The 201,911-nt window shown below is 37.4% G+C and overlaps 3 protein-coding genes across 7 annotated transcripts; 1 reads left to right on the forward strand and 2 right to left on the reverse strand.

Moving 5' to 3' along the window:
- Nucleotides 1-325: 325 nt before the first annotated feature.
- Nucleotides 326-83,938, reverse strand: RPAP2 (RNA polymerase II associated protein 2). 4 transcript variants are annotated; one of them, XM_081223846.1, is made up of 13 exons: nt 83,832-83,938; nt 83,047-83,092; nt 76,041-76,155; nt 74,354-74,452; nt 74,079-74,144; nt 71,773-71,861; nt 57,524-57,559; nt 54,532-55,468; nt 49,357-49,439; nt 46,646-46,726; nt 35,074-35,142; nt 4,426-4,575; nt 326-1,059 (listed from the first exon to the last, which is right to left on the reverse strand). In XM_081223846.1, exons 1-12 carry the CDS (start codon nt 83,902-83,904, stop codon nt 4,434-4,436), a joined length of 1,836 nt encoding a protein of 611 aa, XP_081079972.1. In that variant the 5' UTR covers nt 83,905-83,938; the 3' UTR covers nt 326-1,059; nt 4,426-4,433. The 4 variants fall into 4 exon arrangements, with proteins under 4 accessions (XP_081079972.1, XP_081079974.1, XP_081079973.1 ...); XM_081223848.1 differs by lacking the exon at nt 4,426-4,575; XM_081223847.1 differs by lacking the exons at nt 326-1,059; nt 4,426-4,575 and adding an exon at nt 25,751-26,091.
- Nucleotides 83,939-83,998: 60 nt separating this feature from the next.
- On the forward strand, nt 83,999-129,264 carry GLMN (glomulin, FKBP associated protein). 2 transcript variants are annotated; one of them, XM_081223850.1, is made up of 19 exons: nt 83,999-84,079; nt 84,917-84,992; nt 85,413-85,538; nt 91,697-91,816; nt 93,094-93,202; nt 94,632-94,872; nt 96,609-96,711; nt 103,971-104,158; nt 105,996-106,049; nt 107,479-107,509; nt 107,615-107,704; nt 108,621-108,662; nt 108,760-108,833; nt 110,060-110,144; nt 112,991-113,097; nt 113,885-113,948; nt 127,199-127,310; nt 128,106-128,188; nt 128,298-129,263. In XM_081223850.1, the coding sequence occupies exons 2-19, from the start codon at nt 84,954-84,956 to the stop codon at nt 128,406-128,408; spliced, it is 1,779 nt and encodes a 592-aa protein (XP_081079976.1). In that variant the 5' UTR covers nt 83,999-84,079; nt 84,917-84,953; the 3' UTR covers nt 128,409-129,263. The 2 variants fall into 2 exon arrangements, with proteins under 2 accessions (XP_081079976.1, XP_081079977.1); XM_081223851.1 differs by lacking the exon at nt 83,999-84,079 and having other exon boundaries at nt 84,923-84,992; nt 128,298-129,264.
- A 687-nt stretch (nt 129,265-129,951) lies between these two features.
- LOC308606897 (protein SPO16 homolog) lies at nt 129,952-146,218 on the reverse strand (the record flags this gene model as incomplete). Its single annotated transcript, XM_081218364.1, has 5 exons — nt 129,952-130,086; nt 130,766-130,844; nt 131,474-131,642; nt 133,124-133,217; nt 146,150-146,218. 5 exons carry the CDS (start codon nt 146,216-146,218, stop codon nt 129,952-129,954), a joined length of 546 nt encoding a protein of 181 aa, XP_081074490.1.
- Between the last annotated feature and the right edge of the window lie 55,693 nt (nt 146,219-201,911).

Consider the following 201,911-nt stretch of genomic DNA (forward strand, 5'->3'; position numbering starts at 1 on the left):
GTTTTAACTTGCATTTCCCTAATGACTAGTGATGTTGAGCATCTTTTCACATGGGAAGCCATTTGGATATCTTCTTTCTGAAATGTCTATTCAAATTCTGCCCACTTAAAAATTGAGTTGCCGTATTTTTGAGTTTTAAGAATATGTAATCTGGATGTCATTTATCAAGTATGATTTGAAAATATTTTATCCCAGTCTGTGGTTTGTCAGTTCGTTTTCTTAATTTTTTTTTTCCTCTTATGTAAGTTTCAGGTGTACATTGCTCAGGACCACTTTATAGCATAGCTGGCTTCTTTAAAAGAATAAAGACTAGACTTCCAAAAGGTTTCATCTTAAATTGTATTTATTTATTTTTATAAATTATTTATTTTTGGCTGTGTTGGGTCTTCATTGCTGCCTGCGGGCTTTCTCTAGTTGTGGTGAGCAGGGGCTACTCTTCTTTGTGGTGCATGGGCTTACTGTGGTGGCTTCTTTTGTTGTGGAGCACAGGCTCTAGGCACTCGGGCTTCAGTAGTTGTGGCATGCGGACTCTAGAGCACAGGATCAGTAGTTGTGGTGCACAGGCTTAGTTGCTCCGCAGGATCTTAGTTGCTCTGTGTGGGATCTTCCTGGGCCAGGGCTCGAACCTGTGCCCCCTGCATTGGCAGGCAGATTCTTAACCACTGCACCACCAGGGAAGCCCTAAATTGTATTTATTGACCTAATTCTTTACTGTCCTTTAGAATCTAGAGTTCGACTCTGAGGCTAAAATGGGACTTCTCTCAATTTTCTGGTCAACTGATATGATGGCTGTAAGAATCCAGAAGAAATAGGTCATTATATTTTCTTGAAGTTTCAACTTAAGATTTCAGCTTTCATTTTCAAATAAGCAGAAATACTATGTCTTGTATCTAGGATGCAAGGAGTTGGTTATCCTTGTTGGGATAATGGTTCTCCTCTGTCTGGGGAAGTCACTCTGTCTGGTGGTAACTGATAAGTAGCTCTAACTGTACAATTATTGTGGGTAGAATTCCAGAAATGGTCAAGGTTAAGTTCACCTATTTGGTCTTCACGGATTACCTGTGAAGCAAAAAAGGACACCTGAATAAGACCTAAAATATTTTTACCAGTTTTGGGGAACACTGTGTTGTCTCCCCAATATACATTCCATTTTCCCCTATTATGTAGCAATAGTGGGTTGGGTAGAATAAACCCAGCTTCATATTCAGCTTGAGGGGTAGGCCCTGATAGGTCTAGGTCAATTAGAAAATCCTCTTCTCTCTCCTCCATTCCTTGCTAGAATGACATGGATTAGTTCAGAAATGCCCTCAATTAGTGTGAAATGTTTAAGACTCTCAGTAGGACAGTGAGGTATGCTGTAAAGCTGGGAACTACTGAATGATTCTGCCACCTGTAGTAGACAGCTTCTAAAATGACCCCCAATGAACTCTGCCTTCTGGTATTCATCCCCTTATATAATCCACTCACCTTCAATGTGGGCTGAGTCCAGTGATTAGTTTCTAACTAGTCATGGAATACAGAAAAAGTGATGTACGTTACTTTGACATTAGTTACAAAAAGACTGTGGCTTTCATCTTGGGTTTCATCTCACTTGCTCACTCTGAGGGAAGCCACATGCCAAGCTGTGAGGCACACTGTGGGGTGGCCCATGTGGCAAAGAACTGGGAGAGGTCTCTAGACAACAGAGAGTGAGGAATTGAGGCCCCGAATTCAACAGCCTGTGAGGAACTAAATCCTGCCAATAACCACATGAGTGAGCTTGGAAGGGAATCTTCCTCCAGCTGAGCCTTCAGATGACACTGCAGCCCTGTCAGACAGCTTAACTGCAACCTCATGAGAGACTGAGGCAGAGGCCCTAAGCCAAATTGTGCCCAGATTCCCGATTCACAGAAACTGAGATTAAAAAAAAAGTTTGTTTTAAGCCACTAAAGTTTACAGTAATTTGTTAAGCTGCAAAAGATAATATACTACCGTAAGAAAAGCTAGTTTGAGCTGGGTTTTTTTTTTCTGCCCTGTTATTTGTAACTGAAAGCATATTAACATATACTAGCTATTAGTAATCTAATCTTGAAAAGGGTACGCCGTATTATACACAAATAATTTTGTGAACTTATGGTTTACAAATATCATACAAACAACAACAAAAAACCCATTTACCTATTCACAACCATCTCCATTTCTCATATGGAAAATTATGTAACAAGGCCTCATTCATTCAGTGTCCCTTTTAATACTGACAAAGTCTGGGCAAAGATTTACCTTTGATTACTTACACAAATAAACAATGTAAAAAAACCAATGATCACAGGGCAACTGTTAAGTCTACTTAAAACATATATTGTTTAGGGAATTCCCTGGCAGTCCAGTGGTTAGGACTTGGCACTCCACTGCTGCGGCCTGAGTTTGATCCTTAAAAGTACTTTAAAGAAACGAAATTGAGTTATTTGTAGTGAGGTGGATGGACCTAGAGACTGTCATACAGAGTGAAGTAAGTCAAAAAGAGAAAAACAAATACCATATGCTAACACATATATATGGAATCTAAAAAAAAAAAAAAAGGTTCTGAAGAACCTAGGGGCAGGACAGGAATAAAGACGCAGATGTAGAGAATGGACTTGAGGACATGGGGAGGGGGAAGGGTAAGCTGGGATGAAGTATGAGAGTGGCATGGACATATATACACTACCAAATGTAAAATAGATAGCTAGTGGGAAGCAGCCACACAGCACAGGGAGATCAGCTCGGTGCTTTGTGACCACCTAGAGGGGTGGGATAGGGAGGGTGGGAGGGAGATGCAAGAGGGAGGAGATATGGGGATATATGTATATGTATAGAGCAGGAACTAACATACCATTGTAAAGCATTTATACTCCAATAAATATGTTAAAAAAATGATGAACTGCATAAAAAAAGACAAATTTGAAGTTTCAGCTTTAAAAAAAAGTACTTTAACACCATTTGTTTATATACAAGCATTAACTATGCTAATTAAAAATGGTTCTTAATTGGTACCTATTCATTAAAGCAGGTGTGGAAGGACCTCTGGTTAGGCACTCTTTGTTCTCAGTCTATCTGGAAAAGCAACCTTTCAACCAATGGAGATAGGGTGTCGTGAACCCTGAGGGATATGATTAATTCAGTCTTCTGTACCTGAAGCTCAATAAAACAAAAAAACTCCAAACTTACTGTATTCTTAGAAGGGCCTTTGAACTGGTGCTTCCACAGGCCAACCTGAGCTCACTGCCTAAGTAAAAGCCTTTATTTTACAGGGTCCTCAGGGGAGCAGGGTTGCATGAAAAGGTCACTAGGTGTAAGTCTGGAGGCAGTTACAGCGCTAATTCCTTATTTTCTATTCTCTAGCAGGTTAGGTTCAATAGTGATGATGGCATTCTTTCTTGCCTGCCAAATATGGCTCTCAAATATCCTTGTCATATATTTACAGATTTACTTGAAGAGCTGTTTTTTTAAAACAAATATTCAAATAATAAAATGTAAAATGATACAGATCAGTAGTGTACTTCTGGGAAGGAGACAGGACTGGAGGCAGAAGTGAGGGGGGAATTTTGCTTTTTAAAATTATACATGCAATTCTGTACTGTTTAATTTTTACAACAAGCTTGTACTGCTTTTATAATTTAAAAAATAGTTGAAAGTTAAAAAAGAGGAAATCCTCCTTAAGAGGATCTCATTTGTAGTCAGAATGAATTTCGTTAATCATAACATTAAATCAATACCTATCTGAGCACTTGAGAGTACGTGAAGTAAGAAGTAAAGGGAAGAAGAGATGGAAAGTTGTGATTAAGGCAGAATCAGGGAGGGGATATTCTGATGGGCAGGTTTTTTTTTGAGGTGGGGGTAGTTCTTAAAAAGAGGCAAAAACTTGGGATAGTAGAAAAGGGCTTATGTATCTGGGAGCAAGGTCAGTATTCGACAAAGCCAGACTTGAAAATTCACCCGCTCATCTGCACGTGAGATGACTAAGGTATTGGCTGGACTGAGGAGGGAATTAGGATGAGGATATTGTCAAAGATCACTGCAGTAGTTTGGTTGAAGTAAACTGCTACTTGCTGGGAAGAAACATCAGATGGGACATGCAGGATGGGATGGTCTAGATTTGAGTATGAAGCTGATAGCAGGGAGTTTCCTGGATTGCAAGAAACAGAACTAACTGTGGTAGCCTATCTAGGAAAAATAACAACAAAGATGGGGCATGAAGTAACAAGAGTGGACAGGAAATGACTGGAGCAGCTGAGAACTAAGGGATATTGTGTTCTACCATAGCAAAGCTGAAGTCATCTGGAGGTCTCTACTTGATTTTTAAAATTTCCAATTTGAAAATAGAATCCAAACAGGCAACAAATGAAAAAAAACAAAAACCAACAACAACAGCAACAACAAACTAAAGTAAAACACAATGAAACTCACCACTGTGGTTAACAGCTGGTTCTAAATATGATGGTTAAACTTTCAAGGTCTTCATTCTTTAAGTGTAATTCTTCAAGCAGGGTGGTCACAAACTGTGTAAACATTACATTTTCCTGAGAATGCTTCTGAATGCCAAGAATTGAGGTCAGTCTGAAATACCAAAAATACTAAATGCATATCCATGAAATTGGAAGGACTAAGGGGCTCCAGTCTCTAACATGGCAGAGGGGATTTTTGTGAGGATAATGAAGTCTCTCTGATTTAACAAATTCCCAGAGAGAGAAGGCTTTACTAAAGCTGAAGAGAAATCTCAGGAAAAGACTGAAAAATCAAACATATTGTTACATAAGGAAAGAAGCCTAAAAGCCTGAATCCAAAACATGTTCTTCATTATGCCAGCAAAAACTACCAAAATTCTGCCCAGAAAAGAAAATGAAGTCTTTCCACATGGTGAAAGGAGGTTGTGTAGAGAAGCTTAGAGGTGAGAACTGCTTTAAAAAAACATAATTTACATCAACTGTTTAGATTATATCACCTGAAAAAAATAGACAATGAACAAGATTACCTTTTGGATGAAACCTTAACATTTTTATTTTTGTAACACTAAACAGATGAATTACATCTTAAAAGGCACTTAATACAAACTTCACAAGGAACACAATGCTTTCTTCTCTAGCCATTTCTAGTAAATATCCCTAAAGACTGATTACATATAATAGATTCTTTTTTTTTAAATTAATTAATTTATTTTTGGCTGTGTTTGGTCTTCGTTGCTGCATGCGGGCTTTCTCTAGTTGTGGCGAGCAGGGCTACTCTTTGCCGTGGTGTGCGGGCTTCTCATTGTGGTGTCTTCTCTTTTTGTGGAGCGTGGGCTCTAGGTGCATGGGCTTCAGTAGGTGTGGCACACGGGCTCAGTAGTTGTGGCCCGCGGGCTCTAGAGCACAGGCTCAGTAGTTGTGGCGCACAGGCTTAGCTGCTCCGCAGCATGTGGGATCTTCCCGGACCAGGGCTAGAACCCATGTCTGCTTCATTGGCAGGTGGATTCTTAAGCACTGTGCCACCAGGGAAGTCCTATAATAGATTCTTAAAAGTAATTTTCACTGAATGTGATTAGTAAACATGATTTTTAAAAAGTGAACAATATCTAATCACAAACTGTGCAGACCATTCCTTTTCGTAAGTTTTTGTGTCTCCAGAGAGCATGCTTCACAGAGCCTTTTCAAGAACATTCTGGGAAGTTTTCTTGGAAGAAAATTCTTTTTTCCCCAAGTAGTCTATACTTCCCACACAAACCTCTTACAGATGCTTATTTAACCTTGGTCATTGCCAGTGGGCACATCAAATATAAATAAAATAACTCTCTGATTTAAATCAATAATGTTCAAGAAATCAGAGCAGAACAATTCCACAGTAGTGAGTGTGGAATGAGAAATGTTATTTTCTGAGACAGATTTCTTCCTTGCTTATTAGCCATCTCATACAGAAAGCAGAAATAAAAGGAAAATTTTGTTAGAATTGTCCAAAGATGCCCTAGACTCTGAGGAGGTGGTAGATTCTCTATATTCCTGAAGGTATTTTAGCAAGAATTGGAGACTAGGTAACTCTAATAGTCCAGTGAAATCTAGAGTTCTACCCAAGAAAACCACTTATTCCTTCCCCACCTCTCCTCTATTTCTTTACAGCTAGCGGATGGAGTACCAGGTTCTCATATGAGCTTTGTCTGCAGGTATTCTCCAAAGGTAGTTTATACTTGAAAATAGGACTACCCAAGTCTTCTAATGCCAAGCTCAAGCCGGGTACTTGGGTGAACTTATAGGCAGTTGTGGCTAGCTTTTCCTGAGGCATCTTCCTGTGGAGAAAGTGGAACCCAGAAGTCAACTCTGTTGGCTTTTCTCATACTTAGGTGATGTCAACATTAAAACATCAAGTTGCTGCCTCCCCACAGTAAGACCAAAGATACTGGGGATGGGATAGCACTGGCTAAAAACAAGAAGTCAGAGCAGTCAGATCAGCTGTCAGCTCCACAGAAATCTAGTTTTTGGTTTTTTTTTTAGTTTTTGAATTTTATTTTTTTATACAGCAGGTTCTTATTAGTCATCCATTTTATACATTATCAGTGTATACATGTCAATCCCAATCTCCCAATTCAGCACACACACACACCCCACCCCCTGCCACTTTCCCCCCTTGGTGTCCATACGTTTGTTCTCTACTTCTGTGTCTCAACTTCTTCCCTGCAAACCAGTTCATCTGTACCATTTTTCTAGCTTCCACCTACATGCATTAATATACGATATTTGTTTTTCTCTTTCTGACTTACTTCAGAAAGAGAAAAACAACTGTCAGACTCTGTAAGACAGTCTCTAGATCCATCCACGTCTCAACAAATGACTCTATTTCGTTCCTTTTTATGGCTGAGTAATATTCCATTGTATATATGTACCACATCGTCTTTATCCAGTCATCTGTCGATGGGCATTTAGGTTGCTTCCATGACCTGGCTATTGTAAATAGTGCTGCAATGAACATTGGGGTGCATGTGTCTTTTTGAATTATGGTTTTCTCTGGGCATATGCCCAGTAGTGGAATTGCTGGGTCATATGGTAATTCTATTTTTAGTTTTTTAAGGAACCTCCATACTGTTCTCCATAGTGGCTGTATCAACTTACATTCCCACCAACAGTGCAAGAGGGTTCCCTTTTCTCCACACCCTCTCCAGCATTTGTTGTTTGCACATTTTTCTGATGATGCCCATTCTAACTGGTGTGAGGTGATACCTCATTGTAGTTCTGATTTGCATTTCTCTAATAATTAGTGATGTTGAGCAGCTTTTCATGTGCTTCTTGACCATCTGTATGTCTTCTTTGGAGAAATGTCTATTTAGGTCTTCTGCCCATTTTTGGATTGGATTGTTTTTTAAATATTGAGCTGCATGAGCTGTTTATATATTTTGGAGATTAATCCTTTGTCTGTTGATTCGTTTGCAAATATTTTCTCCCATTCTGAGGGTTGTCTTTTGGTCTTGTTTACGGTTTCCTTTGCTGTGCAAAAGCTTTGAAGTTTCATTAGGTCCCATTTGTTTATTTTTGTTTTTATTTCCATTACTCTAGGAGGTGGGTCAAAAAAGATCTTGCTGTGATTTATGTCAAAGAGTGTTCTTCCTATGTTTTCCTCTTAGAGTTTTATAGTGTCCGGTCTTACATTTAGGTCTCTAATCCATTTTGAGTTTATTTTTGTGTATGGGGTTAGGGAGTGTTCTAATTTCATTCTTTTACATGTAGCTGTCCAGTTTTCCCAGCACCACTTGTTGAAGAGACTGTCTTTTCCCCATTGTATATCCTTGCCTCCTTTGTCATAGATTAGTTGACCACAGGTGTGTGGGTTTATCTCTGGGCTTTCTATCTTGTTCCATTGATCTATGTTTCTGTTTTTGTGCCAGTATCATATTGTCTTGATTACTGTAGCTTTATAGTATAGTCTGAAGTCAGGGAGTCTGATTCCTCCAGCTCTGTTTTTTTCCCTCAAGACTGCTCTGGCTATTCGGGGTCTTTTGTGTCTCCATACAGATTTTAAGATTTTTTGTTCTAGTTCCGTAAAAAAATGCCATTGGTAATTTGATAGGGATTCAACTGAATCTGTAGATTGCTTTGGGTAGTATAGTCATTTTTACAATATTGATTCTTCCAATCCAAGAACATGGTATATCTCTTCATCTGTTGGTATCATCTTTAATTTCTTTCATCAGTGTTTTATAGTTTTCTGCATACAGGTCTTTTGTCTCCCTAGGTAGGTTTATTCCTAGGTGTTTTATTCTTTTTTGTTGCAGTGGTAAATGGGAGTGTTTCCTTAATTTCTCTTTCAGATTTTTCATCATTAGTGTATAGGAATGCAAGAGATTTCTGTGCATTAATTTTGTATTCTGCAACTTTACCAAATTCATTGATTAGCTCTAGTAGTTTTCTGGTGGCATCTTTAGGATTCTCTATGTATAGTATCATGTCATCTGCAAACAGTGACAGTTTTACTTCTTCTTTTCCAATTTGTATTTATTTCTTTTTCTTCAGATCAGCTGTCAGCTCCATAGAAATCTAGTTTTTGTGTTTCTTAAAAATGGTAATTATATGATATATCCAAAACAATTTCTCTGATTATCAAGGAGACTACTATTTGGCTCATGTATGAAAACAAAGTTTTCTCAATTACTTCTCAAAGTGCCATTAATATGTTTAAAACTTAACCCTCAAATTAGAAATAAATGGTGACTACTAGATTTCTCAACCTGTGTGCCTAATGAAAGCAGAAAATTAAAAGCATTATAGATAAAAAGTTTGTACGAGAATTGTTCTATCAATTACCCTAGGTAGAAAATATTTTGGGGGACTTCCCTGGTGGCGCAGTGTTTAAGAATCCACCTGCCAATGCAGGGCACATGGGTTTGAGCCCTGGTCTGGTAAGATCTCACATGCGGCAGAGCAACTAAGCCCGTGCACCACAACTACTGAGCCTGCGCCCTAGAGCCCGTGAGCCATAACTACTGAGCCTGCGTGCTGCAACTACTGAAGCCCGAGTACCTGGAGCCTGTGCTCTGAAACAAGAGAAGCCACTGCAGTGAGAAGCATGTGCACCGCAACAAAGAGTAGCCCCCACTCCCCGCAACTAGAGAAAAGCCCACGTGCAGCAACAAAGACCCAACACAGCCAAAAATAAATAAATAAATTCATTAAAAAAAAAGAAAAGAAAAAATGGGTTGGGATTAGTGATACTTCTCCAGCAAACTTATAAAGCTAACATTATTCTATAATAACTTTATTGTAAGATGTGTTCAAATTTATCTAAAAGTTTTGTTCATAAAGAAAAATTAGAGTTAATGAGAAACTTTAGCTAGGAGTGAAAAGAAAAAGGAAAGCAACAATGCAATCTCGCTCCTGAGCCCATGACAAATACTGTGAATCAATCATTCTTTTCTTAATGAGCTTTGGACTATTTTGAGACACCTCAAAATAGGGTTCTGAGCAACCACTTGTTATGATTTCTGGCAAGTTGAATATCAAAGCCTTAGGGTCTATCTATAAAATAGGGCTAATAATACTTAAGTTCCTTAGAAGTTATTATTACAAAAGTCAAGTAGGATACTGTAGATAAACAGGTTTTTAAAAAATCAATTATAATAATGATTATAATACCATTTACCATGTGCTACCTTGGAGTTTTACTATGTACTTGTTCTAAGCATGAATTATCTCCTTTAACTGCACAATGATGCTGGGGGATATAGTACTGTTCCCATTTTATGAGTGAGGAAAGAAAGGCACAAAAAATGGAAGTGCCTTCCCCAAGGTCATAAAGATGGTAAGCGGCAGGTCAGGCCTTTGAACCCAGGCAGCTTATCTCAGAAAGTCCATGCTCTTGGCTAATATGCAAGTTTTCATACTGTGTAGGCTATAGCTTTCATTCTTTGCAGGTTATAGAACACTATATAATCTTTACTTGCCTGATTGATGTGTACTGTGCCCTCAATGAACATGCAGAAGAAACAGAATGTTTTAAATTTGCTTTCGAGAACTATAGGACTACAAATATAAAAATGGCTAGTAGCTGGCAGGCAGAAGGAAATGCTAACAGAGAAACCACGCAAGGTCTGGTGTCTGTTAGGAGACAGGAATAACAGTTTGGGACCTGGGGATTTCTGCAGCAAGTCATCAAGCAGATAGGTAGCAATCCTTAGGCATCTGGAGCCAGGATTTCCTGACTACGCTTAACACTTGAGCCCTAAGAGTTGTTGCATAATTATACTCCTGGAAAGTTAGCCAATGAGATTTCCTTTAACCTTATTTATTCCCTTGTGTTTCTCCTTCAATCTTTAACTGAAAAGACTTCTTCCCCACCCCCCAGTCCCTAACACAGAATGTAATATATGTTAGCTTTCTAAAAATTTTAAGTTGACTTAAATCCTTTTTGGAATAAGCTGAGGTATAAATAAATAAATACTCTAACAGTTCCTGTGCACCTCTAAACATCAGTAATCCAGTGGATTACTTTTGGGGAGTCATGTAAAAATTGTGTTTTTCCTTTTAACATATCCTCCCTAGAAACTAGGCTAATACAAAAAAAAAGGATGTTTTTGACAAGTTATAAAGTCATAATAATGTCAAGAAAGATGCTAAACCCTGAAAGTATAATTTTATGAATGATTCTTTCAAAAGAATTATGATTTGCTTCTATCTCCAAAGTAATTTACATTTAAAGTTGAATAAGGGCTATATATAATCTTTATGTTTTCCAGATTCCTTGACTCATCTAACATGTTTTATTACTTAATAGCAACTGGCTACCTGCCCACTCTACCAGACTGACTGCTTACTGGACATCTGCTGAATTTCCATGTCATCTCTGTAGCAAGAGGCTTCTGTGCCTATTTGCACAGATGAATCTGAGGCAAGATCATAACTTTTTATCAGACTGTTATGGTTTTTGTCAATGATAAGAGTTGGCTGTTGCCACTGCCAAAGATGCTACTAATAAACTGCAAGGATTCTTTTTAGGGTACATGCCACCCTAATGATAGATATCATCAGCTGAATGGGGTGTGAGGACCTATCTGGGGTGTGAGGAGCACTGCACTGAGCTTGGAGACAGGGTTCTGTGCAGAATCTACTTTTGTAAGCAGTGACCATGGAAGAGGGCTTTGGAAAGCACAAAGCACTAAGCAACATAGTCTACGTGTGCTTAGAACCAGGCCCAAGGACAAATGAACAAAGACTGATTACTGGAACTATTCTTTACATGTCAATTATCGTCTCTTAATTGCCACTCTGAAAGCCTCTTCTTAGTTCTCTTTCCGGCTGACTGCAGTACTGGATGTCCTCAGTCACTTCCTCCTTTCCTAGAATTCTCCTTCTTTGGCTTTTCAGGAACTCTCTGTCACAGTTCTCCTCCTCCTACTGAATCTTTATGAGCTCTTGTTGGCGTTTCTTTTTTTTATCAGCCGATTAATAATGATAGGTCTTACCTATGGTTTCATATTGACCCTCTTCTGCACTACATCCCATCTCACGGCTCTGATTATCAATGGTTCAAATCTTTAACTTCTCTCTTGGGATTTTTCTCCACTTGGATGTCCAAAAGGTACCTCAAATACATTATGTTCAAACCTGAAATTCTGAGCTCTCATTTTCATCAAAAGCTTCTAGTATTAGAAACCTCAGTCACCTTTAAATCTTAACCCTTAATGTTCTTTGTTCAGTCAGTTACCAAGTCCTGCTGATTCTCCTCTGAGGTGCTTCTTGAATCCATTTCATCTCCCCCACTCTCACCGTCCCTGTCCTAATTCAGATGCATCAGCTCCTGCTTGGACTACGGCTATAGCCTAAGTGGTCTCCCACTCCGTCTAGTCTCCACATTGCCACCACAATCCTCTCTCACAGATCTGATTAAGTCACTCTCTTGCTTTAATAACTACTTATAGGAGGAATCAAATTTCTTTGGGCCTTTTATTTTCCTTGTTTCTATCACATAAATATTTTCATAAATATTTCAAATAATATAAAAGTATATATTGTTAGCTGTATATATTTTTCGCACCAAGCAGAAAGGTGGAAGACTGGGATCACATTTTACTCATCCATCTTGTATTCCTCACAGGCTTGTTCTCTTAATCCATAATTTGGTGAATGATTATAGAACTGAAACTGCTGCTACCCCATACTAGCACTTCTCAGTGTACTACAACAGGTCCTGGACAAACTATGGTCTGTGGGCCAAATCTGGCTTGCTGCTTTTGTAAATAATTTACTTTTGTAAATAAACTGAAAAACAGCCATGCCCATTTATTTATGTATTCTACAGCTGCCTTTGCGCTACAACAGCAGAGTTGAGTAGTTGGGACTGTAGGGCCAGCAAAGCTGAAAATATTTATAATTTGGCCCTTTACACAAAGTTTGCCAACTCTTACACTAGAAGATTATTATGTACCAACTTTAATTTAAAGTGAATAACTCAGTCACTAGTATAATGTTTTATATAAGTCTGATGATGGGAGTTATTAAAATAGGAGATGAGAAATTCAAAGGAACCACTTGGCTCTAGGATATTCAAGGTCTGGTCTGTGAAAGATCTCCTGTACACTGAATCACTTCAGTATGGAAGATGCTTAAAAAACCCAACAATATCTCATAAAATCTACCAGGTGGAGAGAGAACTTTCCCTGGCTTACTCCACTCCAGCCAAACTGACCAACCTTGCCTCAATTATGCCAAGGTTTAGTTTGTCCTCACTTAAGGGCTGGCTGTTTTCTCTCCTGGGGGTGCTCTTCCCCCAGATCTCTACACGGTGGACTCCTTCATGTAATTCAGTTTTGTTTAAATGTCACCTCTCCCACCTGAAATCTATCCTCACTTTCGCCCTCTCTACCTACCTACTTTGTTTTGTCTCATAGTCCTTATTATTGTTTAGTTCTATTATTTGTTTGCTTGTTTACCATCTATTTCTCATCCAAAAGAAGGTGAATGTCACGAGCGCAATGACTCGTGTATTCACTGCATTCACTGTATCCCTCATGCCTGGCACATTGTAAATGATCACTAATTACTTGTTGAATGAAGAAATAGCTTAAGAGGTCACTAATTTATTGTGCTTACTGAAATACTTTTTCTTCATAAAATATTCCTCCTTTCATTTTTAGAGGAAGGAAGGGAGGAAACATTTTCTTGACGACCCCTGCTCGCATGTAGTGGCATCCTCCTGCTAGAATATTTCAGAATATCGATCAGTGAGGTGAGATGAGCTTGAAATTCATCAGGTAGGCCAAGCATTAAATCAAGACCTATCACTTGTTCCTGCATTTCCCCTCCTCCCTTCCATGTGTCCTGAAACTCAGTGTTGGCCAAGAGTGAGTAGGGCTAAGTGTCACTGAGCAGGCTTGTTTAGTCGCTTAATTCACTCCAGTCCTGTAGAGGAAACTGTGGAGCAAGGGGCTGGCCCTTGAGTCGTTGCTTGGTGCCTTCCTCTGGAGCAAAAGTACTTGGCCTCACAGGTTAAATGTGAAAGGAAAGGACATTCCTTTCACTCTAAAGGAGATGACACTTGGCCAAAAGGAAGAGCACTTTAGAATTTCTACAATCCAACTAATACAGGTCTTATTTCTGTGTATTTCTGGCTGTTACTACTGCTTTTGAATGGGGTGTGTTCTTATTCTTTCTAGATCAATGAAAGTAACAATGTAGCCAGCCACAAAACGAGGACTCAGTTGTTTTTGGAATCTATGCTCCCTTTTAGTCTCCTCCCATTAAGAGTTAAAAGATCTAAGAAAAGAGACTCAAGGTCCTTCCTTGATGTAGTGATTGGGACCCTTTACACAAGACAGTTAATAAACTACCTCCATGATCGTGAAGGAGGGAGATTCTACTTCTATGTTGTAGCATGCTGCAATGGTTAATGCATTTTAAATCCTGGACATTGTTCCTCATATATAATCTAAATGGCCCTTGCAGAATTTTTTTGGGGCCCCCTCTTAAAAGTTATTCCTTCATATTCTTGAAAATGGTTCTCAATTCCAAGTCCTTTTAATCTTTCCTAATAGATGCCATCTAACTGCTCCTTATTCAGACTGGTGTTATTCCCTATGTCCCCCACTTCTAGCTTCTCATTTTCCTAAAATGCAATGTCCCAGAATATAAATATTTTTCAAATTCATTACTTCAAAATATAGAATATACCTTCAGAGAAAGATATCATGATGTAAAATCTTTCACATCTAAGTTATCTTTGAAGTACAATCTCAGAATCTTATCAACCTTCTCCCCTTTTTTGTTAGAGTCCCTAGGCTCCTCCCTTCCTTTTAATCCTTTATCTGTGTATGCTAGTCACTTACCTGTTTAACCTTTTAATTAAAGAACAACTTCCATCCTATTATATATTGAAAGGGACTCAAACCTCTGTTCCAGTCCTACAGCTTCTAATAGTGAATGTCAAAGAAAACTACAATAAACTGGGCCCAAATAACTACTCTACTTAAATAATATAGTAATATATCACAGTTGGTATTTAACAATGTGCTTTATATAGGAAATACCTTTAAAATAATCAACAGAAATTGTGATTGGCAGTGAGTAAGAACAAAATATTTTTATGTTTCAATTTATTTCCTTCGAGTACTTTTAAATATGAATAAAAACTTCTAAAGGTGACACTAAAAGGATGCTTTACCACAAAAAGGCTGTATGCTGGAGAATATAATTTGACAAAAATGACATAACTTGCAAATGTATAAATCACAAACAAGAGAGGAAACTTCTCATGAAAACTCCACTGATTCAAATCTCTATTCTGAAAAGAAAGGCAGCCTTCTATAACCAGTTCTTTACCATATGGTAAATGGCATGATGACAAAAGCAAAAAAAGCCAAGTGTCAAACTGCATCTTATTGATAAGACCTTTATTTAGCTGACTGCTGCACATATGCTACACATCAAAAGGAGAGATTGGAAGTCAGGTTAGGACAGGTACCCTCCATTTGTTATTACTGAGCTATCAAAGAACATCTGGTTAACAGGAATTATTATACACAGAATTAAGAGGAGTTTCAAAGTTTGACAACTGAAACAAGAGATTTTTAATTAAAAGTGGCCTTTTTATAAATCTTTTTATCCAAGGATTTAGAGCTGTACAAACTCTTGATTAAAGCTCAGAAAAAAGTTACCTATGATTTTGTGAGTCACTGGTTTGTTTCACATCAACAGAGAAAGCTATATAAAGAAGCTATATAAAGCTATATAAAGAAGTGGAGCTAAACAACTAATGGGTCTCTAGGTTATCCATCTCCTATAATGCATTAAAAGTCAGTAATGAACTTGGATATTTAAATGGTCTTCCCCTTGTGGTCGGTATTGCTTTGATCACTGCATTCATTCCCATTGGGGAATATACAGTGCGACTCTTGGAACACTGGAAATCACACCATGGTCTGATTTATCCTTTCCTGAATAATCTGGGTAATATGGGTGAAGATCACATCAGGCATTTGCCTTAAATGATATAGCACAGACATCCATTAACCTGTCCGTCAACACTAAGAAGCAGTAACTCTTAGAGTTTCCTAAGGGTTTATTACTGATTTCCAAACTTGCACAATCAAACTGGTAGGCTGCTGTAAAATGACACTGAACAACACTCCTCATATTCAATATAATCTTAAGTGAAGAAAATGCTGTGAGAATGTCTATGTGAATAAATGTCACCAGAAAGCATGCTTCTCTATGGTTTGGGGTTGGAGGAAAGGATAGGAAGTGAAAAGCCACACTTTTCTTTTTCTGTACCTATCAGATTTGAGAAATTACTGGGTTCCTACAGAGTTCTGTTGCAGTAGGGAAACCTGTTCTGCTGATTACCACACATAAAGGTGATGAATATGCAGACCACTAAAAGATAATGCTGGGCTTAAAAGAAATTTTTTTAACACTCACTCTCTCATTCTTCAGAAGTTAGGGCTGAGAAGGAGGAGTATTTCTGTTAAAAAGAAGTACTTTCAATGTTTACATGCACAGGCACTATGCTTGTTACTTTACCAGTGAAAACAGAACAGATATTACAATACCTGACACTTCAGGGGCTTAGAATCAAACAAAATCAAGTCTTCCGGGATAGATGAGGCATCTTTATTAATACTGGCCTGAGTAACTGAACAATCTGAAAGATGAGGTTTAACTGCACAGTCTTCTTTGATGAGGCTATACCACTTAATTTCCTCAAGTGTGATTTAGTCTCAACAACCCAGCTAGTTTCCTTTTGACAGCTGAAGTATCAGAGGCTTTGGACAGGGTAAGGGATTTATCCAGGATCACACTGGTTAAGAACAGTGCTAAAAATGGACACCTTTATCACAAGGGTATCTTGCTTATCTATGAAATCTCGATATTCCTTCATGCACTGCAGTAACAATTGTCACTTTACCCATACTTTGTATTCTTCAAAAAAATGAGTTGGGATTTTCCCTCCTTCTCTACATGAAGAAGTGCTAAATGATAACCTCTGTCTGTGAAAATATACACTCAAAACTGAAACAAAGGAGAGCTGTGACCAGTAAGTAACTCAAAGGGTCAAAATGTCATCTATTTTCAGAAATTTGAGGGCTCACACAAACTCAAGGCATTTTCTAAAACGTCTCTTTCAGATATAAAAAAAAAAATTTAGTGTAAACTTTCAAAAGGGATTTCATCTGTATATTCAGGGCTCATATTTAATATAACTCTTTCCACCTTGCGTGTTTCTTACTGGGGAGAAGGCAGAAGAAGATTCAACTCTGTCAGTGATTCTCTAAAAATATTTGTCTAATCTGTGTCCCCTGGCCTCCTCCCTGAAGTAACACAATAGCCCTGGGGGCACAGGGAAAGAACCAAAGAAGTCAACCTGTGGAAGAGCTTTTCCCTTTCCATAAAATAACATGGACTGGGCCACGTGCAGAGATAACTCCTTCATGGCACTTTCCTAAGCTGCTCTTGATGTTGTTTTTCAGTAAAGAGTAAACAGTTTGACAAGGAAACAAATGCCAAGAGGTCAGAGCTCAGTTTAAAATTCAGATTCTTTAAAATGGGTGATGGGTGGCTTTCTAAATTAGAGCAAATTGTTTCCTTTGAAGAACACCAGTTCTTTTTCCCAGTTACTCCTTTTGTGGCAGGATCTCAACCACTGAGTCAAACATAAGAAGCTACACTGATTTCCAAGTTCGTAAAAAGAAATTTTCTTTATGAAACTAACTTGTTGATCTTCAACCTTTCTGTGAAGTTACAGCAAGTGTTAACTCCAAGGTGAGACTCCAGTGACTTTCTTAAGGTCACGTAGTCAGTAAGAGATGAGCAAATAACCCCAGAAGTACTCCCACGGGTCTACACTTCTAACCACTATACCACACAAGCTCACATGTCTGATTCATTTTAAGAACTGAGTAGACCTTATGATTTCAAAGGCCCACTTGTATATGCTCTTCAAATAATTTTTGAAATCTGTCATTACAAAATAAAACATGCTAATGAAAACGGACAATTCTATTGTCTCTAATTAATTCATCCTTTCTGTGACAGCCAAGAAGCATCTTCCAACATCATCAACTAATGAAGACTTTAGAAGAAGGCTAAGACATGCCTCTCAGCAAGCAAATCCTGGCAGACATAGTTAAATTAACTGATTTAGCATATCTTTATCTAGCACACTAATAATTGCACTAGAATTAAGGATAGTGGCTGTCAATTCTGTCTGCACAAATTACAGTTGGGGAACTTAAAAATACATATGTCCAGCTTCCACCCTAGAACAGTCAATCAAAATCTTTGGATCAGGTATTTGTAATTTTTATTTATTTATTTTTGGCCACACGGCGAGGCTTGCGGGTTGTTAGTTCCCCAACCAGGGACTGAATCCACGCCCTGGGCAGAGAAAGAGTGGGGTCCTAACCACTGGACCGCCAGGGAATTCCCAAGTATTAGTAATTTTTAAAAGCTCTCTATGTGATTCTAATGGACAACCAGTGTTTAGAACCACTGTTAAATTTTTGAGTTGAGATAATCTGTGCAGTTCTGATCATTTGTTATACTTGTTAACTATACTGCTGGACAAAACTGAATAGCAAAGGAAATAAGATCTCTATATAAATACCTATGTAACAAAGCAGAAGGTAATACAGTCCAAAAGAAAGGTCTCACCTATAGAAATTTGTACAAGGAAGATATTATTTGTACCTCTGGGGGGTTAAGAAAGACTTATAAGGAGGTAGTGACATTTGAAGTGGGTCTTGAATGCTAGCACCGAGGAACATGAAAAGTAAAGGCATTTTAAGCAGAGTCCACAAAGATACAAGCTAACAGAGATGCTTGTAGGGGAAAAGAGTCAGTGGATACAATGTAAGGACACAAAAGAGAAATAAGTTGGGTAGGCAGGTTGGGGCCACTTTAGGAAGGCCTTGAATTTCAAGCAAAATTACATGATAGGAAATGGGGTATTAGAAGGTTTCTGAACAAAGGCCTGCCCTGATCAAAACTGAGCTTTAGTGAGATTACTCTGGTAGCTGGAGGAAGGATGGACTAGTTGAGGGAAGAGACACATGGCAAGAGACGTGTTTAAGAAGGCTATAATTGCAGCAGTTTAAGCAAGTAATGAAAGCCTGATGTGGGTTGGTAGCAGTGGGAAGGGAGAAAAACAACTGGGTAAGAGAAGTTACAAGGAGGGCTTTAGCAATTGATTAGATATAGGAGATAAAGACAAAGGAAGCACCAAAGCCAAGTCAAACTTCAATTCTGGGTAATTAGGAAGATGGAAATGCCACCAAAGGAAAAGAAAGGGAAGACTAGCTCAGTCTCAGATTTCTGAGTGTCAATTGCTTGAGGGGTATCAAATGGAGATGCTCCCCCACCCCATAAAATTTTGGTTTGCAACCTAGGAGAGATGTCAGAGCTGAAGACACAACTTTGCAGGGAGGGACAAAAGAAACATTTCATTAGGACAACCAATTTTCTTCCTAAGATAACTCCATTACCCTTTACCAATTATATCTGTCCTGATTCCTTGAACTAATCTTTCACCAGCACTCTTCTGAATCTCTTGCATCCTTGTCTTAGCTTTCCTATTTGTCAAAACTACAACTAAGTAGTGCTACAACCTGCTTTCTCCACACCTACAACAGGATGGCTGAAAACTACTGCAGGATAGGAAAGTGGAAGGAAGAAGGGAACTTCAAAGATAGACATAACTACAAATCCATGATCTCTGGCTTCAGCTGGGTAACTTGTCAATTTTCTCTGGCACTTGGTTAGGTCCTTTTCCGATACTCTCAATGACTGTTACCTCTTTTTTTCACGCCCTACTCAACCATCATCTCTTCACTCTCAGAACACATCATATCTTACTTGAAGTTATCAGGCGTAATTTAAAAATCTCTCTTCTAGGGACTTCCCTGGTGGTGCAGTGGGTCAGAATCCGCCTGCCAATGCAGGGGACACGGATTTGAGCACTGGTCCGGGAAGATCCCACATGCTACGGAGCAACTAAGCCTGTGCGCCACAACTACTGAAGCCCGCGTGCCTAGAGCCCATGATCTGCAACAAGAGAAGCCACCGCAATGAGAAGCCTGCTCACCACAACGAAGAGTAGCCCCCATTCGCTGCAACTAGACAAAGCCCGCACGTAGCAACGAAGACCCAACACAGCCATACGTACATACATAAATATCTCCCTTCTACTTACAAACTTACCTATAGCCACATTACTCTTCACTTATTTTCTTCCTGCCCCAGAAGATGTACCTCTCTCCTGTTCAAGTTACTGCTGCCTGTAACCATGATCCCACTTCTTTGTACCTCCTCTGGGACCCTGTTCCACCATGCATGTCTACCCCCCAACCCTGCCCTCAGCTTCAGATTCCTTTTTTTTTTTTTTAACTGGCTCCTTCTCCATACCCTACAAACATGCTTAAGTCTCTTTTCTCCAAAACAAGTTGCTGCAGTTCAATTTCTTTCCTACTCTTATCATCAGTTTTCTCAAAAGAGAAACCTACATTTGCTGACTCCACTTCCTCATGTTAACCTGGGATACTGGGGTTCATATAGTCCTTCAAATTACATAAAAAGGTTTTTTTTTTTTTTTTTTCTTCCAAATGTGTATTTTTTTTTCCTTTGGGGAAAGAATACATAACTTTATTTCTACTTTCAACGTATAACCATATCTCTCAATCTGTAATGTGAGCTGTAGAGGATTAGTGGCATTTAGTTTTACACAGTTTGAGGAATTCTGGAGCATGTGGAAGTTGTATAAGTGTTAGTGTTTTGAATGAGCAACATACTTCTCTGCACTGAAACCACAGGAATACTAGTTATAACCTGGCAGTTGCATTATTCTTAAAAAACATTTTTGCAGCGTGGCTGATTTGTCACTCTTTGAAATTAAAAACCTCCATGTGACAAACAACATGGGGCCTGAAAAACTCATTGGAAAGAAAATCAGTAAATAAATAAAATCATGAAATTGTACAGACAATTCAGTTACTGTAATGTGATTTCACCTCCACAGAAATTACAGGTGTTCAAGCAGTTTGTAGCAGTTTCCTGAGTACTTTTGCTCCAATGGAATTTTCAGTATTAAGCTTTATGTATTTTGATATGTTGTGTCTTTTAAGGCACAGTATACCTGAGCTGTACTAAAATGACAAAGAGCCAACTCTCAGACTGCTCACTGAAAGCGGACATGGGACGACACAAATAGCAATAGTGAGAACTAGATAACAGCAAGCCTCGTTTTACCCTTTGGCCTTTATAATCTGCTCTAAAACTTTGTAAAAATATTTAAACCAGGAGTAAATAGGAAGTATTTTAGTTTTGCCTTCAGGAACCATATGACTTTACTGTTAACTAGAACTATCAGAATGAGAAAAGTCAGAGGCAGGAAAAATATTAAAAAGGTGTTAAGTCTCTATAATACACAATCTAAATGGAAGTGTTTAAAGACAACAGAGAAAAAACATACTAGGTGATTTGGTTCTTGAATTTAACAAGCACTCAATATGCCTAGGAATAATAATTTTTTTTCCTTATAATTTTCATGCAAGTTTGCAAGACTAGTTAATAAAATACATTCAGTAAGACTAGTTAAAGGAAGAGTTTGCTTCTAGAATGAAATTTTCCATTAAGACCCATTAATATTTGATAAATGCTTCCAATTCAACGAACAAATACCAACATGTAAAACATTTAAAGAATTCTCCAGAATTGTGTCTGTGATGCATCAGATAAATAAAAGATTTAGTGCCATATCTACATACTTGGTGATTAACTGCTCTATAACCAATTCTTCTATTTATCAGTCCACAGAATATGAAAGAGTAAGTCCATGGAAATCAGAGAAAAGCAGTATTTGAAATATAGTTTTAAAATCAAAGACATTTAAAAAAATTAAAATGCTTACTAATTTTATAATTATATGAATTAAAAGATAATTTACCAGTTACATCTAGTTTTGTTTTTCATTAATTTTATTAAAGATTTTATAAATATCTATTTGCAAGAAAGCAATGCTAGATTTGGTTAAAAGCAGCAATTCTTTTTAGGCTAGTCACATCCTTATCAGACAATATCCACCCTGGAAAATATGAATCATTACCAAGACAAAGGTTACTGTCCTTCTTTTTACTCATGATAGTAAGCAACTATTTGTTTTTTCCTGTGCAATTTTACCAGTGCTACCAATTCTATTTTGAAGTTCATAACACCAACAATAATTATCCAAGTTTTTCCTGTCCATTCATTCGATTTATTTTACAAATATTCCCTTAGTGCTTACTAGATGCCAGATTGAGTGCCAGATTTAGGGAGACAAAAGTAATCTAGACAATGTCCTTGGCTGCATGGAGATTATGTTTTGGTAAGAAAACAATTTCAAATTTGCCTCACTTACTGTAGACATCTTTCCTGGTTTAGTATTGTTAACACACTGTCCAAACACAATTTTTGGATGAATGGAAAGTCTCTTATTCTCATGTAGAAACTGTGTGTGTGTGTGTGTATGTATGTGTGTGTATATGTGTGTATTTTTTTGTGAGGTACATGTATATGTCCCTAAGACTGATCTGTGGATTATAAAAGATGAGAAGACAGGTAAAAATCATAAATATGAAAAAAAAAAGTTAGACACCAGAATTAAACACAGTAGCTATACAGGTCAAACTTAGAAATGCTGCCCTAAATTAATTCTAAAGCAGATCACTAACCTGTGGTGGAGGGTGATAAACTAGAACAAGTAATGAAACAATAACACTAATATGAGTTTTTGGAAGGAGAAACATACAAGATTTGGTCCATTCACTTTTGAAATTAAGTACAGGAGGCAAAATGTTACCAAAGAACACTCACATTCAAGGCAAGGAGAGAGAAACATGTGGGGGAAGGTGGGTAAGGGAGGTGGGTGACAGGGATGAGGGAAGAAAAAATAATCGGCAAATATGCCTTTGGTGACATTCCCAGTTTCTTCATGGAACGCATCCCATCAGTTACACTGTCTTTTCAGTACTCCCAACCCTGCCTGTCTGACATCTCCTTCCCCTTTGCTGCCAACATGCTCAAGCCTCCACTATCCTGAGAAGTCTTCTGAAGACTTACCATTGGATTATAATCCCTCTCTTCTTTCCTCTTATGCCAACCATATGAAGAGTGGTCAACATTTGCTATGTCTAGTATCTTCACAACTGTCTACTAGAGCAGCCTTTGCAATCTGGTCTCCACTATCATTCTACAGAAACTGCTTCCTTGAAGGTCACCCACACTGTGGTTGCCCAAACCATAGCCTTTGTTCAGTCCTTGTCTTTGTTCAGCAGAGGATAACTGCCTGGTTCTCAGGAAGGTAGTTACCACCTCTTTCTTGAACCTCAAACCTCCTTTGGATTCCTTGACAGTGTTCTGATTGTACACATACCTTTCTAAGGTACACTGGGCAGTGGCAAATGCACACATTTTGAAATCAAAATCCCAGCTGTGACCTTGGACAAAGTGCTTGTCTTCCCATGGTCTGTTTCTTTCTCTGCGAAGTGGGACACTACCACTGACCTCACTGAATTGTGAGGATCAAATGAAATAATGTAGGTAAAGAGTCTAGCATGTTTGAGTTGGTGTTCCAAAAAACAAACGTTTGTTCCTCCCCTCTTTCTGCCCTTTTCTGTATTCCTCAGGCAACCCTGGCATAGATGCAGCTGTTCCACAGATTCTCTCTTTCCTCTGCACTTAATATGCTCTACCTCTGCCTCTCACCCATCTCAATAATGACTCTAAAATCTGAGTCTATGATTTTTCTTACCATTCTTTAGCTTCAATTCCACATTTTCAACTCCTACTGGAGAACCGCCCAACTGGATAATCTGCCTTAACCTTAAATCTCCCTGAACAGCAACAGTCTCAGTGCTTGGAGAACAGGTATTAAACCAAATGCAGTATATCCTTCAATTAGTTCCTCATACTCTCTTCCCTAAAAGAACCACTATTTTTCCCAGTTATCTGTCTTAATTTTGTGAAATCATGTTCGGCTCCCCTTACCCCCACTGCTAAACTTTGTAGATTCTGGTGCTGTAATGACTCTCATCGTCTGTCTCTCCCATTTCATTTTCATTGTAATCATTTTAGTTCACTGCCTCAGTGCTCGCTGGTAAATTAGGCTGTTACTAGTGGAGGCCTTGAGAAAATCAATTTCATAAATGCTGTGGGCAAGAGCCAGAATGCAAGGGATTAATGAAAAGCACGGGAATCACTGACAGCAGACTAGCTCTTCAAGAAGTTTGGCAAATGAAAGGATGATAGTCTGGGGGGCGGTGGTCAGTGAAGTCATGGACAAAGGATAGGTTTTTTTTTTTCTCTTTTGTTTTTTTAAACTTTAAAGATGAATAAGCACTTGAAGGCAGGAGGGAAGGAGTCAACAAAAAGCTAGAAATGATAGCTTCCTAAATAATCATTCATTCATTCATTGCCAGGTATTTATTGTAAATCTATGATGTTCTAGGCACGATGCTTTAGTGCTGGGTATATAATGGTGAGTAAAATCAGACATAGAACCTGCCCCTAAAATCTTCAAGTTGAGTGAGACAGACATTAATCAAGTAATCATACAATTAAATATAAAACTGAAAACAGGGCAAGTGCTAGGAAAGATAAGTACATGGTGTTATGATAGCATATTATAAAGATACTTGATCTAGTCAGGGAAGTCCATGAAACGTTTCTTGAGGAAGAAACACTTGCTCAAGTTCTGAGAGATGAAGGGGAATTAACCAAAGGAAGAGGGGAGGGAAGAACATTTTGGATATAGGGAACAACCTGTGTCCTATGCTGAGGGAGAGCATGATGAGAAGGGCTGGAAAGAAGGTCAGAGTGGTAGGAATGGGAGAACAAGGTAGGGTGATGTGAAATGAGGCTGGAGGAGAAGAGGCTGGAGAAGAAGGGGCTGGACGACGCAGGGCCATGTAGGCTACAAGAGCAACTGGAAGCCTTTGAAGGACTGGCACAAGGTGGAAGACAGGATCAGATGTGACTCCAGCAAGACTGATCTTCCTAAAACACTGGCTTCATGATGGTACTCTCTGCTCAAAACTTAAATGACTTTCACTGTCCACTAAAATAACTTTCCTTGCCATTAAAAGGTTCTATCTCTACAATACACCCAACTCCCAACCACTCTTTCCAGTTATCTTATACTCTACATCTCTTCTTTTTGCTTTTTTCATTACACAGGTACTTCCTAGAATGCTCGCATCCTTTCATTTCTATTTCTTGAAACAGTTTCTATCTTTTGGGCCTATCACAAATCCCACTTCTGTGAAACCTTTCTTCATCTCCGTAGTAGAGCTCTTTTGCTTCTCTGAACCCCCAAACAGTTTGTGTTTCTTTCTTGCCATTTAATAATACATGCAACTTTTTACTGTAGTCACCTGTGCACATATCTATCTCCCCCTTTCCTCAACCTCCAGTAGTCTTTCAGGGCAGGATCTTTGTTTAATCTCTGTTTAGTCTCTGTATCCCGCACAAGGCCTAAGATACAGTCTTACCCATAGCAGCTGCTCAATAAACATTTTTTGGTTATTTTAAAGTCAGATTTGTAATATTTGAAAACTTTTCCATTATTGTATAGTCAGCCTCTACACTGATTTACAGTTATGATGCTACAGCAAAGTGTGAGTCTCATCCTTTCCTGGTATAATGTGGGCTCTATTTATGCTGGTTTTAGTGGCATGATATTAAAAACATTTTTAAAAAGTGCAAATAAACTCTTTATAAGGAAAATCAGGGCTACAGGCAAGGTAGCTTATCATTCCTATAGCTAACAATCTACTATCTCCAAGACGAAACTCAGATTACTCCAACATACCTAGTTCAAAGAAGTTATATCAATGAATGGTTGGGATCTTTTCATCAATAAAAGAAAAAAAAAGTTATTCTAGAACTACTTTAAAATTTTTCCTTGGGGCTTCCCTGGTGGTGCAGTGGTTAAGAATCTGCCTGCCAATGCAGGGGACACAGGTTCAAGCCCTGGTCCGGGAAGATTCCACATGCTGCAAAGCAACTAAGCCTGTGCGCCGCAACTGCTGAGCCTGTGCTCTAGAGCCCGTGTGCTACAACTACTGAAGTCTGCACGCCTAGAGTCTGTGCTCCGCAACGAGAAGCCACCGCAATGAGAAGCCCATGTGCTGCAACGAAGAGTAACCCCCGCTCACCGCAACTAGAGCAAGCCCATGCACAGCAACGAGGACCCAATGCAGCCAAAAAAAAAAAACAAAAAAAATTCCTTAAATGTGATCTGAACAAAGAATCAGAAATTCTGACATAAAATATCAGGTTTCTAGATGTCCCTATTTGTTGATAAGACTTATTCCCAGAATAAAATGTAAAGAATAATATGAAAAAGAAAAAGAAAAAAAAAAGAATGATATGGAAGCAGGGGAGAAAAGGTCCATGGTTATAGTGAGAATTCTGTAAGAAAATGAGTTCTAAAACATAGTTTTACATTAAAAAAATCAACTTACACATTTTACTTTGCTCTTCACCACCTTTAGTATTTATATTGCTGAGGTACTAAATCACTTCACTGTTTCCTTAAATATCCAGGGCAGGTCCCTCATCTTTGATGTGGAGAGCAGTATAATGTCAGCTAGGTCTGTAGTAGAAAGAGAGTTAAGGAATCTTGGGGGTGTTCATCCCATTTACTTAAATGAGTACTCTGTAATCTTTCCACAGAAAGAATGGATAGCAATATTATCAACGTATTTCTTTGCCAAGCTTAAGGACTAAGATACCAAACAAAGTAGTTACACTTGGGCAGTGTCACCATGGCTATCAGCACAATTACATTGTTTCCTATGCTAAATATACTCATCTCCACTGTCTCCTTCAGTAGCCTTTGACATACTGCATTAAAACTGTTTCTTAGTTATAACATCTCATAGTTGAATTCACACTGCCAAGTTGATTTAACCAGGATTTAGTCCCCTCTTATTGCCAACAAGACAAAAAATGCACAATGAGGTTAAGAAACTTGTGCAAGGCTACACTGCTAGTGCAAGGCAAAATCCAGAATGAGACTCAACTTAGGGTTTTAAGAGACCCTTGCATAGTTCAAGGTGGTCTTTGGGGTAAGGGAATTACACTTACTAAAAATATCATAACAATGCTTAATAATAATTTATATAAATTTAATTTTATCCTAGGCACAAATCTAAAGTCCCCAAATTTGAAAAAACCCAGAGGCATATGAGGCTATTACTATTAAGGACTTCTAAAAGAAAAACAAAGTAGACAAGAACATACCATGAAGAAGTATGTCATCATGAGCTTTCTATTTCAGAACTATTGTCTAAAAAACTGAGATAAAAACTTTGATAGGGCTTCCCTGGTGGCGCAGTGGTTGGGAGTCCGCCTGCTGGTGCAGGGGACACGGGTTCGTGCCCCGGTCTGGGAGGGTCCCACATGCCGCTGAGCGGCTGGGCCCGTGAGCCATGGCCGCTGAGCCTGTGCGTCCGGAGCCTGTGCTCCGCAACGGGAGAGGCCACAACAGTGAGAGGCCTGCATACCAAAAAAAAAAAACCAAACCAAAAAACACTTTGATAAAAACTTTGATTATATAAAAGACCATGACAGCCAAATAAAATAAAATGTTTTTCTTATAACAGATGGTTTATGTTCTGATAATGTTTGCATTTAATGCTTTAGGATTACCTATTAATAAGGAAGCAGGGATGCTTTCCATTGATATTTCTAATTGAAAAGAAACAAGTTCTTTGTAATTCACTTAGTAGTGATATATTACACATAGGTTTGTTTAAAGGGCTGGGCTGTAGTGACTTTAAACTTTATATCTAGATCCTGTTTGTGACAGCTCTATAGAGCAGCTTTGGAGATGTGTGTTGGAAAAACTTTTCTTCATAACTACTGCTATGTAACAATTCTCTCAGCATACTGGCTCCAACTTTTTCAGTGCTCTAAGACAGAAATGGGACCAACCAGTGGTGTCCACACACAATGATTATCACACTCTTACGGTGCAGAACCCTGAGGCTAGGGATAACAGTGCCCTTACGCCTCATGCTTCCTGGCTTCTCCTGACCTGTGCTCTCAGTGAGCTCAGTCAGGATGTGAAGATATCAAGAGTACATAGGGAGACTGACTCCTCAAGTCGAGGCTGTGACTGGTAAGGGCTAAGTGCTGCCTGATACTAGCTGTCACCACTGCTGTTACTGTGCTGCTTGGGAAGGGGAAGCTGGGGAGCACATCTTTTTGCTGAGGATCCTTGGTGACTTTAAGATGTATTCTGGGGGCTTCCCTGGTGGCGCAGTGGTTGAGAGTCCGCCTGCCGATGCAGGGGACATGGGTTCGTGCCCCGGCCCGGGAGGATCCCACATGCCGTGGAGCGGCTGGGCCCGTGAGCCACGGCCGCTGGGCCTGTGCGTCTGGAGCTTGTGCTCCGCAACGGGAGAGGCCACAACAGTGAGAGGCCCGTGTACCACAAAAAAAAAAAAAAAAAGAAAGATGTATTCTGGCCCGAGGTTGGGGACTCTTAGCTACCTATGGATTAAAAAACCAACATTATAAAATTGCCAAAAATATGAGGAATTCTGAGGGGAAAAAAAATCACTGAAGAAAGCAGTCTTTGGTTAAAAATTTACCCAAGTATTATTTTTCCTTTAGAAAATATCTGGGTTCCCACAGAGCCTGCTGGCTGAGGATAAAGTTACTTCAATTAAAAAATATTTTATTTTTCTTAGATAAACTCTCAGCAATAAGTATAGGGGGCTTAGAAATAATCTAATTATTATTTAACCCTCAGTAAATAAGTACTTTACTTAAACTTCACAATGACAAGGGTATTGTGATAGTAAATATCATAAGATAAACAAATCCAAGATTTACACAAGCAAAAAACAAACCAAAACAGGAATTTTATGGATATTGAGGAATCCAAAATAAATACCACTAGTTATGGTTCAGACATTTAATTTATATGGTCTCATATTCAACACTATGATCTTTTTTTTGTGTGTGTGAGGGGGATCATAGGTACTCATTTTGCATACGTAGTAGAAATTCCTAGAACATAAAAAATTGATGTTACAGGTCCATGAAGGCCTAAATTTAATACGAACAAGCATATTTAAAGTTTGGAAAAACTGCAAATATAAGCCTGGTGGGACTACTGGGTGTAAGGCAAGAAGAGATGACCTTTGAAGTTCAATCTATGGAGTGCCAGTGGAAATTTAAAACAGTGCAGCCACTGTGGAAAACAGTCTGGCAGTTCTTCAAAAGGTCAAACAGAGTTAGCACATGACCCACTAATTCCACTCCTAGGTATATACCTAAGAGAACCGAAAACTTACGTTCACATAAAAACTCGTAAACAAAATGTTCTTGAGAGCCAAAGAGTGGAAACAACCCAGATGTCCATCAACTGATGAATGGATAAATGAAATGTGGTATATCCATACAATGGAATATTACTCAACCATAAAAAGGAATTAAGTACTGTTACATGCTACAACATGAATGAACCTTGAATACATTAAGTGAGAGGAGCCAGATACAAAAGGCTACATATTATATGATTCCATTTATATGAAATGTTCAGAATAGGTAAATCCATAGAGACAGAAAGTAGATTTGTGGTTGCCAGGGGATGGAGGAAGGGGAAACTGGGACTAAGCTAATAGATATGAGGTTTCTTTTTGGGGTGATGAAAATGTTCTGGAATCAGACAGTGGTGATAGTTGCACTAAATAGTGAATATATTAAAAACCAGCGAATTATACATTTTAAAATGGTGAATTTTAAGTTATAGGAATTATATCTCAATAAATTCAATTAAGTATAAAAAATTCCATAATTATAAGGAAACAAAAATTATTTCAGTTATCTATTATGGTCGCAAATACTGAGAACTAAATTGGGAATGTTAAGAGAAAGGCTTTGGAATACTTCTGAGAACCAATACATTTCTAAGGAATCATCTCTTCATGTTCATGGTGTGCTCACATATTTCTCTAAGGAAATTAGTGATGGGCGCGCTATAAAAAACAATCTGCTGAGGCAAAAAGCCTTGGTCACATCTTTCCATTCACATCTAGTGCCCTAGGGAAGTGACTCTCCTGAGTGTCTACCTTTATGATGGTTACCTAAAGTGGCTGCCCACGTCCAGTGAAGGCTTTTCTTTAGTGATCATGGTCAAGTTGAGCTTATTTAAATACCATTTCCCAGGACTTACATGCTACTCCTGGAACGACGGGAATACTCAAAGCTTTTAGGGGGAATAAACTATTGCATGGTCTCTGTCTAGGAAGTGGGCCACAGTTCACTGAAAACAGACAGTTCAGATAAATAAAATGAAAGCAGACATTTTTGGAGATGATCTTGAAAGCTTTCCATTAGAGAACATCAAGGGCATAAAACTAGGAATAGCATGTATCCATGTTAGACTACCACAAGTCACTTTCTACCCTCCATTCTTTCTAAGTAGCACAAAGTAAGTAAGTATTTACCTACTTACTCCTTCATCAGATAACCAAATCACTCCCATGGAACACAATACACACCTCTCCCTGGCTATCCACAAAGAGACTCTGGACTCCTATGCTAAAATTAACCATAGATCATCACAATACATAAGCAGTGGGCTTTTTACAAAGGTTCCACATTAAACTTGGGTGAAAAAGTTACATTTTAAATACAAGAAGTTATTGTATTTCTGGCATGTGTGCTGCACACAGAACTCAGGCCAGTCAGTTTGCTTCTCCATAGCCTTCTATATGGCTTCTCTTTGGCTGCCAGCCTTGGTCTGGACCCTTCCCTAGATTTCTCAGCTTTAGGTCAACATCTGCATAGTCCCCACTCATGTTACAGGCTCAAGTATAATGACAGAGGTCAAAGAACACTGGGAAGACTAAGGGCAAAGGGAAGAGGGAAAGGAGGATAAGGACCGAGCTGAGGAGGGTGTCCTACAGCTATAAAATCTCAAAATACCAGTCAAAATCTTCTCAGAGAAACTACTCTGAAAACCATGACCATGATAAAAAGTGATGTTTTCTGTTTTCCTATACAGAAGGGTAGGGTAAGGGTAGATGAAAATTATGAGGAATATAAAAACAAATATATGATATACTATGAGGAGGCATCAGAAAACACACTTTAATGTAATTTACTGTGCTTTCTAACTTGATGTATAAACACATCAAAATATATAAATACATTAAAAGTTTTACAGAGTAGAGCATACAGGTACTAAAATATTTACAGCAGACTATATATATTCATATACATTTTTATGATTTTTATGAAAAATCATGCATCAAGACTGTGGAAAGAGCCTAAAGAGCATATTTATGTGAGAAAATCAGATTTGATTTTATATTATTTCAACATATAGTATGTAATCATAAAGTATGATAAGGTTCAACAAAAACAAAAAATTACTATAGCCAGGAGTTTAAGCAATAACACCAACTACCAGGTTACTTTATTGCATTTCTAATAAGTTACTAAAAGCAAAAACAAACAAAAACAGCATTATCACTATTATAGATGTCCTTCTATGTGTAAGGAGTTCTTGAGAACTTACCTTTGTTAATTATAACATTTATTAAATAAAAATGAGAGGAGTAAAGGAACATTAATTCCTTCACTGTTAAATAAATGTATACTGGGACTTCCCTGGTGGTGCAGTGGTTAAGAATCCGCCTGCCAATGCAGGGGACATGGGTTCCAGCCCTGGTCCAGGAAGACCCCACATGCTGTGGAGCAACCAAGCCCGTGCACCACAACTACTGAGCTTGAGCTCTGGAGCCCGCGTGCTATAACTACTGAAGCCTGTGAGCCACAACTACTGAAGCCTGTGCACCTAGAGCCTGTGCTCCACAACAAGAGAAGCCACTGCAATGAGAAGCCCGCACACCACAATGAAGAGGAGCCCCCGCTTGCTACAACTAGAGAAAGCCCGTGTGCAGCAACAAAGACCCAACGCAGCTAAAAAAAAAAAAAAAAAAAATGTATACTGCTTAAGCTTTGAAAGTCTTTCAGTGTGCTCTTGGTAACTATTTAGGGTCTGAATGCATAGTATAAATATCAATAAACGTTGCAGTCACACTGGCCATCCAAGTCCTATGGAATTAGTGAGAAATCTAAATGAAATCTAAATGGGTCATATTGTATTTTTATATATAGATGCATTGAGTGTGGAAAGATCAAGTGAACCAATTTGATTTGATGAATTTCTTTCTGAGATTATATGGGTATAAAATTCCCATCAGTATACACTGATAAATTACACATTGTGGTTCAAATTTTTAAAATGTTAATACATCTGTGAAAGTGCAAGGGAAGTTACTAGGAAAAGATGATTTGCTACAGAGACACCTTATCTACTTTTAAGAATACAGATGTGAAAATTCAAGACCCAGATTTCTTTCATCTGGACTATCATGTTTTGCTCAAAATGTTGATTTTTCCCTCTAACAAGAGCTAGACTTCAGCCATTTATTTTACTAATAAAATTATATATGTGTATATGTATCCTTTTCTAAGTGGTTCTCAGGAATTTTGAAAACACCTTTCATGCATTAAACAAATGCTAATATTAACAAAACTTGGCAATATTCATATACAAAGAACAGTACCACTGTTATAATAATACTGAACATATTATCTTACTATATTCATATCTTCAGTGGCTACAACTGCCATTCAGAACCTTTTTCCTAGCTATAAAGATTTATAAGAAGTTCACCTTTTAATATGAATTCCAGAAATGTCTACAATGACTAAAAAAATTCCATTGGCAATTTGAGAGTAGATACAAAGAGTTTCTGAATCATAGGATAATTATTTTAAAAAAGGTAATCCCATGTATGCCTACGTTCAATCTTAGTGGCAATAAATCAAAAGGCTGAATGAGGGGTTACTGTTCTACAAACACATGTGAGCGTTTACCTCCTTTCTCTTCATATGCACATACCTCTTTGAGTGCCTAAAGTCTCCATACTTTTCACTGGGTTTAAGGTTCTTTTTTTTTTTTTTTTGCAGTACGCGGGCCTCTCACTGTTGTGGCCTCTCCCGTTGCGGAGCACAGGCTCCAGACGTGCAGGCCCAGCCGCTCCGAGGCATGTGGGATCTTCCCGGACCGGGGCACGAACCCGTGTCCCCTGCATTGGTAGGCGGACTCTCAACCACTGCGCCACCAGGGAAGCCCTGGGTTTAAGGTTCTTTATCTAATGCTGGCCCTCATGCCTACTTTTTCTTTCCCCAGTAACAAAATATCTTCCCTAAAAAGTAACTGTGAACTCTTAAGTGGGAGGAAAGAGGGGTGCAAATATAAAGTATAATTATACTTTACAGAAGCCAATGGGATTAGTTTTAACATAATGGATATGTATTTTAATCTTATCCCCATCTCATATAGTAATATTTATTCTAAAAGGATGAAAAAAGGACAGGCTGAGAAGGAAAGGGGCTATCAGTTGAGTCACAGATTCCCTGGGGGCAGAAATATGAAAAGCTGAAGGGGATTTTCTGAGAAATGAGGAAATAAGAAATAAAATAATATGGGGACAGGAGACAGAAGTCTTAGGATCAGATGACCAAACAATAAGGAGATTCAGCTAGGGAAGATAAAGAATGTTCAAAGAGGGCCTATAGCAAAAGTTACAGAAAATTATGAGAGAACAAGATTTGAAAGGCAAAACCCAAGAGGTACCAGCTAACTTGGTGTCTATAGTGACCAAAGATTTTAAAAGAAGCCAAGAGGGCCCTAACTGGAAAGGTTTTTAGTTGTCAAGGGATCAAAAGGACCAAAGACTAGGAGAAGGATGGGTAGATCTAACTGTAGGGCTTAGGGAATAATGAAAGAGAAGGATTCAAGGTGAATGACAAAAGGAAACAGTGTTTACTGCTACAACCTTAAGACTGACTGCACAATGTGAAATATGCAACATGTCTAACATGTGTGCAGTTTCGTTTCTTGAATTCAATTAAGTTACTATTTTTATGGGTCACTGACCCTTGAAATACCTACACTACATCCAAAGTTAGGCAAGTCAAATAAAAGGACTAGCAAAGCTTTCAGTATTTTGGGCCACATGGGTGCCTCTATTAAAATCAAATACTAGAGGTATACTTTTGTATGGAATAAACTTAGGAAATTTTGATAGTAGACTTTTAAATTTCATTTTCCATACTTTTTTCTGTTGTTGTTCCTTGCTATACATTTTGGGGAAGATAAGGCAACAGTTTGATACAAAAAGAAGTAGGACCTAACGTGTCCTCAGTAAGCAGCTGCTCATTAAGATAATACTTCCAGTTACTGGCTTAGAAAGCAAGATTCTGAGATTACTGCTGAGCCTGGGCCTCTGACTTGTCAACCAAAAAAGCTACTTCCCCTTTAGTATAATGAACTACAGAAGTACAGTTAAACAGTTATCTACCAGGGTTTATTAGCAGGCATAGGATATGGTGGGTGAGCAGAGATTCTGATATTTTTTGGCCAGTGACCAAAATATTTACAAATTTCATAAACTGGAAAGAACTCTCTAAAAAATTAAGATCTGTTTCACAAATTACCAATTCAACTGGAATACTGAATAGCAGAAATGACAAAAGATTTGTTCTTATGGTTGATAAAAAATTTATGTCAGGGCATTCAAGTAAAGTTATTTTCTGTGTTCTGATTTAACGAATCATGTGAGCTGTATCTCGTTGGGTGACACGTATGCTGGCTCACTGAAGCCTACTCTAATGCCTCCCAGCACAGCCTTCTATGGGATAGTGAGGCCAGAATAACATGTCAGACCGAAGTAACATCAAAGAAAGAAAAGTAGGGCTGGAGATGCTATGAGGTTGGCTCATAACACTTCTTGACCTGTGAGTGTCCAGTAAGTATTCAATGTCCTATGGGCTTCAATGACCTAACAAGTACCAAGTAGCAACAGTAATGCAGTAATGAATGGTCTTCAAAAGAAGACTTTTGCAATTCAAGCTGAAAAACACTATACTTACTAGATGGTTTTAACTCTATTGAAAGACAGCCTTAGACACCACTAGTGATTTCTTAAAAGGTGAATGAGTATTAAATGTTTTATATATGCTTGTGTAGTATCTACTTTAGTTCCTTTAAATCTGTTTGATTTTAAAGATGTACATTAATTTGGAAAACAAAACTTTTCTGATGATATCACTGATAAAAATGCTGATGAAAAATGAAATAGCATTAGCTATATTGGTAAAAATACAGATGTAAAATAATGAGGCCATTTAACATTAATAAAATGTACTGTTAAAAATGAAATTAAGGGACTAGCCTGTATATATCATATCCCACATGGAGATGTTCTTCTCTTTCAAATGATTACAAATAATATTTGAGAAGAAAAATGCCCTTAGAAGAAAAGATAGTAAAAAATATAAAGAGAATGATTACAACTTATCAAAATATAGCATATCACTTTACATGAAAGTTATTTTATCATATAGGAAAGGAAAATAGGCACAAAATAGAGTTACAATATTTTCCAAGAAAGTTTAGAAAATCAGTGAATAACTTTGTTTTCCCCTAATCAAAATTCTTCATATTTAGTATTTAGAGTTAAAAATATGAAAGAGTACTTACAATGACAGCAACACCAAAGCAATTAAGGTCCACTCTGCAGGTTTATGTATAATATTTCTGTTTGTTAATCTGAAAGACAGTGAGAGAAAATTTACCCAAAGATTGTTAAATACATAACCTTTCCATTTTTAGATATAATCAGTTTTATGATATCGCGTGTTAAAGAGCACTGTTTTTAAATTCTTGTTATATTTGATAGAACAGAGTCAATACTATAATAATGTGGCTTGATATTCAGTATCTAATAATGGCCATCTTAAAAGGAAGTGTTCTAGGGCTTCCCTGGTGGTGCAGCGGTTGAGAGTCTGCCTGCCAATGCAGGGGACATGGGTTCGTGTCCCGGTCTGGGAAGATCCCACATGCCGTGGAGTGGCTAGCCCCGTGAGCCATGGCTGCTGAGCCTGTGTGTCCAGAGCCTGTGCTCCGCAACGGGAGAGGCCACAACAGTGAGAGGCCCGCGTACCGCAAAAAAAAAAAAAAAGGAAGTGTTCTAGCCCCACTTTTATATATTTATAACAATACTACCATTAGACAAGATGGTGATATAGGAACAATATGGGAAACTGAACTGCATGGTTTATTAAAATACACAAACACATACACCTCCCTGTAACCATATCCTCTATGTTTTTCCCTAATCAAATGTTTTATTAAAGCTGATAAGGTAAGCAATTTCTGATTTTAATTTTAATTCAACTTTTGTACCTTTCTACCTTGTGCTAGGTTGGCAGCAGGCAATTAAGGGATGTCATAATCCCTAATTTACAGAAATGAGAGTTGACTTAATAAATTATAATGCTAGGTCTTTATTCAAGAAAACTTAAGTTTTAAAAAATCAGAAGTAAATTCTATCACTTAGCAGTTGATGACAATAAAATACACTGTAGTCATCTTATTTCTCAGAAAGCATTTTAAAAATATCATTTATAAATCAATTAAAAAAATAGCCAACAACATCTGATAAAGGACTGTTATCCAAAATATCAAAGAAATATTAAAACTTAACAATAGGAAAACAAACTGCCCAATTAAAAATTGGGTCCAAGACTTCAACAGACACCTTATTAGAGAAGATATACAGATGGCAAATAAGCATATGAAAAGATGCTCCACATCATATGTCATCAGGGAGATGGAAATTAAAACAATGAGATATACCACACTATTAGAATGGCCAATATCCTGACCATCAACAAAACCAAATGCTGGCAAGGATGTGAAGTAAGAGGAACACTCATTCATTGCTGGTGGGAAAAAAAAAATGGCACAGCAATTTTGGATGACAGTCTGGTATTTCTCACAAAACTAAACATACTCCTATCATATAATCTAGCAATCACACTCCTTGGTATTTATTTATCCAAAGGAGTCAAAACCTTATGCCCACACGAAAACCTACACATGAATGTTTATAGCAGCTCTACTAATATATCTGTCAAAAACTGGGAAGCAAACAAGATACTCTTCAGTAGGTAAATGGATAAACTGTGGTACATCCAGACACTAGAATATTATTCAGCCCTAAAAAGAAATGAGCTACTGGGAATTCCCTGGTGGTCTAGCGGTTAAGAATCCACCTTCTGATGCAGGGGACGCGGGTTTGATCCCTGGTTGGGGAACTAAGATCCCACATGTTGTGGGGCAACTAAGCCCACGCGCCGCAACTACTGAGCCCGCGTGCCACAACTAGAGAGAAGCCCATGTGCTGCAACGAAAGATCCCGCATGCCGCAACAAAGATCCCGAGTGCCGAAACTAAGACTCGATGCAGCCAAATAAATAAATAAATAACACCATAAAAAAAAGGGCTATCAAGCCATGAAAAGACATAGAGGTATTTTAAATGCATATTATTTAAGTGAAATTTAATTGCATATTATTTAAGTGAAAGAAGCCAGACTGAAAAGGCTACAAACTGTATGATTCCAAGTATATGACATTATGGAAAAGGTAAAATTATGGAGATAGTAAGATCAGGGACTTCCCTATGGTCCAGTGGTTAAGATTCTGAGCTCCCAGAGCAGGGGGCCCTGGTTCGATCCCTGGTCAAGGAACTAGAACTGGCATGCCACAACTAAGAGCCCTCATGCCTCAACTAAAAGATCCCGCATGCTGCAACTAAAGATCCCGCATGTGGCAACGAAGATCCTGCACGCGGCAACTAAGACCTGGCACGGCCAAATAGCTAGCTAGCTAAATAAATAAATAAATAGATAGATAGATAGATAGATAGATAGATAGATCAGTGGTTGCCAGGAGTTGTGGGGTGAAGGAGGATAGATGAATAGGTGGAGTGCAGAGGATTTTTAGGTCAGTGAAAATACTCTTACTATAATAATGGATAGACATCATTATACATTTGTCCAAACCCACAGAATGCACAACACCAAGAGTGAACTATGGACTCTGGGTGATAATGATGTCATTAACATAGGTGCATCAATTATAGCAAATGTATGACTCTGGTGGGGGATGGTTTTAACGGGGAAGGCTACTTGTGTGGGGGAAGGGGGCATAAGGAAAATCTCTGTACCTTTCTCCCAATTTTGCTATGAACCTAAAACTGATTTTAAATAAAGTCTTTGGGAAAAAACCCAGCCAATTAATAAATTAGCAAAGGACATGAGCAGGTAATTTACAGAGGAGGAAAGTTGAATGGCCAGTAAACATTTGAAAAGGAGCTCAAGCTCACTATTAATCCGGGAAATTAATATAAAAATAATTCGCTCCATTACATTGGCAAAAATAAAAGATTAATAATACCAAGGGTTGGTGAGGACATAAAGAAATACTACTTTTAACACACTGTTGATGTGAGTAATCAAACAATTTAGCAATATCTAATAATACTGAAAATGCATATGAATAACTTCTAAATATAAACCTTAAACTCTCTCACTATGCATAAGGAAATGTATATGAAGATGTTTGATGTGACACTGCTTATAATAGAAAAAATAATAAATTGTGGCATTTTTATAGAATACTAAATAGCTGTTAAAAAGAATGAATTTACACTTTTTTTTTTTTTGCTGTATGCGGGCCCCTCACTGCTGTGACCTCTCCCGTTGTGGAGCACGGGCTCCGGACGCGCAGGCTCAGTGGCCATGGCTCACGGGCCCAGCCGCTCCGCGGCATGTGGGATCTTCCTGGACTGGGGCACGAACCCATGTCCCCTGCATCGGCAGGCAGACTCTCAACCACTGCGCCACCAGGGAAGCCCAACTTACACATTTTGCTCATCATAATTTGAATGAAAGCAAGTATGGTATGACATTATTTATACAATTCAAGAACAGACAATATTCATATTTATGGACACAAATATATGTACTAAAATTATAAAAACAAAGACTGGAAAGATATACACGCAATTCACAGTACTGGTTGCTTCTGGGAGGAAAAGGAGAATGGATTGGCGAAGAGGACAAAGAGGACTTCATGTTTTAGGTCTTTTGCATTGGTGATTCCATCTGCCTGAATGATAGATAAGTTTTCTTAACGTCACCTTTGCAGTAGGATCTACCTGGGCCACACTATTAGTAAGTGCAACTCCCTCCACCTCCCAGCCCCAAACTCTTTTTTTTTTTTTTTGTAAAGAAGATGTTGGGGGTAGGAGTTTTTTATTAATTAATTAATTTATTTTTGCTGTGTTGCGTCTTCATTTCTGTGTGAGGGCTTTCTCTAGTTGTGGCAAGCGGGGGCCACTCTTCATCGCAGTGCGCGGGCCTCTATCGCGGCCTCTTATTGCGGAGCACAGGCTCCAGACGCGCAGGCTCAGTAGTCGTGGCTCACAGGCCTAGTTGCTCCGCGGCATGTGGGATCCTCCCAGACCAGGGCTCGAACCCGTGTCCCCTGCATTAGCAGGCAGATTCTCAACCACTGCGCCACCAGGGAAGCCCCAGCCAGCCCCAAACTCTTGACTTTCCTTATCCTGCTATGTATTTTTCTTTATCCTCGTACCACTTACCACCTAACATACAGTTATTGTTTATTTTCTGTTTTGCCTGGGCTGAGGGCAGGAATCTTTGTGTTCTTCACATATTTATTCCAAGTGCCCAGAATAAGAGTCAGAAGAGATTCAATTAATTTTTTCTGAATGAATGAATGAACTTATAACATTTTATTTAAAAATGTATGTCTTAATCAAATCTAATAAATATTAAAATATATTAATTCTGAGTGGAGAATATGTGTATCTTTGTTACATTACTCTGAATTTTTTCCATAGTTAAAATGTCTACAAATGTTTCCATAGTTAAAAGTCTATATGATATAAAAAGCAAGTACAGTATAGTGGTTAAAGAGTCTGACAGATATGGGTTCAATATTCAGATCTGTCATTAGTAGTGTTTTACGCTGGACACATTCAATGGCTGTAAAACTTGTTTTTTTTTTAATTTAGTAAAATGGGGACAATAGTACTACCTACCTCGCAGGGTTCTTGTGAGGATTAAACATACAAACGACGTCCATGTTGCCAAATCCAATGGACATTTCTCAGTTCCCACCTTAATCTACCAGGAGCATTTGACACAGTTGATCACTCCCTTCTCCTTGGAACACTTTCTTCACTTGGTTTCCCCTCGCCTGATTCCCCTCCCCTCTCACTGGCACTCCTTCTGAGATTCTGGATCACCCCAGGGCCTCTGCCCTTGTGTCTCTCCTCTCCTCTATATGTGTTCATTCCCTTGGTGATGTCATCCAATCTTATAGTTTTAAATATTAGATAACTATGTGCTCACAACTCTTAAATTTATTATCTCTAGCCTGTACCTCTTCCTTGAATTATAGACTTCTATATCTAATGATCTACCTTCATTTCCACTTGAATGTCTAACAGGCATCTCAAAACTTTAGTATAGCCAAAATTGATTTCCTTATCTTCCCCCGCAAACTGGGTCCTTTTGCAGGTATCTCCATCTCAGTAAATGGCTACCCAATCCTTTTAGAATCCAGTTGTTCAAGCCAAAAATTCTGTGGGTAACCTCGACTCTCTTCAATATCCCATGTCAAATCAGTCATCAAATCCTGATGGTTCTATTTTCAAAATAAAATCTTATCGCTTTTTATTACCTCCACTACTTTCACCTTGGTCAACATCATTTCTTGCCTAGATTACGGAAACAATATCCTAAACAACATCTAAATGGTCTTCCTGCCTCTGACCATCTACTATAATTCTCAAATCAGCAGACAGAGTGATACTGCTAAAAATATATGTCAGATCACATCCTTCCCCTATTCAGAATCCACAAACTGCTTTGCATCTCACTCAGAGTAAAAGTCAAAGAATGACCATGGCTCCAAGGACTATGTAACTATACTATAGCCATTTCCTGACCTTTACTTCTCTGACCATATCTCTTTGTACCTTTGCCTCTGCTCATTTCTCCAGCCTCACCAGCATCCTTAATATTCTGTGAACATTACCAGGCCTGCTTCTGCTTCAGGGCATTTGCACCTGTTGTTCCCTGTCTGATATATTTTCACAGATAGCAACATGGCTTGTTCCCTCACCAACTGTTAGGTCTTTATACAGATGGCACCTTCTCAATGAGGTCTTCCCTGACCAGCCTATTTAAAAATCACAACTTCCTTCTTAGTACCATCCCTTTTTCCCTGCTTCTGGAGAGAAAAGGAGGAGAATGAACTGGGAAAGGGAAAAAGGTATATCACCATATAATAATAATAACATACATATTGTCTTTAAAATTTAACATATCCTCTCCATTAGAATAGTTAATGAGAGAAGGAATTTTTTTCATTTTGTTCACTGTTTTATCTGTAGCAACTAAAACAGAATCTAGCACATAACCAAAAAAGGCCAAAGAAGGGTAAGCATGTAAGAAAAAAAAATGTCAAAAACAGTTAAATAGAATTTCCTTTTCTATTGTATTCAAATCTCCCAAAGCCAAGACAAATTTAAGATTTCATGAATTTATTTACTCGTTCAGAAAAAAATCTAGTGAGTGCCTGCTCTATGCTACCATTTCAGGCATTAGGGAAAACACAAGGTCTCTGCTTTCACTTCAAAGTACTTTAAGTGGCAGAACAGCAAAATTTTTACCTGCTATCATATTTCCCCTTTTGCTGAGCCAAAATAATTTCAAGCACAGATGCTAAATTATCATACTTAACTATTTTCTGAGTGATAATTCAAAAATTAAAACAGTAATATTTGATAGAAAACATTTTAAAAGCAGTTTCAAAATATAATTGGAAATTCAATACAGATTTAGAAAAAATACATTGAGTCATCACTGATGAAATTTAAAAAGGACTTGTGTGTCAAAATACAATTTTAATTCAAATCATATTTAGAAAAATATCTTGCTTCAACAGTGACAACAGTGAATCATTACCAAGCAGCTTCTGATGGAACCACTATGACAGGTAAATCAATGTAACATTCCAGATAAATGACTATGATGCAATTCAGTGGAAAGCACAGCTCTATTCACTGGGGAAAGATTCTTCAAAGAGCTGAAAAAGCTGCTTCATGTTTACTTCTAACAGGCTCTCAACGCTGGTTGAATATTAGGATCACCTGGGGGGCTTCTGAAAAACACTAATGTCTGAGCCCAACCCCAGCCAAATGAAACTCAATCTCTAGGGGTGGAGCCAGGCATCTGCAGTTGTTAAAAGCTCCCCAGGTAATTCTGATGCACAACTGGCTTAAGAATCACTGTTCTACAAGTTCCTATTATTGATTATCATTTCAAAGAGAAAGATATGGTTATTTATGTCAACTCTCCCACCACCAGTATTGATTGAAAAGATCTCCCAACACTAGTCACTGTCATCAATATGGTGTTTTCCCAGAGACTTCACCTAGAAGACCTAGCCTATGGTCACATACCTGTTAAAACTGTCCTGCCACAATCTGAAGACCCCAAAACGCGTTATCTTACCAGAGGTCTTTCTGTATTGTAAGTAACTGACATTTTGCTAAAAAGCAGCAAAGTCAATTTAAGCAATTTTTATTAAAGCTATAGACTTGGACTTGCAAGTACTAAAGAGTAAATATTTTCAAAAATAACTTAACAACAACGTTTTTATATATAGCACCCCGTACACCAAAACAAAGAAGAATTTTTTGAATTATTTCTGCAGAACTTGTTGAATTTCAAACATATATAAAAATAGAACATAAAATCAACTCCCATATAGTCATCACAACTTTAACAATTATCAACTCCTGGTCAATCATGTTTCATCTATACAACCTCATATTCAACATCACCCTAACCTGGATAATTATGAAGCAAATCCCACACATCATATTGTTTCATCTAGGCTTTGTTTTAATTTAGTGTAAATAATGCAGAAAGTAACTTGAAAAAACTAAATAAGAATGACAGAAAAAGGTGATAAAATAACAGTTTATAAATATAAAAGGAAAATGACATTTGAGTCTTTTCATTTCTGCAGTCTGTTGGCTACCTCTTACTAAACTAAAGAACACTGTGCCTCTTGTCTTGGCTAGCTTATGTGTCACAGAAGGCACAGGTAACAGAATCCTCTCAAGTAGAGTTCTTACTTGGGGTCTAGAGTGGTGATAAATGAAATTACTTTAAAAAAATCTTTAATACTAATAATTACCGAGACAACCAATAGATTCCTTAAAAAATTTTTTTTCAGGGGCTTCCCTGGTGGTGCAGTGGTTAAGAATCCACCTGCCAATGCAGGGGACACGGGTTAGAGCCCTGGTCCGGGAAGATCCCACATGCCACGGAGCTACTAAGCCCATGTGCCACAACTACTGAGCCTGTGCTCTAGAGGCCGCGAGCCACAACTACTGAGCCCACGCACCTACAGCCCGTGCTCCGCAACAAGAGAAGCCACCACAATGAGAAGCCCGCGCACCGCAATGAAGTGTAGCTTCCACTTGCCACAAGTAGAGAAAGCCTGCACCCAGCAATGAAGACCCAATGCAGCCAAAAATAAATAAATAAAATAAATTTATAAAAATTTTTTTCCAGCTTTACTGAGGTATAATTGACACACAGTAATTATATATATTTAAGGTACACAAGTTGATGTTTTGATATATGTATACGATGTGAAATGACCACCACAATCAAGCTAAATAACACTTCCATTACACAGTTACCATTTTTTCTTCCTCCCTCCCTCCCTCCCTCTCTCTCTCTCTCTCTCTCTCTCTCTCTCTCTCTCTCTCTTTCCCTTTCTTTCTTTCTTTCTGGTGAGGCCACTTAAGATCTATCCTCTCGACTTAGATTTGGGGTCTAAACCCAACTACTAGTTGTGTGATTTGAGATTACTTAATCTCTCATCTCTCATCTGTAAAATGAGGATAATACCACTATTTTTTGGAAATTAAATGTGTAAAGTGCCAAGCACAGTCCGGCAGATAGTAAGTACTATATTGAATACACGTATTGACATGGACTAAACATTATTACCAGGGCTGCTTCAAAAGACCAAAATAACAAACGGCCTGGACAGTGAGTGGTTTCCAACCTGAAATACCTAAATTTCTAGGGCACATGAAAGTAATAATGTGGCAATCTTGCAGTTGTAGCCAAACATTTTTTTCCAATGGGTTTCTAGTAAGTTCTGAGAACCTCAGAATAGTTAAAAAAGAAGAAAGAAAACATACAATTAGGTAGAAAAACAATTGGCTTTAGAAAATATAGGCAGAGTAAGTTGAATCACTTGTTCATCTATTCTAAATGAGGGGGGTAAAAAATGAAGTACAAAATTCATATTTGTAGTTCAAAATCAAAGGCTTTATTCTAATATTTCATCTAATGTGTCTTTAGTGACTTTACCAGTTTGCTCAGAAAGGTGATTAAATAAACACTGTCTGCAAGAAATTGAGTAACAAGTCTTTTAAAAATCAATGAAACAGAGTAGAACCTGGTCTTCATCTTCCCTCAGCTAACCTTTCTTAATATGATATTTACTTCCTAACAAATCCACACTGTACAGATCTATTCAAACTTTATCATCAGTGTAGACAGTTGAAAAACTTTTGTTTTCTTTTGGATGCATGGTTTTGTGACAGGTATACGACCTAGACCTAAAAAACAAGTGTCTCTCTTTTCCTAACTAAATAGAAATGCAAAGAAGTTCAGCTTTCGTCTTGGTATTTGGCCCAAACCCTCCTTTTAGTAAAGCATTTAGTCAGTCTTCCAAAGGCCTAGGCCAATCTGAGCATCATTTCTGGCATTCTTAAACTTGTGTGTGATCAATGATCTTGTGATTGGATAGTTACCAAGACATCCAATGAGTGTAACAATGTCAGTAATTAGCACAATCATGTCATTCAGATTTATTGTTATTCCCTGAACATTCACTTTCAAATATAAACATTCTAGATGAAATGGAGTGAAAATGTTCTTATGTGCTTGTTTTATCAGTCAATATAAGAGTAAAATGCTGTAGTAATTAATGTTGCTTATGAAAACTTAATTTTATGCATAAAAGAATTAGTAAAAATTTTCAGTTATTTAGCAAAATAGATTGACAGTTAATACAAATATGTCATACATTAAATAGATAACTTCCTCAAGAACATTATATCTTGGAAAAAATGTTTATAAAAATTCAAATAATGTAAGACAAAATAATAGATATTAGATTTATCATAATTCAGTCTTTGCAGAACTGTATCATGTACTACCATTCATAACATTAAAGAAAATAACATTTAAGAGCTGTATTTAAATTTCAGTTATTTACTTCCATTTAAGTCATAAATTTTTCAAGAAAACATCCTATTGGGGAATTCTTCACACCTTGTGATGATGAATTAAAAACAATGTTACCTCATAATACCATGGGATGGAAAAATACCTAAACTATGTAAATAAAGGATGGGCAATAATTCAAATATAATCTCTAATCAAAATAATTTTTAAGATGTTAAGACAAGCCTGTTAGAGAAAATTAGGGTACCCCAAACACATTTTGTTTAGTAAAACTTCACAGTAAACAACTCTACAAGAATGTCTTAATATAGTCTTAGGTCTATGAAGGCTGAAGATTCAAACATAAAGTGTTACAAACAATCCTTTTCAGTAGCTGAAGATGAAGAATTTTTGAGACATGCCTAAACTTTGAATCCTAGTTCCTATTAAATAATTTATTGGAAAACATTTTCCTGAATGACTTTGTGGCACACGAAAAGGTTAGGGATGTTTTCAAATGTACTGGTTTAAAGTGTATATCTATTTGGTATTATCTATGTACAATACAGGGACTGCAAGAGAAATCCAATTGCTGACAGTGCCAAGAAATTGTTCCTGTATTATACTTGTAAACTTTAAAAATCTTACTACTGGGCCTCCCTGGTGGCGCAGTGGTTGAGAGTCCGCCTGCCGATGCAGGGGATACGGGTTCGTGCCCCGGTCCGGGAGGATCCCATATGCCGCGGAGCGGCTGGGCCCGTGAGCCATGGCCGCTGGGCCTGCGCATCCGGAGCCTGTGCTCCGCAAGGGGAGAGGCCACAACAGTGAGAGGCCCGCGTACCGCAAAATAAAAAAAAAAAAAAAAAAAAAAAAAAAAAATCTTACTACTACTGTTGGCAATAAACTATAATAAGAATTGATTTTTTGGATGAAATGATTCTTTTACCCTAGAAGTTCATCCTATGTTGGTGCTATCTGGCTTTAGTCACAGACAAATATTAATTTAACTTTGGGTCACTGGCATTAGGCCAAAATGCATATTTGGTACACCTCTACTAATAACTTATTTAGAGGCCTATCTCTAGGCTTCTAAGTAGAGAACCTCCTCTTAGCCTGTTGAATATTTTTACCTTGATAATTGCAGAAAAATCCCAACTGCTCCACTTCGTAATTGATATTCTCTATTCTTCCTGTCCTTGTCTTATCACTTTAAGTCTGTTCCACACTACTCAAAGCTAAATTATCCACTGTTTTGCACTGCTCTCTGTGCTCACCTTGTCTTCTCACAGGACCTCTTCCTCGAGGGTGGGCATTAGTCTTCTTCTGTATTGTCCATAGTGCTGGTCATCTGATATATATTTACTAATTCACTAAAATCCAAGATGTCACTGACTAACCACCTTTGTGTCTCAGATATTCTCCTTCTTAATTTTAGGCTATTCCATAAATAAACTACCCCAAACTAAACATATCAAGGTTTGAGCAAATAAGGGGTTGCATTTAACAAAAGATATAAGCTGGAGAGGGAGGGACAAATTGGGAGATTGGGATTGACATATACACACTATTACATATAAAACAGATAACTAATAAGGACCTTCCTACTGTATAGCACAGGGATGGGAAAAGAACCTAAAAAAGAGTGGATATATGTATACATATAACTGATTCACTTTGCTGTACACTTGCAACTAACACTGTAAATCAACTACAATAAAAATTAAACAAAAACAAAAGAAAACAAAAGATATAAGTAATGTTGTTTAGTGGAAGAGAAAATAAAACAGTATTTAGATTTAAGACAATGAAGGTAACTCATTTACTTTCTTCATGCCTTAGTCTACTATGGATTCTGCAAGGCAATTACATAAAGTCAAAATAACTGAGAAGGAAAATCCTAATATTAACACTAACCTGAAAGTTCGGACAAGATTTTTAAGTTGTGTGTAAACATCTCCTAATGTAATCTGAAGAGGCCCCATAAGTCCAGGCAATCTGAAAATAAAAAATTACATTTCCTTTAAAATATAATTACATAGATACGTTTCTGGGGGTCTTGCCTAAGTCTGGATTTTCCATAGGGAAACACTGAGGTGGAGTCAATTAAGTAAGGTTATAACTGGTAAGAAGTCATAAAGAAATATTTCAAAATAACTCCACACTCTATTTTGTAGCCTATGTTACAGAATGAGGCACTGAAATGCAAAAATATCATTTTGGCTGCCAGCTATGTTCTTGTCTCTAGTATTTCTTACCTTTTTACTTTCAAATATTAAATAAATGGAAAGAACACAGGCCAGAAGAACTTCCCTCCAAATGGTCCAATATGGGAGTGTGGCATATTTCTCATTACATCCTTATGGTAAGAGTAAACATTGGTACATTTCTAGAGAGCAATTTGACAATATATACTAATATTTTAAATGTGGACACTCTTTGACCCAATAGTTTTGCTATGAAAAAATTTATCCTAAAGAAATAATCAAACATAAAAAAGATGGTTATTGGAGAAATATTTTTAGTAGTGAAAAAATGGTAACAAATGTCCATCAACAGGTGGTTAAATAAATTATGATACAACCATATAATAATAAAATCTTTAAAATAATAATATAAATCTATATTTTTTAATGTGGAAAGATATTCATGATAAATGTTAAGTGAAAAATGCATATGTAGTATTGTTCCATTTTTATAAAAACATACATGTTATAATGCAATTGCATATCACACATAGTATATATCGAACATATGTCATTCTCTCTAGGTTTAGACTATACCAGACGGAACCAAAGGGAATGAATATACACACACCATCTATACCACATATATGTCAGGGATAAACATCAAAATATTAATAGTTACTGTTGAGTGGTGGGCTTACAGGTGATTTTCGCTTCCTTATTTATATCACTTTCTACAGCCTAAATCTTCTGGAATAAGCATGTATTACTTTTTAAAAAAACTTATTATAAAAGTTTAAAACACATTTCAAAATAGAGGCAGTAACAATAATAACCCCATATTTCTATTCCCAGATTCAATCTCCCTATATTTTGTTACATTTGCTTCATTTTTCCTTCCTTTTTTGCAATATCTTAAAGTAAATCCCTGACATCATGTCATTTGACCCCTAAATTTTTCCTTATTTACTCTAAATACAAGTGCATTTTCGTATATAATCATAATAAAACCATCACACCTAACCAAATTAACAATTCCTTAATATCATCTAATACTCAGTGCATATTTCATGTTCTTTGATTCTCTAAAAGTTTTTTGTACAGTTGGTGCTACTTTTACAATGAGAAAAAACTCAACTGCTTTCATAAACAACCAAACAAAAAAATCCCTATGTCACTATAATTATTTTGTTTTCAGTGTTCTTTGTGCTTCTTCTTAAATTATTCCACCACTTCTCAAATTTAGTTCTTGCCCTAATATCAATAACTTGGTCTTCTAGCAGGGTTCCTTTTGGTATCTTCTGTTGTAGCCAAAACCCATAAGGAACAGAATTCCTTCAATGACATGCCTATGTGGTCTTAAATGTAAAACTGGGTACTTTCATTAGATAAAAAGTCTAGAAAACTATTTTCACATAAATCCCTACCTACTAATTACATGCTAGTATAGTTAATCTATCCCAACTTTCAAAACCTATGTAACTAAAATCAAGGACTGATATCTTCTTATCCTATGAATCAGACAGATGGTGACTTACACTGTTGTCTAAACTAATATTTAACAGAAACAAATGTACAAGTATGAAGAGCAGGTAAAAGACAAAACAGATTATATATGAAGAGTCTAACACATAACAGGCATTCAATAAATATTAATTTAAACACTTATTTAACATGTAAAATTTAGAGAAGTAAGCTGTTCAAAATACTATGGCTTCTAAGAAAATAGGCTTTTCTTATTTTTGAACTACTACAAAATTAAGACTTCTCCACGTGCACATCACCTTAAATAATGACTGAAAACACCTTTCTGTCTTCTATGCTGAAGAAAAAAAGTGCTGGTTGAAAAGTTCAAGATAGCCGTCACACCTCTGAAAAAAGATTTTCAAGCTCCTTTTGAAAGAGAAACCAAGATTGCAATTTTCAAATGTCATTTATGACTGGGCTAATTACAAGAACAACAACTTCCACTACGGGAAGCTTAAAACTAAAGTGCAAAATTCAAGTTGTTGAGTGTGAAACAGTTCTATGAATATGTATACAGAGTAAGTCAATAAACCATTAAACCTTTATAAAATCTTATTTACACGTGAAACTGATGTGACACATTTACCACAAATCAGTATTTAAATGGGTCTAGCTCTGATATTTTTTCCCTGACTTCACTAGATTATTTAATGGGAGTGAAGCAGTTTGGTTTTCTACTCCCATAATTTCAAACTTCCTCTTTATTATGTGTCTCTATGTCTTCTACACAGAACAATTACAATATTCTTTGGTAGGACATCTTAAAAATCTAAATTTATCAGGTGACAAAATCCATGTAAACTTTACACATTATCCTTCTGTTCAAAATTCAAGGATTATACCAATAAGTTATGAACCCACAAATACCAAATTAATTTAAATATTATAAACATGGAATGATAATTACATACTTACACTTTACTCAATTTTTCTAGTACGATGCGTTTTCTAATCTGGTTCTGAGAACTTGAATCTATCAGTGGAAAGGTGGGATCATGCTGAATCACATTTTCAAACAAAGCAAAATAAAATCATAAATTTACATTCTTTCTTTGATAAGAACAACAAACATTAAAACACAAAAAGTTTATACCTGTGGTATGGTAGAATAAAAATTAGACTTCAGAATTAGAATATTTAAGTTTGAGTATCGGCTCAGTCAGTAGGCTGGTATGAACTTGCTTGAGCCATCTGCCCTCTTTTGAGAGCATTTTCTCATCTGTATAATAAGGATACTAATACTTTCTTTATTAAATGAGAAAATGTATATAAAAAGACTTCATAAAATGCTAAATGCTATATAAATGTAGGAGATTAAGGGACTAAAATTATCAAATACTATAAATGTATTATGGGAAATTCCACTTCTAGAAACGGCAGACAAGATAATTCAAACCACTTCTGATGAAAAACTGAAAAAACTGGAAAAAACCCACGATTCTTTGAAAGCATCAGAGAGCTAATAAGGTAGTAAAGAATTATGGTCTGAGATTCTGGAGATAGTAATTCCAGAGAAGGCACTGACTAATTCCAGAAGAGGCAATTTAGATAATGAGAACCTGAGCATCAGAGTTCAGGGCATACCAAGAAGGAAGAGGTACTGTCAACCTACCCCAAACTTGAGACCAGGACTTAGAAGGACCATACTCCAGGAGTAAGAATGAAGAGGAAACGGACTGGCTCTTGCAGGGACTGAAGCTCAGCTTCAAATCACCTTAATCACTGATTGGATTAAAGTGATTTGGTGGGACTTCCCTGGTGGTTCAGTGGGTTCTGCACTCCCAATGAAGGGGGCCTGGGTTCAACCCCTGGTCAGGGAACTAGACCAGCAAATCATCTGCCAGAAGCAAACACAAATCTGTTCTAGAGGAAGATAACATCAGCCTGGGTTTCAAGCTATCTCTAATTTTTATTATGCAATGTTTGCCACATAATAAAATAAGAAAACAAGACAATATGATCAAAATCTGAAACATCAGCTCATAGAAATCAACCCCTAGGAAATCCATGTAATGAAGTTATCAACCTTATTTAGAGTAACTATGCTGAATATATTCAAAGAAAAATAACAAGATGGAAAATTTTAGCAGAGAACTGGAAGCTATATATATAAAAAAACAAAACTCCTAGTAACTGAAAAAATATAGTATTTAAAAGAACTCAATGGATAGATTTAATAACACAGTAGAAAAGACTGAAGAGAGAATACTGATTTGGAAAATATCCAGAATGAAGCACAGACACACACCCCTCTCCTCCCACCCCCCGGCTTGGGGTAATGCAAAGCACAAGAGAATATAAAAAACAGAAGATACAGTGAAAAAGACTAACGTATCTGCAACTGGAGTACCAGGTAGAGAGGAAAGGGAGAATGGGACAGAAGCAATACCTGAAGAGATAATAACTGAGAATATTCCAAAACTGATAAAAGAAATCAAATCACAGATTTAAGTATACAACAGCCAAAAGAATAAATACAAATATAATCACACCTAGGCAAAGCATTCTAAAATTGATGGTAACCAAAGACAAAAAAAAAAAAATCTTAAAAGTAGCTACAGGAAGAAACAGTATTTTCAAATAAGAGAAATAAATGGAAGCCAAAAGACAATGAATATGTACTTTCAACGGGCTGCAAGAAAATAACTACTAATTTAGAATTAATTTAGAATTCAATGTCCAGGAAAACATCTTTCAAAAGTGAAAGTAAAATAAAGAATGTCCTGACAAAACTGAGAAGATTCATCATTAGCAAAGTGGCACTAATGGAAATAAAGGATATTCTTCAGGCCCAAGGGGAACGATCCCAGATGAAAGAATGGAGATGCAGGAAGGCGTGAAGAACAGTAAAAGAGTAATTAATTGGATAAATCCAACTTAATACCGACTATAAACAATCTTGTAGGATTTAAAAATACAGAGAGAATAAAAGTACACAACAGAGCACATTAAGTCAAGATGGGGTAAATGGAATTAAAGTTTCTAAGGTACTAATTGTCCAGGAAACAATAAAAGTATTAACTTATATTAGATTTTAATAAGACACAGATTCAGTTTTTAATCTTTAGGGAAACCAATTAATGATCAGTAAAAGAATGTATAAAAACTAGCTAACAGAGGGCAAAAAATGGAATAATGATATCTGATCCAAAGAAAGCAAGAAAGGAGAGAAGAACACAGAACAGGTGGGATATGCAGAAAGCAACAAGTGAGATGCTAGATTTAAACCCAAATATATCAATTATGACACTAAATGTAAATGGACTAAATTCTCCACATCAAGGACAAAGATTATCAACCTAGATTAAAAAAAAAAGATAGTCCTTGAAAATACTAATAAAAGAATGTGAGTGTCAGGAAAGTAGATCTTGTAAAGCCATAAATACATACATACATACATACATACATAAATAAATAAATAAATAAATAAAATCAATGGAGAGCAAAGTCACTCCATATGCTAAGAGGTTAGATTTACCAGGAAGACATAAGCTCACATTTGCACCCAAGATAACTGTCTCAAAATATTAAAAGTAAAATTCACAAAACTAAAAGGAAAAATAATCAATTTATAATTATGCTGAGAGATTTTGACCCACCTTGCCCATCTCTCTCAGTAACTAAAGGAATGAGCAAACAAACAAAACAAAAAAGAAAGAAGGAAAAAAAGAAAGAGAAGAAAAAGAAAAATCAACAGTGCTTTAATGTGCACACATTTCCCCAGAGAGAAACAATGAAATCTGACTGATACTCCTCACTGTAAACAAAAATCAATTCCAGATGAATTACAGATCTAAATGTTAAAGGAAAAACAAAGCTTCCAGAAGATGAAATAACCTGGGCTAAGTAAAGATTTCTTAAAGAAGTCACTAAAGGGAACCATTAGTAAACTGGACTCAAGATACCATTAATGAGAGTGAAAAGGCAAGTCTCAGAGTAGAAGATATCTGTAATACACAAAAATGGTCTTGAATCCTGAATACATAAAGAATTCCTGATATTCCAATAGATAAATGGAAAAAAAGACTTGAACAGGTACTTCACAAAAGAGACTATCCAAATGGTTCATAAGCAGATGAAACAGTGCTCAACTCATTAATCATCAGAGAAATGTATTATAACCTAAAATCAGTACCATCGGAATAGTGAAAAGTAACAATATCAAGTATTGGTGAGAATGTGGAGTCATGTAAACTCTCACACAGTGATAGTAGAATATAAAATGGCAGAACCATTTTGGAAAACTGTTTGGCATTATCTAGTAGAGTTGCATATATGCATACACTCTGACCCAGAAATTCTAGTCCTAGGTACATACCCATCAGAAATGCATACACATTAAAAGAGAGACATATACAAGAAAAGTTCATAACAGCATAGTTCATAATAGCCCCAAACTGGAAACAGCCTAAATGCTTATTAACATTAATAAATTGTGGTATATTTATATAATGGAATACTATGAAGCAATGAAAGAATGAACTACAACTATCTGCAACACAAATGACTCATGAACATAATGCTGCACAAAATAAATTGGATACCAAAGAACATATACTGAGTGAATCCATTTACATTCAGTTCAAAATTGGGAAAATTAATCTATGCTATTATAGTCATTAATTTGGGAAAGAGGTAATGATTTGGAGGAGACATTGTGGGGCTTCTGGTTTACTCGAATTTCTTGGCCTGCGTAGTGATTACATTGGTGTGTTCACTTGTGATAATGCAATGAGCTGTACACTTACTATCTGTGTTACACTTCAATGAAAAAGTTTTTTTTTCTAATATATATTAAAAAATTTTTTTTAACATCTTTATTGGAGTATAATTGCTTTACAATGTTGTGTTAGTTTCTGCAATGAAAAAGTTTTAGCAACAGAGAAGCAGTCAAATTTCAGGGATTACTTTTTCCTTCTTAAGGCTTATTAGCATAAAAACAATAAAACAAGTGATATACGAAAGTTATGCAGCTTAGTGACAAAGAACAATGTCTCTCCAGGCTTCATATAAAGTTATGGATGCTGTCTAATAATCCAGTTGAAGTGATTTCAAATATAGTGCTGGGCTAGATAACATTCTGTAGAAATATAAGAAATTTCTAAAGTTTTACTGTATTTCCACTTTCGCACTTTTTAAATCTCCAAATGTGTTCTTAAATTTAGAGCCATATTTACTCAGAAAACAAACTCCTATGGTAAAAGCAAGGTTATCACCTATTCCTCTTCATGCCAAATGACTTCCTTTCCCAAACTACACATCAACCAAAAATGGGTAATGGAAATACTGAAAGAACCTCATGAAATCTCAGCAGCATAACATCAGTTTCTACATATAACTATTTACATATAACTGAGTACCAATTATATGTCAGGTACTGGGATAAATGCTTTATATGCATTATCTTTAAAACTCATAAAAATTGAGTAAGGGAAGCCATTTATAATCCCATTTACAGATAAGCAATCAGACTCAAGAGACTAAGTTTTCATACAGCTAGTAAATGACAGAGCAGATAATCAAATCTACGTTACCTAAATGTGCTCTTTCCGTTTTCTCCTACGTCCACTATTTCCCCAATAAGTCTCCTTTACTAAATAATTTTCGTTCATAATATTTTAAGTGAGAATGCTTGCCAAATATTATCCAAATATTTTACTATTCAATTAGTATGTCTACTCCACTGCATATAGTCCCACTGGAAATAAAACACAAAGATACACACCCTCTGTAGAAATCTGAAAGCATACATACCAATGAAGAAAAAACAAGCCTTTTCAGAGAGTCTAGATATTATATGAAGAATTAGGTTTTAAAGAAAAGTTTGTCCCACAATTGTAGGCTATTTCTACATTAGAGAAAAATGTTAAATATTGATGAAAATTTCCTGGGGCAAACTTTAACTTATTTGGAAAATAATAATGTCAATACTGGAGATGGCATTTTAAACCAAAAGACTGAAAGACTAAAGAAGTCTTCTGAAAACTAAAAAAATTATTCCTTCAGTACTTTTATTCCTGCTCCAAGATTTACTATGGTAAGTGTTCCACATGTTAGCAGTATGGAAAAATCATTATCATTAAGACATACCTCTTCCGAGTCTTGTGATTTGGTGGTTTCTTCATTCAAAACATATCGTCCTCTATAAAACTCCCTGATCCTTAGATTTAACGTTTCAGTTTCTTTTTTCAAGTTCTCATAACTTGGCAGTGGTTTAATGGCTGTATCTGAGGCTCTAAACGGTAAAGACTCATCCAAGCTGTTCTGAGATTCCTGCAAGGCAGGGGAATGACTGTCTGGGTCACAGTTCACATCATCTTCATCAAGTTCTTCTTCCTTAACCAGAGGGGCTGAAGAGGGTTTCAGACATACAGAAGCATAATTCTGGCCATACAAAAACCTCAAAGTTTCTTCTGTCTTCCACTCAATCAAAGTCTCCTTCAGGGCTTTAAGTAAGTTTGCCTTTGCAACTTCAGGGCACACCTGCACTGAACTAGAAGCTGACCTAGAAACTTGGTTCGATTTGGCAAATTTCCTCTTAAAATGCTCAGCACTTTTCCTACTTATGCCTACAAGAGTTATTTTTGAACTACTATATTTAGTTTCAGAAATTTTTGAAGCTTCTAATTTTTCTTGCAGAGACCTATTTGAAGAAATCTGAGTATATACATTCTGTAAAGGAAGTTCACAAGCAGCAGCTTTCTCCTCACTATCTAATCTGCAATTGCCTAACTGCTCAGTGACATCTATTACTGTCTGTTCTTTGCTTTCCTGATTGGAGTTAACCTTTTGACCAGCTTTCTTTTTCATTATGCTTTTTTTGTGCAGCTGTGGGCTTATACCCGTTGCACTCGGTCTGTTTCCTTGTAGAATGGAGGAAACAAAGTCTTGCTCATTATCACTGCTACTATCACTATGAGTGCCAGAAGAACTAGATTCATCATGCTTCTCAAAATGGCCAGGACTGTCAACATCTGATGTTTTAATGGCCTTACTGCATAACTGTATTTCTTCTCCAGAATGACCACTGTTGAGGGAAAGAAACAAAACAACTGTAACAGAAAAGCAACATGTCACACAGTATTTATACTTTGTAACTTTCAAGGTAGAAACTTTTATTCCCTAGGCAAGGCCTTATTTATAGGCTTATATTTACCTAGGCCTATATACACAGACACATACACATTTCAGAAGAAAGTTATAATTCTATAATTTCTCTACATCTTATTTATTTGATATAATTCTCTTTCCATCTTCTTCCCTTGTATTTTCTCTCCAATTATTTTAGAAGTGTTATAAGAGTATAGCAAAAATAAAAAAACCCCACATACACACAAAAACAAAAACCCCACAAACCAACATTTGATAATTCCATCCTACTGAATTATTTTGATTTTTGCTTTCTCCCTTTCTGTAACTGCTTTATATATCTTTTTTTTAAAAAGAATTCTTTTGAAAACTTCATTATTGGTTTCTCAAAAAAAAATGAGAGGAACTGTTTAGATTTTGAAACATAAAAAGAGACGTTTAAGCATTTTCCAATTCTGGTTGATAGTTATGCAGAAAATTCCATTGAATGAAAAATTCAAGAAAGTCATAGCAGAAAATAAAGTTGGCAAATCAACATTTACCAATGAAAGATACTTATACTTAAAAATTCCAGAGTTAAATCACAATGATAATAAGACAACAGTTTTCCCCTTGCCTATGTTCATTTAATTTTCAGATTAGGTTTATAAAAGATTAAAAAATATGAAAAGAGCAGAGGCAAAGAGAGCTTTGTCTATACAAACTTGAGATAAATAAGGATAGGAGAGCAATTACCCTTAAGCAAATGCCTATATAATAACTTTAAAAGATCAGGATGGCAAGGATTCTAGGTCAAGAAGCACTTGGAGGGTGGTGAAAGGGTATATGGGAACTCTCTACTTCTCACACAATTTTTCTGTAACCCTATTTTTTGTATTTTCTGTAAACCTATCCCCCCAAAGCCTATTACAATTTTTAAAAATAAAATGAAATAAAATAATTCAGCAATAAACAGAAAAGCATGCTTGGGGGAAGTGTAAAAGAAGAAGAAAAACAGTTGAAAATAAGGTTGTAGATGGGAATGGAGAAAAAAGATAAGTTCATTCAGTATTTTATAACATTTTTTAGTTAGAGTCTAGCCTACATAGCCACAGACTGTCTCTTGTATCTGAAGTAAGTACAATTTCAAAAAACTTAGAACTCAATTTTCATGTATACTTTCTCTTGGAATTGTATGGTAATTATATTTTTCTATACTATTTTTTTTTGCAGTACGTGGGTCTCTCACTGTTGTGGCCTCTCCCATTGTGGAGCACAGGCTCTGGAGGCGCAGGCTCAGTGGCCATGGCTCACGGGCCTACCCCCGGACCGGGGCACGAACCCGTGTCCCCTGCATTGGCAGGTGGACTCTCAACCACTGCACCACCAGGGAAGCCCCTCTCTATACTATTTTGAAGGTGTAAGTTAAAGATTTATAGCAAATAATAAATATCTCTCACTTGTGCTCCATTCCATCTAACTAAGGTAGTGACTAATAACTAGGAAAATTTATTCTGGAAGATAAAAGGATATGTTTTGAGAGATGATCATGGTTGGGCAAGCAATACCATGAGGAAAGTTTAGAAAAAAAATCACAACTTGGAATTTCTATTAATGCTTTAGACACTCTTTCAAATAATTAACTGATATATTAATGTTCTGAAATTCTATAAAACTGTAAAAACCTTTCAACAAATGTAATTGGCACAATCTAGTCGACAAAGAAGCACAATATCTCAGAGGGAAGCTGTGTTTGTATCATATTTCAACAGGTTCAATTAGACTTCCTTGGTAGGAACAGCTGTACAGTAAATCATACAGATCAAACACATCATCTTACCATCACAAAAGAAAAAAAAGCTGTACAAGGCAAATATTTCTTTTTGTGGGCTAGAATGGGCACTTACATAATGCATCAGCACAGGAAGTCCAAGAGTTCATATCACCTGGTTTACTCTTAATGCTTCTATTAACAAGAATACATAGAAGGTAAGTGATACTGATTCAACCATACCTTTGTCCTTCCTGTAGCAGCTGAAAATCAGGATGTCTGTGACAAAAACACATAAGTAAAAAACTGAAATCAATTGATATGTCAAACACTTTCAAGTGTTTATTATAACCACTTTGGATAGAAAATATAATTAAAAGGAAATAGTTCATATAAAGATTTTTTAAGAAAAACATTAAACTACAACATATTATAAAACTCATCCACAAGAAATATGAATTAATCTTTCTAATCCAAAATTTACTTATATTTCAGGACTAAGTTCAACTTCCACTAGCCCAATTAAGTTTTCCTTGACTAACATGCTAAAGTAAATCTCTCCCTTCTCTAAATTCCAGAGTCATCATTGTCTGAAGAGTTAATACACATTAATCATGTGCTCTTCTATGACCTAACACAGAAATTTTATCTAAATATCTTACTTTTCGTATGGTTAAGTCTAGTTTCTTAACTAGACTACAAGCTTGTTGAGGTCAGAGATTATTTATTCATTATAATTCTCCTGTATTTCCTTTATATGGTCAATAAGACTTTTTGCCCTAATTTTGAGAAAGCAGTTGTATTGTAGCATGGATGTGAGGTATGTAGGTCAGGTGATTTAACTCTAGGGACAATTTTACTATGCAATACCAGAAATCACATATGGCTGGGCATTAAAAAGGGGGAGGAAAAAGCTCTTAAAAAGCCCTATACAAAGAGGAACAAATATAATAGCAAATGAATCCAAGAGGACAGGAAGACTCTGTAAAGTGCTTCTGAAGTACTCAGAAAAAGTGGCTTCTAAAGACTACAAAACATGTTAAATAAAAGTAAATATTCAAAGAACTAAATAAATGATCAATATTCTATGTGCCCTGATAGAAAGATTCAATATTGTCAAGAGGTTAGTTCTTCTCAAATTGATCTGTGATTCAATGCAATCCCAATCAAAATCTCAGCAAATTATTCTATGGATATTGACAAATTCATTCTAAAGTTTTTATGGAGAGGCAAAGACCCAAAATAGTTAATATAATATTGAAGGAGAAGGACAAAGTTGGAGAATTGACACTACCTGTCTTTAAGACTTACTATAAAGCTACAGTAATCAAGATGGAGCAGTGTGGCACTGGTGAAAGAAGAGACAAAAAAGATCATTGGAACAAAATAGAGAGACCAGAATAGACCCACGGGCGTAGTCATGATCTCTGACAAAAGAACAAAGGCAACACAATGGAGAAAATATAGTCTTTTCAACAAGTGATGTTCCACATGCAAAAAAATTAATCTAGACACAGAACTTACACTCTTCACAAAAATTAACTCAAAATGGATCACAGACTGTAATGCAAAACTATAAAACTCCTAGAAGAGGGACTTCCCTGGTGGTCCAGTGGTTAGGACTCCATGCTTCCACTGCAGCACTACAGTGGGCCCAGGTTTGATCCCTCGTTGGGGAACTAATACCTTGCGTGCTGCTTGGTGTGGCCAATAAATAAATAAATAAATAAAATTTAAAAACATCAACAACAAAACTCTGAGAAGATAATACAGGAGAAAACCTTGATGACTTTTTAGATACACACCAAAGGCATTATCCATGAAAAAAGAATTGATAAGTCAGACTTCATTAAAATTAAAAGTTTCTGTTCTGTGAAAAATACTGTCAACAGAATAAAAAGATAAGACACAGACTAGGAGAAAACATTTGCAAAACACATATCTGATAAAGGACTGTTATCCAAAATATCAAAGCACACTTAAAACTCAACAGTAAGAAAATAAGCAACTCAATTAAAAAGTGGGCCCAAGACCTTAACAGATACCTCACCAAAGAAGATAAACAGATGGTAAATAAGCATATGAAAAGATGCTCTACAACAGCAGTCCACAACCTTTTTGGCACCAAGGACTGGTTTCGTGGAAGTTAATTTTTCCACCAACCAGGATGGGGGGATGGTTTCGGGATGATTCAAATGCATTACATTTATTGTGCATTTTATTTCTTTTATTATTACATTGTAATATATAGTGAAATAATTATACAACTCACCATAATGCAGAATCACTGGGAGCCCTGAGCTTGTTTTCACTTGCCACTCACTGATAGAGTTTTTGTTTTTGTTTTTTTTTAACTGATAGGGTTTTGATGAGAGTCTGCAAGCAATTGATTTATTATGGTCTCTGTACAGTCAAACCTCTCTGCTAATGATAATCTGTATTTGCAGCTGTTCCCCAGCACTAGCATCACTGCCTCAGCTCCACCTCAGATCATCAGGCATTAGATTCTCATAAGGAGTGTGCAACCTAGATCCCTTGCGTGTGTAGTTCACAGTAGGGTTCAAGCTCCTATGGGAATCTAACGCCGCTGCTGATCTGACGGGAGACAGAGCTCAAGCGGTAATGTGAGTGATGGGGAGCGGCTGTAAATACAGACGAAGCTTCGCTCGCTTGCTTGCCCAGCTGCTGCTCACCTCCTGCTGTGTGGCCCAGTTCCTAACAGGCCACGGACCAGTATTGGTCTGTGGTCCGGGGGTTGGGGACCCCTGCTCTACATAAGTCATCAGGGAAATGCAAATTAATACAACAAGATACCACTATACATCTATTAGAATAACCAAAACCCAGAACACTGACAAGATCAAAGGGTCTGAATGTTTGTGTCCCTTCACCCCCAAATTCATATGTTAAATCCTAATCCAGGGCTTCCCTGGTGGTGCAGTGGTTAAGGATCCACCTGCCAATGCAGGGGACACAGGTTCCAGCCCTGGTCCAGGAAGATCCCACATGCTGTGGAGCAACTAAGCCCGTGTGCCATAACTACTGAGCCTGTGCTCTAGAGCCGATGAGCCACAACTACTGAGCTTGTGTGTCACAACTACTGAAGCCTGTGAGCCTAGAGCCCGTGCTCTGCAACGAGAAGCCACTGCAACGAGAAGCCTGCACACCACAATGAAGAGCAGCTCCCACTCGCCACAACTAGAGAAAGCCGTGCGCAGCAACGAAGACCCAACGCAGCCATAAAAAAAAAAAAAAATCCTAACCCAATGTGATACTATTAGGAGATGGGGCCTTTGGGAGGTGATTAGGTCATGAGGGCAAATCTTTCCTGAATGGGATTAGCATCTTTATAAGAGAGGCCAGAGAGATCCCCTCCCATTCTACCATGTGAGGACATAACCAGAAGTCTTCAACCCAGAAGAGGTGCTCACCCAACCATACTGGCACCCTGACCTCAGATTTAAAACCTCTATAGCTGTGAGAAGAAATTCCTCTTGTTTTTAAGTTACCCAATCCATGCTATTTTGTTATAGCAGCCTGAACAGACTAAGACATGCACAAAAGACCTCACCAAAGAAGATATACAGCTGGCAAACAAGCATATGAAAAGATGCTCCACCTCATATATCATCAGAGAAATGCATATTAAAATAATAATGAGATATTACTACACACCTATTAGAACAGCCAAAATCCAGAGCACTGAAACCATCAAATGTTGGTGAGGATGTGAAACAACAGAAACTCTCATTCACTGCTGGTGAGAATGCAAAATGGTACAATCACTTTGGAAGACATCTTAGAGACGTCTTACAAAACTAAACATACTCTAACCATACAATCCAGAAAACATATGCCTTCATATTTACCCAAAGGAATTGAAAACATGTCTATACAAAAACCTGTATGCTATGTTTACAGCAGCTCTATTCATATTTGCCAAAACTTGGAAGCAACCAAGATGTTCTTCACTAGGTAAAGGGATAAATACTATGGTACATTCAGACAATGAAATATTACTCAGGGCTAAAAAGCAATGAGATATCAAGCTATGAAAAGACAGGGAGAAACTTAAATGCTTTTTTACTAAGTGACAGAATCCAGTTTGAAAAGCCTACATACTATAGGACTCCAACTATATATATGACATTCTGGAAAAGGTAAAACTATGGAGACAGTAAAAAGATAAGGGGTTACAGAGGTTTGGGGGTAGGAGACATATAGGTGGAGCATAGAGGATTTTTAGGGCTATAAAACTACTCTGTATGACACTGTAATGGTAGATTCAAGTCATTATACATTTGTCCAAACCCAAAACTGTACACTAAGAGTGAACCCTAATGTAAACCATGGATGTGGGTGGTAATGATGTGTCAATGCAGGCTCATCAATTGTAAGAAATGTACCATTTTGATGGGGGATGCTGATAATGGGGGAGGTAATGCACGTGTGTGGGCAGGGAGTTTATGGGAAATCTCTGAACCTTCCTCTCCATTTTGCTGTGAACCTAAAATTGCTCAAAAAACAAAGTCAATTGGGACTTCCCTGGTGGTGCAGTGGTTAAGACTCTGAGTTCCCAATGCAGAGGGCCCGGGTTTGATCCCTGGTCAGGGAACTAGATCCCACATGCATGCCACAACTGAGAGTTCCCATGCCTCAACTAAGGCACTGGCGAGCCACAACTAAGGAGCCGGTGAGCTGCAACTAAAAAGCCTGTGAGCCGCAACTAAGGAGCCCACCTGCCGCAACTAAGACCCAGCGCAACCAAATAAATTAATTAAAAAAATAATAAAAGTAAAAAACAAAGTCAATTAATAGAAAAAATACAAGAACATAGGTGTGCACTAAAGAGAAGCTAAGGCACTGAACATAAATCCCACTTAAAGGGCAAAATAGGGCTGTAATGAAGGTCATATTGCAAAAATCTCTGATTAAAAAAAGTCAAGTTACAAACACTAAATGCTGGAGAGGGTGTGGAGAAAAGGGAACCCTCCTGTACTGTTGGTGGGAATGTAAATTGATACAGCCACTATGGAGAACAGTATGGAGCTTCCTTAAAAAACTAAAAATAGAACTACCATATGACCCAGCAATCCCACTACTGGGCATATACCCAGAGAAAACCATAATTCAAAAAGATACATGCATCCCAATATTCAATGCAGCACTACTTACAATAGACAGGACATGGAAGCAACCTAAATGTCCATCAACAGAGGAATGGATAAAGATGTGGTACATATACACAATGGAATACTACTCAGCCATAAAAAGGAACGAAATTGTGTCATTTGCAGAGATGTGGATGGACCGAGAGACCGTCATACAGAGTAAGTCAGAAAGAGAAAAATAAATATCGTATATTAATGCATATATGTGGAATCTAGAAAAATGGTATAGATGATCTTATTTGCAAAGCAGAAAGAGACACAGATGTAGAGAACAAACATATGGACACCAAGGGGGGAGAAGGGTTGGGATGATTTGGGAGATTGGGATTGATATACATACACTACTATGTATAAAACAGATAACTAATGAGAACCTATGCACAGGGAACTCTACTCAGTGCTCTGTGGTGACCTAAATGGGAAGGAAATCCAAAAGAGAGGGGATATATGTATACATATAGCTGATTCACTTTGCTGTGCAGCAGAAAGAACACAATATTGTAAAGCAACTATACTCCAATAAAAATTAATTTAAAAAAAGAGTCAAGCTAAATGGATAGATGGAACCAGAAGTCATTTGAGTTATGACACTTAAAGGCTACCAATCAAAAATATCAGTTGCAAGTATTTTTCTATATAATTAAACATCACAGCATCAATCATATAACTACTGCCTAGATAATCCATTCATCTTTTATTCAGTCACAAGCATACAAGCCACTGCAGGGAATGGATTTGTTGCCAATCCTCTCCTTAGCTATGGGAGGCATTGCTAACTGATCAAGGCATTCTTTCCCATTAAACATCTAAGTACCACACACCAGGATGCGTACATCCCTGCTCTAGAGATTTCCGTGCAGTTCAGGAATTCCCCCAAGACCAATAATAAAAAATTTAGAAGAAAAAGACAAAATAAGGCAATAGGCAGTAAGTTCCCTGACAGTAAAAATTTGATCTATTTTTTCTTCTTCCTTAGTCCTTCAGCCAATCGAGGTGTGTCCTTTCCCAATCATCCAAATTATCCTGTTTACCCTCCTTCTTCCCACTCATGAAAACTCTAGTCACAGAAGCTACCTTGGTTTGGTGTTACTCAAAGAAAACAAATGACACTGCTTGGATGGTGACTAGCCTTGACTACTCCAGGGGATATTTATAACTCCCATTAAGAGCTTTTTTAGCATACTAAATAATATGCTAACGTTTACAACAGAGTGTTTTATTGCCTGTTGACTACTTCCTCCCACTTCCATTTGTAGTTCTCTCACTCTTCCTATCCCACTTCCCCGCCCAAGTTTTCCTGGCTAAAATTATCAAGGTTCAGTACCATGCAGCTGTCTGGTATTTGGTCCTACACCAGGATCTGAGTATCACTGTAGGGAAAAAAAAAATATGTGTAGACACAGTGATTCTCAATTGGATTCTTACACTAACTAAATGGCTAACCTGCAAATGCATGGTATATTCCATCAATCAACAAATTCCTTCAAAAATAAAATTCTGAACTATTATATGTATGGACTATGTTGGGTATGTTAAGTAATACAAAGAATAGGTTCCTATTTTTAAGGACATTACAATTTAGTAGGAGGAAAGCTCGTGTTCCAAGAGATTTATAAATAATAATCCTCATAAGAATGATATAGCTACTACTACCATCCCACATTACAGATAAAAAGACCGAGTACTGAAAGACTGACTAATGTGCCGAAAGTCACACAGCTAGTAAGTGGTAAAGCCAGGAATCACAGCCAGCCAGCATCGCTCGTAAGAACTACACTCCTGCATCATATAATTCATGAGAGAGAGATGAGCTGCTCCAGAAAATTAGAGAAGAAAGAAAAACTTCTGGCTGAGCCAATGAAGAAAAGCTTCAGATTCAGCTGGGCCTATAAAGATCAATATAGTTTGTATATAAAGGCATTTGAGGCTAATCCTATGGATTTTACTCTGAGGTTTTACTCCACAAACCTCTCTCCCTTTTTTCTCTTTCCTTTCAGTAAACTACCATGCTTAAACTTAGCCCATCTCTTAAACAAACAAACACACAAAACAACCCTGTCCTTGAGCCATACAATCCCTCCCCCTTTCATTCAGACTTCTTTAAAGAAGTCTGCACTCATCATTTCCAATTCTGTATTTCCTATTCAGTCCTCAACCCTCTGCCTCCTGGAACCTGTATGCATTACTCTACTGAAATGGCTCTTGCTAAGATCACCAATTACCATAGGACTGCTAAATCTAAAGGATATTTTTCAGGATTTTTTTTTTCTTTTTTAAAGTACAGGAAAAAGAATTAGAATGAAAGGAGAGTTTGAAAGAGTAAGAAAACAGGAATAAACCATACAGCAAGGCCTTGGTGAGAGGAGAACAGAATCGGTAACACAGAAGTACTATATTAGCAACGAGGAGGCAGAGAAATGAGAGAGCATATGAAGAAAATAACGTTGAAGGAGCTTCTGGTGGATGCCCTCAATCATTTCAGTTAAGTAGTAGGTTATATCTACTATGAGTTGGGGGTGGGGTTCAAAGTTTAAGGAGAGGAGAAAAGGTCTGAATGTATCATAGTCATTAAGAAACAAAGAATAAACACTTGAGGACACTGTTGAGACTAGACAGAATGAACTGGAACAGGGCCACAGGAATGCAAAGAGTGCAGGCTTTGGTGTCAGACAAAACTGCATTTAAATCCCAAATCTATATATATATAAGCTAAGTGTTCTTGAGAGAGTCACTAAACCTCTCTAAGCCTCAGTTTCACCACCCATAAAATGGGTAACGGTACTTCCCCAGGGATGTTGTGAGGATTGAATTAAATGAGACAGCATATCAAAAGTGCTAATGATCTGATTTGAGAACTTTACCCAATAATCTTCAGCAACAGAAAAGAAGGATGACTGAAGCTTGGGAAGGTGGACATAATAGAAGTTAAGGGAGAAATAATCTGGGATCGTTTGAGGATGATATTACAACTGCTGACAGTGGAACTCAAGAAAACAAACTTAATGAGGGTCTGCCAACCTAGAAGAATAGAGCTGAGGTAGAGACAGGAGGTCAAAACGAGGTCACAAAGCACACTCAGGAGTGACAGATGCAGATGAGATAGAGGTTGTGGTCAGAGACGGGAAGCTCTTATTTCAAGATCTTGTTGGCAGAATGGTTCCAAATAAGAATGAGGTCCAAGCATGGCTGAATCAAGGGGTAATAAAAATGTAAACATTATTCTAAATCATGAATACAATTTAAGTAGTTTTATGAGAAATCTCCAGCAATACAACTTGATATTTTTTGAGAAAAACACTAAGAATTAAAGGACAATTCAATCTCTAATGAAGGGGGAAATTAGCATATATTGATTGCTTATTATATGGTAAGTGAATTTTTTTTTAAATTGTGGTAAAATATACCTTACATAAAATTGACCATTTAAACCATTTTTAGCTACAGTTCAGTGGCATCAAGTACATTCACACTGTTGTGCAACTATCACCATCTCCAGGACTTTTTCATCTTCCCATACTTTCTGCTACATGGTTATATATATTATTTCATTTAATCTTCACATAACTAACAACTTTATTTTTATAGATGAGGAAACTGAAGCTCTGAGGGGTTAACTGAGTTCCTAAGATCACTACACGTATCGAGTAGTAAATCTAGGATTTGAATTTAGGTCTTTCAAAGTCTAAGTTCTCTCTTTCTAACATGATGCCTCTAATTAAAGCCAGAAAAAGGAACCCCAAAAGTTGCGAGGATACCATCTTTACTTATCCCCTCCCAAAGGAATTCAATATACTTTACTATTTTCCTCTCCTTTGTTTCAGTTTTCTGACTTCACATAAAGAAAACTACGCTGAACACTGTTTCTAGATGCTTTATGAGTGACTTTAATACTCTCTGATTCCCAATCTATAAAAGGGAGAATGGTACCTGACACTAAGATAAACCAAAATTGAATTTAATGAGGTACTGGACAAAAGGTTCAATATAAAATTCGGTTTGTTTTTGCTATGAGCTGTTTTAGAAACAAGGCACCAAGTTACATTTGCTCTTTCTTTTCTATCCTTTTTTAGATGAAATTCAAAAGCTTTTTCTTTGTTAAAAGTACCATTTCTCATCAATCTAAGTATCTTCCATTCCTTTCAAAGTTTACGTTGTCCTGAGACATTTAATTCAGATAAGCTCAATTTAAAAACTAAGTAAAACTATCTTAAAGAATACCTTCAAGCTCTTCTTCATAAACAGTTTCACATTATTTTCACTGAAGTACAAATTAGATGATTAACTGTAACTTTAGCAAAGTCCATCTAAAACTAGAAATAACACTCCAAAAGACCTTGGTGGGTGTGTATCACTTAGAATATGTGTATTATATATAAACCAACAGAAGCAGCAGGCTACAATTCCCCCCTGTGGTGGGAATTTTTCAAATACAATATGAAACATGTTAAAACCTGTTTCAGAAAGTTTTTATTCTGTCTACCAAGCAACACTATTCAGGAAGAGGTTATAGAAGTTGTTCTGCAGAGGTTTTTGGCTTCCGCACCTCTGAGATTACACTGTTTATTGCTAAGAAGCATGTGTGAAAATCCCCTACTCTGGGCCACATGATGGCGCTTTTAGCTCTGTCAGCATTAACCATTCACCCCAATTTCACCTTTTAAATCAAAATTTGATTCTAAACATTTGTCCTTCCTTCTCAGCTTTAACTCCTGATTTTTTAATGTTACAATTCAAGAAATTTCCCTTCTTCAACGACGTCAGAGCCTAAAGTCAACCAAACAGGATTTATAAATGTAACTATATGACTACCTAAATGAGCATACTGTCTCAGAGGAACAAAACTGTATGTGGTCTGTTTCTGGCCACCAAGTGGGTGAAAAATTTCTAACTCACAACATGAGAAGCATCATACTGCGTCATGGTCAATGTTTTGTCTCTGACAGAGCATCAGGAGACATTTTGTGCAAAGCATTGCTGTTATTCATGACATTAAAGATACACTCCAGATATTTTTACCTTAATAACGAAAATGAAGGACTATAAAACCTCTAAGACCCTTTTTGACTCCAAAGCCTCAACAGAAGCATGGAGCTAGAATTCATGAATTTGTCTAAGTTTTTCTTAAATTGATTTATACGTTTTTACCAATGAGGTAGTGAGTTTATTATGGTACAAAATAGTATCTTATAAATTTATCTTATAGTAAATTTTACTATAGGTTTTAGTATTTTAGAATCTGGTGAATAAATTTATATTAGCTTTCACAATAATGTAAGAAAAAACAAATTGAGTCAAATTGTCAAACTGAATATTCTATTTCCAATGCTATATGTAAGACCATGGTGTCCCTAAAGATGTAAACTTCAAGTTGTTCTGGACATACTATAAAATATAAAATATTCTTGGTTTTTCTTCATAATTTAAAAACTTTAATTCAATCCTTTATCAGTCTTTATCTTTTACAGACTGAAGAGTTCAAATTTATTTAGTCAGTAATTTGTATTCTAATACTGTATTCTGTACTCTTAAATGAGACAGACTTCTCTACAAGGTAGTATAAATTTCCCTAGGCTTATACTGATCATTTTAATTTTCATCATTTTTATCAATGAGACATTTCCTTATCTAGAAAACTTTCACTATAGCAGCACTGACTGACTTAGAATTTTAAAACATTAGAACTAAAGGGAACTAAGGTTAAATGCAACTTTCCACTTACAAATGAGGAAAATAAGATTCAGCGCTGGTAAGAGACTTTCTTACACTAAAACAACTAAAAATCTAAGCTAGATCCAACAAAACAGTGCTCTTAAAACTACAGATCGGGGGCTCCCCTGGTAGCACAGTGGTGAAGAATCCACCTGCCAATGCAGGGGACATGGGTTCTATCCCTGGTCTGGGAAGATCCCACATGCTGCGGAGCAACTAAGCCCATGCGCCACGACTACTGAGCCTGCGCTCTAGAGCCCGCGAGCCACAACTACTGAGCCTGCATGCCACAACCACTGAAGATGGTGCGCCTACAGCTCGTGCTCCACAATAAGAGCCTGCACACTGCAATGAAGAGCATCCCCCACTCGCCACAACTAGAGAAAGCCCACGTGCAGCAAAGAAGACCAAATGCAGCCAAACATAAATAAAATAAATTTATACAAACAAACAAACAAAAACTACAGATCAGGACCAGCCAATTAAGGGGGTTGCTACCACCATTTCAAAAAAGCAACAGAGTAGAAAATATCAGAGGCCTTTCATGTAGTGAGGATAAAAATTGTTTCCTAAAACTTTTGCTTCAGTTCTATGTATGTGTTGGATAATGTAAAAATGCATTTATTACAGTGGTCAAAAATTTTGGAAATCATTCACGGATACAGAGAACAAACAAATGTCGATGAAATAGGTGAAGGGTAGATTAAGAGGTACAAACCTCCAGTTATAAAATAAAGAAGCCATAGAGATGTAAAGTACAGCATGAGGAATATGTTCAATAATATTGTAATAACTTTGTATGGGGACAGATGGTTAATAGACTTATTGTGGTGATCATTCCATAACGTATGGAAATGTCAAATCACCATGTAGTACAACTGAAACTAATATAATACTATATGTCAACTATTTTTCAATTAAAGAAAGATTTTGGAAGTCATTACAATAAAATAACTAATTCTATGAGTGAATTTTAAAATTTATTCTTATTTTAAAATTATAATAAAAATAGTACTTAATATTAATAAAATTATAACTTAATATTATGATGGTGATATAGCTTATTATTTATTACAACTCACTCTAAGCTAATAAAAATATCTCTGCATTAAATACTTAATGCTGCCATCTAAAAAAAGCCTTTTTTCCCCTTTAAAAGAAGATAGGTTATGAATGTTATACCCCACACTATTATGTGAACAGACTTTCTTTAAAATATCACATTTCTGTAGAGCTTATATGTACAATAGCTAGACAAGCTTTTTAAACGAATGCTGAATTCCTGAATTCTGATCATTAGCACACATAAAAATATCAAACATTCTCTGTGAAAACACAGTGACCTCTAGTGGATTAGATAAACTGACATAATTCTTGCCCCTAAGAATTTAGAAATTAAGGTAACACTGACGCATCCAGATATGAAAAATACTGACATGGTTATTATATACAGACAAGTATTATACATAAATAAGGGCTATAGTTACACTATGTACAATGTGACAATTGTATATTTATAGATTACTCACTGGTTACTTCCAATCAAGAGGAATATGACAAAAGAATCCTAGCCTTGTTCAGAATCTATCACTAGCTTAAGAAATACACTTAATCTTTCTGAGCTTTTTAATAATAAGGTTGGATTAAATTTTCTCTAAGGACCCTTTCAGTTCTTTCATTATGATCCTCTCTTTAATTCATCTTGTACACCAATGCCAGACTAAATTCTATTCAAAAACACTTGATATCTCCCCAGCAATTGAGGATATACCAAACTTAGCTTGGCTCCTTGATACGTATCATTATTTTCTATTTGTTTCCCAAACATATCCCTTATTTCAAGTGAGCCAATGTTCTCACTATCTAATTCCAATACCAACCTATTCCTATGAGTTTATTTTCTCACCTCTGCTTACAGTTTTTCATTATGCAATGTTTTATCCTCACTAACTTACATTACAGGTCCCCATTAGAATAAGTACAAACTTGTTTCACTCATGTGTATTTGTTTTGTCATCCCAATGAGATTTAAATTTAAACTCACAGGTTGGTTTTTACACATGTGCAGGGTAGTAAGAGCATGCTATACACTTTAAATGTAAATTAATTAGTTTAGGGAAACCAAGGTCATTTTCATCTTTCTAAGTGAGGTAAGAAAGGGCATATAGATACGGTAGAATTTCAAGAACCACAAATATAAAATGACAGAGCTTCATGTTTTGGGAAAAAGTGGGCATTCTGAAGAGAGCATGGTAAGATTTTTGGAAAAGGTTAGAGGGAAGAACTGTTTTAAATTAGCTGAAGGAAGTACCAGTAACTATATCGGAAGAAAACAGAGATGACAGCAAAGGTGCTTTGATAAATGGTTTTGAAGCAGATATGAGTATGGGCTAAATGAGAGAGCTAACTTCAAGAAGTAGAGATCTCTGGAAGCAAAGTTAAGAACAACTCAAGGAAACACCGGTCTTAACACTGGGAAATGGAATATGTCACCGTCATTAGGACTGAGGAGGTAATGGGCAGCGCTGGTGAAAGAAATATTAAGGAAAGAGAAAAAGTGATAGTTAGAAAGGTGCTTGTAGCTTCCCAGTCACTTTGGACAATGCTACAATCTTTTATCCTCCAAACAAGAAAGTTGGATAGGCTGGTAAAGAAATGATGAGCAATTTAGTCTCCATTATGTTGAATTCAATTAACAAAGGCCGTACTGTAGTATGTTTTACATATTCTGAACCACACAGAATTGGAGCAGCAGGCAAAGGTGTCTGCAAACAAAGGTACTGTCATCAGTAAAATTAATGCTAGTTGAACATACAGTAGTGTCATGTTACTTGTGTATCAAATAAGACTTTAAGTTTATTTAGCATAGATCCTATTTTACCCCAAATAACACTGCCTTGTGTTGTTATAATATTCTCTATCAAACATGAATTACTTGAGACATTATCTCATTAATTTAAGCCTTTGGAATTTCTAGACAATACACAGTTCAGTTACATAACAATAATTTTTGTTACTTTTTAAATATTTTATAATTTTCCCCTCAGTAGTAAATTCTCTTTCAAATTCACCAACTAATAAAATGTTATAAATGTTTAAACATTTCTCAAAAGGCAAAATCCCAGGAATGTTTATAAACTTTTTTGCTAAAAATGACTCTTTAAATTGGCTTTCTTTAAATTTATATTGTACCGATTTTTAATACAGATTAAATGAATTAGTAACCTGAACTTTTTAACTTTAGTATATAGTTTCCTAACAACAAAGTGAGTTCAGCTGGATCCCAAAATCCAGTACCTTCTGAAAAAATTTATAATTTTTATCTCAGGATTAATAGAATTAATAGAAATAACCATCACAATAGGAAGCAAAGTTCAGATTTTGTGCTTAAAGCTAAAACAGCAAACACATAACATTTGTATGTATTTATTTTCTGATTTTAAGTGTAAAATCCTCAAAAGCTCTGCTTGAAATATAACCATTTCCCCACAATTAAAATGTGTACAGTAAATGCATTCCAAAGAAAACTATACCTACTTTTTGCATATCTCAAAAAATAGAAAGAAATTATTAGAATTTATGAACAAATGTATACATAATGATTTAAATTACCTTTCTTCTTCTCGAACCCACACTGGAGTTTTAGGAATTTGTGCTTCAAAAAATTTAGATGCTTTATAACAAAAATTGCTGCAAAAACACTGAAAAGAACATTTTAAAACTTTTAATTTTTAAAAAAATTATTTTTTTCTTATTGTGAAATACAACATGTACAGAAGAGAATATAAAACATAAATATGTAGTTCACAGAAAAAAACGAAAACCCATGAATCTACCACCCAAGGTAAGGAGTAAGATTTAGTACCTTTGAAGGCTTCTATGTATCCCTCCCCGATGGTATCACTCTCCACATTCCCCAGAGGTAACCACTATTATAAATTTTGTGCTATTCATTCTTTTGCTTTTTTTTAGTGTTGCTGCTTACATACATATCCTAAAAAATATATCATTCGGTTTTGCCTATTTTTAAACTTTGTCTAAATGGAATCATACTGTTATGTATTCTTCTGTTCCACATTATGTCTTTAAGACTCATTTGTGTAGCTATAGCTTATTCATTTACACTGTGTATTATATTCCATTGCCTAAGTATACTGCCTTTTAGTTACTATTTAAGGACAGTTGAGCTTGTAATTTTTTGTTATCATTACAATATTACTATGAACCTTTTTTTAATAACAATTTTTTAAATTAAAAAATTGTTGTATAATACACAAAATTTACCATCTTAAGCATTTTTAAGTATATAGTTCAGTGGCATTAAGTACCTTCTTACTGTTTTACAACCATCACCATCATCCAGCTCCAGAACTCTTTTCATCTTGCAAAACTGAAACTCCACACCCATTAAACCATAACTCCCCATTTCCATCTCCTCTGACAAAAACCATTCTACTTTCTGTCTATAAATTTGACTACTCTAATTACCTCATATAAGTAGAACCATATAATATTTTTCTTTTTGTGCTGGCTTATCTCACACTTAGGATAATGTCTTCAAAGTACATTCAGTTGTAGCTTGTGTCAGAATTTCCTTCCTTTTTAAGGTCAAATAATTATTCCATTCTATGTATGTACCATATTTTGTTTATCCTACTAGGAACATTTATACACATATATACTTGTGCATATGGACAAGGATTTATACCAAAGAATAGAAAGAATGGTCACAAAGAATATGTAAATTTGACTTTGCCAAACAGTTGCTCAAAAAGGTTGTACCAATTTTTATTTGACTAGCAGTATACAGAGTTACTAATGCTGTCAGATTTTTATAATTTTGCTGATTTGGGGACTGTAAAAATGTAACTCAATGTGTTTTCATTTGCTATTTTCCTGCTTACTGATAAGGCTGAGCATCTTTTCATATATTCATTAGCCATTCAAGTTCCTTCTGTAAAATTTTTTTAATTAAGTCTTTGTCTTTTTCTTATAGATGACGTACTCTGGTTAGGAAACTATGGTTAGTTACATGTGAGAAATATAACTCCTTCTGATTTGTAGCCTATCTTTCCATTCTCTTTTTTTTTTTTTTTTTTTTGCAGTATGTGGGCCTCTCTCACTGTTGTTGCCTCTCCAGTTGCTGAGCACAGGCTCCGGACGCGCAGGCTCAACGGCCATGGCTCATGGGCCTAGCTGCTCCACGGCATGTGGGATCTTCCTGGACCGGGACACGAACCCGTGTCCCCTGCATCGGCAGGCAGACTCTCAACCACTGCGCCACCAGGGAAGCCCTTCACTCTCTTTTTAAAGAAACTTCTAATGAGTAAATGTTTTCTATTTTAATGTAAAAAAATGTATCAATTTTTCCTCTATGGTCTATAATTTTCTATCTTATTTAAGAAATTCTCTCTAGCCCAAGTTTATAAAGATATTCTCTCATACTGTCTTTGAAAACGTACCTCTTTTACCTTTAGGTCCTTAATCTACCTAAAATTTATCTTTGTATGTACGTTGAAATAGGTGTCAGTTTTCATTATTTCCATATGGATAACTAATCATGCCAGTACAATTTATTTAAAAACATCCATCCTTTCTCCACTGATCTAAAATACTCCTGATGTCATATGTCCAGTGTCCACATAAGTAGTGAGTCTGTTTCTGGCTCTCTACTCTGTCCTATGATTCACTCGCCTAAATTTGTGCCAATATGCACTTTTAATTTTTAAAAGTTCACATATTAAGTAAAGTGTAAGCAAAGAGTTCTTTTTTAACACCCTGAATGAAATATTTATAAATGAAAAACTTTTAACATGGCTATTTTCTAAAAGGCAAGATTTTAAACAGATATTTTTAGAATTCCATTTAGTATAATATTAAAAATTAACTGCCACATTGAAAATAGCCTTTAAACTTACCTTTCTTTCAGTAATATCATAGACTTTATTGGTTTTAGTAGAAATTTTATATTTCTGTTTTGGTACCTAAAGAAAAGAACATATAGCTTACAAAAGAATTCAAATAATAAACATGAACTTTACAGTTAACAAGAGTAAGTAATCTACATATCATATCTTTGGCTAACCCACATCATTAGTTCATGACCTCAGTTTCATTTATTGTTCTTTCTACACAGTATTTTGCTAAATATAAAAATTAAAAGTCTACATGTTAAAAAAAAGTAGTTACTTACAATTCCTAGCTTCTTCCGACATAAGGGATAGCCGCAGAGTTTGATAATAGAACGCTCATCCACGACATCACTATAGTGAGCAGGTGTGATGAACTTCCCCTATAAAGAAATGAGAGGGGCATTTCCCCCACCAGATTATTGGAAAAGTTTATTTATCAGCTCTTTAAGCCTTACCGATCTCATCTGAAAACACAGGGATCATAACAGTACCTATCTCATAGGTTTGATGTTAGAATTAAAGAGAAAATAAAGGAAAAGTACTCAAAAAAGTGCTTCTTGACACATACTAAGTACTCAGAAAATGTTAGCTATTATTAAAAAAAAAAAACAAAACAAAACCCACAAAGCCCCAAAAATTTCTGCCATGGTAGACTATGCATCCTTGTAGATTATACAATTCATGAAAGGAGGAAGAAGTGATGCTACAGTGACTGCTATACCAAAGGAAAATATTAATAGTATATTTTATTTTAAAAAAGTATTACTTGGGACTTCCCTGGTGGTGCAGTGGTTAAGAATCTGCCTGCCAATGCAGGGGACACCAGTTCGAGCCCTGGCCCAGGAAGATCCCACATGCCATGGAGCAACTAAGCCCACGAGCCACAACTACTGAAGCCCGTGCGCCTAGAGCCCGTGCTCCGCAACAAGAGAAGCCAGCGCACCATAACGAAGAGCAGCCCCCCGCTTGCTGCAACTAGAGAAAGCCCGTGTGCAGCAACAAAGACCCAACGCAGCCAAAAACAATTAAATAATAAAAAAAGTATTAATCAAAAATAAACCAAATAAAATAATAAGATATAATTTTACCTATTTCTTAAAGCACAATCTCAAAGTATACTAAAGGTGTCATTTTGACTCCTGAACAAATTTTTGTGCAAAATCTTCTATCTCCTGAAAAAGCTGTACAGAACAGTGAGGTGATAGTTATAAGCTAACGCCAGATATTTTCCTTTGACATTTTCATGTTCAAATAATCTCAGTTCTTGAGACAAACCAACATTTCTGGTCTGTCTTTGTCTTTAAAGTCATCAAGTATGGAGATTCTGATGCAGTTACCTGTATGAATTTAAATATTATCAGATTTATATTCCTCTTGTTTAGGAAAATCTCTAAGCCACACTAAGAATTATTTCTGCAATAAAAGTTCTGAGCTTTAATTTTCCATTTCTTTTTTCTCTTAAGGATTATGAGGATATAACAAACATTTCCATTCAAGTTTTTAATGCAATAAGCCATTAACGAAAAAAAAAAGTTTTTTAATGCAGATGGTAATTCTCTTGTTATGTGTTAAACTATAAATGGTCTATATTTCATGTTTTTAAAATATCAAAATTAATGAAATTACATTAACAAAAATAATGATCTTCCATTACTAAAATAGGATAACATACAGAATATGAAAAGTGACGTGGGGATCAGCAGTGCAAAGCAATGAAAATCAGGTGAGATTAGCAGACTGGTTAAAAGAACTAGCACAAAGGGGTAAAATATGCATGTTATCTCTCTTCAGTGCATTTTAAAGTCACTATAAAACAAGGAATGCATAATAGTTGATAATTTTTAAATGCATAAATTCTATAGCATGTAGCTGACAATAGATTCAAAGATTTCAATAATGCAAAGAAGTTTCACATTACACATATTTAAAGATCTTATACAACAAAAGTAATAATTTACCGACACATACACACTCCCTTAGGAATTCTTCTGTAATATTCTCTTCTAAAAGCTGTTCAACAATACGTAGAGCTTTTCTCTCAAACTCAATCTTCTTTCTGACAACTGCTTCTAGTTTGGCTTTCCTAAAATTAAAAAAATATGTATTTTTAATTTAAAGGTTATTCTACTTGTAAGTTTTAGCATAGCTAATTTTCTATATTTTAAAATACAACACTAATGACTTACTATTTTGCTATTTAAGTTAAATGTATATTTTTAAATGCTGTTTCTTTTGATCCAATACTTTTCAAAAAGGAAACAAGCTACTTGTTACACTGCACACATCGATGTCTGCCATAACAACAGGATTATTTGACTTCCAGAGCTCAGAGGACAAGGAAGAACTTAGGGTCTCCTACAGAAAAGAAAATGAGGGGAAATCTTTTTGCCAGTTAGATTTTATACTCTATCACTCCTGTGTGTACCTAAAAATGGAGGTTTTCCCCCTGAAATCGTTAGAAATCAGAAGTGACTGGAGAGGTAAAAGAGGATTTCGGCTGTTCTTTTTTTTTTTTTTTTTTTTTTTTTTGCGGTACGCGGGCCTCTCACTGTTGTGGCCTCTCCCATTGCGGAGCACAGGCTCCGGACACGCAGGCTCAGCGGCCATGGCTCATGGGCCCAGCCGCTCCATGGCATGTGGGATCTTCCCGGACCGGGGCACGAACCCGTATCCCCTGCATCGGCAGGTGGACTCTCAACCACTGCGCCACCAGGGAAGCCCTCGGCTGTTCTTATAAGTAAAAATTTCTTTGTGCTAATTCTCAAAAGTTAAGTAGTGGCTGGCCCAGTTTGACAGGACAGAGTCATATTTGCAAAGAAGTATTTACTTACTTTTGTTGTAAAGTCTTATTAAATAACTATATTGATATGAGTATATAGTTTAGGAAAGCAACAATCTTCCTAGGAGGGCTGGACCTTATCCTGGCACCAGTGGGACTCTGTCAGCCTTTGCTGGCCCCATGAATGCACATCATGAATATAAAAGCAGAGGCTATCTGATCAAACAATGGCCCTAGGACAGTGGTTCTCAAGTCTAGCTGCACTTTAGGATCATCTGATGAGATTTTTTTAAAAGACACCATGCTTAGGTCCCACTGCAGGCTAATTAAATCACAATCTTTGAGGACGGGGCCTGGTTACTGGTGTTTTCTTAAGTGTTCCAGATAATCTTAGCGTGTAACAGGGCTGAGAACCACTGCCATGGGACCAAAGATACCAACTATCTTGGTGACTTATTTGCTCCTTTCCTGCACTAGTTTCTACTTGCCTACCAGAACAACCTTTGCTGCCCTCTTGGACATTGACTAGGCTCTCACACCTGGACCTAGAATGTACTCACCTTTTCTCCCTTCCTTCACTGACTTCCAAGACTTTAGACTAGTTCCTGGCCTGGAGCAATATGTCTTACAAAAACAATTTGGAGAAATGACACAAGATTGCCAGTTGGGGACAAACAGGGACATTAAAACAAGAAGAAACTTGCAATTAACACCTGTTCTCCCACCATTTCATAAAGACCAATCTTATGTCAAATATGTAAAAAAGACATGGACAGAGATTAAAAGACAGTTCTTTGTACTGAATATATATATTCAGCTTTATGACAAACATTATTTTATTTTTCTCATTTTGCTGCCTACCACTAAAAGCTATGTCATATACTAAGATCAGAACAGAATGTACATTAGGAGTTGCTAACTTAAGCGGTTAATCACCTCAACCTGCAGGAACAGCCGCACTCCTCTTAACTGATGGATACCTACAGCTGTTTCCCATGGATAGCCCGGTCTCACTGCTGCCCTCTAACCCAAATGACAGGTAGTGTGGTGTACGGCAGTGGTTCTCAAACTTTTTGGTTTCAGTGCTCCTTTATACTCTTAGCTTTCGCTTATATAGATATTACACCTGTTGATATTTACCATACTAGGATTAAAGGTGAGAAAAATTTCAAGCATTCTTTTATTAATTCATTTAATAGGAATGCACCCATTACATGTTAACATATTTTTTTAAATAAATTTATTTATTATTTATTTTTGGCTGCACTGGGCCTTTGTTGCTGTGCGCGGGCTTTCTCTAGTTGCCGCGAGCGAGGGCTACTGTTCGTGGCGGTGCATGGGCTTCTCATTGCAGTGGTTTCTCTTGTTGCGGGGTATGGGCTCTAGGTGCACGGGCTTCTGTAGTTGTGGCACATGGGCTTAGTAGTTGTGGCTTGCAGGCTCTAGAGCGCAGGCTCAGTAGTTGTGGTGCATGGGCTTAGTTGCTCTGCGGCATGTGAAATCTTCCCGGACCAGGGCTCAAACCCATGTCCCCTGCATTGGCAGGTGGGTTCTTAACCACTGAGCCACCAGGGAAGTGCTTAACATATTTTTAAATGAAAAATTTATTGTGAAGAGAGGAATTGTTTTATATTTTTGCAAAGCTCTTTAATTTCTGGTTTAATACTATTCACCTGGATTGAATGTGGAAGTATTTTTCAGCTGGAATAAATTTATGAAGGATCACTCCTTTCAACAACTAGTTGGCTACCCCAAGGATTTTTAATTGTTTCATCATCCTGGGTGATCTACTCAAAATACATTTCAGCTTATCTATATTCTTCAAATCACAGTGCTTAGAATAAAATATAATCTCCTCAAGCTTATGGCCAGATCCATGTTGAAGAGAGTTGCAAATTACATTGTTATCATTATTAACTAAACTTTACTTTTGTATTTGGTTGGCCAAAAGGTTTGTTAGGCTTTTTCCATAAGATGGCTCTAGTAGCACTTAGTTGTCTTTAACTTCATTCAGAACAATTTTGTTAGACTGTATGTGACAGCTGTCATATCAGCGTACATTAAAAAAAAAAACTTGGGCTTCCCTGGTGGCGCAGTGGTTGAGAGTCCGCCTGCCGATGCAGGGGACACGGGTTCGTGCCCCGGTCTGGGAAGATCCCACATGCCGCAGAGCGGCTAGGCCCGTGAGCCATGGCTGCTGAGCCTGCGCATCCGGAGCCTGTGCTCTGCAAGGGGAGAGGCCACAACAGTGAGAGGCCCGCCTACCGCAAAAAAAAAAAAAAAAAAAAAAAAACTTATCAAAATTGGTGAATTTTTTGTGTAGCCATTCTAACATTGAAGATGGAAGAAAAAAGCAACATTTTTGGCATATTATGCTTTATTATTTCAAGAGAGGTAAAAACACAACTGAAATGCAAAAAAAAGATTTGTGCAGTGTACGGAGAAGGTGCTGGGACTGATCAAACATGTCAAAAATGGTTTGAGAAGTTTCGTGCTAGAGATTTCTCACTGGATGATGCTCCACAGGTGGGTGGACCAGTTGAAGCTGACAGCAATCAAATCGAAACAATAATTGAGAACAATCAACATTATACCACAAGGGAGATAGAAGATACACTCAAAATATCCAAATCAAGCCTTGAAAATCATTTGCACCAGGTTGGTTATGTGAATTGCTTTGATGTTTGGGTTCCACATAAAGTGAAAAAAACCTTCTTGACCAGAACTTCCCCGGTGGCGCAGTGGTTAAGAATCCACCTGCCAATGCAGGGGACACACGTTCGAGCCCTTGGTCCGGGAAGATCCCACATGCTGTGCAGCAACTAAGCCTGTGCACCACAACTACTGAGCCTGTGCTCTACAGCCCGCAAGCCACAACTACTGAAGCCTGTGCGCCGAGAGGCCATGCTCTACAACAAGAGAAGCCACTGTAATGAGCAGCCCGTGCACCGCAGCGAAGAGTAGCCTTTGCTCACCACAATAAGAGAAAGGCCACGTGCAGCAATGAAGACCCAACACAGCCAAAAAAAAAAAAAAAAAAACCCTTCAAAACAACAATAAAAAAACCTTCTTGACTGTATTTCCGCATGAGATTCTCAACTGAAACGTAATGAAAACATTCTGTGTTTAAAACAAACTGTGATGGGCAATGAAAAGTGGATACTGTACAACAGTGTGGAATGGAAGAGATCATGGGACAAGTGAAATGAAACCACCACCAACCATATCAAAGGCCGGTGTTCAGCCAAAGAAGGTGATGTTGTGTGTATGGGGGGATTGGAAGGGAGTCATCTATTATGAGCTCCTTCCAGAAAACCAGTTAATTCCAACAAGTACTGCTCCCAATTAGACCAACTGAAAGCAGCATTTGACGAAAAGCGTCCGGAATTAGCCAACAGAAAACTCATCATCTTTCATCAGGATAACACAAGACAACATGTTTCTTTGATGACCAGGCAAAAACTGTTACAGCTTGGCTGGGAAGTTCTGATTCATCCACCCAATTCACCAGACATTGCACCTTTGGATTTCCATTTATTTCGGTCTTTACAAAATTCTCTTAATGGAAAAAATTTCAATTCCCTGGAAGACTGTAAAAGATACCTGGAACAGTTCTTTGCTCAAAAAGATAAAAAGTTTTGGTAAGATGGAATTATGAAGTTGCCTAAAAAATGGCAGAAGATAGTCGAACAAAAGGGTGAATACGATGTTCAATAAAGTTCTTGGTGAAAATGAAAAATGTGTCTTTTATTTTTACTTAAAAAACTGAAGGCACTTTTTGGCCCACCCAATAATATTTCCTAAAGCCAAGTCACTATAATCATGCTGCTCCACAGGAGAATACTCTTCAAAACAGATCTCAAATTTATCTGATTTCTCCACTCCCAAATGATCACTATCCCTAACATCTTACAACTTTTAAAACTTAAATTCTACTACTTTATTAAAGTTTTCCCATTTGCACTTAGAAAATCTGAATTTCTCACCATGGCCTACCAGGTACTGTTTGAATGGAACCCACCTCTAACCTTTTCCTATGCTGCTTTCTTCCTTTGCTCAGAATGCTGCATACCACCCTCAGCATCTCTCCTTTTTTTTAAATGACTAAGCTTTTTCTTGTCACACATATTGCCACTTCTGGCTGGAGGTCTCGCCTCACTACTCTTGGTTTGGTAAATGCCTACTTAGCCTTCAGGTTTTAGTTTAATTATTACTTTCTTGGAGAAGCCTTTCCCTGAAAACCTACCACCCTTCCTGCCAACCTCCAGCTTTACTGGACCCTGTTTTCAGTTCCTTCATCAGTCTTTTCCTTTATAGCACTTACCGTAATTTGTAATTATGTATTTATTTGTGATAATTTAATTGGTATTTCTCTGTTCCACTAGACAGGAACTGTGTGTATTCTGTTCAAAATCATATCCTCAGGGCCTCTAAAACCATACAACTCTCAGAAGAGAAAAGAGTCAGAATACTCTTTGACATAGAACTCAGCAATATTTTTTTGTATCTGTCTCCTAAGGCTAAGGAAGCAAAAGCAAAAATAAACAAATGGGACCTAATTAAACTTAAAAGCTTAAACAGCAAAGGAAGCCATCCACAAAACAAAAAGACAACCTACTGAATGGGAGAAAATATTTGCAAATGATATGACCAATAAGGGGTTAATACCCAAAATACATAAACATCTGATACAACTCAATATAAAAACAAAAAAACAACCCAATTAAAAAATGGTCAGAAGACCTGAATAGACATTTTCCCAAGGATATATACATGGCCAACAGGAACATGAAAAACTGCTCAACACTTCTAATCATCGGAGAAATGCAAATCAAAACCGCAATGGGCTAGCACCTCACACCTATCAGAATGGCCGTCATCAAAAAGTCTACAAATAACAAATTGTTGGCGAGGATGTGGAGAAAAGGGATCCCTCTTATACTGTTGGTGGGAATGCAAATTGGTACAGCCACTATGGAAAACAGTACAGAGGTTCCCTAAAAACTGAAACTAGAACTATCATATGATCCAGCAACTCCACTCCTGGGTATATATCTGAAGAAAATTACAGCACTAATTTGAAAAGATGCATGCCCCCCAATGTTCATAGCAGCATTATTTACAATAGCCAAGATACAGAAGCAACCTAAGTATCTATCAACAGATGAATGGATAAAGAAGATGTGGTTTATACACACCATGGAATACTACTCAGCCATAAAAAAGAATGAAATTCTGCAATTTGCAACAATGTGGATGTACCCAGAGGGTACCATGCTTAGTGAAGTAAGTCATACAGAGAAAGACAAATATTATATAAGATCACTTATATAGAGGACAAACTAGTGGTTACCAGTGGGGAGACAGCAGCGGGAGGGGCAAGACTGGGGTATGGGAATTGAGATATACAAACTATGTATAAAATAAATAAGCAACAAGAAGGTATTGTACAGTACAGGGAAATTTAGCTATTATTTTGTAATAACTTTACATGGAGTGTAATCTACAAAAATATTTACTCTCTATGTTGTACATCTGAAACTAATATTATAAATCAACTATAGTTCAATTTAAAAAATTTTAAAAAATCATATCCTCAGGGCCTAACACAAACCTGGCATGTCTTACATTCAGTAAATAATTTTTGAAAGAATGAGTAAATTAAGGCCAAAGCCAATACTTGATAAAATGATACCTTATAGATATGTATACTTTAATCATCCTCATAGACTACATCTATTCTAAAAACCTTTTTGACAGGCGATAAATCCTTTTTAGGAGATGCCTATAAACAGTACAGGACAACTTTTTGCTGAAAATATGGACGTGATGTAAACAAACAACAACAACAACAAAAAAGGTTTCTTGGAGTCTCTGGCATATAATGCAAAAAAAGGAGACTGTGAAGAGATGAAAAAAAAAGTACCTGGTTAATTCAGGAATGTTTATTCCCATTGACATCTTTCTACAGATACTCATGCCTTCACCAGCAATCTAAAAGTGTCCATTGGACTTTCTTAAGGCGTGGAGTAGGGAAAATAACAATCTATGTGAGAATTTATCATACTTCCCAGATCTTCCCCTTCTTTCAAAATAATTTTCTCTGAGGTAGCACCCATTATTGTTTTTAAAAATGGTTCAATTAGTATGTGATTAACAGATAAGTGAAAGCAGCTGTGTGAGTAGTTCTCATACCTTTTAGAAGCGTCTTCTTGTTTCAAGGCACTTGTCTGCTTAGTACCTACAATTAAAACAAAAAACAGGTCAAGTCTACACAAACACACCAGGTTACAGGACAGATTCTTGCCCAAATAAACTGTAGACCATCTTTTCTTCTTTTCCACACATCTCACTTCCACTCCTGTGTGAAAATCAAATGAAATGATAAGGGAATCCAATTTGGTTTTGCAAACTAATTATTTTTCTTGGCTAAAATTTATCTCTCTCAGGATTGAATTTTTTCTTGTATCACAGTTGCATAACTAAGCACTCCTGAAAGTCCGAGATCTGGGTACTTCTAGGGGCAACCACTCTCCGTCCCCCTAAATGTTTGCTCCCGGGTAAAGAGGGGTCTGACACCTCAGAGAACCAGGGCACCAAAGCAGCAGCATATCTGGAAGAAGGACCAGTGCCTGAGTCGAGGTCAGCTGCACTCGGCCTACCGACGCTGCCCTGGTCACTTGCCCACTCTGGCGACCCCAGCTGCAGGCTCCCAGGACCTCTACTGCTCATTCCCTCAGACCGTGCAGCACAGCCCATTCTGGGGGAAATCTCGGAATACTAGTGTAAAGAGATGGGGGTCTGGCCGAAGGTCTTTCCCAGAAGGCCAGAGTTCGGCGGTGGGAATCTCTCGGCCTTCTCTGCCCCGAAGACCTCCTCCCCTGGGGCAACCTTTCGGGAGCGCCCCGCACGCCTCAGTCTGGAATTCTGTCGGGGACCAGTTCTCAGTTCCAAACGTAGGAACAGTCCCTTCTTCCTACCTGCGACGTTTCGGGAGGCGCAAGGACCCCGGGCCTTGCGGCCGGCAGAGCACTTGCCGACCCAGTCGGCCATGGGGAGCGTCGTCGGCGACGGAACCGGCCCTGGGGCCCTTCCCCCAAGACTCCGCCTCCCGTCGCGTTGCGCGGGGCGGGGCCGGCTGGGGCGGGGCGGGGCCGGGTAAACGGCCTGCTCTGCCGGAGGAGGAGGAGGAACAGGAGGAGAAGGAGCGGGGCGAGAGGCCAGGCGGGTAAGTGGGTGTACCGGGGGTCCCGGGCGGCCGGGACTCGCGGTGGACGGTGAGTCTCAGAGAACCCGGCGCCGCGGGCAGACCGCCCCCGCGAGGTCTGGGGCCCGAAGGCCGACGCAGGCAGGAACCGGGAGAAATGGCTTCCCTTGGATGCCTCCTGCACGCGCGCTGGGGTTTTATCCGCCCTGGAGCGCGCTGCTGTGAGGATACTGCCGACCCCCGCTCCTCCTGCGGGGCGTGGAACGGGCCTTCCCTCCGGGGTAAACGATGGCCTGTGGGAACGCAACGGTGTTGTCCTGAGGGCGGCCTGTTGCCTTGTCTCCGTGCGATACAGTGATTTCACTAGCTCGATTGATTATATTGGGGGGGACTACATCTCGTACAAATGCCCCGGTCACACTTGCGGTGGAGGACATCTCAACTTTAACTCCCTCCGGGTGAGCTGTGTTGCACTCCATTTTCTGTCAATTGGGACGTTAAAAAATAAAAAATTCCCTGATGATTAGAACTGATTTCAGGCCCACCTTTTGGAGAAAAAAAGACTGCCTTTTTAAGCCCTTGTAGTCCATATTTGCGCTGCCTCTTGGGAGTGCACTAGAGGATTTTTTTTTCCTTGAGTTTATCTTTCAAAATTATGCTCCAAGGAAACTTAAAAGATGAAACAGGAGGCTTTTCTTTTTTAAAATTTTCTTAGGCTAACATACTAACTTTCAGTAAAACCATTTCAGCTTTAAAACTTTCCATTTTCTTTATTGTATCTATTAATAATCAGAATGAAACAACTTATTAATATTTCAATATAGTATTACTGATAGTTAACAGTTTGTCTTACGTTAGTACATTTCAGCATCAAAACTAGGAAAAATAAGAAGGAATGGCTGTGGAGGAACTTCATTCCATAATAAAGAGATGTGTAAGTAATTTTTTCTTTTTATGAAGTTAAATAATCTTTCAAAATATGGGCAGAGCACAGATTACTTTTAATTACATCTGCGGTCACTCAAATTGTTAATCTTCTTTAATCCTTGCTTTTTTTTGACCTATGAATAAATAGCATGAAGGCAAGAAGACAGATTGGAGTATGTCACTTGGAGAAATAATCTTTATAATTTTAGTACTGATCCTTCTCATAGATTTCTTTGGTACAGTGGATTTCAAGATGATTTATTAAAGTATTTTTAGGCTAATCCTAATTTTCATATATATGCTTATGTGCACCTTATCTAGAATTTAAACATTTCTTTTTTTAGAGAGAGATAAAATAAGTCAAGTAGTTATTGAATTTCCATTTGCCTAAAATTACTGTTTTTTTTGTTTATTTTGTTTTTGCCAGCAAATCCTAGAAGAGCAAGACTTTAAAGAGGAAGATTTTGGCCTGTTTCAGTTAGCAGGCCAAAGGTGCATAGATGAAGGGCACATAGATCAGCTATTAGAAATTATTCAAAATGAAAAGAATAAGGTAAGTATAATCTTTGTATGTACTTTTCAGTCTTTACTAGGAAGAGAATAGCTACATGATGCTATTATTCATCCTTTTTTTTTTCAGCAAACATTTAAGAATCAACTTAATTTCCACAGTAGAAAACTGTGGAAAATAAAAAGGAATTAGAACTAATTATATACTTTAAGGTGCTTACAGTCTGGTGGAAGAGATAAACATGTAAAGAACTAGGAATAAGGAGGCAGAATAAACAGATACTTTACATCTGTTAACTCATTTAGCTTCTCCAGAATAAGTGTTATAGTTGAAATATAAGTAAAATGCTTTAGAGGAGTGGGGATTACTTCTGGTTTAGAGATCAAAGTGGTATTTGAATTAGCAATTTACATTGAGAAATATAAGTATCAGGCAGGCTACATATTCATTTTTGGTCATCAGCACATTCTTTTCCTTCAGCCAGGTGTATATGGGAAACCAAATATTAAGTAAGATCATATTTTGGGAGAGCTGGATGACCTTACTGGCCAATATCATCCAGCTACAATTGTCTGAGAAATAATTCTGCACAATGAGAAAGGATGTTTTTGGGATCAGGAACAGCTGGGACACAGTGTTGACAACACTGCCTAATTTTGTGTCTTTGAACCCCTCCCCCATCCCCACCCCTCTTATATAAGGGAAGATCATCTTCTTTCCAGGAACATAATCATTCTTCATTTATAGTCCTATTTATTTATACAGAAGTTTTCTTTGTGGGGACTTCCCTGGCGGTCCCGTGGTTAAGACTCTGCACTTCCACTGCAGGGGGCGCAGGTTTGATCCCTGCTCAGGGAACTCAGATCCGGCATGGTATGCAGCATGGCCAAAAAAAAAATTTTTTTTCTTTCTTTGTTGATATCACAACCTAGTCATGCTGGCCTAGGATTATATCCAGGGCACCTTGATTGTATTTAGGAGATTACTAAAACTTTTAAATCATACATTGTTATAGAATCTCTTACTAGTTCAAAGGTCTTATCCCTTTTTATTTATAATTTTTTAAAATAAAAATTAGCACATTTTATTTAGTACATTTGTTTTTGATATGTGTTTATAATACCTTTGTAGCCCCCAATAAAATAAATTTAATGCTTTCTTTAACTCCTTGATTTTTCCCAATTGCATTCTCAGAGGATTATCTTTGAGAGTACCTTACTTTTAGCTAATAATAAAATTAATAAAAGCTAATAATATTTATTGAGATCTACTGTGTGCCAGGTGCTGTCTTAGGTGCTTTACATCTTTTAACTCACTTAGTCTCTCCTGAATCCCATGAGATGAGATTTTCTAGATAAGGAAAGAGTCACTGAATGATAAGTGATTTGCACAAAAGTATCAGCTTTTATGTGGCATTGGGCATTCAGACCTGTGCAGCCTGTTTCCAGAGCTCTTAACGATTCTGCTCTGCCTCTGGTTAGCACAGTGTAGCACTTGCAAGGAAGTTTTAGAGTAGAAGAGAGAGGACTGATTGTGAGGGTGAGAGAGAGTGAGGTGACAAAGATGATAGGGTTTCTAGCCTCTAAGAAGACAATACATCCTGAACAGAAACAGGCAACTTGAGGAGAGAAAGTTCCCTGGTAGAGGACAAATAAGTTGGCATTGTTTGGCAACGTTGAGTTTAAGATGCAGCAGGCAATCGAAAAGTAATGTTTAGAGCTCAGTAGAGAAATACAAGATTAAGGTGTAGATTTGTGTGTCACTCTTAGAGATTAGGTGATTGTGATAGACTTAAGCATAGTGAGGGTTAGCTGTCATAGCTTGAGGATCACCTTTGTAATGTGGTCTTCTAAATTCAAAGGTTCAGATATTGATAAGACAGAGTTTAAAACCACCTTAGTTTACTTGCAGGTGACAATCAATATTGATCAAGATTTACTATTAATCTGCTTTGTGTAAAAAAGTTTTTTTTAAAGTCACAGGAATGGTAGTTTGTCCTAAGACACTACGGTGCAGGGGTTTTCAACATCAGCACTGTTGATATTTAGTAATTTGGAAAAATTATATGTGTTATAATAACATATAACATAAATTCCCAATTAGTAAAGACCTAAATATTAAATGTCAGGCCACACAAAAGATAGAAGAAAATAAGACATAATATCAAATCTTTGGAGAGAGGATAATTTGTCATGCTTAGAAGTAATAGACATCATTCAACCTGTATTTGTGAAACATCTGGGGTTTTTTTTTGTTGTTTTTTTTTGCGGTACGCGGGCCTCTCAGTGTTGTAGCCTCTCCCGTTGCGGAGCACAGGCTGCGGACGCGCAGGCTCAGCGGCCATGGCTCACGGGCCCAGCCACTCCGTGCATGTGGGATCTTCCCCGACCGGGGCACGAACCCGCGTTCCCTGCATCGGCAGGCGGACTCTCAACCACTGCGCCACCAGGGAGGCCCTGGAACATCTATTTTGTAACAGGCCCTACTCTAGATGCTGGGAATAGATACAATAATGAACAAAAATCAGTGCCCATATGGATCTTAAATTCTAGCAAAGACAGATAAATCATTTAGTAGGTTAGAAAGTGATAAATTCTATAGAGAATAATGCAGCATGGTTAGGGGGATGGGTTGTGTTCGGTGAAGTTGCACAGAAATTTGAAGGAAGCAGAGGCGGTCCCACGGTAAGCTATGGGACTGTCTGGGTAAGAGTGTGCCAGGCAGAAGAAAAAACTAGTGCAAAAAGAATATTCAGAGAGATCAACGGAACTGTCTATCCCATTAGATAAAAAACATGATTGTTTTGCTATTTGTTTAAAAAAAATCAATTTAAGGCTGCATTTTATGCCCTATTTCCAATGTAAATCTTACTGAATGAAAAGAAAGGCGATATATATATGTGTGTGTGTGTGTGTATTAAGTATATATATATGTAAGTATATATATGTGTATATATATATATATATATATAAGTATTTGTGTATTTATATATTTTTTTCCTATTTTATTTTATTTATTTATTTATTTATTTTTGTGGTACGTGGGCCTCTCACTGTTGTGGCCTCTCCCGTTGTGGAGCACGGGCTCCGGACGTGCAGGCTCAGCGGCCATGGCTCACGGGCCCAGTCGCTTCGCGGCATGTGGGATCCTCCCAGACCAGGATACGAACCCGTGTCCCCTGCATCGGCAGGTGGACTCTCAACCACTGTGCCACCAGGGAAGCCCCTTTTTTTTCTAATTTAAATGAGTGTTTATGTATCTCAAGGGGAAAACTGTTTTAGACCTAAAAGCACTAGAAAAGGGACCAAAGAAAAAAAATCACTGTATTTTGCTGTATAAAAAATCAGGACGGGCTTCCCTGGTGGTGCAGTGGTTGAGAGTCCGCCTGCCGATGCAGGGGATGCGGGTTCGTGCCCCGGTCCGGGAAGATCCCACATGCCACGGAGCGGCTGGGCCCGTGGGCCGTGGCCACTGAGCCTGCGCGTCCGGAGCCTGTGCTCCGCAACAGGAGAGGCCACAACAGTGAGAGGTCCGCATACCACAAAAAAAAAAAAAAAAAAATTAGGACAACCAAAAAACCAAATGACAATTTGTCATAAATACAGTGAAGTGAATATTAACATATAGGGACCTCATGCAGGTTGATAAGACAAACACTAAAACTTACAGTTGGTAAATAAAGATGTAAACAGATAGCACATCCTCTTTTCTGAACTATGTATCCACATACCCTGACATTTTTCCATTGCTAGTTCTCTAGGCCATGTTAAGTCCTAGCACAATGCTGTTTAAGAGCCTTGAATGTATTTCCCACCTATCTACGCCTGATAAACTTGTTTCTTTAACAAGCCTTAGCATAGCTATCACCTATTCTGGGAAGCCTTTCTTGCCTTCCCCAGGTAGAAGTGACTATTCTCCTGCTATACTTTAGCATTTTTTAAAATTAATTAATTTATTTATTTTTGGCTGTGTTGGGTCTTCGTTGCTGCGCGCGGGCTTTCTCTAGTTGCAGCAAGCGGGGGCTGCTCTTCATTGCAGTGCGCGAAATTCTCATTGTGGTGGCTTCTGTTGATGCAGAGCACGGGCACTAGGCGGGCGGGCTTCAGTAGTTCTGGCATGCAGGCTCAGTATGTGTGGCTTACGGGCTCTAGAGTCCAGGCTCAGTAGTTGTGGCACACAGGCTTAGTTGCTCCTCGGCATGTGGGATCTTCCCGGACCAGGGCTCGAACCTATGTCCCCTCCATTGGCAGGCGGATTCTTAACCACTGTGCCACCAGGGAAGTCCCTCCTGCTATACTTTATACCCTACCTTTATTACCTTATAAGACTGGGGTTACAGAGGGGGTATTGTACCTATTTGTCTTCTTCCTAGATGTATTTTCTTTCAAACGAACCTAGAATGTAAACTCTATGAGGATCGATTTCTTTTTTTTTTTAAAGCAGTACTTCTTTTTTTTTTTCTTTTTATAATTTATTTATTTTATTTATTTGGTTGCCCTGGGTCTTAGTTGCAGCAGGCATGCTCCTTAGTTGCGGCACACCGGCTCCTTAGTTGTGACATGTGAACTCTATTAGTTGCGGCATGCATGTGGGATCTACTTCCCCGACCATGGATCAAACCCGGGCCCCCTGCATTGGGAGTGTGGAGTCTTAACCACTGCGCCACCAGGGAAGTCCTGAGGATAGATTTCTTATCTGTTGTGTTTCTTGCTTTATTTCCTGCATCTAGAATATTCTAGGGACCTGACATATATGCTTGATAAATACTAATGAGTTGAAGTAGAATGCAGGCCAGAGAAATCTAGTATATTGTTATGGTTTTGAAAATCAGTGGTTTTGCTCTGGAGTGGCTTGTATTTTTTCCTTTGAAAAGTTCTTTATGAGCTATAACTTAGATTTCTAAGTTTAGAATGGGTAGTAGGGAATTTCTGTTTATTAAAGTTGATTTTGAAAAAGCCTAAATTAAGAAAGAGAACTTTAAAAAATAGGCCAGGGGAAAGTGGAAAACGAATACACTTGAAGGGAAAATAGAGTTTGGCTAGAAAACTGACTTTCTTGCCTTAAAAAGAGAATGACACCAACATTTCATTTTGCATTGCAACATTTTCTGTTTTGCATTGGATTTCAATAAGCTGAACACTTACAGTAAAACATGTCATCAAGTTCTAATCACGAGAAGCAAATGACTGAAGAAGTTTTTCTACTTAATGGAAGATTTCTAGAAATTGTTACTCAGTCATAAAAATGTTCTGGTATCTCCTTTTATCTTTTTTTTTTTTTTTTTTGTGGTACGTGGGCCTCTCACTGTTGTGGCCTCTCCCATTGCGGAGCACAGGCTCCCGACGCGCAGGCTCAGCGGCCATGGCTCACGGGCCCAGCTGCTCCGCGGTATGTGGGATCTTCCCAGACTGGGGCATGAACCAGTGTCCCCTGCATCGACAGGCGGACTCTCAACCACCGCGCCACCAGGGAAGCCCCATCCTTTTATCTTTTAAGTCACCCAAAGGCCAGATGTTGAGAAGTTGGTGTGAAGCCTTTCCCTTTGCTCCAAACAACTGGCAGCCTATAATACACCTTTTTTTTTTTTTTTTAAATTTATTTTTCATTGCGTTGAGTCTTCATTGCTGCACGCGGGCTTTCTCTAGTTGCGGCGAGTGGGGGCTACTCTTTGTTGTGCGCAGGCTTCTCATTGTGGTAGCTTCTCTTGTTGGGGAGCATGGGCTCTAGGCGCATGGGCTTCAATATTTGTGGCGTGTGGGCTCAGTAGTTGTGGCTTGTGGGCGCTAGAGCGCAGGCTCAGTAGTTGTGGCACACGGGCTTAGTTGCTCTGCGGCATGTGGGATCTTCCTGGACCAGGGCTCGAACCCGTGTCCCCTGCATTGGCAGGCGGATTCTCAACCACTGCGCCACCAGGGAAGCCCTAGAGGAGCTATTTAAATCCTGGGAAAGACCAAATTACCTGGTTAAAAGTAAAGACCCATTTGCCTTTCCTCAGTGAAAGTATTAAAAACTATTTTAGAATGCTGTTACCTGTTAACATTCAACCCTAGGAAGTCAATGGTGAGATGTCCATGGATTCACTTGCCTCACCTTTCCTGTTTTAGAGGAAATTGTCAGCTCCTCCAGGTTAAGAAAGCTCACTGTGAGAGTCCTGTAGATGGCAGTATTTGCTTTATTGTACTCTGAAAATGTTTTTACAGGTCATCATTAAGAATATGGGCTGGAATCTTGTTGGTCCTGTTGTTCGATGCCTTTTATGGAATGATAAGGAACATGATAAACGAAAGTATTATTTTCTGATGCTTGATTTATTGGTAAAGGTAAGTTAACACAACTAGATTCTCTTTGTCACAATACACAGCAATATTTTATAATTCCCTTTAATGTTTTTGGTGAGAAAGCTTTTAGTTCATGAAAGTATAGGCGGGAACTCTTTGGAAAAAAGACCCATCCTTATTTATTGGATGGGTCAGTCCATTTCATTTTTCCCAAATTTTCTGGATGTGAGAATTATCTGACCTCATCTTAGACCCACTGATTCAGAATCTTCAGAGAGAGACCTAAAAAGCTCTATTTTTTTAAAAAGTAGCTTATTGTTCAGATGTGAAATTCATGCTTTAAAGAGGTAGTTTCAGGCCACACTGATGTTTTGGCAACGCTGGAACTAAAATCAAATCTGAGTGTTCTTTCTTCTATGGTATGTTCCCTAAAAGAATATGAAAAACCTAGAATGCCAGTGATAACAGAGGAAATAAGAGTAGGAAATAGGTTAGTGGTGACTGACAGCCTTAGATAGGCTCTGAGTAAAAGGTTAATAGAGTTATAAGCTAAAAATGATGGTTACAAGAGAGAAATTCTAAGAAAAAGGACATTATAAGAAGCCACTTAGAGATCACTGTAAATGGACACAAATATGTACTTGAAAAGAGGGAACTCCCTAGATATTAGTTATTAACTATGAGAGCTTTTAGAAAAACAAGGCAAGTGAGGCGATAAGATATGATATGACCAGTCAGAAAGCAACACAAAGTTTTGTTCAGGAAAAACAAAAGAGACTCTGCACTCATCTAACTACCTTGGCAGTATGAGACAGAAAGATCCCACCTGCTGGAAGCCCTGGGAGACAAAGGCAGCCTTCAGAGTAGACAGCCAAAGCTCAAAGGAAACCTCAGCTCTGGTGTTCAGGCTCTCCTTTCCCCTATTTCTCTAACTTTTCCATTAGTCAGTAATTTAAGTCTCTTAAATGTAGTTGTCCATTGGGAGACCCTTGACTTCTTGCTTTCACAGAATCTTAGACTCTGTGTTTTGCTAGTGTATTTTTTTTAATTTAATTTTTTTTAAACTTTTTATTTTATATTGGAGTATAGCCGATTAACAATGTTGTGATAGTTTCGAGTGCACAGCAAAAGAACTCAGCCGTAAATATACATGTATCCATTCTCCCTGCTAGTGTATTTTTAAAAAACTTTTTTATGAGGTGTTTTACTGTTAAACAAAAATAATTATACTATCTCAGTGTATGCCTTTTAAAAATAATAATCATGTGGCTTTAAATACAACTTGCATTAAACAGGTTCAATTGTGAATATTTTTATAGTTATGTAATCCAAAGGAATTATTGTTGGGTTTGCTTGAGCTGATTGAAGAGCCCTCTGGAAAACAGATATCCCAAATTATTCTTCTTTTACTTCGGCCATTACAAACAGGTAATGAGTATATTGACATCTAAGTGTTTCTTGTTTTATTTGTGTAAGTGCCTTGTTATTACTCCAAGATGTCAACACTATAGCAAAGTTTATGCCTCATTTTTTTTTTATATAAATTTATTTTTTTATTTTTGGCTGCGTTGGGTCTTCGTTGCTGTGCGTGGGCTTTCTCTAGTTGCAGCGAGCAGGGACTACTCTTCGTTGCGGTGCACGGGCTTCTTATTGCAGTGGCTTCTCTTGTTGAGGAGCATGGGCTCTAGGTGCGCAGGCTTCAGTAGTTGTGGCTCGTGGGTTCTAGAGTACAGGCTCAGTAGTTGTGGCGCACGGGCTTATTTCCTCCGCGGCATGTGGGATCTTCCTGGACCAGGGCTTGAATCTGTGTCCCCTGCATTGGCAGGTGGATTCTTAACCACTGTGCCACCAGGGAAGTCCCATAGTTTATGCCTAATTATTTAGTACTCTGCTTAAACTAGTAATAGCAATGCCAGTTTGAATCCTGCTGCTCATATAGAAAGATGGCAACACCTGGCACAGAGATGGTACCCAGTAAATATTTTGTTGAATGTCATGCTCTTTTTCATGTGCTTTGTTGTGACCTATAGCTTTTTGCTTAACATTCCTATCTGCAACTTATATTTAGAATTTTTCCTATAAACATATTTAAAGGATTGCCTCTGCAGTGCTCAGTTTGATAGCATTGTGGTAGTCATGTATCTTAATTAAGAATAGTATCGGGCACGGCATTGCTCAGCCTTTGCTTTAGGAGGTTGGGATTGGGAATAACAAAGGTACTACTGAACAATGAAACAAGTGTGGAAAGAAAAGTTTCCATAACTGAGTGTAAAAACAGTATTGGTAAGTAATGGACTTTGGCAACCAAGGCAGACAGTATTTATGCATGGGAAGAGACCACTTTTTCATTTTATAACGTACATATAACTCGGAGTCTGGTAGAAGGACCCAAAATCAGAAGCTAGAGTAAATTTATTTTAAATGTGAATTCCCAACAGCTTTGTATAACTTAAAATATTTAAAGTCTTCTAGAAAAAAAATCTAATACTACTACCTTTCACTTTTACAGTGCTTTATAGTTTACAAGACACTTGTTCCTATTTTATACTTATAACAACCAAAAAGTATGGAAAGAAGTGTTTTCGTTTTAAGTATGTAACCTGTGGTATAAACATACCTAAACAAAATTTCATGGCATCTGTTGTAAAGTACCATGATTGTAAGATGCTCCATTATTTTATGAACCCCTAAGAAGGAAAAAAATACTGCCAGTTAAGCTATGATATGTCATCCTGATATCAGAGTTGTCAAAATATGGGGGAGAAATATGTGTTGTACTTCTGCATTTATTGGACTTCTCCCATGTTTAGCATACTTGATGAGGCTGCCTCAAGTAACAACTTGTTCTCTGTTTTAGTGATTCAGAAACTTCGTAACAAGAAGGCATATTCAGTTGGATTAGCATTGTCTACGCTTTGGAGTCAGCTGTCTCTCCTTCCTGTTCCATACTCAAAACAACAAATACAAGCAGATGACTATGGCCTTTGTCAGTGCTGCAAGGCCTTAATAGAGTTCACTAAGCCTTTTGTGGAAGATGTCATTGATAACAAGGAAAACTCAATGGAAAATGAAAAATTAAAGGATGAAATACTGAAATTGTAAGTATATTTTTAAGAATAATTCATAATGGACTTAAGGGATAGTTCAGTTATTTTATGTTTCTTTGTTTTATTTGTGTGCAATGGAAATTTAAATCTAGTTTCTAATTTTGAATTTTAGAAGAATATGGGGTTCAGTTGATATAACATGGGCATTTAATGAAGCATCGATATATTTTTTTTTTTTTTTTTTTTTTTTTTTCTTTTTGCAGTATGCGGGCCTCTCACTGCTGTGGCCTCTCCCGTTGCGGAGCACAGGCTCCGGACGCGCAGGCCCAGCGGCCATGGCTCACGGGCCCAGCCGCTCCGCGGCATATGGGATCCTCCCAGACCAGGGCACGAACCCGTATCCCCTGCATCGGCAGGCGGACTCCCAACCACTGCGCCACCAGGGAGGCCCCTAAGCATCGATATTTTTAAAAAAATGAAGCCAAAATCCATTTGTTTAGTTTACTTATATTCTTTTATGGATTGCCTTTACTCATCATGGTAAATGAATAATAGCAGTGAAGGAAATAGATAGGTGTAGCTCAAAGAATCTGGTTTTCTACAGGGGAATTATGTTTTTACTCTGCCTTTGAAAGCAGCAGAAGATGCACCAGACAGTTGAACTTCCAATTTGACAATAAAAACAGTAGCAGAGAACCCAGTAGCATTCACTCCAGGGGTACTGTAGACCAGCAATCCCCAACCTTTTTGGCACCAGGGACCAGTTTCGTGGAAGACAATTTTTCCACGGACGGGGAGGAGCGGGAGGTGCGGGATGGTTCAGGCGATAATGCAAGTGATGGGGAGCCATGGGGGGTGATGGAGAGCTGCCGATGAAGCTTCGCTTGCTTGCCCTCCGCTCACCTCCTGCTGTGCAGCCCGGTTCCTAACAGGCCTCGGACCAGTACCGGTCCGTGGCCCAGGGGTTGGGGACCCCTGCTGTAGACTATGTATGCACTGTTCAGTATGGCTGTCAAGCACTTGACATATGGTTAGTCCAAATTTAGTGCTCTAAGTGTAAAATCCTCCCTGTATTTCAAAGACTTGTTATTAAAAGAAATACTAAAATACCTTAATAATTTTTATACTGGTAACATATTGAAATAATGTTTCTGATATATGGGTTAATAAGATAAATTATTTAAATTAATTTTTCTTGTCTCACTACTTTTTTAATGTGACCACTAAAAATTTTTTAATTATATATGGGGCTCTTGGATAGTGCTGGACTGGATTATATTGAACAACATGGACCAGTAATTTTATTTTTAAAATTTTGAGACTAAAACCATTGTTAGCTTTCTATTTTGTCAGGTTAGGACATTAAAGCATTTTTTTACCATTTATAAAACCCATTATTTCATGAAAGAAAACATATTTTAACTAAAATAGGTAAGGCTTAATCACAGAATAAATTTGATTTTCTAAATAAAACAAATATAGCTTTATGAAAAAATTACTGTATTGTCCTGATTTTCCTTAAACTAATGAAAACTACGTATACACTAGCACTGGTCCTAAGACAAATATTCAGTATCCATTGGTATAGTCCAGACATGGAAGTGACTCTCTACATTGAATCTAGCAAGGTATTCTCATGCTCTCCCCATTACTAGTAAGAAGGATCTTATATCACCAGTTTTACAGGCCATTGGGTTATTGGTGCTTATGTTATTTTTCATGTGAAAACTAGTTATTTTATACTTAGGAAGTGCTGTATTCATCGTTACCCATTTCTTAAATTTTAGTTGTTTCAGAAGCTTGAAATACCCTTTGCTGACAGCACAATTCCTTGAGCAGTCTGATGACACTGGAGATGATCCTTTAAGGTGTTTTGCATCTGAAATAATAGTAAGTACAACTAATTTAATGTTATAAAATCTGCTATAATCTAAAATATTACCTGCTGTATTCTCATATACTGCACATGGGCATGTAAATTGATACATTTATTAATAAAGCAATATGTATTTTTTATAGAATATAGATAAACAAAAAGATGAAAAACAAACTGCAATAATTTCAATAACTAGATATAAATAATATTAACACCTGTATTGGAAAAATCTACAGTTCTCCTTCTGTGTCTTTTTCCTTTACTTTCACTCAGAACACTTCACTTCTGGCATTTCTGGTCACAAAATGTGTGGGGTTTTTATCTTTTCTTTCTTTTTTAAAAAATAAATAAATTTATTTATTTATTTTTGGCCGTGTTGGGTCTTCATTGCTGCACATGGGCTTTTCTCTAGTTGCGGCGAGCAGGGGCTACTCTTCATTGTGGTGCGTGTGCTACTCATTGTGGTGGCTTCTCTTGTTGCAGAGCACTGGCTCTAGGCGCTCAGGCTTCAGTAGTTGTGGCTCATGGGCTCTAGAGCACAGGCTCAGTATTTGTGGCGCACAGGCTTAGTTGCTCCGCCGTATGTGGGATCTTCCTGGATCAGGGCTCGAACCCGTGTCCCCTGCATTGGTAGGCAGATTCCTAACCTCTGAGGGAATCAGCCTACCAATGCAGCCACCAGGGAAGGCCCACTGGGTTTCTTTCCCACACGAAGCAATTCTGCAGAACCAGCTGGGTGTCCTACAGTTAAACTCAATTTTGACACTAACTACCTGGAGATAGTATCAGATTCTGCAGGTTAAGGGCTCAGTCCCATGAGACTGCTCCCTATTTCAGATGCCAAGTGCTCGTGTTAGGTCCCCAGGTTACCCACAACTTCTCTTTGACTTGGCTACAAATCAGAGGTTCCATGACCTCCTCCCCTTTGGGTTCGATTATTTGCTAGAACGGCTCACAGAATTAAAGGAAACCCTTACTTATGTTTACTAGTTTATTAAAGGATATGATAAAGGATGCAGATGAACAGCCAAATGAAGAGATAATAATACATAGGTCAAGGTCTGGGAGGGTCTCAGGTGCATGAGCTTCTGTTCTCATGATGTTGGAGTGCATCACGCTCCCAGTATGTGGATGTGTTCACTAACCTGGAAGCTCTCTGAAACCCATACTTTGGGGATTTTATGTAGGCTTCCTCATTTAGGCATGATAAGATATTAACTCCGTTTCCAGTCCCTCTCCCCTCTCTACAGAACTGGGGGATGGGGCTCAAAATTCCAAGCTTCTAATCATGGCTTGGTCTTTCTCATTACCACCCCCCATCCAGGAACCATCTTAGTGTCCACTCAGAGTCACTTTAATAGAACAAAAGATGCTCCTAGTGTCTTATCACTTAAGAATTTACAGAGGTTTTAGAGCTCTTTGTCAGGGACAGGGTTAAAGACAAACATTAGAACAAGAGATGTTCCTAGTGCTCTTATCACTTAGGAAGTTATAAGGGTTTCAGGAAGAAAAAGAAAAACAAGGGTTTCAGGAGCCCCGTGCCAGCAACCAGTAGCAGAGACCAATATATATATATTTTCTGTTATCTCACAACACCTTCCAGAATTTTTTCTGCCCTAATACTTATAAATAAATAAATATATACATATATAATTTTTTAAAAGATCCTATTATATAGTTGACCCTTGAACAATGCTCAGGGGGTAGGGGCACCACAACTCTGCTCAGTCAAAAATCTGTGTATAACTTACAGTCAGCCCTCTGTATCCTGAATTTGAAATTTGAGGAGGGATAGGAGGAGTTAGGAGAGGAGATGCCAGACCTTTAGGGGAAATAGCTTCTGAGGATGAGAGATGATTTGGTAACTGATATAAACAGATACATAGTTTAATGGGGTTAATGCTGATGGTCAAGGTAGTGGTAAAGAGGTTATGAGTGATGGAGAGGGATGGGGGAAGGGATTTTCCCAGGAGTACCTAAGAGCCTGGGGCCTCTTCATTGTTGCCAATGCTAGAGTACAGTGTAAACCTCTGGATCCAACATAAACAGCACCATATGTGATATATGTACCCCAAGATGTCTATGAAAGTTGGAAACTGTTAAGGATTTTAAGCCTGGGGGTGATGTAATCAAACTGTTTTGAGTTCATCACTTTATTGGAGGATGAACTTAACTAAGAGTGGAAGTAGAGAGATGGGTTAGGTGTCTTTTGGGAGTTAAATGATAATGATGAGAGCCTGAGTATGGAAAGAAGAGAAGGCAGATTTGAGAACTTTATAGGTAGATAAAATTAGCAAAGTTTGGTAATGGATCGGATTTAGAAGAATAGTAAAAAGGTTGAGTTATGGACAAGGGTTTTTGCTTAGTTAACAGGACAGGTGAAGTTGCCAAAAATTAAGATAGAGAATACACAGCAAGCAGTAGGGGGTTTTGTACTTAAAAAAATTTTTTTTATTATGGAAATTTAAGACATTCATAAAAATAGAACAATATAACATACTCTCATGTACCTCCTGCCCTGCTTTAGCAATTATCAACCTTTTTGCCAGTCTTGTTTTATCTAGCCTCCCTCTTTTTTTGAGTTGATAAACAACGTAGTTAGTTTATTTTTTTTAATTTTTTAAAATTAATTTTTATTGGAGTATAGTTGATACACAGTGTTGTGTTAGTTTTAGGTGTACAGCAAAGTGATTCAGTTATACATATACATATATCCACTCTTATTCTTACTCTGTAATAGGCCATTACAGAGTACTGAGTAGAGTCCCTGTGCTATACAGTAGGTCCTTGTTAGTGATCTATTTTTTTTTTTTTTTTTTTTTTTCTTTTTGCGGTATGCGGGCCTCTCACTGTTGTGGCCTCTCCCGTTGCGGAGCACAGGCTCCGGACGCGCAGGCCCAGAGGCCATGGCTCACGGGCCCAGCCGCTCCGCGGCATATGGGATCCTCCCAGACCGGGGCACGAACCCGTATCCCCTGCATCGGCAGGCGGACTCTCAACCACTGCGCCACCAGGGAGGCCCAGTGATCTATTTTATATACAGTAGTGCGTGTATGTCAGTCCCAATCTCCCAGTTCATCCCTCCCCCCACCCCCAGCCTCCCTCTTTTTTTGCTGTAGTATTTTATAGAAAGTCTAGATATATCATTTCATCTGTGAGTCTTTATGTATGCTTCTCTAATTGGCAAAGACTTTTTAAAAAAAAAACCACAATGCCATTATGACACCTAACAAGATTAACAATAATTTCTAATATATGTATCTCTAATACCCAGAGAGAACAGGTTTTCAAGGAGCAAATTTTGGAAAAGAGTAGATGAGATTACCCAAAGCGGTAGATCAATGTGAGAAAAGAAGAGCGTTCAGGACTGAATCCTGTAGGGTACCAGCACTTAAGATGAGCCCACCAAAGAGACCAAGGAAGGAGAGTCAAAGAGGTGATGAAAATATCACAGAAACTGGGGCAGTAGAGTTCAGGAAGAAGGAAATGATTGCTACTGTTAATTGCAGCAGAGATAGTCTGTAGAGTAGGAGTTGAAAAGCATCCGTTGGATTTAGGAAGTAAGATGGCACTGACAATCTTAGCAAGAGCAGTTTGAGTGGAGTGTGGGAGACAAAAATCAGTGGACTAGATAAAGGAGTGCGTGAAAAATGAGAAAAAGGAGATGACTAGTATAAGCTGTTCTTTAAGAGTTTGGATGAATAAGGAAGAACAGAGGCAATAGAGAAGACACGGCCTTAGATAGGAAGGTAACTGGGGGAGACAAGAGGTGTGAGCATGTTTATAGACTGAAGGGGTGGGAACCATCACAGGGGAAAAGAGAAGTGTTATGGGATAACTGAAATAATGTGGCTCAAGGAGAGCAGACAGCTGGGCATGGGATTGAGGACACCTGGAGAGGAAGACGCAAGAACTGGTATGCAGGTAGAAAAATTTGTAGCAGAAATGGAGTATTATAATTGAGGGAATTATATTATTCTTATTATATAATTATTAATATTATTATAATTGAGGGAATCAGACCCACTGTCCTCAGATCCCTTAAGAATGAGATGTGGAGGGCTTCCCTGGTGGCGCAGTGGTTGAGAGTCTGCCTGCCGATGCAGGGGTCACGGGTTCGTGCCCCAGTCCGGGAAGATCCCACATGCCGCAGAGCCTGCGCGTCCGGAGCCTGTGCTCCGCAACGGGAGAGGCCACAACAGTGAGAGGCCCGCGTACGGCAAAAAAAAAAAAAGAATAAGAGGTGGAAATGAGGACTGAATGAGGGGCTTCAGGAAACTGGTAAAGGTTTGGAATATTGAGTGGAAAGAAAAGAGAGGTAGAAGACGAAGAAAACATTAGTCAGTTGTGCTAAGCACTTGGCAACTGTGGTTGGAGACCACAACTATAGTGATAATACTATTTTTGTGTGGTTTTTCTCGAGCAGTACTCAGCTACCTGAGTGCAGAAGTAGAGAAGGTGGTTTGTAGCTGTTTTTCCAAGGCTGGCATTTTATTGGGTAGACGTAGCTAATGGAAATATAGGGTGCAGATAGTTCAAATAACTAATAGTGCGTTGGTTGGTTAGGGAAAGAAGGGGATTAAGAGGGGACAGATGGGTAGGTTAAAATGAAGGCATAACAAGACTAGAGAAGTTAGAGGTAGATGAGTAGGTTGGCATGGGATGTAAAATAAGGAATTGTGGTCAGAAAATGAGATGCTGGAGTTTAGGTATCTAATATGGAATAGCTCCAAATTTTGATAGAGATCCAGGATGGAATTAGGTGCCAAAACGGATTAGAAATTAAGGTCATTAGAATTTAGTGGTCAGAAAAACCATGAGGCTGGCCTGTTACAGGAGTTATCTACATGAACATTCAATTTTCTAGGATCATAGCAGGAGTTGGATAGAGAAAAAGGATGTGAGCAGGTACCAGTCTTCCGTGAACATGGGGAAATGACCAGGAAGTCAGCGTATGACAGAGATGAGGACACATAAAGGGCAGTATGGCACCTGCCTCAAAGGAAAATGTGCTTTTGCCTGAGAGTGCAGGAAGCACCAAGATAATACTAAGCCTCTACCCATACCACCCTTTCCTACTGCTGCCTTCCTGGCTGTGCAGTGTAAGAGGTGTAAGAGTATGAGCAGCTCCCACCAGAAACCAGTCAGGTTTAATGAGAGCAGTGAGATAGAGTAAGCATCCTATGAAGAGGTTGAGGATACAGGGAAGAGGTTCCATGGTCTCAGTCAGTGGAAGGCACATTAGAAGTAAAGCCAGCAGTGAGGAAGCACAAAGCAGTTAAGAAATAGAAGTGAAATCAGGGTAGGAAGTGAAGTGAGGAGGTGCCTTCTGTTCTATGCTGAAGAAGTATAGGTAAATGTGGCATGCCTCAGCCATCTCTCTGGCACAAGTTGTTTTGGTATAGACTGCTTGAATGTCCCAGGGGCAGCAGCGTAGGGACATTTCATGAAAGGGCAAAGACTGCCATGAGAAATTGTAGAGGGGCAGATATGTTGGATCTGAGCAAGGCTGCTGGATGGTGTGTGGATAGATAGTGAAGACCCTAATTGGACACGGGGGACCCCAAATATCTACAGCAGCACTGTAGGATCTGGTTACATATAATGATTTTCTAAAAGGCTAATAACCTTACTCTGGAAAAAAAAAACCCAAAACACATCTAGCATTGGCTGAATGAAGTAATGGAGCTTCATGATTAAGAGGACATTTGGAATCTGAATACAGTAAATTTTTGTTTTATGGATATAACAAGAATGCAAGGCTTCGAAAATCAGTACGTATTTAGCATCTGGTGGCTGAATAGCAGTCTCTTGTGACTGAGGATTATTTTCCATGGTTGATTTTTGTGTTCTGAAATGACTAATGGAGCCATCTGGAGTAGGCAGGTTTTAACTCCCTAAAGACCAGAAAAGTATTATTTGGCTTTCTAATTCTCTACAATGGCAGGCCCAGTGCCTGGCACTCAAGTATTTATTGAATAAATGAGTGAATATGTGGAAGGTCAGCTTTAGCTTAGCTGTTTCTGTCATTCCCTTGACTTCTGTATAGTAGTTTGTTGTGACCTTAACTTTCTTAAACTTTTTTTGTGGAGCTTCTCAATAAATATTGACATACGTATTATGTCATTTTCTAGATAAGGAAACTGAGGCTTTAAAGAGGTTAGGTCACTAACCCAGTATCTAACAGCTAATAGGTGGTAGAGCCAAAACTCCGATTAATTTCATTGGATTCTGAAGGTCAGGTGCTTTCCAGCACACTAGAATTGGAAATGGTATAAGAGGCATAGCAGTGACCTTGTATTTCTTAAGTCTCTCTTTTTCTCTTTCCTTCCCCCCTTAAAACAAATGAACAAACATAAAACTGTAGTCAGTTAACTCAGGCAGGGATGCTTCTCTTTCTCTTACAACACAAGAGCCCATATGACCTGAGGCATCAGCACTGTTTCCTCTGTCTCTTCAGCCACTGGCCAGTGTTCCTCCTGCCCAGTCCATATGCAGGCAGACAGTGGTCAGTAGCGCATTCCTAGAGTATTCTTCATTTGAGTAGTTTACTATCATTTCATGATACTTGTATGTCTCACATTTTTAGATTGTTCTCAAATATCTCTGAAGTATTTTTTAAATTGTGATAAAATATATATAAAATTTACCATTTTAACCACTAACTGTATAGTTCAGTGGCATTAAGTACATTCACATTGCTGTGTAACGATCACCACCATCCATCTCCAGAACTGTTTCATCTTCCCACCCACTTAGTTCCTTCAGGTTGTTGGCAAAAACTTATCTTCTTGAAGCTATAGGATTGAGGTCCCCATTCTCTTGCTGGCCAGGGAACACTTTCAGTTTCTAGAAGCTGCCTGTGGTTCCTTGACAGACAGCCCTCTTCATAGGCCCCCTCGTAACTTGGCAGCTTAGTTCTTTAAAGCCAGCAGGGGTGAGTTTCTGACTCTTAAGGAGGGCCTGGATCCTGTTTAAAAACTTTCTTCCTGTTAAGTCGGGACCATGGAGAATAGTGTCTCTTCTCAACTCAAATCAGCTGACTTGGGACTTTAATTACATCTGCAAAAATCCCTTCACTTTTGTCATATAACATAATCTAATCATAGGGGTGGCATCTTGCCATATTCTGTTGGTTAGAAGCAAGTCTCACAGGTCCCACCCACACTCAAGAGGAGGGGATTTTATAGGATGGGGATTTTATAGGATGTGAGAGGTGGGAGAGGGCACAGTAGAGTGTCTGTTATAGCTTCCTTTTTTATCCATTTCACAGGGATTTTTATCAGCAATTGGACATCCTTTCCTCAAAATGATTTTTAATCATGGAAGGAAAGAGAAGACTTGGGATTATCTTGAATTTGAGGAAGAAGAAGACAAACAGTTATCAGACTCTATGGCTTCTCTGGCATATCTAGTATTTGTACAGGGCATCAGTATTGATCAGCTTCCAATGGTCTTAAGGTAAGAGTTATTGTTTATTTATGTATTCTGAAAGGAATAGCATCAAACTCATTTATCTAATGTCCAATATGTGTTTATTAATGTACTAGTACATTTTCAATGAAGTATAAACAAAACCTATTTTTATGCTAAATATTACTGCATATAATCCCTTAAAGCCAGTAGTCATCAAGTAGTAAAAGTGGTTGGGTGGGTGGGTGTTGAAATAGACATAAGGAATGATTGGGACAAGAGTCACAAAGTGTTAAACTGAGCTTGGTTTTGAAGCTGTTGGGCCAGTTACCAATAGGGTGGTCTAAATTGCCATCATCTTTTCACTGGATTATTAATGTAATCCTGAGTGGATATTTATATATCTACCCTCAATCCCTTTTAATCCAATTTATTCTCAACACATAGAAAGTGAAGCTTTTAAGAGACTCCCTTAATGAAAACCCTTCAGTGGCTTCCTAAATGGCTCTAAGAATAAAGTCTTAAATGCCTTCCCATGAGACAAGCTTATGCATGATCTGGTCCTTGCTTTATTGTCCTGATTCATCTCCTACCACCTTTCCTCTTGTTTACTGTGCTCCAGTAACACAGATCTTTTGGTTTCTTGTTCACATGTCATGAACCTTCCTTCTATAAGACCTTTGTACATGCTTAGAACCATCTTTATCCTAAATGTAGCTTTCTGAGGAAAGCCTTCTTTACCACCCAATTTAGGCTGAATCTTCCTGTTATAATGACTTTGACCTTGTGTTTCATTTCCCATAAAGTTTTTAAACTAAATTTTTAATCAAAACTTTAAAAAATAAATACATATTTCTATAATGTAACACCTTTTAGACTTTAAGGTCCATGATAATAAAGATTGTATATTTGTGTTGCAGGCCTTGGGCGTATTTGTGTAATTTGTATATTTAGGTATGAATATACCTGGAGATATATTTGTACGTAAATATAGCAATAATAGCTACCACTTGTATGTTTACCATGTATTAAACACTACAACAGCTTTGTATACATTATCTAATCTTTATAATAACCCTTTTAAATAGAGCACTATCTCATTTTACAGATGAAAATAACTAGCTTAGACAAGTTATGATACATACCACCCAAGATCATACAACTAGTTAGTAGGATAGGTGGAATTCAAACATAGTTTTGTCTGACCCCAGAGCATATACCCTTAATCACACTCTACCACCAAAATGACTTAGGTATGTATATTAGTGTGCTAGAGCTGCCATAACAAAGTACCACAAACTGTGGATAGCTTAAAATAACAGAAATTTATTATCTTATCATTCTAGAGGTTAGAAGTCTGAGGTCAAGGTGTGGTCAGGATTGGTTCCTTCTGAGGGCTGTGAAGGAGAATCTGTTCCATGCTTCTTTCCTAGCTTCTGGTGGCTTATTGGCAGTCCTTGATGTTCTTTGGCTTGTAGATGCATCACTCCAGTCTCTGCCTTCATTTTCATATAGAATTCTCCCTGTGTGCTTGTCTCTGCCCACATTTCCCTTTTTTATAACGATACCAGTCATAGTGGATTAAGACTCATATTAATGACCTCAGTTTATTTTGATTACCTCTGTAAAGATCCTGTCCCCAGGGTGGGGGGTTCCTGCTCTGTCCCTGCCCATCACTACCCCAACTTTTTAAAAAAGAGAGACTTTTTCTCCATATAAGGTCATATGCTGAGGTACTGGCAGTTAGGACTCCAGCATATCTTTTTTGAGGGGACACAATTCAACCCATAACAGTATTTATGTATGTAAAACTTCTAAAAGTGCATGCGTATATGTGTGTGTGCATGTGTGTGTGTTTATATATACATTTTTTTTTCTATTTTAGCCCATCATACCTTTTGCAGTTTAATATGGGGCATATTGAAGTCCTTTTACAAAGGTAAGATCATTTAGATGGCATCTCAGAATTAAACAGTAATGTTAAAATAGTCCTTGTCAAGATCAGGGGAGACTACTTTCTCTTTGCCAGACCCTAGTTAATTAATTGATTATTTTATAAAATAGTGAAGCAGATATTCACAACAGAGAGAGAAATGAACCAAAGAGGTTTTTACAACAAAATCTCATATTTTAAACTAAAGATAATTTAAAAATATTGTCTTCTAAGGAGGTTTCCAGTCATCTGTTTCTAAGGTTTCTTTGCTTATTTCAGAAGTTGATAAATTAAACCACCTCTATCCCACTGCTGCCTCGTCCGATCTAAGGAGGGGTGGTCAATAAAAGAAACTCATCCTTGGTTTTGCTTCATGGACACAATCTGTGAACTGCATCAGAAGGAAGGAAGTGTCTTAACTCCACCTTTTATAGCTTAGATTATTGATAGTGATATCATTCAATAGCTTTTCTCATTTGAGGCACTAATAAGAAGGAAGACTTCCTCTTTTTAAAAAAAATTACCAAGTAACAGGTATGCATAGTTTTCCCAGACAGATATTTAAGAATTTTGCAAAACTCTATATGCTTTGTTTTCTTTTTCTATAACATGTTTAAATTATCTCTTGAGATCAGCCAGGGCCTTTCAGTACTATCCTCTAGGATTACTAGTGACAGTTTATTAATCCCATCTCTTCCCGGGTGAAGGAAGATTTGTAACATGGCAAATGTCCAAAGCCTCGGCCTACAAGGCAGGAATTTCCAAGGGTCTCCTGGCACAAGTAGTTATTAACTCTGTAAATTTACTGTATTATGTATGTCTTAATGATTTTACATTTTTACTTAGCTTCTGTTATATTCATAAAATGAGAATATGTATTGATTTCAATCTTAAGTTCTATAATCTTAAGATTTCCAAACTGTTTAGTCATTGAGCCAAAAAACATAACATTTTAAATTCCTTGTATGGTTAGAATAAGAACCTGGAGCCTGAGATAATATTTTTTGCCACAGATCTTAAATATTTAGTTAACAATGATTGTAAAACTTAATAATCACAAATGGAAAGCATTAATTTATATATATATATATATAAAGAATTGAAAAGATTTTACCTATTAATCAATTAGAATACTTAGTATTATATCAGGTATAATTGATTTCTTAGCACTTGCTGTTGAAGATCTACTGATCTGATACCGGGAAATAAGCCCTGAGTGGGCTGCTTTTGGTCAGATTTGGATATCAGTAGCCAAATCAAAAGATAGATCAAAGGTAGGTTAAGAAGTTTGACTAGGTTCTTCAAAAGAATTTCTCCTTAATATGCATTTTTTAAGTATTTAAATTTCAATTTTTGCTTTATTTTTCCGAAAATGAAGAATAATTCTAAAGCAGTTTAGAAAACCACGTTGATAAATTTTAATATTCTCTTCCAGAACAGAGGAGTCTGTTTTCTCCAAAGGATTGGTAAGATTTGTTTGCACCCATTATAATTTAAATACATAGTCATGTTAACAAATACAGCTGTTGACTTTACCATGTATGTATCTCTGCGTATATTTTCATCTGTAGGATCTGTTGGAGAATGGTTTATTGAGAGTAGAGGACAACAGTCTACTTCACCAGTACTTAGAAATCAAGAGTTTTCTTACTGTACCTCAGGTAAGTAAAATATGTATTCTAATCTTGAAAAAAGCCCCTTTCCTATTCTGAACTTAAGTAAAGGTCTTTTCAGACTCCTCTCCCACTTTCTTCTCCATATCCTTTGAAAACTCTAGTGCCTTGCTGTCCAGTAGAACTTTTTGTGATGGTAAAATTGTCCTATTATCTGTGCCATACAGTTTGAAAGCCACTAGCCACATTGAACACTTGGGATGTTCACTTCAAATGTGGAACTGAATTCTAAATTTTATTTAATTTAAATTAATTTAAACTTAAATAGCTATATGTGGCTAGTGGCTACTATAGTTGACAGCATAGCATCTAGTGGAAAAATAAAACTTGCGTCCTCAACACTTTGGTTCTGTAGAAACCCTGGAAAATGAAGCTCCTTTACTTTTATCATAACTCAAGTCCTCAGGACTCCATCAAGGCGTGTATAACTCATTACTACAAAGATATTTTTTTTCCCTCCTGTGATTTATTTTGCCTGTTTATTAGTTATACTGTTTGTTAGTTATCATAGCCAAGTAGGTCTTAGATGTCAATGTAGAAAATTGTTTTTCCTCTATTTAAATAGAAAAATATGGCTTTTGTTAGTGTAATAAGCCTGATTATTTTAAATTAATGGATTATATTTCTGTATGTTCGGTTTCATTTTTTTTGCCACTCTAGACATAATTGAAAATTACTTCTAACGATATACTTTGTAACACCCACTCAATAGCACTTACAAAATGGATTGTACTAAGCTCCCTGTAGACAAAACAGTAGAATGAAAGGCTCAGGGGAAAATTTACTTCATCTTTAAATCTCTTACCCTCATTTCTCTGAATTTTTAGTGTCCATTGATAATATAGTTGTTTCTCTGTAGTCAATATAATCTAACATTTGAATTAAAATTTTTTTTTATTTCCAGGGCTTAGTTAAAGTAATGACACTCTGCCCCACTGAGACATTGGTATGTAAATGTCTGGAACTAAATGAGTTGCAGTGAGAAATTTTAATAAATAATTTAATCTTTAGTTTATGTAACCATATTATTTGTTCCATTTTAGAGGAAAAAGGGTTTAGCTATGCTTCAGCTGTATATTAACAAGTTGGATCCACAAGGCAAATATACTTTATTTAGGTATGTATCAGTGGTTAATTGCAAAATGTGTGGTTGATTAAAAACCAAATTAATGCCATTAATTATTCTAGGTTACTGTATTTTGGTATGTTTTACATGTAATTCTTCTCTACCTGGAAGCCATATCATAATAAATTCTCTTCTCTGTGATAGGTAGTGAAGGGTTAATCAAAAATTATGGATACATATATAAATATATATTACATGAATAATAGTATATATTTCAGTTTAATTGAAATACTCTAAAATTAAAATAGACTTAGAAGATTAAACTGAGATTGGTGGGGCTCCTGCTAGAGCTTTACATATGTCAATAATGTCCATTATTCACAGTTGAAATGAATGGCTCTGGAGTTATAACTTTTGACAGGCTATATACACTTTAACAGTGGAGCTTATTAATAGTACTGTTTGAGGAGGAAAAGATTCTAGCAACTCTCTGAGTTGAAGATCAGCAAACTTTCTTAAAGGGCCATAAGTAAGTATAGTCTTTGTGGGCCACACAGTCTCTGTTGCAGCTGCTCAACTTTGTAGTGGGAGTAAGTGTGTTCCAATAAAACAAAACAGGCAGTAGGCTGGATTTGGCCTGCAAACCTTAGTTTGTTGATACCTAGGTAATAAGAATGAGTTAAAACCAAATTGGGGCACTGTCAGAGTGCTAAGAAGTGTTCTTTGGGGTTGGCCAATACTAGCACTCTTGATTCTATCTTTTTTTCATTTCTATTGATAGAGTCAGAGCAGGTTTATGAAACCTCAGTTTGATGCTTATGTCTTATACCAGCTTCCTATTCTGATCTACCTTTATTCCTACCCAAAAATCTCCCCCTTCTTCTTAAGCTCATTACTGAGTTTCCTTTCTTTGCAATTAAGTTAGTCTAACCAGACTAGTCTAACAGGGAATAATTTGGGGAGATTTTAGGCTATTACACTAGTCACCATCCTTTCCATGTTAAATCATTTCAACTATATGCATAAAAAGATTCAAATTTGGTTTAATAGAAATTTCGTGTTGGAAAGACCCAGTTAAAATAGAATTTGCCAGTTAGTGAGGGCAGAAATCATAATAGGTGACTTTGTAATTGGTTGATCACCTTGCTAATTGTATGCACTGGTTTTTGTATTCCTAGAAATAGCACATGCTCCATTTGAATTTGTAAAACTTTTATCATCATTTAATTATAATGCAGTCTAGATCATTTCAAATGTATTGTAATTTTGCTTTAAAGGTGCTTATTGAATACAAGTAATCACTCAGGTGTGGAGGCCTTTATTATTCAAAACATCAAAAATCAAATTGACATGTCATTAAAGGTAAGAGCATAACTAAGGTGTCATTTATCAATTTATTTTGTAGGATATATTTATTCATTTGTGGAATATATTAATGTGGAATTTTGCTCTATGGATGTTTTATATCTCTAGTATTAGGGTACAGGCATACCTCAGAGATAGTGCGGGTTTAGTTCCAGACCACCACGATAAAGCAAAAATCTCAGTAAAGCGAGTCACACACATTTTTTGGTTTCCCCAGTGCATATCAAAGTTAATTACACTATATTTTAGTCTGTTAAGTGCAATATTATGTCTAAAAAAACAATGTACATACCTTAATTTTAAAATACTTTATTTCTAAAAAATGCTAACCATCATCTGAGCTTTCAGTGACTTGTAATCTTTTTGCTGGTGGAGGGTCTTGCCTCAATGTTGATGGCAGCTGACTGATCAGGACAGTGGTTGCTGAAGGTTGGGGTGTCTGAGGCAATTTCTTAACATAAGACAACAATGAAGATTGCCACACAGATTGACTCTTCCTTTCACGAATGATTTCTCTGTAACATGCAATGCTGTTTGACAGCATTTTACCTACACTAGGACTTCTTTGAAAATTGGAATCAATCCTCTCAAACTCTGCCACCGCTGTATCAACTAAGTTTATGTAATATTCTAAATCCTTTGTTGTTATTTCAACAGTCTTCATAGCATCTTCACCAGGAGTCCATTCCGTTTCAAGAAACAATTTTCTTTGCCCACCCATGAGAAGCAACTCTTCATCCGTTCAGATTTTATCATTGAGATTGCATCAATTCAGTCACATCTTCAGGCTCCACTTCTAATTCTAGTTCTCTTGCTATTTCCACCACATTTGTAGTTACTTCCTCCACTGAAGTCTTGAACTCTTCCTAGTCATCTTTGAGGGTTGGAATCAACTTCTTCCAAACTCCTGTGAAGATTGATATTTTGACCTTTTCCCCATGAATCAGGAATGATTCCAGAAGGTTTTCAATTTGCTCTGTGCAGATCCATCAGAAGAATCACTGTCTATGGCAGCTATAGCTTTATGAAATGTATTTCTTAAAGAATAAGACTTTAAAGTTGAAATTGAAATTACTCCTTTTTCCATGGGCTGCAGAATGGATACTGTGTTAGCAGGCGTGAAGACAACATTAATCTCATTTTACATCTCCATTAGAGCTTTTGGGGGATGAGGTACATTGTCAGTGAGCAGTAATATTTAGAAAGTAGTCTTTTTCTGAGCAGTAGGTCTCAACAGTAGGGTTAAGATATTCAGTAAACCATGTTATAAACATACGTGCTCTCATCAAGGTTTTGTTCCATTTATACAGCACAGGCAGAGTAGATTTGGCATGATTCTTAAGGCCCTAGAATTTTTGGAATGGTAAAAATTAAGCATTGGCTTCAACTTCAAGCCACCAGCTGTATTACTCTGAGAGTCAGCCTGTCCTTTGAAGCTTTGAAGTCAGGAATTTTCTCCTCTAGCTGTGAAAGCCTAGATGGCATCTTGTTTCAGTGTAAGACTGTTTTCATCTACATTGAAAATCTTTTGGTTAGTATAGCTGCCTTCATTAATTACCTTAGCTAGATTTTCTGGGTAACTTACTGCAGCTTCTGTGTCAGCACTTGCTGCTTCACCTTGCACTTTTATGTTCTGGAGATGGCTGCTTTCCTTAAATCTCATGAACCAACCTCTGCTAGCTTCAAACTTTTTTTCTGCAGCTTTCTCACCTCTCTTAGCCTTCATAAAATTGAAGAGTTAGGACCTTGCTCTGGATTACATTTTGGCCTAAGAGAATGTTGTGGCTTGTTTGATCTTCTATCCAGACCACTAAAACTGTCTCCATATTAGCAATAAGGCTGTTTCACTTTCTTATCATTCATGTGTTCACTGGAGCAGCACTTTTAATTTCCTTCAAGAACTTTTCCTTTGCCTTCACAACTTGGCTTAACTGTTTGGCACAAGAGGCCTATCTCGGCCTTTGACATGCTTCCTCACTAAGCTTAATCATTTCTAGCTTTTGATTTAAAATGAGACATATATGACTCTTCGTTTCACTTGAATACTTTGTAGGGTTATTAATTGGCCTAATTTCAATATTGTTGTGTCTCAGGGAATAGGGAGGCCCAAGGAGAAGGAGAGAGATGGGGGAATGGCTAGTCATTGGAGCAGTTGGAACACACACACAGCACGTTTTGATTAAGTTCATCGTCTTATATGAGCGTGGTTCATGGTGCCCCAAAGGAGTTAACAATGTAACATCAGAGATCACTGATCACAGATCACCATGACAAATATATATTAATGAAAGTTTGAAAATTTTGAGAATTATCAAAATGTGACACAGATGTGAAGTGAGTAAATGCTGTTGGAAAAATGGTGCTGATAGGGTTGCTTGACACAGAGTTGCCATAAACTTTCAATATGTAAAAAATGCAGTAAAGGGAAGTGCAGTAAAATGAGGTATGCCTGTATATTTTTTTCTCCATTTCTACTCTTTTTTAAAAACCTGGATTTTGAAATTTGTTAACTATAGATTTAAATTGTATTAATTTTTTAAACTGATAATACGACTTTTTTGTTTTGCTGTATACTTGTGAAATGTTAATGGAAACTGAAGTCTATTTGTGAATACTCAGTAATTCCATATAGAGAACAGAGAAAGAGCACACCAGTGCTTTCAAACTAGCAGAGTTTGTTCTAGGTGTCCAGAAATAGTGAATGAAAGAATGGAAATTAAAGTTAAAAATATATATTTTAAATGTGTAATAGCTTATTTTTGTAGTATCAAGGTATTAGAAAAACACATATATCTAACAACTTACTATTTAAAGCCTTTCTCAATTTTTCTTTTGCTTCTCAGAGAACATATAACAAATGGTTTACAGGACCGCAGCTGATTTCCCTTCTAGACTTGGTACTTTTTCTCCCAGAGGGTGCTGAAACAGATCTACTGCAAAACTCAGATAGGTGAGGTGACCGTTACTAAGGTTCACATAGTAAATTCAGAATAAAATGTGAAACACCTGCTTTGGGAACCTAAACTAAAATAAAACATATTTTCCTGTGATTTTATAGTCAATGGTTAGTTCATCAAATTACATAAAGATTTTCATATTTAAGTAATTAGATATTATATAAAAACAAAATCAAAAATTCTTCTTTCCAGAACTATGACTAACAGTATGATTTTGTACCTTTGAGGTACCTAGCTCATAGAGACTTGGGACTATAGCACTGGTGACTAAACACTAAGAATTTCGTGTATATAACTTATAAAAGGCTTATACATTTGGATTTTATTGTTTTATTTCCAGGACATACATCAATTTTTTTCATATACAAGTAATTTTACTTTCAGTATACTCGAATGAATGTTGAGAAATGGTTGTAAGCATTTTTTAAAGGAATCTTAAACTTCAGGAAACAGAAGACAGTACTCTCGAACATTAAAGATAACAAGTCTCCCTTGGGGGAAAAATGAATAGTAATTTTCACAATTATATTTTGTGAACTTGGAGAACAAAAGTAATACGTTATGTTAAGGGAGTGAGATGTGTGATATTTTAGCAGTCCATCGCCTCAACCACTCGGCCACCTCGTCATTTCCTGATAAGATATTTTAAAGGGAGAAGCTTCTAATGGCAAACATAATTGTGGAAATATACCCAAGGTTTTAACTTACCTTTATTCATTGAAATTGTTGATTATATGAAACTGTACTGTACGTAACAAATTATATATTTTTAATTAACAGGATAATGGCTTCATTAAACTTACTGAGGTATTTGGTTATCAAAGATAATGAAAATGACAATCAAGTAAGTGAATTTTTTGAAAAAAACTATTATTCAAATGCATAAGGAGCGTTTTGTATTTTCTTATCAATACCTACTTAAGCCATAATTAATATTTTACCCAGCTGTAAAGCTCCGATAAGTGCCAACAATTATTCTTTGAACTTGAAGTTAATTCCCAGGAGCGCTTACCACTCCACATCCAGCTTTCCCTTTTCTTTTCCTGTGGTACCTCTGCTCTCTTGCTATAAACATTGCTTAACCTTGTTAGGTAGATAAGTTGCAGCTCCTAACTTAACTAACCTTTTGAAACTCAACGTATATTTGCATATCTTATTCATTAACCTCCACCTATTGCTCATGATTTAAGTCTGAGCTATATAAAATAAAATCACCTGATCATTTGATATCCCCTCATCAGAAATGACAAATTGAAGCATTTTCAGCACTAAATCCATTAACAGCACCTTTTGAATAATGTGTAGGCAGTTGAAATTTTTTAAAATAGTGCACCATTAGAGGTGTTCAATAAATAGAAAACTATTTGAGGGAGATTTGTCATACAGTAAAATTACATTTGCTTTTTATCTTCTCTCTTTCTACCTACTCTTTTTTTTTGGCTGCATTTGGTCTTCATTGCTGCACTTGGGCTTTCTCTAATTGCGGAGAGTGGGGGCTACTCTTCATTGCGGCAAGCGGGCTTCTCATTGCAGTGGCTTCTCTTGTTGCGGAGCACAGGCTGTAGGTGCTCGGGCTTCAGTAGTTGTGGCTCTCGGGCTCTGGAGCGCAAGCTCAGTAGTTGTGGCGCACGGACTTAGTTGCTCCGCGGCATGTGGGATCTTCCTGGACCAGGGTTCGAACCCGTGTCCCCTGATTGGCAGGCAGATTCTTAACAACTCTGCCACCAGGGAAGTCCCTACCTACTTTATTCTAATAGTTGCTTTCTGTATATGTGTCATCTTATTAACTGTAACTACCTGAATTACATGCGTGATTAAACTTTTTAGAAAGTAATAAATGAAATGCAAGTAATTGATTTTTTTTTTTTTTTTTTTTTTTTTTTTTTTGGTACGTGGGCCTCTCACTGCTGTGGCCTCTCCCGTTGCGGAGCACAGGCTCCGGACGCGCACGCCCAGCGGCCATGGCTCACGGGGCCAGCCGCTCCGCGGCATGTGGGATCTTCCCAGACCGGGGCACGAACCTGCGTCCCCTGCATCGGCAGGCGGACTCTCAACCACTGCGCCACCAGGGAAGCCCCAGTAATTGATTTTTATATAAGAATGCCAGAGGTTTTTTTTTTTCTTTTTTAGTTTAAGTAAATCATAATTTGGGATCAGAAGTTTATGGAAAAAGTAGTAGTTTCCTTCCCTCAAACATAAAGCCAAGTTGAAAGAATTTTACAGCAATCACTGATTTACCCACCACCAAGATTCTATCGTTAACATTTTACTCTGCTTTTATCACTTATCCATCCCTCCACCCTCTATCCATCCATTAGTCTCTTATTTTTTGATGCATTTCAAGGTAAATTGCAAACATCAGCATACTTTACCATAAATATTTCAGCATGTATTTCATTAAGAAGAGTTAAATATTTGTCTATAGTTTTTCTTTGAGTTAAAGTTTATATAAAATGAAATGCCTAAATTTTAATTGTACATTCACTGAGGTTTAACCAATGCTTAGATCTGTTATCCAAATCCTTACCAAATATAGAACATTACTATCATCACAATAAGTTCCCTTTTTTCCTCCCAGTTAATTCTGATGCCATCACTCCACACCCATCCCTAGCCCTTGCCAGTGGCAGCTCTGTTCTGGCCAGGTGCTATCATTTATTCTTCACTATGCTATAAGTGCTCTTTAGTTTTTATTTTTCATAGACAGTGTTAGCACAGGAAGGATCTTTAACTTGCACAAGGGCATATACCTAGTAAGTGGCAGAAATAGCTATGACCCCAGGCAGTGACCAGAACCTTTGAATCACAAACTAAATCCTTTTTTTGTAATAAAAAGAGAAAGATAACAAGTACATTCAGTGGCAGTGGAAGCCCTGAGGCTTCAGGAAGATGTCCTTAGAGTATGGTATGAGTGTTTACTTTCATCAGGATGAGGCCATACCCAGAAATGATCTGATGTGCCTGACAGGACGAAAAAGAATCTTTTTGATTAAGTGAGCACAGTGTACTACAGGGGCAGCAAACGGGCCTCCGCCTAGAGAGGGAAGGCAAAGCAGTTTTAGCATTGTGCAATGTCTACTATGAAGATGTCCACAGATAATGCCTCACATTTATTTAGCTTGAACATTGTACAGTGAAGAAAAGGATATAACCAGCTTATAAGATTGCTTTCTTATTTAATGGTTTTTAAAATTTTTTCTTAGGGATCAAATATTCCATAGTATAGCCATTCAAGTTACTTGTAAGAATTATCATACTAAGGAAATTGGCCAAAAAATCAGTCCAAGGTGGCAACCTAACATCTTTGAGGCAGCTTGTTCATCATGGAAGCATTTCTTCCAAGTGCAGTCACAGTAGGTCATGTATATAAATGAGAGGCAAATCTGTCTGCTGTGGGTAATCAAAAAATAAGAGCCTTCTGAGTTTTAGAAATTGTGATTAAAGGAGAAACAAAATGATACTCTAGTGATGCTGAATTGTGGGTAGTTTTATTCAAAAGGATTCCTACCAGTACCTGTTTTTGAGCAGTTAAGTGTGCTGAGGTGGTAACTAGTCAGATGAAAAGCTGAAAAGCAATCAGAAAGGTGTATAGAAAAATTAAATAAGAACAGAATCATTAAAATACAAAAAAAGTGATTCATAATTGAATAATAATCCACTTCTTTCCCTGCTATATTGGGTTACTGTCAACTGACTTATTCTTTTCATAAATCATTCCCCTCCTTACCTTACTATTTCATGTCTCTTTATCTCTTTGCATAAGTTGAAGGCACTTTCTCCCACACTTCAGTTTGACATAACTTCTTGGACCTTGAACCTCCCTCTATCTGTACTGGTAAAACCAACTTAATTTTTAGACCTAGTGTTCCCTACTATTTGGTAGGTATCTTTAAGTAAGTGTTAATTGCTTAATTATAGTAATTTATTCTAATACATAGCCCATAATAATTTATCCCTCACCTTCTGTCCCATCTACTCATATCCTTTCCTGTCCACCTGCTTACCTATTCTTTTCTAAATAATTTGTGATTGTAATATGTAGAATGGGAGCAGGGTCAAGGGAAGCAATGTAAGATTGTAAAGGCCAGAAGTATGTATCAGGAATTTTTAAAAATTGAATTATGTAATGTATGCATATATGCTTTTCATTTAGGAAAACACAACAAATATCTGGCATACAAACACATACTTATAGTTCTATATAATCCACATTTTAGGTTCTCATTTAAATTGTTTCTTTCTCCAAGATTAAAACATATCCCTTGTGTGTTATTTGCAGATCCAAATGACTTAAGGTTATGCACATTCCTTAATATTACAAGTGATAGAAGTTCTACAATATTACTTCATAAATAAGAAGTGATACACAAATTAGAAAAGGGAAAACTGGGTCTTATTCATTTCCTTCTTTTTGTTTCTTCATTATCATGGTTGACTGTCCTTTGCAAGGTCCCTATCTGTTCTGGCAATAAATTTCACTGTGGTATAAAACTGCCTTCTCTCTTTTGTGAGACAGGCTGCAGTGAAATTTGAAATGTATAGTTAAGCTCTAGAACTGAAAAGATCTCAGAACTACTCCACCAGTGAGTTACTTGGGTATAAAATTTTAAAGTAAGCATTTGTGAACATTTCAAATTTTTATCCTTAGTACTTTTTTTTTTTTTTTTTTTTTGTGGTACGCGGGCCTCTCACTGTTGTGGCCTCTCCCGTTGTGAAGCACAGGCTCCGGACGCACAGGCTCAGCGGCCATGGCTCATGGGCCCAGCCGCTCAGCGGCATGTGGGATCTTCCTGGACCGGGGCACGAACCCGTGTCCCCTGCATCGGCAGGCGGACTCTCAACCACTGCGCCACCAGGGAAGCCCCCTTAGTACTATTTTTTAACATCTTGTTACTTTCTAGGCACTGAAGCTAAAACAAATGTTAAGATGATTTTCTTCGTCGTGTTTTTTTTTTTAAAGATCTAGTAATCTTAATGTAGGAGAGAGAAAATATTCTTATTTCCATAGCTTCTTAACTCCTACATGCTTCTAAAAATATTACTGTTGTTCATCACATGAAAAATTTGTGGAATTATGCTGAACAGAGTGTGCACAAATTTTCTTTAGCCTGATTTTGGCACATTTTATTACCTTATTATAAGTTTTAGATTATGGGCTGTGTATTAAATTATTGCCATGAAGAACAACTAAAGTCTTAATAAAGACCTCCTAGTGTTACACTGTCCAATAGACAGTAGCCACATTGACTATTTAAATTTTAATTTTTTTTAATTTTTAATTAAAAATTCAGTTCCTCCTTGGCATTGGACAGGGCCATTCTAGATTATTGTTTCTCAGCATATGGTCCTAATCAGAATCAGCTGGGTATCTTATATAATTCGATTTGTAAAAATTCCTGATACATACTTGTTTAGATTGATTTTTAAAATGCATGAAGACATAATATGTTAATTAAAAAGGAAGTATAAATACAGCACAGATTGAAAAACAGGAAGAAAATTACATGAAAACATACCAGTAAATTTGGAAACTTCAATAAAATAGAATTTGTTAGAAAATATAATCTCACAAAACTGCCACAATCTACTAAGAGAAATCACAAGGTCAGGTAATTTTTACTATAACTTCAAGAAACAGATATTCAAGTCTTATATAAAATGTTCAAAACACTAGAAACAGAATAGTTGTGCTTAATGTTATGCATCTGTTTAGTAAGATATGACCTTAATACCAAAACAGACTAGGATAGTATGCTGAAGTAAAGTTACAGGCTCATCTCACTTATGAATATAGATACTAATATTACCAAACCAGATCTAGCAAAAAAAAATTTAAGTCATTGGACTAAGCTGGTTTTATTCCAGTAATGCAAGGTAATGTAATTCATAGGTTAAAGTAAAGTAAATACATAGTTACAGGAAAAGAAAAAAGCATTTGATACATTCAGTACATAATCGTGATAAAAATTCTTAGTCAACCAGAAAATAGTTTTATTATAATTGCAACAAAAATACGAGATACTTAGGAAAACATGTAAAAATATGTGTAAAACTTTTTTGAGGAAAATTATAATACTTTATAGAGAGATATAAAAAAAGATATAAGTAGAGATTTGAATACATATGTGGATGGAAAGATTTGGTATCTTAAAGCTGTCAGTTCGGGCTTCCCTGGTGGCGCAGTGGTTGAGAGTCCGCCTGCCGATGCAGGGGACGTGGGTTCGTGCCCCGGTCTGGGAAGATCCCACATGCCGCAGAGCGGCTGGGCCCGTGAGCCATGGCCGCTGAGCCTGCGCGTCCGGAGCCTGTGCTCCGCAACGGGAGAGGCCACAACAGCGAGAGGCCCGCGTACCGCAAAAAAAAAAAAAAAAAAAAAGCTGTCAGTTCTTCTCAACTTAATCTAAAAATTCCGTATAATTAAAAGCACCCATTAGTTTTTTAAAATTTGATGATTGATTATGTTTCATACGGAACAGTTAAGGGCTGAGCACCTTTGAGGAGCAAGGTGTGTGGACAGGAACTTGCCTTGCCAGATATCATAATTTATTATAAAGCCACAGTAGTTTAGAGTAGTATTGCCATGGGACTGGATAGATTGACTAGTAGAAAACAGTAGAGAACCTAAAAATAGATACCTGTGGAAAAAATATATAATAGATATATATGATGCTGCTGCTAATGGTAGCTTTATATTTATTAAGAACCATTTGCCAAGTTGTGCTTTAAGCACGTATTAACTCATTTAATCCTCCTGCAAGGTAAGTATTACTTTATTCTTCATTTTACTGATGAGGAAATTGAGGCATAGTGAGGGTAAGTAGAACTTGCTCAAAGTCACATAGCTAGCGAAGGAGCCAGTTTTTGGACTTGGGCAATCTCCAAGAGCTAACATTCTTTTTTTTTTTTTTTTTTTGCGGTACGCGGGCCTCTCACTGTTGTGGCCTCTCCCGTTGCGGAGCACAGGCTCCGGACGCGCAGGCTCAGCGGCCGTGGCTCACGGGCCCAGCCGCTCCGCGGCATATGGGATCCTCCCGGACCGGGGCACGAACCCGTATCCCCTGCATCGGCAGGCGGACTCTCAACCACTGCGCCACCAGGGAGGCCCTAACATTCTTAATTACACCATTGCACTGAACTTCCTGTCTGAAATGGAGATGCCATTACAAATTGGAAGGGAAGAGTAGGACTCTTCAATAGATGATGCTGGGTAATTTGTCATATGTATGGGGAAGGGGAGATTAGATGCCTATTTCACATATACAAAACAAAATTCCATACAGATTAAAGACTTAACATTGCAAATGGACTTAGAAATTTTTAGAACACATTATAAGAGAAGATCTGTGTGACCTAAGGGTTCCTTAAGTAAAAAAGCACTAACCACAAAAAAGTAGATTGATAAACCTAATAACATTGAAACTAAAACCTATTCAAGAAAAGAAAATGTGTACAAACTGAAAAAGCCACAAAAAGAGAAAAAAAATGTCTTCCTTTCTCCATCCAATAGTATCAAAAAAGTAACTACAAAGCAAGAAGAAAAAGACCACACATCAGCAAAATAGGTAAAGTATACACATATTGTACGGCAGCTCACAGAAGAGGAAACCCAAATGGCCAATAACCACAAGAGAAGATTCCCAGTATCACTAATGTTTATGGAAGTGTAACTTAAAACTGCAGTAAGATACCACTGCACACCCATTAAAATGGCGAATGTTAAAAAAGGTGGGTAGCATAGGTTAGGATCCAGCACAGTGATGAAACAAAGCGGATCATCCTTTTTGGGCAATTTGGCATTATCCAGTGGAGTTGAAGAATAAATACTCTTAACTCAGCAACTTCTCTCCTAAGCTATATAATTAGAGCAGTGTTCTTCAAATTGCTAGTCATAACCAAGCATATTAGAGAGTCATTAAATCAATTTAGTGGTTCAGACTGGCAATTTTTACAAAATGAAATAGAATATAATTGAAACATCAGGTTGCTTACACGATTCTTAGAGTTATGGATATTGCAGCAAATTTTGTGATCAGTTGCAAAGAACAGTGTTTGAAAGTGGAGGGGATATGACAGATTGGCTAGGAATAAGATGCATGTTGCTTACCAATATCTCTTATGATGTATTTAGTGGTCAGTTAGCAGAAAGGCTATGATACTGTACAGTTTAACTTTATAGTAACATAGTATGTAGTTAATTGGGAAATAAATTGTACCTGCTGTCAGTAAAATTGTGAAGTTTTACAAGCAAATTATTTTAATCTGTATTTTCAGAATGTACTTTTATTGAGGGAGATCTATTTTTTTTCAAATTCATGACAATAACAAAAATAAGTGAAAAATACAGAAACATGTTCACATTCAACTGTATCTGAAACTGTAAAGAGTGACAATATTCAAAAAAGTATTGACTCTATAATTAGTCAACTTAGCCTTAATTTGAGCCACATTCTAAAAAGAAAGAAAATGAATGTAAGACTTTAAAGCTAAGACTATTTAAGATAGTTTCATCAAAAGTAAATACCCAATGAAACTTATAGTCTAAAGTATAATTTTTCTTGCAAATGAAAGCTTAAAACCTTCATAATTAGAGACAGCTAGAAACAACATGCTGAACTTGTGAATGAGGCCCCCTAATGTTTTGAAAGATGAAAAGTTACTAACATTCTTTTAGTCTCTGTAGAGGTAGAAAAGAAACCTTATTATCAGCGTATATAATTGCGTATTATTTGGCAAATGAGAAAATGTCTCATTTGGACCTGGAAAGATTATTTTCCCAGCATATACAGTGTTTGATTGTGTCTATTGATTTATTTAAAAGTATGTTTTAATGGTAACGTGATGTTTTATCAAATCTATATTGCAAAACGTATGCAAAGGTTATGATGCTTCTTGATGAGACTTATTATAAACTGTGCAACACTTAAATTGATATCTGGTATTTGCAAAACAATATGATGTTCTGTTGTTTCAGCTCAACCTTACACACACCTAAAGATTACCTACATTTACTGAATTGGAAACACATTGTGGGTCATTAAAACTTAAAGTAGAAATTTTTTTACAGGAACGACAAGTAACAGAGCAGAACTATGGCAATTATCTTTTTAAATTGTCAGAAGCACTACCAAAGTTGTTTGAAGTTAGTGTATTTTATTTTGAAAAGCTTTGGTATCCAAGGAAATCCCTCTGGATATTATAAATATCTTGTAAAAGTGGTGAAAATTGTTAATTTTAAAGGTTCACTGATTAACCAAACTCTTGAAACTTTTTTCAGTGATTAGAGCTAAACATGACCATTGTATCATATCAAAATTCATTTATTGTTCCTATGGAAAGTTTTAAGTAGGGCATAAGAACTCAGGGATAATATTCATGTTTTTCTAGTTGGAAAGCAATCTTATGTGGCAGATATTTTCAAAGATAATGTTGAGTGGCAAAATTGACATTATGTGTCTGATTTTCTGGCATGCCTAAGAAATGAAATCTGAAACTGCAGGAAGACATGATTACATATTTCAGTATGTTAAACTTATCTGTCGGTTGCAGAAGACATTCCTGTTATAGAAGGAAGGCTTAAATGTAATTGCTTTAACTAATATATGTTTCTGACATTACTGAATAGAATTTATTAATGAATTCAGTCTGAATATAAAATTAGATATATTGTTATATCTCATTTCTCTTTTGTAAACTTTTAATCATTACTTTCTAAAGGAGAAATTTAAAACATTCAAGAAAAATGCTTGATAAAAGATACATTTCCTTTTAAAAATCCTGCATCAGTAGTTAGGTTAAACCTGTTGGCTGAAGAAAATTAATTAGTGAAGCTGAGTTCTTCATTTACACCAAAGAATGAATATAAGACATTAAATATATCATTTTGGGAATAAGATTTCAAATAATTTCTATTACTAAGTAAGAGTGAAAGAAAATTTTTTCAACTTAGACCAACTTTTTTTAAAGGAAACTTTCCCCTGTATTCTGGATATGTCCTTTATTAGGTATGGTTTTTGTAAATATTTTCTTCCAGTCTGTGGCTTGTATTTTTATTATCTTAATAGAATTTTTCAAAGAACAGAAATTTAAAATTCTGATGAAGTCCAGCATATCAGTTTTGTTCTTTTGAATGATTTATGCTTTTTTGGGTTCTAAGAAATCTTTGCTTAACTTAAGGTCACAAATTTTCTAATAGAAGTTTTATAGCTTTAGATTTTACGTTTATGATCCACTTCAAGTAAATTTTTTATATGGTGAAGAAGTATGGGTTAAGGTTTTGTTTCAACTCCAGCTCTATTTGTTGAAAAGGCTATACTTAACTTGAATTGTCTTGGCACCTTTGTCAAAAATCAGTCGATCATATAAGTGTGGGTATACTTTTGTATTCTGTTCTGTTCCATTGACCTGTGTCTCTTCTTTCACTAGTACCACACTATCTTGATTACTGTAGCTTTATAGTAAGTCTTACACTCAAGTAGTGTGAGTCTGCCAACTTTTTTCTTTAAAAAAATTTTTGGCTGTTCTAGATCCTTTGCTTCTCCATATGAATTTTAGAATAATTTTGTCAGTTTCTACCTGTAGAGGAAGAACATTCCAGTGTTTCTGCTCTACTCTCAGTACTTCACTTCATTTTTTACACTTCTGGTCACCAAATGTGTAGCAATTTTCCCATAGCGAGCAATTTTTTTTGACACCAAGTAGATGTCCTACAATTCAGTCCCTTTCTGACACTCTACCTGGAGATAGCATCAGATTACACAGGCTAAGGGCTCAGTCCCACAACATTAGCCCCCTTCCAATACCAATCATAAGTCCAGGTATTGATCTGTGCTGCTGACAGACTGGCTCTCAGTCAGAGGTTCTCACGACCCCTTCCTCAGGTTCGATTAATTTGCTAAAGCTGTTCACAGAACTTCAAGAAAACATTTTACTTACTAGATTACTGGTTTATTATAGAAGGATGTAATTCAGGAACAGCCAGATGGAAGAGATGCATAAGGCAAGGTATGAGGGAAGGGGTGCTGAGTTTTCATGCCCTCTCCTAAACTACTGTCCCAGCACCTCTACGTGTTCACCAACCCAGAAGCTCTCTGAACCCCATCCTTCTGAGTTTTTATGGAGGCTTCATTACATAGGCATGATTCATTGAATCAGTGGCCATTGGTGACTGAGCTCAGTCTCCAGCCCCTCTCTCCTACCAGGAGTTTGTGGTGAGAGGAGCTGAAAGTTGGAACCCTCTAATCAACATGGTTGATTCCTCTGGCAACCAGCCCCCATTCTTATTAGGGGCTTTCCAAAAGTCATATTCATGGCTGAAAGGGCTTGTTATAAATAACAAAAGACAGTTTTACTGTTCTTCACTTAGGAAATTCAAGAGTCTTAGGAGCTCTTTGCCAGGAACAGGATGGAGCCAAATACAGTATATATTTATTATAAATCACAATATCACTCTACTATAAAGAGCTACACAGTAGTGATTCCATTTATATGACATTCTGGAAAAGGCAAAAATTATATAGACAAAAATCAGACCAGTAATTCTCTGGGGGTGGGGGAAGAAAACTGACTACAAAGGGGCACAAGGGAACTTCTGGGGTCATGAAACTATAGTGTTGGTGGTTATACAACTATATGTCTTTGTCAAAACTCAGAACTGTACAGCTAAAAAATGTTTATTTTACTGTATGTAAATGATACCTCAATATACCTGACATTAAAAAATAATATATAAAAAGGAAAGGACCAGGCTATATTTGATGTTATAAATAGAAAGGACATTATGTGAAACTTTTGTTTCAACTATATAAATAAATGTGAATTGTGATGTAAATTATATTTCTTACTGTGGGCCATGGTAAAAATATTTTGAAAAACGCTACCCTAGAAAAACTTTTATTCCATGTGAATAGGAAAACATACGCAGCAATTTCAGTGAGCATTGATTGAAGTACTAAAAAAACTAGTAACAGGATAAAAGGTATAGTATAATGGGATGCCTATATACCAATTAAAATGAAAGGATTAGAGCTATAACATAAATAACCCTCAAAAACATAGGATTGAACAAAAGGGAGCTAACACAGGATATGTACACTGTGATATCATTTGTATAAGTTTTAAACATGCAAAACTGTGATATATTGTATAAATTAAGGATGCTAAAACCTCAAGTTTTAGAAAATGTTACATAGCTTAGTTACTGGCTTTCTCTTGGATAAAGAGGGCTTCAACCATATCTAATGTATTTTGTAAAGTAAATATGGTAGGATCTTTACATTTAACAAAGCTAGGTGTGAGTGAAAAAGGTGTTTTCTCTATATTCTTTATGTCTGAATGTGTTTTAATCTGTAGAAGGTCATCAGTAACCTCTGTAGCCTTGAAAGCCATCCGTGATATTGGCCAGTAGTAGTGGGTTCTACTTTTAAGCTTAGAGGTAAAGGGAAACAAGGTTTAAAAAAGTGGGGGCGGGATAGAGAAAGGTAAAGAAAACGCTGGAGAGAGAGAGAGGAACATAAGAGAAATGAGAGCAGTGGGTGCGTGTGGTAGAGTAACATGCTTGACATCCTGTGTGACTACTGGTTGAAGTTTCTCCTGTACTAATGTGTAAGCCACGTTTCCATGTGAGGACAAGAAAACTTATAATTTCAATGGAAGTTTAAAAACATTAAAAAATGTTTTTTAAAGTATACAGTTAAAACAGGTTCATTGTTTAAAATCAGGATAAATAAGCAAAAAGAAAAGTAATAATCAAAATCTCATCATTTATTTTTGACATTATAGTGTATGCCCTTTTAGGCTTTATACCAGCAAATCTGTACATACTTCTTTTTTAAAAAAGATCATATTATACGAGTCATGCTGTAACCTTTTCTCCACTCACCAATATGTAGTGAAGAACACTATTTTAACGGCTGTGTAGTTTTCCATTGTGTGGATATACCACAATTTACCCTGCTCCTGTTGTGAAAAATTGTCATTACTTACAATTTTTCACTACTTAAACATATTTTTATAAACATCTCTTCAGTGGAATCATTATAACATACATATTTAATTCTTCCCCAGATTAAGTTCATAGATTCTGAGTGAAAAAGTGTGCATATTTTTGAGGTTTTGGATTCTTGATAGTTCCTCTCAAGAACTCCACTTTTCCTAGCAATATAGCAATAATGAGAAAGGACAGATTTAAATTAAAAGGATATATGTGACAGTGAAATTATAAATTATTCAACACAGACGTGTAGATTTTATTTTGGAGGGCTATATATGTTAAATGTTATATACTACCTGGATCAAAATAAGTTCATTACAAAATAGATTTTCATGTGATCCAATTCTAGTTAAGGATAACTGGATTCCTAAGTTTCCCTTTTTTGCCTAAGATACTTTCCTTTGTAATAAGTGCCTGGAAACTTAGCAATACCAATGAATTTTCTTTGTCTTCCTTCCTTTCTTTTTTTTTTGCGATTTCTTTTTTTTTTTTTAATTAAGACTTTATGATTCCCTTCCTTTAGTACTACAGGAGGAAATGCTCTTGGAATAAAAACCTCTAATACAAATGACAAAATAACCCTAGGCTATCCTAGGTAGGTAAAATCTCCATGTATATTGGTCCCCAAGAAAGTCTGTATCAGCTTTGTGTTAGAAAAGTTTCCATCAATAGAGAAGGAGAAGAATCCCCTGGAACTAGATGTGACAGGAATATCATTTGAAAGATAAAGAGTTGAAGGGACTTATAAGGTAGAGTCATTGTGGGGATCTTTTATAAGGAAAGAGAAATGTCTCAGACTGTGTGGATTATTCTCAAATAATTTTCTCATGGATAAAACTTCTGAGTTACAGATCTCAAAACCAGGAGCTATCCAAATGGCACAGTAATGAGTGTATGAACAAGTTCATTTTTGTTTTGATTGGTATTTAGATAAAATAACTAGATGTAGTAATGAATATTATTAAGCAGTCAACTCTACCTTGAAAGGCAAGGATCATGTCTTACTCATTTCTGTTTCTCCAACTGTCAGCACATGTTTAATACTAGTAGGCAATCAATACATCTTGAACCAAATAACTAATTGTTTCATTAATTCTTCCAAACAGACTGGATTATGGACAGAACTCGAAAAGATTGAGAATAATTTCTTAAAGCCACTCCATACAGGTCTTAATATGTCAAAAGCACATTATGAAGCAGAAATTAAAAATAGCCAAGGTTGGTAATGTGAAGTTTCATTTTCAGTTAGGTCTAAAAATTAGTCATTTTTTTTGAACTGTCATTTATATTCAAAATAAAGAACTTTATCTTGTGCTTGTCTAACTTAGAGCAAACAGGGAACTGTGATAGCTAAGTCATTTTACTTATAATTACAATGTTTCTTGGCAAATCTATATGCCAGTTAACACTGAAATTGGGTTAACAAAGATTTAAAGCAAACTGAAGCATATTCTGGTTTCAAACCTCAAGGTCTGATTAAGAGTCTAACTGTATCACAAGTATTTCTGTTTGGATGTCACTATACTTCCTTGAGTATTGTGGGGTCCATCCCCCACTTCACCCTCTACTCAGTTTGTACAAATTATGAAAAAGAATCTTAGATCCAGAATTACTTTTTAAAGTCAGCAATTCTATTATAATAATCTTGTGGTCTTTTCCATTTCACTATGGTGGTACTTCTGTAGGCATTACTAAAAATTTTGTCTTTTTTAGTGTGACAGGTATATTTCTGATTTTATATTGAAGAAAAAAGTTTTAAAATTTTGATTCATCCTATACATGCCAAAATACTATTCACCTAAAGAAACATTAATTCACATGTTGCAGAATTTTAATATTTTTGTTCATAGCTTGATTTAGCATACCCTGAGCTATTAAACAATAAGGCTTAATTTACACAAATAACTGGCATTTTTAAGTTAGTAAATGATTAAAGTAGCTTATAAATTTATTATTGAAATCTGAGAGTTGTTTTAATGATTAAGTGTGACACGATTTTTTTTTCTCTTACAGAAGTCCAGAAGTCTAAAGATCTTTGTTCTATAACTGTAGGTAGAGAAGATATCCTGAATATGCCTCCTGAAATGCAGCTTAAGGTAGATATGAAATTTTCCTAAGCTACATACAGCTGAAGTCTTTTCTCTTTTTTGCTTTGTTTTGCTTTAAAGGCAGCCTTAATAACACTAATTTTTCTTGGCATTGCAGGTCCTACATTCAGCTCTTTTCACATTTGATTTGATTGAAAGTGTTCTGGCTCGAGTAGAAGAACTCATTGAAATAAAAACAAAGTCTACCTCTGAGGAAAATATGGGATAAAGTGAAAGCTCCATCCCCTAAATAAAAACTAGTAATATACTATATTTTCCATTATGTTTATTTAATACCTTTATAAAAGCTTTTCTGTAAAACACACTGATAGAAAATAAATGTAGCTTTTCTCATTTATCCGTTTCAGCAATGACACATTATAGATCAGTAGTATTGTTTGGTTTTAAAAAGATATCTACGGGCTTCCCTGGTGGCGCAGTGGTTGAGAGTCCGCCTGCCGATGCAGGGGACACGGGTTCGTGCCCTGGTCCGGGAAGATCCCACATCCCACATGCCGCGGAGCGGCTGGACCCCTGAGCCACGGCCGCTGCGCCTGCGCGTCCGGAGCCTGTGCTCCGCAACGGGAGAGGCCACAGCAGTGAGAGGCCCGCGTACCGCAAAAAAAAAAAAAAAAGATATCTACATGGTAAATAATGCCCATGTGTATTTTAAATACTACTATTGAAAATCCAATACAAATCAATAATTTTATATTATGACTTCATAAAATGTACTGGAATTGCCTTTATTCATTCATACAGTTGTAGTGAGTTTATAAAAATACTGATACACTTTATGTTCCAGTTAGATGCTGTGTTACATTTTAGAACTCCTAGTATCAAACTGGCTATCATACCACTAAGAGCTGAGAGCTTAGAGAGAAATTTTGAGTTTGGACCAGCTGACTACTTCTCTTAATTTCCTTCTTTTTCCCTGCCTCAGGAGTCTTAGGGGGCAAAGTCCTATCACTGGCTCTCCAGCAGTAGTTACAATGTGAAAGCATCTGTGAAGATTAATTTCAGAAATACTGGCTGGCTTGTATTATAAAAAAGTATATATGACTTTTCCTTTAACCTAAGGGGCTAATTAGAAAATGCTGTATATTTATTTGCAATTAAATATTTGTTCATCCAACTTAATTTGTATCATTAAGAAACTGCATCTGAGTTTTATAATATATGTACCAATTTTTTCTGAACTTTTTTTTTATACACCTCATTTTTTATTGCATTTTGAAGATACTGCATTTTTTTTTTTTTTTGGCTGCATTGGGTCTTCATTGCTGCACGTGGGCTTTCTCTAGTTGCAGCGAGTGGGGGCTACTCTTCGTTGCAGGCTTCTCATTGTGGTGGCTTCTCTTGTTGCAGAGCACGGAGTCTGGGTGCACACAGGCTTCAGTAGTTGGGGCACACGAGCTCAGTAGTTGGGGCACGTGAGCTCAGCAGTTGCGGCACGTGGGCCCGAGAGCATGCGGGCTTCAGTATTTGTGGTGCGTGGGCTCAGTAGTTGTGGCACATGGGCTCTAGGGCGTGCAGGCTCAATAGTTGTGGCGCACGGACTTAGTTGCTCTGTGGCATGGGATCTTCCTGGACCAGGGATTGAACCCGCGTCCCCTGCATTGGCAGACGGATGCCCAACCACTGTGCCACCAGGGAAGTCCCTTTTCTGAACATTATTAAAGGAAGTAACAGAACTCCTGAAAATAAAATAATTTTTAATTGTATGTATTTTATTTTAATATTCTTCCAAAAGAACATTTGTAATTGATAATCTAATTTGGGTTAAATGTATCACTACTCAGTTTTATCTTTTGAAGTGTTTTCCAAACTGGACTTTGCTCAATGATGTAAGCTTTAGTTGTTATCATTCTGTAGCAGATGCTATCTGTGTGTGGTTTGGAGGTGATCTGGAAGAAGATATAAACATGCAACATTATTTGAGAAATAAGGTATTTTTACAGGGTCACATCATAAAATACCTAACATTATTTATTCAACAAGCATCAATCAGTACTGTGTATGGGTTATTAGAGTAATAGAAAAATACCTGATCTCTGTCTTTAAGAGATTTCAGACGTGCAAGCCAAAAAATAGAATACTATTAAGAATTGCTTCAACAGGGATCTGTCCCAAGTATAAGAGTAAGGAACACCTAACTCTGCCTATGGGAGTTGGGAGCACACTTTACAGAGGAGAGTAAGTATGAAAAGAAAGTGGATAACCAGTGAAGTTATAAGATAGTATGTATGCACTCTGACAGTTCATGACTACCAATATTTATACTTTAGAATTTGAAAGAAGATTTAAGTAACTAATAGGGCCAACACTGTGTATATATGGCCAAATGCTCTTTTGGCCCTAAATGACTTATCCTGGTAGTTGGTACTGGAAATAAATTGAGAAGACTTGAGAGGCTAAGTTCAGGCTTGGGAAAGAATTGCATGTGTTTGGAAATAGCAACTTCTCTGAGGGGAACAGAAGCAGAATATTTGTCAGTTCTACCGAAGAGGGTGTGCATTTTGAAGTCAAGAACCTTAAAGTGTATCAGTGTGTATGTTTGTATGTCATTTTCCTCAGGTGACTTACCTTAGCTATGGTGCACATAAGATTAATAGCATTTATTGTGTTGTGTACTGGAAGTATCCGTAGGTTACTACCCAGGAATCTGGAAAAAAAAATTCAAAAGTTAAATAGTTCATATGACTTACATCTGTTACCTTAAGTGGAAAGAAGAGACAAACCTCTTATTGTTTGTCATTTGTTTATTCACTCATGCCTGCCTTATTCCACAGAGAATTTGATATGGCTTTACAACCAGAACTTAATTGACTAAACAGTGTTCACTTCTGATTTAGTCTTGCTGGGGAATCCCATAAATCAGCATGCACTCTGAAACTTGTCACCCTGATTCATAGACTAGCTACTTGGCCTGCATTTTATTAAATATGACAGGTTAACATGATAAAGTTTACCTTTTGGCAAAACATAATTCGCTTGCCTAATATAATTCAGAACTGAAGTAAATAAAATAATTTCAGGGGCTTCCCTAGTGGCGCAGTGGTTGAGAGTCCGCCTGTTGATGCAGGGGACACGGGTTCGTGCCCCGGTCCAGGAAGATCCCACATGCCGCGGAGCGGATGGGCCCGTGAGCCATGGCCGCTGGGCCTGCGCATCCGGAGCCTGTGCTCCGCAGCGGGAGAGGCCACAACAATGAGAGGCCCGCGTACCGCAAAAAAATAAAAATAAAAATAAAATAATTTCAGGAAAATAGGTCTGTAGTGCTGTTGTCCATACCTCTGCTGAATCCTGAACATCAGTTTCCATTCCTCAGGCCCATGCAGGGCTGCAGACAGAACCAAAAAACTATTTCGGTGAATGTTAATAAACTTCTCAATTTTGGCTAGAAATGTTTCTTCAGCAGACATAAAGCATTTTTTAGCATCCATCAATAAAAATGCAACTCCTAGGAAAGGTGAGTGTAATATAAAATGTCACTTCGTCATACTGATAAAAATTTTTTTTGTAAACTCAGTAAAATCAACAAAAATAACTATAAGTAAAACATAGCTGTAAGTGCCCAGGCCCTAAACCCATAACAAATGGAAATTACCATAATGAAACTCTTACATGACAAAATAATTAGGTAGTTCTTTGAAGTGCTCTGTATATAAAAGGATGACTTAATCTAAATATTTAAGGGAAAAACCCTTTCTTGGTCAGTAACCTTTTTTTTTTAACTCTAAGGCACTGTCCACAATGAAAGTAATGCCTAATTTTAGTTACATGTTAATTTTTCATGTTACGATTTTCAAAAGCTGGAAATCAACTAAAGAAAAGTTGTTTTAAGCAAGCCTTTAGTTATTTCTTGGAGAATCCTTTATATCAGAACATAAACTATTATATAAATTAAAACAGTAAGCAGATATCTAGGATCTCTGAAACAGCATCAGGCCTATAAGAATGGTCCAGAAGAGAAACAATCTACTTAGCTCTTTAAAAGATGAGGAGAAGACACAATCTGAGGAAAGCAACTATGTGATTATACTAATTGAATCAACCTGAGCTAAAAATTTATATAACATCTGTGAACCTAAATTTCTTCATCTGTAAGGTTGGAATAATAGTTCTTTGATAGGTTTGTTGAAAGGATTAAATAAGAGAATGCATATAGGGCTCTCTATTCAACCAGGAAAGATGCATTTGAGGTTGGACCATTTTCAGCCTGGAGGTCTATTTCTAGGAGCTTTTGAAAGTGCCTGTTTTCCAAAATCTCTGCTAGAGTACAGGTCTGTTTGTAACCATTCTAATAAAATCCTTCACCTCCATGTTTTTTTTAATCACTTCTGTCATTTTCCAAGCACAAGTAGAGCTGCCTCCTTCCCATGTCCCCAGCTTTCTCATATCCTAATCTAATTCCTTCCTGTACTTTGCCCATGACTCACAGTTGTACAGTTTTATGATTTCAGGAACATTTGTCCCCATTTGTTTCCTTTAGTTAGCATTTGTTTATATCAATATTATGTTCAGCGAACTCTTGTACAAAATCATGAAAAACATTCTTCTATATTGTTTTTGTATATGGATTTTGACCAATATCGTGATGTTGGCCTCTGTTAATATGGGTAATATTTTAAGTATTGACTGTTGGGGAGGGTGGCTTTGTTCTATTTTCAACTTCGTTCCAAAGCAAGTAGTTTGTACCATCCTCTACCAGACCCCACTGGTTCAGCTTTAGTTCAACAATTGTAATCTAAAAAGGAATATATTTTGTAATTGGCCATATGTACTGCTTTTGCAGCACTAACAAAGTTTTATACATTTACCTCTCCCAAAAGGTAACACCTTAAGCTTATTACTTAGTTACTGAACTACCAAATTATTAGAATTTACACTTACTTATTTATTAAGAAACTTAAATCAAGGAAGTTAGCAAATATACTGTACCAGAAAGAGAAAATATAATTGATCCATTTTCCACTGAATCTGAATACCGAACCTTATGGCTTCGATTTTCTAGGGCAGTTGCCACTTCATAACTCTTAAAAAAATTTTCAGAAATACAAACTTAAGACATGTTTTAAAGAGTTTAATTAAAGCTAATCAAAAAATTAAAATAAGTTTAATAGCTTCTTTTATAACTGTACCACTTAAAGATTTGATCATCAACAGAGATACCAAATGTGCTCTTTCTATGGAGAAAAAAAGTTAAAAAAAAATAAAAATATTTAGTTTTGAAACATACTGTGGTTTGGAAATGAGTTGTGTAGTAGTTATGTTACTTAGGGAAGAAAATAAGGACAGTATTAAAGAATTAAACTATAAGAGCAAACACAAACTTCTCTTTGAAAAACAACTTGAAGATGGATTCCAACATGCATTAATGTATAAATAGAAGGTGTATGGTGGTGTGTTTCTTAGATGAAGTGCCATACAGAGTACCACAAGGAGACAACCAATTCTCCAATTCATGTTTACATTACAATTACTTTTAGTATACTTTTCAAATGTTTTAAGCCTTAGGTGAGTTAGAAAACATGAAGACAGCAATAGGACTTTTGGTTTAAATACTAAGCATTTCAAAATTCATCTAATTTCCTATTCTACCCATGTAATTAGATATTACCCAAAGCACTAAAATATAAGTGGTTTATACTATTTATGGATTGGTTAAAACTCAAGCTTGTTAGTCTCCAAGTAGATAAAAATCCCTTCTATAAACTTTATATTTAGCCTCAGAACATGTATATTTTAAGCACACAGGTTGGAATTAGATATAGAATACTTGATTCTCTTCCTTCCTAAAAAGAGTATTTTATGGTACTCAAACAGATCCTGACCTAGAGTTCAATTAAGACTCTTCGCATGAGTTTTCTTCTGCTGTTTTAAAATTACACATTGCTTCCAGTGATGGCAGATTAAGTAATTTAGGCCAACTCTCCTGCTGAAGGCAACTAGAAAAGCTGGAAATTTTAAAAAATCTGCTTGAATGCATCAGAGAGTTAGCAGGATAGTGAAAAATTACAAGACCAAGACCTATACAGAAATTCAAAGATGAGAGATCAGCACTTAGGTGATTTTTTTTCCTGAGGGCATCTGTCAGTTCAGGAAGAGATAGATGAGAGGCTGAACAGAGCTTTTGACAAAAGTAGAACAGCTCTCACAGGGGCTGCAGCCTAGCTTCAAACCATTTCAATCCGTAAAATTGTATTACTAGTGCTCCCAAGTACCTTGCAGAAGCACTCCCTAGAGCGACCCTTCTCAATTAGGTCTCCTCATTTCAACTACAGAACAAAAAATTATCTGAATGACTATTTTCTCAATTCTCACATGACTAGTATCATCTAAATGAACAGGAGATAAGCTCCTTTATTACATACAATAGAAGCCTTAGGGCTTGGGTTGCCAGATTAGCAAATAAAAAAATAGAACATCCAGTTAAATTTGAATTTCATATAAACAACATAATTTTTTGGTATAACTATGTCCTGTGCAATATTTGGGATGGACTTACACTAAATTCATTGTTTATCTGAAACTCAAATTTAACGAGTGTCCTGTATTTTATCTGGCAACCCTGCTTAGGACATTAGAGGTTTAATTCTCTCGCAGAATTAAGGTTTCTCTAGAGGAATATAACACTATTCTAGGCCTCAAATTATTTCCACAATTTTTCAAATACAAATTCCAACACACAGTTAAAAATAATCAGACATACAAAAACAAAATTACATGAAAGAGAACTATGAAAAACAACAGGTAATAGAAGCAGAGTCATAGGGGATACATATAGTAAAGTTATCATGTATATACTTTAAAATAGCTGTTTACTATGTTCAAGGAGATGAAAGGCAAGGTTGAGAATTTTGGCAAAGAACCAGAAACTATATAAAAGGATGTAACAGATGTGAGTCAGGAAAGTTTCATAAAATTTGAGGTAAATCTTTTAAATGGAAAAGAGTTTATTAAGCAGACAAGGAAGAAGAAAAATGTGAGAAGAACGTAGACAGAAAACATAGACAAAGGCATTCAGACCTGAAAGTATGATTCTTTTAAGGGTGTCAGTTGTGTATGAGTCAGTTAATTTGGAGACAGTGTTAGGAATAACTGATGGCAGATCATTAGGACCATGTATGCCACGCTGATGAATTTCAATTCTATCCTATCCAGGAGCCAACTAAGAGAAGTATAAAGAAAATAGTAGAAGAAAATAATAAAGATAAAATTAGAAAGTACTAAATTACGAAAAAATAGGTAAGTTCGAGTTAAGTTTTCAAAATAACAAGGAGCTAAGACTAGATTTTCCAAATTATGTTTCATTAAATATTAGTCTCATGAGATATTAAAAGATGTTCCTTATTCAAATAAGACAGGGAAACACTGAGGGTGACCTTCAAGATGGTGGAGGAGTGAGATGTGGAGATCGCCTTCCTCCCCACAAATACATCAGAAATACATCTACATGTGAAACAACTCCTAGAGAACACCTACTGAATGCTGGCAGAAGACCTCAGACTTCCCAAAAGGCAAGAAACTCCCCACGTACCTGGGGAGTATAAAAGAAAAAAGAATAAACAGAGACGAAAGAATAAGGATGGGACCTGCACCACTGGGAGGGAGCTGTGAAGGAAGAAAAGTTTCCACACACTAGAAATCCCCTTCGCGGGCGGAGACTGCGAGTGGTGGAGCGGGGAAGCTTCAGAGCCATGGAGGAGAGCGCAGCAACAGGGGTGCAGAGGGCAAAGCGGAGAGATTCCCGCACAGAGGATCGGTGCCGAACCGGCACTCACCAGCCCGAGAGGCTTGTCTGCTCACCCGCCGGGGCGGGTGGGGGCTGGGAGCTGAGGCTCAGGCTTCGGAGGTCAGATCCCAGGGAGAGGACTGGGGTTGGCTGCATGAACACGGCCTGAAGGGCGCTACTGCGCCATAGCTAGCTGGGAGGGAGTCCGGGAAAAAGTCTGGAGCTGCCTAAGAGGCAAGAGACCATTGTTTCGGGGTGCGCGAGGAGAGGGGATTCAGAGCACCACCTAAACAAGCTCTAAAGATGGGCGCGAGCCGCGGCTATCAGCGCAGATACCAGAGACAGGCATGAGATGCTAAGGCTGCTGCTGCAGCCACCAAGAAGCCTGTGTGCAAGCACAGGTCACTAGCCACACCTCCCCTCCAGGGAGCCTGTGCCGCCCCGCCACTGCCAGGGTCCTGTGATCCAGGGTCCTGTGATCCAGGGCCAACTTCCCCGGGAGAACACATGGGGTGCGTAACGTTATACCGGCCTCTACCACTGCAGACTCGCCCTGCATTCCGTACCCCTCCCTCCCCCCGGCCTGAGTGAGCCAGAGGCCCCGAATCAGCTGCTCCTTTAACACCGTCTGGTCTGAGCAAAGAACAGACGCCCTCAGGCGGCCTACACACAGAGGCGGGGCCAAATCCAAAGCTGAACCCAGGAGCTGTGTGAACAAAGAAGAGAAAGGGAAATCTCTCAGCAGCCTCAGGAGCAGCGGATTAAATCTCCACAATCAACTTGATGTACCCTGCATCTGTGGAATACCTGAATAGACAATGAATCATCACAAAATTGAGATGGTGGACTTTGGGGGCAATGATATAAATATATTTTTCCTTTTTCTCTTTTTGTGAGTGTATATGTGTATGCTTCTTTGTGTGATTCTGTCTGTATAGCTTTGCTTTTACCATTTGTCCTACGGTTCTCTCTGTCCATTTTTTTGTTTGTTTGTTTTTGTTTTGTTTTTAGCATAGTTTTTAGCACTTGTTATCATTGGTGGATTTGTTTTCTTGGTTTGGTTGCTCTCTTCTTTCTTTCTTTTTTTTCTTTCTACTATTACTTTTTAATTTTTAAATTTTTAATAATTTTTATTTTAATAACTTTATTTTATTTTTCTTTCTTTCTTTCCTTCTTTTTTTTCTCCCTTTTCTTCTGAGCCATGTGGCTGACAGGGTCTTGGTGCTCCGGCCAGGTGTCAGGCCTCTGAGGTGGGAGAGCCAAGTTTAGGACATTGGCTCCACGTAATATCAAATGGTGAGAGCTCTCCCAGAGATCTCCATCTAAACACTAAGACACAGCTCCACTCAATGAGCAGCAAGCTACAGTGCTGGACACCCTATGCCAAACAACTAGCAAGACAGGAACACAACCCCACCCATTAGCAGAGAGGCTGCCTAAAATCATAATAAGGTCACAGACACCCCAAAACACACCACCGGACGTGGTCCTGCTCACCAGAAAGACAAGATCCAGCCTCATCCTCCAGAACACAGGCACGAGTCGCCTGCACCAGGAAGGCTACACAACCCACTGAACCAAGCTTACCCACTGGAGGCAGACACCAAAAACAATGGGAACTATGAACCTGCAGCCTGTGAAAAGGAGACCCCAAACACAGTAAGTTAAGCAAAATGAGAAGACAGAAACACAGAGCAGATGAAAGATCAAGGTAAAAACCCACCAGACCAAAAAAAAAATGAAGAGGAAACAGGCAGTCTACCTGACAAAGAATTCAGAGTAATTATAGTAAAGATGATCCAAAATCTTGGAAATAGAATGGAGAAAATACAAGAAACGTTTAACAAGGACCTAGAAGAACTAAAGAGCAAACAAGCAATGATGAGCAACACAATAAATGAAATTAAAAATTCTCTAGAAGGAAGCAATAGTAGAATAACTGAGGAAAAAGAATGGATAAGTTTCCTGGAACATAAAATAGTGGAAATAACTACTGCAGAGCAGAATAAAGAAAAAAGAATGAAAAGAATTGAGGACAGTGTCAGAGACTTCTGGGACAACATTAAACACACCAACATTTGAATTATAGGGGTCCCAGAAGAAGAAGAAAAAGAAAGGGACTGAGAAAATATTTCAAGGGATTATAGTTGAAAACTCCCCTAATATGGGTAAGGAAATAGTCAATCAAGTCCAGGAAGTGCAGAGAGTTCCATACAGGATAAATCCAAGGAGAAACACGCCAAGACACATATTAATCAAACTATCAAAAATTAAATACAAAGAAAAAATCAGCAAGGGAAAAACAACAAATAACATACAAGGGAAGCCCCACAAGGTTAACAGCTGAGCTTTCAGCAGAAACTCTGCAAGCCAGAAGGGAGTGGCAGGACATACTGAAAGTGATGAAAGGGAAGAACTTACAACCAAGATTACTCTACCCAGCAAGGATCTCATTCAGATTTGATGGAGAAATTAAAAACTTTACAGACAAGCAAAAGCTAAGAGAATTCACCACCACCAAATCAGCTTTACAACAAATGCTAAAGGAACTTCTCTAGGCAGGAAACAAAAGAGAAGGAAAAGACCTATAATAACAAACCCAAAACAATTAAGAAAATGGTAATAGGAACATACATATCGATAATTACCTTAAATGTAAATGGATTAAATGCTCCAACCAAAAGCCTGGCTGAATGGACACCAAAACAAAACCCGTATACATACTGTCTACAAGAGACACACTTCAGACCTAGGGACACATACAGACTGAAAGTGAGGGGATGGAAAAAGACATTCCATGCAAATGGAAATCAAAAGAAAGCTGGAGTAGTAATTCTCGTATCAGACAAAATAGACTTTAAAATAAAGACTATTACATGAGACAAAGAAGGACACTACATAATGATGAAGGGATCAATCCAAGAAGAAGATATAACAATGGTAAATATTTATGCACCAAACATAGGAGCATCTCAATACATACGGCAAATGCTAACAGCCATAAAAGGGGAAATCGACAGTAACATAATGATAGCAGGGGACTTTACCACCCCACTTTCACCAATGGACCGATCATCCAAAATGAAAATAAATAAGGAAACACAAGCTTTAAAGGATTCATTAAACAAGATGGACCTAATTGATAATTATATGACATTCCATCCAAAAACAACATAATACACTTTCTTCTCAAGTGCTCATGGAACATTCTTCAGGATAGATCATATCTTGGGTCACAAATCAAGCCTTGGTAAATTTAAGAAAATTGAAAACATATCAAGTATCTTTTCCGACCACCATGCTGTGAGACTAGATATCAATTACAGGAAAAAATCTCTAAAAAATACAAATACGTGGAGGCTAAACAATACACTACTTAATAACCAAGAAATCACTGAAGAAATCAAAGAGGAAATCAAAAAGTACCTAGAAACAAATGACAAAGAAAACACGACGACCCAAAACCTATGGGATGCAGTAAAAGCAGTTCTAAGAGGTATGTTTATAGCAACACAATCCCACCTTAAGAAACAAGAAACATTTCAAATAAACAACATAACCTTACACCTAAAGCAATTAGAGAAAGAAGAACAAAAAAACACCTCAAAGTTAGTAGAAGGAAAGCAATCATAAAGATCAGATCAGAAATAAATGAAAAAGAAATGAAGGAAACTATAGTAAAGATCAATAAAACTAAAAACTGGTTCTTTGAGAAGATAAACAAAATTGATAAACCATTAGCCAGATTCATCAAGAAAAAAAGGGAGAAGACTCAAACAGACTCAAATAGAATTAGAAATGAAAAAAGAGAAGTAACGACTGACACTGCAGAAATACAAAGGATCATGAGAGATTACTACAAGCAACTATATGCCAATAAAATGGACAACCTGGAAGAAATGGACAAATTCTTAGAAAAACAGAAACTTCTGAGACTGAACCAGGAAGAAAGAGAAAATATAAACAGACCAATCAGAAGCACTGAAATTGAGACTGTGATTAAAAATCTTCCAGCAGGGCTTCCCTGGTGGCGCAGTGGTTGAGAGTCCGCCTGCCGATGCAGGGGACACGGGTTCGTGCCCTGGTCTGGGAAGATCCCACATGCTGTGGAGCAGCTGGGCCCGTGAGCCATGGCTGCTGAGCCTGCGCGTCCGGAGCCTGTGCTCCGCAATGGGAGAGGCCACAACAGTGAGAGGCCTGTGTATTGAAAAAAAAAAAAAAAAAAAAATCTTCCAGCAAAGAAAAGCCCAGGACCTAATGGATTCTCAGGCGAATTCTATCAAACATTTAGAGAAAAGCTAACACCTATCCTTCTCAAACTCTTCCAAACTATATCAGAGGGAGAAACACTCCCAAACTCATTCTACAAGGCCACCCGCACTCTGATACCAAAACCAGACAAAGACGTCACAAAGAAAGAAAACTACAGGCCAATATCACTGATGAACACAGATGCAAAATCCTCAGTAAAACACTAGCAAACCGAATCCAACAGCACATTAAAGGATCATACACCATGATCAAGTGGGGTTTATCCCGGGAATGCAAGGATTCCTCAATATACACAAACCAATCAATGTGATACACCATATTAACGAATTGAAGGATAAAAACCATATGATCATCTCAATAGATGCAGAAAAAGCTTTTCACAAAATTCAACACCCATTTATGATAAAAACCCTCCAGAAAATAGGCATAGAGGGAACTTACCGCAACAGAATAAAGGCCATATATGACAAACCCACAGCCAACATCATTCCAATGGTGAAAACCTGAAACCATTTCCACTATGATCAGGAACAAGACAAGGCTGACCACTCTCACCACTATTATTCAACATAGTTTTGGAAGTTTTAGCCACAGCAATCAGAGAAGAAAAAGAAATAAAAGGAATCCAAATTGGAAAAGAAGTAAACTGTCACTGTTTGCAGATGACATGATACTATACATAGAGAATCCTAAAGATGCTACCAGAAAAGCACTGGAGCTAATCAATGAATTTGGTAAAGTAGCACAATACAAAATTAATGCACAGAAACCTCTTGCATTCCTTTGCACTAATGATGAAAAATCTGAAAGAGAAATTAAGGAAACATTCCCATTTACCATTGCAACTAAAAGAATAAAATACCTAGGAATAAACCTACCTAAGGAGACAAAAGACCTGTATGCAGAAAACTATAAGACACTGGTGAAAGAAATTAAAGATCATACAAACAGATGGAGAGATATACCATGTTCTTGGATTGGAAGAATCAACATTGTGAAAATGACTATACTACCCAAAGGAATCTACAGATTCAATGCAATCCCTATCAAACTACAACTGGCATTTTTCACAGAACTAGAACAAAAAATTTCACAATTTGTATGGAAACACAAAAGACCCCGAATAGCCAGAGCAATCTTGAGAAAGAAAAATGGAGCTGGAGGAATCAGGCTTCCTGACTTCAGACTATACTACAAGGCTACAGTAATCAAGACAGTATGATACTGGCACAACAACAGAAATATAGATCAATGGAACAGGATAGAAGGCCCAGAGATAAACCCACAGACGTACGGTCACCTTATCTTTGATAAAAGAGTCAAGAATACACAATGGAGAAAAGACAGCCTCTTCCGTAAGTGGTGCTGGGAAAACTGGACAGCTACATGTAAAAGTATGAGATTAGAACACTCCCTAACACCATACACAAAACTAAACTCAAAATGGATTAAAGACCTAAATGTAAGGCCAGACACTATAAAACTCTTAGAGGAAAACATAGGCAGAACACTCTATGACATAAATTGCACTAAGATCCTTTTTGACCCACCTCCTAGAGAAACAGAAATAAAAACAAAAATAAACAAATGGGACCTAATGAAACTTAAAAGCTTTTGCACAGCAAACGAAACCATAAACAAGACGAAAAGACAACCCTCAGAATGGGAGAAAATATTTGCAAACGGAGCAACTGACAAAGGATTAATCTCCAAAATATACAAGCAGCTCATGCAGCTCAATATCAAAAAAACAAAAAACCCAATCCAAAAATGGGCAGAAAACCTAAACAGACATTTCTCCATAGAAGATATACAGAGTGCCAACAAACACATGAAAGGATGCTCAACGTCACTAGTCATTAGACAAATGCAAATCAAAACTACAATGAGGTATCACCTCACACCAGTCAGAACGGCCATCATCAAAAGATCTACAAACAATTAATGCTGGAGAGGGTGTGGAGAAAAGGGAACCCTCTTGCACTGTTGGTGGGAATGTAAACTGATGCAGAAATATGGAGAACAGTATGGAGGTTCCTTAAAAAACTAAAAATAGAACTACCATATGACCCAGCAATCCCACTGCTGGGCATTATACCCTGAGAAAACCATAATTCAAAAAGAGTCATGTACCACAATGTTCATTGCAGCTCTATTTACAATAGCCAGGACATGGAAGCACCTAAGTGTCCATTGACAGATGAATGGATAAAGAAGATGTGGCACATATATGCAATGTAATATTATTCCGCCATAAAAAGAAACGAAATTGAGTTATTTGTAGTGAGGTGGATGGACCTAGAGTCTGTCATACAGAGTGAAGTAAGTCAGAAAGAGAAAAACAAATACTGTACGCTAACACATATGTATGGAATCTAAAAAAAAAAATGTTCTGAAGAACCTAGGGGCAGGACAGCAATAAAGACGTAGACGTAGAGAATGGATTTGAGGACATGGGGAAGGGGAAGCTGAGATGAAGTGAGAGAGTGGCACTGACACATATACACTACCAAATGTCAAATAGATAGCTAGTGGGAAGCAGCCGCATAGCACAGGGAGATCAGCTCAGTGATTTGTGACCACCTAGAGGGGTGGGATAGGGACAGTGGGAGGGAGAGGCAAGAGGGAAGGGATATGGGGATATATGTATAGCTGACTCACTTTGTTATATAGCAGCAACTAACACAACAATGCAAAGCAATTATACTCCAATAAAGATATTAAAAAATTGAAACAAAACAAATAAAACAAAAAACAATAGAAGCCATAATCCAGTGAAGATATTTTCAGTACACTGAGAGAAAATAACTGTAAATCTAGTGGAAAATATTTTTCAACTTGGAGCAACTTGAACTCTTATACATTGCTTATGGGAATATAAAACCATAACCCCTGCATTTAGTTTTAGTTTAGCTATATAGTTAAATGGATTCAGTGTTCATTTGTAGTGAACTTTGAAAAACAGTTTGTAATCTCTTATAAACATACACTCATCATATGACCCAGGAGTTCCATTATTAGGTATTTATAAAAGAAATTCAAACACGTCTTAACAGAGACATATATGAATGTTCAGAGCAACTTAATTCATAATAGCCCAAAACTGGGAACAACCCAAATATCTATTAGTGAATAGATACACTGGCATACACTCATACAACACACTACTACTCAGCAAAGAAAAGATAACAAATTATTGTTATATGTAACAACATGGATGAATCTCAAAAGCATTATGCTTAATGCAAGAAGCCAGACACAAGAGTACAAACTGTATCATTCCATTTATATGAAGTTCTACAGTAGGCAAAACTAATTATAGTGATAAATCAGATCAATGGTTGCTTGAGGTGGGGAACTGGAAAAGGACTGACTACAAAAGGGCATGACAGAGCTTTCTGGAGTGACAAAAATGTTCTATATATTTTGATTGGGGTGATGGTTACACAGGTATACACATTTGTCAAAATTCATTAAGCTGTACATTTAAAATGTGTGTATTTTATTGTATGTAAGTTATACCTGAATTAAATTGATTTTTAAAACATCTTTCAAGATCAAGGGGAAGACAAAAATATAGTTGATCCTTGTACAACACAGGTTTGAACTGTGTGGATCCACTTCTATGTGGATTTTTTTCTATAAATACATGTACTATACAATCTGAGTTTGGTTGAATCCTCGCATGCAGAACTGCTGATACAGTGGGCCAAATGTAAAGTTAAACATGAAGTTTTGACTGTGAGGGAGTCACTGCCTATAACCCCACGTTGTTTAAGGGTCAACTCTATTTTTTTTTTTTTTTTGCGGTACACGGGCCTCTCACTGTTGTGGCCTCTCCTGTTGCGGAGCACAGGCTCTGGACGCGCAGGCTCAGCGGCCATGGCTCACGGGCCTAGCTGCTCCACAGCATGTGGGCTCTTCCCGGACCAGGGCACGAACCCGTGTCCCCTGCATCGGCAGGGGGACTCTCAACCACTGAGCCACCAGGGAAGCCCGGGTCAACTGTATTTTGATACTAACAAAAACTGAGAGGATCCTCATTTAGATAATTTCTAAATTATATTCTTCAGATAAAAAAGAAAATGATCCAAAATGGAAGGTCTGAGCCAAAAGAAGAAAAGAAGAGCAAAGAAAGTAACAAAGACATGAGTGAATCTAAACAAATGCTAACTTTAGAAAATAATAGCACTTTGTTGAGTTAAAAAATTGATAGAATTAAACTGTATATGATAACAAAATATAATACAGAAAAGAGTGATTGGGGCTTCCCTGGTGGCACAGTGGTTGAGAGTCCGCCTGCCGATGCAGGGGACACGGGTTCATGCCCCGGTCCGGGAAGATCCCACATGCCACGGAGCGGCTAGGCCTGTGAGCCATGGCTGCTGAGCCTGTGCGTCCGGAGCCTGTGCTCCGCAACGGGAGAGGCCACAGCAGTGAGAGGCCCGTGTACCACAAAAAAAAAAAAAAAAAAAAGAAAAAGAAAAGGCTGATTGGAATTAGTGTTCTAAGATGTGTTTGTCATTTAAGAGGAAGATAAAAATAATTATTTACTTTGGATTTTGTGGGGCTAAGTACACATGTTAAATTTTGTAGGGTAACTATTAAAAAACAGAAATAGAGCTGTTTAAAGCTAGTTAAGAAAAAAACTTTTCAAAGCTAGTTAAGAAAAAAAATGAGAAAAAATTACCTCAAAGCTAGTTAAGAAACTAGCTAGTTTCAAAGCTAGTTAAGAAAAAAAATGAGAAAAAAGTACCAATCAATACAAACGGAGGCAAAAAAGAAGAGAAAAAAGAAACAGAGAAAAGGTGGGACATGGGACTTCCCTGGTGGTCCAGTGGTTAAGAATCCACCTTCCAATGCAGAGGACACAGGTTCGATCCCTGGTTGGGGAACTAAGATCCCACATGCCGCAGGGCGCCTAAACCTATGTGCTCTAGAGCCTTGCACACCACAACTACTGAGCCTGCACGCTCTGGAGCCCACACGCCACAACTAGAAAGAAGCCTGCGTGCCACAATGAGGAGGCTGCACACCACAATGAAAGGTCCCGCATGCTGCAACGAAGATCCCGCATGCCGCAACTAAGACCCGACATAGCCAAATAAATAAACAAACAAATAAATAATAAAAACAGAAAAGGTGGGACAAATAGAAAGCACAAAACAAGCACATTAGCATGGGTTGCCCTCTCCCTCTCAAAATCAGTCTGGAAAAGCTAAAGAAACAAGAGAGAAATATGGATTTCAGAAACCTAACAAAAAGAAGCATGAAAAATTCCAATGAACCTTGAGGCTGTCTTAAATGGGTATTTGGTATGGTGCTAGATGGCTAAAGCCAACGGAGCAAAGTGCATCTTGAGGCAGCAGTGAATGGATAGGGTGAATAAAAAAGATCGTATTCAGAGTCTTATTCTAGCCTCTCTCTTTACCATGGAATAATCATTTCTTGCCCCTTCATTCTAGATATTAGGTGGTGTCCATAAGATAAATATCAGGGCAATGGAGAAATCCTGTTGGCTGAGGAGTTAAAAACAGTTGTGGACTGACCAACTGCCCTCAGGCATTCAACTCCCATTCCTTCCCCATCCAAACTGGAGGGAGACAGCCTCCTCCCAAGGCCACTAAGTCTAGACAGATCAGTTTCTGTTGTTTACCTTTCAAAAAACCTTAAGTAATATATATGTGCATATGCATTGTTTCTGTAATCATTTAACATCTCTATTAGAATAGGCTTAGTGAGAAAAAAAAAAGGAACTTAGAAAATTTCCAACCTTCAAATATTTAGAGTAGTAGGAAAATGTATGTAGGGACATTCATAATTTATCTTTAAAATACATTTTAGATTATGTACTTGCTGATTCACACAACTTCGAATAATCAAGCTAAAGATATTTTAACATATTGTTCTATTGCTTTTAATTTTAAATTCAAGATCAATGGCCCAAATGCCTCTTTTACCTTAAGAGATGAGCTAATAATAATGGTGGTTGTCCATTTAATTTTTTCTTTTCCATCACTTTCAGCCATCTCTCTGTATCAAACCAGCTTCTAGTGGTGCCAACAATCTGAGAAAATTAAAAACAAAAAGAACACATAGAAATGTTTGCTTGATGAATGAGTAAATTACAGAAAGAAATAAAATTAGGGTAATGGAGACATTCTAAAGAATATTTGAAGGTCAAAATTTGACACTGATGGGACTTCCCTGGTGGTCCAGTGGTTAAGACTCTGTACTCACAATGCAGGGGGCCTGGGTTCCATCCCTGGTCTGGGAACTAGATCTTGCATGCCACAAATGAGAGTCTGCATGCCACAACTAAGGACTCTACATACGGCAATGAAGATTCCGCACGTGGCAATGAAGATCCCATGTGCCACAACTAAGACCTGGTGCAGCCAAATAAATAAATAAATATATTTTTTTCAAAATTGGGACTTCCCTTGTGTCACAGTGGTTCAGAATCCACCTGTCAATGCTGGGGACACGGGTTCGATCCCTGGTCTGGGAAGATCTCACATACCACGGAGCAACTAAGCCTGTGCACCACAGCTACTGAGCCTGTGCTCTAGAGCCCGTGCACCACAACTACTGAAGCCTGCATGCCCTAGAGCCCGCACACTGCAACTACTGAGCCCGTGCACCACAACTACTGAAGCCCGCGCACCTAAAGCCCGTGCTCCACAAGAGAAGCCACTGCAATGAGAAGCCTGAGCACCACAGCAAAGAGTAGCCCCCACTTGCCACAACTAGAGGAAGCCCTCGCACAGTAACGAAGACGCAACACAGCCAAAAAAAAAAAAAATTGAAACTGAAAAAATATCTGTCTTGTTATACATTAAGCTCATTCAATATTATGCTTCCTATTAAGAATTATCAAAAGCAATGGTTCCCATTTCAGAGCATTAACTTAAAGAAGGAAGACTTGTGTCAAGGACTATGAAAGGTCTGAAATTTTATCCCACTTGCAAACTAAAAAGTTAGCCTGCCAGAGTTTCATGGGTATAACAAAAGACATAAGACTCTTGGAGTAGAGACAAAGGACAGCTTTCTACTCACAGTAATAAGAGTATCATCATTTTCTTCCAGCAGTTCCCCAAGGGCAGTTCCGTCGGGTGATGACACAAAAGCCAGGTAACACTGTGTACACACAGTGGGTTGCGTTATAGGAAAGGAACCCTGAGCTCAGGAAATCCCAACCTTTTTTAATGGGGCTGCAAGGAAACCTGCCCTCTGCTCTAGAGTGAAATACTATCTCTAACTTATAGTTATTCACTATACAAACATCCTTGAAATGACAGTTCAGTGGTGGGGCATTTCTAACAAATACATTGGTGATGCTTGATGCTGGTCTGAGGACGACACTTTAAGAACCACTGCACTAAGGGAAGAAGGAGCATTCTAGGCGGCAGTAACAACAAAGCACTATACGCTGGCAACCAGACAATAAAAGAAAATGATGTAATACCAGAATTTTAAGAAGTTCAGTGCATTAAAGTTGAAGGTATACATGTCTGAGGTAGGTGGGTGGGAAGAAAGGTAAAAATTAATTACTGCAAAGCTAGTAGCATTAAATTGAATTTCATTGTGGTCTAAATTTGGTACTTTTCTGATTATTAAGACTAAACACCCTTAAGCCATATTTCCACTTCTGTGACAAGCTTATGTCTTCTGCCTATTTTTCTATTAGATTTCCTTTTCTCATTCATTTGTAGGATTTCTTTATGTATTCTGGATATCAGTCTTTATCAGCTATGTGTGTTTTCTCCCAGTTTGTACTTGTCTTTTCCCCTTCTTTATGGTAGTATTTGATATACACAAGTTAAAATTTTCATTATTGTCGAATTTATCAATCTTTTAATTTATGGTTAGTGCTTTTTTGTTTCTTTTCCTTCCCTATTCCAAAGTCATAAATATTCTCCTTCATTGTCTTCTAAATTTTTAGTCTGGCCTTTCAAATTTAAGTCTTTAGTCCATCTGGATTTTTGTATAGAGTCTGAAGTAGGGATCCAATTTCATTTTTTAAAAATATGGCTTTCTAGCTGTCCCAATACTATTTATTCAGTCATCCTTCCTCCCCCTGGTCATTTATAATACCACCTTAGTCATACATTGTTTCCATATATACATAGGTCTATTTCTGGGTTCTCTATTCAACTGCTCAGTTTGATTATTCCTAAATCAAAGTCACACTGTTTTTAATTACCATAGTTTTATAAAAAGTCTTGATATCTTTATGGGAAGTCCCTCCATCTTATTCTTTTTCAGTTGTGCTGTAGCTATTCTTTGGTCATTTTTCTTCCCTGTAAACTTTGGGTCACCATGTCAGTTGCTTTAAAAAACCCTGTTGGTTAAAGGTTGTTTGGGGAGTTTGTTGTAATGGTTTTGCTGTAAAAAGTGTTTCACACTCTGCTGAAATGTTCCTGAAAAGCATGGTACTGGTAACAGTTCAACAATCCGTGGTTGCTCACTCCTGCCTACTTTTACTTTCCCTGTGAAGCAGGTTATCATTGAAGGTGGTATGGAAAAGACTGCATGTGTGTTCAATTGTTTCTTCTCCTTCCTTCTCCCCTTGGCTCCCCCCGCACCCTGCTTAGCTCCCTCAACCTCTTTTGTTCAGTGTGTGTATCCTTTTTTTTTTTTATAAAGGAAAATTATTTCATTTTAATTTTATTTTTTAAAGCCTCCTTTAATTCTTGGTAAAATTAAATTAATATATTATGGATTTTTCACACAGTAGAAAAGGCAGATGTCATTAATTCCCATCTGTCAGTGTGTGTATCTTGAAGCTAATTTGTACTACTGGTTATCTGACTGGAGCCACAGATGCAGAATCTGCATTGTTTGAAACACATTAACATTAAACAACCTAAAAGGGACTTAATATTAAACAACCTAAATTTAAAATGCCAAAAAATAGGGACTTCCCTGGTGGTGCAGTCTGCCTTCCAGTGCAGGGGATGTGGGTTCAATCCCTGGTTGGGGAACTAAGATCCCACATGCCGCCAGGCAACTAAGCCTGAGTGCCACAACTACTGAGCCTGCGTGCCACAGCTAAGACCCAATGCAACCAAATAAATAAATAAATAAATATTTTTAAAAAATAAATAAAATGCTGAAGAATAAAAACAAAAACAGAAAACCCTATTGGGGGACTTTTTAAAATTAGAAGTGTATTTCACTATAAAACAATTTGGAAAAAACTAAACTCTTTCTTTTTTGGGGCTGTGCCTCATGGCATGCAGGATCTTAGTTTCCTGACCAGGGATCAAACCCATGCCCCCTGCAGCGGAAGTGTGGAGTCTTAACCACTAGACTGCCAGTCAAGTCCCAAAACTAAATATTTTATGAACTTGAGACTTTCCATCTATGAATATATCTCTCCATATATTTAGGACTTATTCTCAAGTGTTTTCATTTAACACTGTGTCATAGCACATTCCTTACATATTTTTAAAAAATAGGTAAAGCCTGAGTAACTTTCTGTTGTATGGATACGCCACACTTTATTTGACCATTATGTAGGGAAGGAAAAATAATTTTTCCTCCACCCTTCTGAGTTCTTGGCTTAGACCCCCTATAATAAAAGACAGATAAGAGAAAAACAAACAGAATTTTATTAACATGTATACCTCATGTATACCTGAGAGATACCCAGAAAAATTGAGTAAATCCCTGAGATGGCTCAAGCCACCACCTTATATACCATCTTCAGTTAAGGACAAAAGAAAGATGTTGTGAGGGAGGCCAGTTATGGAAGGGTATCAGGAAAAGCACAGTAAGCAAGGGTGAAGTTTGTTATGCAGATTTAAGTTGGTGCCATTTACACTGATAGGAGTTTCTTGTGATTTAGAGTCATCCTTCTCCTCTAGACACAGAGAAGGAGACACTTACAAATGGAGGTTTCCTTCATAAATGTAAATGCCCCTCACAAAAGAGTAACTTCCACCCTGTTTTCAGAACTTCTTCTGTGCCTGTTTCTTAAAAATAATCAGCTCAAAATAATCCTTATGCCAAATAGGCATATTCTGAGGTGGCATATTCTGCTACCCTTCAATTATCATTGGTAATTTAAATTGGGCATTTGATCTGCTCCCAAATTTTTCCAATTATAACTGACTTTGAAATAACATGGAATTACCTTTCAAAACCACAAATATCATATTCCTCCCCAATTAAAATCCTTCAATAACTCACCATGGCCTATAGAACAAAGTCTAAACTCAAGGTATACAAATTCTTTCCTTTTCAGCCTCACATCCTGCCATTCCCCAACATATTACATATACTCTAGCTATTCTGAAGACCTTGTAGTCCAGAACAAGACTTTTTTCACACCTCGTCCCTTTACATATTTTAACTAAAACTCCCCTCCTCTCCTTGTCAATTCCTACTTAATTTTAATAATGAGCAGTTTGTGCTTTTCCTGTTCTTTACAGGCAATTAGGAAATATAGTAGTCCAAACATATCTTTATTATATCAATCATTACTATAGTTATAATATTTGTTTACATAGCTGTATTCTCAATGAAAAGACTTCTCATTGGAGGCTCCTCAAGGAGAGGGACCATGTATTATTCATCTTTGCATTCCCAATGCCTAGCACAGTGCCTGGCACTTTTACAAAGTTCAAACAATAAGTACAGAGGTCAGAAGCAAAATAAAGGTCACAGCAAACTGGGAACAAGTAAGGGGGTTCCTGGTTGATTTCTAAGAAGAGGGAGGTTTTTGCCATGTGCCTTTCTTATGTGTTAGAGATCTGTTAGAGATGGATTAAGCTAATTTAGAAGAATAACATAAGGCACACATTCAGACCTTTTGGTAGAAGATCCACGGTGTAGTGGAAAGACCAGGAATCTAGTCTTGTTATCTACCACTGTGATCACTCAATGTCTTTGAGCCTATTTTCACGTGAATACAATGACAAACAATGAGAAGAATAATACTGGGCTTGCCATTATCTCAGAGAATGCTTAAGAAAATCACATGACATAACACATATTAAAATATAAATATATTGTATTATTACCATCATTATATACTTTTGTCAACTCCTTAAACCAAACCAAAACAATAAACCACTTTCATAAGACTTTCAGTACTTTTTTCAAATGCTCCAACACAAATAATCTCTCAGTTACATTTTTCTCCCCTAGAGATCTCTTCTCACTCCTGCAGACTCTAGTCTTCCCTCTTCGATATAAACTGGGCCTGATTCACTAGCTGTGGTCCTGGGAATTCCTTTCACCTCTCTCCTAAGTTAGAGCCATGTTTCCCTCTCCTTGATTTATTCTTTTGTTTTGCTGAACCATTCTTCAGTTGTTCTCTGAAAAAAAAAGGATGCATGGCAGATACATTTATCTGTAGATATAAAGATAGAGATATACTTTGGGCCCTTGCATGTCTGAAAAGTCTTTATCCTATCTCTATATTTAATTGACAGTTATACCTTAATGTTTGGTGTCTTTCTTAATGTCTGTTGTTCTGAAATTTCATAGAAATGCGCCTTTGGGTAGATTTTTTTTACCTACACTGTGCTGAGTACTCAGTGTGCCCTTGCAATCTGAATACTCTTGTTCTTCATTTCTAGAAAACTGTTTTAGAATATTTATTTGATATTCCCACTCTTCTGTTTTCTCTCTTTTTTGCAACTGCTGCTAGTTGGGTATTAGACTCATAGCTTGATCCTTAACGTCTTTTCCTGTTTTCAATTTTTTCGGGTCATCTTCCATGTGATTTCCCTAATCAACTCTTAAGAAATTTTTAAAAACTTTTTTTTTTTTTACTGATTGCCCTAGAGTTTGCAATATACATTTACAACTAATCCAAAATACTTTTTTTTAATTCAGGTATGATATTATATTAGTTGATTTACAATATTATATTAGTTTCAGATGTACAACATAGTGATTCAAAATTGTTATAGATTATATAGCCAATATTTTGTAATACCTAAAAATGGAAAGTAACCTTTAAAAATTGTATAAAAGACAAATTAAAAAAATTTTAAATTGAGCCATTAAAAAGCAAACTAGATTTTTATTTTTTGGCCATGCCTTATCAATTGGAGTTTACTGCATACAGTAGAATGCTTAGGCAGCAAATCAGCCTTTTCACAGAGATAATCTCCCCAAGTTAATGTGTAGAGTTCTATTTAATAGTGTTGTTTAGTTCCTCTGGAGAATAATCTTCCAATCTCCTACCTAAGGGATTATAAACTTTCTGGGAGAGGTGGAAAGCAAGGATTCTGAGGACTTAATAGTTTAATGTACATATTTCACTTAATTCCTATGTTTTCAGCCACATACCTCACCCCAAGCCTCTGTTGTGCCTGGTATTCCCAAATCTATTTTCCCAGTTCAGCTTCTCCAGAAAATAAACCTCCAGCTTCCTCCACAGGAGAACTGTAGGGTGAGTTTGCCTAGATATTCAGAATAGAGGAGAGAACCTGGGGTGATTCTAATGGATTTGTATATAAACTTTCAACTAATCTTCCCTCCTTCCATGCCCTGCTCCCAATGTGCGCCAATACCTGATACTTCAAGTACAGTACTAAGCCTCTCAAGGGGTTCATAAGGCAAACCTCTTCTCTTCTCATTAATTTCTCCTTTTTTTTTTTTTTTTTTTTTTTTTTTTTGCTGTACGCGGGCCTCTCACTGCTGTGGCCTCTCCCGTTGCGGAGCACAGGCTCCGGACACACAGGCTCCGCGGCCATGGCTCGCGGGCCCAGCCGCTCCGCGGCATGTGGGATCTTCCGGGATAGGGGCACGAACCCGTGCCCAGGCGGACTCTCAACCACTGCGCCACCAGGGAAGCCCAATTTCTCCTTTTGTAGGCACTTAGATAACTTTCTTTTATAACCAAATCAATTACCACTCCTCTCTGGTTTCCAGCTTCCCAATACTCATTTAAATCTCCCATTTGCTATTTTACTCCTCACAATATCTTTGTCTATGTAGGTTAATTTGTTTTTTAATTATTTACTATCATTTCATAGTGTTTGGAGAAGCAGAGAAGATAAATAAATGGAGTCAATCTGCCATTTTAAACTAGAAACCTGTGTTATCTTGATTAATTCCTTCTTTATTTCCCTTGCTATCACTTATATATACCATCCCTATTCTAAACTCTACCAAAATTCTCTCAAAACATCCCTTCTTATCTCTACAAATCCAAATTTCATATCTCAAACTAAAAAACCTTCCCAGACAAATATTATTCCACAAGTATTTTTCTTTAACCAGTATCATTAGAAAACTGCCCTCTAATTGGTATAGGAATTTACCTTCTTATTATAATTCCTTAACACTTAGTACAGCACTGTTTATTAAGTAGCTGGTCAATGAATTATGCCCCTACAACATTAGTGACAAGATACACTGTTAATATTAACAGTAAGCTTCTAGTAATGAAGAAAATGATTTCAACTGTAGGCAACACCTCATATAACTTATTCTAACATCTCTCAGTGAGATAAGGCACCTCCTACTGCCAAGTATTGTCCCAGGCACGTCACACATCTTACTCATTTTTACAACAACTCTCTACAGGTCAAGCTTCTCATTTTATAGTTTTGTGACTTACCACATTGTATTGAGATCACCTGTTAATCCACCTGTCTTGCTCTCCAACTGTAAATTTCTTGAGGGTAGGGACTATGTCTTCATATTTGACCTTCAGGGTTCAGCACAATGACTGGCACATAGTAGACACTCAATAGATATTTAAAATACTGAACTTTGAAAGCAAGTGTTTAGTAGGCTGCCTCCACTGAGAACCATAAGACCAAATGTATTCATGAAATGGCCCAGCCTAGATCTCAAGACTTTGCTAACCAAGATCCTAGAGAGAACTAAGTCATAAAGAGAAACTCAATATGTGGTGCCATTTTTCCCTGATGGCATTTTATGTTTGAAGTTTGTGGCTGAGAGCCTGAGAAGCTGAGCAGACCTTTTAGCAGTCTCAAGTGGTTAGAGGTGGGAAGTGGGGAGGTGATTTGCTTTCACTTAGGACTTTGAAGAGTCTCACTTAATCACACTATCTAGCAAAACTTTCTGCCAGAGCAAAAAATAAATCCCCTACAGAAGAAGAAAACATCATCCAGAGCCTCCAATTAAAAATTAACACTATAATTTTGCAATCATAACATGAAACACATAATATAAAACACCCAAGAATACAAAAAGATAAGAACAGACTAAAAGCCTAGAGAAAAAGCTGACTATAAAGAAGAGACTGACAAGAGATTAAAATACTGGCATTATCCTACCCACACTATAAAATAACTGTGACTGATATATTCAAGATATTATATGACAATTTTGGCAGAGAATTCGAAACCACAGAAGTGAAGCAAATGGATATTCTATAAAAGAAAAGTACAAAAATTGGAAATAAATCAGTGGATGGGTGAAAGCAGATTAAACACAAATGAAGAAGATAGGTCAGAAGAAAATATCCAGAACAAAGTAGGTAAAACAAAAGGATGGAGAATACAGAAAAACTACACATATGTGACATTACTAGTGCGAAATATGAAATTATCTAACATAGAAATAACTGAAATCTGAGAAAAACAGAAGAGAATAAGGGAGGACCAATATACGAAAACAGAGTGGCCAAAATTTTTCTAAAAATGACTAAAGACATCAAGTCATAGGTTCAAGATTCATAGTAAATTCCAAGCAGATTAAACAAAGTAATGGATTAACAAAGTAAAACTACTGAAAACCAAAGACAAAGAATAAAATGGTAAAAGAAGCCAGTGTGACAAGCCTCTTAGCCTCATCCACCAGATGGCAGACAGCAGAAGTAAGAAGAACTACCATCCTGCAGCCTGTGGAACAAAAACCACATTCACAGAAAGATAGACAAGATGAAAAGGCAGAGGGCTATGTACCAGATGAAGGAACAAGATAAAACCCCAGAAAAACAACTAAATGAAGTGGAGATAGGCAACCTTCCAGAAAAAGAATTCAAAATAATGATAGTAAAGATGATCCAGGACCTCGGAAAAAGAATGGAGGCAAAGATTGAGAAGGTGCAAGAATTGTTTAACAAAGACCTAGAAGAATTAAAGAACAAACAAAAAGAAATGAACAATACAATAACTGAAATGAAAACCACACTAGAAGGAATCAATAGCAGAATAACTGAGGCAGAAGAACGGATAAGTGACCGGGGAGACAGAAGGGTGGAATTCACTGCTGTGGAACATAATAAAGAAGAAAGAATGAAAAGAAATGAAGACAGCCTAAGAGACCTCAGGGACAACATTAAATGCAACAACATTCGCATTATAGGGGTCCCAGAAGGAGAAGAGAGAGAGAAGGGCCAGAGAAAATATTTGAAGAGATTATAGTCGAAAACTTCCCTAACATGGGAAAGGAAATAGCCACCCAAATCCAGGAAGCACAGAGTCCCATATAGGATAAACCCAGGGAGAAACATGCTGAGACACATAGTAATCAAATTGGCAAAAATTAAAGAAAAAGAAAAATTATTGAAAGCAGCAAGGGAAAAATAACAAATAACATACAAGGGAACTCCCATAAGGTTAACAGCTGATTTTGCAGCAGAAACTCTATAAGCCAGAGGGAGTGGTATAATATACTTAAAGTGATGAAAGGGAAGAACTTACAACCAAGATGACTCTACCCGGCCAGGATCTCATTCAGATTTGATGGAGATATCAAAAGCTTTACAGACAAGCCAAAACTAAGAGATTTCAGCACCACCAAACCAGCTCTACAACAAATGCTAAAGGAACTTCTCTAAGTGGGAAACACAAGAGAAGAAAAGGACCTACAAAAACAAACCCAAAACAATTAAGAAAATGGTCATAGGAACATACATGTCGATAATTACCTTAAACGTGAATGGATTAAATGCTCCAACCAAAAGACATAGGCTTGCTGAATGGATACAAAAACAAGACCCATCTATATGCTGTCTACAAGAGACCCACTTCAGACCTAGGGACACATACAGACTGAAAGTGAGGGGGTGGAAAAAGATATTCCATGCAAATGGAAATCAAAAGAATGCTGGAGTAGCAGTACTCATACCAGATAAAATAGACTTTAAAATAAAGAATGTTACAAGAGACAAGGAAGGACACTACATAATGATGAAGGGATCAATCCAAGAAGAAGATGTAACAATAGTAAATATTTATGCACCCAAAATAGGAGCACCTCAATACATAAGGCAACTGCTAACAGCTATAAAAGAGGAAATTGACAGTAACACAATAGTAGTGGGGGACTTTAACACCTCACTAACACCAATGGACAGATCATCCAAAATGAAAATAAATAAGGGAGCAGAAGCTTTAAATGACACAATAGGCCAGATAGACTTAATTGATATTTATAGGACATTCCATCCAAAACCAGCAGATTACACTTTCTTCTCAAGTGCACATGGAACATTCTCCAGGATAGATCACAACTTGGGTCACAAATCAAGCCTCAGTAAATTTAAGAAAATTGAAATCATATCAACCATCTTTTCTGACCACAACGCTATGAGATTAGAAATGAATTACAGGGAACAAAAACGTAAAAAACACAAACATATGGAGGCTAAACAATACGTTACTAAATAACCAAGAGATCACTGAAGAAATCAAAGAGGAAATGAAAAAATACCTAGAGACAAATGACAATGAAAACACGACGATCCAAAACCTATGGGATGCAGCAAAAGCAGTTCTAAGAGGGAAGTTTATAGCTATACAAGCCTACCTCAAGAAACAAGAAAAATCTCAAAGAAACAATCTAAACTTACACTTAAAGGAACTAGAGAAAGAATAAAAAACAAAACCCAAAGTTAACAGAAGGAAAGAAATCATAAAGGTCAGATCAGAAATAAATGAAATAGAAAGAAAGAGACAACAGCAAAGATCAATAAAACTAAAAGCTGTTTCTTTGAGATGATAAACATAATTGATCAGCTATTAGCCAGATTCATCAAGAAAAAGAGGGAGAGGACTCAAATCAATAAAATCAGAAATGAAAAAGAAAAAGTTACAACAGACACTGCACAAATTCAAAGCATCCTAAGAGACTACTACAAGCAACTCTATGCCAATAAAATGGACGACCTGGAAGAAATGGATAAATTCTAGAAAGGCATAACCTTCCAAGACTGCACCAGGAAGGAATAGAAAATATGAACAAACCAATCACAAGTAATGAAATTTAAACTGTGATTAAAACTCCTCCAGCAAACAAAAGTCCAGGACCAGATGACTTCACAGGTGAATTCTACCAAATATTAAGAGAAGAGCTAACACCCATCCTTCTCAAGCTCTTCCAAACAATTGCAGAGGAAGGAATACTCCCAAACTCATTCTATGAGGCCACTATTACCCTGATACCAAACCAGACAAAGATCCTACAAAAAAAGAAAATAACAGACCAATATCAATATGATGAATATAGATGCAAAAATCCTCAACAAGGGCTTCCCTGCTGGCACAGTGGTTGAGAGTCTGCCTGCCGATTCAGGGGACGCAGGTTCGGGCCCCGGTCTGGGAGGATCCCACATGCCACAGAGTGGCTGGGCCAGTGAGCCATGGCCGCTGAGCCTGCACATCCGGAGCCTGTGCTCCGCAACGGGAGAGGCCACAGCAGTGAGAGGCCCGCACACCGAAAAAAAAAAAAATCTAACAGCACATTAAAAGGATCATACAACATGATCAAGTGGGATTTATCCCAGGGATGCAAGGATTCTTAAATATACACAAATCAATCAATGTGATACACCATATTAACAAATTGAAGAATAAAAACCATATGATCATATCAATAGATGCAGAAAAAGCTTTTCACAAAATTCCACACCCATTTATAATAAAAGCTCTCCAGAAAGTGGGCATAGAGGGGACCTTCCTCAACATAATAGAGGCCATATACGACAAACCCACAGCAAACATCATTGTCAATGGAGAAAAACTGAAAGCATTTCCCCTAAGATCAGGAACAAGACAAGGATGTCCACTCTCACTACTATTATTCAACATAGTTTTGCAAGTCCTAGCCATGGCAATCAGAGAAGAAAAAAAAATAAAAGAAATATAAATTGGAAAAGAAGACGTAAAACTGTCACTGTTTGCAGATGACATGATACTATACATAGAGAATCCTAAAGATGCCACCAGAAAACTACTAGAGTGAATCAATGAATTTGGTAAAGTTGCAGGATACAAAATTAATGCACAGAAACCTCTTGCATTCCTACACACTAATGATGAAAAATCTGAAAGAGAAATTAAGGAAACACTCCCATTTACCACTGGAACAAAAAGAACAAAATACCTAGGAATAAACCTACCTAGGGAGACAAAAGACCTGTATGCAGAAAACTATAAGACACTGATGAAGGAAATTAAAGATGATATCAACAGATGGAGAGATATACCATGTTCTTGGATTGGAAGAATCAATATTGTGGAAAGGACTATACTATCCAAAGCAATCTACAGATTCAATGCAATTCCTAACAAATTACCAATGGCATTTTTTATGGAACTAGAACAAGAAATCTTAAAATTTGTATGGACACACAAAAGACCCCATATAGCCAAAGCAGTCTTGAGGGAAAAAACTAGAGCTGGAGGAATCAGACTCCCCGACTTCAGACTATACTACAAAGCTACAGTAATCAAGGCAATATGCTACTGGCACAAAAACAAAAACATAGATCAATGGAACAAGATAGAAAGCCCAGAGATAAACCCACGCACCTATGGTCAACTAATCTATGACAAAGGAGGCAAGGCTATACAATGGAGAAAAGACAGTCTCTTCAATAAGTGGTGCTGGGAAAACTGGACAGCTACATGTAAAAGAATGAAATTAGAACACTCCCTAACACCATACACAAAAATAAACTCAAAATGGATTAGAGACCTAAATGTAAGACCGGACACTATAAAACTCTTAGAGGAAAACATAGGAAGAACACTCTTTGACATAAATCACAGCAAAATTTTTCTTGATCCACCTCCTAGAGTAATGGAAATAAAAACAAAAATAAACAAATGGGACCGAATGAAACATAAAAGCTTTTGCACAGCAAAGGAAACCACAAACAAGACAAAAAGATAACCCTCACAATGGGAGAAAAGATTTGCAAATGAATCAATGGACAAAGGATTAATCTCCAAAATATACAAACAGCTCATGCAGCTCAATATTAAAAAACCAAACAACCCAATCCAAAAAGGGGCAGAAGACCTTAATAGACATTTCTCCAAAGAAGACATACAGATGGCCAAGAGGCACATGAAAAGCTGCTCAACATCACTAATTGTTAGAGAAATGCAAATCAAAACTACAATGAGGTAACACCTCACACCAGTTAGATTGGGCATCATCAGAAAATCTACAAACAAATGCTGGAGAGGGTGTGGAGAAAAGGGAACCTTCTTGTACTGTTGGTGGGACTGTAAATTGATACAGCCACTATGGAGAACAGTATGGAGGTTCCTTAAAAAACTAAAAATAGAATTACCATATGATCCAGAATTCCCACTACTGGGCATATACCCAGAGAAAACCATAATTCAAAAAGACACATGCATCCCAGTGTTCATTGCAGCACTATTTACAATAGCCAGGTCATGGAAGCAACCTACATGCCCATCGACAGATGAATGGATAAAGAAGATGTGGTACATAATTACAATGGAATATTACTCAGCCTTAAAAAAGAATGAAATTGGGTCATTTGTTGAGACATGGATGGATCTAGATACTGTCAGACAGAGTGAAGTCTGTCAGAAAGAGAAAAACAATTATCGTATATTAAGGTATATATGTGGAACCTAGAAAAATGGTACAGATGAACTGGTTTGCAAGGCAGAAAGTGAGACACAGATGTAGAGAACAAACATATGGCCACCAAAGGGGGAAAGCCACGGGGGTGGTGGTGGTGGTGCTGTGTTGAATTGGGCGATTGGGATTGACACGTATACACTGATGTGTATAAAATTGATGACTAATAAGAACCTGCTGTATTAAAAAAAAAAAAGAAGCCAGTGCAAAAGGCATATTACTTTGAAAGGGGAATAATAAAACTGAAAGCTGACCTCTCAGTAGGAACAATGTAAGCTAGGACATAAATGAATAATAACTTCTGAGTGCTGAAAGAAGATAATTGCCAACGTGGTATTTTATGTTTGGGATATATTTTGAAAATGAGGGAGAAAGAAAGAAAAAAAATTAAGACAAAAATAAAGTCAGAGACTTTGTCACTAGTAGATCCACACTCAAAGGAGATACTAAGGGTAATTCTTCTGCAAACAGCACATGGAAGCACAAAGATGCCATAAAAAAACAAGAGTAATGGAAAGGGTAAATATAAAATATATAGGTACCTCTAAATAAGTAATGGCTTTATAAATAAGAATGATAACATATAGTGGAGTTTAAAACAGATATAGGACTGAAATATATGACAAAAATAGCAAAAAAGGTAGGAGAATAGTAAATATACCTAAGGTGTTTTAGGTTCTTAAGTTGCTCATAAAGTGGTAAACATAGTCATTTTGTTGGACCTCTATAAGTCAATAACGCATGTTGAAATATCTGAGTTAGCCATCCAATTATGGTAAAAGATGACCAAGCTAATAGAGAAAAATAGATATACACAAAGAAAACAACTTTGGAAATCCAGAAGAAGGCAAAAGAAAGAAAAAGGAATATTTAACATGAAGAAAATGCTCCAGTCAAAGCAAAATCCAATTATATGCTGTCTTTAGATTCAAGGATATAAGTAGATTGAAAGAAATAGAACAGAAGAAGATACACCATACAAACAGTAACCATAAGAGAGTTGGAGTGGTTATATTAGTAAAAAACAAATAGACTTTAAGATGAGAAATAACACTAGAGAGAAAGACAGATGCTTTATAATGATAAAAGAGTCAAACATATCAGGAATATATAACAACTATAAATGTATGTCCATCTAACAGAAACACAAAATACATGAAACAAAAGTCCGTCCTCTAACCACAGTAGAATTAAATTAGAAATCAATATAAATAAAAAATTGGGAAATTCCCAAATACTTGGAAATTAAACACACACACTTATAAATAACTCAGGAGTCAAAGAAGAAAACACAATGGAAATCAGACAATATTTTGAACTGAATGAAAACAAAACACATCAAAATTTATGGGATATAACTCAAGCAGCACTTAGAGAGAAATGTATAGCTTTAATATACTAAATTAGGAAAGAAGAAAGGTCTCAAGTTAGTACCCTATTCCATTTTTTTTAAAACTAGAAGAACAAATTAAACCAAAGCAATTAGAAGGAAGTCACAAAGATTAAAGCAGAAATTAATGAACTAGAAAACAGAAAAGCAACAGAGAAAATTAATGAAATAAAAAGTTGGTTCTTTGAAAAGATCAACGAAATTGACAAACATTTAGCTAAAATAACCAAGAAAAAAAGATAGGATATACACTACAGAGACTGGAAAGAAGGAAGGACAATCACTGCCAACATTTCAGAAGTTAAAAAGATTATATTAAATAAACAACTTTGTGTCAACAAATTTAATGACTTAGATGCAATGGACACTTTTATAGAAAGATATAAATTACCAATAGTGAAGAAATAGAAATAAGGAAATAGAAATCTAAAAAGGTCTATAAACAAGTAAAGAAATCAAGTTAGTAATGAAAAACCTTCCCATAAAGAAAAGTTGAGATCCAGATGGCTTCACTAGTGGATCCTATCAAATAATTATTTCAGAAAATAGAGGAGAAGGAAACAGTTTCCAATTCATTTTTTGAGGTTAGTATTTCCGATATCAAAGCCAAAAAATACATCTCAAGAAAAGAGAACTAGAGACCATGTTCCTTCATGGAAATAGACTGAAAAGTCCTTAACAAAATACTAGCATACTGAATCCAGAAATTTAATATAAAATTTAATATGAAAAGAATGATAGACCTTTTAACCCAAGTGGGATTTATGTTAGGAATGCAAGACTGTTACATTAGGCATGCAAGATTGGTTTTATGTTACAAAAAATGATTGTAATATAGAACATTAATAAAATAAAGGACAAAAATTACATGATCATCTCATTAAAAGCAGAAAAAGCATTTGATAAAATCCAACATACATTCTTAATAAAAACACTCAACAGGGCCTTCCCTGGTGGTGCAGTAGTTAAGAATCCACCTGCCAATGCAGGGGACACGGGTTCGAGCCCTGGTCTGGGAAGATCCCACATGCTGCAGAGCAACTAAGCCCGTGTACCACAACTACTGAGCCTGCACTCTAGAGTCTGCAAGCCACAACTACTGAAGCCTGTGCACCTAGAGCTCATGCTCCTCAACAAGAGAAGCCACCGCAATGAGAAGCCCGCTCACCACAACGAAGAGTAGTCCCTGCTCACTGCAACTAGAATAAGCCGCAAGCAGCAATGAAAACCCAATGCAGCCAAAAATAAATAAATTAATAAAACAAACAAACAAACAAACAAAAACTCAACAATCCAGGAATAGAAAGAAACTTCCTCAACCTAATAAAGGGGACATGAGAAAATGCTACAGCCAACATCATACTTAATGGTGAAATACCAAATGTTTTCTTCCTAGGATCTGAAATAAGGCAAAGATACCTGCTCTGGTCACTTTATATGCATTTAGAATATAATTTGGAAAGGAAAGAAGTAAAATTAACTTTATTTACAAATGGCATTATCCTGATTTAGAAAATCCTAAAGAATACAAAAACACACAAACTACTAAAATGAATAAGCAAGCTTTACAAGATTGCAGGATATAAGATCAATGTATACCAACAATGAAAACCTAAAAATGGAATTAAGAAAACAACTGCATTCACAATAATATGAAAAAGAATAAAATACTTAAAAATAAATTTAACAAAATAAGTGTAAGGCATATCTTGAGAACAACCAACCATTGTGAAAGAAATTACAGAAGATCTGAGTAACAAATGGCCAATGATTTAATCAATCATGCTTATATAATGAAGCCTCTATAAAAACCCAAAAGGATGGGGTTCAGAGAACTTCTGGGTTGGTGAACATGTGGAGATGCAGGGAGAGTGGTATACCTAGAGAGGGTATGGAAGCTCCATGCCCTTTCCCCATATGCATCTCTTCTATCTGGCTGTTCCTGAGTTAAATCCTTTTAATAATAAACTGGTAGTCTAATGAGAAAAAAAAAAGTAAAGAAGGTCTAAATAAATGTTCATGGATTGGAAACTCAATATTAGTAAGGGCAATTCTTCCCAAATCAATCTATAGATTCAACAAATACAATCCCTATTAAAAAAACTCTAGGGCTTCCCTGGTGGCGCAGTGGTTGGGAGTCCGCCTGCCCATGCAGGGGACACGGGTTCGTGCCCCAGTCTGGGAGAATCCCACATGCCGCGGAGCAGCTGGGCCCGTAAACCATGGCCGCTGAGCCTGCACGTCCAGAGCCTGTGCTCCACAACGGGAGAGGCCACAGCAGTGAGAGGCCCGCGTACCGAAAAAAAAAAAAAAATTCTAGTAGGTGTTTGTTTATTTGTCTTGTAGAACTGGTCAAGCTGATCCTAAAATTCATATGGAAATGACCTAGAATAGTCAAAACATTTTGGAAAATAAGAATAGATTTGGAGGATTTATACTACCTGATTTAAAAACTTACTATGAAGCCACAGCAAACAAGAGACTGTGATATTGGCATGAGGACAGAGAAATAGATCATGGGAACTGAATAAAGACATAAACCCTTCCACTTATGGTTAAATGATTTTTGTCAAAGGTACCAAGGCAACTGAATGGAGAAAGATAGTCTTTTCAACAAAATGTGATGGAACATTTATTGTCAACATGTTAAAAAGAAAGAAAAAGAAATTGGATATATAAGTTACATCATACACAAAAGTTAACTCAGAATGGATCATAGGTCTATGGGCAAAACATAAACTATAAATCTTCTAGAAAAAAAATGACATCTTTGTCACCTTGGGTTAGGCAAAGAATGTTTAGATATGAAACGAAAGTCACAATCTATAAAAGAAAAAAATTGATAAATAGGGCTTCATCAAAATTAAAAACTTCTCCCCTTCAAAAGACACTGGAGAGTAAAAATACAAGCCACTGAATGGAAGAAAACACTTGAAAAATGTATATCTTGTAAACAACTTGTATATATAATATATATTTAAAGACTCTCAAATCAATGATGAAATCAAAGAAGAAATCATAAAATAACTCAAGACAAATGAAAATGAAAACAACCTTACAAAATCTATGGGATGCATCAAAAGCAGTTCTAAGAGGGAAGTCTGTAGTGATATAGATTTTCCTCAAGAAACAAAAAAAATCTCAAATAAACAACCTAACCTACCATCTAAAAGATGATTAAAACACTCATGACATTTTTCACAGAACTAAAATAATCCTAAAATTTATATGAAAACACAAAGTAACACACAGTAATCAAAACAGTGTGGTACTGGCACACAGACAGACATACAGATCAATGGAACAGAATAGAGAGCCCAGAAATAAACCCACACAACTATGGTCAATTAATCTACCACAGAGGAGGCAAGAATAAACAATGGAGAAAAGACAGTCTCTTCAGCAAGTGGTGTTGGGAAACCTGGACAGCTACAATGTAAACTGATGAAACTAGAACACTCCCTCACACCATACACAAAATAAACTCAAAATGGTTTTAAAGACCTAAATATAAGACATGACACCATAAAACTCCTGGAAGAGAACATAGGCAAAACATTAACTGACCTAAAGAGGAGAAGTATTTTCTTAGATCAGTCTCCCAAGGAATAAAATAAATAAAAGAAAGAATAAACAAATGGGACCTAATCAAACATAGGCTTTTCCACAGCAAAGGAAATCATCAACAAAACAAAATGACAGGACTTCCCTCATGGTGCAGTGGTTAAGAATCTGCCTGCGAATGCAGGGGATGTGGGTTCGATCCCTGGTCTGGGAAGATCCCACATGCCTCGGAGCAACTAAGCCCGTGGGCCACAACTACTGAGCCCGTGTGCCACAACTACTGAGCCCACATGTCACAACTACTGAAGCCCGTGAGCCTAGAGCCCGTGCTCTGCAATAAGAGAAGTCACTACAATGAGAAGCCCGTGCACCACAGTGAAGAGTAGCCCCCACTCGCTGCAACTAGAGAAAGCCCATGCGCAGCAATGAACACCCAAAGCAGACAAAAATAAATAAATTAAAAAAAAAACAAAAATGAAATGACAACCTACAGATGGGAGAAAATATTTGCAAATGATGCACCTGACAAGGGCTTAATCTCCAAAATATACAAACAGCTCATACGACTCAATAACAAAAAAACCCAAACAACCTAATCAATAAATTGGCAGAAGACCTAAATAGACATTTCTCCAAAGACATACAGATGGCCAACAGGCACATGAAAAACTGCTCAACATTGCTAATCATCAGAGAAATGCAAATCAAAACCACAATGAGGTTATCACCTCATACCTGTCAGAATGGCTATCATCAAAAAGTCTACAAATAATAGATGCTGGAGAAGGTGTGGAGAAAAGGGAACTCTCCTACCCTGTTGGTGGGAATGTAAATTGGTGCAGCCACTATGGAAAACAGTAGGGAGGTTCTTTAAAAATGAAAAATAGAGCTACCATATGATCCAGCAATCCCACTCCTGGGCATATATCTGCAAAAGATGGGAACTCTAATTTGAAAAGATACATGCACCCCATGGGACTTCCCTGGTGGCACAGTGGTTAAGAATCCTCCTGCCAATGCAGGGGACATGGGTTTGAGCCCTGGTCCAGGAAGATCTCATATGCTGTGGAGCAACTAAGCCCATGCACCACAGCTACGGAAGCCCGCACGCCTAGAGTCCATGCTCCGCAACAACAGAAGCCACCGCAATGAGAAGTCTGGGCACTGCAATGAAGCGTAGCCCCCGCTTGCCACAACTAGAGAAAGCCTGCACCCAGCAACAAAAATCCAATGCAGCCAAAAATAAATAAATAAATGCATACATACATTTATTAAAAAAAAAGATGCATGCACCCCAATGTTCATAGCAGCACTATTTACAATAGCCAAGACATGGAAACAACAAAAGTGCCAATCAACAGGTGACTGGCTTAACAAGACGTGGTGTATATATACAATGGAATATTACTTGGCCATAAAAAAGAATGAAAATTGCCATTTGCAGCAATATGGATAGATCTAGAGAATATTATACTTAGTAAAGTAAGTTAGACAGAGAAAGACAAATATTATATGATATCACTTATATATGGAATCTAAAAAATAATATAAATGAATCTATATACAAAACAGAAACAGACTCACAGACATAGAAAACAAATTTATAGTCACCAAAGTGGAAAGGAAGGGGGGGGAAGGATAAATTAGGAGTATGGGATGAACAAATACAAACTACTACACATAAAATAGATAAGCAACAAGGATTTACTGTATAGCACAGGGAAGAATATTCAATATTTTGTAATAACCTATAATGGAAAATAATCTGAAAATATATACATATATATAACTGAATCACTTTGGGGTACACCTGAAACCAACACAAACTAAATCAACTATACTTCAATTTAAAAAAAGTTATTTCTGTAAATAAATAGACTCTCATTAACAAGAAACCTAACTGCCCAATTAAAAAATAGGCAAAATGTTTGAATAAATATGTCACCAAAGAAGATAAATGGCAAATAAGCATGTGAAAATATACTCAACATCGTTAGTCATTAGGGAAATGCAAATTAAAACCGCAATGAGATACCACTACACACCTAACAAAATGGCTAAAATTTAAAAGACTAACAATATCAAGTGTTGATAAGGATGTGGAGAAACTGGAACTCTCATACACTGCTACTTGTAAAATACGAGGTACAATCACTTTGGAAAACAGTTTGGCAATTTCTTTAAAAGTTAATCATACACCTACCATATAATCCAGCCATTCCACTCCTAGGTATTTTACCAAAGCAAAAAGAACACGTATGTCTATACAATGACTTAAACACAAAGGCTTTATTCATAATAGCCCCAAACTAGAAACAGCTAAAATGTCCCTCAACAGATGAATGGATATTGGGATACATCTATACACTGGTATTACTCAGCAATGAAAATGAATGAACTATTGATTCACACAACAACCTGGATCAATCTAAAAAATTATTATGCTGAGTGAAAGCAGCCAAAAAAAAAGAAAAGAAAAGAAAAGAAAAACCACATACTGTATGATTCCCCTTAAATAAACCTCTGGAAAATGCAAACTAATTCACAGTGATGGAAAACAGACTGGTTATGATGGAGGAGTAATGAGAACAGAAGGGAGAATTAGAAAGGGTAGGAGGAAACTTTGGGGAATGATGGCTATGTTCCTTATATTGATTGGTGGTGATTTCAAAGGTGTATAAATGTATCAAAACATGGTATCATACACTGCAATTTATTACATGTCAATTATACCTCAATATAGCTATATATATAATAATGAGTGTATCATTTTTTAACTAACAAATTCTGTTGTGTCAAAATAAGAAGCACAGGTGTTCAACACTGGAGCTATTCCAAACACTTCCAATGGTGGGGTTCTGAAATCTACAACAATTCTAGCTACTCTATTACCAATTGCTTACTCTTTCCATGGTAATGCAAACCAAAATTAATGCCATGCAGCTGAAATCAAGCAGAGAAAGCAAAACTAATCTTTTGTCAGGAAAAGTAAAAAATAACCATTTTGAAGCACTTTGATAGTCACTGAAAAATGTCCCCAAAGTTACCATATCCCAATTATTTTCCAAAAGGAAAAACACATTTAAATTTAGATAAAATAACCTGTACTGCTTATATGGCTAGTAAAAAGTCTTTGCTTCTACAGCATCTCTTTTCAGTGGTAAGATCTTTTACAATAGTATGGAATGGAAGAGATCTAGTTATCGAAACAGGAATCTCCTACATTTTTGTAAGAAGCAGCTATTCTTCATGTTCTTAAAACAGAGAAATCACCACGGTGAGGGTATATCAATAATAAGTTCTATGTACATGGAGGGAAGGAGAAGACAGCACTAGGTGAGTTCTTAAAAGAAGAAAGGAAGCCCCAGATAAGTATACCTTTCTGGATTGGAAACTGAGACAAACTCAGGAGAGCGCAATGTTTATCTGGCATGGAGATATACCCAGTATGGCTTTGGGAGCTACAGATACTGCGAATTCTCAAACATAAAATCAAAGCATAAAGTATGGGATCAAGAGTATTTAGATTTTTTTAAAGGCTAAAATATGCAGTTTTAAAGGTTGTTTTTAAAAAGACTGTCTTAGTCATCTTCAGAGCAGTATAACATAATGGTCAAGAGTGCAGATTCTGGGGTTAGAGTACCCAGATTCAAATCCTGGTTCTGTCACTTACTAGTTAACATGCACTTGGGCAAGTTACTTTACTTCTCTAAACCTCAGCTGTCTCCACTTTAAAATGCAAAGAAGAGTCCCTCTTTTACAACAATTTTGTGAGGATTAAATCAGATCAGAAAGTAGCAAGATAGCATACTGGTTAAAAGTGTGGCCTCTGGACCCAGCCTGCCTGATTTGAATCCTTGGCTCTGCTACCTACCAGCTGTAAATGATCTGACCTTGGGCAAATCACTTAACTTCTTCATGCCTCAGTTTCCTCATCTTTAAAATAGGGGTAATAATACTTCCTGCCCCATAGGGCTATTAGGAAGATCAATGATTTATCCATAAAGCACTTGAAATAAAACAGTGGAGCACCTAGTAAGTGAAGTAGTAGTCATTATTGAAATGCACTTTGCATTAATAAATAATTAAATGTAGTAAGCTTCCATAAATGTTAAATACTGGTAAACACAAACCCAATGCACATGAGACTGTTATTACTAAATGTATAATTTTTTTTCATTTCTCCATCACATTTTATTTTTTCATACATCTTTATTGGAGTATAATTGCTTCACAATGCTGTGTTAGTTTCTGTTGTACAACAAAGTGAATCAGCCATATGAATACATATGTCCCCATATCCCCTCCGTCTTGAGTCTCCCTCTAATTTTCTCTATCCCACCCTTCTAGGTCGTCGCAAAGCACCGAGCCGACTTCCCTGTGCTATGCGGCTGCTTCCCACTAGCTATCTATTTTACATTTGGTAGTGTGTATATGTCGATGCTTCTCTCACTTCACCCTATGTTTTCCCTCCCCCACTGTGTCCTCAAGTCCATTCTCTATGTCTGCATCTTTATTCCTGCCCTGCCACTAGGTTCATCAGTACCACTTTTTTTAAATTCCATATATATGCATTAGCATACGGTATTTGTTTTTCTCTTTCTGACTTACTTCACTCTGTATGACAGCCTCTAGGTCCATTCATCTCCCTACAAATAACTCAATTTCATTGCTTTTTATGGCTGAGTAATATTCCATTGTACTTATGTGCCACATCTTCTTTATCCATTCATCTGTGATGGACATTTAGGTTGCTTCCATGTCCTGGCTATTGTAAATAGTGCTGCAATGAACATTGGGGTACATGTCTCTTTTTGAATTATGGTTTTCTCAGGGTATATGCCCAGTAGTGGGATTGCTGGGTCATATGGTAGTTCTATTTGTAGGTTTTTAAGGAACCTCCATACTGTTCTCCATAGTGGTTGTATCAATTTACATTCCCACCAACAGTGCAGAAGGGTTCCCTTTTCATCATACCCTCTCCAGCACTTACTGTTTCTAGATTTTTTGATAATGTACATTCTGACCGGTGTGGGGTGATACCTCATTGTACTTTTGATTTGCCTTTCTCTAATAATTAGTGATGTTGAGCATCTTTTCATGTGCCTCTTGGCCATCTGTATGTCTTCTTTGGTGAAATGTCTATTTAGGTCTTCTGCCCATTTTTTAATTGGGTTGTTCATTTTTGTGATGTTGAGCTCCATGAGCTGTTTGTATATTTTGGAGACTAATCCTTTGTCTGTTGTTTCATTTGCAAATATTTTCTCCCATTCTGAGGGTTGTCTTTTCATCTTGTTTATGGTTTCCTTTGCTGTGCAAAAGCTTTTAAGTTTCATTAGGTCCCATTTGTTTATTTTTGTTCTTATTTTCATTACTCTAGGAAGTAGGTCAAAAAAGACCTTGCTGTGGTTTATGTCATAGAGTGTTTTTCCTATGTTTTCCTCTAAGAGTTTTATAGTGTCAGCCTTACATTTAGGTCTTTAATCCATTTGGAGTTTATTTTTCTGTATGGTGATAGGGAGTGTTCTAATTTCATTCTTTTACATGTAACTGTCCAGTTTTCCCAGCACCACTTATGGAAGAGGCTGTCTTTTCTCCATTATATATTTTGGCCTCCTTTGTCAAAAATGAGGTGACCATATGTGTGTGGGTTTATCTCTGGGCTTTCTATTCTGTTCCATTGATCTATATTTCTGTTTTTGTGCCAGTATCATACTGTCTTGATTACTGTAGCCTTGTAGTGTAGTCTGAAGTCCAGGAGCCTGATTTCTCCAGCTCCATTTTTCTTTCTCAAGATTGCTTTGGCTAGTCGGTGTCTTTTATGTTTCCATACAAATTATGAAATTTTTTTGTTCTAGTTCTGTGAAAAATGCCAGTTGTAGTTTGATAGGGATTGCATTGAATCTGTAGATTGCTTTGGGTAGTAGAGTCATTTTCACAATATTGATTCTTCCAGTCCAAGAACATGGTATATTTCTCCATCTGTTTATGTCATCTTTGATTTCTTTCATCAGTGTTTTATAATTTTCTGAGTACAAGCCTTTTGCCTCCTTAGGTAAGCTTATTCCTAAGTATTTTATTCTTTTTGTTGCAATAGTAAATGGGATTGTTTCCTTAATTTCTCTTTCTGATTTTTCTTTGTTAGTGTATAGGAATGTCAGAGATTTCTGTGTATTAATTTTGTATCCTGTAACCTTACCAAATTCATTGATTAATTTTACTAGTTTTCTGGTGGCATAGTGTTTTCTATGTATAGTATTATGTCATCTGCAAACAGTGACAGTTTTACTTCTTCTTTTCCAATTTGTATTCCTTTTATTTCTTTTTCTTCTCTGATTGCTGTGGCTAGGGCTTCCAAAACTATGTTGAATAAGAGTGGCGAGAGTGGGCATCCTTGTCTTGTTCCTGATCTTGGTGGAAATGCTTTCAGTTTTTCACCATTGAGTATGAGGTTGGCTGTGGTTTTGTCATATATGGCCTTTATTATGTTGAGCTAGGTTCCCTCTATGTCCATTTTCTGGAGAGTTTTTTTTTATCATAAATGGGTGTTGAATTTTGTCAAAAGCTTTTTCTGCGTCTATTGAGATGATCATATGGTTTTTATTCCTTAATTTGTTAATATGGTGTGTCACATCGATTGATTTGCATATATTTAAGAATCCTTGCATTCCTGGGATAAATTCCACTCGATCATAGTGTATGATCCTTTTAATATGTTGTTGGATTCTGTTCACTAGTATTTTGTTCAGGATTTTTGCATCTATGTTCATCAATGATATTGGTCTATAATTTTATTTTTTTGTGATATCTTTTTCTGGTTTTGGTATCAGGGTGATGGTGGTTTCACAGAACGAACTTGGGAGTGTTCCTCCCTCTGCAATATTTTGGAAGAGTTTGAGAAGGATCAGTGTTAGCTCTTTTCTAAATGTTTGATAGAATTTGCGTGTGAAGCCACCTGGTCCTAGATTTTTGTTTGTTTGAAGATTTTTAATTACAATTTCAATTTCATTACTTGTGATAGGTCTGTTTATATTTTCTAATTCTTCCTGGTTCAGTCTGGAAAACTGTACCTTTCCAAGAACTTGTCCATTTCTTCGTGGTTGTCCACTTACTGGCATATAGTTATTTGTAGTAGTCTCTTACAATCCTCTGTATTTCTGTGGTGTCAATTGTGATTCCTCTTTTTTCATTTCTTATTTTATTGATTTACGTCCTCTCCCTTTCTTTCTTGATGAGTCTGGCTAAGGGTTTATCAATTTTGTTTAGCTTCTCAAAGAACCAACTTTTAGTTTTATTGACGTTTGCTATTGTTTTCTTTGTTTCTATTTCATTTATTTCTGCTCTGAACTTTATGATTTCTTTCCTTCTGCTAACTTTGGTTTTCTTTGTTCTTCTTTCTTTAGTTGCTTTAGATGTAGGGTTACATTGTTTATTTGAGATTTTCTTGTTTCTTGAGGTGAGACTGAATTGCTATAAACTACCTTCTTAGAACTGTTTTTGCTGTGTCCCATAGGTTTTGAGTTGTCATGTTTTCATTGTCATTTGTTTCTATACATTTTGAAATTTCTTCTTTGATTTCTTCAGTGATCTCTTGGTTATTTAGTAGCTCACTGTTTAGCCTCCATGTATTTGTGTTTTTACAGATTTTTTCCTGTAATTGATTTCAAATCTCATAGTGCTGTGGTCAGATAAGATGCTTGATACGATTTCAATTTTCTTAAATTTTCCGAGGCTTGATTTGTGACCCAAGATGGATCTATCCTGGAGAATGTTCCGTGCACACTTGAGAAGAAAGTGTAATCTGCTGTTTTCAGGTGGAATGTCCTATAAATATCAATTAAATCTATCTGCTCTATTGTGTCATTTAAAGCTTGTGTTTCCTTATTTATTTTCTGTTTGGATGATCTGTCCGTTGGTGTAAGTGGGGTGTTAAAGTCCCCTGCTATTACTGTGTTACTGTCAATTTCCCCTTTCATGGTTGTTAGCGTTTGCCTTATGTATTGAGGTGCTCCTCTGTTGGGTGAATAAACATTTATAATTGTTATATCTTCTTCTTGGACTGATCCCTTGTTCATTATGTAATGTCCTTCCTTACCTCTTGTAACAGTCTTTATTTTAAAGTTTATTTTATCTGATACAAGTATTGCTACTCCAGCTTTCTTTTGTTTTCCATTTGCATGGAATATCTTTTTCCATCCCTTCACTTTCAGTCTGTATGTATCCCTAGGTCTGAAGTGGGTCTCTTGCAGACAGCATATATACGGGTCTTGTTTTTGTATCCATTCAGCCAGTCTGTGTCTTTTGGTTGGGGCATTTAATCCATTTACATTCCAAGTTATTATCAATATGTATGTTCCTACTACCATTTTCTTAATTGTTTTGGGTTTGTTTTGGTGCATTTGTTTTCTTCTCTTGTGTTTCCCACCAAGAGAAGTTTCTTCAGCATTTGTTGTAAAGGTGGTTTGGTGGTGCTGAATTCTCTTAGATTTGGCTTGTTTGAAAGTCTTTTGATTTCTCCATCAAATCTGAATGAGATCCTTGCTGGGTAGAGTAATCTTGGTTGTAGGTTTTTCTCTTTCATCACTTTAAGTATATCCTGCCACTCCCTTCTGTCCTGCAGATTTTCTGCTGAAAAATCAGCTGATAACCTTATGGGTATTCCTTTGTATGTTATTTTTTGCTTTTCTCTTAATGCTTTTTTTTTTTTTTTTTTTTTTGCTGTACACAGGCCCCTCACTGTTGTGGCCTCTCCCATTGTGGAGCACAGGCTCCAGACGTGCAGGCTCAGCAGCCATGGCTCACAGGCCTAGCCGCTCCGTGGCATGTGGGAACTTCCCGGACCGGGGCACAAACCCGTGTCCCCTGCATCGGCAGGTGGACTCCCAACCACTGCACCACCAGGGAAGCCCTCTCTTACTGCTTTTAATATTTCTTTGAATTTAATTTTTGTTAGTTTGATTAATATGTGTCTTGGTGTGTTTATCCTAGGATTTATCCTGTATGGGACTCTCTGCACTTCCTGGACTTGGGTGACTATTTCCTTTCCCATGTTAGGGAAGTTTTCCACTATAATCTCTTCAAATATTTTCTCAGACCTTTTCTTTTTCTCTTCTTCTTCTGGGACCCCTCTAATTCAAATGTTGGTGCGTTTAGTGTTGTTCCAGAGGTCTCTGAGATTGTCTTCAATTCTTTTCATTTTTTTTTCTTTATTCTGCTCCTTGGCAATTTTTTCCACCATTCTGTCTTCCAGCTCACTTACTCGTTCTTCTGCCTCAGTTATTCTGTTATTGTTTCCTTTTAGTGTATTTTTCATTTCAGTTATTGTATTGTTCATCTCTCTTTGTTCTTTAGTTCTTCTAGATCTCTGTTAAACGTTTCTTGTATTTTCTGAATCCGTGCTCCATTCTATTTCCGAGATTCTGGATCATCTTTACTATTATTACTCTGAATTCTTTTTCAGGTAGATTGCCTATTTCCTCTTCATTTATTTGGACTTGTAGGTTTTTACCTTGCTCCTTCATCTGTGACATATATTTTTGCCATCTCATTTTTTTTTGATGGGTGGGATTGTGTTCCTGTCTTACTGGTTGTTTGGCCTGAGGCTTCCAACACTGGAATTTGTAGGCTTTTGGGTAGAGCTGGGTCTTTGTGCCAAGATGAGGACCTCTGAGAGACCTCATTCCAAAGAATATTGCCTGGGGTCTGAGGTTCTCTGTTAGTCCAGTGGTTGGGACTCAGAGCTCCCACTGCAGAAGCTTTGACCTGACCCCTGGCTCATGAACCAAGATCCCACAATCTGTGTGGGGTGGCAAAAAAAAAAGAAAAAAAAGGAGAACAATAACAAAGAGAAAAAATAAAATTAGACTAGGAAACTAAGATATATGTTAGAAAGAATATAAAAATAAAAATAGAGATGAAACAACAACCAGAAGGTAAAACAGAACCACAATAGTAAAAAAGAGGGGAAAAAAAAAAGCTGAAAAGGCCTTGGCTGTAGGGTGGGGCTTAGGCAGGGGTGGGGTTTAGGCATGTGAGCCTATGCTTCGGACCCACAGGGCTGGAAAAGGCCCTGGGGATGGTGCGGGGTGGGGTTTAGGCTCAACAGAAGGGGGCCAGGCCTGTGGTCTCAGAGGGGAAGGGATCTGGACTGGGAGCCCGGAAGGCTTCCTGGGCTCGAGGGCTGAGCAAATGCCTTCTGAGCCTCTCCCGCTCCTCCTGGAGGGCCCCTCCCACCTGCCTCTCCTGTCCCCCACCCCCACCCCCGGCCTCCCTCCTACGCCCCTAGGGCCAATGCAGCCTGGAGGGGCCTCTGAGGGCATAGGACCAAGAGAGCTGGGCAGGCTTCCTGGGCTGATTGGGCAGGGGAAATGCTTCCCCCCATCCAAGCCCCCAAGAGTCCCTCCAGGCATGGGAACCCCTCCCCCCTCCCAGCCACCCCTCAGGGGCGCTGGTCCTGTCCGGCCACCACTTGTCCTCCTGCCTCAGTCCCCCCGCATCCTACTGGTTCGCTTGGGGGCTCCTCCTGTCCCCTTGGGCATCGAGGTCCCCCACTAGCGTCCAGCAGTCTCCCTAGTTGTGGGGAGACACGAACTCCTGTCTTCCCAGATGCCATCTTGACTCTGCCTATCACATTTTAAATATATAATTTTGCTCTGATGTTTGCAAAACATTTATTGAAAGAAAAACAGCTAACAAAAACAATTAACAAGTAACAAATTTAAAAAATAGCAAAAATTAATCACAAAAGACTGTGAAATAGACTTGTGTTAGTTTCCTAACAAATTACCACAAACTTAGCAGCTTAAAACAATGGAAATTTGTTCTTTTAAAGTTCTAGAGGCCAGAAATCTGAACTCAATTTTAATTTTTTTACAGAGAAAGTTTGGGTGCTCAAAGTAGTAAAAGGAAAGCTGGTCTACGTTGATAAGTAACAGAATTTCATGTCTGTTATTTTCACTCCTCTTAGAATGTTCAAATCCTATGGTTATGTTGTAGTTTAGATTATGCCTCAGCATTTCCATGAAGCCTTCTCTAATGATATTTCAATTTTTGATCTTTTTCCAAACTAGTCCACAGTAGACAGTTAATAAACATTTTGTTATTTGATTTAATTGGCATCCACAAACCAGGCTTTTCCTTCCAGCAGAGGCAGTTTGTGGAGACAAGAGGAGAGAGAGGAAACTGAAGTGATTCAAACTTGATAATAAAATTAAAGGCTGCTCAGAGTAGAGACGTAACTATCACAAAACAAAAGGTCAGTTAGAAATGGAATGAGAATGTGTATATACACATATTTAAATATATATATCTTATGAGGAATGCTCAAAGGAAAACACAAGAAATTTTGCACTGAACTTCAGTTTTGGCTGGGTTTTGAGCAACAAATGTGAAAAGGAAAAGAAAGTATTTATATAACTTTACACTTTAGGAAATTCAGGCTGAGAGAGGATGGTGGCAAAGGTCATATACACCTACAGAGTGAAGATGAATGGGTTCACTTTGGGCAGAATGGACATGTTAACAGTATTAAGTTTTCCAATCCATAGACACAGGATGTCTTTCCATTTATTTGTGTCTTCTTTCAACAATGTTTTGTAGTTTTCAGTGTACAAGTCTTTCACCTCCTTAGGTAAGTGTATGCCTAAGTATTTTATTCTTTTTGGTGCTCTTGTACATGGGACTATTTTCCTCATTTCCTTTTCATATAGTTTGCTGTTCCTATATAGAAATGCAACTGATTTTTATATGTTGATTTTGTATCCTGCAACTTTGTTGAATTGATTTATTAGTTCTAACAGTTTTTTTTTTTTATAGAATCATGTCATCTGCAAACAGGGACAGTTTTACCTCTTTCTTTCCAGTTTGGATGCTTTTTATTTCTTTTTCTTGCCCAACTGATCTGGCAAGGACTTCTGGTACTATGCTGAATAGAAATGGTGAAAGTGGGCATATCTGCCTTGTTCCTGATCTTAGAGGCAAATTTTTCACTTTTTCACATTTGAGCATGATATTAGCTGTGGGCTTGTCATATATGGCCTTTATTATATCAGGTAATTTTCTTTTATGAGTGAATAAGCTCTAGAAATCTGCTGTACAACATTGTACCTATAGTCAACAATAATATATACTTAAAATTTTATTAAAAGGGTAGATCTATATTAACTGTTATTTCCATAAAAAAAGAAAAAGAAAAAAAGTGAATGGGTCCAATGCTAGATCTATTCCTTTTTCCTCTTCCTTTTTCAATTAGTACCATGTTTATTACCTCTTGCCTGAGCTACTGTATTTACCTCCTAACTGGTCTTGCCTCCTTTCAAATCTATTCTACAAACTCTTCCCAAATAATTTTCCTAAAACTTGATTTATACCTAGATTACTCTTCTTTTTTAAAAAATTTCCTTATTTTTGGCTGCATTGGGTCTTCATTGCTGCGCAGGCTTTCTCTAGTTGCAGCGAGTGGGAGCTACTCTTCACTGTGGTGTGCGGACTTCTCATTGGGGTGGCTTCTCTTGTTGCGGAGCACGGGCTCTAGGCGCGTGGGCTTCAGTAGTTGTGGTGCACGGGCTTAGTTGCTTCGCTGCATGTGGGATCTTCCTGCACCAGGGCTCGAACCCATGTTGCCTGAACTGGCAGGCGGATTCTTAACCACTGTGCCACCAGGGAAGCCCACAGATTACTGTTCTGTTCAGAAAACTTTAATGGCTCCCTAAGGCTTAAGAAATCAAATCCAAATTCTTTAGCCTAGCATTCAAGCTCCTCTCCCCAAAGACGGATGCCACGTTTCCTTTCCAGAATTACTTCCCACTAACATGGGCAGCTTCAATGACATGCAATCTGTGGAGTCACACAGGCTCCACACTTAAAAGGATCCTGTACTTGGCTTATTGCTATTATCCCCTATTGCTGTCTTGAAAATGTTAATTTTTAAAAAAGAGGTCCTATGTTTTCATTTCACACTGTGCCTGCAAACTATATAGTCAGTCCTGCCCATTATACCAAAGAAACCCTATACTTTCTCACCTCACTACCATGTCATACTATTTTCTTCCATCTGAAACAACCACCCTGATCTCTGCCTGCCAAAATTCTACTTACCTTTTAAACACTCACTTTATTTACATCACACTCAAAATGATAAATTACATGCAAATTAAGACCACAAGGAGATATCATTTTGTACACATGACAGCCTTCTTAATTAGGGTTCTGGGATATGAAACTCTAATGCCCTAAGACAGGGGTCAGCAAGCTTTTTTGTAAAAGGCTGGAGAGTAAATATTTTAGACTTTGTGGGCCATACAGCCTCTGTTGCAGTGACTCAACTCTGCAATTGTAGTGTGAAAGCAGCTACAGATAATAAGTAAACAAATGAACATGGCTGTATTTCTTAAAACTTTATTTATAGACACTAAGATATAAATTTAATATAATGTTCATGTGTCACAAGTATTATTTTTCTTTGATTTTTTTCCAGTCACTTGAACCAGAACTATTCTTGACTCCAAGTGTGGAGGGCCAGATTTGGCTCATGGGCCGTAGTTTGCCAAGCCCTCCCTAAGACATCCATGATATGACTTTACTTTTCTTCTGTACATCTAAAATGGTACTAGTCACCTACCAACTTTGGTAGAATTGAGAAAATAATCACTCAAACCATGTTCTACAGGTTTAATTCTCTCATAGAACTCCTGTTGAGAATGGCTGCATTAGAATGACAAAATTTAGAATTAAAAAAAAAAAACTGGTAAGGATATGAAGCAACAAGGACTCTTACACATGGGTAGAGTGCAAATTGATATAACCATTTTGGAAGATGATTAGGCATTATTGGGGTAGATAATCTGTGAGGGGCCTTTAGTGTCTGCATGTTTTTGCTGGGTATGTAAATATAAGCCCCTGATTACTCTTTATCTGGGCCATTTTTCACTTGCGATAAACATTGAGGAATGAGACAAGCAGGCTTGTTACTACTAATTAACAAGTGTTCTTCCCTTCAGTGTTTCTCTCTGTTAACACAACTAATTGAATGTACATTCACCTAGGTTTACTTATGTTATTCCCACACCCCTGCGGAATTTGGGGCCAGAGGAACGAACAAGAACCTGAAACTTTTGTTACTGCTTTTGCCACAAAATTTTAAAAATCTTTTGTTTCTGATCCAGGCATCTTTTATCTTCTGCCAGAATTAATAAAACAGTAATACGTTAGCTTGTTAGGTTGCAAGTAGAGTAAAAAGACCTTTCACAGTTCTTGACAGGCATTATCTATTAAAGTTGAAAATACACATAAATTATAACCCAGCGATTCCAATCCTAAATATATACTCAAAAGAAATGCATGCAATGTGTACTAGGAGACTTGTATAAGAATGTCCATAGAAGCATTTTTTTTTTACTTTATTCCTCATACTTTTGTTTAAACTTTCTTTTTTCTAAATAAATTTATTTATTTTATTTATTTATTTTTGGCTTCGTTGGGTCTTTGTTGCTGCGCACGGGTTTTCTCTACTTGCAGTGAGCAGCGCCTACTCCTCGTTGTGGTGCATGGGCTTCACATTGCAGTGGAATGCAATGTGCAGTGGAATGTGAAGTGGAATCTCAAATTTTCTGTAAATCTAAAACTGTTCTAGAAAATAAAGTAAAGTTTATTTAAAAAAAAATCCTACCTCTACTTCAAGGCCCATTAGAAATTCTGCCTCCCCAGAACACTCTATGACATAAATCACAGCAAGATCCTTTTTGACCCACCTCCTAGAGCAATGGAAGTAAAAACAAAAATAAACAAATGGGACCTAATGAAACTTAAAAGCTTTTGCACAGCAAAGGAAACCATAAACAAGACCAAAAGACAACCCTCAGAATGGGAGAAAATATTTGCAAATGAAGCAACTGACAAAGGATTAATCTCCAAAATTTACAAGCAGCTCATGCAGCTCAATAACAAAAAAACAAACAACCCAATCCAAAAATGGGCAGAAGACCTAAATAGACATTTCTCCCAAGAAGATATACAGACTGCCAACAAACACATGAAAGAATGTTCAACATCATTAATCATTAGAGAAATGCAAATCAAAACTACAATGAGATACCATCTCACACCGGTCAGAATGACCATCATCAAAAAATCTAGAAACAATAAATGCTGGAGAGAGTGTGGAGAAAAGGGAACACTCTTGCACTGTTGGTGGGAATGTGAATTGGTACAGCCACTATGGAGAACAGTACGGAAGTTCCTTAAGAAACTACAAATAGAACTACCATATGACCCAGCAATCCCACTACTGGGCATATACCCTGAGAAAACCATAATTCAAAAAGAGTCATGTACCAAAATGTTCATTGCATCTCTATTTACAATAGCCAGGAGATGGAAACAACCTAAGTGTCCATCATCGGATGAATGGATAAAGAAGATGTGGCACATATATACAATGGAATATTATTCAGCCATAAAAAGAAATGAAATTGAGTTATTTGTAGTCAGGTGGATGGACCTAGAGTCTGTCATACAGAGTGAAGTAAGTCAGAAAGAGAAAGACAAATACCGTATGCTAACACATATATATGGAATCTAAGGAAAAAAAATATCATGGAGAGCCTAGGGGTAAGACAGGAATAAAGACACAGACCTACTAGAGAATGGACTTGAGGATATGGAGAGGGGGAAGGGTAAGCTGTGACAAAGTGAGAGAGTGGCATGGACATATATACACTACCAAATGTAAGGTAGATAGCTAGTGGGAAGCAGCCGCACAGCACAGGGAGATCAGCTCGGTGCTTTGTGACCACCTAGAGGGGTGGGATAGGGAGGGCGGGAGGGAGGGAGATGCAAGAGGGAAGAGATATGGGAACATATGTATATGTATGACTGATTCACTTTGTTATAAAGCAGAAACTAACACACCATTGTAAAGCAATTATACTCCAATAAAGATGTAAAAAAAAAAGAAATTCTGCCTCCTGCAGGAAACAATCTGTTTCCCTCAAACTAAATGAGACCTCTCCTTCCTCAGAATCCACCATACAACACCTCTGTTAAGCACTTCTCAGGTTTTGCCCCATAAAATTATTTATAAACATAGTTCATTTCCCCTAGATCATAATCTCCTTAATGTCAACCAAATGTATAATCTCCATGTTACTTAATAAAAAATTAGTTTAAAGCAAAATTTAGAAACCAACTAATCCAAGTGAAAGTAACTTTCAGTGATGGTGAACTAATATTTCCTAAGGCAATTTTATTCTCCTTTTGAACAATTCTAATAATTAGAAAGTTCTCCCAGCTGGGTTTAAACCAGCTGCTCTATAATTTCCTCATTCATTGCATGAATGAATGAATGACAAGTTAATAGCTCTATGAGAGCAGAGAGACCTGTTTTATCCAATACTGTACCTCCAACATCTGGCACAAAGCATATACTCAAACTTTGTTTCTGAATGAGTAAATGGCTGTCTGGGGGAAGGACTGAAATTTTTATTTCCTCCCATAAACTTAATTTACTGTCTAGCTAATGACAATCCACCTGATAATACATCCACAAAACATACAAGCAAACCTCGTTTTATTTTGCTTCCCTTTATTGTGATTCGCAGATATTGTGGTTTTTGTTTGTTTTGATTTTTTTTTGACAAATTGAAGGTTTGTGGCAACCCTGCCTTGTCAGACTATAATTAGCTTTTTTTAAAAAAATAAATATATTTTATTTATTTATTTTTGGCTGCCTTGAGTCTTCGTTACTGCGCACTGGCTTTCTCTAGCTGTGTTGAGTGGGGACTACTCTTCATTGTGGTGCATGGTCTTCTCATTGCAGTGGCTTATCTTGTTGTGGAGCATGGGCTGTAGGCTCACAGGCTTCAGTAGTTGTGGCATGCTGGCTCAGTAGTTGTGGCAAACAGGCTTAGTTGCTCTGCAGCATTTGGGAATTTTCCTGGACCAGGGCTCGAACCCGTGTCCCCTGCATTGGCAGGCGGATTCTTAACCTCTGCGCCACCAGGGAAGCCCAGACTATGATTAGCTTTTGAAAAACTACTTTAAAATGGAAGTACATACATTATTTTTTTAGATACAAAATGCTACTGCACATTTAATAGACTACAGTATAGTATGAAATAACTTTAATATGCACCAGGAAACAAAAAGACTTCATGTGACTCGCTTTATTGCTAAGGCCTGGAACCAAACCCTGCAATATCTCCAAGGGATACCTGTATAGTCATTTAAATCCTCACACCCCTCTATACAGGTTTAATAAACAATTTTAACTAATTTAACTAAACTTAGAAGGTTAACTAATTTTATGCACTAATAAGTGAGAAAGGAATTGGGGTCACAGACCCCCAGAAGCATACTATTAACGACTGAGAACGCGTCAGATAAACAGGGCTGAGGCAGCAAGGTTCCCTCAGTCTCTGTGGGGAAACGCTCCTAGACTAGCAACCAAGCCCCACTCATCAATGATTGTGAGCCACTCACCACACCTCCAGGTGGCCCGTTCCCTCATCTGAAAATCAGGTTGGACCCAATGGCCTCTTAACGCCTTTGCCAGGTCCAAGGCCCTAATACTCTAAGCTTCCGTCATTACGGTTTTGTCTTTCCCAAGTTTTCAAATTTAAATAAATTTAACATTGCACAATAACCTCCTGTACATCGATAACCCGCTCAGTCTCCTCCGTCGTCAAGTGAGAGTCTGGCCTACAGTGCTTTTCACGGCCTCTTCGATTCTTTTTAGGACTTTCTCCCACTCTCGGGAGTGGAAGGAGGGAAGAGGTTACGAACACCGCCCGAAGTCAAATATACATCCGGGGGGTGGAAGACAGAGCTTCGGAAAAGGAGGCAGTTCTACAATTCTAAATGAAAAACCCAAGAAAACCCCTTTCCACACGATTCCCAAAGGAAGAAAAGGCTGGGGAGGATCCTTTCTCACCCGCCAAAGCCCTGAGGTAAAGATCTGATCTCGACACGCGTGAGGAAAAACCACACCGGAAAAGAACCAAGAAAGAAAAACGCGAAGAACCACGTTCTTGGCAGCCTCATCCCCAAGCCTGCAAACACACCTGATCAGCACGGCATCCAGGACAGCTCTGCTGCTCCCACACCTCCAGAGCCTTCCACGAGAAGCTCCGCGGGCGGAGCAGGAAGCCCAGGCTTGTTCTCCGCGCTCTGCCGCCTCGGCCCTCTCTGCTCGCAGGGCTTCTGCGCAGCCGCAGACCCGGCGAAGCACAGCCCGGCGTGCCCCGCTCTTTAGAGCGTAAAATTTGCTCCAACCGGTAAAGGATTAAGAAAAAGCCGAGGGATTTTTCAGGTTAGGTTGAGTTGCCTGCAGTTGATTTTTCACAATTTTCTTAAATTTAGGCTCAATTCTTGTAGTACCACTGTGAACATAAAATCAAGGTGACCTCTGGTTTATCCAAATTATGGAAAAAACACATTTTCATTAATGGCCGTAAATGTAACTTATAGAGGCCTTTGTATTTCCTCTTGGGACTCCATTTTTTCAGACCTAACTGAAGCTCAGCAAGTTATTAGGCACTGGTGCTCACAATTGTAAAAATTCAAAAGTAAAGAAAAAGAAAAGCCACCATTTGCCTAGAGCCTAATGGCTAGAATGAAAAACTATTTGTGTCTTACTTTATAAAATATGGGGGAGAGTGCTCCAGGAAAAAGTCCTTTGGCGCACACTTGTAATGTGGATTAATTATTCCAAGGTAGCCCTTTTGTATGTGGAGTTTCCTATAACTGATATTCTAATTCTGTGCCCTCTTTTGCTGCCTCTGGACAGTTTGTTAAGGCACGGCAAAACTTATTACAAGAGTCAGGACCTGGCTGGAGCCACACCTTCTGGGTTTGAGAGCTCAAGGAATTGAGTCAGCAGCTGGTGTGGGCCGGAGGACTCTCCTTGGAAGGTCCTCACGTTTCAGAGCAGGCTAATAGCAAAAGCGTAGGGGAGACATCCAAGATTAAGCAGCGGAAGGCCTCAGTGGGCTGAATGCAGGACAGCAGTTCCCTCTCCAACTGTTATACTACAAGGAGACTTGGCTGGGTCGAGAGCAGAGACTCCAGTTGTGGTAGGGAACCTGGCAAGTGCAAAGAAGTGTCCATTCTGGGGAGGGTACTGAAGTTCTGGGCAACTCACCAGAATAGGGAGGGAAAGGAAAACTAATCTTATTGAGAAGCTACTCTGTACCAGGTACTATACCAGCTGCTTTACATACATGATTCTATTAATATTCTCCATAGATGCTATAAAATTTATGTTATTCTCATTTTAAAAATGAGAAAACTGGAGCTCATAGAGATTAAGTTATTGGGCATGATGATATAGCTAGTGAGAAGAGGGCTAGGGTTCAAACCTAAGTTGTCTAGGCCACATCCCTACCTCTACAGCTTTTTCTTAAAAGCCAATTAGGTTTTTTAAAATTTCCACCATGCCGCAGAAATTGCTCTTGTCAAGGTCCTTGCTAAATTCAGCAGTTTTCAATACTAATTTTACTTGGTTAATCAGTATCATTTGTTGCAGTTGATCACTTCCTCCTCTTGGAAACACGTTCTCCTTTGGCTTTCCCACACCATGCTCTCTCTCATGGTTTTCCTCTAACCTCACAGGCTACTTTGCAACATCCGTTATTGTTTTTCCCTCAATACCCAACCTCTTGGAAGCACCCCAAGTGCAATCCTTGGACCTCTTTTCTTCTCTGGCTATATAGTTGACCCTTGAACTTCATGGGTCCATTTATACATGAACTTTTTTCAATAAATATATTGGAAATCTGTTTGGAGATCTGTGACAATTTGAAGAAACTCACAAACCGTTAGCCTAGAAATTTTGAAAAAAATAAGAAAAAATTAGGCATGTCATGAATGCATAAAATATATGTAAATATTAGTCTATCTTTACATAGACATGAGTGATATTTAATGTAAAATTAATAGTGTTAGTTTTCTTACTGTTCTATAACTTTGCTTTCAAACAGTTACATTACCATACAGTATGCCTCTTTCTCATAGTTGGAGAAACTGCATATCAACCTATTATCACAGGTAAGTGTGTCTTTTTAAGTAACAATGTTTCCAGTATTGTATTATGAATATGACTGCAATAATGTATGCCATAAAAAATTTTTAATGATTCATTCATTAGTGTATAGGCTAGGTTACCGTGAAGCAATTGTATCAAAAACATTAGGCTACCATAGAACAATCATATTGCTGCTTCTTTACCAATGCATGAGTTGTTATACCTATAAATAAAAATTAATTTATTTTTCACATTATCTTTTCAGTTTTGATGTCTAGTGTTAGTAATACATATAACATCCACAGTGTTTTGTATCATGTAAGACAATATTGATGTAGGTACTGATAGATGACTCATCTTGTAAACAGATGATGGAAACTTACTGTATCAATAAATACTGTACAGTACTGTAAATGTGTTTTCTCATGATTTTCTAAATAATATTTTCTCTAGCTTTATTGTAAGAATACAATATATCAAATAAAATATATGTTAATCGACTGTTCATGTTATTGGTAAGGCTTCCTGTCAACAATAGGCTATTAGTAGTTAAGTTTTGGGGGAGTCAAAAGTTATGCACAAATGTTTTTTTTCTTTACTATATTTTATATATATATATTTTTAAATATCTTTATTGGAGTATAATTGCTTTACAATGGTGTGTTAGTTTCTGCTTTATAACAAAGTGAATCAGCTACACATATACATATATCCCATTATCTCCTCCCTCTTGAGTCTCCCTATACACAGATTTTTGATTGTGCCCCTAACCCCTGCGTTGTTCAAGGGTCAACTGTATTTACTCTTGTGGTGATCTCATGAACTCATGGCTTTAGATGTAATCTGTATGCTGACAAATCCCAAATTTCTATCTCCAGACTTAACTTTTCTCCTGAACTCCAGATTGGTATATACAACTGCCTATTTAATATTTCCACTAACAGACATCTCAAATTTCACATGGCAAGACAACTTTTAATTTCCACCCTGCAAAACTGTACCACCCAGAGTCTTCCCCATCTCTGTTAATAACTCACATTTTTCCTATTGTTAGATTTAAATACCTTGCCTCTCATTTACCCCATCTCACCCATCAGGAAATCTTGTTGCCTGTACCTTCAAAATATATCCATAAATTCCATAAATTATTGATTCCTGGATTGAAAATGTAAAATTCAACTTGAAAGCGTAGAATCAATAAGAAATAGATATTTCATAAACCTTGCAATGCCATGTTTCCACATTAGTTGCAGAGTGACAACCTGTTATGAGACTGCAAAAATATCTTAATGGTTTTTGTGAGATGCCTCCATTTCAGAAGCAACAACGAAGCCTTGAATCTACTTAGTGGCTTGAACACTTGGATAGATCTAAAATAATTAATGTATTTCAGTATTTTTTCCCTTTTAGTCAATTGCAAATGTTGAACAATCATTTTCCTTTGAGGCTCCACTGCACGTTCTTTATGTTATCTGCTTCATTCTTTTTTTTTTTTTTTTGTGGTACGCGGGCCTCTCACTGTTGTGGCCTCTCCCGTTGCGGAGCACAGGCTCCGGACGCGTAGGCTCAGCGGCCATGGCTCACAGGCCCAGCCGCTCCGCAGCATGTGGGATCTTCCCGGACCGGGGCACGAACCTGTGTCCCCTGAATCGGCAGGCAGACTCTCAACCACTGCGCCACCAGGGAAGCCCTATCTGCTTCATTCTTGATGTTCCGACCTTGATGTTGTAGCCCATCAAAAGGACACACACACACACACACACACACACACACACACACGGAATTATAGAGGAAGTTGGATGAAAGAAAAGTGGCTGTTTTCAAATAGCCCTTTACCAGTTTTCTTTGATATGAAAAACTGACACAGTACTATATTCTCAGACCCTGACCAGGTATAATCCTTATTTTTAAATGATTGGATTTAGACAATTTATTGTTTTGGAAACAACAGGATCAATTTAATTAAATCATCGGATGTTTTAAAAACATCCAAAGCTTTTGGCTTCAAAAGCTTTTCTATTTCTAAATAGGTTTGAGTGTGAATGTATATGACTTAGATAATAAAAGCAAACACTCAGTTCTCTACTTATGCACTGAGAAAAAATTTTGCACTCTCTCACCTCGCTGGTCCTATCTGTCCTCTTTGACCTAAATCTCTCCTGGTTCTCAGCTATCTGTCGTGGTAATCCCTTGTGCTGCTGTTGGTCTAATGTGCTTATTGAGCACAGCTGTAATTCAGTGATGACTTCCTCAAGGTTTAGATATTTTGACAGATTATTTTTAGCCTCAGTCCACAGTCATAGTGTAAAAACAACTAAGATGAAAACTGAACACACCAGCAAACAAGTAAGTCTGACAACTTAAAAATCCCTAAATTTATTTTATTTTATTTTTTTATTTTTTATTGTATATGTAAACTTTTACTGGGAATTTAAAGTCTTGTTTTATAGTAGTGTGGATTAGTGAACTTTTTCTATATTTTAAAAATTTTCTCCAAATTTTTTGTCAGTGAGCCCATAGCTGATAATGAATATTAAGACAAACAAACAAAAAATCAATGTAGAACAAAAATAAATACCCACCCAAGGGCAACAACAACAAAAAATCAAGACTTAATTTGACAATAGTTTGTAAGGTTAAAAGCATGGAAAGAGAATATAAATAAAGTTAGTCAAATAAATAAATCATCCTTCTAGTAAATGTGTATGTTTCATCTGAAAGAATGAAAGAAAATGCATATAATACCATTTTTTTTATACAGCAGGTTCTTATTAGTCATCCATTTTATACACATCAGTGTATACATGTCAATCCCAATCTCCCAATCACAACACCACCCCCACCCCCCGCTGCTTTCCCCCCTTGGTGTCCATACGTTTGTTCTCTACATCTGTATCTCTATTTCTGCCCTGCAAACCGGTACATCTGTACCATTTTCCTAGGTTCCACATATATGTATTAATATGCGATATTTGTTGTTCTCTTTCTGACTTACTTCACTCTGTATGACAGTCTCAAGGTCCATCCAGGTCCCTAGAAATGACCCAATTTCATTTCTTTTTAAGGCTGAGTAATATTCCATTGTATATATGTACCACAATTCTTTATCCATTCATCCGTCACTGGGCATGTAGGTTGCTTCCATGACCTGGCTATTGTAAATAGTGCTACAATGAACATTGGGGTGCATGTGTCTTTTTGAATTATGGTTTTCTCTGGGTATATGCCCAGTAGTGGGATTGCTGGGTCATATGGTAATTCTAGTTTTAGTTTTTTAAGGAACCTCCATACTGTTCTCCATAGTGGCTGTATCAATTTACATTCCCACCAACAGTGCAAGAAGGTTCCCTTTTCTCCACACCCTCTCCAGCATTTGTTGTTTGTGCATTTTCTGATAATGCCCATTCTAACTGGTGTGAGGTGATACCTCATTGTAGTTTTGATTTGCATTTCTCTAAGAATTAGTGATGTTGAGCAGCTTTTCATGTGCTTCTTGGCTATCTGTATGTCTTCTTTGGAGAAATGTCTATTAAGGTCTTCTGCCCATTTTTGGATTGGGTTGTTTGTTTTTTAAATATTGAGCTGCATGAGCTGTTTATATATTTTGAAGATTACTCCATTGTCCATTGATTCATTTGCAAATATTTTCTCGCATTCTGAGGGTTGTCTTTTGGTCTTGTTTATGGTTTCCTTTGCTGTGCAAAAGCTTTGAAGTTTCATTAAGTCCCGTTTGTTTATTTTTATTTCCATTACTCTAGGAGGTGGATCAAAAAAAAGATCTTGCTGTGATTTATGTCAAAGAGTGTTTTTCCTATGTTTTCCTCTAAGAGTTTTATAGTGTCCAGTCTTACATTTAGGTCTCTAATCCATTTTGAGTTTATTTTTGTGTATGGTGTTAGGGAGTGTTCTAATTTCATTCTTTTACATGTAGCTGTCCAGTTTTCCCAGCACCACTTATTGAAGAGACTGTCTTTTCTCCATTGTATATCCTTGCCTCCTTTGTCATAGATTAGTTGACCAAAGGTGCATGGGTTTATCTCTGGTCTTTCTATCTTGTTCCATTGATCTGTGTTTCTGTTTTTGTGCCAGTACCATATTGTCTTGATTACTGTAGCTTTGTAGTATAGTCTGAAGTCAGGGAGTCTGATTCCTCCAGCTCCATTTTTTTCCCTCAGGACTGCTTGGCTATTTGGGGTTTTTTGTGTCTCCATACAAATTTTAAGATTTTTTGTTCTAGCTCCGTTAAAAATGCCACTGGGGGCTTCCCTGGTGGCGCAGTGGTTGAGAGTCCGCCTGTCGATGCAGCGGACACGGGTTCGTGCTCCGGTTCAGGAAGATCCCACATGCCGCGGAGCAGCTAGGCCAGTGAGCCATGGCTGCTGAGGCTGTGTGTCCGGAGCCTGTGCTCTGCAACAGGAGAGGCCACAACAGTGAGAGGCCCGCGTACAGAAAAAAAAAAAAAAATGCCGTTGGTAATTTGTTACGGATTGCATTGAATCTGTAGATTGCTTTGGGTAGTATAGTCATTTTCACAATATTGATTCTTCCAATCCAAGAACATGGCATATCTCTCCATCTGTTGGTATCATCTTTAATTTCTTTCGTTAGTGTCTTATAGTTTTCTGCATACAGGTCTTTTGTCTCCCTAGTTAGGTTTATTTCTAGGTATTTTATTCTTTTTGTTGCAGTGGTAAATGGGAGTATTTCCTTAATTTCTCTTTCAGACTTTTCATCATTAGTGTATAGGAATGCAAGAGATTTCTGTGCATTAATTTTGTATCCTGCAACTTTACCAAATTCATTGATTCTCTCTAGTAGTTTTCTGGTGGCATCTTTAGGATTCTCTATGTATAGTATCATGCCATCTGCAAACAGTGACAGTTTTACTTCTTCTTTTCCAATTAGTATTCCTTTTATTTCTTTTTCTTCTCTGATTGCCGTGGCTAGGACTTCCAAAACTATGTTGAATAATAGTGGTGAGAGTGGACATCCTTGTCTTGTTCCTGATCTTAGAGGAAATGCTTTCAGTTTTTCACCATTGGAATGATGTTTTCTGTGGGTTTGTCGTATATGGCCTTTATTATGTTGAGGTAGGTTCCCTCTATGCCCACATGGTGTATGATCCTTTTAATGTGTCGTTGGATTCTGTTTGCTAGTATTTTGTTGAGGATTTTTGCATCTATATTCATCAGTGATATTGGTCTGTAATTTTCTTTTTTCGTAGTATCTTTGCCTGGTTTTGGTATCAGGGTGATGGTGGCCTCAGAGAATGGGTTTGGGAGTGTTCCTTCCTCTGCAATTTTTTGGAAGAGTTTGAGAAGGACGGGTGTTGGCTCTTCTCTAAATGTTTGATAGAATTCACCTTTGAAGCCATCTAGTCCTGGACTTTTGTTTGTTGGAAGATTTTTCATCACAGTTTCAATTTCATTACTTGTGATTGGTCTGTTCATCTTTTCTATTTCTTCCTGGTTCAGACTTGGAAGGTTATACCTTTCTAAGAATTTGTCCATTTCTTCCAGATTGTCCATTTTATTGATATAGAGTTGCTTGTAGTAGTCTCTTAGGATGCTTTGTATTTCTGTGGTGTCTGTTTTAACTTCTCCTTTTTCATTTCTAACATTATTGATTTGAGTCCTCTCCCTCTTTTTCTTGATGAGTCTGGCTAATAGTTTATCAATTTTGTTTATCTTCTCAAAGAAACAGCATTTAGTTTTATTGATCTTTGCTATTGTTTTCTTTGTTTCTATTTCATTTATTTCTGCTCTGGTCTTTGTGATTTCTTTCCTTCTGCTATCTTTGGGTTTTGTTTGTTATTCTTTCTCTAGTTCCTTTAGGTGTAAGGTTAGATGGTTTCTTTGAGATTTTTCTTGTTTCTAGAGGTAGGCTTGTATAGCTATAAACTTCCCTCTTAGAACTGCTTTTGCTGCATCCCAGAGGTTTTGGATCATCATGTTTTCATTGTCATTTGTCTCTAGGTATTTTTTTGATTTCATTTTTAATTTCTTCAGTCATCTCTTGGTTATTTAGTAACGTATTGTTTAGCCTCCATATGTTTGTGTTTTTCACATTTTTTCCCCTGTAATTCATTTCTAATCTCATAGCGTTGTGGTCAGAAAAGATGGTTGATATGATTTCAATTTTCTTAAATTTACTGAGGCTTGATTTGTGACCCAAGATGTGATCTATCCTGAAGAATGTTCCGTGTGCACTTGAGAAGAAAGTGTATTGTGTAGTTTTTGGATGGAATGTCCTATAAATATCAATTAGGTCCATCTTGTTTAATGTATCCTTTAAAGCTTGTGTTTCTTATTTATTTTCATTTTGGATGATCTGTGCATTGGTGAAAGTGGGGTGTTAAAGTCCCCTACTATGATTGTGTTACTGTCGATTTCCCCTTTTATGGCTGTTAGCATTTGCCGTATGTATTGAGGTGCTCCTATGTTGGGTGCATATATATTTATAATTGTTATATCTTCTTCTTGGATTGATCCCTTGATCATTATGTAGTGTCCTTCCTTGTCTCTTGTAACATTCTTTATTTTTAAGTCTATTTTATCTGATATGAGTACTGCTACTCCAGCATTCTTTTGATTTCCATTTGCATGGAATATCTTTTTCCATCCCCTCACTTTCAGTCTGTATGTGTCCCTAGGTCTGAAGTGGGTCTCTTGTAGACAGCGTATAGATGGGTCTTGTTTTTGTATCCATTCAACAAGCCTATGTCTTTTGGTTGGAGCATTTAATCCATTCACGTTTAAGGTAATTATCGATATGTATGTTCCTATGACCATTTTCTTAATTGTTTTGGGTTTGTTTTTGTAGGTCCTTTCCTTCGCTTGTATTTCCCACTTAGAGAAGCTCTTTTAGCATTTGTTGTAGAGCTGGTTTGGTGGTGCTGAATTCTCTTAGCTTTTGCTTGTCTGTAAAGCTTTTGATTTCCCCATCGAATCTGAAATGAGATCCTTGCCGGGTAGAGTAATCTCGGTTGTACGTTCTTCCCTTTCATCACTTTAAGTATATCATGCCACTCCCTCTGGCTTATAGAGTTTCTGCTGCAAAATCAGCTGTTAACCTTATGGGAGTTCCCTTGTATGTTATTTGTCATTTTTCCTTTGCTGCTTTTAATAATTTTTCTTTGTCTTTAATTTTTGCCAATTAGATTACTATGTGTCTCAGCGTGTTTCTCCTTGGGTTTATCCTGTATGGGACTCTCTGCACTTCCTGGACTTGGGTGGCTATTTCCTTTCCCATGTTAGGGAAGTTTTTGACTATAATCTCTTCAAATATTTTCTCTGGCCCTTCTCTCTCTCTTCTCCTTCTGGGACCCCTATAATGCAAATGTTGTTGCATTTAATGTTGTCCCTGAGGTCTCTTAGGCTGTCTTCATATCCTTTCATTCTTTCTTCTTTATTCTGTTCCACAGCAGTGAATTCACCATTCTGTCCTCCAGGTCACTTATCCGTTCTTCTGCCTCAGTTATTCTGCTATTGATTCCTTCTAGTTTGATTTTCATTTCAGTTATTGTATTGTTCATCTCTGTTTGTTTGTTCTTTAATTCTTCTAGGTCTTTGTTAAACATTTCTTGCATCTTCTCAATCTTTGCCTCCATTCTTTTCCCGAGGTCCTGGATCATCTTTACTATCATTATTTTGAATTCTTTTTCTGGAAGGTTGCCTATCTCCACTTCATTTAGTTGTTTTTCTGGGGTTTTATCTTGTTCCTTCATCTGGTACATAGCCCTCTGCCTTTTCATCTTGTCCATTTTCTGTGAATGTTGTTTTTGTTCCACAGGCTGCAGGATTGTAGTTCTTCTTGCTTCTGCTGTCTGCCCTCTGGTGGATGAGGCTATATAAGTGGCTTGTGCAAGTGTCCTGATGGGAGGGACTTGTGGTGGGTAGAGCTGACTGTTTCTCTGGTGGGCAGAGCTCAGTAAAACTTTAATCCGCTTGACTGCTGATGGGTGAGGCTGGGTTCCCTCCCTGTTGGTTGTTTGGTCTGAGGCAACCCAACACTGGAGCCTACCTGGGCTCTTTGATGGGGCTAATGGCAGACTCTGGGATGGCTCACACCAAGGAGTACTTCCCAGAACTTCTGCTGCCAGTGTCCTAGTCCCCACGGTGAGCCACAGCCACCCCCCACCTCTGCAAGAGAGACCCTCCAACACTAGCAGGTTGGTCTGGTTCAGTCCCCCTGGGGTCACTACTCCTTCCCCTGGGTCCTGATGTGCACACTACTTTGTGTGTGCCCTCCAAGAGTGGAGTCTGTGTTTCCCCTAGTTCTCTCGAAGTCCTGCAATCAAATCCCACTAGTCTTCAAAGTCTGATTCTCTAGGAATTCCTCCTCCCATTGCCGGACCCCCAGGTTGGGAAAGCCTGACATGGGGCTCAGAACCTTCACTCCAATGGGTGGACTTCTGTGGTATAAGTGTTCTCCAGTCTGTGAGTCACCCACCCAGCAGTTATGGGATTTGATTTTATTGTGATTGTGCCCCTCCTACCATCTCACTGTGGCTTCTCCTTTGTCTTTGGATGTGGGGTATATTTTAGGTGAGTTCCAGTGTCTTCCTGTCGATGATTGTCCAGCAGCTAGTTGTGATTCTGGTGTTCTCACAAGAGGGAGTGAGAGCATGTCCTTCTACTCTACCATCTTGGTTCAGGGCCTCCAAAAATCCCTAAATTTAATATTGAGCTGGATAAAGAAATTCCTACCTAGCCTTCCTTTCAAGGCCTAGTCAAGTTTTATCATATAATTCAGTTACTGTCTGAAAAAGGATAAAAGATACATAGTATCTATTTCTTTGCACTCTGCCTCAGATCAAGGGCCTACACCAACTAGAAATTTTGTGGTTATCACTTTACCTGGTAGGCACCACTTTTTGAGGCAGCCAGAATTGTATTAATCACCTGTCTCTCTTCCTCCCTTTACCTCCATTACCTTGTCCTGTTGTTCTACATCCACAGAGATGAGTTCCAAAAAAGCCAGCTGAACAGGAAAGAGGGAGTGGACTGCATGTTGAGAAATGTCCCGATCTAGTATAGCATTGTAGGTAGGGGCAGAGAGAGGATGGACCTAAGAGCAGTGCAGACTGAGAATACTGTAGTTTTTCATGTGCTCCATCATTTCAGAATAACAGATGATCAAACAGTTGGGTAGGAAAAGCCAGTAGAGCAAACAGCAGTAGGTGCATGCCTAGTAGACATGGATATTGAAATAAGAAATGGCATACATACAAGTGGGTAGGGAATAGGACCAAGGGAAATATACACATTTTGTCTGCTGATAAACATGAAGTCTAAGGACTCTTACTTATGAGTAGAGAAAAAAGTCAACATGGAGCCTATAACAGAATATTTCAGAGCAAGAGAAAGGAAATGGCATCATAAAGACTCAGAGGAAAAGCATGATCCAAAAGAAAACTTTAAGAGACTACTTGCATCCTTAGAGTACAAAAAGCCATGCATGTTCTATAAACATGCATCCAAAGTATGAGAAGAAAGATGTAAGACAACAGGCTGAAGTGGAAAGTCAATAGAATGTTACGAATGAAGTAAAGGAGGAATGGAATGATACAAAAATTGTACAACCACAGAATTAAAATATCCACATTGGCAATAAAGAAAAACTTGATTCTGGAGGAATATTGAATACATAATGAGGATTATTTGAGACACTCCAGGATGAGAGAAAGGTCAGAGGTAGGTGATACAGATAAAGGCGAGAAAAGGTAATAGGTATTCATGAAGAAGAAACCAAAACAAATGGGAGAAAAATCAAATGTTTGATGGGAAGAACACTTTCTTGATGAGAAAAAAGCCCATAGATGCAGACAGAAAGGAATAGCCATGTTTTTGGCAAAAATAAATCACAAAGACCTACATTTAGACATGGCCTGACACTGTTTTTATTTTTTCAATAAATTTATTTATTTTATTTATTTATTTTTGGTTGTGTTGGGTCTTCCTTGCTGCATGCGGGCTTTCTCTAGTTGCATTGAGCAGGGGACACTCTTCCTTCCGGTACACGGGCTTCTCACTGCGGTGGCTTCCCTTGTTGTGGAGCATGGGCTCTAGGCCCGCAGGCTTCAGTAGTTGTGGCTCGGGGGCTCCAGAGCACAGGTTCAGCAGTTGTGGCACATGGGCTTAGTTGCTCCGCAGCATGTGGGATCTTACTGGCCCAGGGCTCAAACCTGTGTCCCCTGCATTGGCAGGCGGATCTTAACCGCTGCGCCACCAGGGAAGCCCCCCGACACTGTTTTTAAGTTACAGTGCTATAGAAGTAGTCCAGACATCCATGAAGGAAATAAAAGATGTTGCCTAGAAAGAAGAAAAAATCATGTTAGCCTTGCACTTCTCTGTTGCCATACCAAATTACAGGAGATAATTACTACAAGCCATTTTTCTGTCAACTGAGAGATAAGAAGGACTGGCAATAAGCACTAAACGAGTTAAATGAAGACATAAATCTAAAGAACTATAAATATGGCCACAGAAGATAAACACAAATGTAATGCACTGATTTATGCAAGTCTTCAGATCCTTTCCAATTCTTGTCCCCTATGACTCAGCACTTTCTCTGCTTCCCAGCCCAAGCAACCTTGTCAAAGGCTCTTGCCTTTCCTTCAATAATGTCTTGATTGCTCCAACTGCATTTTGTCTCCTGACACCACCAGCTGGCTCAGCCTTCCCAGGAAGGTATTAAAGGCCAGCTTTGGCATGGCCTCTGTCATACATGCTACAGTGGGAGCTGTATGGCTCAATGGAATCCACATAGGCTCTGGATTCTCCAGTAGTTGCCAGTAGGGGCCTATGTCACAAACTAGAAGTGTGGGGGTAGTTAACTCCTATTGAGCATATTTTGGGCAATGGGAGGAAAGGGATAGGACTGAGCACATAAGTTGTTCACTCTTCTTCCTCCCGATTGTTCCAAAATCCAGAACTTCCCTTGGCTTCTCCAAAGATGTCCTGTGTGACAAAGAAACCAGCTGTTTCTCATGAAGCTGAGCACAACTTGCCACCTTCTGTTTACTTCCTTCCTTGTTTTACTTTTTCCCTCACTGTTGCTTCCCTGGGACTGAACCCTCCAATAAAGCATTAGTTCCACAAGCTTTGCCTTAGGCTCTGTTTTGCAGGGAGCCGGGTTAAAACAGTCAAAATTACTCTAGAGAAGTTATGTAAAAATTATGAGTGATAATCTGGATCCAAACATTCAAAATATCTCAGTAACAGAGAAAGAAGTAAGAAAGGACATAACAGAGGAGAGTGATGGAGAGGTATGCTAATTCCTTATCTTAAATAGGGGAAACTCAAAAGATGGAATTACACATTTGATTTTTGTGAATTGGAGAAATATAAGTTAAAGAATGTTTTAGGGAAAATAGGGTTAACTGTTTGGAGAATTAAAAATGGAATACTGACTTTTCAAAAACTAGAGAAAAGTAAATAAAGTCTGATTTATAGAGAAAAAAGACAAAAAACAAGAAAGCACAAACCATAAAAATCTAAAACAAAAGGACAAAATTAATAAATTTAAATCTTATAAATGATGTTGAAGATATTTAAATAAAAATAAAAATGTATATTAGCAAAGACAAAACAGAATGGTAGAGGAGATGGTAACCACATTTGGGAAGCTGTAAGCAAAAGGAGGGATAACTAACCTAATAAATCCAAGAAAGCTAAAGCCTAAGCCAGCAATGGGGAAAGTCAAAAAGTAACGCAGAACTCCCAAAGGCTTAGGAATTTGTTCCAGAGGTTCTGATGTACCAGAGGTGTGAATAAAATTCAAAAGAGTTGTCAAAATTCTGTTTAAGAAACACTCAGAACCCAAGATGCCCTCCTCACGGCCAGGTGATTCCATGTCTCTCACCTCAGCAGAACTGGAGATTCTTTCTCTGAAGAGGGTAACATGAGGGTCTCTGACTGGGGGACTGCAAGTGCAGTTGGAAATGGAGTTTGCTGAAAATAGGAGGATAAGAGAACAGTTACACATGGAAAGTGAGACCCTCAGCCATCTTTCCACAGTCACATCCTAGAATATTTGTATCAAGGTCATTATTTTAAAAATAAATTTATTTATTTATTTTTGGCTGTGTTGGGTCTTTGTTTCTGTGCGAGGGCTTTCTCTAGTTGTGGCAAGCAGGGGCTACTCTTCATCGCGGTGTGCGGGCCTCTCACTGTCGCAGCCTCTCTTGTTGCAGAGCACAGGCTCCAGACGCGCAGGCTCAGTAGTTGTGGCTCATGGGCCCAGTTGCTCCGTGGCATGTGGGATCTTCCCAGACCAGGGCTCGAACCCATGTCCCCTGCACTGGCAGGCAGATTCTCAACCACTGTGCCACCAGGGAAGCCCAGTATTACTAACTTTAGAGTCTCTTGACTGAATTGTTGTTTCTAAGATGTCAAGTCAACATTATGTTCAAATAAATTTTAAAATGAGTAATTTTTAAGAAAAAATTTACGGGAGAATGAATTAAACAATGATCTTATAAGATGACTTATTTCCTGCTTCTAAAAAAATTTAAAAATTAAAAAGCAGCAAATAAGGATTTGTGATGGCAGTAATAGCTGTTTGACACTGACATGCTGTAAATAAATCTGTGTGGTAATATAAACTGACTCAGGCATTTGTGATGCACATGACAGCTCAAAATGATTTCATTTCCTCAGTAGTTTTTAGATTTTCTTATCTCATTGACTATGAAAAGTACAGGCAACCCACACACTGTTCTTGGATTGATTTTAATGTAACCTGCTCAGAATTTTAGATTGATTTTCAAAATTAGAAGTGAAATTGAATTCCAAGCAAGGTAACTGACTTGACCAGTACTTTAAACTTGTATAGTATAATAATACTTGGAATTGTTTCTCTACTTTAATATATTTCAATTGCTTAGTTGAATCTAATTAACTCCAATAATTTTTTATGTTGGCAAAGCATCTAATTCGTTTTCATTCATAGCTCCTAAATAATTAAAATGTTTAGTGGATAGTCATTTATTTACTTATAATAGCCTCACTTATCAAATTTATTACTTATTAAATGTATTCATATTTTCAAAAACTCTTTTATGGTTCTTTTTCTATGCTTCTTTGAGTCTGGTTAGACATTTTTTTTTTTTTTTTGCGGTACACGGGCCTCTCAGTGTTGTGGCCTCTCCCGTTGCCGAGAACAGGCTCCAGACACGCAGGCTCAGCGGCCATGACTCACGGGCCTAGCTGCTCCGCGGCATGTGGCATCTTCCCGGACCAGGGCACGAACCCGTGTCCCCTGCATCGGCAGGCGGACTCTCAACCACTGCGCCACCAGGGAAGCCCCTGGTTAGACATCTTTTGATTGTTTACCAGCCATTTGCATTTTAGTTTTTGTTAAAAAGAAAAAAATTTCCCCCCAGTTTATCTTTTGCCTCTTCATTCTGTTTATGATATTTGGGGCATATATTCATTCTAAAATTTAAATAAGCAAATTAACAAGCTTATATTTTATGTTTTATGTTTTGGAGTTCCATGTGTTTTTTCTGGGTTTCATGTGCTTTCTTTTTTTTTTTTTTTTTTTTTTTTTTGCGGTACGCGGGCCTCTCACTATTGTGGCCTCTCCTGTTGCAGAGCATAGGCTCTGGACGTGCAGGCTCAGTGGCCATGGCTCACGGGCCTAGCTGCTCCGGGGAGTGTGGGATCTTCCCGGACTGGGGCACAAACCCGCGTCCCCTGCATCGGCAGGCGGACTCTCAACCACTGCACCACCAAGGAAGCCCTCATGTGCTTTCTTACTGCAGGATTATATTAAAGTATCGCACGTTTTCTTTTTTTTTCTTTTTATTGAAGTATAGTTGATGTACAATATTATATAAGTTATAGGTGTACAAAATAGTGATTCACAATTTTTAAATGTTATACTCCATTTATAGTTATTTTTTAATTTTTATTTTTTATTAGTTTCTGCTTTATAACAAAGTGAATCAGTCATACATATACATCTGTTCCCACATCCCTTCCCTCATGCATCTCCCTCACTCCCACCCTCCCCATCCCACCCCTCCAGGCGGTCACAAAGCACCGAGCTGATCTCCCTGTGCTCTGCGGCTGCTTCTCACTATCTATCTACCTTACGTTTGGTAGTGTATATATGTCCATGCCTCTCTTTCGCTTTGTCACAGCTTACCCTTCCCCCTCCCCATATCCTCAAGTCCATTCTCAAGTAGGTCTGTGTCTTTATTCCCGTTTTACCCCTAGGTTCTTCATGACATTTTTTTTTTAATTCCATATATATGTGTTAGCATACGGTATTTGTCTTTCTCTTTCTGACTTACTTCACTCTGCATGACAGACTCTAGGTCTATCTACCTCATTATAAATAGCTCAGTTTCATTTCTTTTTATGGCTGAGTAATATTCCATTGTATATATGTGCCACATCTTCTTTATCCATTCATCCGATGATGGACACTTAGGTTGTTTCCATCTCTGGGCTATTGTGAATAGAGCTGCAATGAACATTTTGGTACATGACTCTTTTTGAATTATGGTTTTCTCAGGGTATATGCCTAGTAGTGGGATTGCTGGGTCATATGGTAGTTCTATTTTTAGTTTTTTAAGGAACCTCCATACTGTTCTCCATAGTGGCTGTACCAATTCACATTCCCACCAGCAGTGCAAGAGTGTTCCCTTTTCTCCACACCCTCTCCAGCATTTATTGTTTCTAGATTTCTTGATGATGGCCATTCTGACTGGTGTGAGATGATATCTCATTGTAGTTTTGATTTGCATTTCTCTAATGATTAATGATGTTGAGCATTCTTTCATGTGTTTGTTGGCAGTCTGTATATCTTCTTTGGAGAAATGCCTATTTAAGTCTTCTGCCCATTTTTGGATTGAGTTGTTTGTTTTTTTGCTATTGAGCTGCATGAGCTGCTTATAAATTTTGGAGACTAATCCTTTGTCAGTTGCTTCATTTGCAAATATTTTCTCCCATTCTGAGGGTTGTCTTTAGGTCTTGTTTATGGTTTCCTTTGCTGTGCAAAAGCTTTGAAGTTTCATTAGGTCCCATTTGTTTATCTTTGTTTTTATTTTCATTTCTCTAGGAGGTGGGTCCAAAAGGATCTTGCTGTGATTTATGTCATAGAGTGTTCTGCCTATGTTTTCCTCTAAGAGTTTGATAGTTTCTGGCCTTACATTTAGGTCTTTAATCCATTTTGAGCTTATTTTTGTGTATGGTGTTAGGGAATGATCTAATCTCATACTTTTACATGTCCCTGTCCAGTTTTCCCAGCACCACTTATTGAAGAGGCTGTCCTTTCTCCACTGTACATTCCTGCCTCCTTTATCAAAGATAAGTTGACCATATGTGCGTGGGTTTATCTCTGGGCTTTCTATCCTGTTCCATTGATTTATCTTTCTGTTTTTGTGCCAGTACCACACTGTCTTAATTACTGTAGCTTTGTAGTATAGTCTGAAGTCAGGGAGCCTGATTCCTCCAGCTCCATTTTTCGTTCTCAAGATTGCTTTGGCTATTCGGGGTCTTTTGTTTTTCCAAACAAATTTTGAAATTTTTTGTTCTAGTTCTGTGAAAAATGCCATTGGTAGTTTGATGGGGATTGCATTGAATCTGGAGATTGCTTTGGGTAGTAGAGTCATTTTGACAATGTTGATTCTTCCAATCCAGGAGCATGGTATATCTCTCCATCTATTTGTATCATCCTTAATTTCTTTCATCAGTGTCTTATAATTTTCTGCATACAGGTCTTTTGTCTCCTTAGGTAGGTTTATTCCTAGATATTTTATTCTTTTTGTTGCAATGGTAAATGGGAGTGTTTTCTTGATTTCATTTTCAGATTTTTCATCATTAGTGTACAGGAATGCCAGAGATTTCTGTGCATTAATTTTGTATCCTGCTACTTTACCAAATTCATTGATTAGCTCTAGTAGTTTTCTGGTAGCATCGTTAGGATTCTCTATGTATAGTATCATGTCATCTGCAAACAGTGACAGCTTTACTTCTTCTTTTCCAATTTGGATTCCTTTTATTTCCTTTTCTTCTCTGATTGCTGTGGCTACAACTTCCAAAACTAGGTTAAATAAGAGTGGTGAGAGTGGGCAGCCTTGTCTTGTTCCTGATCTTAGTGGAAATGGTTTCAGTTTTTCACCATTGAGGACAATGTTGGCTGTGGGTTTGTCATATATGGCCTTTATTATACTGAGGAAAGTTCCCTCTATGCCTACTTTCTGCAGGGTTTTTATCATAAATGGGTGTTGAATTTTGTCGAAAGCTTTCTCTGCATCTATTGAGATGATCATATGGTTTTTCTCCTTCAATTTGTTAATATGGTGTATCACATTGATTGATTTGCGTATATTGAAGAATCCTTGCATTCCTGGAATAAACCCCACTTGATCATGGTGTATGATCCTTTTAATGTGCTGTTGGATTCTGTTTGCTAGTATTTTGTTGAGGATTTTTGCATCTATGTTCATCAGTGATACTGGCCTGTAGTTTTCTTTCTTTCTGACATCCTCGTCTGATTTTGGTATCAGGGTGATGGCGGCCTCGTAGAATGAGTTTGGGAGTGCTCCTCCCTCTGCTATATTTTGGAAGAGTTTGAGAAGGATAGGTGTTAGCTCTTCTCTAAATGTTTGATAGAATTCACCTGTTAAGCCATCTGGTGCTGGGCTTTTGTTTGTTGGAAGATTTTTAATCACAGTTTCAATTTCAATGCTTGTGATTGGTCTGTTCACATTTTCTATTTTTTCCTGATTCAGTCCTGGCAGGTTGTGCATTTCTAAAAATTTGTCCATTTCTTCCAGGTTGTCCATTTTATTAGCATAGAGTTGCTTGTAGTAATTTCTCATGATCTTTTGTATTTCTGCAGTGTCAGTTGTTACTTCTCCTTTTTCATTACTAATTCTATTGATTTGAGT

This window comes from Mesoplodon bidens (genome assembly GCF_964165515.1).
Source record: "Mesoplodon bidens genome assembly, chromosome: 2".
Taxonomy (NCBI): domain Eukaryota; kingdom Metazoa; phylum Chordata; class Mammalia; order Artiodactyla; family Ziphiidae; genus Mesoplodon; species Mesoplodon bidens.

What these genes read in the sequence shown, in the direction of transcription:
- GLMN (XM_081223850.1), top strand. Translation starts at nt 84,954, where the DNA reads ATGGCTGTGGAGGAACTTCATTCCATAATAAAGAGATGT. An exon ending in GGCAAATATACTTTATTTAG is followed by an intron (nt 108,834 to 110,059) that starts GTATGTATCAGT and finishes TTTGCTTTAAAG; the next exon opens with GTGCTTATTGAATACAAGTA. An exon ending in CTCCTGAAATGCAGCTTAAG is followed by an intron (nt 128,189 to 128,297) that starts GTAGATATGAAA and finishes TTGGCATTGCAG; the next exon opens with GTCCTACATTCAGCTCTTTT.
- RPAP2 (XM_081223846.1), bottom strand. Translation starts at nt 83,904, where the DNA reads ATGGCCGACTGGGTCGGCAAGTGCTCTGCCGGCCGCAAGGCCCGGGGT. An exon ending in TGGGTTCGAGAAGAAGAAAG is followed by an intron (nt 57,560 to 71,772) that starts GTAATTTAAATC and finishes TTTTTGTCACAG; the next exon opens with ACATCCTGATTTTCAGCTGC. An exon ending in AATCTTGTCCGAACTTTCAG is followed by an intron (nt 35,143 to 46,645) that starts GTTAGTGTTAAT and finishes ACTGTCTTTCAG; the next exon opens with ATTAACAAACAGAAATATTA.